At 45.1% G+C, this 274,752-nt stretch overlaps 5 protein-coding genes across 14 annotated transcripts; 2 read left to right on the top strand and 3 right to left on the bottom strand.

Moving 5' to 3' along the window:
- Positions 1 to 77,152: 77,152 nt before the first annotated feature.
- SDC1 (syndecan 1) lies at positions 77,153 to 103,511 on the bottom strand. Its single transcript, XM_052809822.1, has 5 exons — positions 103,208 to 103,511; positions 81,940 to 82,021; positions 80,384 to 80,877; positions 80,033 to 80,162; positions 77,153 to 79,462 (listed from the first exon to the last, which is right to left on the bottom strand). The coding sequence occupies exons 1-5, from the start codon at positions 103,262 to 103,264 to the stop codon at positions 79,296 to 79,298; spliced, it is 930 nt and encodes a 309-aa protein (XP_052665782.1). The 5' UTR covers positions 103,265 to 103,511; the 3' UTR covers positions 77,153 to 79,295.
- A 12,105-nt stretch (positions 103,512 to 115,616) lies between these two features.
- On the bottom strand, positions 115,617 to 193,106 carry PUM2 (pumilio RNA binding family member 2). 10 transcript variants are annotated; one of them, XM_052810268.1, is made up of 21 exons: positions 192,929 to 193,106; positions 163,804 to 163,872; positions 157,602 to 157,707; positions 157,110 to 157,297; positions 156,295 to 156,467; positions 152,819 to 153,089; positions 152,433 to 152,526; positions 150,363 to 150,488; positions 149,045 to 149,184; positions 147,155 to 147,293; positions 139,992 to 140,135; positions 138,648 to 138,929; positions 133,538 to 133,774; positions 126,618 to 126,885; positions 125,926 to 126,055; positions 123,816 to 123,950; positions 123,411 to 123,548; positions 121,630 to 121,755; positions 120,533 to 120,654; positions 119,049 to 119,241; positions 115,617 to 118,580 (listed from the first exon to the last, which is right to left on the bottom strand). In XM_052810268.1, the coding sequence occupies exons 2-21, from the start codon at positions 163,852 to 163,854 to the stop codon at positions 118,449 to 118,451; spliced, it is 3,195 nt and encodes a 1,064-aa protein (XP_052666228.1). In that variant the 5' UTR covers positions 163,855 to 163,872; positions 192,929 to 193,106; the 3' UTR covers positions 115,617 to 118,448. The 10 variants fall into 10 exon arrangements, with proteins under 10 accessions (XP_052666228.1, XP_052666229.1, XP_052666227.1 ...); XM_052810269.1 differs by lacking the exon at positions 192,929 to 193,106 and adding an exon at positions 186,902 to 187,164; XM_052810267.1 differs by lacking the exon at positions 192,929 to 193,106 and adding an exon at positions 186,906 to 187,009.
- A 7,512-nt stretch (positions 193,107 to 200,618) lies between these two features.
- Positions 200,619 to 210,878, top strand: LOC128151989 (b(0,+)-type amino acid transporter 1-like). The gene is made up of 6 exons (XM_052809888.1): positions 200,619 to 201,368; positions 202,924 to 203,057; positions 205,944 to 206,073; positions 208,119 to 208,243; positions 208,688 to 208,775; positions 210,645 to 210,878. Exons 1-6 carry the CDS (start codon positions 200,625 to 200,627, stop codon positions 210,876 to 210,878), a joined length of 1,455 nt encoding a protein of 484 aa, XP_052665848.1. The 5' UTR covers positions 200,619 to 200,624.
- An 18,424-nt stretch (positions 210,879 to 229,302) lies between these two features.
- LOC128152163 (ras-like GTP-binding protein RHO) lies at positions 229,303 to 233,034 on the bottom strand. The gene is made up of 3 exons (XM_052810238.1): positions 232,899 to 233,034; positions 231,630 to 232,270; positions 229,303 to 230,852 (listed from the first exon to the last, which is right to left on the bottom strand). The coding sequence occupies exon 2, from the start codon at positions 232,266 to 232,268 to the stop codon at positions 231,675 to 231,677; it is 594 nt and encodes a 197-aa protein (XP_052666198.1). The 5' UTR covers positions 232,269 to 232,270; positions 232,899 to 233,034; the 3' UTR covers positions 229,303 to 230,852; positions 231,630 to 231,674.
- A 5,480-nt stretch (positions 233,035 to 238,514) lies between these two features.
- Positions 238,515 to 240,844, top strand: RHOB (ras homolog family member B). The gene has a single exon (XM_052810046.1). It carries the CDS (start codon positions 238,752 to 238,754, stop codon positions 239,340 to 239,342), a length of 591 nt encoding a protein of 196 aa, XP_052666006.1. The 5' UTR covers positions 238,515 to 238,751; the 3' UTR covers positions 239,343 to 240,844.
- Positions 240,845 to 274,752: the final 33,908 nt, after the last annotated feature.

The raw sequence follows: 274,752 nt of genomic DNA, 5'->3' as shown, positions 1-274,752 counted from the left end.
GGTAAGTGCTCACTGCAGTTGCAGTAGATCCCCGCAAAAACCCTTCAGTCAAGAAATACATTTCAAGTACTATGGTGGGCAACTGGATATTCGATGTGAAGAAGTGGGATGACAGAATCAAAGAATCATAGAATCATTTAGGTTGGAAAGGACCTTTAAGATCATCAAGTCCAACCGTTAACCTACCACTGCCAAGTCCACCACTCAACCATGTCCCTAAGCACCACGTCTACAGCTCTTTTAAACACCTCCAGGGATGGTGACTCAACCACTTCCCTGGGCAGCCTGTTCCAATGCTTGACAACCCTTTCTGTGAAGAAATTTTTCCTAATATCCGATCTAAACCTCCCCTGGCACAACTTGAGGCCATCTCCTCCTGTCCTATTGCTTGTTACTTGGGAGAAGAGACCGACCCCCACCTGGCTACAACCTCCTTTCAGGTAGTTGTAGAGAGCGATCAGGTCTCCCCTCAGCCTCCTTTTCTCCAGGCTAAACAACCCCAGTTCCCTCAGCCGCTCCTCATAAGACTTGTGCTCTGGACCCTTCACCAGCTTCGTTGCCCTTCTCTGGACATGCTCCAGCACCTCATTGCATATTGATATTTTGCACCACATTGCACAGCAAGATTACTCAGTACGGATCTCCAAGGGGGAGCTATAAACTGTTCACACTGTGCTTGTTGCCAGTCGCCATGGCAGTATATCCTACAGAGGTCCTTCAATAAAATTAAGGATTTAGCCTTCTGCAGGAGAACTGCTGACAGACACTGTGTATACTCTTGCCCCTCCAATATTTTCAAGGTCCCGTGTCCCATAGGCTCACAAATGTATATGTACATTGATCCTCATATAGCACAAATGCTTCTGAAAAAGCAAGCGCAGCACTTGTTCTGCCAGAGCAGTGCTTGTTCTGCTGTCATATAGTTTTGCCAGTTTTCAAAATGCACTGTGCACCAAGTACCATCTTTTTGGAAGAAGCATTCACTCACGGGCCTTGAGTCAGAAATGCTGTAGATGTGCTGATAAAGGGATGGTAAGGTTTTTCTCAAGCCACGCCAGTCACTGTGATGGCAGCTGGATCCAGGCCTGACCTCCTGGTTTTGGGGATGCAGCAGCACCCCTCTGTATAAATAACAACAGTGACTCTGCAGGCATCCTGAAGTCACTGAGTGCTAGAGGGCTTGCTTCTTCTCCCTTTCCAGAAGATTGCACCATCGTGTTGTATCGGAGCTGCAGCCACTGGCATTAGCTAGGGATAGGACTGCTGCCAGAGACCTGGAGACATGCTGATTTCCACCCTACTTTTCTGGACTTTGTTACCTTATAAAAGAAACAATCAGCTTTCTTGCAAGAGAACAGGGCTTTGCATTATTGCAGCATTTTTCACTTCCGAATCACTTTACAAACATTAAGTGGTGCATCCTCACAGAACACCTCCAGGGGGCTGTGGATATGTTTTATCTTAATTTTATAGTGGAATTTAATAAGGCAAACAGGAAACTAGTTTCTCATCAAATCTTCATTTTCTGGCCCTCTGGTAAGACCCATAGGCACAGTCCCATCCTCTGTCTGGCTTGGGGTTGGTCCCTAATCAGTCTGGGATGGCATTCCTACAGAAAAACAGCCCAGAGAATTATCTGGGGGCAAGCCACAAATGCTAACACCAGGCTGCAGAGTGACTGCATGTCATAGTTTTACCTTCAAGTGTAAATGTTCAAGCTCTTGGGCATTTGCAACCTTCTCCTCTCAGCCCATCCTACACAGTGCATGGCATTTTGCAACAGCAGCTCATCCTCTCTGACCGAATGGCTTATTTTAAAGGCATCTATTCCCTCTAGCTTATACCCACATAGGCCAATAGAAAATGACCTGGTGGTAAAACGTGGTTGTATTAATCTCTCCCAAAGCATATTTTCAGGCTCCATTAACTGTGTATAGTCAACAGTGAAGAACGGGTACAGACATCAGGGAAGAAGCAGCAAGACGGGTGAACTGGCACCTGGCCCCGGAGGAAAGCAAAACATCCCGTGCGCTGCCAGGCTGCTGCTGGGAGCCTGGTCCTCCTACCCCTTCATTCAGGGCACATTTCACACTCTTTGGAGGAGCTAAATAATTTTTAGTGACCGCACTTTGTCTTCTCACTTGCCCATCCTGCATCAACATATTCACATGTCCATATGCAAAGCTTTTTTAATTTTAGTGAATAAAATATAGCCATCTGACCACTGTCTGAAGCTCCCAAATAACCTTATTTTTGACCAAGTGCACTCGCTTTTTACATTATGCTGCACTGCGATTTTTGTGGTGGTTAGAAAGCTAATGAATCACCGAGGCTACAGCTTTGAGTCCCATCCTGGTTGTTCATAACTCCTGGTCAGGATACACTGCAGCAAAACATGCCGGGCTCATTTTCATATCGCATTTCCCAGAGGCTCCATGTAAATAAAAGGGCTGTGAAAGCCCCCTGACTGTTCCTAATGCTTTCATGAGGGCAAAACCCAGGAAGCTAGAGTGCTTGTTCTCTATGCCTCGCATGTCAATAGCCTTTTAACACGAGATTTTGAAAAAGGCCAATGACTCAGTTCAAAGGAAAATCCCACTATGGGATGGTAGCTCCTGATCGTCAGAGACTCTAATCTGAACATCATGGTGCATCTGCTGAGAGGTTGAATCCATGAAAACTGTCCAGGTTTCTATTTAACATTCAGAGGCCAAACATCACATCTGAAAACATGACATTGCTGTTGTCCTTGCTCCTGTACCAGCCTACACGATTAACACACCCATAAGTGTTTGTACAGCACATAAGACAAATAAGGGCTGGATTTCCCAAACTGCAGCCACAGCAGAGTCAATGAACTTATAAACATCAGTGGAAAACTTCTCCACATCAATGGATTTCTTGCTTACAGAAGACCACTTGCATGTCTGGATTTCCTACCGCTATTAAGAATTATGGCTGTAATCCTACATGAATTGTTTTTTAGTGTTTTAACTGCAGCTAACCATCAGGCGGGCAAGATAGCGCAAGCTGCGTGGACTGAGCTAGTCTGTGATCTCACTCCATTACACAATAGTTTTAGGAGCCCCAGTGGTGTAACATTGCACAGATCAAGCTCTGAGGAGTTTGGGGGTTATAGACAGTCCCAAGGAGTTATTTTATGTCGTGGGAGAGAGAAATGGGAATGAACGGGAGTTCAAAGACCGGATTACCACAAGGCCAGCAAAACACATTCCTATAGCCTGCAAGTGTATGAAGACATCATACTTGGCTCATTTCCTTTCCTCTTGCCTGTAGCAGCCACAGCTTCAGTCCTGCTTTATTTGTGCTATACCAATGTCTCAATAAAACGTGACTGCGGGGCCTGATCCTCACCTAGTAGGTAGCTCTCCTGATGCCAGCGTGTCTGTGTGAACGCCAGCCAGGACTCAGGCAGGCAGCTCTATCCCGGGCAGGGAAACACTATTTCCATTACATTATCCCTTTCATTTATTGGCTTTTTTTTCCCCTTAAAGGCACTTACATTTCAGCCATAAAATATGCTCAGAGTCAGACTTGTTCTGGACCAGGTCTCCTCCAAAAAGTTTGTATTTTAAGTTTCTATTCAATCTTCCCATAAAATCGATATGTCTCTTTGTAGGGAAGCACTGTGAAGGGCAGGCTGGGCTTAAATCCACCAAATTCAGTTTGGATTTATGTCAGCACCGAACGCCTGCCAGGGGGTGAGGCAATGGCAGGCTGAAGAACGAGGGAAGAACCAAGGAGCTGGAGGAGATGGGGTGACGCTGAAAGAGCAAGAGAGAAAACAGGGCTCTGCAAAACGGCGTTCCCACCCTAATAACAGGAAGGTGCAGAAGGAAACAGTACTGTTAACCTCCCCCTCTCAGGGACTGCTACCCAAGACACACAGAAGAGACTTTGCTCTCCGAGCCTTTGCCAGTCCTTGTGTTTCAGAGCTCTGCTGTTTCAGGGCTGACCCCCGGGTCTCGTCCTGCTGCCGAGGATGGGGCTGGCTTGGATGCCCTAGCCGATGTCTGCACTTACCTCTGCTGTCTCTGTGTGTCATGTGCTTCTTCCCTGAAACGTTTCGGTCAAAACGAGCCAACTCGCTGCAGTCCCATGGTTTCAACTCTTTAGATTGCTGCTACTAAACTCCATTGAGGAGCAACTACCCAACCACATAAGCAAGCACAGGTCCTTAGAAACTTTGAAAGAAAAGCCCTGAAGAGTTTTAAGAAACCACATTATTCTAACAGTTCAGATTTTAGAAAAATATTAACACTGGGTTTGCTATCATGGCCAAAGCAGTGATAGGAAGACTAACCCATTGGTCAGGAGGAAAGCTCATCTTAAATCAGTCAGGAGCCCACACATATTTTTCCTACCAAAACAGCTGCCCCAGCATTTTAAACAATTGCCATTCCAATAGGCTACAATCAGAGATTACTTCTATACTGCATAATATCCACATTTTTTTTATGCCGTTTGACTGGATTTTTGATGATGTCTCATATTTTTTGCTGGGCTTTGCCCTCTACCGTGGCAAGCACAGTCTTTAAAACAAACCTCACTGCTGTCTGTGTGCTCAGTGCTTTGCAGAGCTTTTGTGTTTGCCTAAACATATCCTAAAGTCCCTTCTGTACCTCTCTGGGAGCCTTCGTGCAGCAGCCTCCTGTGGTTGTTTTAGTTATCTGTATACTTTTCTCCTTGAATCAGATGACTTCTCCCTTCCTAGACAGATTACACAAACTGTTCCTTACGCAGACACCATGAGTCTTTCCGCCCCCAGAAATTGCCACACAGCTCTTTGCTGAGCCTCTCTTTCCATAAATAATACATGCCCAGATTTTTTAAATTCTTGGTCATCTTCCTTGATTCAGCTACATGTCAATGACCTCTGTTATGATACCGATGTAATTTCAAACAAGTACATCTGCAGCTGGAATCCCATTTAATAACTTTTTTCTTATTATATAAATAGAAATATATACTGTAGTCCTTCGTGGGTGGAGCAGTGAAATTACCATGATGGTTTTTGTGCCCTGTTAGCAGCTCTGACCTGATTTAACATAGGCCGGCTCACATAGCCTCTTACTCAGCATTTTCCATGGATGGAGCGCAGGCCAGCCACGTACATGGAGCTCGTGGGTTTGTGTCATGTGCAATGAGACAGGAGAGGATGGGAGGGAATTCATGCCACCTAACTGAGGTGCTCTAGTTATAACCCTAATTACCCAGTCTCTTTCTCTAACCACTGTTTAACCTAATTCTATTCGCTCTGTCAGAAGGACACGTTCGTTTTTCCCACGTCACTCCCTACAGCTCTGGTACAAGAACAGCTTCACTGTACGTTTGGTGACCAGAGCAAAGGCACAGTATATGGGATCATCTTCACAGTATGGATCATCTTTAAGGGCTTGGTAACAGAAGTGAGATTCTCATGCTCAGCCCAATGAAATCCAGTGGAAACAATGAGATCAGGAGCAGAAGCACATGAGATCCATTCCAGTTTTACCAGTAAAGCATCAGTTACTGAGTTAACAGTGTTCAGTTTTCTCCACAGAACAGTTTCCTCCAGAAGATGATCTCCTTTATGTCCATAATGACTTTTTTTCACAATGTCTCTCTCCCTCTGAAAAGGCAGCCTGTCTCCTGCTGCTTTCTATGGTCAATAATACACACATCCTTAAGAAGGTATATGCTTTTCACAACTTCTCTACCCTTACTGGGTCTGAGGACCAAAGCCTCCTCCCTGTGTCATGATGTATGTTACATCTGCAACACAGTACTGCTGTGTTTATAAGCAGGGGTGGCTGCTTTCCCAAATCTCTGCCTTCTGGAGTTCTGCTGTTGTCCCGTGTCCCAAACTGCTCTCTTCCCACATGCATGAGCGTCCTCCTTCCCCCATCCTCTCTGCATGGGTAGCTCATGGCCCTGCCACACTCCAGCATTTGTCTTGCGATTTGTGTAGTTCATAGAATCGTAGAACAGTCCAGGTTGGAAAGGACCATGAAAGATCATCTGGTCCAATCTTTCATGGGAAAGGGACCCTAGATGAGATTATCTAGCACCTTGTCCAATCACATCACATCTCCAGTGATGGATACTCTACCATGTCCCTGGGACGGTTGTTCCAGTGATTGATTGTTCTCACTGTAAAAAATTTCTTTCTTATATCAAGATGAAACACCTCCTGGTGCACCTTGTACCCTTGGCTCCTTGTGAAGATAGAGTCTCCATCCTCTTTGTAGCCGCCCTTGAAGTACTGGAATACTGTGATGAGGTCCCTCAGAGCGTTCTCTTCTCCAGGGAGAAGGGATCTAACTCCTTCAGTCTTTCTGAAGACTAGTTCTGCAAAACTCCTGTGTTCACAGTGTGTCCTGCTAGACATATCATGTTTATACAAGATCTCCTTGCACAGCCCATGTTTACTGCCCGTGACCCTGCCACTCTCCCGTGTTTATATTCTGTGGCCTGTATTTACATCCTGTGACATCCCAGGCCCCGCTGCCTGTTCGTGTTTTTGTCTTCCAACATCTGTTGCTCAGTGCACCTTTGCTCTTGGGTTCAAAGTTTAAAATGAAATGTAGTCATAAGTGAAAGATAAAAAAAACACAAGTGAAACAAGACACCTATATCCTTGCGTGCTTCTGCTGATGCCCTTGATATGAATTGATCTTTCCATCCCCCTTGATATGCAGCCAGTGGACCCTTTGTACTGTGTGGGATGCAGAGATCAAAACAAGGACATTTAATGAGCTCATTTCCAACAATATTTTGAAGTTGTCTTTTTCTAGTGTATCTCCTAAATTCTCTCTGGGTATACTTTGCATTTCTCTCATTAGAAACATGCTCTTCCAGTCAGGCTGCTGACATTGCGGAGAAAGTTACTGCCCTCAGTTGGAAGTTGAAACATAATTTGAGGTGCCTAAACTCTCATTCACACACAAGCACAGGATTAAAACTCTCAAACATGCATTCACCTTTGTAACCCAAGCAGCTCACTAAAATTCAGGATCTTGTAAAACATTTCAGTTACAGGGAGAAAACTGAAGATGGGTTCAAACATTTTTATACTGGCTGGTTTGCTGCAAGAAAGTACAAAGTCCTGCTTCCTGCTTCCGTGGACACAGGAGCAATAAGTTACTGTTCATGCACAACTGGTTTTATTTTAATCACAATTCCCAAACTGTGTGAGCGCTTCCCAGGTTTTCTCTCCTGCGCCCTTTCCCCGGCAGCACGTGGCTGTGATTTCTCAGGCTGTCTGACCGCCTTTCCTGCAGCTTCAGAGCTGGGGCTCTCTGCTGCCCAGTCTCGGGCTCATCTGTTGCTCTGTTTGCACATCCAGAGTCCAAATGATCCCTGGAAAAATTTCTTCCCTGGGATCTATCAAATTCCCATGTTATCAGTGCCTTTCTCTGTGCTTACGTTGGGCTTTTGAGGCTCCTGGTTTCCTAAAAGACCTTAACGGCATCTCACAGCTAAACTAAACCACAGCTGGGGAGGACGTGCTGGCTGGGAGCTTTTGCTCAACCTCCATCACAGCTTTCTGGTTTCACAGCTGGGCTGCACGGTGCCATCCCCTTCCCCGTGCTGGGGACCCGCTGCAGCGGCTGCAGCCAAGCCTCCTCCAGCGTCTCGTCACCCCGCGGCTGGTGGCAACCCTCCCAGAGCTGCCAGAGCAGGCTCTCCTATACCTGCTCCTCCTGCTATTTCCCCCGAAGTTACACTTGCTATTTAAATGCTCTCAGTCTGGCTCTTTGGGGGGCTGAAAGGGGGTAGAGACCGCTCACACAAGAGGCAGATCTGACACAAGCCTCCCACAATGGGGCTGGGCCAGGACAGGGCCAAACAGTTTCTGCAGCCACTGTGGTGGCTGGGAGGGATGCCCACAGCCCCGAGCACTCGGGGAGCAGAAAACACCAGATTTCAATCAGACCCGAGCTGTGGCTGTAATGAGGATAATGGCCCGTACTTTAAAGAGCTTGAATTCATCAACATTTGGAGTGTGCTGTGCTGTCAGACTCAATTTACTGTTACGCATCGTCCTGCTGTTTGACCTAACTCACAAATTGTTTCTTTCCATCCCACAATGATTTGGAGCTAGAAATAAGTTACATGAGTGCATGAAGGGTGCATGCTCAGAGGCGTCACGCACACCATGGGTCATGCGTATCCCACACCATCACTCACTTATGCCTCGTCGGAGCCCTGCAGCTCGCATGTGGCTGCAGAGGTGTGTAGTGCCCATTGGGTGCACACACCACGGGTCATTATTTCCAAGGCTGCAGCACACATGCTGTTAGAAATGTGCCTTTTGTTTCCTCAAAATTCACCCAGATATAGTGTGCGACCATGGCTTTTATTATGCCTCTTTTTTTGCACTGCATTTTTGCAAAACAAATGCATGTACTGTAATCAGACTCCTTTCACTCCTGTTTTTGATAATTTGAGGAGATTGAGCTCGTATTTCTCATTGGAAGTGTTTTTTTCTCCAGTGCTCAACTAATTCCCATGACGCATTTCTTGACTTCTCCAGTTTGACAGCGTACTTTAAAAAGGACACCAGAACTGCAAGAATTTTTCTAGGATCAGCTTTAGGCAATTAGAGAGGCAAAATGTCTTCTCTGCTCCTACTAAACAACTTCCTTGCTTGTACAGACAAAAGTTGCTTTATCGTCTCCTGTCACCTTGGGAGCTCACGTTTTGTTACTTGTCAGATAGGACCCCTAAATCCTTCCAGCGTTACTGCTTTTCAGAGGCAGCCTCATTCTGCAGATGGTCAGCTCTCTTTGCTATGAAATCTGTAATTTTCCATCTCTCTGATTTAAAACACAGGTTGTTTGAATCAGCTCAATTTAGCTCTCTCTCCAAATGATTCTAGATGACAGCCTTATCTTCATCATTATTTATCATTCTGTCAAACTTTGTGTCATCTACAGTAAATTATCTCAGCAGTGTTTCTTATATTTGCTTCCAGAACAGTGCAGAAAATGTTGAATAGCATTGAGTATATACTGATCCCTGCAGTTCATCATTAGATGATTCCCCATTGACAGTCACTTTTTGAGACCTATCAATTAGCGTGTTCACAATCCAATTAATGTGTGCTTTATTGATGTTGTATGCTGTTCTTTTTAATTGCAATGCTACAGGAGTACCAAGCTCTAAAAACCCCTATTTACCATCACCACTCAACTCTGCAGTCCCCCCAATAATGAAATCAAACTAGTCTGAAAAAGACAGTGAACCAGGTGTCTGCCATTAATTACGTTCTTATTGTTTCCTTCTTTGCTAACTGAATCTTGCTAATGGAAGCATTCCCATTACCTTGTCTGAGAGTGGCAGTGTAGCTGGCCTGTAGTTACGCAAATAATCTTGATTTCCATGTGTGAGTGCCTTCACGTGAGCCCATTTCCAGCCCTCTTGAACTTTCCAGCTTTTCCAATGTTTATCATCAGTGCGCCAAGTCTCCCTCCCCTAACTCCTTTATGGCTCTTGAGTTCAAGTTACCTGGACCTGCTGATTCTCAGACACGTTTACCATTGTGCTGTTAATGGACTGGGAAGCCATAGAAACCCAATGTTCTCTTTCTTGCCAATACAGAAGTATTTATTGAATGTCTTCACTTTCTTCTGTGGAGCTCCCAAAAGGGGGTTTCTGATTGCAGTATTACAAGGAAGTTACGAAGTCTGGTCCCTGTGCCAAGTTCCCCGTTCATGTAGGGTGTTTTTGTCTGACTCAGCCCTACCTGGATATAAGCGCGTTGGCAAATAGGCCTGGCAGAGACTTGCTGTGATATAATCTTGTGGCCTTATGATAGAATCCCTTTCACAAACTTTTAAAGCTTGAAAGTGACTGGATTGTTTGTTTCTCTGGGAAAGGCTCAGGGAACCTTATTCCTCTGGAAGAAACTTCCTTCCAATTTCCAGCCTAACCTTACTCACAGCTAGTTTATAACTATTTTGCTGCACCAACATGTTCCTTTTTCTTAAGCAGTCTCTTCCATCCCTCGCCTGTCCTCCTGTGTTGTATAATAGCCATATTATACAACACAGTCTGTGATGTGATCGGTTAAAGAGCCAAGGTGGTTTGGTTTCTCCATGGCTAATAGACTCCCTGTTCTTCCAACAATTCAAGCTATTCTTCTCTGAACTTGTTCCAGTTTGAATTCTTCTTTCCTGATCTTAGGATGACCAAATGAGGTCTTATCAAGGCTTTGCATTAACAGTACTGATATTTCCCCTTTTTGCTGGCAATGCTTCACTCAATGTGTCCCACTTCTCCTCTTAAATGCCCTGTTATATGTATTCTTGCTTCTTGTTATAGGGTGGAGACAATAAGGAGATGGCAAGAGAAGTAATAATACAAATACTTATAAAATAAATCATAGACCGTGTTTTCCAAAATCTCCACAGTATCTTAGGGCCCTAATCTCACTTTCATGGGTGTTTCAGCTCTAGTGCAGTTTTTTGTGGTGCTTAGGCATGTGATGTACATGTGGCCCTTAAATTCAGATTCTGGTAAGACCCTGCCTGCACCTTTAGGTCCCTAAAACATCTGACCTTAAGCATGTAGAGTACCTCTAGAAAAGGACTTCAGCTTGTAGGTCACTTCGACATTTTTTTAAATTATTCCCTTAGAGGTCATACAGTGGCCATGGTGTGCAGCTCTAAGAGCACTGTAAACGGGATGCATCAGTCGTGACTAATCATAACTGTATGGAAAGTCTTTAAAGTATTATTTCGCTAATAAAAGCAACAGTAGAATTTTCCTTAAATAGTCTTATACCAGGAAAAAGCCACCAGAAGTTTTCCATTGAAGATTGAAGGATAGCTCACCGACAGCCCTCGATACAGAAAAGGAACCTGTGCAGGATGCCCAGTCTTGTCACTTGCATCTGCTCTGGAAGTTTAGTGCCTAATATTTTTATGGCATTGGCTTTCCTCCTTTTAAGTCAAGTTTATCACCTACACCTTGCAGAAAATTGTCCTTTCTCACTTTTGGCAAGGATTCAGGTTCCCTCACACAGAGAGGGAATATCCAAGAAAGCCAGCAGGGAGGAGTGGAGACAGAGGGTGGTCACTGCATGAGGAAGACCTACGTGTGCCTCAACTCGTCTGCCGGGAGAGGCAGCTAAGGGTTTTGAGATACATGTCTGTAAAATCATGAAGAAAGAGGGTCAACTGAGAAGAATTGTCTGCTTTTACTGTCATACAAGATCAAAACAAAGACAAGAGATATAAATTCAAAACACAGAATGAAATACTTCTTTACACTGTGATTGAGACCCTAAGCTATGGGCATGTGTACGCTGATAGAGTATATGGGGAAAGTATCACTGTACACTTGCATTTTCCATATATTTTTCCCTAGCTGTCCCTGTTGGAAACACGATTATAGGCTAGCTGAGCCTCTTGTTCAGAGCTGGCATGAATATTTTCTATTCCCGTGTGGTATAGGTGCATGCCTGCTCAGCTTTGGCTGTACTACACTGTCAAACAGGGGCTGTTGACCTACTTCCTTATAGTACTGCATAAACGGAGAAACATGAGGGATGTTTCGATGGAGCTGTTGTGCCTGGCTCCTGTCACAGCAAATCAATATTGCAGCAGGTCACTGAGATCAGCTGCATTTCTGATCACAACCAGTTTGTGTTGCCATTAATTATTTTCTCTTTGACTGTAGCGTGCCATGGTGGCTGCTGACTCCTCCTCATCTCTGACAGCACAGCTTCATGTTACAAATAAACCAGTTTTGGAAGTAGTTGGTGTTTAAAACAGTGCTCCTGCTTTGCTCTCTCCTCCATCCTTGGCTGCACAGTCTCTCCCCACCTCTCCCCTGCCCTGGCACTTACCTTACTCCACAGTAGGCTGATTCAGGGATTCAGTCCCCCAGAATTTATTCCTTATTTTGTGGGGTTATTGTTCCCATGGGTTAGCAGCACGAGTTGGTTCACAATGAGGTCAGAGTACTGTTACTGGTTCAAAGAAAACAGTGGGAGACGATGGGAAAGGGGAACAGGAGTATGCTTCTCATGAGCCGTTTGGCTCTGCATCGTGAACCCTCAGCCCAGAAAACTCTGAATCTGTCTGGATGGAGAGTTAACAACTCTGTCCATACCACTTTGCTGTGAAGTTTGCTTAATACAGTCCTTTGAAAGATGATTTTGAAAAAGAGATGGATCTTTTCCTGTGTTTTCAGCTCAGGCATTCATTTCTTAGAAACAAAGACCACTGTTAATCATGTCTGCGTGGAAGACATAGAGAAACCAACATTATTTTAACATATGACTATTCTTAAGTTAATGGGGATAAGATAATTAACTTTATGGTAATATGTTTCAAAACAGACAATGAAACATTAACTATGCTTGCATTAAAATATTGATATAATGCCTCTGCTCTAATGACGTTTGATATCTAATAGCAATTTCAAGTATTTAATTAGATTAGTTCTTCAGGTTAATAGATCAACTTGCACTTCAAATTATCTTCGTGGTCTTTACAAACAGCAATTAATTAAGCCTTATGCTACTCCTGCCAAGTCAGTTAATAGTATGATACCAGTGATACGAGCTCCAAAGGGGTTCCACAGTTTTCCCCTCCCATCATGCTTCCCTGAGGAGGAAAGGTGGCTGTGCTCCAACCGCGTGCACCTCTGCCTGGTGCTGAAAGCTAGGTGACAGGGACCTGGGCCCAGGAGTAAGGTGCCCAAATTGTGATAGAAGAGTCAATGATGACAAGCTCAGTGTGCTTGGACTCAAGCAAGAAATAGGTTGGGACAGTTTACATTGGGGAATCCGGTCACCTGCAGGTGGACACTGCCGGGACCCTGATGCATTTCAGAAACACCTAGGTACTTACTTCTAACTGGTGTAAGACAGAAAAGGGGAGTGGGAGCAAGATCAAACAGCACAGGGCAAGGTCCAGACTGCCGGCGTTGGTGTCTGTGATGGGCTTGGGCAGGAGCCGGGTGCTATGAACGGGCAGGTGGCTGCCGGTGCTGCCAGCCTGGCACGGGTGCCAACACGGTGATACGCTCCAGGATGCTCCACCTTCCCGTACGCCTGTTCCCTTGCCAGCCAGGAAGAGCTTTATATGGGATTATGCTTATGGTTACCTACGCACTCCGTTGTTTGTTATCTTCAGCAATTTCTCATGCCACGTCCTGCGGTTTCCCTCACCCTGCTCAGTTAGCCTCCTCCCAAGCCACGGTCTGCTTAAGGGCCTGGTCATTTGTCTGCAGCCCTAACACAAGGCACAAAGGCCAGGAGACAGCTGAGAGAAACCATGCCACGGCGCTGGCGGCTTCCTCACCACCCGAGTGAGTGCAGAAACACCACAGCTTGGGGAGGAGCCGGCAGCGCTCTCAGTGAGGGGTAAGCCAGTCTAGGTCTGACCTCGTCCTCACCGTGAGCAGATGGAAACTCACGTCTTTCCCTTGCCAGGAGCATTTTATGTCATCCCAGCATTAGGCAAAACATAAAGCTAGACCAGGAAGGCAAACCCAGCTCTCCTCGCCTGCAGCTGTGTGCCCTACAGCGTCCAGCTGCTGCTAACCCATTTCTTCCTCCTCCCAGCAGAACATCTCCTGTCTGACAGCAGTGGGTTGCTGTAAGTTTGAGAGTCCTCCGGGGGAGGAGAGAGGAGGGTTGAGCCCCAGTCTTTTGGCCTGTTGCAGTCAAGCAAAACAACTCTCACTCCCAGTTCCTCCAATGCCTACATTTTAAGCAGCATTACCCCTGTTCTGCTAGTCATCCATGTCCAGGGGAGTGCCTTGCTCTGAAACCTGAATGCACAAAGGTTTTTGAAGGTCAAAGCTCAATGTCTTCCACTGTCCCAACTCTATGCTGGTTTGGGATAGGACTAAAGAGGTCTGAATTATGCAGTTTTGAGCCCCCAAACAATCTTCTTGATCACTTCCAGCACCTGTACGTGGTTGACTCTCTGCCCTGCCAAATCGCTCTGTGATTTGGTTGTGACACTGCTGCCTGACCTTGCTGGAGTGGCACAGGATGTAATGAATGCTTACGAAAAGTACAAAGATGATTTCACGGAGGACACTTGAGCAGCATGAAGCGATACATAACCTGCAAAACAAGTTTAATGAAATGCTTTAAATTGCTGTGAGTTATGTAACCACATTAAAACAGTAGCATCAACACCAAAACATTGAATAAAAGCTAGGATTTTCCAAGCTGGGATAGTCAAAAAGTGCGAAGAATTCAACCTCCTCGCCCACATTACTGCATATGCAGAAGACAAAGAATCAGTTGCTGATTTTTCTGGTAAAACAGTCACTACAGTTTGGTAATTACTCTGTGTGTTGCTATTTATCTCAGCAAGGTGCACCAGACTCCCCGGGGCATGATTCTCCACTTTTTCTGCATCACAGAAAGGAGGAAGAGGATGGAGGAAGATACCATCCCTAACCTCACTGACCTGCCTGAGCCAGAGCTTCCCCTCTGAATGAGGGACTGAATGACCCCATATCATATGAGTGACTCTGAACAGCTGTCCCGGCTGACCTACACTTCTCCCCTAATTAGAAGCCCTCCCGTCTAGCCAAGTCCCTTTTGCAATCAGTTCCTCTCAATGGTATAATTTTTCTCTATTCAGATCAGACTGATTTGCATTGATGAGATACAAGATGATGGAGATTTTTAAAATTTCTTTTTGGGAAGTAACTTTCTCGCACAGGTAATAGTCCAAATTTTGGTCTCATTGTCTAAATCCACATTCTTTACTCTGATCAAAGCTTAACGTTGTGTTTGTTACCTAAACATCTTCCTATAAAAGACTGCTGCTTTTCATCATCGCTAAAAAGAGGCAATGGCCATATAAAATCAATTTGCCATACAGTGAGATATGGAAGGAGTCCTCATGTGCTGAAGTTGCGGTCAGAGATGAGCCCTTTCTGCCCTGTGATAGTCTAATTTAGAAGCAGGAAATTCCTCAGAATAACCAGCTCCCAGTCCCAGCTGAGAGCTGGCTGATAAAAGCGCTGTGAAATATTTAACTGTGCAAAGTAGCAGAAGATTAAGAACAGATGTTGTCTAGAAAATCAGCTACACCTAGAGCGAACACAAACCTCTGTACAGCGTGCCCGGCTCCAGCAGCATCCGGCATGCCCGTGCCTGGCTGGCAAGGGCTCTGCCTGCCAGCTCCGCGGTGCCCGGTGCTGGCCAGCCGGTACCTCCATCCCTGGTCGTGCTGGTGCTCTCTCCCTGCCGGCACACGGGAAGAGCTGGTATTCTCCCTTTTCTCAGGAGTTGGCTTTATATCTGATTGCCTGTGATAAAAATGCTCTCAGTCAAGTCATAGTGCTTGAGAACACCGAGAGGTGACAATGCCTCTGCTCTGGCTGTTATCACCCAAGGATACGGAACAGCATGTGTTGCATGGGGAGGTAGTACATGTCCTTAGACAAACGGACAGAGCTGCAAAAAACAGACAGTGCAGTCTCAGACACCCTTTGCTACACCTCTTGAGGGGTCTCTGAGACTGAAAGTTTGCCCTGCTTGTTGAAAGGGGTTACTTAAAAGGCAGTGACCACGGAATGGCTCAGCTAACAGATACCGGGTGGCATTTGCAAAGTGGCCAAGGCATGTTTGGGCTCCAGACTTAGCTCAGGTATTTGCTGTCCACAGCTGAGCACTCAGATCATCCTACCCTCCCTGTGAGCTATAGCACTGCAGAACGGGAAACTCTTTATTGGGGCCATTTTGGTGCTAAGTCAGGCTGTTGTGGGACTCCCAGGGATGCATTTCATGTGTGCAGTGGTCACCTGGGCTGCTGCATCACAGGATGGGGCTGAGTGCTGGGCGCGAGTTGGGAAGCGGGTGGGGGCCAGCCAGCCCCCCGGCTCAGCCTGCGGCTGGGCGCGGGACGTGGGTGTCTGACCCATGTGAAAGCAGCCTCGTGCTTTTGTCTCTGCTCCAGACAGAGCAGCTGAACTCAGATCTCCCCTGGTCAGGGGTTGCAGCACGCATGTAGAACCTGGTAACAGCAACATCCAGCAATCCCTGTCACGATGAGATGTTTTCCTGCTACTGTCACCGACAGCCCTGCTGTTGCAAGGGGAGAAGCAGGCTGGCAGTCCTTCCTGTAGCATTTACTGCTCTTTATTTACCTGGAAATGCCCTAATCCTCGGTTAAATGTGAGTATGAACTACCTCAAAGCTGGGAGATGTTTGGGATTGAAACGTCGTTTTAGGATTGTTACAGGAACTGGGCAGAACGTGGGTGCACCAACCCACATTTAAGTTGCCCAAAAGACATGACTCTACTTTCCAGGGTGCCAGTTATCGGGGCTTTCCAGGTACTGACAGCTCAGAGCTTTCAGTGACCCTAGTTGTATTTGTTGGTTACAATATTTCTGACAGTTCAGTCTCTTTCATCTGGGTGCCTTGAATAAGGATTCAGGAGTGTAAAGTTTTGGTCCTGGAGTTTGGAATTTCATCCAGTCGCAATATTTCCTTGCTCCCTGGCTCTCATTCCAGAGCATTATGCTTTGGACTTATATTACTTACTTTCTAAGCAGACTAAGTTTTGATATCTTTTTGGTGTTACCCAGCAGATATTTTAATAAGATTTTATTTAGTTATAACTATCAAGTACTTTCACAATGAATTAAAGGAAAAAAAATTGAGAGTTTAATTTCTTTGCACAGAGATTACAGTTGCTCAGGCAATTCTTTGTCTCCTTATGACCCAGTGAATGGGAATGGGATGTTTTTGATTGCTACCCAGAGGTGGCTGGCTCTGACTCACTGCATGCAGTTTTACCTACAGCCACTGAAATACTCTGAGTCACAAGGAGAGGCATAGCAGCTGACAATGAGAGGTAATCATGCAAAGGTTTTTACAACCATGAAGGCACTTTAGGCACAGCTCCTGGTGGACAGCAGAAGCAGGGCACAAATATATCTATGTAATTCTTAATTAACAACAAAAAGTGGCTGGGTCCCGCCCCCCCCCCCCCATTTCCCAGACCATAAACCAAATCTTCAGCAGGTATAAACTGGCACAGGCTCTTTGACTTCAAAGGAGCTGCATCAGTTTGAACCAACAGAGATTCTGGCGCCATATGGCCCTAATTATGTTAATGTGAGGCCCAAAGGATGCAGTGCAATAATAAAAAGGAAATACTGTGTGATCCATCATAGCTTTGGCACTCAAGGCAGGACTTTCAAAGGTATTTAGGCACCAAAAGAAGCAGACAGGTGTGTAGGAGATTTTCTGTGTTCCATTTCCCCACGATAAAAATGTATTTCCTTTCTATCCCAAAGCAGGCTTGAGAGTCCCTGCAAAGGGGGAGAAACTGCTCACCCGAAGTGAACAGGGAGAGACATTTTATTTTTATCACCATGGAAATAAGAGATATTTTTCCAAGGTGGACTTCTAACTGCTTTGCCTCTAGACTTACTACCTCCCTGAGTGCTCAGCAGGGTACCAGCACTTGCAGCCCGGGGTAGCACTGTGCCGGCGCCTGCTGACACCTACGAGGGAACGCAGGGTAAGTCTGCTGCGAGGCGTAGCTGGAGCGAAACTTTGGCAGTAGGTAAGGATCTCAGCAAGATGAATGATTCAAACCAGGCTCGCTCGCCCCGAGGAGCGTCTGCTGCGGCGTACGAAGCCACGCTGCCCCGTGAACGCGGCTCCTTGCAGTGCCGTCCCGGTGCACGGAGCTGCAGGACGATATTAGGAGGACAAGTGCAATGCATTCCTGTTCTCGGCAGATGGAAACGTACCGCACCCTGAGTTCCTCCAGGCCCATTGGTATGGAAACCTTCAACAGCATGGAAACTTCCTTTGATTTTAAATCCAAACAACTAACCGCTGTTATTCTTGGACATTTATATCACATTTTCCTCATATTTTCCATCTCATGGATGATTAAAAACAAATTATTGCATTAAGGTGTTTGAAGTTAGGCGGCTCTGTGCAGCACTTGTTTGTTTCCAAGTCCTTGTCAGGAATTTCCTGCTGATCTGGTTTTACGTTGTCTTTACCTGAAACAAATTTTCACCGGGGACTGAAATAGTCCCTAAATAGTTTTAAAAGGGTTCTCCCATCTCAGACTGTTTTCTAAAAGCCTTGTAATCTTTGTCCTGCCAGGTAATGAAGCAAGATTGCTGAGAGCATACTCACATTGCCCTAAAGGAGTGGGAAACAGATTGCTTAATACAGCAAGAGTTACATCCCACATAATAATTTTCACGGTCATTTTTCATTGTTCTGATGCCTTTATACTGGTGCTCTCTTGTAGCGTACTTAGGAATGATGCAACTCTGATGCTGTAATAACCTGGTAGGCAGCTGGATAAACTCCCTGAACAAAAAAAAGGTCACCATTTCATGAAGAGCTCCTAGCATGAAAACATGTTTATTGAGTGCTTGCATTTTGCATAATTTTGTTCTTTAGATACGTTACTGTTAAGAGGTTAGATGCAATACCAGAACGTGGATGTACTCGCTGTGCGGTGCTGCTGCCCTTCTAAAGAGCTTGCAGTACTGGATGCTTTTGCTTTAATTCCCAACAAGTACTAATGTGTCATGAGTACACGTTTTCCTTGGGACTAGCCAGAAAATGTGGCAAGTGAAGAGTAAGGTAAGCCGAACAGTCAGGCTGTTCTCCCTGTATACATGAGAATAAGGTTTAAGTCTCTACTCTGCCCGAGCCAAACCAGTTAATGGTAACAGGGCTCCTGAAAGCTGGCAAATGCTTGCCTGCTCTACTAGTTTGCAATGGGCCTCTCTGAATTTAATCGGAATTTTTTTTGACTGTTAAAAGCAGCTATCAAAGTGGGTTTGATCAAAACCAACATATTTCTGAAAAATACTGGATTTTGTGTTTTGACATTTCCTGGTGAACAAACTTCTGTTGTTGAGAGCCCAGATCAGTTCTGGGCAACTGCAGTGAAACATGCGGGAGACTGAGTCAGATGGCTTCTCCTGTATGCCTTAGTGTAGAAGGTACAAATAGTCCTGCCACCTGGTTGCAATAGAGCCGCTTCAATAATAAGCCATTCAGTTACTGATGGCGCCCTATGAGAGAAAATATCCCAAATGATATTGCCAAAATGTACACTGCTAATAGGATCGTGACCTCTTATGATTTTAATTTCAGCAAGTGAATGTTTAAAAGGTGAAATCCCAGTCCTGCAGATTTTTGTGATTTTAACTAATGTTACACATGTAAGCAATGCTTCCCCTTTTACTCAAGTTATTTATTGGCATAAATATTTGCAAGATCAGAACATTAACACCTAACTAACATGTTTTAGGAAAAAATAGCAACAACTCATATGCAAGTCTCTATAGTTTCTAAATATTTCTATAAAGTACCTGAAGTTCCTATATACTGCACAGCAGGGAGTAACACACATCTGCCTTTAAAAATTCACAGGACTTGTTGACTTATACTGAACTGAGAAAAAATGTGAAAAAAAAAAATATAGCAAATTCCTCAAATATTTACCAGGTGAGGCATCAAAAACAAAGCCTTAAATAGGCTCTTAATTCCACGGTGAGGTATTTAAACAGTGGTCTGATTTTAAAAAATGCTGGACAACAGCACTGCTTACTGACATCTTTTCTGAAGATCAAACCACAGACTTAGGTTCTTACTATAGACCAAAAACCTATATTTAGGCTATATTAATTTGGAAAATTTCATTGCTACTTCCTTTATGTGACATTTCATCCATATATTTGGGTAGAGGATGCCCATCTAATTAGCACAAATGCTTTGCAACACCCAGCTATTGTGTTCTCATTAATTCTCTAACCTTCTTGGTTTTATAAAACACAGGCAAATACTGCACTGAATATTTACTGGGGACCTGGACAATGAAGGTCCATTGTTACAGGGCATAAGTGTATGTAAAAGTCTCTTTTGCATTTCCCATATTTTGTAACCACTTTCTTTTCCTCTTCTTACGTCATAATCTCTACAGAGAGCTCTGTGATGAAATCCTTAGTACAGTTAAGATAAAGGATTCATTATGATTCATCCAGAATAGGGATAACTGCGTGGACTTAAATTAAACCAGAAGCTTTTTCCCTAGCATAGGCTTTTGTCAAAAATCAGACATTGCCTCCCCACTTGCCTCAAGGTTCCTGAGATCTGTAAATCTCGTGGACAACCGTGGGCCAAATTTCAGGTATCTCTAGTCTCAGTGAGAGACTGGGGTTGAATCCAGACAAAACATAGGAGTTTCACTTTTGGCCCTGCTCCTGGAAAAACAAGGGGTTTGAGCTTTTATTTGATACGACATGGATCACCCCTTCAAATCTGACACTTGGAAAAAGGTAAGGGCTCCGGCCGAAGCGAGAAGAAAAGGGCTGGAAGGAGTCTAAAAGATGAGCAAATCCAGGACGCTGCATTGTAGTCACCACATTATGTAATTTCCCTTACAAATGTATTCATTATCATGTTAAAATCAGCTAAAGTTTTTGCCCCCGCAGTCATACTGGCACACTACAAGAGAGCGTAAGGATGGCTGCACACAACCCCATCGGATCAGACATCCACCCAGTGCAGTGTCCTGTCGCTGTCACTGTCCCCGTCTGGTCCAGGCAGGCCCTGGGACCAGGGCAAACATGCAGCCATCCTGTGGTCTCCCAGACCCTCTCGCTCATGGCGTGGGGCCTCCTGCGCCAGAGGTAGTGACTTTGCATTTAATACCCACTGTGGACTTTTTTCTTGTACGAATTGGCTCAGCCACTTTTTTGGAATCATGTAAAGGCTTAACATCCATAAGGTCCCATGGAAGTTGTTGGGTTTTTTCCCAGCTTAAATGCACCTTGTTCAGCTACCTGCTGAGGGGCCCCTTCTACAGCATTCTTGGAAAAAGTCAGGAAAGCTCTTTGTGGATACCAAAAGGGAGTTTTTAAAGCTTCAAGCCATGATTTGTACATTTATGAGCCCCATGGAAAAGGCAAAAATAATCCAAAGAGAACTGGAAGGAGGCTGCAGAGCACTGTGAGGAGCCCGCTAGATGCCATCACATGAAGATACCAGGAGCTCATGGAGGAGCGGACACCGTTCAGGTCACCTGCTCCAGGTGAGCTGGCGCTGGCAGAGGTGCAGCGCAGCCTGCATGGCTGCTCAGAGGAAGGTGAGACCTGCCGGGAGGACAGCAACAGCAGAACTCAGATGGAGCAAATCAAAGGCTTGGAGAGGTCAGGAGGAGTTTTTTATGCTGAGGGGTAATGCTAGCTGGAGAATAATTGCTTTCAGGCTGCTTTTGGATGATCGCTTTTTGGCTGCTCTTAAACCGTTGCATTTAGGTTGACCTCTCCAGGTTCATCTGGTGCTGTTCTGCCTCTTCATTAGTTACTATAAGTAATTGTAGCCTGCAGCTGTGGGGCAAAGGAGCACAGGGGAGAAATAAAACATGGGAAGAGGTAGAGAGGGAAGGGCTCTGCTCAGGAGTCTCTACTGCAACGTGGCCTCTGCCGAAACGTGGCTCATCACTCTCTGCAGAGTGGGGACATTGCAGACTGACCTGCGGTTGTGCCCAGAGCTGAGACTGCCGGACTGGCAGGAGAGGCTGAGGTGATGCACGTTCACCATAAGCCACCAAGAGTAAATGGCGGTGGTGGAGGTAGTTTAGAAGAGTAGACGGCAGCTTTGGAGAGCACAGAGGACTCGGAGCTGTAGGAGCAGCAGCTGAGAGCCTTCTGGGGTTGCTTCTGCTGGAGCAGAGGTAAAGTCCTGGTGCCTCTGCTGGGGCCAGGCAGTGGACTGGACATTCCCCAACAAATTTCAGCTTGTTTTCAACCTTCAGGCTCATTGCATGCATGTTGGTAAGTGCCAATCACCACCAAGATGGACATGTCATTTCATTTCCCAGGTAACTGCATATTTGTGTGAGGAACCTCTAGGCGGCTGAGCCTGGCCTGTCTGGATTGGGAAACAGCCCTGCCAGGAAGATTTCATCATTCTGAGTTAGTTTGATGTGCTGATGTGCCACGCTGCTGCATTTCAGCCCTTTCTGATTTAGCAATGAAATCACAGACACACGATCCTGTTGCAAGCAGCTCTGCCAGGAGAGGCTGGTACTGTTCCCAACGGTTTGCACTGCTCCCAGTGCCAGATGTCATGGCTTCTGCTGGGCTGCTGGCACACCCCTGAGCTTCCCAAATCTGTGGGCTCGGAGATGGGTTGGCGTCATGAGCTGGCATGGCCAGCTTTGCCAGAAAGGGGCCAGGCAGCTGTCACTTGGGTCTCCAGGGGACGGCGTGGTCCCCAGGCTGCCCAGTGAGACAAGGACTCTAAAGGGCTCCTAACTCTTCATTATGGAATGGGACATACTGGAGGTTTGCAAAGCCATGCACAGCTTATGGGGTGGGCAGGGATAGATCACTGGCTGCGTCTTTGAGCACAAGCAGGGCACCTAATACACAGGAGCCAGATTCAAAACAGGTAAAAAGAGGCATTTTTTGGACTTGGTGAATAGCAGATGTGTGACACCCCTTGCCAAAAGGTGCTGTGGATACAGGGAGGTTGCAGGCCTTCACGGAGGGGCTTGAAAAAGAGCTTTGCTGAACAGGCTTAGAAAATCCCTGATTTTGGAGCAGTTGGAGGCTGGGAAAGTACTTGGAGAAGCACTGTATACACTCACCCAGTTTTTGCTCTTCCCTAGGTGTCTGCTTAAGACCACCATTCTTAATTTTTAATTTAAGAAAACAGAAAAGTGAGGGGGGCAGCAGTGGGGATGAAGCAAGACCACCAGTCTGCCCCCATAGCCACCCCCAAAGTCCTCCATCATGGGACACACAGTGAGGTGTGGTGGAAAACCGGGGAACAGCCTTTGCCCCAGGTTCTGTGGCCAAGCTGCGGTGGCGGGGATGGGGGTGACAGCTCCACACTGACAGCAAAGGAGGTGCAGAAGCAGCAGTGCTCCCGGCAGTGGTGTCAAGCCCTAGCTGGATCTAGAAAACCCCTGTGGTCAATTGAAAGGTGCTAAGGACATCTCAGCATGTTCCTTCATTGCTAACTAGAGGCATCAGGGGATGGTGTTTGCCTTTGGATGGGAAAAAGAAATCTAGTGAAATTCCCAGGGAGGACTCTCTTTTCATTACTTCTGCAATTTACCTGAAAAAACCCCAGTCTCTTTAATGCAAGCTGCAAGCACTGCCATTATAAATAGAAATGGCACTAATTCTGCTACAGGAACAGCGCCTTGGCATTACATTGCTCCAGCATGCAACATATACGCTGTTTAACACTTTGCCAAAGCATAACTCTTAAGCAAAATAGACTGTCCATTTTCTAAATGTGGCTTCCTATTGCTACAGCTGTAGCAGCTTAATTAGGACATGTGTACACATGTGCGCGTTTCTGTGCATGCATACACGAGTCTCTAAAATTTATTTTTAAATCTTCCTATATGAAAGAAAATTTCTTTTGTTCCTGGATGTGGGAAAAAAAGAGGTCAATTATTTACTGGACTTGTAACGGCTGTAGTTCCCAGGGAGATGAGCAGAGACACTCTTCAGAGGCTTCCTGAATCGAATTGTTTAGCTTTTTTTTTCATGCTTGCCAAATGCTCTGCACAGCTGGTTTTACTTAAGAGGTTAGTATTTTAAAGTTGAAATGAGGATATATTGCAAACTTTACCCCACAGTTCACTGTGCTATATACTATGCACAGCAGCTCAGGCTGTTAATCATAGGTGAGGGTTAAAAAAGACGAACCGATGCAACTGCAGAGACGTACGAGGATAGGGCCAGACAGCAGCTTAGAGCTGTAGGCAAAGTTAGTGCCCCAATGAAGGACATGCATATTGCAAAATACGTTAGCTCAGTGCATCCCTTTGCACTGCAGTAAGCAAGGAATACACGCAAAAGTACTGCTGCAGGTAAGGAAACACTCTGATGCCATCAGGACCACGTGCTTGACTGACTTGCTCTGTCTGGGGGAATATCTGGACAGGCTCTTCACGCAGGGTCAGGAGGTCTCCGCTCCCAAGTCTGCTTCGGTGCTACAAGAGCGTCACGGGAGCAGACGCTGAACACACAACCCTCAACCTTCTCCAGGCTGCTCCCAGGCAGCAATCCTGCCTCCGGTAAATGTATTGCATGTGTAGGTGCTCCCTGCAGCACAGAGGTGTCTAAACAGGTTGGGGTCAGTGGAAAGCTGGCCTGTGCTCCCAGATAGGATGCTTAATGGTCCAAATATAATCCAAACAATATGAATGCATACACTACCTTAAGAGAAAACTAGGAAATTGCCTTTCCAACTTCAGGTTATGGATCAGATGGCACCAAATACTAGATACTTTGTTTTATGTTTTCCTGTGACTTCTGTTATTTCTGGTAAATACGTTCAATAGACAAGTCATTCAGCAACGGTAAAGTTTTGATACAGATTTCCCTTCATATACCCCCCTTCTTCCCACCCACTTTTTGAAATGGTGCAAATACATTGATGGATTCCAGGGTTAAACCAAAAATAAACAATTTGTCCTTCATCAAGATGGTTCATATTGTAGATGATCTAGGTGTGGCATAATAAGGCTGCTACAAGGCAGCCTGAATCCAAACCAATTTCACCAGTTCAGCCAGTCATACTTGCTCATATTGAAGGTGGTAGCGTTTCTACAACTTGCAAACAGGCTGCTTCGCCCTTGGGAAAATGGTAGATCAGGAGGACTAAGGGTGTGCACCCGCATTCCCACTCTGTTTAGCACTGTCCAAGGAACCGGTAATGGAAAAGGAATGAAAGGAATCAGTGTCTTCTGGTAGAATTAATCCCTTGAGGATTTCCAGTCTGTAAGCAAGGTCTGACTGGGCTGTATAGGAGGTGAATGCAAGTGTTTAGCTGGGAGAACTGAAAATTTTCATTAAAAAAAAAAAAAGCTTCTTTCATTCTGTTTGCTTGCAAACAGAAAAATAAAAGAAGGGGGAAAAAAAGCTTATGTTGGGAATTTAGAACAAGAATCAGCTATAAATTGAAGTATACCATTTTTTTCCAAGCCTCAAGGGGCTGAAAGACTAAGTATTTTCAGTATTTAGACCCCCTCCACCAAATATGTTTTCCACTGTTTTCAGTGAAAATGCAATGTAATCAAAATCAGGGTTTAAAAAAACCCCACAGAATAATTTAGTTAAAAATCCAATTTTCTACCTGAGGGGAAGTGTTTTGAGGGGAAGTTGATGCTACTGAACTTGCTAGTAAATTACATTGTCAAAAAAGGTTGTTAGCAGACACTGGGGGAGGAGAGTTACATATATTTAGCATCTGGCCTGTAAAATAATTTGATATCAAAAAGGCTAACAGTTTTCTCTCCTGCCCATAGCTGCAGGGGAGAAAGGTGCTCATGGTTGCTACTCCCCACAGCAGGGACGTGGAGTAAGGACCCTGAAAAGGCTCTTGCTGCCCTCTCAGCAGGGAGCTGAACTGGCCCAATTCTGAGGCATGTTAAGGGACATCCTGGTGAAGAGCTGCTGCCTCTTAACCTTTGCTAGTATTAAAAATACCTCTTCGAGTTAACACCATTATCATCTTCCAATGGTGGCCACTTTACTTATGCTTGCAAAAGAGTCTCTTGAATCATTTGAGACAGCTAATGGCTTGAAAAGTCCTTCTGCCCTCTGGAGAAAACCAGATAAATATCAAACCTTGGATCTTGACCCACTTCTAGTTTTCCCACCGTGCCTCATGCCTCACTGCCATCCACAATCTCAGCAGAAACAATCCTCCCCTTTCCCAAGGCGTGGAGTGGTCCCACCCCAACCTCACAGCATGATGATATGAGAAAAAATACTGGCTCTTGATTGTAGCAGTATAACAATTAGAGGTTGTATCCTAGAGATTGGAGGGGGTTGACAGAGAGGGTTGGGGTCATGCTATCATTTACTCCTCCCTGGACCACACGCGGAATCTGGGAGAGGATTTCTGCTCCACCCTTCACTTACTGTCCTTTAACACTCACAAGTCACTCATAAACCTGCCTCTGTACAGTGGCTCGTTCTGGTGATATTTCTCCCAGTTTTCTCACTCTGGATATACATAAAGACCCAATAATAAAGCACCATATCTGGGAGGCTGGCTCCAGACTCCAATACATACTTAATGTGATTTATGCTCATGACCAGTAAAAGCAAAAACACACCTTAGGCATTACATTTTTTTTCAGTAACATATTTGGGAGTGTAACAGGTGGTAAATCAGCAGCAGGATCGCTCTCTTCCTTCAGTGAAAACACTTCTAGTCACAGGTAAAACATTAATTCAAGAAATCAAATGCAAGGGTTAGGCAGTTCAAACAAAGCCCGCTTCCTGGTTCAAAGCCTAGTTCAGACCTTGATCTATAAGCCTCCAGAATTTGTTAAAAGAGTAGACTTTATTTTATCAGTTATGACTGAATGTTACTGTAAAGAAACTGTTGGTGGAGTGTTTTGAATAGATGTTGAGCATTTCCAGGTAGTGAAGGTGTTTGTTGCTAAAAAGCGATGATCTCTCTGACATACACCAGAAGATTTTCTAATCAAAATACAATCTTGAGCAAGTGAAATACTGCTTCATTACAATATATCACTGATTTTGTTGAAGATTTAAAAAAAAAAAAAGAATCAAACCTGCTACAGAATATGACTAGCCAGGGTCAAACTCTACTCTCAGATATATCGGTATAAATCTGATTATAACACTACTGCTGATAGTGTTATTCTAAATTTGGACTGGTACAACTTCAGACTGATGGACTGGAAACATATGAAGTAAACATGCCCCTATGATTTCAAATATGCTTTATCACTCAGCTATGCAAACTACCATCAGCAGAACACAGACACGCTACTTTGGAATGAAAAAAAAGCCTATTACATTAAAATAATAAAACCAATATATAAGCCAGAGGGAGTTTAATTGGAGGGCAGTATATGTTCTTAGTATTCCCCACAATCTGCACATATAAATCTCCTTCTGTACATCAGACTTCATGTACTTCATGCTTTCCTCAGAAGCGAGGAGAGTTTTCTATAATTATACTCATTAGTAGCTGTCTTTTTAAAATGCCTCCAATTTTTTAGATGAAAAATATGAGGCATGAGTTGTATGATGTAATTTCTATTATAAAATCTCCATTAATAGCCTGCCTAATCAAGTACAGTTTGTTGTTTATTAGTAGCCTTGTCTTTGTAGGCATGAGAGTTAAGAATATGTGCAGCGAGAATTTCACGGAGAGGCAATAGCTTTTATTGGAAAAAACACACATCTAGTTGGAAAAGAAGAGAGGCTTTCAAACAACAAGTTTGACCTGAAGAAGAGCTTGTATGCCTGAAAGCTTGTCATCTGTTACCATGTTTATCACTTGGTCTTATAAAAGATTACCTCTCCCCACAGAAATTGCCCCAATTATTTACTAAACAAGTGCTTTGAATGGCTAGGACCTTACGGTTTATGCAGATGCTTAACAGAAAAAGGCATTAATATAATAATACAATCATATAGAAAAGACACAAAAGAAAGGTCTGTCCCCAAACCTTGGTGTCAGTAATGAAAACCCATCACCACTGTGCTGTAGATGAAAGGGTTCTGCAGAAGGGTCAGTGTTTGTTTCTTGATTTTATGGGAGGAACGCACTTGAAGCTGGTTGTAAAAGTGGATGATGCGACAATAAATGATCTAAGTGATTAGCCTTGTGAAAATGCTGAGACGAAAGAGCAAATTTTCTCCCCTTACTCTGGTGTCATGATCCAAACTTTGCCACTCGGTACTTCAGAGCAACAGTAGTGCTCTTTGTCTGCCTTAGCTGAGTCATACAATTATCTCAGTAAGTACCTAGCAACAGCCTCAATAAACACCCATTTATTTGATTAATCAGCCATTTTGAAACAGGTTTGGTAAACATTGCCCTTTCACTTTTGGATTACATTATTAAAAAAGCTGCCCACTGAAGCTGCACCCCACGCTATGAATAACTACACAAAACCACAGATGTCCTGCCCACCTTGGGCAGGGGGGCTGAGCTTAACTTGACACTTCTTGCCCATGTTGAAGTACAGAAAGCAGGTAGGGATCAACGTAGTATTTATCACAGGTTTTCTAGCCATGGGCTCACAATAAAACTGACGATGTTAATGAGCGCTAGCAGTAACTGCACAAGAATCTGGCGGCTGTGAGACCAAGACAGGAAGAAAGAAGAAGCAGAAACTTAGTTTCCACAAATGTAAACATTTGCATGTGATATTTAAGGATAACTTACAGTGGCAGGTATGTACTTTAAGTACTAAAAGGGTTTTGAGTACTCAGAGATTGTGAGAAGTGTTTGCAGTGGATTGGGATCTGGGAACAAATGGAATTTTTTGCTATCATGGAAGATATCAAGATTATTTCCAAAGTAACCCTTGATGGACTCCCGTGAAAGGGAGGCTGTGAATTCTAGTTAGAGACCATATATATACATATAAATATATATGTAAATATATATTTATATATGGATTGGAGATGCACTCTTCGTGGGAATGCTGAGATGGCAGCTGTTTACTGCTTTTCCCAAGCTCTCCGAACAGTGCTGTGCCTGCTTCTTGTGCAGTGATGAGGGAATTGTCCCTCTTCAAGGAACAGGGAAACTTTTTTCACATGAAAATGTCTGTTCAGCTGAACCTCTATTCTCTTCCCCTCAGGTAAATGCACTATCAGCCTATATGGTCAGAATGACCCTCCCTCAACCTTTCTGGCTGAAACTGTTCTATTGTCCTTGAAATAATTAAGTGTAGATCTCTACCTGCTTCGGTAGGATGAGTAATTATACACCTGTATTCTCATTCAGCATTTCTTTTCATACTGCTGTCATAATGCCACTTATATATGTATTATTTTTCATCAGTATACCTATATTATCCCCAGTATTAAAATACTGTAGAGCAGCAGTTTATTCCCTTTCCTGCTGATTTTTAATGTACAAAGAAATAAACTTTTTTTCTAACTGTGTTCACAACCCAGGGATTGTGCCTGTCGTGAAAGCAATACAGAGTCTGCATTCAGATACAACCTAAATCTAACCTTGCTCAGCAGAGAGGAAAGGAAAAAAGAAATAGACCTCTCTCCTGCAAAACATCACCCATCTGCCGGGTGGGGGTGAAGTTGTCAGGTGCCTCCTGATCTCCCAGCTTATCTCAACTACTCATCACACCTCTTCATGTTTTTCATGCATTTACCTTTATGCAGCGTCAACAGAGCACAATACAACACAGTTCTGTAAAGGCACAAGAACAGTAATTTAAAGTAAAAACCCCACACTATACCAGAAATACACTCAGTACACATGAGAGTTAATTAATTACATATTTTCCAAATATTTCTCTGGGATCATCTCAGGATTTTTTTTTTTTTCTCCAGAATTTACAATCTGGGTAATGTGAAGGTGTTGTGGAGTCTCCATCCTTCGAGATTTTTCAAAACTTGTCTGGACAAACCCTCTGAGCAATCTCATCTAACTCTGAAGCTAGCCCTGCCCTGAGCAGGGGTCAGGCTAGATATCTCCAGAGCTTGCTTCCAAATTATTTTTTTCTATAATTCCCTGAAAATCTGATTGCAAAACTGACATCTGATGCAGCACAGAAGACGACATTCATGCCACAACATACAGTGTGCTCTGTTACACCACAAAGACCCTTGAATACCTTTAATTGGTTTAACTCCCTCGAAAGGGGAAAAAAAGTGTTTTGGAATGTGGATTGTGGCTATTACAACCTGTATTCATGTAAAGCTCAATATAATGCATGAGGAAGGACAAATAGTAGCATTTTACCTTCTCTGGGTGTCATTAATCATTTATAGGCAATTTTCTTATTTACAGTTAATTGTACGGGAGGGACAAGTGTAATTATTTGCCCATTATGGTTTTTTTTGCTTTTTACATTTTCTTCTGCATAATGTCTGGCAAGTTCTAAATAGGACCAATTTCCCAGCCTCTTCCATGCTGCCAAGTTAAGGTTTTTCACCCCTCCATCCACAGAGGATTCAAGAGACAATACACAAGGCTGACTGCAACAGAGAGGGAGAATAAATGCAACAGCTTTCACAGATGCGCATAGATAATCCAGGTGTCCTTTTACTCAGAAGAGTGAAAACCTTCCCCTCGGAATGGTGTTTCTGTGGATGACATACCACTACCTTAATAAACACACATCGTACCACAGCACACGCAGGAAAATAAATGTGTGCGGATACATTCTGGTTGGGACAAAGCACAAACCAAAAGTGACCATGGTGCAGGAATCTACTTGTTTCTATCTTTTGTTCCCTCCTGCAGAGGATGTTTGTAGGCAGGTAGTCATAGAGACATACGGAAATAAAAAGAGGGGGATGGGTACGTGATCTGTTTTCCTAAAAGCAGCCAAAGGCGTTTATTATATGAAATTTAAAAGATAAAGACAATAATAAGTCAGAGGAAGCCAGAATTCTCTTAATGACAATTGAAAATCTTTCCTTTTCTTGACCACACATCTCACTATGGGAACACAGCACATTTTAACAGCTCCTTCGTTAAAGATGGTTGTTCAATGCACAGAGTAAGTTATGCAAGTCAGGACAGATGTGAAGTGCTGTGCAGCTTTGAGAAGTAACACTTTGGAGTTACACTTTAATCACATGATTTCTTCATAAAAAACCCCTAAAACTGTACCTCATTGAAACAAAAGTTCTGGTTTTGTTCTATCCGAAGAAATTATAATACAATCCAGATTAAGTCAAACTTTAAATGAAATTCTCCCAGGGAGCTTGGAAATAAGGCATCAAAATTGCAGGCTGAAAAGTTTCTAAATCATAGGAACTAGCCAGAACTTGTTACGTTCCTGACTGATAAACACAAAGTTCAGCTGATCTTTCATGGAAAAAAACATAGTAAATTTCCCTTCTGGGGGTTATATTTACCCAACCTTTTCAGGTTGCATTATCGCCCACTGTAATGTATTTAACTTCCATTCATGAGTCACTCTGACACTATACTGCTTTTCAGCTATGCAAACAATATAAAAACGGAGTTCCTAGCCACAAATAAGAAGGAATTTTGAACACAATGTTTTTTATCAATGAAATGTATTGACACATGACCATATTGTTGTCAGTCATATTTCCACTGAAGTTAAAAGGAATAAGAGCAGGCCAATATTTGATGATCGTTTCACTAATGCACTGCATGATCTCTGAAGACCAAGTCCTAAGAGACATTGAACACAAGTGATTCTACCAATTAGTGGCAACTACAGATCTGCAGCATCTTTAATAATTGGCCATGATACAATTTCCATCATAAAATGTGTATACCAATACAATAAAACACATTTTAAAGGTGAGCATAGTGTATATAGTATATGGGAATGTAATATATACCTTATTAAAACCTTTCACCATTATTTAAAGTTAGACATAAAACAGTCATGTAGTGCTCATTTATGTTACAGACTCAATATTACTATAAGCAATAAATATTTTATTAAAATTGAAGCAACAAAGAAGCATAACACATTAAACTGAGAATTAAACTGAGGCACATTTATAAAGCTGGAATGTAGGTTTGGGAGTGTCGAACTCCCATTGTTGAGTTCCTACCCCATTAGGTAGGCAGTAAAGTCTTTTTAAAAGATGTAGTTCAGATACACAGTCCTGGGGTGTGAGATTTCCTGAGATAATCAAAGCTATCAAATAGTAGATTTGGTCTGGATTTGGAGCCTGATCTCCAGTATGGTCTGAGATGTGGTGTCATCTGTGCTCCTGCAAGAGATCCCAGACTTTTTACTATATTCTAAAGGGTCAGTAGGCACACGCATCATGTGGCTCCTTCCACACCCGGACTCAGCACAGCTCTTCTTGGTGAATGATTCTTGGGAAAAATATCTGCTTGATTTCAGCAAAACTTAACCAAGTAACCCTGGCTTCACAGAACGGTCAGAGACAGCTGTAGAGGGGGAATTTGGCTGGTGACAGTGTGTCTTTGTCACTAATGAAGGCATAAACCATGAACATGCACTGTTTTGCCAAAGGGAAAGTTTTAGGAATGAAACATGAAAATTACGCCCAAGTGCTGTGGTCATAGGAGCACCTATGCCTATTTTTTTGCACTGGGAGAACTTGCTTGAGGTTCCTTCCTAGTGCCCAGATGGGTCCTTGCATGCAGCATGTTCTGTTCCTCCTGCAGTTCCAGGTAAATGAGATATTTATTACTTCCTCTCCTGAACTGCTGGGAGCCTGATTATACACTGCTAATGTTTGCTTTTTCTCTTCAGGTCTTGGCTGCATTTCAGAAAGAGATGCTGTTTCTTAATGGTCAAACTGATTTCTGCTGTCAATCTATATACACAGCTAGAAACAATGCAGCAGTGAGGTACACATTTCTTGATCTGAAAATGAGATGGTGAGCTTGAAGTCCGACCTCAATCCTGTCTCCACACATACCATAAAATACAGTACTCTTTATAATTCTGTTACACAGTATATAAAATAATGCAGGCTGTACATTGACAAAATGCCATTAATTATATACCTAGCACCCTTTACTCTCTGAGGTCTTAAAAAAAATCACTGTGTAAACCTGTGCTAACTGAAAATCACTGACCAAGTCCGCTAGCAGCTCATTATCCCACTATCCCCGACAAACAGTAGGTGAGCAATAAACACGTAATAAGTAATAGGTTGTTATTTGCTGTTTTGACACCAGATGTCATTTTTGGGAGGTGTTCACCCTGCACCATGCTCAGCGCATTAGACGAAAGGAGGATGAGTAGGACTTGCCCTCTGCTCTGCCTTCGAGCACCAAGGCAAGGAGCCCTCCAGGGAGCTGTGAGGCTGCTTCAGGCTGCGGGAATGTCTGGGCTGGCAGCGATGGTGCAGCGTTCCCAAGATAGTATCTCACAGGCTGTGAAGTTTTACGTACAAGGTTTTTGTGACATTCACTCTCAGGTGTTGCCATACCCTCAGTGAAAACTCAAAAGTGACTGCAAGAGGAGCAGACTTAAGGATGGAGACTAGCACTTTGCAGAATTCCCTGTGTTACACTGCTCACGGATCAACTCCAAAAGCCTTTTAAGGAAGCACTTGGGCTGCCTGGGGCCCAGGTACTCACCCATCTTCTCAGGCAGGTTTTGCAGCTTCCTGGGAACAAAACTCCGCCAAGGCTGGACAGTTATTGACATCCACTCTGGAAGCCCTTTGGGCTGTATTTGTGCAAACTGGCCTGGCTGCAGCGCAAGCACCCCAGGGACTGAACCCCACCAGGATTAGACACAGATCCATGATTTGGCCCAGGAAACAGCAGAAGACGTGAGGCCCAAGGTGATCTCAGATCTCCAGTCTCCCTCCCTTCTTCTGCGCGGTGGTTTGGAACGCCAGCCTGGACTTTTTCACAAATAGTGGTGCGTATTGATGCCCCGATGTCCCAGCCCCACTACTTCACATGCAGCAACCCACAGGACCCACTGCCTGCCCCAGGCCTTCCTGTTCCTTGCTGCACGGACCATGGAAACCCCCTTGGGGAACCAGCTTTCCCCCTCCTGCCCTGGGGCACCACCCTGTTCTCACGGCTGAGGTCCCAGCAGGAGAAAAAAGGGGGGGCAGTGGTCCCAGGAAACCATTCCTCACTGGGGCACACTTCAAGCAGGTGCTGCAGAGAGGGAATAGAGGAGGGATGGAAACACATGAAAAAAGAGTAAATGATTTTCTTCCCTCTTCACTGCCTCAGTAAAATTGCCTGGGCTAACGTTTCATCCCTCAGGCTTTTTGTCACTCCTTTTCTGATGTTCTTAGTCTTTCCACCTGCTAAACACCTATCTATCTGCTGGCACATTGCAGACTGATGGCACATCTTTCTGTAGTTGCTCATACTGAGGAAAAGCCTCTGTTTGTTGAAAGATGCTTAACTGAAAGATGTTTAACTGAGTTTTGTGAAAGAAAATGCTCTTCTGAACAGTGCTGCTGGAAAGATGACGCTTGCATTTATTACAGAAGATATAAGGGCAGATAAGCAGGCCCAGCATGTTTTTTGCAGCCTGGTTACTGTATTAAAATATGATGAAAAAGCCCCTCAACAGGAACCACAAAAACCAGCGGACAACCTTTTTTAAAAAGGAAAATCCATCTTTGCTTTAAAAATTCACTCAATGCTCCTTTGATCACTCTGGCTTCGCGTAGGCTGGTGAAGTCCAAACGTGCACAAGTGTGTCCACCTCAATATCTTCATCATGTGTACAGGATGGAAATAATTTACACTTAATATTTTTTAAATGCCCAATTTCACGTTTACAAATTGCTTCAATTTTAAAATCACTTAACAGATTGCATCCAGTTTTGGCTTATCTCTTCAATCTTTATTAATAAATAAAATAGGCCAAGGACCATTTGCTAGCCCCGAGGCAAAATGGCACAGTGCAGCTCACATCCATATGGCTGAACTCTCTGCCCCTACGCACTGTGGCTGAGTGAAAACTAACCACTGGGAACAGTCATTGGCCTCTGGTGTACCCCAGATGGTGCCAGGGTATTGTTGGGACGGTGCTGGTTGGTACAAGCCAATGATAATGGGGTGCATGTTAACAACTGAACATGCCTGCAATTGTGTGCCCATGGCTGAACCCCCACTCCCGCCTCATCTTATTCACCAGTATAGATGTGCTTGGTAAGAATTATTTCATCCAGTTTCAGTTCTCTAAATCCTGCCACCTTCTAGATACTTGTAGTATATGTTCCTAAGTAGCATGGATGGAAAAAGTTGAAATTTTTATTTAGTTTATGTCACAATATATCTGATTAATTTTCAGCTTATATGCTTCATGGCTATGGTCAAACAATGTGTTGAGCTGTGCAAACTTGGTCTGAAAAAGCTTAAGAACTGCATCTGCAAAGGTAAGAAAGACCAGAAGAAATACATAGGCAGATGGCTTAGGGGACAGAGCACACTCAGAGTACAAGGTCTAGGAAAACCTGACCAAATACAAGTCATCCTGAAATTTAACACCCACACAGGCACTGATGCTTTCACTGGCAGAATCATAAACTATTGCTTTTAATTTTCATCAGTGATCTTGTCAGCATCCTCAAGCACAAGAAAACTAATCAGCATCCTCCAATGGTCAAAGACCAGGAGGGTTTCTTTAATAGGACTAGATAATAAAGCCCACAGAGACCGTTATTTTACTATTTATTCTTCACTAAACACTTTCATGTCTTGGATAGCTTCAGCCACGATGTGAATGGGGTTGTGGGCAGGTGATGTTGGCCAGGTTTTGCCAGGCAACCCCACACAGCCAAAGACCACAGGCAGGTTCCTACAGTGACCGAGCACTGTAAGGCTTTTTGCCTGGCTCTCAGGAAGCACTTAGCAAAGCAGGAATGAAATGCTACTCTGCTTAAAACCTTTTCTGCAGGATTTTTTCACCTGTACCCTGGCAAGCAATTAACAAGCTGCATTAGTCCTGAGGTAAGTGGTAAATACTTGAAGTGTGGAGTGTATCTCTATTAGTTCTTAGCTGTAACCATTTTTAGGACTCAGGAATTACTAGGGCTGAAAGCTTGGAGATGTATTATCTGTGATTACTTGCATAATTCTCATTCACAAAAAAAAAAAAGCCTTATTGATTTTACATAGTTATAATATGGCTGGCATCCCACATAGCAAACGGATTATACACTGGTGGCAGAGGCAGGTTTTAAAGTACTTCATTTATTTAATTGGCAAAAAGAATGAAGTGCCAGATTGTAATTCATGTAATTCACAGCCTATGACATTGATTTCTGAGCATCTCATACAAGGCCCTCCCTGTGCCAATGAAAAATAAGAGCATCTCTAGCCTGGTCACACCAGCTTGAACTGCAGGACGTCATGATTTTAGCCCCAGAAGTCAACTTTTAAACTTCTTCTGTATTAGCTAAAATGGCACCTACCACATCTGCCAGCAGACCTGAGAGATAAGCTGCCCCTCAGTTCCCCATGTGGGTTCCCCAGGAGTTGCATCCTCTGTTGAGCTTCTGCTTTCCCTACCATGCAGGTGGTCAGAAAAAAGTTGGAAGGTTCAGGAGCACAGCCACTTACCCGGCTCACAGGTTTCGGAGACCATGTCACCTCTGGGCTGCCTTTGCGAAACACAGCGCAGGATTTACCTGGGACTGTGCACATCGATACTGCCCCTCACCAGGTCTACAGCAGAGCTAGGTCTGCTGCTAAAGTCTAATCTGGCTGCTGGTTTTATCTGATCTTTACAAACCATTCCTGCCTCTTTGTGTTAGAAGCCTTCTGAGTGTTGACAGGAAAAACAAGTAATCCTGTGAGCAGTGGGATTAATTGGTCTTTTCCTGTGTTTGAGGCACGCATTACAAAGCTTTCTCTCTTCATTCAGTTACCTAATATGGGCTGAACTCAGACTGTAGCCTATCCCTCAGTACAGGCACTAATGGGGTCTGCTTTCTTTTCCTATTGCTATGAAACCCATGGGACATAAAGACCTTTGCAACTGCTACCTACTACTGGCTCCTAACTGTCCATATGAGTGCAGGGTTTTGTGTAGGTATTGTACTTGACTCAGCTTATCAACACTAGGTTACCACGACAGACAGGGTATATTCCCTAGGAAGGGAGTATTTCTTAATCATGTTAATTTAATCCATTTTGCCTTAATTCCAATCTTAGTCAGTGTAGAGGGACCTCCCAAAGTGCTTCTGTACATAACAAGCATGCACAGTGTTCATCTGATGTTAGCAGCCACGATAAAGAACACATAGAAGAGCTACTAAACCATACTAGAATCCTGAAAGGGTTACAGCTGTCCTGCAAATCAATGCAGCTGAAACTTGGTTGCGTCAAACACCTTATTTTGCACATACTCAGAGTGCATCTGGTTCTTCCCCCTGAACTGGCTTTCCAGCAGGAAGGAAGGAAGGAAGACACACACGTGGCTCCATTAGCCACTTTTTTTCTTCCAGTGGTCTGTTCCCAAGGTAGCATAAAAAGGCACAGGTTTCAGCAGTTAAGACATTCAGTGCTGCTGTTGTATTTCACCATGATTCTTGCTCCTGAAGGACTTACTTTGGACAACCTTTCGGCCTTCCTCCCTTCCATAAGCAGAACCATTCAAGAATAATAGGAACATAAGAACTTGCAGAGGACAGGCTCCTTCAGTCTAAGCTCTCTGGACTTCAAAAGCCACGTGCTACACAGCAACCACCAGACAGACAGACGGGAAATGCTACCAAGTGTGGTGGCTGGTGGCATGAGGCTGCTCTCCTGCCCCCTCAGCAGATTCTTTCCTGCCTTTTTCTGAGTCATCACCACCAGCTGCTCACACCTTCAAGAGCTCTCCTGCTTGGTGGCCCTACTTGGCTTATTCCAGAAGAGGAGTTCCATCCTGAACTTCAATTTTTTTTTTTTCTTTTCTCTTTCTTTCTAATCAGATACACTTTTTTTTTCAAAGGTTATTGTAAACATAGTTCAGTTTCTAGCAACAAAGTCAGCAAGTGCTGGCAGATCTGTTGTACATCACAATGGTGCATGATGTTTCCTGCAAAGTGATGATTTGCTACATCTGAATGGGGTCAGACCTCACACCACAGGTGATGCACACTGGGTGCATGAAAAAGCACAAGATTTCAACCAAACAAGCCAAAGGAGAAGACACTGCAAGCAGAGCATGACTGGTTTGAGGTTTTGTATTCCTTTCTCTTGGTTATGGCCCATCACAACCATTATTTGCTCATTTCTCAAGAAAAGAAAACAGCATTTCATTCAGGTTCAGTAAGTTCCATGAAACTTTGTCCTGGTGTGGACACCTCCATGTATGTATTTATAGCATCTTGTTTGTTTTCCATGTGCCTCATATAAACACCAGTCAGGGTAGAGCTGAACTTGTTTTTCAAAAGAAGGATGATGTCCGAGCCCCTGAGAAACTTTCACGCTCTGAGGACACACGGGATGGGGCAATTGAGAGATACCCCGTTCTGATCAAAGCTGGCCATTCAGGGATGACCAAGCACCTCAGCTCTGCTGTAGACAGGAGGCAGGGCAGGAAGATGACTCCACCAAAACCCAGCTCTTGGTTTCACAGAGACCACAGATGTGGGACTGGTAACTAAAGAATAATCCTTGCAGCAACAGGCACTCATTCCCTTTTTTGCTCTAGCACTGATGTCAACTGCTGAGACTATATTTCAGATTGAGCACAGATACTTTCAAACACACCTTTCTATCAATTACATGCATACATACAGACTTCTGCTGTGTGCCGGTAAAAAATTTTTAGCCCTGTCTCTACTAAATCTTAAGTCATTTCTGTAAGTAAAGTTTTTTTCCCTTAATAAAGAACTTAAATACATATATGATGAACCTGGTGGAGAACAGCAATACAAAATATGAGGTCCAAAATGGATTATTCGTGTACTGCCCAATAAAGGTATCTGCAGCTGCCCCGCATACCCGAAGATGGATGGCGTGTATGAAGAAGTCCATCAGTTCAGGAGGAGCCTGGCAGACCTAATCAGATAGCTGGACACAAGAGGCCATTAAGGAGGGGATGGGGACAGGGACGGGGGGCATGACTGAGGGCTACCGCTTGGGGAGGGCATGGGGAAACCCCTGGGCCTAAAAGGTGCAGGGTGATGCCCTTGCGGAGGGATTGACCTCTGTGGCACAGAGCTGGCAGTGTCCCCCACTTTTCCTGGGGCAGAGGGAATTGCTGTGCCCAGCAGGCAGGGAGAGGGGCCCAGGCACATGCGCAGCCTGCCGCCTCCTTTGGGGCAGGAGGGAGAGCCCCAGGGCACTCGGGAGTGCTGGGCTCAGGCTTCCCCTCCTCCTCACACAGACTCAACTGGGAGAGGGCTGAGGGCAGGGACAACTGCTGTACTTCCATCTCAGTGAGGGAAGCCAGCTCGTTTCCAGAGACATTTCTGCCCCCTTGGAGAGATGACTCCCTCTCTTCCATCGTGGTAACGGAAACCGGCTCCTCTCCAGAGATGTCTCTCCCCTCTCTTGTGGATGGAGCAGATGTGGCTCACACTTCCAGGGCCCAGCCTTGCCTGGGGCATCCCAGGGCTGGCCTGGAGGAGCAGCAAACCGCCCAGTAACTCGCCCATGCTCAGGGGAAGAGGCAGCCAGCTGCCTCAGGGTGGGCAGCATGCAGCAGAACCAGCAACACCTCAAGATCCAGCTGGGTACTCCCCCCCCACCTCCAGAGGTGCCCGATGCCCACTCTAGGGAAATGGAGACACCTTTCCACCACCACAAAGCCCAGGAGGCCTTGGAGGGCCTCGTCCCAAGATGAAAACAGGAGCAGGAACTGGGCCTGCCAGCCAGTGGGGACAAGCCTCCACAGGATGTCCCAGCCTCAGCTCCTGCAACACCTCAGCAATTAGCAGAGCCTGACGTGACGGTGGTTCCCATTGTGCAGGACCTGCCCTTTGCGGCTGAGGCTGTGAAAAGGCAGCTGCAGCATCACATGGCAAAAATTCAGATACAACCCTCTTTGTGCTGCCAGCAAGGGTCCTGGCCTGAGAGAATAAATCTACAGATTGCGTCCTGGGACCCTCCCAGCCTGCCCCTCCACAGAGGCGCACTGGGCTGCCCTACCAAGCCCCTTCTGACACTGGGACAGGCATGCTGGGACCAGGGAGTTGGCAAGACAGCCTCCTGGCCCGCAGGAAGAGTCGGCAAGGTGACCCTGCCAGGCATCGATGGGAAGGAGAAGCATCCTGGGACTCGAGGGGATGTGCACAGTCCTCGCCTTCCATCCAGGCAGAGCAGGCATTGCGGCAGAGAGGAAGCTCCCCAGGCGTAATCCCAGCAGATGTCTGGCAGCCCCAGCATCTCCTACGGGGACATGGGGCCACCAGAGCGGCCACGGGAGAAAATTATCCCCATGAGAGAAGCAGAGCAGTCCCTGGGAGGCCAGAGCAGCTCCAGTGAGAGTGTGGGGCCACCTGAGCTGCCATCAGACTTGGCAGCTCCTCCAAGAAGCAGCTCCCCACAGACCATCAGCTTTGCCACTGTCTCAAGAACCTATGGGGACCGGCCTTCAGATTCTCCCACCAGGAAGACCTCCTCACAGCCTGCACTGGCTCCTCCACAGCCAGCCAAGCTGCTGAAAACCTACAGAAGCAGCTGCTGTCTTCATGGCTGGAGCAGCCCCCAAACAAGCTGGGCTGCCAAATGACAGAGCTGGCAGCGGAGCTCCCCAGTGCCTTGCAGAGCCATAGCCAGAGAGCAGCGCAGAAGGGCAAAGGAAATGCCCAGGACAGAGCTGGCTCCAGGAGACGCTGCCCCAAGTGCAGCAAAGCCCCGCACCACAGCCCGCCTGGCAGTGAAGGCTCCCGGACTTGCGCTCCATCTGATGCTGCAGGCCCGGGAGCAGGAAGGGAAGGGACAGCAGGAGAAAGGTGTCCACCCGAGGACAGGGCCAAGAGGCAGCAGGGCCAGAAGAGGGTCACTTGCTCCCACTGTCCCCGCATCACAGACGTTGCCATAGCCGAGTGCTGGTGACACCGCCGGTGGCGAAGGGGTGACAGCCCCGTGTCACGCCTGCATCACAAACACGGGCCGCAGATGTATGCGGGGCTGAGCGAGGCCGGGCGGCATTTTGCCTGCGAGCTGCCAGGCGAAGAGAGAGGCTCCTGAGCTGGGAAGGAAGAGCGAGTGGACTGGGTTAGCTGGTTCCGCCCGCTCCTCCTCAAGCTCTCCTCGGCTCTCTCCGGCACGCTCCAGGCATGTCTGTCACGCCTTGGGGAATAAGCTGGTTCCCCAGCGCAGCGGCCATCATCGCCTTCGCTGCTTTCCTGGGGTTGCTGCTGGTGGCGCTTGTCTACCGCCGCGCGGGGACCGTGGCCAAGCCCCAGGTAGGAGTCGGTGCTGGTGCTGAGCCGAGCCCAGGCCGTCAGGGTGGGGGTCAGCAGGGGCCCGGGAGCAGCCCCAGGGGCGGGCTGGAGGGGCCCTGCCTGGCAGGGGAGGCCGTTTCCCAGCCGGGCCCTGGCCAGCCTGGGCCAGGAGGCTCGGGGCAGGCACAGGCCTGACGCTGGCGGGCTCTGGTTTGTTGCTGGTGCTGCTGAGGCGGCAGGGAGTGTGCCCCTCTCACCCGCTGCTCTCCGTGCCTGTGTAGGAAAGGAGGCCGAAGAAGCGCCGACGCAGAGGCGGCAAGGGGGATGCCAGAGGTGAGCAGCCCCTGGGCCAGGGCAGGTGCCCTGCAAAGACACCCCCTGGCCCCACGGGCCCACCGCCCCGTCCGGGGATGCCCCGTCCGCTCACTCTGTCTCCTCTGCCTGCAGGCTTTGTCATCCTGGAGGCTTTACGGCCCGCAGGGACGCAGTAAGTGGAGCCGTCTCCCCCCCGGAGCACGATAGCTAGCCCCCGCCGGTACCCCCCCATGAAGGGAGGTCCCACTAACGCTGCCCTCTGCCCCTCTGCAGCAGCCCCGTACACCCGGAGATGGATGCCGTGTACGAAATAGTCCATCAGTTGAACGTGATCATCGAGGACCTAACAAGATACGTGGACATGTGAGGCCGCTGAGGAGGGGATGCAGACAGGGACGGGGGCATGGCTGGGGACAGCAGCTTGGGGAGGGCATGGGGAAATCCATGGGCGTAAAATGGGAGGGTCAAGGCCCTTCTGGAGGCAAGGAACTCCATGGCACAGAACTGATGGCGTCCCACCTTTGACCTGGGGCAAAGAGATGCTGTGGCCAGGATGCAGGGAGGGGGCCTCAGGCACACGCTGGGTGGGATCCCATGGCAATGACACAGCCTGCCACCACCTCCTTTGGGGCAGGAGGGAGAGCCCCAGGGCGCTCGGGAGTGCTGGGCTCAGGCTTCCCCTCCTCCTCCACACACAGGCTCAACAGCGAGACGCCTGAGGGCAGCGACAGCTCCTGGACTTCCATCACGGCCAGTGAAGTTGGATCCTCTTCAAGCATCTCCCTGTCGCCTTCGAGGGAAGACCCCCACTCCTGCATCATGGCAAGCAAAGCCAGCTCCTCTGCAGAGGTGCCTCTGTCCTCTTTGAGTGACGACTCCTGCACTTCCATCACAGCGAGTCATGTGGCCTGCTCTTCACGGGCCTCTCTCCCCACTCTTTGGGATGGAGCAGACATGGCTCATGCCTCCAGCATCCAGCTGGTCCCAGCAACTTGCCCAGCCTGCAGGGAAGAGGTGGCCAGCTGCCTTGAGGCCGGCAGCATGCAGCAGCACCAGCAAGAACTCGAGATCCAGCTGGGTGCTCCCACTCCACCACCAGAGGTGCCTGACATCCACTCCAGGGAAATGGAGGTGCCTATCGCACACCACAAAGGCCAGGACACCTTGCAGGGCCCCATCCCAGCAACGAAACTTGAGTGGGAACTGGGCCTGCCAGCTGCTGTGGATGAGATGCTGCAGGACGTCCCAGCCTCAGCTCCTCCATCACCTCAGCGACCAGAAGAGTGTGATGTGATGCTGGTTCCCGTGGTGCAGGACCTGCCCTTCCTGAAAGAGACTGTGAAGAGGCGGCTGGAGAGTCACAGTGGAAAAATGAAGATACAGCAGCGCTATGGGCTGCCAACCAAGGTCCTGGAGTATGAGAAGAGCTTTGAATACACTGCCCAGGGCAAAAACCTGATCAGCCACCCCCTCTGCAGACCCTACCGCTCTCCCTTCCAGCACTGGGACAGGCGCGCTCGGACCGGGAATTCGGCAGGACAGCCCCCTGGCCCACAGGAAGAGTCTGCAGAGCCTGTGGATACGTGCCAGCTAGGGGCCTAGGACAGAGCTGCCTCCAGGAGACTCTGCCCCAAGTGCAGCAAAGCCCCGCACCACAGCCTGCGTGGCAGTGAAGGCTCCCGGACTTGCGCTCCATCTGATGCTGCAGCCCCGGGACCAGGAAGGGAAGGGACAGCGGGAGAAAGGCGTCCACCCGAGGACAGGGCCAAGAGGCAGCAGGGCCAGAAGAGGGCTGCTGCCGCCCAGCAGTCACAGCGGGTCCATGTGTGTGGGTCCACTGTACGGATCCCTGTGTTTCGGCATGGGTGGCTTCTGCCACTGCGTGCTCCCACCAGGCTCGAGCCACCATGAGAGCAGCCGGACACAGGAGCCCTGGGGCAGAGACACCACCTTTGCCGGGCAGCAGCTGCTGTGTGCTCGCCTCCATGCTCGTTTGCTGTTGGAGCGCCTGCACCGAGCTCCTAGGCACTGGGAAGGCCCAAGTGCACAGCAGCAGAAAGGAGAGGAGAAGTGAGGAGCCCCAAGGGAAGAGGACAAAGGGGATGGGAAGCAGAGCCTCAGTGCCCAGCAGGTGCCAGGCTGAGGGCACCACGCTCTTTGGGTGGCTGGAGCTGGTGGCAGGTTGTTGTTGTGGGGCTGGGGGCTGGGCTGGGCTCCTGGGGGAACAAGAAAGCCTGTGACCACCTTAGGAGGCGATGGGGAAGGACTCGGTGGGATGTCAGGGTGAGGCTTGCTCAGTGGGAGAGACAGGTGAGAGCCATGATACTGATGCCTCCAGTTGGGGAAGGGCGGCTTCTGCCACAGTGGGTCCCCGCGGGGTTCGTGCTCCCATGAACACAGCCGGACACAGGAGTCCTGGGGCAGAGACACCACCTCTGCCGGGCAGCAGCTGCTGTGTGCTCGCCCTCATCCTCGTCTGCTGTTAGAGTGCCTGCGCGCTAGGCAAAAGCTCCTAGGCCCAGGGAAGGCCCGATCTGGCAGGAGCAAGGAGAGGCAAGGGGAGGTGAGGAGCCCAAGGGAAGAGGCCCAGGCAATGGAAAGCAGAGACAAGCACATAGTGTGGCGAGGAAAAGGCTGAGGAGGAGGATGTGAGCATGATCCCCAAGCAGGAGAAAGACAGCAGTGAGGGCCAGCAGAGCAGAGTAGTAGGGAAGAGCTCTTGCAGGTCCCATTGCATGTCCCTAAACTTGTCATTTGATGTTTAAAATGAAGTCAAATTCTCCAAGTTGAGTCTCCTTTGCCTGCAAGAGTAGTCAGTGAGTGGTTGCCCTGCCTTTATTTTGACCCACAAGTTTTCTCTCTTTCTTCTTCCTATTCTCTCCCCTTGAGGGGGAGTCTCCTTTGCCCACAAGAGTAGCCACTGAGCAGTTGGCCTGCCTTTATTTTGACCCACAAGTTTTCTCTCTCTCTCTTCTTCTTCCTATTCTTTCCGCTTGAGGGGGAGTCTGCTTTGCCCGCGAGAGTAGTCAGTGAGCGGTTGCCCTGCCTTTATTTTGACCCACAAGTTTTCTCTCTCTCTCCTCTTCTTCCTATTCTCTCCCCTTGAGGGGAGCAGGAGGGGCGGGTGGGCGGCTGACTGGGTGCCTGGCTGCCCTGCCAGGGCCAGCCCTCCCACCCGTAATTTCTCTTTAAGTGAAGGACCGCCGAGTGGTCGCACTCCGTATTCTTCTGCAGGGGCGAGGGGCGGCCTGCCTTGAGCGCCAGTGGCAAGGTTTGGGCAGTGGGGGGGCTGACAGGGGCTCCCTCTGTGAGGGGAGGCCGGCGCCATCCTGCGCCGGTCACAGCTGGTTCCACCCTGTTCCAGAAAGCTCCGCGACGGACACGGAGCTCAGCCAATCAGGGGAGCTTGTGGCAGCTCCGAGCCAATGAGAGGCGCCCACGCCGCGCTGAGCACCCACAAGGGCTGAGGAGGCGGGGAGGCGGCAGGCGGGTTCTCCACCAGGCGGAAGGCAGCCCCGAGGGCTGGCAGGGCCAGGGGGAGTGGAAGGGCGGGGCCTGGCAGCCAGGGCTCGTCCCAGCGCCCCAGGCAGGCGGCAGGGCATGGGGGGAGCAGCGGGGGCAGCCCCTGGCACCGACATCGGTCACCTCCCTGGGGATGGGGATGGGCCGAGGCCGGGTGGGACCTCGGGCTGTGGGTGCGTCGGGCTCGGTGGGGCCCGTGGCCAGGGAAGGCAGGGCGGTGAGGAGCTGGAGACTGGCACGGCTATGGCGTGGCTGAGGCGGGGACTGACGCCGGTCAGCTCCCCTCAGGAATACTTCCCCGGGGAAGTATTCCCTCTTCGGGGAACAACCGAAGCGGTGCTGTGCTTTAGCTGAGCTCTGGGAGCGCTGTCTGGTGAAGCGTGACAACCCCATGTTGTCACTGCATCACCCTTGTCTCCTTGCTGGACTTGAGAGGGCCAGCAGGCGGTTGGTGGGCTTTCAGAAGGGGCAGCACAGCCCAGGACCTGGGATTTGCCACTTCCTAGTGAGAGGACAGGAGTTTTCAATGGCCCTGAAAGGGCTAGGTCTTGGGATTGGGCTGGGCTGACCGTGGCCCAGCCTGGAGAGCAGCGCAGAAGAGCAAGGGAAGCTCCCAGGACAGAGCTGGGCCCCGGAGACTCTGCCCCAAGTGCAGCAAAGCCCCGCACCACAGCCTGACTGGCAGTGAAGGCTCCCAGGCTTGGGCTCCATCTGATGCTGCAGCCGCGGGACCGGGGAGGGAAGGGACAGTGGGAGAGAGGCGTCCATGCCGTGACATGATTTGCCCAGCAATCAAAGGTGCTCCGTGTGCACAGAGCCATGATACTGATGCCTCCAGTTGGGGAAGGGCGGCTTCTGCCACAGTGGGTCCCCGCGGGGTTCGTGCTCCCATGAACACAGCCGGACACAGGAGTCCTGGGGCAGAGACACCACCTCTGCCGGGCAGCAGCTGCTGTGTGCTCGCCCTCATCCTCGTCTGCTGTTAGAGTGCCTGTGCGCTAGGCAAAAGCTCCTAGGCCCAGGGAAGGCCCGATCTGGCAGGAGCAAGGGGAGAAGAGAAGAGAGGAGAGGAGAGGTGAGGAGACCCAAGGGAAGAAGACAAAGGGGATGGGAAGCAGAGCCTCAGTGCCCAGCAGGCACCAGACTGAGGACTACACGCTTTTTGGGTGGGCTGGGCTGGGTGCAGGTTGTTGTGGCACTTGGGGATCTCCTGAGCTCCTGGGGGAAAGAGAAAGCTTGTGACCACCTTGAGCTTACGTAGCAAGGTTTCGGTAGCAGGGGGGCTGCAGGCATGGTTTCTGTGAGAAGCGCTCAGGAGCTGCTCCCATGTTGAATAGAGCCGTTTCCAGTCAGCTATGTAACGGACCCACCATGGGCCAGATCTGAGCCCATCAGTGCCTCTAGTCGTGCCTCTGTCATAGGATAGTTAAGAAAAAGGTCAAAACCATTGTGCAGCATCTGTGAGGGAAAGCAGTGAGAAAAATGTGAGAGTATCAACCCTGCAGATACCAAGGTCAGTGAAAAAGGAGGGGGACGAGATGGTCCAGGTGTCAAAGCAGAGACTCCCCTGCAGGCCGTGGAGAAGACCATGGTGAAGCAGATTGTCCCCCTGCAGCCCATGGAGGACCATGCTGGAGCAGATATCCACACTGCAGCCTGTTGATGACCCCATGCTGGAGCAGGGAAACAGTGTGAAGAGTGGTAGAGACGAAGTGGTGTGGACTGGCCGCAATCCCCATTCCCCATCCCCCTGGACCGATAGATGGGGAGGAGGAGGTAGAAGAGTCAGGAGTGAAGTTGAGCCTGGGAAGAAGGGGGGCAAGGGTGAAGGTGGTTTTAGTTTTCTTTTTCTATCTATCTCACTATCCTACCCCATTTTCAAAAGGCAATCGAATTAGCGTCCCCAAATCGAGCCCTGTTTACCTGTGACGGTAACTGGTGAATGGATGGCAGTGGAGTGGCCCCGGCTGGGCAGCTGAACTCCCACCCAGATGCTGTCCTGGTTTCAGCTGGGATAGAGTTAATTGTCTTCCTAGTAGCTGGTACAGTGCTATGTTTTTGAGCTAGGTATGAGAAGAATGTTGATAACACTGATGATTTCAGTTGTTGCTAAGTAATGTTGAGTCTAAAGTCAAGGATTTTTCAGCTTCTGATGCCCAGCCAGCAAGAAGGCTGGAGGGGCACAAGAAGTTGGGAGGGGACACAGCCAGAACAGCTGACCCAAACTGGCCAACGGGGTATTCCATACCATGTGATGTCATGCCCAGTATATAAACTGGGGGGATCACTGCTCGGGGACTAACTGGGTGTCGGTTGGCGGGTGGTGAGCAATTGCACTGCGCATCATTTGTATATTCCAATCCTTTTATTACTGTTGTCATTTCATTAGTGTTATCATTATTAGTTTCTTCTTTTCTGTTCTACTAAACCGTTCTTATCTAAACCCACGAGTTTTACTTCTTTTCCCGATTTTCTCCCCCATCCCACTGGGTCGGGGGGGAAGTGAGTGAGCGGCTGCGTGGTCCTTAGTTGCTGGCTGGGGTTCAACCACGACAGATGCTCACTCCCCACCACCCTCCATGGGGCAGGCTAGGGCATGGCAAGAACAAGAGTGGGAAACGCTGGGCTCAAAACATAGTTATGTTGAGGAAGAAAAGGAAGAGGAGGTGAGCAGGGTCCCCAGTCAGGCAGAAGACAGCAGTGGGGGCTGGCAGAGCCAGGGGGACAGTAAAGGCAGAGCCTGGCAGCCAGGGTCTGTCCCAAAGCCCCAGCAAGGGATCAGGGCAAGCATGGGGCTGGTGGGGGCAGCCCCAGCCACCGGACACCAGCCTGGGGATGGGGACGGGCTGAGGCGGGGTGGGACGCGAGAGGGCCAGCAGGCAGTTCGTGGGGTCTCGGAGGGGCAGCGCAGGCCAGGGCCTGGCATTTGGCCCTTCCTAGCGAGAGGCCAGAGGCTTTGTGTGGCCCTGCACGGGGCCAGGTCTCGGGACGGGGTGGGCTGGCCGTGGCCCAGCGGTGCTCAGCGTGGTCCAGCTGTGCTAGCCCTTGTCCAGGGTTTGGGTGACCATGGCCTCCCTCGGTCCAGCTCAGCTCGGGGAGGGTCACTTGCGCCCACTGTCCCCGCATCACAGACGTTGCCATAGCCGAGTGCTGGTGACACCGCCGGTGGCGAAGGGGTGACAGCCCCGTGTCACGCCTGCATCACAAACACGGGCCGCAGATGTATGCGGGGCTGAGCGAGGCCGGGCGGCATTTTGCCTGCGAGCTGCCAGGCGAAGAGAGAGGCTCCTGAGCTGGGAAGGAAGAGCGAGTGGACTGGGTTAGCTGGTTCCGCCCGCTCCTCCTCAAGCTCTCCTCGGCTCTCTCCGGCACGCTCCAGGCATGTCTGTCACGCCTTGGGGAATAAGCTGGTTCCCCAGCGCAGCGGCCGTCATCGCCTTCGCTGCTTTCCTGGGGTTGCTGCTGGTGGCGCTTGTCTACCGCCGCGCGGGGACCGTGGCCAAGCCCCAGGTAGGAGTCGGTGCTGGTGCTGAGCCGAGCCCAGGCCGTCAGGGTGGGGGTCAGCAGGGGCCCGGGAGCAGCCCCAGGGGCGGGCTGGAGGGGCCCTGCCTGGCAGGGGAGGCCGTTTCCCAGCCGGGCCCTGGCCAGCCTGGGCCAGGAGGCTCGGGGCAGGCACAGGCCTGACGCTGGCGGGCTCTGGTTTGTTGCTGGTGCTGCTGAGGCGGCAGGGAGTGTGCCCCTCTCACCCGCTGCTCTCCGTGCCTGTGTAGGAAAGGAGGCCGAAGAAGCGCCGACGCAGAGGCGGCAAGGGGGATGCCAGAGGTGAGCAGCCCCTGGGCCAGGGCAGGTGCCCTGCAAAGACACCCCCTGGCCCCACGGGCCCACCGCCCCGTCCGGGGATGCCCCGTCCGCTCACTCTGTCTCCTCTGCCTGCAGGCTTTGTCATCCTGGAGGCTTTACGGCCCGCAGGGACGCAGTAAGTGGAGCCGTCTCCCCCCCGGAGCACGATAGCTAGCCCCCGCCGGTACCCCCCCATGAAGGGAGGTCCCACTAACGCTGCCCTCTGCCCCTCTGCAGCAGCCCCGTACACCCGGAGATGGATGCCGTGTACGAAATAGTCCATCAGTTGAACGTGATCATCGAGGACCTAACAAGATACGTGGACATGTGAGGCCGCTGAGGAGGGGATGCAGACAGGGACGGGGGCATGGCTGGGGACAGCAGCTTGGGGAGGGCATGGGGAAATCCATGGAGTAAAATGGGAGGGTCAATGCCCTTCTGGAGGCAAGGACCTCCATGGCACAGAGCTGATGGCGTCCCACCTTTGACCTGAGGCAAAGAGATGCTGTGGCCAGGATGCAGGGAGGGGGCCTCAGGCACACGCTGGGTGGGACCCCACGGCAATGATGCAGCCTGCTGCCTCCTTCAGAGCAGGAGGGAGAGCCCCAGGGCGCTCAGGAGTGCTGGGCTTAAGCTTCCCCTCCTCCTCCACACACAGGCTCAACAGCGAGACGCCTGAGGGCAGCGACAGCTCCTGGACTTCCATCACGGCCAGTGAAGTCGGATCCTCTTCAAGCATCTCCCTGTCGCCTTCGAGGGAAGACCCCCACTCCTGCATCATGGCAAGCAAAGCCAGCTCCTCTGCAGAGGTGTCTCTGGCCCCTTTGAGTGATGACTCCTGCACTTCCATCATGGCCAGCCACGATGGCTGCTCTTCACAGGTGTCTTTCCCCGCTCTTGTGGATGGAGCAGACATGGCTCATGCCTCCAGCATGCAGCCTGGCCTGGGGCATCCCAGGGCTGGCCCAGAGGAGCAGCCTGTCTGGGCGACTTGCCCACCCTGCGAGGAAGAGGTGGCCAGCTGCCTTGAGGCCAGCAGCGTGCAGCAGCACCAGCAAGATCTCAAGACCCAGCTGGGTGCTCCCACTCCACCACCAGAGGTGCTCGACCTCCACTCCAGGGAAATGGAGACACCTCTCCAGCACAACAAAGACCAGGAGACCTTGGAGGGCCTCATCCCAGAATCCAAACTGGAGCAGGAACTGGACCTGCCAGCCGCTGTGGATGAGATGCCGCAGGACGTCCCAGCCTCTGCGCCTGCAACACCTCAGCGACGAGAAAAGTGTGACGTGACGGTGGTTCCCATCGTGCGGGACCTGCCCTTCCTGGATGAGGCTGTGAAAAGGCAGCTGGAGCGTCACATTGTAAAAATGAAGATACAAAAGCGCTACGGGCTGCCAACCAAAGTCCTGGAGTATGAGAAGGGCTTTGAAGACACTGCCCCGGGACAAAAAGATTCTCAGCCACCCCCTCCGCAGAGGCGCACTGGGCTGCCCTACCGATCTCCATTCCGGCAGTGGGACAAGCGCGCTCAGACCAGGAAGTCGGCAGGACAGCCCCCTGGCCCGCAGGAGAAGTCCACAGAGCGTGTGGACACGTGCCTGCAGAGGACACAGGCTCCATCAGCTCCTCCAACACCTCAGCGACCGGAGGAGCGTGACGTCCCAGCCTCTGCGCCTGCAACACCTCAGCGACGAGAAAAGCATGACGTGACGGTGGTTCCCATCGTGCGGGACCTGCCCTTCCTGGATGAGGCTGTGAAAAGGCAGCTGGAGCGTCACATTGTAAAAATGAAGATACAAAAGCGCTACGGGCTGCCAACCAAAGTCCTGGAGTATGAGAAGGGCTTTGAAGACACTGCCCCGGGACAAAAAGATTCTCAGCCACCCCCTCCGCAGAGGCGCACTGGGCTGCCCTACCGATCTCCATTCCGGCAGTGGGACAAGCGCGCTCAGACCAGGAAGTCGGCAGGACAGCCCCCTGGCCCGCAGGAGAAGTCCACAGAGCGTGTGGACACGTGCCTGCAGAGGACACAGGCTCCATCAGCTCCTCCAACACCTCAGCGACCGGAGGAGCGTGACGTCCCAGCCTCTGCGCCTGCAACACCTCAGCGACGAGAAAAGCATGACGTGACGGTGGTTCCCATCGTGCGGGACCTGCCCTTCCTGGATGAGGCTGTGAAAAGGCAGCTGGAGCGTCACATTGTAAAAATGGAGATACAAAAGCGCTACGGGCTGCCAACCAAAGTCCTGGAGTATGAGAAGGGCTTTGAAGACACTGCCCCGGGACAAAAAGATTCTCAGCCACCCCCTCCGCAGAGGCGCACTGGGCTGCCCTACCGATCTCCATTCCGGCAGTGGGACAAGCGCGCTCAGACCAGGAAGTCGGCAGGACAGCCCCCTGGCCCGCAGGAGAAGTCCACAGAGCGTGTGGACACGTGCCTGCAGAGGACACAGGCTCCAGTCCAATCTGGGCCAGCAGCCTTCCTGAGAGCCACACAAGAGATGCCTCAGGAGGATGGAGAGACACCCCCCTGCAAGAGGGAGCACGGGGAAACAGCCGGCAGCAGCACGGCCAGCAAGGAGACCCTGCTGGACACTGATGGGAAGGAGCAGGGCCCTGGGTCTCAAGGGGATGCGCTCAGTCCTTCCCCTTCGGACCAGGCAGAGCGGGCAGTGCCACAGAGTGAAGGAGCTTCTGGGGAGCCATCAGGCCACGTGTCTGAGAGTCCCAGCATCTCCTACGGGGACATGGGGCCATCAGAGCTGCCACTGGAGAAGAGTGTCCCCATGAGAGAAACAGAGCACTCCCTGGGAGGCCAGAGCAGCTCCCGTGAGGACCTGGAGACACCTGAGCTGCCATTGGAGAAAAGTCTCCCCAGGGAAGAAGCAGAGCACTCCCTGGGAGGCCAGAGCAGCTCCCGTGAGGACCTGGAGACACCTGAGCTGCCACTGGAGAAAAGTCTCCCCAGGGAAGAAGCAGAGCATTCCCTGGGAGGCCAGAGCAGCTCCCGTGAGGACCTGGGGACACCTGAGCTGCCATTGGAGAAGAGTGTACCCATGGGAGAAACAGAGCACTCCCTGGGAGGCCAGAGCAGCTCCCGTGAGGACCTGGAGACACCTGAGCTGCCATTGGAGAAAAGTCTCCCCAGGGAAGAAGCAGAGCACTCCCTGGGAGGCCAGAGCAGCTCCCGTGAGGACCTGGAGACACCTGAGCTGCCACTGGAGAAAAGTCTCCCCAGGGAAGAAGCAGAGCATTCCCTGGGAGGCCAGAGCAGCTCCCGTGAGGACCTGGGGACACCTGAGCTGCCATCTGACATGGCAGCTCCTCCAGGCAGAAGTTCCCCACAGACCCAACACCCCTCCCATGAGGAGACACCCTCAGCTCTGCCGCTGTCTCCAAACTCTGCAGGGACCGGCCTTCAGATCCCCCATCAGGAAGAGCTCCTCACAGCCCTCACTGGTTACGTCAGGGCCTGCCAAGTCTCTGCACACCTGCAGAAGCAGCTGATGTCTTCATGGGTGAAGCAGCCCCCAGAGATGTTGGGGTGCCCAAAGACAGAGCCGGCAGCGGAGCTCCCTGGTGCCTTACAGAGCCACGGCCATAGCGGAGCAGAGAAGGGCAAGGGAAGCTCCCAGGACAGAGCTGGCTCCAGGAGACTCTGCCCCAAGTGCAGCAAAGCCCCGCACCACAGCCCGCCTGGCAGTGAAGGCTCCCCGACTTGCGCTCCATCTGATGCTGCAGGCCCGGGACCAGGAAGGGAAGGGACAGCGGGAGAAAGGCGTCCACCCGAGGACAGGGCCAAGAGGCAGCAGGGCCAGAAGAGGGCTGCTGCTGCCCAGCAGTCACAGCGGGTCCATGTGTGTGGGTCCACTGTACGGATCCCTGTGTTTCGGCATGGGTGGCTTCTGCCACTGCGTGCTCCCACCAGGCTCGAGCCACCATGAGAGCAGCCGGACACAGGAGCCCTGGGGCAGAGACACCACCTTTGCCGGGCAGCAGCTGCTGTGTGCTCGCCTCCATGCTCGTTTGCTGTTGGAGCGCCTGCACCGAGCTCCTAGGCACTGGGAAGGCCCAAGTGCACAGCAGCAGAAAGGAGAGGAGAAGTGAGGAGCCCCAAGGGAAGAGGACAAAGGGGATGGGAAGCAGAGCCTCAGTGCCCAGCAGGTGCCAGGCTGAGGGCACCACGCTCTTTGGGTGGCTGGAGCTGGTGGCAGGTTGTTGTTGTGGGGCTGGGGGCTGGGCTGGGCTCCTGGGGGAACAAGAAAGCCTGTGACCACCTTAGGAGGCGATGGGGAAGGACTCGGTGGGATGTCAGGGTGAGGCTTGCTCAGTGGGAGAGACAGGTGAGAGCCATGATACTGATGCCTCCAGTTGGGGAAGGGCGGCTTCTGCCACAGTGGGTCCCCGCGGGGTTCGTGCTCCCATGAACACAGCCGGACACAGGAGTCCTGGGGCAGAGACACCACCTCTGCCGGGCAGCAGCTGCTGTGTGCTCGCCCTCATCCTCGTCTGCTGTTAGAGTGCCTGCGCGCTAGGCAAAAGCTCCTAGGCCCAGGGAAGGCCCGATCTGGCAGGAGCAAGGAGAGGCAAGGGGAGGTGAGGAGCCCAAGGGAAGAGGCCCAGGCAATGGAAAGCAGAGACAAGCACATAGTGTGGCGAGGAAAAGGCTGAGGAGGAGGATGCGAGCATGATCCCTGTCCTGGTTTCAGCTGGGATAGAGTTAACTGTCTTCCTAGTAGCTGGTACAGTGCTATGTTTTGAGTTCAGAGCGAAGAATGTTGATAACACTGATGTTTTCAGTTGTTGCTCAGTAGTGTTTAGACTAATGTCAAGGATTTTTCAGCTTCTCATGCCCAGCCAGTGAGAAAGCTGGAGGGGCACAAGAAGTTGGCACAGGACACAGCCAGGGCACCTGACCCAAACTGGCCAACGGTGTATTCCATACCATGTGACGTCCCATCCAGTACAGAAACGGGGAAGTGGGGGGGCAGGGATTCGCCGCTCGGGGGACTGGCTGGGTGTCGGTCGGCGGGTGGTGAGCAATTGCACTGCGTATCATTTGTACATTCCAATCCTTTCATTATTGCTGTTGTCATTTTATTAGTGTTATCATTATCATTATTAGTTTCTTCTTTTCTGTTCTATTAAACCGTTCTTATCTCAACCCACGGGTTTTGCTTCTTCTCCCGATTTTCTCCCCCATCCCACTGGGTGGGGGGGAGTGAGTGAGCGGCTGCGTGGTGTTTAGTTGCTGGCTGGGGTTAAACCACGACAATCCCCAAGCAGGAGAAAGACAGCAGTGAGGGCCAGCAGAGCAGAGTAGTAGGGAAGAGCTCTTGCAGGTCCCATTGCATGTCCCTAAACTTGTCATTTGATGTTTAAAATGAAGTCAAATTCTCCAAGTTGAGTCTCCTTTGCCTGCAAGAGTAGTCAGTGAGTGGTTGCCCTGCCTTTATTTTGACCCACAAGTTTTCTCTCTTTCTTCTTCCTATTCTCTCCCCTTGAGGGGGAGTCTCCTTTGCCCACAAGAGTAGCCACTGAGCAGTTGGCCTGCCTTTATTTTGACCCACAAGTTTTCTCTCTCTCTCTTCTTCTTCCTATTCTTTCCGCTTGAGGGGGAGTCTGCTTTGCCCGCGAGAGTAGTCAGTGAGCGGTTGCCCTGCCTTTATTTTGACCCACAAGTTTTCTCTCTCTCTCCTCTTCTTCCTATTCTCTCCCCTTGAGGGGAGCAGGAGGGGCGGGTGGGCGGCTGACTGGGTGCCTGGCTGCCCTGCCAGGGCCAGCCCTCCCACCCGTAATTTCTCTTTAAGTGAAGGACCGCCGAGTGGTCGCACTCCGTATTCTTCTGCAGGGGCGAGGGGCGGCCTGCCTTGAGCGCCAGTGGCAAGGTTTGGGCAGTGGGGGGGCTGACAGGGGCTCCCTCTGTGAGGGGAGGCCGGCGCCATCCTGCGCCGGTCACAGCTGGTTCCACCCTGTTCCAGAAAGCTCCGCGACGGACACGGAGCTCAGCCAATCAGGGGAGCTTGTGGCAGCTCCGAGCCAATGAGAGGCGCCCACGCCGCGCTGAGCACCCACAAGGGCTGAGGAGGCGGGGAGGCGGCAGGCGGGTTCTCCACCAGGCGGAAGGCAGCCCCGAGGGCTGGCAGGGCCAGGGGGAGTGGAAGGGCGGGGCCTGGCAGCCAGGGCTCGTCCCAGCGCCCCAGGCAGGCGGCAGGGCATGGGGGGAGCAGCGGGGGCAGCCCCTGGCACCGACATCGGTCACCTCCCTGGGGATGGGGATGGGCCGAGGCCGGGTGGGACCTCGGGCTGTGGGTGCGTCGGGCTCGGTGGGGCCCGTGGCCAGGGAAGGCAGGGCGGTGAGGAGCTGGAGACTGGCACGGCTATGGCGTGGCTGAGGCGGGGACTGACGCCGGTCAGCTCCCCTCAGGAATACTTCCCCGGGGAAGTATTCCCTCTTCGGGGAACAACCGAAGCGGTGCTGTGCTTTAGCTGAGCTCTGGGAGCGCTGTCTGGTGAAGCGTGACAACCCCATGTTGTCACTGCATCACCCTTGTCTCCTTGCTGGACTTGAGAGGGCCAGCAGGCGGTTGGTGGGCTTTCAGAAGGGGCAGCACAGCCCAGGACCTGGGATTTGCCACTTCCTAGTGAGAGGACAGGAGTTTTCAATGGCCCTGAAAGGGCTAGGTCTTGGGATTGGGCTGGGCTGACCGTGGCCCAGCCTGGAGAGCAGCGCAGAAGAGCAAGGGAAGCTCCCAGGACAGAGCTGGGCCCCGGAGACTCTGCCCCAAGTGCAGCAAAGCCCCGCACCACAGCCTGACTGGCAGTGAAGGCTCCCAGGCTTGGGCTCCATCTGATGCTGCAGCCGCGGGACCGGGGAGGGAAGGGACAGTGGGAGAGAGGCGTCCATGCCGTGACATGATTTGCCCAGCAATCAAAGGTGCTCCGTGTGCACAGAGCCATGATACTGATGCCTCCAGTTGGGGAAGGGCGGCTTCTGCCACAGTGGGTCCCCGCGGGGTTCGTGCTCCCATGAACACAGCCGGACACAGGAGTCCTGGGGCAGAGACACCACCTCTGCCGGGCAGCAGCTGCTGTGTGCTCGCCCTCATCCTCGTCTGCTGTTAGAGTGCCTGCGCGCTAGGCAAAAGCTCCTAGGCCCAGGGAAGGCCCGATCTGGCAGGAGCAAGGGGAGAAGAGAAGAGAGGAGAGGAGAGGTGAGGAGACCCAAGGGAAGAAGACAAAGGGGATGGGAAGCAGAGCCTCAGTGCCCAGCAGGCACCAGACTGAGGACTACACGCTTTTTGGGTGGGCTGGGCTGGGTGCAGGTTGTTGTGGCACTTGGGGATCTCCTGAGCTCCTGGGGGAAAGAGAAAGCTTGTGACCACCTTGAGCTTACGTAGCAAGGTTTCGGTAGCAGGGGGGCTGCAGGCATGGTTTCTGTGAGAAGCGCTCAGGAGCTGCTCCCATGTTGAATAGAGCCGTTTCCAGTCAGCTATGTAACGGACCCACCATGGGCCAGATCTGAGCCCATCAGTGCCTCTAGTCGTGCCTCTGTCATAGGATAGTTAAGAAAAAGGTCAAAACCATTGTGCAGCATCTGTGAGGGAAAGCAGTGAGAAAAATGTGAGAGTATCAACCCTGCAGATACCAAGGTCAGTGAAAAAGGAGGGGGACGAGATGGTCCAGGTGTCAAAGCAGAGACTCCCCTGCAGGCCGTGGAGAAGACCATGGTGAAGCAGATTGTCCCCCTGCAGCCCATGGAGGACCATGCTGGAGCAGATATCCACACTGCAGCCTGTTGATGACCCCATGCTGGAGCAGGGAAACAGTGTGAAGAGTGGTAGAGACGAAGTGGTGTGGACTGGCCGCAATCCCCATTCCCCATCCCCCTGGACCGATAGATGGGGAGGAGGAGGTAGAAGAGTCAGGAGTGAAGTTGAGCCTGGGAAGAAGGGGGGCAAGGGTGAAGGTGGTTTTAGTTTTCTTTTTCTATCTATCTCACTATCCTACCCCATTTTCAAAAGGCAATCGAATTAGCGTCCCCAAATCGAGCCCTGTTTACCTGTGACGGTAACTGGTGAATGGATGGCAGTGGAGTGGCCCCGGCTGGGCAGCTGAACTCCCACCCAGATGCTGTCCTGGTTTCAGCTGGGATAGAGTTAATTGTCTTCCTAGTAGCTGGTACAGTGCTATGTTTTTGAGCTAGGTATGAGAAGAATGTTGATAACACTGATGATTTCAGTTGTTGCTAAGTAATGTTGAGTCTAAAGTCAAGGATTTTTCAGCTTCTGATGCCCAGCCAGCAAGAAGGCTGGAGGGGCACAAGAAGTTGGGAGGGGACACAGCCAGAGCAGCTGACCCAAACTGGCCAACGGGGTATTCCATACCATGTGATGTCATGCCCAGTATATAAACTGGGGGGATCACTGCTCGGGGACTAACTGGGTGTCGGTTGGCGGGTGGTGAGCAATTGCACTGCGCATCATTTGTATATTCCAATCCTTTTATTACTGTTGTCATTTCATTAGTGTTATCATTATTAGTTTCTTCTTTTCTGTTCTACTAAACCGTTCTTATCTAAACCCACGAGTTTTACTTCTTTTCCCGATTTTCTCCCCCATCCCACTGGGTCGGGGGGGAAGTGAGTGAGCGGCTGCGTGGTCCTTAGTTGCTGGCTGGGGTTCAACCACGACAGATGCTCACTCCCCACCACCCTCCATGGGGCAGGCTAGGGCATGGCAAGAACAAGAGTGGGAAACGCTGGGCTCAAAACATAGTTATGTTGAGGAAGAAAAGGAAGAGGAGGTGAGCAGGGTCCCCAGTCAGGCAGAAGACAGCAGTGGGGGCTGGCAGAGCCAGGGGGACAGTAAAGGCAGAGCCTGGCAGCCAGGGTCTGTCCCAAAGCCCCAGCAAGGGATCAGGGCAAGCATGGGGCTGGTGGGGGCAGCCCCAGCCACCGGACACCAGCCTGGGGATGGGGACGGGCTGAGGCGGGGTGGGACGCGAGAGGGCCAGCAGGCAGTTCGTGGGGTCTCGGAGGGGCAGCGCAGGCCAGGGCCTGGCATTTGGCCCTTCCTAGCGAGAGGCCAGAGGCTTTGTGTGGCCCTGCACGGGGCCAGGTCTCGGGACGGGGTGGGCTGGCCGTGGCCCAGCGGTGCTCAGCGTGGTCCAGCTGTGCTAGCCCTTGTCCAGGGTTTGGGTGACCATGGCTTCCCTCGGTCCAGCTCAGCTCGGGGAGGGTCACTTGCGCCCACTGTCCCCGCATCACAGACGTTGCCATAGCCGAGTGCTGGTGACACCGCCGGTGGCGAAGGGGTGACAGCCCCGTGTCACGCCTGCATCACAAACACGGGCCGCAGATGTATGCGGGGCTGAGCGAGGCCGGGCGGCATTTTGCCTGCGAGCTGCCAGGCGAAGAGAGAGGCTCCTGAGCTGGGAAGGAAGAGCGAGTGGACTGGGTTAGCTGGTTCCGCCCGCTCCTCCTCAAGCTCTCCTCGGCTCTCTCCGGCACGCTCCAGGCATGTCTGTCACGCCTTGGGGAATAAGCTGGTTCCCCAGCGCAGCGGCCGTCATCGCCTTCGCTGCTTTCCTGGGGTTGCTGCTGGTGGCGCTTGTCTACCGCCGCGCGGGGACCGTGGCCAAGCCCCAGGTAGGAGTCGGTGCTGGTGCTGAGCCGAGCCCAGGCCGTCAGGGTGGGGGTCAGCAGGGGCCCGGGAGCAGCCCCAGGGGTGGGCTGGAGGGGCCCTGCCTGGCAGGGGAGGCCGTTTCCCAGCCGGGCCCTGGCCAGCCTGGGCCAGGAGGCTCGGGGCAGGCACAGGCCTGACGCTGGCGGGCTCTGGTTTGTTGCTGGTGCTGCTGAGGCGGCAGGGAGTGTGCCCCTCTCACCCGCTGCTCTCCGTGCCTGTGTAGGAAAGGAGGCCGAAGAAGCGCCGACGCAGAGGCGGCAAGGGGGATGCCAGAGGTGAGCAGCCCCTGGGCCAGGGCAGGTGCCCTGCAAAGACACCCCCTGGCCGCACGGGCCCACCGCCCCGTCCGGGGATGCCCTGTCCGCTCACTCTGTCTCCTCTGCCTGCAGGCTTTGTCATCCTGGAGGCTTTACGGCCCGCAGGGACGCAGTAAGTGGAGCCGTCTCCCCCCCGGAGCACGATAGCTAGCCCCCGCCGGTACCCCCCCATGAAGGGAGGTCCCACTAACGCTGCCCTCTGCCCCTCTGCAGCAGCCCCGTACACCCGGAGATGGATGCCGTGTACGAAATAGTCCATCAGTTGAACGTGATCATCGAGGACCTAACAAGATACGTGGACATGTGAGGCCGCTGAGGAGGGGATGCAGACAGGGACGGGGGCATGGCTGGGGGCAGCAGCTTGGGGAGGGCATGGGGAAATCCATGGAGTAAAATGGGAGGGTCAATGCCCTTCTGGAGGCAAGGACCTCCATGGCACAGAGCTGATGGCGTCCCACCTTTGACCTGGGGCAAAGAGATGCTGTGGCCAGGATGCAGGGAGGGGGCCTCAGGCACACGCTGGGTGGGACCCCACGGCAATGATGCAGCCTGCTGCCTCCTTCAGAGCAGGAGGGAGAGCCCCAGGGCGCTCAGGAGTGCTGGGCTTAAGCTTCCCCTCCTCCTCCACACACAGGCTCAACAGCGAGACGCCTGAGGGCAGCGACAGCTCCTGGACTTCCATCACGGCCAGTGAAGTCGGATCCTCTTCAAGCATCTCCCTGTCGCCTTCGAGGGAAGACCCCCACTCCTGCATCATGGCAAGCAAAGCCAGCTCCTCTGCAGAGGTGCCTCTGTCCTCTTTGAGTGACGACTCCTGCACTTCCATCACAGCGAGTCATGTGGCCTGCTCTTCACGGGCCTCTCTCCCCACTCTTTGGGATGGAGCAGACATGGCTCATGCCTCCAGCATCCAGCTGGTCCCAGCAACTTGCCCAGCCTGCAGGGAAGAGGTGGCCAGCTGCCTTGAGGCCGGCAGCATGCAGCAGCACCAGCAAGAACTCGAGATCCAGCTGGGTGCTCCCACTCCACCACCAGAGGTGCCTGACATCCACTCCAGGGAAATGGAGGTGCCTATCGCACACCACAAAGGCCAGGACACCTTGCAGGGCCCCATCCCAGCAACGAAACTTGAGTGGGAACTGGGCCTGCCAGCTGCTGTGGATGAGATGCTGCAGGACGTCCCAGCCTCAGCTCCTCCATCACCTCAGCGACCAGAAGAGTGTGATGTGATGCTGGTTCCCGTGGTGCAGGACCTGCCCTTCCTGAAAGAGACTGTGAAGAGGCGGCTGGAGAGTCACAGTGGAAAAATGAAGATACAGCAGCGCTATGGGCTGCCAACCAAGGTCCTGGAGTATGAGAAGAGCTTTGAATACACTGCCCAGGGCAAAAACCTGATCAGCCACCCCCTCTGCAGACCCTACCGCTCTCCCTTCCAGCACTGGGACAGGCGCGCTCGGACCAGGAATTCGGCAGGACAGCCCCCTTACCCGCAGGAAGAGTCTGCAGAGCCTGTGGACACGTGCCAGCTAGGGACCCAGGACAGAGCTGCCTCCAGGAGACTCTGCCCCAAGTGCAGCAAAGCCCCGCACCACAGCCTGCGTGGCAGTGAAGGCTCCCGGACTTGCGCTCCATCTGATGCTGCAGCCCCGGGAGCAAGAAGGGAAGGGACAGCGGGAGAAAGGCGTCCACCCGAAGACAGGGCCAAGAGGCAGCAGGGCCAGAAGAGGGCTGCTGCCGCCCAGCAGTCACAGTGGGTCCATGTGTGTGGGTCCACTGTACGGATCCCTGTGTTTCGGCATGGGTGGCTTCTGCCACCGCGTACTCCCACCAGCCTCGAGCCCTCAGGAGAGCAGCCGGACACAGGAGCCCTGGGGCAGAGACACCACCTCTGCCGGGCAGCAGCTGCTCTGTGCTCGCCTCCATGCTCGTTTGCTGTTGGAGCGCCTGCACCGAGCTCCTAGGCACTGGGAAGGCCCAAGTGGACAGCAGCAGAAAGGAGAGGAGAGGTGAGGAGCCCCAAGGGAAGAGGACAAAGGGGATGGGAAGCAGAGCCTCAGTGCCCAGCAGGTGCCAGGCTGAGGGCACCACGCTCTTTGGGTGGCTGGAGCTGGTGGCAGGTTGTTGTTGTGGGGCTGGGGGCTGGGCTGGGCTCCTGGGGGAACGAGAAAGTCTATGACCACCTTAGGAGGCGATGGGGAAGGACTCGGTGGGATGTCAGGGTGAGGCTTGCTCAGTGGCAGAGACAGGTGCCATCTGGACATTGCTGGCCAGGGGACAGCAAGGTGGCAGCAGCCCTGGGGACAATGACTCCTCTTGCCCATGGGGAGCCTGTCCCTGTGCTGCTAGTTGGGAGCGCAAAGAGCAGCCCAGCCTTCGGAATGTGACCATGCTCTTCCTCTTGCAGGTGTCCAAGGGCAGCAGGGCCCAGCGGGGTATGGAGCCAGTGAGCAGCAGATCCCCTCCAGGCCCTACCAGGAGCAGAAGCTCTCCCAATAAATGTGTTTCTTCTGAAGGGAGCCCATGGGAGTCTTTTTTGACCTGGGGAGGAGCAGCCCCCTGGCCCACAGGAAGAGTCCACAGATCCTGTGGACACGTGCCTGCGAGGGACACAGGCTCCAGTCCACTCTGGGCCAGAAGTGTTCTGAGAGCGGCACAAGAGATGCCTCAGGAGGATGGGGAGACACCCGCCTGCAGAAGGGAGCATGGGGAAACAGCCGGCAGCTGCCCAGCCAGCCAGGAGACCCTGCCGGGCACCGATGGGAAGGGGCAGGGCCCTGGGGCTCAAGGGGACGTGCATGGTCCTTCCCCTTTGTGATGGGTTAACCCTGGCTGGATGCCAGGTGCCCACCAGAGCTGTTCTATCACTCCCCCTCCTTCTCAACTGGACAGGGGCGAGAAAATATAACAAAGAGCTTGTGGGTCGAGATAAGGATAGGAGAGATCACTCACCAATTACCGTCACGGGCAAAACAGACTCAGTTTGGGGAAAAATTAACTTGATTTATTACAAATCAACCGGAGTAGGGTAATGAGAAATAAAACCAAATCTCAGAACACCTTCCCTCCACCCCTCCCTTCTTCCCGGGCACAACTTCACTCCCGGATTCTCTACCACCCCCCCAGCGGCACAGGGGGACGGCGATGGGGTTTACGGTCAGTTCATCACACGTTATTTTCTGCCGCTTCATCCTCCTCAGGGGGAGGACTCATCACACTCTTCCCCTGCTCCAGCGTGGGGTCCCACCCACGGGAGACAGTCCTCCACGAACTTCTCCAACGTGGGTCCTTCCCACGGGCTGCAGTTCTTCACGAACTGCTCCAGCATGGGTCCTTTCCACGGTGTGCAGTCCTTCAGGCACAGACTGCTCCAGCGTGGGCCCCCCACGGGGTCACAAGTCCTGCCAGAAAACCTGCTCCGTGGGCTCCTCTCTCCACAGATCCGCAGGTCCTGCCAGGAGCCTGCTCCAGCGCGGGGTTCCCACGGGGTCACAGCCTCCTTCGGGAACCCACCTGCTCCGGCGTGGGGTCCTCCACGGGCTGCAGGTGGATATCTGCTCCCCCGTGGACCTCCCGGGGCTGCAGGGGGACAGCCTGCCTCACCATGGTCTTCCCCACGGGCTGCAGGGGAATCTCTGCTCCGGCGCCTGGAGCATCTCCTCCCCCTCCTTCTTCACTGACCTTGGTGTCCGCAGGGTTGTTTCTCTTACATGTTCTCACTCCTCTCTCCGGCTGCCGAAATACCGCCGTCCCAACTTTTTTCCTTCTTAAAAATGTTATCACAGAGGCGTTACCACTATCGCTGATTGGCTCGGCCTTGGCCGGCGGCGGGTCTGTCTTAGAGCCGGCTGGTATGGGCTCTGTCGAACACAGGGGAAGCTTCCAGCAGCTTCTTACAGAAGCTTCTTACCCCTGTAACCCCACCCGCTACCAAAACCTTGCCACACAAAACCAATACACCCTTCTGGCCAGGCAGAGCAGGCACTGCTGCAGAGTGAGGGAGCTGCCCAAGGCAGTCAGGCCAGGTGTCTGAGAGCCCCAGCATGTCCAATGGGCCATGTGACTGTTCGCTGAAGTCCTTCTCTGATTTGGGGTTATGTAGAGGTCATGGTAAGTCCTGATTTATGCTGGGCATAGTGCCAGTACTTCAAAGCGAGAGCAACATTGGAGCAGGTCAAAGTGGCCAGGAAGGGCTAAATGTCGTTATGCAGCCATTATCGCCCACAGCTTGCTGTTTCCTGCAGCCATCATGCTTACATATTGATTGTCTGGTAGTTGCTTCAGAATGTTGTTGGGATTTGAGTCTTGGGAGTCTTGAGTCTTGGGAGTTGTAAGAAGTCATGAGTTGGGAGATGTGAGCTGGCAGTCGGGAGTCGTGACTTGGGAGTCAGAAGTTGGGAGTCACAAGTAAGGAACTGTGAGTTGGGATTTGCAAGTAGGGAGTCGCGAGTTGTGAATCTGGGAGTTGGGAGTGGGGAATTGTGAGGTGAGAGTTGGGAGTTGAGTGTTGCGACTTGGGAGTTGGCAGTCGGGGGCTGCGTGTTGGGAGTTACAAGTTGCAAGTTATGAATTACAGAGTTGTGAGTTAGAAACCTCATGAATTAATTAAGTGATGAATCATTGAATTCAGTTTAGATTAGCCTGTGTAAAGGGGACCAGGCCCTTGTTTGCCATCTTTGCTTCTTTTCTTTCCTAATGAGCTCATAAAATAAAGTTTTATTGGCAGAATACATTGTCCTGTAAAATCAAGAGATCCAAACAGACCATGACAGGACATTGGGACACCAGAGATGACATTGGACAATGGGTGCCACAGGGATGACCTGTGCCAGTGAAAATGCAGCTTTTCTTTTTACTGCCTTTCAATTAACACCTTCCAGTTGTCTTGAAAATGGCCTTGTTCCTGTGCTGTGAGCCACAGAGCAGCTCCCGAAGTGCCCTTCTCTGCCAGGCAAGGTGGAGCAGAGCCCCTCAGGACTGCCCACAGCCACTGCCCGAGGGAGATGCCCTCGCAGTGCCTGCAGTGGTGCTAGGAACCTGGAGCCACCGGCGTGCAACCGATGGCTGGAGAGAGCCTTGCTGTGGGAACCTGGGGGCTTCTGCCACACGTCAATGCTGCCCCGTGGGAGGGAGCAAGGCTTTGGCATCGGCTAAGAGAGGGGTGTGCGGACCCACGCACCGATCCTGCAGTTTCTGCCAAGAAGCTGCCCCCTGGGAGGGACGAAGTGTGACGCCTGTGGTACTGGACCATTCAGACAGCTGGAGATGTTCATGGACATGTGTTGCGTAGCAAGAAGAGGTGGAGTTTGTAATGCACAGATGCTCCAGCTATTGCAGCCCTCTGCCTTTTGGTGCCCTGTGGGGAGGAGGCTAAGGTTTACTGGGAGCAGGCCTGAGGCTGGCCAATATCCATGAAAGCATGTGAGGCGACCATTACTGCTTGCCTACAATGTCAAATAAGACTTAAAGCCAATCATCCAAACCATGCTCCTCCACAACATATCAGACAAGGAAAGGCCCTTTGGAGTACCTGACAGGTTGACTATATGGGCCCTTAAAACCGTCCCATGGGAAAAGATGCATCTTAGTAGGAGTGGAGGTGGTGTCAGGACTGACTATGGCCACAGCAGTTAATGCCGCTCCCAGGGAACGAACAATTCAGGTCCTGTGAGGGTGGTTTGGTGTTTTACCCATCCCTGACTATATCCAAAGTGACAACGGGTCGCTTTTTACGGCCACTGTGGTACAGGACTGGGCACGAAAAGAAGGTATCGTCAAATGGGTGTTTCACACCCCATATTATCCCCAGGCTATTGGTATGGTCGAATGAACTAATGGTTTAATCAAGAAACATGCTGATGTCTCACATCACAACTGGGATACACGGTTGCCACAAGTGGTCTTTATTGTTAATAACCGCTGGGGAAGTTATGGAAACCCAAAAATTAGAGCGTTTTGCTCTGCTGAACCACTAACAAGTGACATCCCCTCACCTGATAATCAGAGGGGTTGGCTCTCACTGGAAATACATGCAGGCCAACCCATCATGGTAAAATTGCCCTCTATTGGCATTGTACCTGTGACACTGGTAAAGCCCACGGGCTTATGTGCCTGGGAAGCCTTAGATAAGAATGGGAAAGCTCATTGCATAAGCACTCGATAGATAATTCCTCTTTTCTAAGACCCTGTCCCAAGGCCCGAGGTGCACTTTGTGGTCTTTTGTAAGACCATGGAAAAGCAAACCATTTGAATGCTCCTGCTGATAGCAGTAACAACAGCAGGCATGGACAACAAGGACCTGAACAACAATGTGGTGGCTAAAATGACAGTGGGATTCGCACTTATGGTAAACTTAACTTAACTTCAATAATGGCCTGTCTGCCTACCCCTAAATCACTAGAGGACCCCCTACCAATCTTCGTGCAAAACATTAATATAACGCAAATCCTTGAGCTCACATGACAACTGTGCAATAATTACAGCTGGGCCTGGGGAAAGGTTGGAAGTCACACTCGTACCATCTATAGTTGGTCACCTGGCACAGTAACTGCCAATTCAATATGGAAGGCAAAGTGCAATTACCCCTTCCTACCCCCTAATAAGGCCATGGGGTGGAGTTTTAATGGTACAATGCCATGCTTTAATGTTCCCTGGGGAATTACTGAACATAATGACCAATGGAAAACAGATGATCATTCTCTACAGTATACCAAGCTGTTAAACGCCACCTGGTGCATTAGACACACCAAGAATAATAGTAACAACTGTCCCAACACTTGTCAAGAACCAGGGTTCAAGGGAGCCTAGGAAAAATGTCCCTTCAATTGTACATGGGGACCTGACGGGGTTGGGCAAAGGAATGGGGTACCACCAGCAGAAAAATCCCCACTTCGGGATTGCCAAACAGAAATCCACTGTGAGAGCATAGATAAAATGCCATTATTGTGGTTATAACCCCCTGTTTGGGAAGCTTTGGTACAGGGCTGCCTGTGTAGTAATACCAGCTATGCATGGCCCACTGCCCTGACATGTAACACTAACAGAGACTGTCCTCCTCATGCACCCACACAAGGCCTATGTCAAGCATCTTATGTGCCCGCCCCTCCCAATCTAGTATGGCCATGTTCCGATGGCCACTTGTTTTCCCAGCTACACCCAACTGTCCCCGGAATGGCCTGCACATTAGTTGTGCCTTCCCTTTGCCCCGTTTATCAAGAAGGGCCTTTATGCCATAAGTGGTAGGATTGCAGCCCCCGGGAGATAAAACTGCTAGAGAAGGGAACATGGCAGAGAGCAAAAATGCAACTGGGATGGTGGCCGGAGGCCGTATTTAGAATGGGGACTATCTCTGTCAAAAACCAACAAGCCATTCATGACCTAACCATGCAGGTGTCTATTTTAGCTAATTCTACATCTGACAGCTTAGGACTCTTGAATGAGCAATTGCAACACACCAGCAAAATGACCACCCAACACTGAGCTGTATTAGACCTGATGTTGCTAAAAGAACAAGGCGTGTGCGGAGTGCTGAATTTATCAGTAGATGATTGCTGCATTTATATCCCAAATATATCCATACCCCTTTGAACCCAACTCGACAAAATGAAGAAAGTAGCAAAGGACTCAGAGGCAATTGCTGCTGCATTAAACACCAACTGGCTGGGAAAGATTTTTTAACGCCTTTGGGTTCTCCCTGTCAGGATGGTTGACCAGTCTTTTACTATCCTTAGTAATGGTTATAATCATAATTATTGCTATTTGTATTGTAATAAGTTGTGTTAAGTGCATGAAAATGCAGTCCGTATCCATTGTTAGATATGCTCCTTTAGAATTAACCCAAATAATAGATGTTCCAATAGTTGTTCTATTATAATTGTAGAATAACTTCAGAAATGATGATTCGTAATGAGCATCAATCCTCACCAAGACTGTGCTTCCTTCTAGCTTTGGAGGGAAGAGGTGGCTGTACCACCACTCCAAAGAAACCTGTCAGATCGTGACTGTGGTTACAGGGTGGATTATGTGGCAGGTACACCCAGCCCGATGAAGACTGAAACTTCTTGGCCACTGGAAGGAAAGGGTTAAACTAGAAGCCGAGGTTTGGGGGTCGAGCCGCCCAGCCCACATGGTGACTGGAGTCATGTCCACAGAGTGCCCCAAGTCAGGTACCCCAGCGACCTGAGCCTGCCAGAAACATCTCATCCAAGGAAACACCTCGGTTAAGAGAAGTTTCTAGACCCCCGACCACAGATGACCATGAGCCCTGATACAACTTAGGGTATAAATGGAGCCTGCCAGAAGACCCCTTTGAGCCAGTCTTCCTCAGAGCAGCGGGTCTGCAGTTGGAGACTCTCCCCTTAGATCGGGACGCCCTCTAAGGAAACTTCCCAGCGTTGGGTGCCTCGCCTTACCCATGAGAGAGACGTGCGCATCTTGAGTCATCATTCTAAGCCTATATCTGGTTACAGTTCGTGTAGTGATAGTTCCCAACTGACATCCTGAACCTGTAAATAAGTTGTGTTTGTTGCAGCATTTATGGCCTAATATTCCTGTTCAATCTGGCTGTTACATCTCAATATCACATAACATTCCTGTTCAGTTTGACCGTTGCATTTGATATCACTAAAGAAAATTGACTTTTGAAGTATATCGCTGCCAGCCTCGTGTTTCTGTGACACTGGAATGAGGCTGGGTAGCAACGCTAGTTGCGGGAGGGTGGCCTGTAGTGTCCCCAGCCTTTAGCCATCATGGCCTCCGTGCTGGCAGTTGGGAACTGTGCATCCCAACCAGCACCTAGTTGGACACCTCCCCCTCCGGCCTGGGCCCAAACTGGGATCGGCCCAGTGCCTGCCCCTGCCCTAAGCCAAAGCTGTCCTGGAAGAGCGTCTCTGGGCAAGACCAGGGTCACGCCTGCCCCAGAGTAGGACTGTGGCACTCCCTCCTGGGCCAGTAATGCCATGTACATATAGTACAAGGACTTCTGAAAATATATGTTTGCTTTCTGCAATAAACAAGGGAATATTTGGATCCAAGAATGTCATTGATGTTAATAGCGGGGGCAGGGGGGGAAGGTTTAAACAGTCATCCCTGAAACTTCAGTATACTTTCTGGCTCCCTAGCTGTGATACAGTCCTTGTGTGCCTGAAGAAGAAGCAGCAAGGGCTGGGCATTAACCACAGCACAGAAGGCTGTGTAACTGGCCTTTGGAGGGGAAGAGGTAGCAGTGCCCTATGAAGATTGTACCGTGGTGTTTCTCATTGGTCTTACCTCATTTCACATGGATGAATGCAATGGAAAGGTGCTGGAGGATTGATGGGAACACAAGAAAACTTCTCAAGCGACAGTTGTAAAATAACATGCAAAGTGTCCTCACTGGCCAGAGGAATTGTGTTATGCGGGATTTATTTGCCCATTTACGAAACTGGGGATCGGTGCAGGAACCCGCTGCATGGGATAATTTCAGATCTCCTTTTTCTCTAAGGGGTTTTCTAGATAAATAGTAATGGCTCCTTGCTAAAGGCAAAGTTGGAGTTTATGTTGCCTCATGCAAAGAAAACGTGAGGAGCCTGAGGCAACCTTCTATTACTCACTGCAGGTGGGGAAGATGAAGGATGGTCTGAAACATGTGCCACTGGGGTAACAGGAAAACAAGCTGGAGCAGGCATTAGAGGCAGCAGTGCTTGGTAAGAAGGGAGATGAGCTCAATGCACAGAAAACATGCACCTTCTCAGAGCAATTCAGTTTTTCACATTACAGTAATACGTAAGTTCCTACCCCAGCCTAAATTGCCTTTTCCAGCCAGGAGCCTGGGCAAGGATGTGGCTTCAGAAAGCAAAATGGAACTACAGAAGCTGGCTGAGGAGTCTCACCTTCAGTCCCCCAAATACAGGGACATTGCTTCCAGCAATACCAGAAAGCTGCACTGCCTTGTTCCTGTCGTGGCTGAACCCCAGCCGGCAACTAAGCAACACGCAGCCGCTCACTCGCTTCCCCCCCGACCCAGTGGGATGGGGGAGAGAATTGGGAAAAAAGTAAAACTCATGGCTTGAAATAAGAACAGTTTAATAGAACAGAAAAGAAGAAACTAATAATGATAATGATAACACTAATGAAATGACAACAGTAATAATAAAAGGATTGGAATATACAAGTGATTGATACACAATGCAATTGCTCACCATCTGCTGACCAATGCCCCGTTAGTCCCTGAGTGGTGATCCCCCCACCCCCACTCCCCCCAGTTTATATACTGGGCATGACATCACATGGTATGGAATACCCCGTTGGCCAGTTTGGGTCAGCTGCTCTGGCTGTGTCCCCTCCCAACTTCTTGTGCCCCTCCAGCCTTCTTGCTGGCTGGGCATCAGAAGCTGAAAAATCCTTGACTTTAGACTCAACATTACTTAGCAACAACTGAAAACATCAATGTTACCAACATTATTCTCATACCAAACTCAAAAACATAGCACTATACCAGCTACTAGGACAATTAACTCTATCCCAGCTGAAACCAGGACAGTTCCCAATGCTCAGTTCTCCTTGATGTACTCAACAAGCATCTTGAGTCTAAGGAAGCCCTGCTTATTTGTATGTAAGAGACTTTGTTGGTTGCTGACTTGCAATGGGCCATGTGACACAGGCCTGGAGCAAATCAGTAAATTCAGAAGCCAGACTGATGTATAAAGAGAGTATTTTCTCTTGTGAAGGCGAGAGTGGGGCAGATGACATGGTAATTACATATTCTTCATGAGTGCTGCTTTTCTTCCTTTGCCCAAAGCAGCTTTGGAGAAAGCATTCCTATTTGTGTATCTCTTATTTGCACTGCCTTTCCTTCCACAAGAAATATTCACATTAAGAAGGTTTGTCATTCTTTCAAGGGAATTCAGCAGCAGTGAGGGGATAACAGAATGCATGGTTGGTTGATGATGATCTGGGCCCCTCTCCTGGAAGCCCTGAAGTGTGTACTGCAGCACCAACAGTTGTCAGAGGCCAAAGCTTGATGCAGAGGGGCCCTACCGAGTCATACATGCCTAGGGGGGATGCTGTCCTCTTTCTCCTTCCCCTCTAAGCTCTTCAGCTTTACTACCTCTGAGAAGATCTGGAGAGGAGAACTTGGAAATTGAGTGCAGGATCCATACTTTGCTGAAGGCCTATGCAGAATGAGGTATAGGGACATGCAGAGAGAAGGACAACAGTAATGAATGGTGGTTTTCTATTGAGTAAAAAGCAAAAGAACTTGCCACAGCCTTTAGCTGTCATCGTGGCAATGAGCAAGGGTGTCGTTGCTCCTCAAGGGCCTAAAGTTGTTATAATCACAGAGCCCTAAGTCATCATTTGGCATCACCTGCTTTGCCTCAGGTAGCAATGAAATAGTGTGGGTGTACACTGTAACAGTGTGAGTGCCCCCCCTCCCCCGTCCCCCACCAAGACCTGGTGGTTTAGAAACTTTGGCTGACTCAGCTCTACCTGTAAGACCTCAGTAGACCATGGTCCATGGAAGTGGGGGAGGTAGAAGACTGCCAGAGGAAAAGCTATGATGCATCATGATAGCAAAGTAAACAGGCCTGATGTACGTTGAACAATGCTGAAGAAAAACGGAACAGAAACCAACCTCCTCAGTAATAAGCAGCAGACTCAGAGGCCCTCAGTGTTTGGATGTGATTTTCCCGTAGACATGTTTTTACAGCTGTGGTTAATGTGTGACTAATCTGTACTGTGGAGTAACCACACAACCACTCCTAGAGTGTGCAAGCACACATAGGTGCGCTTCAGCGGTAGGGGTTTTGTTTGAAAGTAGAAATGGTAACATCCGAAAAGAATACTTAAAACCAACAACACTTTTGAACAGAGCTCTGATCATTCATGCCATGCCCAAGAAACTTGCAGCTAGGCTCCAGTTTACATATATAACAAAAACCACCTCACAAGAACAATAAACAGTTCAAAGGCTTCTGTTTTCAGGTGCCTGCTATCAAACATTAACACCAGTATTTGAGCAGGAAGAGCAGACTCAACCAACATTTTCAAGAGCGTATGCAAACTGTCTTTTCCTGCAGTAGTACATTAATAGTAACAATAACAAAGCCACATTTTCAGTCTGCATAAAAGGCAGGTAATGTAGCTCAAAACCAACCATATTTTCCCCTGTGCCACGCTGAGAACAGTAAAACTCCAGGAAGACCTTCTTGACCCATTGCTCTGGGTCATGAAGATTGAACACTCAACTGCTATTTTAAGTTATTCATAAAGTCACCTTCAGGCCTGGATGTACTGAATGAGAAAGGAGCGATTCCTCCAACAGCAGGGCTGTGTGCTGCATGTACAGTCCTACTCACTTCATGTGACAGTCCTCGAAGGGCTGGTCAAACCCTGGTGTCCATTCAGAGCTGGGCTGAAGGCCTCTGACCATAGAGGATGGATGATTAAGATGATTTCTGATTGCCAGCAAAGGTAGCTTTTCAGATATCCTCCAGGTATGGATGGGTAAGTAATTAGATGGGCCACCCTCTCACTCAATTGTGATACATGCAAAGTTTCTGGTTTTATGCAATCTCTGCTTTATTTTGAGGGCTTCTAATCTGTGGCATTTCTTTGAAAAGACAATAATATTCTTTTATGGCCTTTTGAAATTATTTCAGCCTTAATTCCAGTTGGTTGGATTTTGTTCTGCACAGAGACTATCCTAAGTTTTAAAAGGTTTAAGCTTTCCTCAGCTAAGGCTTTGCATGAGGAAGTCTGGGTGTATCTGTTAGAATAACAAAAAACCTATGGGATTCCTTTAGGTCACACATCGGCTCCGCTCGAGCAGCAGGGAATGGCATCCAGCACACCGCCTAATCAGGGCAGCAGCAGGTTGATGAACAGCATGTGCTCATGCTTAGGGACCCACAGCGGCCTGGAGCATCTCCCAGAGGAGCAGCCCCTTGTGCTCAGCACCTACTAATTCCAAATCCGATGGGCATCAGGAACCACTGCCTTGCAGAAAAGAAAGATATCTTGTTCAGAAGCTGCATTTCTGTACTACTGTTGAGTTTCTGCTGACACTCAAACCCTCTCCTTTCAGAATGAAATGCAACCTGTTTTACCACCCTAGGAAAACAGCTAGCCAGTCACCTAACACACAAGTTCCTAGGCTTTGTTTTGAGGGAGAAATACACTGTTGGCATCAGCAGAAGTTTCTTCCATGCTGCCCCAGTCCTTTCCTCAATGTCCTCCCCCACCTTAATCACCTACAGCAGCTCCTAACTGTGTACAGAAGGAGGGACCTAGCTGGCTCCTGCCTATCATTTCCAGAGATAAGGCAGGTGTGACAGGTTTTGATGGTGGATTTTTGGAGGTTTTTTTTTTTTTTTTCTGCATCCTGTTTGGAAATATATTGCATACCACAGTAGTACATGTACCACAGCTTGGGGACCCCTGGACTGGTGGCATATCTTAAGCATACAGCTGTCCCCCACACAGGTTCTTGGGGGTCAGGAATGCTGTGATGGTTGGCTCAGCCAAGTAGGGGTTCATGCCGAGGACCTTTCTATACAACAAAGTCACATGGCTTTAGTTAAACTGGAACAGCTGTGTTCTGAGATCTACTATCTATACAAATGCTAATCTTTATTTTTAAATCATGCCTATTTATTCTTTGCTATATGCCATTTTAAAGTAGGATTTTCTACTTCTAAAAAACTTCATATTTTCTGACTTTTTTAGATTTAGTGGCTGCCCTTACCTAGTTCCTGTTTTGATTTCGAGTTAGCACATACTTGTGTGTGCATGCACATGCATATACATAAGCACGTGTACATGTATAAATGTGTTTGCACAGACAAAGCAGAGTACATTGGTCCCGATTATGTTTTGTTACCATCTCAAAGAATGGTCCAGAAGGCTGCCCATCTGCTTTTCCCATGCTAAAGCACACTAGGGGAAGGAGAGTAGTAAACTAGAGTAAATAGAATATGTGATAAACAAGAGCAGACCATTGGCACTGGGGTAAGATGAGACTGTCTGTGTGGAACAACAGAGCAGACTAAAGGGTAGTTCATAAACCCAGCAGTGTTGATACCTTAAGAAGCACGTTGCTCCAGACGGCTACACATTGCATTATCCTCTCTCTGTCCCCACACTTTCCTCTTGCGTTTGCTGCTTTTATGCTAGTGGGGCTAAATCTTGTTAGAATCCCAGCCTGGCTTATCTGGATTATGCTATAAGCAATGGTAAGTGTAGAAATGTGACGGTTTAAAGTTTGAATTAGAATTTTTTTTCAGGCAGTGTTTGCAGAGAGGTGTAATTTGGAAAGTTTAATGATAGACAATTTGAAGAAACAGGTTGAGGAAGACCTATTTCACGTTTTCTCCTAACAGAAGTGACACTGACTTGCCTGATTAGTCTAGTCTCTTAAAAGAGGTGGCTTTCCAGAAACCTCCACCTGGAAAGGTGGCTCAGCTGACCTTATCTGTATTAGACAAAGAACTTTCTTCTCAGCTTATAGTGAAGTGGCCTGAAAAATTCCAACCTTGATCTAGAGATTGTTAGGAGGAAAAACAGGATAAGAGAGGAAGGGTTTTTTTAAACTGGTCTCTATTCTTTGCATAGACTATTGGCTGAAAGATGTCCTGCTGGCTCAGGAACATTTCATACCATAATCTTCCTGAACATCAAACTTTGTATTCAATCCATTTTGATCTTTTGCCCCCACCATTAATGGAAAGGTTCTCAAGGTTTTTAATTATTTCAATGTTTATACTTGCCTGTTTCTTTTTTTTTTTCTTGCTCCCATATTATTCTTTAGCCTAAATTGCTCATCTCTGTCTTTTGAATTGTCCTGTACCATGACAAGCATGCAGACAGCAACTGTAGGACCTGTCAGTCTGTGTTTTCCTGAGCTGAACAAACCAAACACCGTTAGTTTACTGTGGGAAGAGACTCTGTACTCCCACTTCATTTTAATGTTTTTCCTCTGTTCCTTCCCAGCATGAATTAATCCTAAAGCACGTAGGTGATGGTAAGTGAAGGGCTCACTAGTTCTTTGTATAATGATACTCACGATGTTGAAAATTCCCTCTATTTGCTGGAAATGCCTTGGCTACTACATCCTGTATTTAATTTTTTTCCTTTCTTACAGCTGCATCACATAGATAATTATTCTAAAATCGACTAATTCACCTAGCCCTTTTTTCCCCTCTCTTATTCCCAGGTCAGAGCAGAAATTCCTGTTGTTCCCTCCTCCAATGCCTGACCTTGTCCTATTGAAGTTGATCCCAATTGTTACTTGTCAGAATATTAAAATATTCTACTCTTGATACTCCACACTGTGGAGGCTGCCCAAATTCACAACAGCAAATAATTCCATGTATTCCTTTCCATTTCAGACAATATTTAGAAAGATGTCCCCAAAATGAGGTCTTTTCTTCCTTCTAACTCCCTGTCTTGCAGAGCCTGCTGCAGGCTCCTCCTCAGCCCATTCCTCACCACTTTACAATTCTTCAACTAATCCCCAGCTTCCTCCTTCTGATTATTCATTTTCTGTGTGGCACTGATAAATTGCTTTACTGAAGTTCAATTAGATTAGATTGCGTTTGACTGAAAAAACTGCTATCAAAAAGCAAGAGATCTAATTAGTCTGGCACAATCTACTTTTGGTGAATCTATTTCATATTTTATCTCACATATCAGCATCCTATCTTTTAATTTTTCTATCCATCAGATCCTTTTGTAAGATTGTGCATACTGCTGAGGCCATACCTTTTCTCCCCTCTTTCCTTACTGCAGATACTGCACTTCATTTTCTGCAGTAAAACTGCTGTCCTCTAATTTGACAAACTTATTAAAAATGCTGTCCGTCAGGCTCCCAGTTTCATGAGCTAAAGACCACTCCAGAATGCCAACTATTTGGGTTTGAGCCTCTATCTCATCATCTCCTGCATATTTAAAAGATTTTTTGAGTTTTGCTGCTACCTCAAATGGAGCAAATTTCACCCTGCACCTTTATTCCACTACTCATTTTCACCAATATACATACTAGTCCTGATGAAGACTCAGATAAGGCATTTATGAAATGTCTGAAATAGCTTTTCTTCTCAGTACCCCCATAGAGTGGCCCTCTTTTTTTTCCTGTTCTCTGTTTCAATTACAAGATTATACAGCCTTTTAGATTCGCTTTAGCTTCCTTTATAGGATCTAATGCAACCTGACAAAGTAAGAATTGTGAAAAGTCTTCCTCCTCTCATAGTTTGCCTTCCTTGACATTCGGTGCATTTTCATCCTCCAGCTCATTTTTCCAGAACAAAGGGGGAGTCAGATTTTCTGCCAGCCACATTCTTTACATCTCACTTGTGAACAAGAGCAAATGTGGTAATTGCTTCAGCGCAGAAGAAGAAAGTCACGAAGCACAGTGAAGAGAAATGCGACTCAGGAAAACCCAGGCTAACCTGTGCCAGAATACAGAGGCAGACTACCCCTTCTATAGCTTATTCTCTCTTAGCACGGCAAAGTTTCTCTCAAGTGCACCCTGAGGATCAGACACTGTTTCTCACTTGTAAGGGTTTTCACATAGAAATTTCCCACTTCCCTCTGCAATTCATTTTTTCTCTCCCTGCCACCTTAACTTCCCACATTATCACTGACTAGAAAAGTGGAAGCAAAAGTCTTGGGAACCCCGAAGGAAGAGAATTGATAGGAGGTAAGACACTGCTATGCGGAACAGTCAACTCTGATCTTACACAAGTCTTCTACCCAGTTTAAAGGACTGGCAAAGTTGGCATGGAGCTATGTTTTGGGTTTGTGTGGCGGGGTTTTGGTAGCGGGGGAGGTGCTGCAGGGCCGGCTCCTGCGAGAAGCTGCCAGAAGCTTCCCCGGCTCCAAGTCGGACCTGCTGCCAGCCAAGGCTGAGCCCATCAGCGACGGTGGTAGCACCTCTGGGAGAGCAGATTTAAGAAGGGGAACCTGCAGTGAGTGGGGGGATTGGAGTGTGAGAGGAGCCCCTGTGCAGACACCGAGGTCAGGGAGGAAGGAGGGGAGGAGGGGACGCCCCCGCAGCCCGCGGTGAGACGGCAGGCTGTCCCCCCCCAGCCCACGGAGGGGAGCGGGGGAGCAGATGCCCACCTGCAGCCCGGGGAGAGAGGAGCCCACGCCGGAGCGGGGGGATGGATGCCCCCCAAGATGGCCGGGACTCCATGGGGAAGCCCGCGCTGGAGCAGGCTGTGCCTGAAGGGCTGCAGCCCGTGGGAAGGACCTGTGCTGAGAAGTTCATGGAGGACTGTCTCCCATGGGAGGGACCCCACGGTGGAGCAGGGGAGGAGTGAGGAGTCCTCCCCCTGAGGAGGAAGGAGCGGCAGAGACAACGTGTGAGGAACTGACCCCAACCCCCATTCCCCGTCCCCCTGCGCTGCTGGGGGGAGGAGGGAGAGAAAACTAGCAGTAAAGTTAAGCCTGGGTAGAAGGGAGGGGTGGGGGGAAGGTGTTTTAAGATTTAGTTTTTATTTCTCATTATCCTTGTTTTGATATGATTTGTAGTAAATGGAATTGATTTTGTTTTTTCCCCAAGTTGGGTCTGGTTTTTGCCCCGACCATAAGTGGTGAGCGATCCCTCCCTGTCCTTGTCTCAACCCACGAGCGTTTCGTTGTATTTTCTCCTCCTGATCCCACCGGGGCCGGGGGGGGTGGGTGGCGAGCAGTGAGCGCGCGGCTGCGTGGTGCTTTGCTGTTGGCTGGGCTTAAACCACGACAAGCTAGAAAGCACTTCCCAGCTTTGTTTAGCTATGGAAGCAAAGTCTTCTAAACTCAGTCCTTCGATCCTTTTGTCTGATCTCAAAACCTTCTGATTATCAAGATTACTCCAAACATTTTCTGATGGGAAACACACAGCCCACATGGTTCCAGTGTAAGCAAGAGGAAATTATAAACTAAAAATATGGTGGCTAGTTTACAGAACAAAAAAAAAAAAAGTTTCTTACAGCCAAAAGCCTTGTAAAAGGAAAGAATTGTATAAGCTGCAGTAAGACCCAGACAGACAAGCAACAGCTTTTGACTTCCCTACTTTGTGAAGGACTTTTTCCTCTACTTCTGTTTTTCTCCATCTTCTCCCACACAAGCCGTAGCACCCCAGAGTAATTGATGCTGTACAGCAGAATACTTAGGACAGGCCTGCTCTGTTCCCCCTCCCTGGAGCTACAATCTCCAAATTTGTTTTGGGAAGCATGTTTTAATAGGAGGACTTGGAGGTGCCCCTCCTGCAGCCCCCTCTGCTCTCAAACTCCTGGAGGCAGAAGTCAGGTAGCAAGAGGAAGCCCTGTGGAAGATTAACAACTTTTTTCACTTTTTAGGGGATGGTGACATGCTGCGCAAGCAAGGACAGCTGCCAAAATCAGAACCAGCATGAAATGCTGCAGGGCTCTAACAGAGATTTCATTCAAGTCTCCACTACAGCCTGTTCATATCCCACACCGCTGCTTCAGGGTAGAGCAGCTCACCACAACTCGGACATCCAGGGCAGGGCAAGAGGGAAGCAGGCCACACTCATACCCTTCAAATTCTGAGCTGAACCTCTGTAGGTTTAGCACCAAAATTCACATTTCATACTTGGAATCCAACTTCTTAAAGAACTGGGCAGTCTTAAAAACCACAACTACTTTCTGAAGTATTATATAGAGCAATGTTCACAGATCAGGCACATTCTTGCCAAAATGCCATTTATTGCAGTATACTTTTACGTGGCATACAGATAACCAAATGTTGCATCTTCTGTTAGAACTCATATTTCATTTGTACCACTTAAATAACACAGAATGTCATGTTTGTTTCACAAACTGTCAGTTTAGACTACCAAAATATACAGTTTTCTTCCTTTCCCCTTAGCAAGGTTGTGAGGTACAACTGAAGTTTACCACTTTATCTTCCTGTGCTTTACAAGAACCTTTTCATAGATAAACCTATCAAACAACATTTCTACATTCCTATACAAAGCAAAGAATTACAGCTGAAATTAACACCATCTGGTCATTGCATTAACCTATAAAAATTCATTCAGTAAAAAAAAAAAAAACAAAACACCAAAAACGAACCAACAAACAAACGTAATGGATTTTGCAGCTTTACTTAAAAACAGCCAGCTACACGTATGCACAAGTTTTCCTTGTGCACAAAGAAGAGTTTGGAATCAAGAAGTGTTTTGGTTTTTTCTTGGGTTTGCAGAGAAGGCACCAATTTTAGCTGCGTAGCAGCTCAGGAGTGTTCTATACTTCATTTAAATTACGCAGGTTTTTAAGTTTTACTGTTAATGTGCAACATTTGTACCAACTGTTGCAATATTCTCCAATATTCTCCAATCATTCCCTCTGGCTCAACAGTACAAATATTTACATCAGTTGTAAACACTCCTCCACCCATCCCATACCTTCTGCACTGAGTGATGACGAACTGAACTTGCAAGAAGCTAACAAAAGGCAGAGCAGAAGTAAGGCTTGTGCAGAACACCACACTTTTCTTCTCACTCGGTTTGAGATACTCTGGAGAACTCCAGACCCTCAATGAGGCCTCAGTGCCCCGCATCTGACAGCACATTGACCACCAACAGCTTCAGGTATCCAGACTTTCGTCAGGAGGTGCTTTTCGGCCCTTACTAGTCTGACATCCCTGGAGCTGCTTCTCTCCAAAGTGCAGGAACAGCTTCTGAAGAGCTGTTCTGGAGTCGCGCGAGTCAAGCACGCCAACTGTTGTATATATTTAAGGCCACCTACGCTTAGCCTTCATCAGGTTTGTTTCAGATGCTATGCTTCTCTACTCCTTAGCTGCGAAGTCATGATACGCTGCTTTCTACCTTCCACCCCTGTGTGCCAAGGTATTCTGTGGCATAGACGGCAGACCACGTTCCGAGACAACCGCTGTAAACAGTGCACAGAGAGGTAGGTGCTACAACACGCCATCAGTCACCTGGCGACTACACAGCAGCGTGGGATAAGAGTATTTGCAGCATGACAGCCCAGCCTAGATTCAGCACCTAAGCAGAGGGAATGTCTGAGATAAGACTGCTTAGAAAAACCTATTTCTTACCTAAGCCCAGAAAGAGCAAGAGGGTAGTGGGACAGTCCAACGCTATTGGTAAAATGAACTCTCCACTTAGTTTGCGGGTCTTTGGGATTTGTTTTGTATTACTGTATGCACCAACTGCTTAGGAGCTGGTTCCGACTACGGGATAATGCTTCCAAAATATAAGTTATTTTAAACCACGTGACAGTCATTTGCTTACCCTGCCCCTCACACCTCCTTTCACTAGAAATCATGTTCATCTTGATGTTTCATAGGCGTTAAGTGCTCCAAATACGGCAGGTAGAAAGAGCTAGAGGATTGCAGTGTACCAAACGTCTGCCCAGCGCAGCAATTTGTTACACTTAAAACATATACATGAATTAAATAGGAAGGATCCCTGCTATATAGAATTTGAGCACTGATAATTGTTTATTCTTGCTAGCCCTTTCCCTAAATATCAAGAGGTTTATACATACAGTGCTCCCTTATCTTCTCCCCACCGCCTGCCCCAGCAGTCTTTAGGTAAACCAAAGTGAGTTTAGGAACTTGCAGTCCCACTTCTGTTCAAAAAAAAGTAAAATAAAATAAAAAAGTTGTGCAAGAAAGCAGGGAATCTTCAATGAATCCAGATCTACTTTGTAGTTATAAAATTTCCAATGGCAAAGTGGTAAGGGCAAATAACCCAATGATCATATGGCTTAAGTTTAATGCAAAGCACACTAGGAGGTCCACGTGCAGGGAGAGAAGAGTCCAAGAAAGATGGAATAAGAAGTGTCCTGAAGATCAGTGTTTATGCATAGAATTCTTCTTGTTTGTGTGGTTTTTGGTATCCTCCATTAGACTGTTTTGGTTCATCCAGTGAATAGCTGCCTTCGTCTTTTTTCTTCATTCTGTACAGCATAAATGCAACTAGAAACACTGCAAACACCAAGCCTACTAGTCCTCCAGCAATAACACCTAGAAGGGGGAAAAAGCCACAAATTACTCTAGACGCCACACCAGATAACGCTAGTATCATTGTAAGTTCCAGATTGTTCCTTACTGCGCGGTCCCTGAATTCATGACTTCCAGAAACTAATTTGTCCTTTTGCCCCCTTCCCAAACCAGTCATCCTGCCGTTACCAAGATGAGAGCCTGCTCATCTACACGAGGTAAACCTAGAGAAACAGATCTCCCAGCGGGCTATGCTGCAAAGCACGCAAGGCTACGTTGTTCAACTCTAGTAATTTGACCCAGGCAGCATTAGAGCAGTTTTACTGTAATTTTTGAAAGGAGCGAAGCAATAGGTTTAAACACAAAATTTCAGATAACTAGCAGTAGCAGCTTTGCGATTAGCAGATTAATATTATGCCCCTGTTAGGGTCTTGACAACACAGAATCATGAATCACCACCCTTATTTCAGAGGTCTAACGTAAAAGGTTGGCTTTCATGCTCAGAGATGTACTTGCAGAACTGCAGCTTCTGCTGCCTGGAAGACTCCTATGAGAGCCTGCTTTTACCAGCTAGAAATCCAGAATATCAGGTACCTCCAAGAACTTCTTTTCTGTCCATAATTCCCGAGGCTCCTGCTGCTTTGGCATTCCTCCCAGAGTCAGCTGGCACTTCTGAGTTCTGGGTGGGGACCAAATCCTCATCTTTAGTCAAGATGAAGTCTCCCTGTTGGGACATACAAGGCAGGTTATTCATGTTTCTCATCATGTCTGTTACTGGAGACTTTCCACAGCTTTGTTTTTTTCTCATCTAAAACCCTCCACCAAAATAACCTAGTAAATCAATCATTGTTTTTGACAAATTACCACCCTTTCCTGCAAAACCAACTTACTAGATAATACTAAAGCCACCTCCCTGGAATGGGTGTCAAAGCTATTAGTCCTCACCGGGTCTCCGGAGCCATCCTCAGAAACCTCCTCATGTGTAGGAACAACGTCCTTGGGAGCTGTCGTCGTGGGGGTGGCAGTGATGTCTCCCTCAGGATGGATGGTAGAGTGGGGCTCAGGCACGTCTTTAGTGTCTGGCATCTCAGAGCTAGGGATTTTAGGTTTGAGCTCGTGGACCGTGCCGGAGGCTTCTGAAGGAGTTACATGAGCCACTGAAGGCAAGTGAGTAGTGGGGCTTCTCACTGTTGTTGTAACTGCATCGTTTGTTGGTTTCTCATCAGGTGAGCCCAGGATGAGCACTTCGTCCTTCACAGCTACCACTGGCTCCTCTGTCACTACATTACTGGTTGCAGGAGGAGATATTACTTCCTTTTCAGTTCGGCTCTCAGTCCCGCGAAACAGCTGTTCGTTGAAATCCACTGGTGTTGCCAGTAATGAGGAATTAGCTGGTTCTCCTGGGATTCTCCAGGTGTGAGACTGGTCAGTCAGGGGACCTGCAAAACAAAAAAAAATATTATCCTTGGCCAGTTTAGAGACCTATTAATAGTACCTTCAGGATGCTGCTCTAAGGAGGATGCCTAACCTGCATAGCCAATTTTTGTTACAACAGCAGTTCAGTTTGTAATTCCTTTTCAGTGGAATAAGGAGGGGACAGACCAATGCGCTATTCAGCAATACTTTATTAGTCATCTGCTTCTCCCCAAGGCACAATTGCTAGTCTGTTTGCAGACAGGTCGACAAGGGGGACATCTGCTTCCAGTACACTGGTTGCTCAGGATGGTTATCTGACTCTTTTCTCATAAATATTTTTTTATTTGATTCAGAGCAGTCATCCATATACTCAAACACCCTTAGTCGCTGGCACATTTGGCACTGATGTCAGGGTCTTATTCCTGCAGAATTTAATCTAAAACACAAGCATGTGGCTGGAAGGAAGCAGAAGGATACCATGCATTAGCTTTCAATAGCTTGCTCTTTCCTCAGTAGCATCTCCTCAACTTCAGCACTGAACACCAAAGGTCTCTCTCATGCAGTTTAGTAATCATTCTGATAGACTTTTTCCCCACCCTAAAACCCCTTTATTCCACTTTTAAAAAATTATGGCCAATGGGAACTTGCACCTCTGATGATATAAAATTTGCACTTGATGTATGTTGGCAGGTTGGGGTTTATGCACCCTCGAGTGGTATCTCCTGTCAGCTCGTAAGAGAGGACAAAGGCCCTTCTTACAGTCTCTCTTCCCCTTGAGTAAAGAATCAGTCCAGTTTCATAACATTCTTCACGCAATACCTCATACTAGCAGTCACATGGAATATGCCTGCTTCTGCTCCCTTTCAAGTCTCCTACAACTCATTTTCTGCTAATTGTTAGTATCTGAAGCAATACAAGATGAATAGATTAGGCTCTTTCTGTGTTCCCAACTCTCATATTCTGGGGCAGGGGGGGGTGTGTATATGATCCTCCCTTCCCCACTTTTAGCTTGGATGCTCATCAAGATCTCGATTGCCACATTCTGGAAGGATCAAGCACGAACAGTACAAGTGCTAATAACTCACCTGCACCTGAACCTGAGAATGCATCGTCATCATCACCAGATGAATCAAGGTCTTCAGGAGGAAGGTTCAGATTTGTAGTTTGCTTTAAAGAGAAGGGGAAAGGTGTGTTAGTGATGAGTTTACTTAAAGTTATCGTGTTGCTTGCGCAGAGTCCTCTAAGGGCTCCTGAAGGTTACACAAACTTTCTTTGTTCAGACTGCATTTTCTCATCCTTCTTCATTCCATCCTCCCTCCCCAAAAGAGTAGTTCTGGTTAGTCTGTTCAGTGTTGGAAAGGGCAGTCTTGCTGTCTCCCTTCTCTGTGCTGCTTCCAGGCTGCACTTGCTTTGGGAAAGAAGAAAGCATGGAATCCGTTTAGAGCTGCATCCTGGTAGCAGCCGATGCTCAGTCCTTACACAACATAACCATTCTGCTTCAGGTTCTGCCTGCTCATGTCTTTGCTATCTACCAACCACTTCATCTGTAAATTACTGCATTACTTCTAAGGAGCAGAAAGGAAAGGGAGACATATTAGTTTGGCTTCTCTGCCTTTTTCAGCCCTTCCAGCGCTGTTCACATATCTGAAATTACAGCGTCTAACTGGAAGTAGAATGAGATTCCCTTTTTATAAGTGTGAGCACTCAGGCTAAGTCCGGAGATAGAAGCCAGCCTTCCATGTAGGAGAATACAACCCTGAGCTTTCTCCATTTATGTTTCAAGGAGTACACTAACCAGCACAGTTCAGTAGCTGAAACAAGAGGCCAAAGCCCTGTTCTACTGCACCTGTTTGTCATAACACACAATGTTCAAAGCTGTTCAGGATATCCAAAGAAGACAACACTAAATAAAGCAGAGTGATCACTTCATGCACCTTGTTGCCCTCTGCTGTATAAACTTACTGTTCCTATCGGTACAACATGCTTGACTCCCAGCTCATAACTAGCCCCAGGTTTATTTCTGCAGGGCTACCATTACCTAACCAGTCATTCTCCTTCTTGAATTTCAAACCAAAGTCCTGTCAGTCACTTCTTCTGAATTTAATCTTTCCCCATCCCACGACACTCCCCGTCTTCCAGAATTTCGATTTCTATCCCATCCTCAAGATGCCCTTGTCATCCCCTTCCACCACTGCCCCATCTGCAAGTTTAGGAGATATTGCATTGCATCATCCAAGCCGATCATAGTTTTATCGGGAGTGTGAAATCTCATTTTATTACGTAAAAAGAACAACATACAGTCTTGCCGGTTTGCAACCAGGCCCACTGTATTTCTCTAGCTTGCATTAACACGGTGTCACTGAAAAATGACTATAACACTCATTTTCATCCTAGGAAGCAGTTAGCCAGCACTAGTATGATCTGTCAAACAAAGCACTTGAGCTCTCTCATTGTCACTTTATTACCTACATGGCTGCCTTTATTGGCCCTATCTCCTTCTCATTCTTTTAAGATACCAGGTTTATCCAGTTTTCTCTTCTGTCCTTAATACCTTATCCATTCCCCACATTTCCATAGAAAACTAGTTTCCAAGGTGGTTAACTAGCCCATTAGATTCAACCTCTCTGAGACAAGCATGTAAGCTGCCACCAACCTAATGAGGCCCAAGATCTTACCCCTTCTAGGCAATCATTGTAGTTAGATTTTTTTTTAAATAACAAGAAAGTAAGAACAAAAAAACCTCATATAGACATTAAACTTTTTAGCACTTTCCTTCTCTACTGGAAAAAAAGGCAAACCAAAACAAACCACTTTTCCGCAAGCTTCTGCAAGCATATTTCTTGAGTAATTTCCAAGAAGAAACTGCCCTTCAATTTTTTGTTTAGCTGCATGTCATGAGGTAATTTGGATTTTTAGATTTGTCCCTGCTTGTTTGCACTGTGCTTTTGCACTCAACCATGGAAAGTAGGTCAGGTAAGTACTTCCTGTATGTTTTTCTTCTTGTGTCGAAGGTCAGTGACTCACACAAGCTGATCTCACTACACTTCAAATATTAAAGAGTACGAACTGTTGGTGCACAAAGAGCATGGAAAGAACTGCCAGGCTTCCCAAACTCTGCTCCCTTGAGCGTCCTTTCCAGTACGTTCAAAAGTGAAGTCAGACTTCAGAAATTGCACCGTTTTGGTCGATGGGGGGGTTGGGGACCACTTTTCTCCCTCCTTTCTTGCACTAGCAGTGGCAAGCACAATCCTTTATTCTCCCACTCCGCTTGGTTTTGAGTGTAAAGGATGCATTGCAAAAGGGGGGGTGCATTGTCCTCCCAGTGGGAAGTCTCTACCTTGACGCAGTTAGAAAACAATCTCTCCAGCTTTTTATTGAGGAAAGGGACTGCCAATACAGTGTAAGACATGTCACCATACACCTTTATCTAGGACTGAGACTAACATCCCCCCAAATCTGAATCTTCAGGCGTAGCTCATAGAGGATTTCCAAGAACACCTGGACAGCTTTGGTGGTCTGCAGACCTTAGCAACACACCTGAAAGGATCACAGACTGTCAGGAAATGAAAGAGCAACTCTTGATCTTGACTACCGAGCCAGCACCCCTTCCACTTGTGGTGTTAATGGATATGGCTTGTTCAGTCATGCCACGCTTCTTTTCTCGTTATCCAGCGTGTTCAGCCAGCCTACCCTTACATTTCCCCTCACACTTGAGCTTTTTAGCCTCTTCCCAGGCTGCTGCACGTTCTACTTCTCCATAGCCTTCGTCATGCACTTCTTTGAATCCTAGTTTGATTTCTGTACCTTAGCAGGGATAGCTAGGTCATCCTAAGAGGAGGAAAGTCCAGTGCAGCCCAGTCTAAACCAATGGAGACCCATGCTGTTCCAGTGTAGAGCTGCCCAGCAGCCACCTGCAAACATGAAGGCAGACTCAGACCGGTTCCTGCCCCCTGAGGCTGGCTACTGTACTTCAAGAGAATAACAGAAAACATGATTCAGGATTAATAAAGTCTGCTTTCCACAGCTTTATATGAGAACTTAGTGAAGTTGCACTAAATGTGTCTTTCTACTTAAGTTGTCCCAAAGTGTTTAGTCCCAAGCTGCTCCTCTGGGAGTTGCGGCATCTCCCTTTGACCAGGTAGTTTGAGGCCTGGGATCTGAGAGGGACTGTCTTTGCCCCAAATACTCAAAGGAAAGTACAGGATTATGCAGATGTACCAGTCAGAATATCCACAAAGTGATGTAACTTCATGACATCGTCCGATTTCACGACACATGAGTGTTAAGGGAACGTTTGCCTAATTTAGGTAACTGTATGGTTATAGAAAGACTACACTTCTTGCTCCGTAGACTACAGCTTCAGTAAGCATGAAAGGCAGTAACCTTTCCTTATGGCACCACAAAATACAAGTACTGCAGAAAGGTCATGCTTCTATAACGATCTGCTGCTGAAGGATTTCAGACACAGCAAGGTTAACATAAAACACTGACTCAGGACAGCATTGGAAGGGATTGAACTAATTTGGGTTTGCATCAGGAAGACGGACCGTGCTGTTCAGACAACAAACACCTCGTGGTCAGGGCTTTTCCATGACCTTTTATTGCAGCTGAGTTACACCAATGAAAAAGGTTTTGATTAGTCAAGAGGATTAGGGGCACAGAACACAGATTGAATCACCAGGTTGTGCTATCATACAAAAGAGCTGAAAATAAATTCCAGCTTAAAGCAAGATTACTCTACCAACAACTTTGCGTTACTTTAGCTCAAAATTTGATTACCAGACTGTTAGATATAATCAGCTGATGTGGATGTGCTTTTAGAAATTACTTCCATCATCATCCAGTTCATTTGTCAGTCCACTGAGACTATTTGTGGACCATTCACATAGTAATCGATGCCGGAGAGGCTGGATGAACACATTTAAGTTCAGGTGGTGGGATCCTTTGAAGGATCTCTGATGGTATCTCATGAATTCTAGTCAAGAAAACTTTCAATTCTTATACCGCACCTACAACACATGTTGCTTTTTTACCATTTAACAAGCTCGTATCTTTTTAGCTGCTTTTTTTTTTTAGCAGCTCAGACAACGCATTAGAAATAACTTGCCAAGCCCTTTTGATTTGGTGTCACTGAATTCGGTTGCATGTGAGGGTTAAAATTTTTAACAGCATTTTTGATATGCGTTAACCAGTTCCCATTAACCAGTGGAAGACCCCCTTCCCCAAGTATCAAAGCAGCCTGTTTAGGGGAAACCCTAGGGAGACTGTTAGCCTCTGCTCTTGCTGAGCGCTGTATTGTTGCAGAACAATAGTTATTCAGTTCTGCTGGGACAACCAGAAAGCTGCTTAGTGGCATCTTCAATTTAATCAAGAATGGGCCAGGCTTTCACAACTCGTTAGCAGTATTATTGGATCCAGAAATCTGACATACTATGGACTTTTTTTTTTTTTAAAAAAAAACAAAAAAGCATCATTTCTAACTATTCTTCAGTCTTCATCTTGGTTGCAGTCTCAGTACATGAATCTTTCTGTGCTTATCCCGTCAGCTGCCACAGAGTTCCCTCCTGCTAGAACACAGATCTGAAGTACTCTCTCATGATGAAGGGGAGATTTGTAGTTTGTTAGTTGATCTCACCCCGCCCAAACTGGGAACCACATTTCTTTAATTTGGAGCCACGGTATATGTAAAAGGAAGCAGCTTTTTTCAAATTGCTCTTTGAGGTAGGCAAAAACACTGGCTTTGCCACAAGCTGCCACAAGCCCTAAACTAGATTAAGGATGATTTGTATCCCACTCTTATTAATCCTAGTTAGTGATCAGCCACAGCAGCGTCAAAAACACTTGAAATCCTCCATTATCTAAATAATGCTGTTAAATTTGCACATTTGTTTCTCCTAATAAATCCTTCTTATTCAGCTGAAAAGGAATGAGCTGTAATGAGCTCTCCCACCTCAAACACTTCCCTGAGCATCCTGCAGATTCTTCCAACTTTATGGGAAGCAAAACCAATGGCTTGCTCTTGTGTAGAGAGACATACAAGAACAAGACAAGCGTTTGCTCTCTGGTGTGCCTACTAAATATGGCACTGGAGCATCTTGGAAAAAGACTTTCACAAGGATTTGAACAGCTCTAAAATAAACTCAAACAGAAAGGTTTGTCTTTCACCTTTTTCTATATATTGAAGAGCAGAGCTAGTCCCTCGAACAGAAATGCTATCTGAGGCAGAGCAGCCTGAAGAGCTGCTAACCTCAAAATATTGCTATTAGTGTGTGGGAAGACAAAACCACCTGCTGAAAGAAATTTTAGCTTTGTTAAACCTTGATATTCTGCAGTTAATAGCCCACGCATGATTAACTACAGTCCCAGATGTCCATGGTCTTCAGACAGCTTAAATGGTTAAAGGAAAAAAAAAAAAAACCAAACCACAAACCACGAGCACCCTCACCTACCCCCCTCCTTCTGTAGGCATACAGACTGCTACCATTAAGTTGACCATGCAGACCTTCAATTTTGTCAGCCATAATTCTGAAGTAGCTGAAACACAACTGATGCTTTTATGCAGCAAGTCAGAAGTGAAGCTTGTGTGCAAGTCTGCTGCATCAGAAGCAGCAGCCGTGTGCCACCATCTCAGCTAATGGCTCTTCCAGTTGGTTCTCCTGTCACTCCACTGCTAAAGTTAACCACCAGTGCTGCTTGGTGACCCTGCAGGTTAATGAAGTAGTTATCTTCCTAGAACAGCCAGACCAAAGCAGCACAGCACAGGCCAAAGAGCAGAGAGACGGCTACAAACCGTCCCACAAACAGCCCATGGACTGCATAGCCGAGATTTAAGCAGTACTTTTATCCCTGGCTAGTGTTCTGATCAAGGCTGTTCAAAGCATTGCAACTATCTGCCCTCCCTATTTCAGCTGGTGTTGTTTCCCACCTCCCTCAGTGAGCTTTTGCTGCATACCAGACTTCATCATCCCCACCCTTCCAACTATCAGTTCATGTCAACTGGAACAAGGCTGGTTAGTGGCTCACAGGGTGCTCCTTCCAAAGGGATGCCATCAGGCAGCTCTCAAGTGGAAAGTAAAGGATGCTCTTCTGCTTAGCAATGCAAGCACCATTTTAGCAGCGAGAGGTAAATACGCCAGTTAATCTGGCTGCTTCTCTATCAGATCATTATTACTATAAAGAAATCTGGAGAATCTTGGTTAACCGAGTTCTTACTGGCCTCCTTTTCTGGTTTTGGCTGGTGACTTGAGAAGGGGACTATCTTTGAGGGAAAGCTCCTAGCTGCAACAGCAATTGCTTTTGTTTGAGGCATGAACCACCTGATCATCACACAGTAGCCACCTCTTGGCACTCGGGCTCTCAAGGCAGTGAAATACCTTCCAATGCCTACTCAAAATAGGATGAGAGCTTTTAGGATCTATTTCACTACGGGCAGAACAGACCAGACTGTAAACTCTGCCCACTGTCCGCTAGGCTTTGATCCTCCTTTTCTGTCGAGTTTTGTGGCCACAGCAGTAGAAGCATACTCTGATCCTTTGAACAAGATGCAGTGGCCAAAGAAGAAAAGCATCCAGCTACTCTATACACGCAGCAGCTACAGTCCCAATACTTCTAGAGGCTCACCTGATAAGTACCAAACTATTACCCAATCAGCATTACATTTTCTCCTTACTGTGACAGGGCAACTTTTATAATTACGTAGGGCTGAAACACAGCAATCAAACATGCCAAGAGCGAAAACAAACCAGCCTGTCACCATCAGGTTGGGTTTCACATTGTGCAGTGGGGCCCTTTAAACTACCGCCTCCCACAAAAGCGTGTCACTTCATGCTTCCTGGGCCATCCCCTGCATAGCTGTTCGTGCAGTCCCATAGTGAACCAGATCAGGGAACTGGTCTGGTTAAAAAAAAAAAAAAAAAAAAAAAAAGGAGGAGAAAACATCATGCAAAGAATTTTCCAGCAGGACAAGTTCCCCAATCCTGCTCGGTGCATGAATGCACAAGTGTTTGTATTGGCACAGGGCAGAGCGCGGCAGCCAGGGCTGCTTAAGCAATTCACAGAGAATCACAGCCTGGGTTCCCGGGATGCCGACACACATCCACCTACCCTGCGGCAGAGGGGCAGTAACATCCCTGCCACCGCCATGCATTATGGAAATGCGCATCACCACCCTCAGACTGCAGGCAACATGCAAAGCAGAGGCTGACTCAAAGGGCTCCTACAAAAAGGAGCAAGGAGAGGGGTTGTAGGGAGAGTTCTTTCCTGCAGAGTTTGTTTGTTCACGATGGATAAGGTTTGTTCCGAAGTCTGACAACAGCATTTTTAAGTCCTCGCGGATCTCTAAACACAGTCGTAAAGGCTAGATAGAGGCCTTACTCAGAGAAGCAGTAGTACTGCTTTTGTCTTGAGCCACCTGAACTTTACAGGAGTGCCGGTGCGACTGCAGTTCCGTACTGGACAAGGAGTATATTGCATGTCCTTCAGCAGGGAGGGCTGAGCAAAGCCAGGGATAGCAGGAGTCCAACAGGCTGACGGACACCACAGCTGGGGAACCTTGTGGCCATGCAACGTACACAGCATCAGTGACAACACGTCACTCATGCGTGCTGCTAGGAGCGTACAGAGCACCATGTCAGTTCTGATGCAGAAGAGCTAGGCTGCCTCCAAGTTCTCTCTCAGCCAGCTCCCCTAGAAGTCTGGTCAGTCCTTCAGCAATACAGAGAAGCAAGTTAGAGGCTGTGCTCCTGCTTTTCCACCTGGAGGATGTATCAAACAAGTAAGGTCCTACACACTGCTTTCACTCATGCCAACCTGCTCCTTCCAGCCAAGCAATACAGCCCAGGCCGATGACTGAATCTCACCGACAGGTCAACACAACCACAGACTGGCACGCAACAAGCACTCGACTCAACTCTGTATCAGTGGCAGGTGCAGGTTGTCACAACGTGGCCAAAAGCGCGGTACCTTTTGTCTCCCACATCCAAGGCAGCCTGTGTTTTGAAGATGCAGTCTAATGAGAAAGCTCTTTTCCCTGCAGCTAATCTCATGAGAAGCAGCCAGTTCAGTTTTATGCTATAACTGATTTTCTTTAAAGAGTCTTCCCTGCAGCTCTTTAACATACTTGATAGTTCAGGCATTCATTTCTTCAGAGAGCACGAGAAAGCCACAGTCAATGTATAACCTCAAAGAGTTGTGCAAAGTAGGTGCAGATCAGTGGGGCCATACAGCTAACAGCTCCAGTTCATCCCGGGGAATTAATTTCAATCTATTTCAGATGGCTTGAGAGATGAGCAGTGAGGTGCATAAGCCGAGACCAGACAAACCTAACTTGTTGTAAAACCCTGTGACCTAAAGTCACCAGCACTTCTTACCTTCTAGTGTAGCAAAACCAGCAGAGAAGATTCAGCCTTTCAGCAACAGCCAGTTCATCTGCTTATTTAGAAAAGTACAGACCAAGAATTGCTTAGTTTCAGCCAAAGCCAGCGGTGGGCTGCCCATTCCAGGAACCCTGACAAAGTAAGGTTAAAAAAGGGGAGTATGCTGCAGGTCAGAAAATCTTCATGAAATGGAAACCCATCCAGCAAAAGGACTCTAGTAGCCCAATACCCACTACCCATGCATACTAGTAACTGCAACACAGACAAACATGACCCTCCTGACGGAAGAAGAAATTAAAAGTGACAGGATCTAAGGTCCCTGCTGCCTCTTCCTCCCCCTGCAGTAGCACAGTCACACGCCCCCGGGCTACCACGTATTCCGACATGGCTAGTTCACAACCTGTAGGATGACCGCAGCATACACGCAGCGCCTGCTGTGGAGTTCAGGCAGGTGAGGTTGAGCAACCCACCTCAGACAAGTCATCAGCAGTTATAGCCACTTAAACGGAGACTGGACTTTGTAATGTTGCCCTCCAACACATGTAAACACATTGACCTTATGTCTTCAACAGCAGTCCGGTCCCTATCCTTAGCCAATTATTCCCATCCATGTGTTGACTTCTGTTACCATGAACAAACAGGCTCGCTTGCATCTGGGTGCAAATTCCTTTCTTTGCCCCATCTCCTGCCACCCGCTCACCCTGTCTTACGGGATCAGCACTGAGGACTGCCACTGGAGTGAAACTCGCTACAGAACCACCGAGACTTCCCGGCATGTGCAACTGCAGTTGCAGGCTTCAGACCACCCGATTGCTCCTTGACAGCATGCACGGGCTGGAGAAGCCAGTCTCCTCTCCCCACAAAGCTAAGAACCAACCCAGCTTCCAGTAAAGCAGACCAGTTAGCATTACAGCCCTGAGACTGATGAATGTAGTCCAAGACTGGGTTTGAGGGAAGAGCTGCAAAGTGGCTAGTGTCTCCATCCGTCCCATTTGAGACTGTCTTCTTCCAGTAGGCCTGTTAGCTCAAACTGGTCAGCGTGCAGCTGTAGGCCACGTGCCAGGATGCCGAGAGGCTCAACCTTGCACGTTCCTCCTGCTGAGGCCATCACTGCAGAACAGGGCGCAAGGCTGCAGCACACCAGCGTCGGGACACGAGAGGCAGTTCAGGGACGGTGGTCCCACAGGAGCACAACTTGCTCTTTTCATCTTCAGCCGTTCAGCTCAGGAAGTCCCAGCTCACAAATCAGAGACGTGTCTATAGGAAAGCGTGATGTGGTCTATGGCATCTCAAGTCTTCAAATTAGGCTGGTGGCACACTATGAATCACTGATGCTGCTCAGCAGCACCAGGAAAACTTGTGTGTGCCTCTGGTCCTGTTTCCTGGAGACAAATGTCATTAAACTTGGCTGGTGGAACTACTACCCATTTCACATGAGCTCCATGCCAGCTTTTATGTGATCAGAAAACTACCCCAAGCAACGTCACTTACAGCTGCATGAGTGCTCTGACCTGAGCAGATGTGTTCCCAGAAGTCAGAAGCAACCTCATCACCGTGCTACACAGTATTCTGGGGGGGAAGAAGCTGTTCTGCTTCACCTGAGGAAGGGAAGCCAACATGCAGCCAGGAATACTTCCTGCCTCCAGGAATTATTATTAGGCAAGAGTAAGTGCAACAGCCTTCAGTATCCAGGCACAAGGCTAGGAGAAAACCCAGGTTCTTATCTCAATCCTGGGAGTTTCCCTCTTCTCCTCCTTGAACTCTAGCAATTACCTAGTACGAGATATGCCAAGGACCCAGGAGACAAAGCTGTAAGATCTTCTTGAAGGATCACAGAAGCATTTTCACTCTATTAGTGACACACAGATGTTTCTAATTTGAGCAAACTGCTTGCAGTGCTACGCTAAGTCAGTGAAATCCAAGTTTCAGTTAAAAATCTCTAGTGTATCATCAAACTAAGGGTTTACTGGTAGTACTTCTGGTTCCTAGCAGCTAGGAAGTTATTTAAACCTCAGCAGAAAGATGAACTCGCAACCCTGGAATACTAAAGGTCTCGGCTAAAGCAGGTTAGTTAGTAAACTTAATGAGACTCCTAAAACCTACAAATAGTTAGCCTTACAACAACAAAAAATGCTGACACAGTATTCTGATTAGTTACATAAAGTTACAGTGGAACCACCCAGACTTAAGGCTTTATAGGAGGATATATCCTATAGCAACTGAATATATCCTATAGCAACTGCTTATGCACAAGACAACAAAAATTACTTTCTATTTGCTGACACTTCAGTGGCAGAAACACCTGCCAGCTGTAAGGCCTGCTGCTATCAAACTCTGCTTTAGCTTCCCCGCTCATCTGCTCATCGTTTACCCTACAGGACATACATCAAGTCCTTCACATCATGACAACCAGCCTGAGACTCAACAATCCAAGACAAGGCCTTCTTGATTGCTTTTGTAAACTCACATTTTCTCCAGAAGGAGGCACAATGAAGTCTCCAATGCTTGTGAAATGTTTCTTTCTGCTAACAATCTGCATTTTCCATACACACATCTCGGACATCTGTTACCTTTGAATGCTGTATTTCATTATAAATCTCATACCCAGCTTCTTAATTACGGCACCACCACTAACCCTCTTCAGGCACACCCCCCATTGAAGAGCTGATTGATCATGGAACTGGAAGTATCCAGAAAGAGCTGCCTGGCTTGAAAAGACACTGTCCCAGTCTCCGTCTCACATGTGCACACCAGATGGCAGGACCGGTCACACCCCACAACCTGATCCCTTGGTGCTGTTATTTGTCAGTCTGCTACAGAAGATCTTGACTATTTGCAAGGGAGCTGCAGAGGTAAGTTAGACTTGGGCAGCAAAATGAGCCAAGAGCTGGCATTCAGTAGCTCCCTTGTGATCTGGTCGTGCTCCCTATAGCTAAGCTCTAATGAGTTCTAAGAAACTCTGTTCTTGCACAGCAAGGGTCACACCAGTCAGCTGCTGGTCTGTTAAGAAGGAACTTGCGAGTCTCAGGCAGCAGCCAGTTGCTGGACTCACACCGACCATGCAAGCAGCTTTAGATTTTGGTTTTGATCCAATGCAGGGCAGTTCCTGCGCCTTGGCAGGTCTTACACTAACACACACTGTTAAGTGTACTTTTTGCATTTGCTTCTACGCCTCACCATTTCCAGTTTCAAGTAAACCAGCATGGATGTGAAGAAATCAAGTCTCTCCCTACATTATGAGGCATGATATCAGGTCTGTTTTATCCACAGGATCTTACAGTGTTGACTAAGCCTAGATTGTTTATAATGCAGAAGTCTTCCCTGCCAAACAGATGCAGTTACACCAGCATGACTAAGCCATATGCACAGAAGGACTGAAACATCTCTACCAGATGCAGGAGCCACATCTCGGATCAGGAATACCCTGCTCCCCCATCCCAAGAGTCTTCTCAAAGAGGCACTTTCAGCATCACCCCTTCCTTCCACATAGTCTTAGCAGCTCCTGAGTGCAGGTGCTAAAGAAAAGCAGCACGTACATGTTTCGGGTACTACTAGTCTCCTTGGAATAAACAGCAGTTGGCCAGATGGTCTTTGGGCACAGGCTGGATGTTTCTCTGAATTACTCTAACATAGAACACAGTTCAGGCTGCATGAACTCCCTTTGAGAAATATGCATGTTCATAACTCCTGGAGCATACAGCAAGGGATCTACCCGTATAAAATGGTGCAGAGATCAAGCTCTCAGTGCCTCTTCTAGGACACTAATGGTCTCTGTGTCCAGGTTTACAAAAGCATTGTTAATCCTGCATGTAACACACAGATCTGACAGCGGTTGCTTACTAATGCCCCGTTTACAGTTAAATTATGCAACACCTCAATGAGATTATGGAAGCTGGCTGGTGTACTTCCAAGCTGAGTCATGAGGGTGTTGAAGTATCATTTCAAAGCTGAAGCATCAAATGAAATCCTCCCATCAGAAACAGTCTTAAAACTGCTGCTGCAATTGTGCTCTAGTCACCTATAGTTCTACTCATTTCAGAAATGAGCATTAGGCATTTCTTGACCAAAAACCTAGTAGATTAAAGTAATCGACTCCGACCTAGAGCCACTCAGTTGCACCGTTTAGTACCACAGAGCCCTGAACAAGGGACTATTACAAAGGCAGGATAAACCAGAGAGCTTCCCTTTGATCCAAGCAAGTCTTACTGTATCAGATACTAGCCTCAGCTGCCTCATGCCTTCATTTTGGGGTATACTGTTTGTTTACCTGTCTTCCTCATGGCCTTGTTTCAGAGCAGTCACCAAATCAGTTGAGGAGGTTAAGGTTTAGGGGGAGATGCTACCACATTTGTGGAGTCTAGATGCTCCCCTGCCTCATATGGGCAACTGTAAGACTTAATCTGTGATTTAGACATCCCTGCGTTTTACACGTCTGTACTGTGAAGAGGCAAGAGACATCGCTAATGCCACCTCTGATGGACTGTCAGGCATTAAGACAAGTGAATAAAACAGTATTAAAGATTGCAAGGCAAGGTGAAGTGTTTTAGTACCAAGTTACTCCTACCACAACACGTCCCTTAGTTCAGGCAAGTTTCTGGCAAGGAGTACCATCGGGATAGCTAGATGCTACATAACAACAGATCAAACTTGTAAGACACTGTTCAAACATCACTAAGTTAAAGATATTTCATATATGAATAAACCTCTGGGTCTACTCACTGACTACCAACTCTAGTCAGCACAATATATCTCTAAAGAAAGCAGAGCATAAAATGCTGAAGGACCACCTTGTGGGCCAATTCTAAAAGCACAGGCTCAATCACTGGCATGTACCAGCACCATCACTCCTTGCCCTGGTTTCAGCTCAGATAGAGTTAATTTTCTTTCTAATAGCTGGTACAGTGTTATGGTTTGGATTTAGTATGAGAATAATGTTGATAGCAACAACTGAAAACATCAGTGTGTTAAGTAGTGTTTATACTAAGTCAAGGATTTCTCAGCTTCTGATGCCCAGCCAGCAAGAAGGCTGGAGGGGGACAAGAAGTTGGGAGGGCACACAGCCAGGGCAGCTGACCCAAACTGGCCAGAGGGATATTCCATACCATGTGATGTCATGCCCAGTATATGAACTGGGGGGAGTTGGCCTGGGGAGGGGGGGGGGGGCGTGGATTGTTTGGGAATTAACTGGGCATCGGTCAGCAAGTGGTGAGCAACTGCATTGTGCATCACTTGTTTTGTATATTCCAATTTTTTTTATTATTGTTATTGTCATTTTATTATCATCACTGTTGTTTTCTTCCTTACTGTCCCATTAAACTGTTCTTATCTCAACCCACAAGTTTTACTTTTTTTTTCCCCCAATTCTTTCCCCCATCCCACTGGGGCGGGGGGGAGGAGTGAGTGAGCAGCTGCATGGTGTTGAGTTGCTGGCTGGGGTTAAACCACGACACTACTACACTGAATGCTTTGCTGTTCCAGGTTTGTAGTATTCACCTCGCAAACCTCAGCTGATTGATTACTCAAGATTTCTCACGCAACTGCAGTTGCTCATCCTTCTGAAGCATCCAAAAAGGTTCAGTTTTCAGTGAGAGAGTTGTGATCTCCTGTTACGAACTTTCACTTTCTTTTACTGGATACTGCAGTTTTCACAATTTCATAATATTCTGGGCCTGCTGCCAGAGACCCACTGGCTACATCCATACTAGTAAATTAAACAACATCAGGGAACGTCCCCGGGCACTGGAACATCAAATTATTAGAATGATCTCTGGCACAGTTTCGAGCCTTGCCAACTGGTATGCCCCCAAATAATGCATGGGAAGGTTCCCCAGCAGGCAATCTGGTGGTGGGGGAATGTTAAAGGATAGGTCAGAAAATAAGATTTGCTATACAACTGGGACTCTAGCATTTAAGTTGGCCACAGGACAACTAGTGTCCAACCTCTTTTACTTACTAGAATCAGCGTAAGGAGGTTTGGTGGATCTTTTCAACCCCTTTTGGCTGCATGCTGGGGAGGTGGGGGCATACTGAGCAGTTAGCACTTTTCAGCCACTGCAGTAATAACTTCTAATTATTCATAATTGCATCTTCCAGCTTCTGTAGCAAGAAACTCACCATCATTTCACAGCTCGGTGCGACTACAGATGCAGACTGAGGAACTTTTTGCAAGTTAAACACCCTTCAGAGCAGAGCCGATGCTGCTGGAGGATTAAGCTAGCAGCTTTCCTCTTCGAGGCCATGAGTCAGTTGATGTAAGCGCACGATAGCAGAGCACTCCTTTGCCACTGCCCAGACACGCCAGAGTCAGCCTCTTTTGTTAGGTGCTTTGTTCACTGATGGGAAAGTAGTCACAATCTAGATGATTCCTCCGTTAGGACAGAAAGAGATTTAGAAGTCAAAGCTGTCTAGCTGCAGGCTGTTAGGCAAGTTTCGATGCAAGCCTCACTACCACTTTTCCACTGCACGTAGGTGCCACTTACACCCTGTTAGAGCCAGTGAGGTGGACAAATCTCATTTGGCCATCAAATCTGCTGGTGCGAGAGTCTCTGTTACAGTTTCATAAGCACAGACCACAACAGGGGAGTGAAAAATATCACATATATTAGTGTTCGCGTTAGATAGGAATTCAAGCAAGCTTTGTGGTTCCTCTAGTTTGGGCTTTTAACTCCCCTTACCCTTCAACTTCTTGACCAAAGCAAGCCTGGGCTTTGTCCCTAAAGAAGATACCTGTTAGCTGGTCAATGGGATAACAGGTCCTCTCTTCTGCAGAGATCTCTTACCAGAGACTGATGTTTTGGTAGGTAGACAGGCTGCTCTGAGCTCTTGTGGTTGTGCAGAGCACAGGCATCAAATCTCCCAGATCACCATCCTGGGGTCAGGGGATACGGCCTCCAAATCCTGCTGTGAGCTGGTCAACAAATAGCACATGACAGGGACAGACATCTCTCTATATAAATATATACATACCTGTATTTATATTTCTCCACTGGTCTCAAAGCATACAATAAGGCAGCAATAGGGTCCTGTTTTGGGAGAGGAAAGAGTCCGGTAGTCTCTTCCTACAGCACTGTAGCTGCCAGCTCTGATCCCCACGGAACATACAAAGGCTCCCTACCAACACAGCCACAGCAGTACCGCTGCTATGACATGGAGCTTCACAAGAGCTCTCATCTGGAAATCGTTAGGTTAATCACTGCTTGCTCTCCAGATGGTAGACTGGCTCCACTCTCCCCTGCCCACCTCTGGCTTCAATATACAGTCCACTCCTCTAGTAATCCCTAGATGCGAGGGGCTGGACTGGAGCTGCTGACTGGCTCTGACCAGGATGCGTACCGCGACCAGCGTTCGAAACTACTTGGAAGAGCTTTCCTGTGTACAGCACAGGACAGTCATGGCCTGCAGTGCTGCCCACAAAGCATTCGGCACCTAAATGCTCCCCTTACAGCTGGAACGGAGTTCAAGTTTCCTTCCATTTGAGAGGCAATAAGCTCCTCGTCACGAGGCACGGGCAGACAAAGAGCAACCCCCGTTCTCTAGCTATGGCTTGTGTACGCTCAGGTGATGGAGCCAGGGCACTCAGAGGAGTTGTTGCATGAACCGGCTGTACTTAGCAGAAGGCTGGTTGACAAGAGTGTGTGCCTGGGACTCCCTACAGCCAAAAATCTAGACCGTCAGCCTTTGTTTCCATGACTAGCATACAAGACATTGTTATTACTGCACAGGCAGTGCAGAAAAGTTACAGGGTGGAGTATGACAAAAACACAGAAGCCTCCGTGAAAGGCAAGATACCCACGAGTATTTTAAGCTGGTTGGGAGGCAGTTCCCTATCTTTTATCAGTACCTTTGATTTAGTCAGAAGTCATTCTGCCATAGCAATCCTGAAGACCTTTCAGTTATTAGAAAAGCCCTGAACACTAAGAGGCAAAATGAGTGGACATTAAAGAGAACCATATTGCAAAAACAAGGGCTATGGAGAAGATAGTTCTGCCAGAGAACACAGCAGCAAGGCACTTCAGTGAAGTAGCAAGAGCTCTTCAACTGATCAATACCCAAAGGAGTTTCAAACTAGAAGGCTAGCAGAAAAAGCCATAACTTACGACACCTCCATGACTCAGTTGTAACTGCAGCTCCAGTGACTCAACGGGAAGTTCTATTACCAACTCCATCCAAATCCCACTAACACGCTGGTTCCCATCCAGCAAAGCAAGCCTCACTGGTGAGACTGGTCTCAGCGGTGAGATACAAACGTTACAGTCAAGCATGGCAAGGAGCCCAAGCTAACAGACTCCGTTGGACCCATGCCGGTTCCACAAGACCCAGAACGTTGACTGCAGCCAAGCACCGCTTGAGAAACTGAGAGGTTGGGAAACCACCACATTAGCAGATGTTGCTCCACAAGAGTTGCTTGTAGGAGGTCCAAATGTTATCTCACCTTGAGGTAAGGCTTCACAGTGAGTAGCTTTTCCACTAGCATCTCCACTAGCATTTCTCCAGGAGAAAGTGCACTATCCCAGGTTTCTAGCCAGGCCAGATAAAGCTCATTTCTGTGGTACACCAGTAGCCTAGCAGAGCAGTAGTTCAAATGAAGTTCGCTAGCCAACTCTAACTTAGGACCTGTTAATAATATTGACACTCGGCACTCCTAAGGAGAGACCACATGCCCTCTGCAGCCTAGAGTATCTTCTCAGCTCAGAAGAGAAGTGAGCCTGTAAGAAACACCAAAAGTCCTTGCACTGTTGGTCAAAACAACTTCCACTTTGCAAGTTCACTGCCTGTATCAAAGTCTAGGGAGCAGCAAAGGTTCCTCACTTCTAATCCACAAGTAAACAGTGCCTTAAATACTGAAATGCTCAGCTCGCAATCCTCCCCCCCAAAACACATCCACTTAGGTTTCTGCTCATATTCCTCGCTTCAGAACACTGATACAGGACCCAACTATACTCCCTCATTTCTTCCACAGCCTTTAGCAGAGCAGGACCACGGTATTGTTTGGAGGCACTGATCCAGCTGCACTAGAACAGGAGGGAGCTGTTGTTCTAGCTGAGAACTGATGTTTCCCACTGCTTTGCTAGTTCTCGTGGCACAGAAACAGCACCTGTCCAGTCTGTTTGTTTATGGAGAGAGTTACCATGAAAACTTCACAAATAAAAAGACTATCACTTCAAGCTAAATTGCTCTCAGGTAAAGATACTAAAGGTGTCGATGCTCCCCTTATATGCAAAATGAGATCTAGTCAACAAAGCCCCGGCAAAGCAACTCATCTTGAAGCAGACGTGCAGGGGCTGGTCAGATAATCGCTCTCTTTGGCTCCACTGATTACATCACCGTGACTATAATGAGAGCTTAGGCACCTAGCACACACACAGACACCTACATTTAGGTGCCCTAACATCAACTGAACATTGTCCTGAGGGACTAGTGCCATTTGAAGTACCCTATGTCTCAGCGAGTGCATCAATCTCCAGCTGTCCCGGAGTGCTGTACTAATAGTTCCGAGTTAATAGAGTAGGAGTCATCCAAGACGAAAATACTAACGCTGCAATGCTGAAGCACAGCAATTTTGTCATTGACAGCACCTCCTCGGGAAAGGGGTCCGGTCCTATCTTCTCGCTCCCAAGAAGCTCCCTCCTCCCTGTAGCAGGCCCTACTAAAATCCCATCTCCCTAGATGCCGGATGACACAAACCAGTGTGGAATGTCCCTCTCGGAGGCATTAGCGTGGTTCTTGGACACAAGAGCCACTTCAAACAAGGTTACGACAAAGCGCTACTATACAGGCCACCTGGAGACACCTAAGCCCTAGCAATGCAAAACACGTACTTAACATGGACCAATTTTGCTGCTAAAACAGCAGCCTACATTTCAGGTTAGTGCACTAGCTTAATTTTAGAAGGCTTACAGGTTTCTTGCACTTGCTGTAACTTGTCTCGGGTTGTTAGAGAGGATTGTTTGGTTTCCAGAAGTTTCAGAGTGCTGCCATTAAAAATGTTAGCTCTTCTAGATGCTTGAAACGGCGAGAAACCTGGAACAAAGGACTACAAACTTGCACCAGAGCCCCCTTACACGATACAAACCACAGCTTATTAGTCTCTGCTCTAATCAGAGTTGACCAGATACAATAGAGTCACCATTTTACCGGCAGGTAGCCACCAGCAAGTGAGTGTTCAGATGGGAGAAGCGCTGTTTATAGTGCTTGATAAATAATGTGACGCCGCACTGCAGGTACTACAGAAGAAAGTGTTTCCTCCTTATCCACTGCCTACATGTTTAATAAGCAAGCTGGACTACCTAATTTCTTCTAATTAGTTTACATTCAGATAGGAATGACATCACCCTTGGAAAAAGGTTCTGCCTGCTCTGCTAAGCTTCTGTTAACTGCCAGCATGCACCTACACCAGATGAAACAATCAAACCCCTGTTCTCCTTCACGGTACAGCCTGGATTGTCCACTGCCCTCCTGGAGCAGGCTATGCATCTTGGCTCAGTCGGCTTCATGGCAGGGTTATACCACGTAAAAGGTTCCATTTGAAAGAATAACTAGGTTAATCCATTAAGATGCATCAGCCTTCTTATTTCAAGGAAATCAATGCCCCCATCATAACAGCAGAGGGCAATTACTCTCATACAAGGTGTTTTGAGCAATGAAGTGTCACCTTGAAGAAGAACAGGACCCTCCCCAACCATTCCTGCGGGTAAGAGTACCCGGAAAGAAAACAGCTATCGTTCGGCCACTTTCTTGGTCCTGCTTATTATTATTCTATGACAATATGCATGGATGCGTCAAGTCATCCGGCACTAGCCAAGGGTCAAGTGACGTGCCAGCAGCAGTGGCAAGCTTTCCAATAATCGGACCACCAAGAACCCAACACAACCACGCCAGTGCCCGCAGCACTGTGATCTGACATACGCAAAGGACTGCGTAAGGTCACTCTGCTTTCTGTGCCCAACACACGAGGCGTTCTGCCACTTGATGCAAACACGTAATTATTCCAGATGGGTGGGAAAGGCAGCTTAGCCCGTGTCATTGACATTTCGACACGGGAGAAAGGCCACGTGATCACCAGAAGGGAAACAGCCTCGACGCTAAGTCACTGTGGAGAGCCCCAAGGACTTGGGTTCCTCCATGTGTTCACCCAGGAAGCCCCTCAATCTGAAGCGTCATCCGAGCCTGCGTGTCTCTTGCAGACAGAAAAACTCCAGACAAGCATCTACTTCATGTCCTTATGATTTCTAGTAAGGAATATTTATCACAGGGGAATTTTATCTGAATGCGCTACAGAGGCTGCAAATTAACTGCAGTTTTCCCACTTCATTCAGCAGAAAGCTTATTCAGAAGCTATGAGCAGAGCCCTCTCCCCACGAAACAGAGCTGATTACGCACACATGCTTGTCATTTTTAGCTGTAACCACTCGCTACCACGTGGGCTAGAAGTGTACGTGTCCAGATCTACAGGTAGGGCTCCCAGGCAGAATGGTACAGGAAAACTGGAGGTATTCTGAGCAGCTTGGATCCTGCCGAGCAGTTTGTTCTGCCACTCCTTATCCAACTGCTCCTGTAGTTCATCTCCAGACAAGTTTCAAACCAATTATTCCCTTCCAGAAAGAAAAAACCGCCGGTTTTGACTCCGACGATCCCGCCTGCTCACGCAAAGCCTCCCGTCCCACTTTTTCCTTCTAACGCACCCAAAGGGGAAGACTCCGGCGGCGACGCCCACGCGGGCGGCCGGGAGCCCGTGTCCCCCCCCAGGAGAAAGGGACGGCGACTCGGGCTCTGTGCCCCTCGAGAGGCGGCCACCGGCCCTCCTACCCCACACCCGCTCACCCCACGCAGCGAGCCCAGGGCCCCCAGCACGGACCAAGCGAAGCACTTTTACGAGGCCGCGGTGCCAGGTTTCTGTGGGAAGGCCCTCCTCAGGCAGAGGGGAGGCAGGGAGCCGGGCGGGGGGGGGGAACACACACACACACACACACACACAGCCGGCCATCTTCTGTTCACGGATGACATCTGGCGGCTGCTGCTGGGCGGAGGCACAGCCTTCCCGGGTGAGAGGCTGCCCGCAGCCCCGCGGGGACCGTCCCCGGGACACCGGAGTTTGGAGAAAGCTCCAGCCTCGCCATGGCCGTCTTAACTACGCTCAGGGGGAGCGCACGAAACGAGGGGGGCGGTGAGGAGGGAGAAAGCGGACCCCCCCCCCCCCACGGGCACGGGGAGGTGGGGGGGGCAGCCGGAGGATTCGTGCGCCGAGCCGACCCCCGGGATTTTTGGTTTGGTTTTTTTTTTTTTTAGTGGGCAGGAGGAAAAGGCATCCGGGCGGACCCTCTGCCGGGCACAAAGGCGGTCGGGGAGCAGCCGACCCCGAGCTCCCTTCGGCGCCGGGCTGCGCCAGGGGCGCGGCAGGAGCACCCCCGTTTCAGAAGCCACCCGTGACCGCGGGGGAGGGCTCCCCGGCCGCCGCCGAACCACAAAGGGCCGCATGCGAGCGCTCGCCCCAACTCGCCCGCTCCACGGGGCGCACCACGCCGGAGGGAGGACGGAAGCATCCCCCCCCCCCGCCCCCCCCGCCCTGGTCCCCCTCCCGGGCGCACCGAGGGGCTGCCGCTCCCCGGCGGGGGGTTACCGGGCAGCGCCGCCCGCCCCGCAGCGCAGCGCGCCGGGGCGGAGCCGCCGGCAGGTCGGGATCAGCCGCAGCGGGTCTGGTTTGAATTAAGGCTGCCGGGGCAGCGGGGGCTGGAGCCCGCCGCCAGCACAAAAGGCCACCGAAGCCCTCCTGGCAGGGCACGGCAGGGCACGGCTCCCCTGCAAGAACCTGTCGGAGGGGGGGGGGGAGCCGGGCGGCTGACGGGGCGCCGCGGCCCCCCCCCAGCCCGCCCCGGTCCCGGTCCCGGTCCCGGTCCCGGCCCCGCGGGCCGCCCGGGCCCCGCCGCCCCACGTGCGCCGCCGCCACCCCCCCCCCCGCCCCCCCCGCCGGCAGCGGGCTCACCGGGACAGCAGCCTGGAAGCAAAGGGCCACCAGCCACACGGCCACCACGCTTATCATCCTTCCTCCTCGCCGGGCCTCGGGAGCGCGCAGCCTGCCCCTTCCCCTCTTCCCGCGGTCTCCTCCGCCGCTCTTGCCCCGCTCCTCTTACTGTTCTTTTAAGTAGCTGCGGGGTCTCTCCCTTTTCTATTTTTGTCTTTTTTTTTTTCTTTCTTTCTTTTTCCCCCCTTCACAAGCCGCCGAACCACCCTCCCAGCAGCGCTGTGCGGCGGCAAGGAGTTGAACTCTGTCTTTTAATGAACTCACTGCAACAACCTTCACCTTACGGCCAACCCCCCCCCCTCCCCGGCCGGCTCCGCCTCCGCTCCCCTCCCCGGCCCCGGGCCCGGCCCGGCCGGCCCGCCCTGCCGCCCGCCCCCGCTTCCTGCCGCCGCGCTACCTGCGCCGACACCGCCGGGCCCGGTCCCCGTCCCGTCCCCCCCGTTGTCCCCCCCCCTCCATCCTCATCCCCGTCCCCGGCCGGCGGCAGCCGTCGCTTCCCTCCCATTGCATTCCCAGATTTCCTCTGCGGCAGCGGCAACGCTCCCGCCGAGCTTCCTTCCTTCTCGCTAAAAATAATAATTATTAATAATAATGGTGATGTTAAAAGCGTTCCCTTCCCTTTCCAGTGTGGGAAAATCACGGGGGTGCTCTGCCTTCCCCCCTTCCCCCGGCACCGCTCCCGGGACAGCCCGTCTGTGCAGAAGCTCCCGATCCCCTCCCGCGGGGGGTTCCCCCCGAAAAAATAAGGGTTTGGGGTTTTTTTTTGGGGGGGGGTTGTCCTCCCTCCTGCCCGCGGATCCCCGGGGCTGGCCCCGCACCCTCTGCCCGTGCGCGCCTTCGTTGCACCCGATTTTCTGCTGCTCGGGTTTTCTGGCAGCGTGAAATGCTGCGAGAGGTTTGCGGCAAAAAGTGCTGCTTTAAAAGAAGCGCCCTCCTGCAATAAATTACCCCCGCTTCTCGAGTTAGAAGCAACTTCAGCGCTGCTGCGGGTGGGTCGTTTGCACATCTCACCCTAGATAGCAAAAATGAGGCAGGCAACCATCCCGCAAAAAATAGACCACGGGCTGAATTTTATTACCCTGCCTACAGGGTCAGGGCTGGAGTTCCTGTTTGCTTCCAGTCAATTCAGTTGCCTTTTTTTTTTTCCTCGCGTGTGTGTGCCAGCGCATGTTGAAGTGTTTGCTATAAACAATGCAACTGAATGTGTGCGCAAACATTATTAAAAAAAAAAAAGGCAGTTTTTAAGAATTAATACTGCTGCTGGGAGCTGCAGGAGCGCATGTTGGCCGATGTGCACTGCATGCACGCGGAACAGCTGGATGGATGAGGGATGTGGCCAAGCCTATGGGCATGGGACCGTGCTGCCCCGGGACTGCTGGGGGAGGGGGGGTACCCAAAAAAGAGCCGTAACTGGTGCTTCCTGGTTGCTCAGGAGGCTTTTGGTGGGTGTTGGTCCATCTCTGCCAGACCCAGGCTCCCTTCCTACAGCTGTGGCCCAAAGGCTTCATGGACCTAATTGGATAGTCAATGTGGCTAAAACTGTTGTGATTTTATCAGATGCCTTTAATTAGCTTTCTTTCTTTCCCTCTCTCTTAAATTACTCACACAGCCTTCCTAGGAACGACTCCCACCACGACACCTTTCCTTCAGGTGAGCCATGGCCGCCCCGTTCCTCTCCCCACGATGGGGCCGATGGGGAGAAGACGGCACCCCACAGCCAGGCGAGGCAGCCAGACGGAATGGCGGGGTGGGGAAAAGATGCAAAATAAAAGCCATGGGGGCACGCAGGTGCCTGGCGGGTGGCTGTGCCAGAGCAGCGGCTCCCGGGTGGGAGAGCAGACTGCTGCTGAGGGATGGGGGGAGAGCGGCCTTTCCGAGCCACGTCTCGAGCCTGACGCAACCCGCAACGTCGGAGATGAGACTTTTGGGATGGGGCTCGGGACAGAGATGCTCAGTGGTGGGGCCTGCAGAGCGTGAGGCCGAAAACGTCGCCCGGGCTTGGTTGTGACATCCAGCTGCGACAGCATCACTGGGAATGGGGAAGCGCACGCCGGGCACGGTCAGCCTTCTCGGCTGATGCCGGTGTGGCAGAGGCCGGTTTGGCCACGGCTGCGTCTGCTGGACCCTCGCAGCCACGGAGGAGGGAGGAAACACTTCCGCAAGGGCTGCTGCTGGGAACAGCGGCGAGGCGCCGGTGGGGTTGCAGGACGTATGGGTTTCATTCGAGCGTGGGCACGTGTGTGTTCGGGGAGACGGTAGATCAAATAGCGCTGTGGGACTTCTCGCTGGAGTTGCTAGAAAACATTTAGAGCTTGATCGGGATGTTCTGGTCAGGATCTGTGAATGGGGTAAGGGAAGAACAATGCTGCGTTTGGAAGCCAAGTGTTTTCAGTGACATTCCCGTGCCCTCTGCTTGATCATTGAAGCATGCTAAGTATTGTGGTTTCAGTCAAAAGAGCTCCATGCTGAAAAGCCAGATGAGACTTGTATGGAAAGGAGTTTCTTGGCAGCCCAGAGCTCAGGGGATGGTAGGAGTTGGTTGCCTCTGCCCAGTACAGTGGAGCTGCGGGGATTTCCCAGAACTGGATCAAGGGCTTCCAGCAGCGTAGCCCAATTGAACTTGGCCTCCCTGGGGATAAGGGGCTGGTTTGAACTGTGTCCTGCCATGGGAAGAGGGGAAACACAGCCGGGGGAGGAATCCAGCCCTCTGCTTCCGCCACCACCAGAGGCAAGGGGGGAGCAGGGATGGCAACTGGTGCTTTTGGGCAACCGCCACCATTCTTCACTGCGTTCTGCAGCAGAAGCCATCGTTCCTTATCCCCTAATGAATGTGAGCATCACGCAGCAGCAGGAGCTGCCGGCCTGGCTTTCCAGGTGTCAGACCTACCCCCAGGAGTGTGTGAGGACGTGGCCACTGTCACCGTGTGTCCTCACCTCGCATTTGCCCACCAGCAGCCGAGGAGCCTGCAGAGCAGATGACTGCATCTTCTCCTGAAGTCTGGTGCCATGAGTCCTTAGATGGTTTATTAATGGACTGTGACCAGATGGGGTGGGGTTAGAGAAAGCTGATTCTGTTCCAAGTTCCTTAACAAGGGTTGGATCGTTCCTGTGGCATCAAGCTGGATAGGTTCACACATCACAACTCAGTGACTTCACCTGTTGACAAACTTGTTTGAGGATGTTACAGCCCGACGCCTTGGGATGGAGAAGGGGAGTATGTTCCCTAATAGGCAGTGGGACGTTAGAGTATAGGCAAATACTGAGAATGCTTTAAGTGTACAGGCAGTTAGTTGCCTGCTGGGGTCGTGGAGTTGACAGCTCACTGCTAATGGGTGCTGTCTCTGGTTGGCTGCAGGTAGTTGGCTTCCCTGCTGATGGTTGGCGTTTTCTCAATTGTTGCTTTTGTGCCAGAGAGAAAACTCTTCTTTTTGCCCTGTTTGGTAGCTCAGTTATCTAAAGGGAGCTTACAAGAAGAGGAAACCCACAGCTCCTCATGCGTTTCACTTGTCAGCTATAACGTGTAGGCAAGGCTTTGAGTGAAAGCCCTGAATCTGTGTGGCGATTGCTGAACAGGACAGAGAGGAAAGAGCGTGCCTTCAGACCCACGGGGCGGTTACAGGATATTAAATACCTTTAGTTAAATGCGTTCAGATTGAGTCTGCCCCAGAAACTGTGTGGAGTGAGGTGGGAGATGCACCCAAAACAAGTGATGGTGTCTGGTAAGGGCTTGAAGTACTGTCACTGACATTCCCTTTGGCGTCTGGGGTTTTCCCATGGATGGTGCCTCAGAACGGCGAGCTGGCAACGAGAGGTCTTGATCAGTGGCCCCAAACGTGGGGATGGAAGAGGAAGGATTGTTTGTCCTGAAAGGGCCAGGAGGAGGTTAGGACAGTGTGGCTGGTGGTCTATTTGGAGACTGCGGAGACCAGGAAGGTTTGCAAAGTTTAATTCCCTGCCAGCCTGGAGCTTCTCTACTCCTTCCCCTTTAAAGTCCCTCTGGCCAGTGCCTCTGGCTCACACCACATCCTCCTCTTTATAACTCCATGCAGTAACAAAAGAACAATCTGCCTATCCCTTAAATCAGTACCGAGTGTAAGAACAAGTCTGCAGAGGAAGCAGCCTGGACCTTGAACCTTGCATTACCAAAGCTTGTCTGCCAGTGGGCAACATTTGGCATCCAGTCATCGTGCTGGCTCATCTGGGAGCCCAGACGCTGCGGTCCCCGATTCCCAAGACCATCACTCTTTGTTCAGGGTGGTGGCACCGAATACACTTAACTCTCTTCCCGCCTCCTCCCGTGCCTTGGCGAATCCCATGCAGTTTGTTTTGGACATCCTTTTGCGCTGGTGTAGAAATAATTGATTCTGACCCTTTCAAATGCCGACTGTGATTTATAGGAGGATCACCTGAACCCACCCAGTACGCTTGCACCGTGAGATCTGATTTAGCTTGTTCTGTCCAGCCGCCTTTGCAGTGAGTCAGCCATCCCCGAGCAACTCCATCTGCCTCCTGGCTTTCACTCCCAGGAAGTGAGGGACCAAAGGAGGCTCCCCCCGGCCCACACCGAGGCGTGGAGTGTGAAGTTAGCCTGAGGGGATGTCTGCTCTGATCCCCTTTCTTCTCCCCCATGTAATGCTCTGATGGAAGGGATGACCTTGCTTATTTGGACAAGAATAAGCCTTCTTGCAAAAACTCCAAGGTTTTTTTTTTCAGCTCAAACAATGCAATGTTTAATGGTCCAAGTGTCAGTGTAGCTGCAGTGTTGGCTTTATAGACACCAACTGAATCAACTTGGCTGCCTCTCCCAAAAATTTGGTGGCTTTTTTTCTTCTCCTCCATCCCCTTTCCCCGTGTCCTGCTAATGACAACTTCTGGGTGAACACTGAAAACTATAGATAAATGAGTGTGTGCCACTAACCAAATATTTCTTGACCTAATTTAGTAGAGCTTCCTTTGGCAAAAGCCCAGCTGGCAGTGGCATGCCACTTTTGTGATAGTTTTCATAAACAGCTGTAATAAAACCAGCTGCATTTCTTTGATGCTGCGTGTGAGGGCCTTGTAGGATCCTGCATGCTCATTACAGAGAGCCTCAGAACTGGATTTTGGGGGCTGGTCAATCAAAATCTATGGAGGGGTTTCCCATTAGCCTCCATGGGGTTTGGCTGAAGTTACATGGATGTTGCCCACAAGAAAAGACTGACTCGCTCTCTCTTAATGAGGTCTTTTGCTGTAATACTGGCTGGTGCTTCCACTGTTCAACAATATTGGCCCACCAGTCTCGGGGCTTGTGGACTACGCAGGTATTTCTCAGGGCACTTACCTGAATAACCACTTTTTTTTGTTGTTTTTTTCCTTGCCCAGGGAGAGACTCTCCTGCATTTCTGTGATTCACTTACCCATGTGGTTAACTCAGGACAACTCACTTGCGGTGACTAACACTGGTTTGCAGTGTGTGATCCCTCAACCTCTGTGACCCTAAATAATTTGAGCACAGAATGGGGTTTGCTCTGGCATGAAAATGAGCACGGAGAGAAGGGTATCATGATTCCCAGGTGGCTGCTGCTGCCGGGAGCTTCAGAGAAAAGGGAAGAAGCACAGGGAGGACAGAGCCCCGCTTGGTACCTGCTGACTTTCTCTCTGGCAGCCGGCCTGGCCCTTCTGGGGGGGGTTCCATCGATCCTGTGGTCCCACGAGGGACAGGAGCTTTCTTCAGTGCGTTCACTGGGGAAATGCTGAGACCAAGACTCGCAGGTTGGACGCCTGAGCTGCAAACCCTCTGACCGTGGATGAGAAGTTGGACTTCTCATAGCTGCCTGCCATCCTGCAAAATAGGGACTGTGATACTTAGCGTCTTTGTAGTGCCTTGATGACTGCCACGAGAATAAAAATATGTATAGTTTTAGTCCTACAGCTGGCCCTGGCAGTGCCACAGAGACCCATTATTTGCCTGGGAGAGGTGGGGAGTCCAGGTCAAATGAGGTATAATCTCTTATCAAAGGACTCCTGTATTTTCTCTGTGTATTCCTTTACTGTCCTGGTTTGTGATAGAGGCTCCTGGGTGCTCAAATAACTTGCATAAAACCTTAATAAAAATTCTCCTTGTGGGATGTGGTGCCTGTACTCTTACAATGAAACTCTTGAAATTTGCTATCAGTTTTTGCATAAACCAGTGCTGTACGGCTGGTTAAAAAGTTCCAAATGAAGGAGAAAACTAAAGACTTTTAACCAAAATATAGAAATATCAGTCCACATGAGACATGTTACCTGTATGCTTCAAAACTGTCACTTTTAAACAGCCAAATGACTTGGGTTTAGGTGTTTCTGCTACATGGAGAATTTGAGTAAGCACGTATAGCTCCAGAATTCTGCCAAAGCAGGTTTAATACTCCTACGTATGCAAAAAAGCTGTGGTCTTGGAAGAAGCAGATGCTGTAGTAGAGTAATCATGAGAGCAGGGTTAGGCTGCATCAGAGGTTTTAGTTCAATTTCAGTAACTGCCGGTTAGAACAGAGATTTGCAACGTTGTGAAAAATACTGTTGGTTTTTTTCCTTTTTGTCAAGCTGGTATGATCTGGACTCCAGATTCACTGAGCATCTCTGAGTAATGCTGCTCTTGGGCTGACTTCAGGTTTTCTCATTTACTCTTGCTACCAATCGTGACTGTGCCGTGCATTTGATATGACATAACATACAGGTTTTCTTCCTGATTAACCAAAGGGATGCATCTTGCTGTAATTATCATCCTTCATTGAGCATTTTGAGGCCGCTTACCCATTTCCGCAGATACTGGCTGTCTCAGGGCTGTGTGCAGTCACTCCACTGCCGTATCCCTCCAGGCGGTACAAGTGTCTCTCAGCCCTTGCTGTCATAGCGTTGATTCACCCATTGATTCCCCACCCATCCTGCCTCATCCTTCATCCTGGACCTTCTCACGCTTTCATCAGGAAAACGCCTTTGCCCAGCTCCCATTGTCACCCCGCCTGGGAGTGGGGTTGGCGTAACCCCCACCCCAGGTAGGTTTGTGCTCCGGTGCCCCAGGGATGGAGCTGGTGCAAGGCTGGAGCAGAGAGCAAAGCTGTGCCCGAGGTGTCTGCCCCTCAGCACGTGCTACCCGCGATTAACCACCACCACGGGAACATCTGCCCAGGTGGGAGGCAGGGTGCACGGCCACAGGGAGGAGAGCGGGGGGGCACGGGAGGGGACATACTCGGGTGAGGAATGGGAAGAAAGGAGGGGAGCAAGGGCTGTAACCCCCGTTGGGCTGTGGGGTGGGTTTCTGCAGTGCTGACCTACATGTCTATGGGGAAGAGAGAGCTGGGGTTTTACCTTGGGTTTAAGCTTTGCGTGTGGCATGTGTGCATGCTGCCTGCCCCACTCTGAGCAGCACTAACTCTGCCACAGTGAACACAGACATTTTAATTGCTTAATTTTTTTCCGCCTTTTTGTTTCCTTTTTGAAGCTTGGTTTCTTCTTAGGTGATTGTGAAATTAGCTGTGCTTTACCGGGAGGCCTGGAATGAAGGTTTTGCTGTGCATAATGGTGTCTTTTTATTATTATTGTTTTTTAAAGATACCATTGGGTTCCCAAGGTGCTCCTTATCCCTTCCCTCTCCCCTTCTCCCAGTATTTATAATCCAAAGTCATTATGGTTGTTTATTCCATGGTGGTTACAGTAGCTTTGAGCGTGTGTGTGTGGATGTATATGCTTTGTTTCTCCATCTCTCATCCCGTCCTATTCTGCAATATAAAGCTGTTCTCACTCCCATCCCCAACAAACCCTTTGGGCCTATTCCTGCCTTCTATTCCCTCCCCACCTTTTAACCACTGATTTATAAAAAGTTGCTTATCAGTTTCTGGTACCTTCCAGGTGAAGAGACCCATTGTCTATATGAAGGTGTCCAGTACCATCTTAGATGCCCTTCTGGAGTAGAAGGTAGAGGCTAGGCTGAGGCAAGCTCCTAGGGGATGTTCACCTGCCCTGTCCAGGTGTCTTGGATGCTCAACGGTGTCTCCAATGGCACCAGTTACCGACACAGGCAACAGGATCTGTTCCCAGTGTATGTGTCTGAATGGAAGTGCCTACACCTAAACAGAAGTGGTTTTAAACCGGGATGGTGTCTCCTCCATAGCCTTTCTGATGGAGTGTAGCTGCGTGACCCTGGTGGGAGTATCCCTTCTTGAAGTGGGTAGCGGGAGCCGTGCAGCACTTCACAGAAGTGTGGAGTGGGTGACCTTTAACGCCCAGACCAGATCTCTGGGCTTTTGGTTCCCCACGTGTGGAGGGGGTGGCACACGGGGTAGGGCTGGATGAGAGACCCTTTCCCAGCAGCATGCGAACTCGTATGACTCCCAAACTGGGGCAAATAATCAAACCCTTGGTTCTCAGGAGACACATGACATTTCAAGGAAATAGGAAACATCATGTGAATTTTGGAGTACTTAAGATAGTCAGTTTTCAAACAAAAAGGCTTTTTAAGAGCCAAATGGCCCAGCTGAATGAGATCAGTGTATAGCCTGGAGCTCTGACAGGGGTGAACTCTGCTCCATTCATCCCATCCCTCCATGCAGGGGGTTGGAATTGACTCTGTGGCTTGCATTGAGTTTGTCCATCCTCAGCTCTTCAGCCCAGCTTCAGTCCTCTGTAATCCTTGGTTAAAGAGCGCTTGCTCTGATTGTTTTACCAGCCTCTGGAAACCAGTTTATATACAAAGGTGTGGAGCAGGGAACAGCACTAAGGCAGACCCACCAGACCTGAGCCAACGGGGAAGCAACTGAGCTGAATCCTTCCCCAAGATCCTAGCTTGTATGAGCAGATGGTCTCCCAAAACCTCTCGTCCTGGATTGATCCGGGGGCGGGGGAGAATTGCAAATACTTTCTGATCCTGTATTTCAGTTCTCTTAGAGAAAGGGAGATAAGGATTATATAGGGGAGAAAAGAGAGGTCTTCATTCCCACCAGGGAACCTCTAACTTCTGGTTCTCCCAAGGTAGGCAAGGAATAGGGTGCCTATATTTGCAGTCATGGGAGAAGAGAATATAGCTGTGAACGTGCTTTCTGTCATCATCTCTCTCACTGGCAAGGCCGCCTGGTGCTTTCTGCCACCACCTTCCCGTGTGTTGCCCTTGCCATCACACATCCCCTTCTTGCAGTTTCCATTGGCCCTCGGTAAGAACTTGTGTACCTCTGGGGATCTTACTTTATTTTGGGACCTACTTTAAGTGACACCTGAAACGGCTCTGCTTCCGTAACACTGTGAAAAGCCCTTTGACAGGAACAGACTGTGGTCTTGCAGCCTGAGAGGGCACAGCAAACTTGACCTGTAAGGAGAAGGACCTCAGCAGGCTTGGCCAATTCCTCACCAGTCCCTGCTGGTGACATCCCTCTGCAGTGGTCGAGTACCACGGCAGCTCCATGTGGATACAATTTGTAGCCAGCAACCAAAGCGAGCATTTGTGAAACCGTAGCGTGTGAACCTGCCTTGCGATGAGCAGACAAGCAGGCTGCATTCCCTAAACAGCCTCCACCACCTGAGCATGGTTGTGCTGGAGAAGGGCTGTCTCCCTCCCTGCCTCCCTTAGGCTTGGCTGGGAAAAGAGCCGGCAGCCGAGCTGGGGAAGGGCTGCGGTGCTGTGCGGCTGCCAGGAAATCTGAACCCTCCAGGCAGGTCTTAAGCTCAAACGAAGCTCATCAGGGCTGCTCAGCTCAGCTTAGCAAGGGGTTTCTCCCTGTCCGACGGTCTAGTACATCAGCTGCGTCACCTGCAACATGCCCCTGACTCTTGTTTGCAGATCTAGATACTTTCAGGCTGAGTAGGTGCTGTGCAAGCAGAGGAAGAAGAGGCGGAAAGCCTCTTGTGCCCAGGGAACTAATGCTGGTGAGAGGGCGAACATTTTATTCCTATGTTCCTTCTTACTAATGAAACGAAGAGGGTCTTTAGAATAGGTCTTCCCACGTTTCAGCTGCTATATAAAAAGCCTCTGGAGCGTTTCCAATTTGTTAATGATGGGGGAATGCTGCTCCCAAGATATATTTTGCATTAAGTGAGTCTGGGAGAATTGAGGTGGAGACAAGGATCTCAAGAGCAGAACTTACCCACTCCCACCTGCATGTTTTAGGAGTCATGCTCCATCTTGTGCTGTTTGTGATGCAACGAATGGTTCAAGCTGTGCTAAAAGCCCAGCCCAAATTCAGAAGCAGAAAGTGAACCCGCCCAGCTCCTTGTGGTTAGGGCATACTCCTGTGAAGTGAGGGAGGTGGGTTCAAATGCCTGAGGCTGATACAGGGAACTAATTCAAGCATCTCATTTGCTGGGTGAGTTCCCTAACCACAGAGCTAGCATGCAAAAGGAGCAGGCTCCGTCCAAAGGGCCGATGCAGGTAACACTCCTGCACCACCTCACTGAGGAATACCAGCAATTCGGTTAAACCCCTAAGCTTGGTCTTCCCTACGGGCTCTCTGCCCCCAATGCAGGGTGGTAGCTTCCGATAGCCTCTATGTTCTGAAACTTAACAGGTAACATCGGGTTTTGGTTCACTCTCTTGGATAAAGCAGCTGCCTCCTTTCTTTAACAGGGGCACCGCGCGAGCAGGGAAAAGCCTATGTGCTGTATTGGCTCTGGAGTGCTGTCAACACTTGAGGGACATCCTTCCACCCTTTCTGTGTGGGAGGAGGTGAAAGCGAGCCCTGACTGGTCTTTCCATGATAACGATGCTGGTTTCTAACCCCTTCTGACAACGGACTGGGGGAGGCCTGGGCTGCTCTGCCACCCAGGAGCGCTGACACCCCAGGCTCATTCTGCAGCATCGCTCACACTGTCTCTTCCAGGGTGGCAGGATCTACATTTGCTAAGTTCTCCCAAACCTCTCTAGCCCAGCTCTGCACACCAGCCCTTGAAGAACCAAGCAGAGACCTCAGAGGGATATATGCTATCCCTGACAGCAACCAAGTTGCATCATCCCCAAGCCAAGAGGTGCTTGAATCAGCATCTTTGGGCACAGATAGCGCCTGTGTTTCTGACATTGTTTACAATCACAGGAAATACTTCAAATTGAAACTTCAGGCAGAGTGAAGCACTGCCTGTAGCACACACTCATCGAAACACCAGTGCTGCCCATAGACTAATGAGACTTTGGGATCCCTTCAAGTGCTACCAGTATCTTGGTACGATGTGAACCGTTGTGTCAACTGACGGATGCTCCAACCCTGTTGCGGGCTGGGGACCAGGACTGGGACAGCTGAGATCAGATACAGCATGTGGTTTTTCCCTTTCCTTCCTCAAGCAGCAACACTAACTACACCATCACTGAGCAAAGCTACAAAACAATCTGCCACTCTCGGGACAGACTATGACCGGCCACCATGCTCTCTATAAAATTCAGCATTAGAGCACTGCCGCTGACCTGACTGCAACCATTCAGTAGCAAATTGCTTTTCTGTAGAGTTAGCACTGAGTTTTCTCCCCAGGCGCATGACTTGGATGCAATCTGCAATTTTAATGACCAGTCCCTAGATCTTAAAATGCTTTTGCAATTGTTCTTTCAGCTTTAATTCCCGGAATGACATGGTGGGAGTTGCTGTCACCCCACTGTTTACCCATTTTCCTAGTTACCCTATGTTAAACATCAAACATTCTCATGGAACAAAACTGACTGACAGATCAACCTAATTACCACGCTACTACAGTGAGTCACGAGCATCTCTTCAAATGCCTGTTCCTTAGAGCAGAGGGAAAAAGAGTGACTAAATTGGTTTCTGAATCTCCTTCAGCACTCTAAAACACCTAGACATTATGACCCCTGAAACCTTAATCTTCCCCACACTCTGATGAAAAAGTATCAATGGATCTAGCAGTCAGCGATGGAGGCAATAGTATTATGGTTGCTCTGTCCATAAGGGGCTACTTCGAGGAGTTATTTTAACACCAAAAAGTGGGAACGCTTCCCCTGCAGTTAAGACAGACCACTTTGTTCCACACCTTAAGCTAAAAACAGTCCTTTGAAGAAAATCCCAGGCTATTACAGAAACGAGTGTGGATCCAATGCTGCCATAGACAGCTAGCAATCTTAGCCCTCTCAAATGCTCAAGAACTCATCCCGGATCCAGTGGTGTATGAAGAAAGTGTTGTCAGGTTGTAGCTGTAACTATACATTGGTAAAGATTTTTTGTAAGACAATATGAAGGCTTAGCTGCTCAGAACTAGCCTCTGGAAACTTAATGATCTAATGAAGGGTTTTTCAATAATTGACCGATTCCCATCAGATCACTAGAAATGAGTACCTTTTCAAAGCTGGGCTCCGCAGATAGCAGACAAGTCGCGTAACTGAGAATATAAAGAATGGCTGGTTTCCTACAGGAAAAAACACAAGACCAGATGTATTTCACACAGTGTTATTCACACATTTTCATTTGGATTTTTACAGTATATACATGTGAACATTACATTATTCCATATGAGCCACCTGGAGTCAAACCTAATCAAACTGGTCCATAAACAATCTATATCAAAAAGCAATACTTGAGCAAAAAGTCTAGTGGTTCTACCCAAAGCCTAGAACAGTTGAAAGGAAAACCAGTGATTTTCAAGTTCCTGGATAGAATTTGTGCAAAATGATTTTAGGAGAGCAAGTGGAAGATTATGTTCAAGATACTGAAAGCACTAAGGATGATAATTCTAGGACTGTTTAAATTCAGCCATGGCATGAATACTACAGGGACAAAGTACTGGGACATGATCAGTTTCTCCCTGGACATCCCCAAAAGCCTAACTTACTGTCTTATATGTCGGAGAGAATGTCAGCTCTGTGGATTATAACACACAGCATTTGTACACAGGGTAAAGATAGTCACTGAAGAGAATTAACGTGTCCAAGGAAGTGGCTCAAAACTCATCCTTTGTGGGACTACGGGAAAGCTCTGGCTCCAATGACAGGGCTTGTACCTCCTGAGAGGAATTTTGTGAACTGCCACGCAAAAACTACTTGGCAATGAAGACTGTACTTACTAAAAATAATTAGGCCTACTACATCACTTAATGCAGGCACTAAATGACAGCTTCAGAAACTGGAAGTAGGCCAGAACAAAGTTTCCTATTTGCCTATTAATGACTTAACGCTACCATTAGAAAAGTAGCGCCTCAGATGTATGCTTTCATAAGATTTATGTAAACCTGATATAAACAGTAATATGACAGAATTCCTTATACAAGTTTATACCACTACTATTTTCTTTCCTCATGATCAGACTCCTACCATAACAGCCTTTTATTTGATCAACGCTCAAGACATTGTTTTCAAACTATCTTGTTGATCAAAACTTTAGGTTAAGCCATCCAAATGAATGTTTTACACAAAATACTTACTTCAACAACATACAAAGCACTTTCTTTATCTTTCAGAAACTGAATATACAAAGTAAGCTTTTTCCAAAATATTTCCATAGGCAAAGGATTAAAAAGGATTTTAATTATACACATATGGTCACAATTCTGCCTTAAAAAGATCATTGGGAAATGTACATAAGGCCGCTTGTAAATGTACATCATCTTTATGTTACTGTTACAATGTCATATGTCCAGAGAAAAAAATTGACAGTATCATACATATTTGCTTTACGCTGGGAGAAGGCTATTCAAAAATACAGTACTCTTCTGTACAAAAAAATCATGCCACATTTATTAAGATGGAAGAAGCATTGGTTTCTGTGATAACCAAATATTTCAGTCCATTTCTTACTATGCTTATTATCCCGACTTAAAATTTGAACAGATTGATTTCCCAAAGTGTCCATATTAACAGAATCAACAGCTATGTTATAAACAAAACATAATGTTTCTCACAATAGATAAAAAGAAAGCCGGTTCATATTTCTGAAACCATATAAAGATAGAATTTAAAAAAATCACTCTTGATTTGCTGAAATAAATTTACATTATACAACACTATATGCCAGGGGGAGAAAAGGGAATGGGGATATGAATATACACTAAAATGCAAATTTTTGTCCCAAAAAGGGGTAAAACAAATTACATTTACAGCATGAAGGTTTACAAATGTACATCTGTACAACCAAGGTAAGCATCACTACTAAATTAGCAAGGCTTGTAATAAACATCGAAACAAGAGATTTGTTTTCAAACTGTAAACTTACACCTATTAACTACACGTATACAATGCATATATTTATAGGAAGCAAAAAAGCTATCTGAATATTTAATCAATCATGCTTAAATGTTGAGCTATCAAGTTTACTTTTCAGTGGCCCCTTTTCTCTTCATCAATACCTATTTTTTGCATCTACAGTGAAAAAGCAAAATAAATGCTCAACACTTTCAAATCCTTACAATTCTATATGCAAAATAAAAAAATACAAATCTCTACTCTTCCTGCGTTGTAAAACTGACTGTAAAGTTAATACAGGGTTCACTCTTTTTCCAACAGTGTACTTTACTGAGTGGAAGTACCACCATCATTGTAATCCCTCTACCTTGTACAACAATTAAATATATAAGTATATACAGCACTTTTATTTTTAATACATCGCTAGAGAAAACCTTAGGGCATCATTTTAAAAAAACTGTATCCACAGCAGGTGATGAAAGCTAGTCTTTTAAAGTTTCCATTGTTTTGTTATTCCCTACTTTAATTTGCTGTGCCCTGTTTATTATTTGGATAGTGTGTTGTGAACCACCAAAATACAACTTAACTTTTCAACATGTTAAATAATGTTTATGCAGCTGATCAATTTTAATCTGGTATAAAAGACTTCACACAAAAGGGAAAAATAAGGATTAATTCTATATACAACTCTATAAACCTGTTGTGCTATGATGCTGGGTAGACCTACCAGATTGCAAGCCAGTGTATTAAAAGAATACTGTACTTTTTCCCTTTAAAAACTATTTCAGTGACTTTACAAGGTAAAAATTTACAAAATATGTGACAGCTATTTTGATACAATTACATCATATACAGGCATTCTGTGCTTTGCCAGCCATCCAATCTGATAGGTCTCTGGATCAGGGCTGGAGATATTTTTTTTCTTTTTTTTTTTAATAATTCACTCCCCAAAAATATACACAAGAATAAAAATTTTACAAATGGATGAACAAAGTCAATAAATAGATTTAAAAAAATCAGAACATTTATAGTTAAGTTGTATGTTTTGATCATTCACAATTCAATTTTTCTTCCATTTCTTTTCATCTTTTACAGCATCCCATTTGGTGGTCCACCAATTGGCCCCAGATCAGCACTGTTCTTCAGGTAATACTTTTCCAACTTGGCCAGAATGTGTTTGCCATAGGTATATTTACGCAGAGTTGTGATGTGGGGTCGAATCTGTAAGAAGAAACACGTTTGGTTTTTTTTCCCCCCCTCAAAAATTTTAAGTAGAGGTTACTACACTTTAAAAATATTATGTAAAAAAAAAAAAGTCAGACGCTTGCATTTCAAAATTTTGGAAGTTTCTGGAAATATGTACAATTGGTGACTTGACTCACCAAACAATTGATGAACCTATCAGAGGAAAAGGGAGGTAGCCCTTTTGTGGGAGTGCCCTGTTGGTGAGTGGGGGAAGCAGAGCTGCTGCAGGAATATACTGGGCTCTGCGTTACAGAGCCTAGGGCAATTATGGCAATAGCACTTTTGTCCATGTCTGGATATTCTTAAGTAGAAAGTGTGCCCATATGTTAGGAAGCCTAGGAATCTCTTTTGGGGGAACTTCAGAATGGGTTTATACCAGCAAATAAAACGAGAAACCTGTATTTCTTCTGTTATATTAATAAAGATGACAGATACTTCATGTACCTTGTGCATTATTATTTTCCGCTGAGCAGGTTCAGCCATATCAATCATCTTCTGAACAACATAGTTGGCATACTGGTCCTTCATCATGGTGTATAAGGCACTGTGAGGACCATCATTCTGGCAACAGACCTCATCAATAAGTAAAGCTCTTTCAGCACGAGAAGCATGAGTTACACATTTTTCTACCACATTGCTGAAAAATAAGACAAATGCATTCTGTGACTTAAGATGTAACATTCTTTTAAGTAGCAATTTTAAATTTATCTGAACAGTTCAAGTGTCTTAACACCACTAAAGAGCACACTGTAAACACGTCAAATCCTGATTTCCAAATTTTCAGTCTATAATGATTAAGTTAAAGGATTATACACTCCTACTCATGTAAAAAAGTAGTTTTCTGATACTTACTATCTTGTAGGAGAGATTTTCCACTGGACCTACAGTAGATATACTGGACCTCAGGTTGCAGAGGTATTCTAGTACATCTATTTTGGTTGTGGGCCCTTCTAACAGACAACAGAGAAAGCCAGATACAAGGCTTCCTTGCTTTTTGAATAAAGGCGCTTATCAGGAGCACGCCTAGATCAGAGATATTGTCAAATATTTCTTTTGTAGAGGAAGTCTCTGACCTTCCAGATACCTCAGAAGCTGGAAAGGCTATCAATGCTTATAAGACAGCAAAGTGATTCTGGTCCTAAGTTTGTGCTTTAGAAATTAAGCAAGTTCCAAGGAGAGGATTATGAACAGTTCTATTTAGGCAAAGAAAAATAAAATCCAGACAAACTTGCTAGTTTGCATACAATCAATTTTTAAAACAAATGCCCCCATAATGTCACAGTGCGTTTCTACTTAATGTTGATGACAAGGTTAGTCTCACTAAATCATCCAGGATGAATTCCGAGGTGTGTTTTCCTTAGCAAAAGGCACATAATCCGTATTTCAGCAAAAAGCACCGAAGGATGAGTTTTAAGTTCTAATTTTAGAGTAGTTCAGGACTTCTACAATGGTCTTTGAGATTTCCTAATGCATAAAATCCTTGTCAGGCTGAACCACCACTTTTTAAGGCTAGCCTTTTTATACTTGTAAATTGCTTAGCTGGACTGATAAACGACAGTCAGGAAGTCCTAGCTTATCATCATCAGTGTATCAAGCAAGTTCTAGGAGAGCTTTTCACCTGGCTCTAGGGATCCTCGCATGAATACTTGTACAAGTGCAGGGAATGGGTTCCAAGGTGAACATAAACCATCCCATAAACCTATGGAATCTTCTTTGTTTTGCTATGGAACGGCATTTCCCGTTTCCCTTCCCCAAATCTAGTATAGAAATACCACTACCATTCATCTCTATAAAAACATGAAATTTCAGGAGGCAAGTTACATAACAGAAAAAACCCTATCGTATCCTTTTTGTAACACAATAAATAAATCCAATATTACAACTTTAAAAGGTTAGTGAATCTTTAATATATGAAGGCTGTGCAATACCTGGCAAATTTGTGCTGACTCAGAGCTAGAACTTTTCCTCTTATTTCTGAAACTATTTTACTCTTGTCTTCAGGACGACCGTGCTCCAGTACATGTTGAATGACATAATTTCCGTATTGATCCTGAAAATAAGATGACTTCAATTTTCTTTTGTGTTCATACCAAGGAATCCATACAGCTTTTGTATATTTGCATAAACTTTCAAATTACTATTTGCACAGATACAAGGAAAAATACAATAATGGCAACATTATAGAAACAAAGTGATGCAAGAAATATTCCATCAAGAATTACTTAATGGACCACAAAATTTACATGCAAAATGCAAATAATCTGTAAAACCAGCATTTTGCTAGAGTACCTTTTATCCTCTTAAAGAAAGAAGTCCTCAAAATTAAGATCATCATTCTTTAACAGCCATAGTATCTCCCTGAACTTTGGTTCCCCAAGACAGTTATGTTCTAACTAGAGACTTGTATATACAAGAAACCACTGAGAAATAAATGAGATTGTGAATATGTAGTAAAAGGCAATTCTTGCCTTTTTATGTGTGGTAATTCCTACTGAACACTGAGTCCTTTCCAGTATTTTAAACGGATTCAATTTCGAAGCCATCTGTAGCACTCATTTTGTTCATCTGAGACCAAGACAGGAAATCATGTTGTATAAGGTCTTTTGCCTTCTTTTAGAAAAGATGCCCTTTTTGTGTAAGAATATGCAACATTTATATTTTTGACAATGTATTTGTGTTTAGGCATTATTAGAAGTTATCTGAAGGGACACCTGAGTGAATCAAGATAAACTACAAAAAGGCAATCTTTGCAATGAAAAATATACTAGTTCTGTGCATTTACAATGTATATTCGAAGCTACAGTCAAAAGTATAAGAAAAAGGCTTTTTATATCTTCTTTGCCTCCCAACTTCCAAATTCATTTTCATTAAAACTATGGAAGGAAAGAAAAACAAAAAATCAATGTCTACAAAACTAAAAAGAGGCAAATGAATTTAAACAATTTCTTAAACTAAGAAATAGGAATAAATTATAACAACAAAAAAAGGCTCTAAAATACATTAAAAAGTGAACATATGCACTAACCTGCACTAGCTGTTCCGTGTGTTGATGCAGTTCTTCTAAGATTGGCAAAGTCTGCTCAGCAGTACAGTGTTCCAGAATACGCTGAATTACTCTACAACCATATGGATGAGTTGAAAGTACAAATACCTTAAAATAGGATTGCAAACTGAAGTTAAACCAACTGAAGTTTACAGATATAGTAATATTACCACGTTTGAAATGGAACTGAACATGCCAACCACTTCTATAAAAAAAACAGTCTTGCCTGCCAATATCAGAATTCCATCTCCAGTAGAAATTGGGAAAAGATGAAAATGCAGTTTTTTGCACGTCAAGGACTCCAGTAATTATACAACTAAGAACCCAAGTTTTCATTACAATGTTTCTAGCCTACTTAGCTACAAAGGAAAGCCTGGAAGTATGACCCTTAGTTAAGCACTGTTCACCTTTCAAGCTTTCCCTTCAACTTTGTACTTCATTTTCAAATCTTAGGATGTTGACACCTATAAAAAGGAGTTCAATTTTTCTGGCTGATTCTCACTGATTTCACATTCCAGCATATAGAACAGGCTCCCTGTTACAGATATAAAGTTTGTAAATAAGTATTCAAAACATAGTCAAAATCTTGCTTATTCCATTTGTTTGCTTCTCCAGAAGCCAGGTTTGTGTTTCAGGAATTAATTTAGAAGATTTAAGAGTCAGCGTTCGTCAGAACTGAACACAGAATCTTGTCTGATTAGACATTGATCCAAATGATGCAGGCAGGTGAAAGAGACATATTGTGACATGACATAACTAAAGTGTGGTATTTTTCATTTGCCACTTCAGACTAGCTAATATTTTTTATATAAAATTGCTTGGAGCTGAGGAGGGATTTCCAGTAGAGTCACATTTTAGTCAAGGGGCTCTATTTACAGTTTAGAAACTGCATCTCATCTACCCCATACACACTTTTTGATGTAAAAAGACCTGACTCTAGAAACACTGGTATGCCATTTACTATGTACAATAATAATTCAGACATTGTTGTTGTGTAAAATGTGAGAGAAGGATATTGTAGATTTTGTTAAGAAATACATTTGGCCATCCACTAAAGTAAAATTTAGTAACACAGCCAAGTTAGTAAGATTTTTACAATTCTTCTCAAGACTATAAAAGTACACGTTTGTCTCAGAGTATTAAAATTTTATTTAGCTGCAGCATATTCTCTAGCCTGCAGCACAATATCAATCTTATATTAATAACTTTTTTTGGAAACAAAACCAAATCCCCAACCTTAAATAAACAAATACCACCCCCCTTTACTTAACACTAGCCCATATGTAGGGAACAGATTAGTATATTTCTTTAACGTATTTCCTTAATGATAGACATTAACTGGGAAACATGAACAACAGGCTTGTAACATAAGCAACTGAAGAAAATGGAAATTTTAATGAAAAATATAAGCCAGAGAGCAGATACTTTATTATTACATAAAAAATGGCAATGTTAAAAGTTATAAAAGAAATTTGAAATGGCATATCACGAAACTCAAAGTCTGGCCTTAAGCCAAATACCTCTATTGGTATTTATAATGCATCCAAACAGGTCTTTCTAGAGCCTCACCTCCAACAGATTCATCTTTTTACAGCATGTTAACTGTCTCTTCAACAGCTTTTCCATTTTATCATCCCTTTTTTATCCTACTTAAAACAAACTGACTGCAACGTGTCAAACCCTATCTTGTATATGCAAATGATGGAAAAAGATCAGCAGATCAAAGCAGCCCTACAGAAGAGGAAATGAACTGTTGACACTACCTGTCCTTTGAATGCATCAATGATGAACTGGAGTGACTGGGGTTGAACACACTCGATACATTTTTGTACAACGTGGTTTCCATTTTGGTCTTTCACACATTTCAGAACATGACCATCCAACTCTTTCACCATTTCATTCTGAAAAAAAAAAAGATTATCCTTGTCTTTACAATAATTTTTTTTTCTTCTCCCCTCCCCCCCGCCAAGGAATATTCCATTTCATCCTAACCATCCAATCTTTATATTCACTGCTGTTTCACTTGTGTACCTCAGCAATTTAATTTAAACAACTATTTTAGTCCCTAGGGCATTTCATAATGAAAGGAACAATCAACAATTTAAGCGAGTAAAAAGATGGATGCAATAAAAAGAAATAAAAAAAAAAAAAGTATTGCTCTAACTTACAATTACCTGCTGGTCAGGTGAGATTGACTCAAGTGCTTTCTGAATAACACGACAACCATACATCTGTAGGGCTAATGGCAGAACATGACCACGTATGCGTGTTGCTAGGGCTAACTTTTGATCCAGGCTTCCAAACTAAAAGAAAATAAATATGTTGTTAACAAATGAAGACATATTGCACCATCCTGGAATTTACACGATAGAGTTTAAGTACTTTCATCATCTATTACAGGTTTACTGAGCACCTTGAATGATTTTTCCCCTTTGTATTTTTGGTGGGTATATTTACCAGAAGTTTTTATATTCTAAATGCAACATTTTGTAATGTTCTACATCCTAATCACACACCTGCTATCAAATGCATGACCTTGAAAGACAACAGAAAAGATTGAAGTAGTTTATACTTGACTCTCTGTAGGAATATGTAAATGCAATAACCCACTTTAGACAAATTATACCAGGCAAATTAATTACAGATCACTGTAATGTATTAATTCAAACCAGATTTTCCCTGATATCTCAAATTTGTATGGATCAGTGTATCTTACATCTTGTATACAGTAAGCAAGCTGTAACAGGAAGTGAGGAGGGGAAAGATTTCAATCTCTGAAGTAGCTTCTTGGTAACTTCACATGACTTGAACAATCATTCTTACCATGGGCACTTTGGGAAATCTAAAAATACTTGCGCTTTGCAGAGCAAAATCAAAATTATTTTGTACACTGGCTGTATTAAAGTATAATTCAACCAATGTTTTTCAGCAGTAGCTACTTCCTGCCTATATTATTCCCACCACGGTGCTACTACAACCTTCTGTGCTGCTCCATGTTGAGCAGAGTCGAAGCCAGTCAAGCTTCATAATAATACACATAACCCTGTTTCCAGATCCCCCACACAAGCTCCTGAGTTGGTACAGTACAAGAGACCACAAAGAAGTGATGACCCTAAACAATCAGCTGGGTGGCACTAGCAACATTCATGCAGCACTGCTGAGAACTGTCAAACGCCACACCTGTAGTCACCTAAGGCTCTGAAGAAAGCTCAAGCAACTTCGCCTTCCTACTAAAATAATGAACTAAATCCATTACTACACCTAAGGCCTAGTGCACTTTTTTCATGAGAACTCTTCTGCAGAATTAAGATGGAAACACTCAATTGACAATGATTATCTACGTATCCATCCAACCTAACATTATGGAAAAAACCCAGCAATTGATGATAATTGAGCAAGATCAAGATTTTACATACCATACATCAGCCATGCTTTTCAGAAGATTTTTTTTATTTGTAAAAAAGAATATCAAGTAAAAAAAAAAAGTGAGCACATTGTTTCGTAGATTACTCATGAAAAACTACATTCCTGTTTACAGCAACCATCTGATTTCTTACTGGACATTTTCCAGCTTCACCTTCTATCCACCCAGATACTTTGATATGATCCTTGATTTAAAGTACACCATGCTAGATACCTTTCCTACACATAACTTTTTCCAGGACACAGGTATTGGTTTTTCTTCTCTCTGTAAGTCAAATTTTGTCACTCTCTAATAAGGCTTTTTTTTTTTAACCCCATAGTTGTTAACAAAAACCAAAGGTGTTTTAAACACTAGTTTTAGTAATATTGGGTGTATCTTATGACATCCCTTCCTCAAAATTATTCCACCTCAATAAATTTTATGTGAGTTTCTTCATATACAGCACTGGATGAAGTTCACACAGCTATTTACTTGGGTGCAAGAGCATTTTCCAGACCCACTCTTTATCAAGATGCAGTAACCAACATAAAGTATCCTTCAAATCTTTGTGTCTCCCATAATCTGCTGAAAGTCTCTGTAAATTACGCTAAAATTACGCAAAGCCTGAGTGTGCAGCCTGTACATTCACTAATATTCACTGACATATGCACCACCAGCGTAAAGAGAAACTGTGCCTGTTACCTAAAAAAACGGGATACAGAACAGAAAACCCATGTGCAGTGTTGTATGTTTGGGTTCTGTGGTAGAAGTCCAGTAGAATTCTGCTATGATGTTAAGAAAAAAACAGTTAAATTTAATCAGATTTTACAGCATTTCATTTGCATTTCTGTTCATGCACTTAGTGTTATGCTTACCTCAAAGAACTTCTGTATTACATAGTTTCCAAACACATCAGTCATCAATTGATATGCTGCTTGCAGGATCTCATTAAATACCATCTGGCGCTCAGCTGGAGTAGCTCGCTCCAGCTTTTGCTGTATAAATCTAAGTGCAAAAAAAAAGGTACATTATGCTTTACATAAACAACAGGAAAACCTCTCAAATGCTGTTTCAATGAGACACCTCAAAATTCTAAAGCAAGTATTCAACATTTATAGAACTTATTAAAATGAAAGTAGTGCCTTTGCATATAAAAGGATACATTTTAGCAAAATTATACTTTAAAACTTTCATTTGAAAAGGATTAAAGATGAAAAGAATATTATCTAAGTACCTGATGATGTATTGCTGAAAAATGGTTTTAGATTCCAGATGCCAGATATTTTGTTTTCTTAATCAACGCCTTTTTGATACCTAAATACTAGAGTTTACAAGTCTAGTTATGAGGCTATTTCTACACTGAGAACTTCTACAAGCAGCTAAATTTATCCTACTTTTATAATGAAATTTCCTAGAGAAGAAAAAGGTTGGTGTAAGAGCATGTGCTCCAATTAATGGCATGCTTTGTATTAAGATGACTAACAGCTCATTCAAATGTTTGATGTTAATGTAACAATATCAAAGCAGTAAAATATTATTAAGTCATTAACTTTACTATAATAATTACCTAGAACCATGCTGGTCTTGGGAAAATTCAACAATATGTCCAACAAGGTCTCTTAGTTGAAGATTAGGGAAACGATTGTTTCTGAAATCTTCCAGCAATCGACTACGTCCAGAAGGCATAATATCAGACCTACTGTAACGAAGGCGTGAAGGAGGGAAGAGCTGACTGGTGGAGCTAAAAAGACTGGAGGTACTTGCCGCACTGCGATACTTTGCTTCGGCTCCAGGTGCTGCAGAAATATAGCGACCACTACCATTTGTCAGTCCTCCTACAAGGAAGCAGTTCTGTCAGTAAAAGCCGTAAGGAAAATAGGCAACAGCAAAACAGTAAGTGTACTAGAACTACAGATATACCCTGGAGCCAAAGAAAACAACAGTGTGGTCTTGTTATTTATATTTACCTCATTATGGCTGGAGGAGTTACATAGCTTTATCTTCCAATAAATAAAACCATTCTCCTCCTCATTTTAATTTTTTGTGAAGGGCACCAGGAAAAGAAATGTCATTAGAAGAATATAACAAAGCAGGTAAAGTGAGCACCTGCTCAGACTTACAGAAACTTTAGAATTGGGTGGGCCTTAGCTTAGTGGGCAGATTTCCACTTCACAAGTAATACTGACTTATAGCCTTGTTAGTAGTCCCAAAGTTAGCCAATTGTTTCAAAATAGACCATGAAATCTGAACTACCCTTCAGTCCCTACTGAGGCACCTTTCCAACTTAATAGTGTGAAAGGGCATTTTTGGGGAGGCACACATGATGCCTCTTGTCATGCTGTACCTGTTCTGCAGGATATTTGATGACTTCAGCATCCCAGGCTTTCAAGCTGGTACCTCTTGTAAGCACTACGTATGTCAAATTTCAAACCAGGTAACTAAGAATGCTCTACTCTAATTCTAAAACAAACAAAGATACATCAAACTGAAGTTCCTTTTAGAAACATGAACTCCTTTCCTTGCTGCAAAAACATTCATCACTCTCACTACACTTTGTTTTTCCTTACTTTCCAAGAACTGAATTGCCTTCCTGTGTTTAGGTCCTATTCCTTTTTGCTAGTGATTCCAACTACAGCTATCACCATCTCACAGTCCTGTGAATTTCTCCTCATATATTGCTCTCTAATCAGTTTATGCCACTCTGAACTCCTCCAGCAGGCCTCCCCCTCCACTTTACAACAGGCAGCAATTATCATAAGCGGCATGCAAACAAAGCATCTTTCTCAACTACAGTATGATTTTAAAAGGGATACTGCTACTATACTACAAGCAGAAATATTCAAAAGACAATTCCCACCTAGAAACTTCAACTCTACTACTTAAAAAAAACCAAAACAAAAACCTCAAAAACTCCCTAAAGTTATTGAGTATGAATTGGAAAAGGAAAGCATTTTCAGTTTTCCTATCCAGAAAGTGACACAGTAACTGAAAGCCCTTTCAAAGTCAACAGAAGAAATATCTACACTTGAATTTAAAACAAATTGCAGTATGTGCTGTTTGAATGGTGCTCTATTACAAAATTAATTATTAAAAAAAAAACCACAACAAAACAAAACAAAAAAAAGAGGAATCAGCTGACAGTGCCCCAGCCAAGCCTTCTTTTGATTCCAAGTATTTATGAGGCTAGGCAACAACAGTGTTACAGTGGGCTGATAATGTACTAATGGTAAAGTATCTTTTCGAAACGTCAAACTGCAATACCAGAATCCAAGACGTTAGTGCTCTGCAAGACACAACAAGCATCACATTTATTGCACTGTATAGGATTATGCCCTGAAATAGAAATAATTAGTATTTATTTTACAATTAGTTTTCAAAATTCAGTGGTAAGAATCAGTAAAGGATCAGTAAATACTTTATGCCCCACACCACCTTTTAAAAACTACCAGGTTTTCTTTTAAATTAAAGCCTCTTAATTCTTTACAGCCAGAAAAATCAGGTTCTTTTTACCTATCATTTTTAGCTTCCGTTGACAATCACTATTTCCAGAAAAGAGCCGACAGTGACATGATACTAACAGACAAAAAGAAAAAAGAAACCCAACATTCTGCAGGTGAAGCAGTATGCAGAGTGATGCTCTAGAGTAATTTCTCTTCCAGGAATGGCCTTCTAAATAACAAAAAGTTATGCATCTGTAATTATAGTTATTTCTCATCTAGATTATTTAAATATATGAATGAAATCCTAGCTTCCCTGTAAATGCTGTGTAATAATATTATTTAATGCCACGAGAGGGCAGCAAAGCCCGTTTAAAAGGAAGTCTTATAGGCTACTTTCCTGTTTTAGCATCTCTATTGCTCCACTGATCACATGCTCAATTCTGTGCCACAAACTAATAGGGTAGTTTTGATTACATGCTCACAAACTGCAGGGCTCTAGTTAGCACACACAGTCATGGAACTGCACATGTGGATCAGGAATTGTTTCAGGTAGGGGTTTTTTGGTGGTGGTTGTTTTTTTTTTTTTGTTTTTTTTTTTTACTGAGCCTTCATGTAAGCGTAAATTAAATGTGACAACTTACCCAGCAATTAAAACAGAAATTAAGAAACTTGGTAGGTTTTAACAAATCTGCTATGTATGTGTAGTAGAACTGCACATATACAATACATTTCACACTCAGGATTATCAAGGCTTTCTTCAGTCTAATTTGGGAACCATCCCTTTTTAAGACTTGTAAGATGATGACTATGCTACAACTGGGAGACTCCTGTCTAGCCTGTGAAACTACTTCAGACAATCACATTAAGCAGGATCGTTATACAGGAAGGCTGAAAACATATCCATTGTGCCTAGAAGAACTCGTCATACTTCAAAAGCACACAGAAAGCTTAACCTTGTAAACCCCTGGATATTATTATAAAAACCAGCAATTTAATAGATAATTGGCTTCTCTTCTCATGTAACCTTTTATTACAGCAGCAGTGTTATAGCTCAGTGGCAACTCTGCAAACCTGGAAAATAGTAAAACCCCCAAAATAAAAGCATATTGTCATAGGTACTTATTATATGCAGATATACTCTTGTATACAATGGACTATTTTCTTAAATATTGTACTCATCATTTTCTCAGTCCAAAACCACCAAAGCATTAGTGTGGACATCAAGGACACCTGGTCTTCTTCCTGAAAACTTTTGAGTGTGAACAGCTTAAAAATGAAAACTGAATTCTAGTTATCCAAATCCTCCTGGTTAGCCTACCATACCCACACGCTCTTCAAGAACTCAGGATGCTTTGTTTTACAGATCTGATTCCAAACTAGAAAGGTAACAGCCTAGGTCTTATAAATTATTTGGGGAACATACTCAACCGAATAAAGCACCTAGTCTAAACTGAAGTTTCAGTGCAAACACTGAAGTTTTAAAAGACTCTTATCAGGCATCAGTATCGCCGCACAATTACAAACCGTTGGGGAATAAAGTGTGCAGCTCATTCTTCAGATAATCACTTCGCTATCACTTCTGATCTTGTAAAACAAAGATCTCCAATGCAATGAATAATATTAAGTTGTTTTACAGTTTAATTGAACCTAAATCCCTGTGACTAGTGTATAGGGAAGAAGAGGCACAGAGGTATAAAGGGGATATAGACCATCTAAAACAGAGACTTACTAAGCTTCAAGGACACAAAGCATGTTAAATTACTAACTCCTTAACATGGATAGCATATTTAATGTAAAGGAGAACATGAAAAAAATATTAAAAACTAGGTCTAGGCACATTTATTTTGATAGCATTAGTCTGTTAGTACTTATTACCAAAGTATTTCTTCGATTGTTTCTAACCAAGACATAAACCAGATTTACTGCACAGTAACTGTTGTTTAAACCAGTCAGCAGTATTATTTTCTAGTAAAACACATACGAGTATATAAACACTTTAAACTTGACTTCTACAAAGTACTTGTTCATCTGTAAAAAAAGTAGCTTCATCTCATCCTCAGCTAAAAATTTAATCTTCACATGGAAAACAGAATTACACATATATATGTACACATTTATGCATATATATGTATGTATATTTTATTAATCAATGCAAGTGCTTATTATGCCTGGTTTACCGAAGCCCTACAGAGTAGGTACGCAGCAGAGGCAATGCGAGTTCCCCATACTGTCTTGCCAAGGGGCCTCTACTCTTACCCAGAATGACCACTTCCGAAGATAAAATATCAGTCTAAACTACTAACAAGCTTGGCTAGCAACGCATAGAAAATAATTCCTTCAAAAGCCCAGATTTAAAAAATCTTACTCTATGCCAAACCATTAAAATGCTGCAATGTACCAAACAGAGTAAGCACTACCAATCTAAAAGGATTTTTTGTAACACAGGAAAAATACTTCCTCTTGCAGTTTTTTTGTCCCTGGGAGTGAAAGGGTAGTTCAAATTCATGACCTTACTGCTCCAACGGATTACAGCAAAGAAGCAGTTACAGACAACTTGACAAATCCCTTCAAATACAGGAAAACTGACACTAGAACAAAGTAATTAGCACATTCCTATTTTAGGGTGTTGAATAAGAGTTCGTGAGAAAAGATAAAAACAGTAAAATATCAAGAATTTCTTGTAAAAGGGAAATTGGTCTTTTAAGTTACAAATTGCAGCAGTGTCTGACAAAGGGGTTATAAAACCATGCACCCTTTCCCAGTATTGTGCTCTAGTATTCTGGTGGCTGAAACGGGAGCAACCGAGCTTGATGCCCATTTTAAAATAGGAGTTAAACTTAGCTGAACCTGTTGATATAAGCAGGCAGGACAAGTTTTGAAGGTGGAGGGAGAGCTGCATTTGACAGGCATTATCAGAATACCAATGAAAACTGCATGCAGACATGAACTTACAATGTTGTTCTACTCTGAAAAGTGACTATGTGATAATCATACCCTTCTTAAAACATACTCCCTGTTTGATTTCAGGTATAACTTCTCTTTCGGTGAGAAAGCTTTGCCTTTTTATTTTTATTTTTTATATGTGAGAACAAAACAAATGCTTCCAAGAGTGGTTGATGAACACACCGGAATAAATTTAACAGGACAAACAATTAACTGCAGAAATAGTCTTCAACTTTTTGCGACTGCGTACCTTGGATGTAACTGCACAAAGATATGACATGGGGCAGAGTGCAGGAAATGCTAAAAAAAAATTACTGCATTTTTGTGAAAGCAAAAATCCAGAAGACCGCAATTTCCAAATTTCAGATTGATTTGGTAAGGTAGCAAAAATTTACCCCTAATCAAGGTCCACTTCATTTGGAAGATGAAGAGGCAGTACACATGGAAGCCAACAAGGTTGTGTCAATTTTCAGAGTACAACTGTATGTTCTGGCCTTTACACACTGATCTAGTACATGATTTTAACAAACTATTATGCTTAGTTCACACTGCCAAACAGTCCAAAATGGATTAAAATCAGTATTTAACAATTTCTGGTGACAGAGGTAATCCTCTATGCTGATCGCAGCTTATCTTCTCAGAACTGAAAAAAGTCTTTTAACATTTATCAAATATGAAACAACACAAAACTTCAGATGTTTTGAATTTTAGATAATGCCTTCCAAAATTTGGTTTAAGTATAGTTTTCAGTAATATGAAAACTATTGTGAGAGTACTTCGAAAAGAAAGAAAGAAAAAGATTTCCATCATAACCCCATTGTCAGATGTTCAGAACTTTCTCAAAAGCCTCCATTTGGGCTGAAACTTTCCATGCTTGGTCTCAGCCCAAAGGTGCACTTTGTAGACCTGAAAAAGGAAAAAAGGTAAGTAAAAAAAAATAAAACGTGCTGAAACATCCCCTTGCCCAGTTTTACTTCGGGTATTCAGCACTTAACCGTGAAGGGGATACTGAACTGTAGATGTAATATATTTAAATTACTTTTAACCTTGTAATACATATCACTCACACATTTCTCACTTAAAGTGTATTTTGGTAGGCACTTTTAAATTTTTTCGTGTTTTATTTGCACTAACAGAAGTACAGGGGAATAGGTTGCCTACTACATGCACAAAACTGTGCACTGAATAGTTACTGGAGCAACAGGCAACGCAATCTTGAAAATACATCCAGTTTCATTGTATGGTTTTAGCATCCACATTAAATGACTACAAATATTTGCAGCAAAAAAAGGGGAAGTTTATCAAGTAACCTCACGGTAGAGGCATTATCTTCTAAATATACTGTACGCTGTGGTGGGGTTTCTTTAGATTTTTTTATTTTATTTTATTTTTAATTTTTTTTAAAAAGGTTGTGCTCCCATGTCATCTAACTAGCTCAAAATTTTTCGAAAAGATTACTATCATCATTCCTTAAAAAAATACATCCGATAACAGAGAGCCACCACTGACAAAGCCTTTGCTACTTCTTTCACAAATGCGTTTTCTTTTTTTTCCACCACCCTGGTGATAAACTACTGTCTTCCTGGCAAAGCATCTGGGCCATGAGGTAGTAGGCTCACTGATCAAAAATCACCTTTCAATACATTCTACATGGAGAGCTTTGCTCACTTTTCTACTTGATCATAGTAAGGGGCAGTAGTGAAAGTCACTTCACTGTTAAACACAGTATCATCTTAAAACGTCCTTGAAGTGGTAATACACTGAAGTAGAAACAAAAATAATGCACCTTTGCTTGTCATACTGTAGAAACATAGTAAAAAAAAGGATCAGTAAGTCTTACTGGGCTCTCTATCGGGCTTCTGCAAGGGAAGAAAAATCAGTTGTTGGCCCGATACTGCAAAAAGTTGAGCGCCCTCCACTGTCAAATCAATGAGCATTTAGGCGTGCTCTTCCCCTTTCAGGAATGGCCCCTCTTCATTACAAAACTGTTTAACAGCAAAGGTAATGTGACATCTCTTATGCAACATATATTTTACACATAGAAATACATACACACATACAAACAAAAAGTGTTTTTTTGGTTTTTTGTTTTTGTTTTTTTTACCTAAATGCAAACTGGATGAGGATCCATGTGATGAAAGTGATGGCGGTGGCGTAAGTGAATGTCCTGGCGTTTGGCTTGGCAGAGGCATGCCTATTGGACTTGGAGAGGAGGAAAATCCCAGACTATTGTAAAATGGCTGCCCTATGGGTGCTAGGCTGCTACTAGATCTTTTGTACAAGTCAGAGCTAGTAGATAGAGAATCTCTCCTTGTGGCACTACTACTTGCAGAACTGCCAACTGAAGAAGAAATAAAAAGACCCTAATTACACAGTGTCAACTGAATAAAACCTATCCCCAACTACAGCTGGGCAATAACAGATGCGATCACAATAATTACAGCAATCGTTACGACAAAGACAATTACTGTGATAACCACACATACTTTTAAGTAAATCTAAGTGGGTATAAACATACCACTGATAAGTAATTTCACCAATGCCCACGTCTTTCAACATTTCATTCTAGACTTCTCACAGTAATATTGCAGTAGTCTATTTTAACCACCTGCCTTCAGGCTTTGGGACAAATATGGAATTTATGAAATTAGATTACACTGTCACTTTATAGAATAAATAATTCTAAAAATATTTCCACTAAACTCTTTGATACAATTTTCTCCACCATAAATTACAAGTCAGACAGTGATACTTGATTTCAGGAAAAAGGCTAGAGACAATTGGTTGTTGTTGTTGCTGTTGTTTAAGGCTTCAGAAAATAATCTATGTTGCTGTTCAGCTGTTTCTGAACTTCCTCTTGTTTGTGAACCCCTCACCTGTAGGAAAAAAATGACTACTTAAAATGCCCTACAAGAATTATAGTTCTCAAAGAAGTGTTTTGAAAAGATATTGTAAAGAGGGAATAGGCTAAGAAGAAGACGAAAAGCAGAGCAGAGATAGGAAAATTAGGGTGAGAAATAAAAATGTAATTCTACTGCTACCAGTATTTCTGAAAGACAAATTAGACTAGAAGCTTTGGATAACAGTGTATTAGTGAAGGACTGGTTATCCTGCACAGCATCATTCAGCAGGGCGATGAACAGTCTAGGATAAATTAGGAGAACAATAAAAAGTTTTTAGAAATGTTAAATTCTAGTATCTGTTGCATACTAGTGAAATATTAAGCTAGAGTGCTTATATTAAACACTGGAACATTATTATACTCATGAACAAAACCAAGATTATGGGTATTTTTGCTAACAAAGATACTTTTAAGCTGAATTTGGAACATTGATTTCTTCTTCCACTTAAAAAGGAAAAGGTCAGAATTTATACTTCCATAACCTTTACCCATGTCAGGTACCTTCCTACTAAAGCTGGCAGCATGGCCCAATATAAAGGTCGCCCGATACTTCCCATTTTAAGACACTAATTTGTTTTCTCATAACATTATCAACTTGGCTAATATTTATCATGGCACGTACCTGCTTGGACCAAATTTTTCAAAGAAATTCTGCCCAAACAACACTGCCATTTCAGAAAAACAGGCAAGGAAAGATGCTTTATCCTTGGCAAAATAATCCAGCTACCTATTATTTGAGAAGTTAATGCTTTCATGTACTCAGTCCAATATACTAGCAACAGGAGACCTTTATTTTCATGCTCTCTTTGATTGAGCTAAAAGTCTTAGCAAAATCACACTTTACACAAGTTCAGCACAGATCTGCTACAGACTCATAGCTGAAAACTTAGACTCCTGTCCATACATGGCACATCTGAGATGGCTGATAAAGGTTTTCCCTGCAATTGAACTTCTAGGCTTCTGTGTGCCTTGCCAAAAATGGACTCTGAAATCACTGTCCAAGATTCCACCTTGTGTTCGGAAGGTCCATCAGGCAGTGTGGAAAGGAAGTTTTCTACTTCAAATGCAGAGGAGACAAAAGCCAAACACAAGAAATAGACCAGGGGAAAAAAAAAAAAAAGAAAACCAAAAAACAAGAAGAAACCAGAACCAGGAGGAGAGAAAGGTCAGACAAAGGAGCCAACAAGGAGACTGCAAGAAAAACTGGCAAGCACTTTCAAAACCAGTGGGGACTGAGGATGAAAAGAAAGCAGATCTGAAGAAACGTTAGGCTGTAGAAGGTGTATGTGACTGTGGGGCAAAAAGACTGGAATAGTAAGCTGATGATGGGAACATCACACAGTACAAGCAGAAACAGAAACGTATTTGGGAGGGGAAGCAGGAGATAAATGTTGCCTGGAAACTGGGAAGGAAGACTAGAGGAGAAGCCAGAAGGAAAAGATACTGGACTAACTAGGCAAGGAGTTTGAGAATAAGAAATCAGAAGAGCAAATTAAGGCAACAGTTGAAAGAAATCTCAAGATTTGAGACTTGCTCTACAGGTTCTGGCTCAGCTAGTTAACCATGTGAATGTTAATACAATGCTACATGATGGATTGTTATTTTTCCAACTATGAAAAAAAGCTAAGCAAACTTCAGCTTGCTTTCTGGGTTTCTTACTCAGCTAAATTACTGCAGCTTAACAAGTTACCATGAAACAGCTGAGCTGCATTTTCACACACACACAAGCAAAGCTCACAAAACCTAGAAGATAATTTGAATTAGCTTACCCCTCTTCACCACTGTTTAAGCTAATGCAATTACTTACACTTGTTATGAGCCAGAAGTAGGCATCTGGAAAGCTGCTGTAGTTGATCTAATTCTTAGCTACCTGTTAAGCTGCAGTAACTTACCATATACCTAAACTTTTAAAATGGAGTACGAATAACTTTATATTAAAAGAGCAGAGACTGTAAAGTATATACAGCCATTTATATCGTATGCTTGCCTCTTCCTGTTTTTACTTTGTTGTTCAGTCATTCAGCTAGAACATGCTCACCTTTGCATTTTTTGCAGAGCTTACCCCCCCCCCCCCCCCGCAACAACTGAAAACATAAGGGCAAGATGTGTATTGCATCTGTCAGTCTTCATGGCTATATTTTAACTGAAATTCAACCTTTACAACACACTGAGGGGAGTTACAAAGAAGCTGAAACTTCGGCAGATAAAAAATTAAACTTGTTTTTAATTTGCCTCAACATGCATTAACACCATTTGTATAAGTATTCATATGTGTAACTCAAAATATACATACAGCTCAGGAACTCTTGGAAAAAAAAATCAGGAAGCATTTTTTAAGTGGCTATTACGGTAAGTACCATTTATACTTGGCAGAAGGGCACTTTCAATATACTTTTATTCCAATGATACTACTAAAAATATTTCAGGTTTAGATAGCACCTTTCATCAGCACTTCTCAAACTGCAAAAGCATGGGCTTGCTGCTTCCCTCTGGAAACTACCACGCTAATTAAATCACCTAGAATACTGCTGCAAGATTTCAGCATATGCTGTCTATGCTGAAGGCTTTGGACAAAGCTCTGGAACTGACCTTTACTACAAGAAAAATGCTTAATCTCCTGTGCCAGAAAGAACTATGCTGATTTGATTCTTCTTAAGTAGATACACAACTAAAATTTGTATTCTATAGAGGTCCTTGTGATAATGCTGGATAGACTTTTATGACTTAAAACTACTCTATCTAGAGACTTAAAATAGGTGCACTGCATTAAATATGCAAACATACTTATCATCACTATCTATCAATTAAATGAAACTGTACCTAGAGTGAAACACAGTTGCCAAGAATTCACTGAAATCCTGCAAGTAGCTCAGGACAAATTATATTACAAAATACAGCACTTGGATAGCCCAATTACTTTGTAAATAAGTTTCACCTGCTGTGGTATTATGGAAAATTAAGAAACCCTACACAACTCAGTAGCCTCTACATTTTGGGGTTTTTAATTTTTTTTTAAATTAAAGATGGTATGTTTAGAGTCTCCTACTCCACTCTTTAATATCAGATACTAGAGAGGATCAGTGTAAAACTTGATTCTGGATTTCCTAGCAATAGTTTTGTTAAGATAAATAATTTTCCAGATTATTTTACGAAAAACAACACTGAAAATCTCTGTGTTGGTATGCAGTATATTTGATGTCATTATTCACCTCCACTTAGTTACCAAATAACAGGTATTGTGTTTTAACACTGAAGGGTGTGGTTTTCCTTCTGTTTTTCCATATATTAAGCTAACTTGTAAGAATCTTCACTTTTTACATTTCTTTCAACATTCAATTTTTTTTTTTTTTAATTATTTCCCTTCGGGCATTTAATTTTGTTGAAAAGAATACTGTTAAGAGTACATAAATCTCCCCCAATTTCTACCCATCTGCAAAGTACATAAGATTATAAACATGCTCTGCTGAAGAAATACTAATACTAATAATTCAGTGCTGTAACTTAAAGAGATTAATAGCCAAAGGAAATATTCTTTAGAAAAGATATTTTGCTTGCCTCACTAGTACCGAATCTGAAATATAAGAAAACCTACCTTGCATGTTTAAAAACTGCGAGTAAGAAATTTCTGCTATAGAGCAGAAAAATGATGGCAGTGTTGATTTTTTTTTTTTTTTAAACACAATCAGGTTGATAATATTTAGGAGCATCTGTTGAAATAACTTAAGGCCCCAAACTTGCGCAGAACTATTTAACTTAACTGTTTCTAAGACTAAACCTAGTAGAGTTAACAAGGACTATTCTTGAGTATTAAGTCTTTCTGTTTTATAAATCCTATAAAAAAATGTTATGGAAACACAGGACTTAAATATTAGATCAAATTTTGAAAGTCATATGCTATTTAATTTTTTTAAAAATTAGGAATTTTCCTGACATGAAAATTACAACAAAAGAATGAATATCTCAAACATCATCAATTGTTATTTTAAGCACAGAATGAAGACTTCCTTGAAAATAAAAAAAGCTTACTAAAAACAGTAACAAACTTTGGGGGCAGAGTACAGTGCTCAATACATAAAAGTATTTTGGAGATAATCTATGACTACAGGATATTCTTCAAAAATGCATCTTGTATACAGAGCCCAAGTGAATTTAAAAACCCCCTTTTTCTTCCCCTATAATTTGTTTTACACTTGAATAACCTATTTTTGCATTCTTTTTAGAAATGTATGTGTATATAATATGTCTGGATACAGATAGTTTTTTGCTTAACACAAAAGTCTCAAAGAATTTCCTCACTATGTTAACAACCTACCTGATGAGCCAAATCCACCAAGTGCAGAGCCGATAGCTGCTCCTAAAGAGCTGCTACTTCCAAAGCCAAGAGATGTGCTTCCTGGTTGGCCAGGACCATGTGAAAAAAGGGAACTGCTCTGGGAGTTATTGGTCAAAGAGTTACTGCCATAAAATGAATTGGATTGTAGGCTACTATTTGTTTGCTGTTGCTGTTGCTGCGGCTGGGCACCAAGTGGCCGAAATAGACCGTTCGTGGCTCCTGCGAGATTGTTTGCTGTTCCTCCAGCTGAAGCAGCTGCAGCTGTAAAACACATGTTTTCAATCATAATTACTCTCTCAAACATTTCTGACTGAAAATGGACTATTCAGATCTAAATCATATTTTCCTGAAGCCCTCTTAAACAAGCAGAAATTCACATATTAAAGGACTAAAAGAGACTTTATATAGTATTACACAGTCTTAATTAGCTGAGGGAAAAAAAATGAAGACAGCATATGTTGTAGGCTAGTCAAGGTTGCAGAATTGTTAATGTAATTGAGGGAATTTTCAGTGTAAACATGTAAGACATTACTGTTTACTGAACTGTACTTTTATATCCAAAGTTGCAATAGCAGAGTTGCAGCTAAGAGTCAAAGACATTTTCAGCTACTAACGTCAAAAGCGAGTTCTGCACAAAGGAGCTTATAGATTAACTTAAAATCTAATTTTCTGAACAGATTAATTTAATTAATCTGGTGTTAGTATTTTGGATTTTAATTTAACAAATGTAATAAATACAATGGTTCAGTAAAGTAGTACCAGACCTTTTCCCTGATAAAAAGAGAAAAAGAAAACTAGAGACTTTTGATATAACTAATTCTCCTCTTCTGCTGTCCATTCTATAGTTTTCTTCCTTGCCACACTTTACTGGAGAAAATACTTTCAGGAGAAAAGCATAGCAAGGCCCCAGAGCACTCCATCATCTTCTGCCAGGCCGAAGCAATGAAATGATGCTTCCTAGAGGACACCATTTAGGGATTGATGAGAAGTGCATGTTATATGCATGGGAAGAGGGAAAGGGGGAAAATGTTCTTATCTGACAAGCAACAACATTTGCAGAAACATGCCTGTATAGGTATGGGGAGAGGACTGTAAATTTGAATTAAAAAAGGAAAACTACATCTCTGAGAAGTAGCAGTCTCTCACAGAGAAAGGGAGGCAACAGAGTAAGAAAGAGAGCATGTATGGTATATCCTTCACAACTAGAAAACTTCACAGATGCATACAAAACACATCAACAATATCAAATACTAATGAACCAACATTACTATTAAGATTCAGTACAGAAGTAGAAGAAACCTCCATGCAGGATCAAATACTTACCTGCTTGTGCTGCTGCAGAACTGATTATAACAGGAGTTGAGGCCACCAATCTGACTGGTGCTCCAAGGCCAGTTCTCGCTCCAGGGCCTACTACTAAGGCACCAGTCTGATCATAATAGGCAGTGGGAGCTAGTACTTGATAGCCTACACAACACAGAATACAAGAATTAGTAGTACAGATAGTCTCATATAGTCAGCATTTCTTCTCTCCTTGAAATACTCTGACAACAAACTACATGGGCATAAACAGCAATTCTGCCATATTGCCTTAGAACATCAACCGGACATTGAAAGAAAAAACAGTGAACATCACAAAACAGTGTGACAAAATCTTAATTTAGAAATGTTCTACATATTTTTTAAAACTAGAATAACAGCTAAATTTAGTAGTCTAAAGTTGAATTTTATTTTCAAGGTTAACAAATTAAGTTTCTAACACCATAGTGAAAAGGTACAGGAACAACAAAACTGGCCATATTTGGATCATTATTGAATCAACTTCTTTCACCAATTTAAAATATTCTACATTTCTCTTGTACTCCCTTTGCACATGGAAAAGGTATCAAAATCTGTACAATTAAAGGGCTGAACTAAATGCAAAGTTGGCAATTCCATACATTACCTAGCCACACTTACAAGTCCATCTACAAAAAACACATTAGGAAAGGAATGCTGTATGTGCAGGAATACCTTGGACCAGTCAGTTTCACAGAAAAAGAACGACTGTAATCCAAGTATAATTTCATTCAGTTGACAGTTAAGAGTTGGAACTGGGGGAGAAGAAGAAGGAGGAATTGAAAAAGGAGAAAAGCAGCAGTAGGAAGGAAAACAGGACACAAGATACGAATGAAGGAAAGCAAAAGAGAGCAAAACAAAAAAAACATTTAGGACAAGAGCAAGAGAGTTAATTTTAAAGCTTTGATGCTTTATAATGAAGTAGAAGAATTGGAGTAAGAATCCCTAAAAAAAATGGAAGACAAGAGCTAGGATAATCTAAGAAAGGGTGCTGACAACGAAAAGATAACACCATCTAATTTTTAGGTTGACTATTCTTATAAAGCAATAAAACAAAACCCAAGAGAATTTCAATATTCCTCCCATGTTCAGATATATACTAATGCTATTAAGAAAAAAGTTAAGATTGCAAAAATCACACATCTATTTTTGTATGTGTAAGAACCAAGACTTTGCATACTATTTTAAGTCAGTTTCCATGTATGTTCAGAACTAGGTCTAGCAGAGTTCTCTCTGAAATACATATGGACCTTAACATAAAGACCTGGGCCTCTAATTCCAGGTGCGTACCTCAATCGCCAGGCTTCCAAGTCATATTTTCTCCTCCTCAATTTCTAAAACACCTGTGTAATCTCTTCTGCCTAGCTGCCTTGCTCCAAAAACAGAGCTGGAAACACCATCTGCCTACTGGCCTGGTGGTTACGGTACTGCCGGGAAGCTGGAGTCAGGTCCAAATTCTCTCACACTAAGAAAATCTGAAGGCATGAAGGAGGCTCAGATAGTAACTGAACAGGAGAAGAGTAATGAGACCCCAGATCTTTAGGTTCAGGTCATGGTTCTGGAGATGAATGCACTATACTGGTTATGAAAACTTGTCATTACTATCATTCCAAACCTGTTTGTTCTAACTGCTCACTACTTGTTTTGCATTCCAGGTGCATCTACCTTCCTGTGCTGTTGGTGGGAAAGAGAAGACAGTTGTCCTCCACAGAGTTTGTCTGAAAGTTTGGCTAGTTAAAAACAACCAGAACAGGTTCATAGAATTGAATTGGTTAGGAAACCTTCACTATAGGTACCACTGCCTCTTCCACCTACAAAACTGTGCTGTGCTCCTCTACCACCTTCACCACTAAGAAAGGTCGCTACACTACCAAGGCAGGGAAAGGAGGGAATGACTGCTGTCTGTTTTACTGTAGTTCTGTAAAGAACACAGCATAGCATATTAGAAGATCTGTGACACAGTAGGAAAGCTCTTTATAAAACCACATATGTTCCTGCATACATTAGCAATGTTTATTTACTAGTACCTACATAATTTCTACTGTTACTCATAGCACATTCAATTGATAATACCATGTTCGTCCTGCCATTTGTTACTGCTCTATCATATAACACCACTGTTTCAGAACTCAGAACTGGCTAATACTTAACAGTATTTACTCTGTCCACCTACCCTCTTCAAATGTTCAAACCCATGGATAATGCTATAGCTGTATAAAGAAGGACTGGGAGCCAAAACAAAAAAGATAACTTACTGCATAAATTAAATTTAATGGGATTAATACTAAAGCAGTTTAATAAATTAATTTTAGATTTTCTAAAATAATTGACTAGTATGACTGCTGAATGAAAAAACGGAAGCAACTTGCACTTGCTCTTTGCATTACAAAATGCCCAATTACTCTTGATACTTCCTTGCCACTATCTTATCTGTGATGCCACCCACAAACAGGTAATTTAAAGTTAGTAATAATAAACTAGGTCATTAGCATCAAGATACCATACATCGCAGAAGGTTCAGGCTATGCATCAGAACTGGTGGATGCTTCTATGTTCCTCATCTCTGAAATGAATACTTTCTGACCTGGAATAGGAAGTCTCCCAGCTTTCTACTCAAATCTACTACACCAAAAGCAATGTAGGACTATTCGTGAAATTGCTGAGAGCTTGCTAAGTGCATCTGCAGCCTCAAAGATATAAAATTACTTGCTTGGACATCAAAAATACTATTTCAGAGAGACCATCTCAAATCAGATTAAGTAATTGAAGAACACCTCTCATAGCAAAACTTAAGTCTTCTGCTTTCCCTTCTTTCACAGTATTCTACAAACTCTGCACTCCACCCCAGAAAGATGAGCACAAAGATAAAAACTATTTCCCAGGCTTCTCTCTTATCAAAGATAAGATGTGACTTGCCAGATGATCTCCTCTCTAATTCCCTCTTTCCTCCTGTTTCAGTTTTTATTACTTCTCCATCACATCATCATCTCCCTGTGGCTGTGCAATTTCCCCTCCAAATTAACAACTACCAAAGCTCATTTCAGTGCCTTCACATTCAAGCTTACTGTGGTCTTCCACTGCAACCAAAAAACTAAAACATACTCTTTACTTCCTAATCAGTTCACATCACACCTTTTATTTTAGAATTCAACTGCTCTGTCTACACTTACTGTCTCCAGATCAGCGGGGAATATGAAAGTAAACAATCTGGTTTACCAATACTGTGCTTTGCTGAAATGATTTCTAAATGTCTCCAAAACCACAGACTCTGAAACCTTTCTGTATTCTTTTCACACAAACCTTAAATGTTCTTAAAGAATGAGAGGAAATCTGTTCTCTTGGCTTGTGCAGCCCATTCTTAGTGTTGCTCTTATCCATCCAGTAATTTCTTCAGTGTCTTTCACCGGATACTTCACACTCTCTTCTCACATTTTTGTATGTAATACCACAAAGCTTTGCCCAGATCTCCTACTCCCTTCCCTCTATGTAACTTCCCTCGCTGATGACACCCAAACGTATGTCAGAGTTTGTCACTTCTCTCTACTCAATGTAACAGATGTGACGCTTCTTACTGCCAACTGAATTATCTGCCCCTTTTAACAGCACCATCCTGACACCTCTCTCTCTCCACTCAGGAGCATAACCTGCAAGTCACTGTAGAGTCCTCTCTCCCTATGTAGGAAATTTACAGCTTCTTCATTTTCAACATTCCCAAGATCCCATTATTCTCCTCTGCATACAGATTTGAAAATTTATTCAGCTCTTAATTTTCCATCTTTCCTTAAATGCTGCAGTCTTCACTTCAGTCTCCCAAGCTCACCAAAACCTGAACCACTATAACTTTTCATTTGTTCCGATGAAGATATGCACAGCCTTATCTCTGCACTTGTCCTCTCACAAATCAAATTCGGAGCTTACTATCCTCCCAGTAAATAATTTATACTTTCTATAACCATTATAACTTTGCCAATACTGTAACTCCCTGTATGTCTGCCACAATTAAATTTGACTTCTATTTCATACTACCTGGAATGCATGACCCACTGCAATGTCACACTTCAAATTCCTCTAGGTAATAAAAAATGCAATGCCAATAGACAGAAATGGTTGATTTTGTTTTATACATGTTTTTCGGACAATGCAATTTATGTGCCCACCTGCATGCTAGATGCACCATTACAGTCAGTGCTAACAGCTTCACTTGCATGGATTCAATAAAACTAAGTTGCATCTGATCTAGCCAATGCAGTCAATGAAGCCTCCGGAGGGATTCAGCTGACGGGCTGCTAGACATCTATTTTAGGGTAAACTGAGCAGCTCTGCAGCCTCTGTACAGCATGTCCAGCCGTTGTCTGTGATGAGGGCTGGTTTTATTCATAGAAAAGAATGTATACTCATCATATTATTATGAAATTGGGAGTACCCTCTGACTTTGTCTTGCACATTTATTCAATCAGAAACTGTCTGGTTTTTAAGAATCCTTGTTAGTGAAAGACTTGCTAAATTAGGACTGGAAGAATTTAAAATGTAATTGCGTAACTCCAATGCAACATATATTTCACTTTTGATGGTTTTAAAAAAGGACCTGAATTTTTCTGAAAAGAAACTTAAAAACATTACATGAAAAGTAACCTGGATTTCAGACAATTTCTCTTTGCACTTAGGATGAAATATGAGCCTTACATGCTACATGAATACACCTCCCTAAATTAAGATGGAAATACTGGAAATATCAAATTTGAAAAATAAAACAATCCCACAGTTGGGATAGCTCATTAATTTCATCCAACATGAAGGCTGTGGCAAGAAGAAAGCAGCTGAAACAATTTAAAGACAGCAGTATGGATGAGCTGACTAATATACTCTCATTCATTAGCTCGCAGTGAAGCCAAACTACAAATGTCCTCTCTGCAAGGAATATTCAAAAGCTTGAAATTCAATTTGGACCTACACTTTCTTGTAAAACATCTAAGTCCATTGAAACAAGAATTCCACACACTTTCTGCTTGTTTGTTACATTGTATGTGTTGTTCAGTGGTTAGTTACTACCTGGGATTCACTTAATCACATTTTGGTATCCAGATGTAATTTAGTGATCTTGACTCAATTTTATAGTAAGTGAATAGAATAAGGCACCTCTGGAGCAAAACCCACTTTAGGATAAATCAGGTAACTAAAATAGAGTCAGATGAATCAAGACTAAAAGTTCCTATTTCTCTTCAGTAGCTGTAAAAGGAGCCTTAAGTATCTAGCTCAAATACAGACATCTAAAACAGTATCATGATTCCCATCTAAAATGGCTTGTATTCATTTCATCATCCCATATCCTCCTTCTTCACCTAGAAAGAGAAGTCACCAGCGCTCCCCATAACTCACTATGAAACCAACTTATGATGATTGAAAAGACAAACGTCCTTTTTGTTTATATTTTGAGCCCCATTCCCTGTAACAGTGTGGTCAGTAAGGCTAAAAGCCAGTTGCACACAATTCCTATTACAGAACAGTCTCAAATATGTTCCCATGAATAAAGTTTTTCTCTAGCCATTCAGGCATGCAGCAGATGGGACGAAGAAGCGGCCTACAATGGAAATTGAATAAAAAGGTTCCTGCCCTCATGGAAAAACCTCTTGGGGGCTCATGGAGGAGGAAAAAAGTCTTCAGGTCTCGTCTTCACAGGACAGGCTCTTGCATTACTGAGTTTATGTATGTGACCACTCAGTATTACTTTCAATCACCCATTTGGGGAGGGGGCCTTATTGTGTGTTTTAAGAACTACCCTTGAACCAAGATAGATACTTTTCTTTTTGAAAATAATGCTCTTTTTACATCTTCCTACAATGAAGTCACAAATTTGGGCTGGGTCAAGGTCTTAGATGGTCATCTGACTCAAGCTACATGTCACAGGCTTTTTACAAGGCACGGACCACTCCATAGTCTTAGAGCTCCATGTCCAAAGCAAGACCTAATAACTAAATATAAACAAACACCACCCACCCACCCCCCAAACATACAAAAACTGGTATAGCTAAGCCTTTGAGGCTTTTGCAAAGATGCTTATAGCATGTCTGGTATGCCTCAGTGTTTGCAGGCCTTCTCCATGCTTTGGTGAGTACAGAGATACCACTTGACAGGTGCTGTGACAGCACACTTTGCTGATTCTCAGGTGAAATATGCTAAAAGCTGAAGATACTATTGCATGAGAAGAAACAAAAATGGCAGTTTAAAACAAAACAGACAAGAAAAACACAAGAGCCAGTCTGTTCTGCAGCTAGAGGTGTAAAATCTGGTCGTGTGAGGCAAAGCGCACAATGCAGTCCTGCAGCATCCAGCAACAAATTAACTCTGACTTCCATAGGTTGTGAGGCATTTCACAGTAGTGCTGACAGAGGAGAGAACCTGTACAAGTCAAAAGCATTTGCAGCTACCATCAACATTACCTAACTTAACTATGTAAAATCTTAACTTTCGTACTGAAGAACGGCCAAGTATACTTAAGTTTTCTTGCTCAGGTAATTGTACCAAACACTTAAAAGTGATGCTGAACTTTACGCTAACACATTGTGCATTTATGACACATGTACTGAGACTCAGAATAACCATCCCCTGAATAAGTCAGAAGCCACGCATGCTAAAAGGATCTGAGGCTCCAAGCTTTGGAGTGCTTCCACTTCAAGCATGTTGTGATCTTCAGGGATGATTAAGCAGTCACTTTCTTTTAAATTTCCTAATTTTGGATTCTGAATTTTAGATTTATTATTGTTGTTATTGTTATTATATGCCACAAGTAAAAAATAACTTCAGAAAGACAAATTAATACTCCCTGTTGCAGAGTAATGAGACAACTCATGACCTTTTAAGACAGCATGTATATGAAATTATCCTGCAAAAATCTAGATACTCCTTGTGCATACATTTGTAACAACAAATACAGAGAAAACGCTCCAAATAAAAAATGCTAGAGGAATTTCTTGTGCTCTAAGAATCCCGTGCCAGTATTTTAATCCAACTGAACAACATAAAACTACATAAACCACAATTTTAAGCAGCTTATCATAAACATAACAGGACTTTGATAGTTAATCTGTTATTTAATAACACCAGTATTTTAACTTTTAGTGATTCTCTTAATCCACTGATAACATACATACCTGGCATGCCTGTAGCAAGACCCTGACCAAAAGCCAAAGCTGGATTTGCTGCTGCAGCTGCTGCAAGTGACTCTGCCTGCTGCCCTTGCTGACCCTGATTGGGAGTAAGGGGGCGCTGAGTTGCTCCAGCTCGCAGAACCTCAAAAAGACCAAAACAACACCCTTTCCTTAAAAGAAAGCAAGCCCATTATATTCTGAAAGAGGTCTAGAACAGTTGCTTTGCATATTTGATGCCACTTAGCTTTGAGTTTCATTTTGGGAATACTCCACCCTATTAGTTTCAAGGATATATACAAAGAATAAAAGGCATAAACTAGTTTGCTGACAAATGTGACAATAAAGTATCTGCCCTGCTCTGGACAGCAGAATCATGTATGTTCCATTGATGGTAATGAGTATAAAGCAAGGAAGAAAATCTGTAAGAGTGATACGTTTATGATCACATTATTTATTAACTGAACACATGTCCTTCCCTGATAAATGCATTTGTTTACATTATTTTCAGGCAATTAATGATGTAAGTCTGAATACTTCAGAGCTTGTAGTAACTCATCTAAATAATTAACACTACACTGCCAACAGTGCTGTAAAAAATGCACCCACTAAATTTTAAGAATTCATATAACACTCCATCACCACGCAACACAGGCTTATTATGTTCTGACAGCGTATCTCTGGGAATCCGATTGAAAAGCAATCTAAATTCTTGCAACTATTCTATTCTTCTTGGTTAATATAATCCTTTCCAGGTCCAAAATAAGAGAAGTACAATTTACAATATATCCCCACAAAGTATCTCACATGTGCTTTGCAGAAATTGGATATTAATTTTATGGAGAAAGAAAAAAAAAAACACTGGAGGGATGATATACATTCAGTTATGAAAGCAGTTCACTGATAACAATAATCAGTAGGAAGAAAGATGCACCTGAATATCAAAGCAGTGATGAAGGTACTCTGGAACTTCATGGTAACTCAAAGTCACTTCTCAAATTTACAAGAATGGCATGAAACTTAACCATATTGCCAGTAAAAAAAAAAAAAAAAAAACACCCCAAAAAACCCAAACCACACCATTTACATTCATTCAAGCATAAGATCATCATAAGATTTGGGTTTTCCCTTTGTGGAAAAAGGCCATTTGTTTATACTGAAAGATCATATAATGGTTTTAAAAATGGATCCAGAGTAACAATAGCAAATTAGCTTGCTTTTTTTTTTAAAGTTACTTAAAGAAATGGGATTTTCAACAAGTTCTTGTAACAATTGCTTCTTCTTGATTTAACAAGGCAAAAATAACATATGGCATATGATGACATTGTAATACAGTTATCCTGTCACAGAAAGATATGCAGGGCAATCCTTCTTCCCCATGAAGCAAAAAAACTACTGATAACACCTTTATTTCCCTACTTTTTAAAGAGACAAAGAAAAACCTGTAACATTCCATTTCCCAGCTAATTAATAAAACACCAATAATTTTTTTTCCCAAGCTTAAAAGAAAAATATCCTCCTAAAACATCCCTTTTCATCCACTTATGTTAGCTTTCTAGATTAGTTTTTAACTTTACATTAATTTTTGAGTAACTGTGCAGATAGCATTACCTAGACATAAACATAACAGCACAGTAACCTGGATTAAAGGAACTATTTTTCATGGTTTTTATTTTAAAAATTGGGAATGCAAAATAAGCTGAATATTAAGTATTGCAGTAAGTGAATTTTTAAAGACAATCAGTAATATAAGGAAATTGAGAATTTTTAATATTCATTTATTATTTGATACGACACATCTGAATTATGTATAATTTTCTAGAAGGTGATCCTTATATACTGAGAATATTAAGGTAAGGCTTTAAAATGTGCATCTCTTTTTTATGAAGGACATACCGGTTGCTGTCCCTGTTGTGCCTGTGAAGCCGCTTGCTGATTTGCTGTGGTATTTGCTGCTGCAGCTTGCTGCTGAAATAAATTGGCTGGATACACCCCCCATGGAACACCATAATACTGAGGCGGAACCACAGCAGGACCTAAAACCAGAAAACATGATTATTCCATCTGTTTCAGCCAGTTAAAATAATTGTTTATATCGTTTGCAGCATCCCTCATTAGTCTATCTTCTATACGTCAAAATAGGAATCAGTATTAAAAAGAAATGAATTCCCATATTAGCCAAAATGATACATGCACACATATGGGTTAAAGTACTCACATCAAACCATACCTTCTCTATGAAAAAAATAAACACCCTTGTGAGACTCAGATGACAAAGAAAAAACTTAAAGTAATCAAAGCTTGTATACCAAAGAACACTCAAAAGTTTCCATAGTTGGAAAAAAGATCACTTCAGAACACCACAGAATGAACCAAGTTCACTCTCCTGATAGTGATACACTGAGACTTTGATCATCTATTATTCCTCCTTTCTGTATGCTTCTTTTGCTCATAAACACAACTATTGCCTTTCCCTCCCCTGCCTACCACATCACGCTCTTCAGAGAGAGCACATTTACCTCTTCCAGTCTATTGATAAAGAATCTGTAGAGAAGTGAGCTCTCTATGTCATTGTATTGTACACATAATGCATTATGTATACATATATTTTAGTTCTTTCTACTGCCTTTCCTGTGAAACCACCAACTGGAGATAAGAGGGTTTTTTTCAAAATGCTATGCTCAGGTCTGAGCTCTAGCTGGGACTTAAATACTCAGTAGTGTTGTTTCACAGTGATACCCATTAGCTTTTTAAGAGATTTTCCTGGACTTGGGGTTTATCTGTTGTCTGGGCCTTTTAGCACGCTGGAGGTCATCTTTATTCTCATGCCCACTGGGAATGAGAAAACGTGGAATTAGAAAATTAATGCACCGAGTAAAAACATACAAGGAAAGGCTAGCTATCTCATCTTTTGAAAACAATACATACTACTAATGTCAGATGAAATCTTATTAAGGATAAACATTTTTACAACAGAAGAAACTTAATTGTTGTATATAAAATCCAGTGGAAAGAAATACTCAGAATCCATATATAACAGAAACTGAATCTCTTTACATTTTAGTGAAAATTTTCAAAACCACAATATTAATTTTCCTACAAGTCCCTCCTTCCTAGAAATACATTTACAGAGAATAAACAGGATGGATTTCAGCTTTTTTCTAATTTCGTTCAGTAAAATTATCAAGATAGACACTAGAAAGTGTTCAGTTACCTGCTAGGGTAGCTGCTGCAGCTAATCCAGCTGCAGTGTATGGGTCAGTACCTGGAGGAGCAGCACTGATAATGTATGGGTTTGGCACAAAAGCAGCTGGAGCCAAGCCTGCTGAGAATACGCCTGCTACAGTAATAAACAGAGTTTAATTACAGCTAACATACTTAGCAAGCATCGTCATATTCAAACTATATCTGTTAAAATCAGAACTGCTTGTACTTTCGAAGTTTCTAAGAGCAGGTACACCATTACAAAAATCAACACTTCTATGTCTTCTCACCAGTCTTTTCTTACTAATCGCAAGGCCCAACAGCTTTGTTTTGCTGGATCTACAGACTCCAAGGAAACTTCTCTCATATGTATCTACCCACCCTTATATAGAAGAGATTATTCTAAGTGGAATTTACCTTGTCCAGTTTTAACTATCTAAAAGTTACACTAGTCTTACAACTAAATCTGTATCAGACAAATAATCTACTGTCTTAAGTGAATCTGCCAGATAGAATGAATCACCTGCTAGAGATACAAATCTCTTTTCACTGACAATAGGGGAAAAAAAAAAAATCTAACCAGGTAGTTTGAATTGGATACCTAGGTTTTAAACAGCCAGTTATGGGATGCTAATCTTACTTTCAAGAATCCAAATTTGATATAAAGGATCATAATGGAAGGAGACAACCGAAGAAACTCAGTCAAACAAAGCATCACTACCCAGAGTTTCCCCTGTCAGTCAGGTTCACGTACTTTCTCCAACACTGAAGCAGCAACTGGTCCAGCAAGCGTAGCACATCAAGCTATGTTCCTCCTTCCAAATAGGAGGCTTTTTGCTAAATTTCTATTAATATGCATATCAGAAGAGGCTGCATTTCAAAGGGGCAAGATACAGCTGACTGCTCAGTCAGCACTTTATACAAAGTAGGGGCTTCTCTGCACTGTAGGGGCTTCTCTGCACTGTAGAAGCCAAAGACAGGACTTGTGGATTCGCACAAATGTCTCAATCTGCCATGCTCCCAGCTCTAAGGCTGTATTAATCAGCCACATAAACACTAAAGAGCTGCCACTTTTAAACCCCAGCTACAGGGTGCTGATCCCTCTCTGAACAGACCTCACAATCTAGCTAAACAAGCTGGTGGGAAAACACAACTGTCACCATATTGCAGGAGAATATGGACACATCCCTTTGGAGATGCTGCTTTCTATTTCTGTCTGCCCTTCTGATCCTGAGAACTCTTTTCCCCTTGAAGAGGAAGGAGATAGGTGCACACACCTCAACAACCTAGTGGTGGAGAGTGGGAAGGACAGGAATCTTTAAATCTGCCCTACAGTGTCATAATCTGAGGAGCTCCTTCCTTAAATAACGAATCGCTTCCATGTGAGTTCCACCCCCCCTCACCCTAAACACACAGCTTCCCCAGAGGGAGATAAAACCGTTGTCACTGAATTATAGCCTCCTTGTTGAGTTGCCAGCACAAAGAACTTTGTGTTTAATTAATTCACTGGATTACTTTAAAGAGACAGAAAAAAGTACTTGCTAAAGAATTAATTCCATCACAGAGAAAGGTACCCAACAAGAATAAAGAGCTATCTGCTTAAAAAGTCCCATTAACAAGGAAGAATGAATTAACACAAAAGTCTGATTTCAAAATCCTACTATACAATGGTTTTTAACTGGATTATCAAAAATACTAAACTGCAACAGAATAACAGAACTGTCTATTTTTGTTATTTGAGTAAATAAAGCTAGTGTTTCTATCACTACTTATAGCAGGAAAGCTTTTACTTTTTCTCCCATCAAAATTCAACTATTGTGCTACACAAGCAAAAATAATTTTTATTTCTTTGTGAACAACAGTTCAAAGCAGGCAAAAATTTACACAACAGAAAACTTTCTCTAAGGACAGGACAGCCTTATGCAGTCATTCTGAGCAGTTTTCAGGAGAACTGCTAAAAAGGGCCAACTGATCAGTATCTATTTGAATTAGAATACCATGGGTAAAACTGAAATGATTATACCAAAGCAACACACCCACTTTTGCCAGGGATGCCTGCTGTACTTTACAAAAACCTCACCTATGTGTGGCTGCTGAGCTGCAGCCAGTGCGTATTGCTGCTGCTGGGCTGCTGTTAACTGTTGAACAGTCAGAGCATTAGTCCTCTGGAAAAGCTATTGGAAAAGATAAAAAAAGATGCATTTCAGTTTTCAAAAGTGAGGGCTATAACATACTGGGATTTACTTACAGAAAAAGATTTTAAACCAAGATTCTATCCTAATAAGTTACTAAACTAGAAAATTATGCACCAATATTCTTCTAGATTAAATATACATTTATTTGCCTTTGACTAAGTCACAGACAAAACAAAATCAAATGCATTATATGCTTAAATGACGGATTATCGAAGAGGATGACACACAACTTAAAGGACCAATTTGCCATGTTTTCAAGTCCAGTACTAACCTGCTGCTGAGAATTGTAGTCAAAGAGTCCTACAGTAGCTCCTGAAGAGTCCATTTGTACCTGATTGCCAGGATAGTCAAACTGTAGAGAATCAAGACCAACTTGTTCCATGGCATCTAGATTCTGATTTTCTGGATTTGAGAATTCTTCTACCAGAGGCTTGTGGGCTGTAGGATTGGGAAGTGGACCTAATCCTTCTGTGGTGCTGGGATTGGGGCCCAAGCGTTCAGCTACTTCTGTTGGGGAGGCTTGTCGACTTCCAGGGGTACGACTGTTTAGAAGAAATTCAAGATAGGCATAATTTTATTTATTTTTTTAAACTTTAAGACTATACAGCTCTTCAAATCACTGAGAAAAACAAACTCATCTTTGAGGCTGTTTTGAGTGAAATGGAGTGAACTGTGGTCACCTGTAACTTTTGGGATGGCTCTTTATTGCATTTTGGGAGCAACAGGAATTATTAGAAAACTTACTGAAGAGAAATTAAAAAAAAAGAGAAAAAGAAAAAAGGAAAAGGCTAACTGCATCTCACGCCAAAGGAGAGAAAGAGACAATAAAACTTCAACTGGCAAAGACAAACATACAATATAGCAAGTATCTTTCACATCTCAAAAGCAAACAATACATTTTTTACCTTAAGTAAAATGGACTAACAACTGCCTCATTTAGCATTTGACTAAAACATTTCATTTCCTACACAACTCATTTAATAGACTACACTACACCATATGATTGGTCAGGAGAAAAAAAAAGTGTTCCTAATATAATCTCATTGATTCTGTCCCAGTTTCCAAGAATTATTTATTTCCAAGAATAAATATAGCCTGTTGTTCCAGAAGAAAATCTTTAGGATGGAGGAAAACATATATGTTTTATTTCTGTTGACAGTAAGACAGATACAGAGCTGGAAATTGTTTACTATGCCAAACCCCTGAAAGTTCAATTTCTAAATATGAAGGGCTGGTGGTGACTGAGATGTAGATAGCTACACTTACACATCTCTAGGTGCACTAGTGTTTAAATTCCCATCAGAGGCAGTGAAAATCTAGTCAATACCGTTGACAGAGCCTAGACAGCAACTCAACTGACCAGTCACTAGGTGTTTACTTCAGGGTGAAAGATGAATTGTTCTCATCTCCACCAGCCACATTGACTAAATCCCCACTGACTACAGGGGAATTTCTGTGCACCTATAGACACCTACAGGCAAACACCTCAAGAGACATGTCAACAGATTCACATCCTAAACAGATTCCCAACCCTGTATTTGGTTAGATTCAGGGTACCTTAATTTGGAGCGGTACTTCACCTTCTGTGTCAGGCCACATTGTTTGGACTATCAATTTTTACTGGCAAAAATCTAAGTCAACTACTAGGAAGGAGTTGTGTGACAGAATCTATGATCCCTTAACAGCATTATGGTGTTGGCAGAACTCGCTAATTATGTATTGTTTCTCAGGAAACAGACAACTTCCAGTTAAGTTTGCTTTATTTGTGAAAACTGGGCTCAGATACAAAATGCCACCTTGCAGGATGAAACTACACTTAGTCGAGCAGTACACTGCCAGATGAGTATGGTACACTGCTAATTCTAGGATAGAGACATAGCCTTAGTACTACCTGTTCTCCTCCCTCTTCAGGGCTCCAAAGTTGAAGTACATCTGTTCCTCACTGAAGCACAAGATTAATGCAAAAAAATCTGCTAGAACTTTGGTATTCGCTGATTCCAACCCTAAAGACTGTGTAGCTAGAAAGCAATCTTTTAGTGAGTTTATTCAACAATACTGTATGATCTATTACTTTGGACAAAATACTTCAAAGATAAAACAGTTACACTGGATTTATTTTAATGTAACAACCAACCTCATGACAATCATCTATAACATACTGGCTACCATCTAAGTATCCTAGCCAGCAAACATGTCTTGCTCAATGTACAAAACTTGAGTTTGAAGCCATTTAATATTCCTTATTCTTCCCAAGTGACATACAGTATCAACAAAGTGAAGAACAAAAAGAAAAAAGGCAGTTATTTCAGTACATATTGTAGTTTAAAAAAAGCTGCAAGTACAATAAAAATACAAGGAGGAGGACAGGACAAAGTTTTTTTGTTAATACTTATGTTTACCTAATATAAGTTGCTCCTTATATTGGTGCTGTTCTGTTGCTATAGTTAAAGTTGTGTCAATACTTCAATTATAAACCTCTGTTTGGAGGGCTTTATACCACCACTTTACACAGACCATTTAAATTAGATGGCTTTTTTTTTTTTTTTTTGAAGACATTTACTGGCTTTGGATGCTTTTTTGCACTTGTGTATTTTTTAAAAATTTCTCTCTTTAAATAACGCAAAAGGTACTACACAAGCAACTATTTCAAAATTGAAGTAGATACTGGTAAAGAAAAGCAGGACAAAATTTAATCTGCATTTTCCACATATAATATTGAAGGTAACTTTGTTTATTGTGCGTATTGCAGCATGCATCCGAAAGGAGCTAATTTGAGCTCTCAAATGTGCTTGGTATTATATTCTTTTCAATAATACATCTTGAAAAATAGATTTGAAGAATCCCTCCTAAGCCTCAGGTAAATACATTTTTTAAAGGGTAGGAAATACTTACGTATGGGATTCAAACATGCATTTTAATATACTTGTTCAATTATGAACTAATGAAACCACAACTATTCAGTCACGTTCATCACATTAATACAAATTTATGAGCAGCACTCTAGTTTTCTGATCTTGTTAATTCTTCTGTATGACAGTTACAAATGCATCACAGTCATTTAAAAAACAAAGATTAGTCCTTTAAAAATACCCAATTTAAAATGCAGCTTAGTATTAGGAAAAAACCGTCTGGCTGTGCTGTCATATAGGAGTTCACAGTTCAAAAGCTCAAGCTTGGTCCAATTTTTTTTTCCCCCTAAGTAAACAACCAAACCACAACACCATTCCATATTGTGAATAGATGACATTTAACTATGTGAATAGGGAAATACATTGTTTCTCCTTAGTCAAATAAATGGTTTCTATCAAGACTTTTTGGGGGAAATAATTGTGTTAGGCTGTGGTATCCACTAGCAAAATTAGAAGGAAGATTAAAATTCTGTAGGACTTACTCTCTACAACAACAATCAGATGCAAAAGTTATAGAGTATTAAAAAGAAGCAGAGAGAAAAAGGAATTTAGTTTGAAATTAAAAGGGTTAAAGTTTTCATCCCTCTAATTCACCACATTTTGAAGGTACCCATTTTACTTTGAATAATTACTATATTAAGATGAATTTGTCTCATGAGAAGTGACACATACATTAATGACATCCTAAGAAACACGTGGCACAGTGGGAAAGGGAGGACGTGAAGTAGGAAGAATCAGTCTGCAGCTGGGTAATGTTTAAAGCTGACACACAAACCGGAACTGTAATAATGCCCTTAAGAGACATGCTCGTCTTCTTGAGAAACAGTTAAAAGCTTACTTAAAATCTTTGCAATCGGCATCCATTCCATTTGGCAAACCTCTGCCATTTATTTTAGTAACATCCTCATCATCTCCTTGTTTAAGATCTCTGTTTTTGTCCTCCTCAAATGGAGAAGCCTTGCCTTTCTGATCTCCTTTCTCAGGTCCATCTGTTTCAGCATCTCTAGTGCCCTGAGGAAAAAGAATCTGTTTGATTCTGAATATTGAACAGAACACAATAGGAGCACCACAAGGTGACCTAATTCTACACTACAGCGCACGTAAACAATACAAACAGTTTGTTTTCAATGAAATTGCATTTGGTGGGTAACTTGGTCATCAAGTTTCAACCAAATGCAATTAACAACTGCCAAAATGTGAAAAGGAATGCCAAGATTTATAATGGAAGAGCTAACTCAACCTTAACTATAGCGGTGCTGTTAAAGCAGTAACACTTCAAATTAGATAAAGTTTATTTTATAAGGTTAAAACATCTAGTACAAAACAAACCCATATGGAAACATAGAATAGGAAGATCTAGAATAAAGCCCATCACACATTTTAAATTAAGTTATTTGCAATCTTCTTCCTATCTTTATTTAAAGGTGTTAGGAAAGTACTTTTTTAAAGACAGCTATTCAGTCAAGATTCCCAAACCACTTCCCTCTTCTGCCCACTCCAACCAAGACAGACAGACAGATAGCAACTACACGCTTCTTTCTAAAGAGAAGAGTTAAAAAAGGAAAATGGACAAATACAGTAGAAAATGCAACCATATAAGACAGTAAGACCGTAGTAGGTAACTAGGCAAGCTTAACACACTGCATTACTTACAAAAGCTCCTTTCCTAAACCGGGAATCCAATTTATCAGCTGGAGAGGAACTTAACACATATTCTACCATGCTCACTCCAAGGCCACCACTTTCTGATCGTGGAGACAATACAGCATTTACTTCACTGTTTCCATGAAAACCCTGTCCAGGCTTTCTCTGTACCATAATAGGTTGGGACATAGAATGGTCTGTTAAAAACAAACAAATAAATAAAACTATTGTATTTTTTTAAAATATAACTTGTAATGTTTTTGCATTTCATTACAGAGGCGATATTAAACAGGACCAAAATTAAATTCAATAAAAAAATCCAAATCCCAGTTTCAAAAAGTGTTATTGGCACACAACCACCAGTGTAGGATACATTTTCACAATTAAAATTGAAGGAAAATGAAATTTAATAAACAATTAAAATTTATAATACTAATTTACTTTGAAAGAACATTTAGTAAACACGACTGATTTTTCAATACATCTACATGAATCACTCACGAGGAGTTCCCCATGCAGTCTCTCTCCACTCATCACCAAGGAATATCCCTTTTTGTCCATCTTTTGCTGAATCATCAGGTTCCCAAAACTTTTTGGCAGGTAAAAGCTGTTCCAAAAGAGAAAATGGTTTTATTTAAAATAGGCTTATAAATGGGCAAAAATTAGCAATACTATTAAAAGGATATGCAAGTAATTCATTTTAGATACTAAAGTCAGCGTTACATAAGGAAGCACTCATTGCCACGGAATAATTATAAACACTTAAAACTTATGTTGTTACTGAAGCTGATGCTGTATAAAGAAATTGCTCAAATGACCCCAACCAGACTGAGATTCTGAAGTTATGAGGGAGATATACAGAATATAGAAACAGCTGTGAAAAAAGCTAATCAAATTAATCCCTGTGTTAAACCGAGTTAATCTTCTCAGAAACTTTAACTAACACTGCCTTCTTTCTGTGTTCACTCAAAAGCTTGGCCTTTAATTAATACTACCATGATAACCAGAAACAGCAGCAATTCATTGTAAAATTATGTTCACTCAGAAACAAGTCACGTTGCAAATTTTAGAAAGCGACTAAAACACATGGTGGCAAGTCAGCTCCTTTAGACCATAGGGATCTGCTGATTACAAATCTGTGACATTCAAATTTGAAGTTTCACATACCAATGATTTCATTTAGCTGTATGATTTTTTTTCATTACTACTTCTAAAGCAGAAAGTTTCAAGTCAGATCAATATCACTTCTTGTACTGTCTTCAAGGACAGAAGACCGAGTATGACATGACAGAAGCACTGCACAAAACTACCTCAAATGTCAGCATTCTTTTTACATTTTACTACTGTTACTTTATTCCTCTAACTTCTCCCATCGGTAGCAGTAAAACCGCCAAACTCTGCATATGACATTTTCTCTTGAATATGCAATTAAAAACTTGTATTTTCAGACTATGTATTACATCCTTTACAAGGTCCATCAACTGAAACTGCAATGAAAACAACTTGCAAAACAAACTAGGAAGAGCTCTGAAGACAGCATTGTAATCCATCAAATTTTGCAAAATACAACTTTCACTTTAAAATTTTAGATTTTGTGAATTTAGAAAAAAAAATGTAATCTGATAAAGCTTTGTTTACAATAAACAAGTATGTTCTAGAGCTTTGATTCTCCTGTTAAGCAACTAAAAAATCCTTCTGAACTTCACAGCTGCTTAGTATGAGCCTTGATGAAACTACTAAAAAAAAAAAGAGTATTTTTTTAGGTATTTCTTCATGTAGTATTGAAAGAGCTCATGAAAACAGCTTAGAGAAGAGGATAAGATTGCAATTAACAGGCTACAATATTAACACTGAAATAGAGGTGATGAGAGCTCCTCTGGAGTAATTTAAGGATTGCTGATTGCTGTTTTTCTGTGCTGTCCAAAGCTCTTACCAGAAACAAAGTATTTTGACTAGCAAACCTACTGAAATCCCTGGGTTCCTTACATAAATTCATTAACACAGAAGGGCTCAGGGTGGAGGATGATAAACAGCCAAACCTCAACAAAACTATAGGAGAGTATTACGCTTTGCAAGAGTGTTATACTCTGCCCTGACAAAGATGCCCACTTTCTCAATGCACAGGAGAATCATCACCTGATGTCAACCAAACATACTTTGGAAGCACCAGGATATTAAGTTTACCCCGAATTTAAGGCATGAAGTTAGCCATCAGAGGACAGAGAAATAGATTAATGGAATCTTCTAACTGTGGTTCAACTAAAAGCAAAAGATTATAAATTTCAGATCAGCCTATGCAATCTATTAATCCTTTTTAGCTTTATGCTGTAACAAGTTTGCAATACTACTTATTTTTCATTTTGTAGGATAGTGGTAGAACAGAAAGCAAGCATTTCATGATATCTATGAAACCTAGGTTTTGAGAAAGAGAATCATATTTTATTTTAAATACAGTCTAAGACAAGTTCAAATATGCATCCAGCTGAGATGAGAGCTATGAGCAATACAAAAGTGAAGGTGTCACAACCTAACACAACCTTGTCAGAATAAAACAGATCAAGTAGTATCTTGGGTGTCATAAAAATAAGCATCACCTTAAAATATGCTTACCCTGAAATTAGTAAATTCCACTATCAGACAGGTGTTCAGACAACACAATGTTAAGAACAACATGCAAATTTAGACCAGAACATGCTGCAATACCGGTTTTGGTTTCAAAACTCATTCGCAGGATTTCTATCAGAGGAAAAAAACTGTCCACTGGTAGAAAGCAGCAATAATGCTCACTGCAAAAGTATAGGTTGTTTGGGGAGGATTTTGTTGTTGTTGTTTGGGGTTCTTTGTTGTTGTTTGGGGTTTTCTTTAGGTTTGCTTTGGTTTGTTGTTTTTGTTTTTTTTTTTTTTTAAAGTAAATACTCTCAAATTCCAAACAGATATATTCAACTGCTTGAGGCCTTCATGTACTCTGGTACACAAAGAAAATAGAATATCTTTAACACAAAACATAATGCATCATCTATACCTCAAGAGGCTAAACTTAAACTGTATCATATTGAAGATCAAACAGATTTACAGAAAAAAATTTCATTAAAATTTCTACACAACAAAGAAGTCCCTCAAATATTTAAATAAATGGAATTTTTTAAAGTTTACAATTTTGCACCTCCCTGAGGGCCAGTGATTTAATTTATTATTTACTTATTCTTGACAGATGATGGATATGACATACACTATGCTGTTTTTAAAGAGATGCTTTAGCTATTAGATTGCCATATAAATGAGCAGCCCTAGCAGCTGTCAACTATTTCACTGTGGAACTACAAAAAAAAAAAAGTACTTTTCAGAATAACAAGCGTGTTCCTCTTGAACAGACAAGGAAAACCCCCACTTGATTAGTTCTACTGAAAAAGACTTAATCAAGAAGTCATCACAAATTATTACAAGTAGCTAAAAATCATCGTGATAACATGCATTTTGCTCAGTATTTCCTGCATTTAATCCAATAAAAAAGAAACTTTACAAAGATACATCCAATCCTAATTCAAAATAATGGAAAAGGTTGCCGTATTTCTTACTAAGCTCTTCCAACAGCATGCTAAAAAGTGTCTTTTTCAATATCCGCACTGATCCCCGTTATCTGCCAGATAAACAAAGCCCTTTTCTACGCATAGATAATAACCAATTATGCTAAAGCTGCCTCTTAACCAGCTCTCTGATAAGTAACTGCAATCTTAATTACTGGCTCTTGAGTTAAGGATTTTTTAATTATTAATTTATTTTTAAGATCAGAAGTCGTTCCTACAGAGCATTCTACAATTTCTCTGAATGAAGTTTTGACCCCAGAAATGGATACACTGTCCCCAGAAATGAAATCTGTGTGTGCTTTGACGTTGTAAGTTTCTATAAGAATAGAAATTATAAAAATAAAGATTTAGTTTTATATTCTGTTTGGCAATTAATTTTATGTATGCCTGTAGTAGGTCACACTAAAGGTCCTGAAGCCCACTATGCTGGCCCTGAAATAGCAAACAACAGATGCCTAGAGAAGAGAAATAGCACCATGTGTCAGTATTTCTTCAGAATATTATCATGACCTTAAGGGTCATGATAGCTTTTGGGAACTGGAGCTAGAAGCATTATCTGTGTTTAACCAAACTAACAGCTAAAATTTTAGGAGACATTTAGAGAATGATGCCTGCAATGCAGCAGATCTCTTGCTAATAAAACTAGTCTGTTTCTTTACAGAATAAATTAACAAAGAATTGCAAGACAGAAACACAAGGAAACAGTACATCTGGCTCATGTTATGCTGCCCTATTCCAGATACTGATACCATGCTCCATCTGAATGCAGCTCAGATGGATAGCTTAACAGAAGGATTTCCAGTACGTATTATTTCCAAAACGTGTTATAGCACAATGAAAACAGATTTCGTACTATATTCCTTTACATTAGCACACGGAAGAGATACTTGCTTGAGGATTCATGGACAGTCTTGATTTTAGTAATGATGTGAAAAGTAAGCCTTAACAGCCTCCTAATGCCAAGTATTGATTGCCAGTTGGGAAAAAAAAGACCAAGAAGGATTACAATTATGAACAAGAAATTAATTTCACTTCAGAGAAAAATCTATCCAGACAGAGAAAATGAGGAAGAGAACAACTTCCCAATAGCTAGAAGCAGATCACATGACATGACCTCCCTTTCTACCCTGAAAGAGGGTAGATTTAGAGTAGATGTGAAGATGAAGTTCTTCACTGTGAGGGTGGTGAGGCACGGGAACAGGTTGCCCAGAGAAGTTGTGGCTGCCCCGTCTCTGGCAGTGTTCAAGGCCAGGTTGGATGGGGCTTTGAGCAACCTGGTCTAGTGGAAGGTGTCCCTGCCCATGGCAGGGGGGTTGGAACTAGATGATCTTTAAGGTGCCTTCCAACCCAAACCATTCTACGATTCCGATTCACACCTTTCAAAGTAGACAGAGGGCAGCACATCTGATTCTAGCTTACAAGGGTATTTATGAGGACATATCCTTTAATATTTTGGAAGGTTATAACCAAAACCAAGGTTAAACCAGCCATGGAACCTATTCCAGAACTACTTTATTGTTGTGCAATACATTAAGAAAATTACTGAGTAAGTCAACCTAGCTATGTGAACCTGTATTACCTCAAGATACCTGAAAGACTCCATTGAAATGAAAGATGTAATAATCTAGTAAGTGCAGGGTCACAATATAGTATGAATTTCTGATGCTATATAACTGTACCAGAACTCTTGACTTTTTGTGTGTGTTTTTTTTGTTGCCTTTTTTTTTAAAAACATCTTCACAGATCCACAGAATACCATGAAAACAAAATCATAGTCATGCAGAAATATCTCCCTCAACCTGAGATAACCTAAAACGAAGATCCGTACGAGCAGTCATATATATATCAATTTAATTCCAGGGCATTTGTATCATCCTTCACTTTCACTTCTTCCAATCCTTCAGAGTACTTCATGGGCAGCAAAAGAACAAACACCAATAGGAATTTTACCCACCCACTCTATCACACTGTTGGTACTATCACAGATACCTTACTAACACCTTTACCTTTCAAAAGGAGTTTTAAGAGCTGGGGAGGGGCAGGGGGAAGCAAGCATATCCAATGTGGCTACTCAGCTTACTAAAGAACAGGGCTTCATCTCTTACTGCTTTTTCAAATAGAAGATGGTTCAAGAAAGTCAACATAGAACCCTAGATGAAGCAAAAATTGCTGAAAAGCCAACTGATTGGTTAAATGCTTCATTAAAGTAAAAAAAAAAAAAAATCAAGTAAGAACAGCCATGTGTCAGCCCAGAAACATTCAGCAACTAGAACATGGCATTTGTTTTTCATCAGTAATTTATGGTTTCTGTAGAGATCACAGTCCTATCACCATTTTAAGAAAGTTAAGCTGAAATATTGTCACTGGTTCAATTATCAACTGAATTAGGTAAATATCCAGCAAAAGGATCAGTGAATTTATTTCATTACCACATCTTGTCAGTAACCTTAATGCATGTTGATTACTTTCTAAACAGTTCAGGGAACTGCTTTTGAAGGAGCTAAGTCATCCTCCATGATCTTCAATTCCACCCCCCACAAAATACACTGACTTAAAAAAACCCAAACAAACCAAACCAACCAAAAAAGTCCTTCTTCCCGCTAGCTAAATTATATAATAGCATTCTTCGCCCTGGTTAAAAATCTTCTTTTAAGGAGTAATTACCAGTAAAAAAAAAAAAATAGTAAATTACCACACATTTCTGCTAGGGTATGCCAGTTTCACTTTTTCTGGAGCCAAACATTTTTCAGATCCCAGTCTCCTTGGCTTCTCAGAGTTACTAAGCAATTGTTTCACTAGCTTAGATGCAGTGACACCGAAAACATGCCTCATTTCATAGACTTGCACAAACTTTCAAACAAATTACACTGTCACTTCCCAAGAGTATCAGTCATCTAATAAGACTGACATAGTAACACAGTAGATCCAGTCAGCAACCACCCCAGTGTCCCTGCAAAGCACTTAGTTTATCTTCACCTTAGAACAGAAATCTTTGGTTGTCTGAAAAGTCAATTTAGTCTTAAGAGAAGCTCTTTGCTTCATGTCATATTATTTAAGGCTTATTAAATTGTATCAACATTTCCAAACCACCAACTGGATTTTCAGCTCTCAGTAATTACCTCTCCCATTCCCCGAGATTCTAGGGCAAGAGCTTGAAACTCATGATTCATCTCATCCACAGATCGAACCTGTAGGGGGGGGAAACAAAAGAGCGATCCATTAGTCAAATATATTTTCAAAAGTTGAGTTTGTAATACTCTACAAGATTTCTGACAACTGAAAGCACACACAAAATTTGCTACTCGATCTAGGCTGAACATGAGTTTATATTTCGTGAACAGATACAGTTAGTGACCAATTTAATGGACCATGCTAATATAGTAACATGCAATAAATCCCCAGACACTTTAAAATTTTAATCTTCATATATCCAGGTGGATATCAATCACTATGGAAACAATGACCAATATTACATTTCAACAAATGCAGAAAAAAGCGAAATTAAAGATTTGGAGACAAAATATCCTTTGGAAAGGAGATGATCTGTTGCACACAATGTTACTGAGTACACTTAGCAGCAAACAAAGAAAAGCTCACAAGACAGGTCACAAAAGCTACTAGCAACGCGTTGCTTTTGAAATCTTGTAATTGAGTGCATTATCACAATTTCTTGTGCTTTCTTCCAGGAAATAGCACTCTTCCTTCTCTGTGTGTTGTCTTTTTTTGTTTGTCATAAATATGAAAGGTATATTACTAAAGCAAGAGCTGCTGCTGCAACAAACCACCTCCTTTTCCACAGCGTGCAGACACAATGTACTGGGTGCACTCTTTCCTGAGAAAATGGTTTCCACAAGGAATTTTCAAAGCCATGACAAGCTTAGAAAAACAAATAAAAAAGGGAAATTCAGAGTTGTTTCTCCCCTTCCTTTCTTTCTCAACAGTGAGACGCAGCATGGCAAAATGGTAAAGTTATTCAAGTTCAAAGTAAAATTAAAGTTTCCCTCCCAATACTAGTCTCTCCTGAGGAGCTAATTTCACCAAGCAAACCCATACTTTTATTAACAAATAAAACAAAATTAAGTTACTCCATACAGCTGATAACACATTACAATCACTTTTCAAAAGAGACTCAAACACCAGGCAAAGAAACAATCTTGTGCTTTTAATATTCTGGCACAAAATTCCAATTTTTTTCTTAGCATTTGTAAAGTGTTAATTACCTGTCAATAGATGTTCTATTCTCAAAGTTCTACTCTCAATATATTGTTATTACCCCATAATCATTATAAGCCATTAACTTCTGAGGTTGAGTGTCTCTCTAGTTTTGAGGAAGAAATTTCACAGCTCAAAGAAATACTCCCTCAGAAAGAACAATATTTTAGTTAAGATGGATTCTGAAACCAATCCACAACAATTTCAGTGAGCTATTGCAGAGCAAATTTAGTTTCATATTTTCAAATTTAGTGAATTAGGGGAGCGCTGGATCTTAAAAAAAATTGCACCTTGACCTTTTTTCCAGTGATGCTGACATTTAAGTCAATCAGGTTGATTTTATTCTTTCAAAAAGTGAAAGCAGATTTTCATGTATCCTTAAAAAAGCTAAAGACTTTTTTCAAATTAATTAAAAAAATAGATTATTTATAATCTATGTGAAAGAAGCTCTTTTTTTATTGCCTCTGAAGGATAATAAAATCTTTGTGCATGCACACAGAAAAATTAACTGTAGAATAGGAATTATTTAGAAAGAAAAATCAGAAATTCAAATTTTGAAGACTTCTGATTTTGGATATCACAGTTTCTGAAAACAGAATTTCTTCTATAGAAGTTTGAGAGAATTGATTATCTTACCATAAGCCACTCCCCATGATGAAGTCATGTACTTCAGTTTCAATTACAATCAAATAGTAAATTAGATACTTCTGTCTCAAAAGGTGGTTTTGATCTAACAGTATCTCTAAAGAAAACTTGTAGCTAATGCTTGCCAACTATATTTGCCATAAACACTACCCAAATCACTGTTAGATAGAAACAGCCAAGCTTGAAAGATGTTGAAGTTTTTTGGTTGTGGGGTTTTTTTGTTTTGTTTGTTTGTTTTGTTGGTGTTTTCTCCCCCTCCCAGGTGGGGTTGGGTGGTGGTGTTTGGTTTGGTTTTGGGGTTTTTTTGTGTGTGTGCGTGCTGCAAGACCGAATACCAAATGCTTATTTTTCCCAATTCGGCAAAGTTCAAAAACACAGCCACACACACTTCCAAGTCTCTAAGAAAAGACAATCCAAGAACGAGGGTAATAGCACAGCTAACTTTTTTTTTTTTCTCCCTGAGCAGTTCAGAGTCAACTCTAAGAAACTGACGTTTTCTGAAACTGTAAATAAACTTTAGTACACTGAACATTGATTTTGCCCACTGGCCCCTTTCTTACAAACATGAAATTTAAGTTAGTGTTATCTATTGCTATCAGCAGCAAGAGAAACAATACAGTCCTTTCACTGTAACAAAGAGGGTCTCCATTTCTGTTTCCATCAAGAACAGCAGCCCAGAAAATCCTGTCCCATATCATGAATACATGTTTCACAGACCAGTTTACAGATTGGAGAAAATACAGGCAGCACTAATATCTTCTGAAGATCTGCTTTTTTCAATGCTAGCCCTATCACTACAACAGAAGAAAACATCCAGAATAATGACAACCAAGCTACATCTACTACATATAAAGACATGCCCTCTTCTTGAAAGAGAAACTTTGGTTAGGATTATCCATATTACCAGGAAGTTTTATTTTCTCTAATTCAATGCCAACATTCACCCAATTCATATGCTCCAGAAATAAACATTTTTAATATATACTTTTTTTACCTCAAATTCAGAACATTCAAAAAAGAATTTATCTATTTTTATTCATTCCCTGTCATCTGGAATAATTCATAAATCCAAAAAGAGGCCTATGAAACATACTGCTCAACATTTACAATTTTTTCCCAGTTTTGGGTGATTACATCTTTTTTTTCTTGTTTTTTTTTCTCACCCCACAGTCACTCTGAAGACTCCTCTTTCTCCATTTACCACCTACCTGCTTTTGGGATTAGCTGCTAGATCTAACCTTAGTTTTCATGAGTTGACTGCTAATAAGCCTTTCCAACTAAGGGAAGGTGGCAATGGTTCCACACTTCTGATACACATCAGATCATTCCACAGGGCCCCCAAATTATGCACAAATGGATACTACACACCAAAACGGTCTTTAGGTATAAGAATTCCTTACACACTACTGTTAAATAGATAGAACTGTTTAAGCGTACCCATGAACTCTTCCGCTTTGACATCCTGATAAAAAAATTATCTTTTCCCCCTTCCACAGAAACTGGATACAACATACCAGTATGTATTAGTTCATTTTTCATCACAGCATTAGGAATGAGATTTTAACACAGAGTAAAAACAAAATTATATTTTTTTAGTAGACTCTTTCTTCCTAAGGTTTACACTCTCCCCCTGAAATTCACAAAATAATTTATTTTAAATCTAGAGTCCTACGCAAAAACCTTCCTTTACTCTGTCAAAACTCCTAGTAAGAGTAGTTATCTCACTTCTTTCTGTATTTCATTACTACCTCATGCCATGCCCACAAGATAATCCTCAATACTGAATGCTGCAATGTTCAACAAATAAATTGAGTTCGTGACAGACCTGACCACATCTAGCCGGCTACTGACAAACGGGACAGTCCTTCCATCCTTCCCCTAATAGCTTTTACCACTCCCCTTGCAATGAACTCGGTAATCATCAAGTAAAAGGTTTGATTCAGAATTTTCTTCCTTCTTTTTCTGTGCATGAGAATTTCACCAGAATAGAATCATCAATGGTTTGGGTTGGAAGGGACCTTAAAGATCATCTAGTTCCAAGCCCCCTGCCATGGGCAGGGATACCTTCCACCTTGCTAAAACACCCCAGCAGTAAGACCACTAGATTTGACATGGGGAAAGCAACAAGGAGAAATTGGTCTGGAGCAAGGTGGAATAGGAATACCTGCTTAGTGGCAGATAGATGATAAACCAGTAACATGAAACCATGTCCTGGCATAACTCAGGACAGAGTTCAGGAAGCAGACTGCTGACTGGATAGTCATCTAGGATTACCACAAGAAACACTGCTTAAAATAATATCCCATTTCTGGAATCCAGGCACCTAGATCCAGACCTATGGAGAAGTCCTCTCTCCAATAACCCCGAATCCTGCCAGAAATAAGCTTCTAACCATTTCCTTGCAAAAGCAAAGATCAGGCCCTTCTTTGAAAAAAAGAGTTGGAGAATAATAATAATAAAACCACAACCAAAAAAAAAAAGATACACGAAGATTTCATTTTTAAAATCAGAAGTGGTTAAACCAGCTAACCAGAAAGAGGTAAAGACACTTCTCCTGCATGAAGAAATTTCAAATCTCATCCCACCCCTCCCAGGTGAATATTTGAACCACCCTGACAAAGAAAAGAACACCACCACATTTTGAAGTTGTGGTACTAGGCCATAAGTTCAACACAAAACACCTGGCAATGACAGTACTGTGACTGGAAATAAAAGGAAGCTTCTGTTCACATTGCGAATGCTTGAGCTTTTTTCTTTATTTTGCTGAATGCTTTAAAGTAAAATACCTTTTTAGTAGTTTCCTACAGGGGTGGCTCTTCTGCAACATTTATCTTCTTGTGTATGATATATGCTTATGGCAGAGACTTAGAATTACTAGCAAGTTTAAAACTAATTCAAGAACACTAAAATAACTATATTTCAAAACACAGTACATAGTTAAATACTGTCTTGTAAAGCCATGCCAGACACTTGACTACATATACAAATAGCTCATTTAACATTTCAGATGGGTAGCCAGCAAGAAAGTACTAAATAAAAATAATATTTTAATACAAATTACAACATTAGACACAAATCTAGTAGAGATTTATAACAAAGGACAGTGACAGAAAACTATACAATAAGCCTAAACTGCAAATCCTCAAACCTCTATTATCAAATATTGTAGTTCAGGGCTGTATATAGAGATTTCTCCTCTAGAATATTTTGCCAAATTACCTAAAATTGCCTTATTTTGGCTTAGAAGATAGTGCATCCAGATAAAAAAAGATGCCTAGCAGCTGAAGAGACAACCACTAGCATCACAACTGAACTATGTTTTGTACACAAGTTAGTTACAAAGTACTAAATATTTTCTATAACATTTTAAGAAAACAAGGCATTTGTTTGATTAAAGCTGCCTTTGGCTAGATGCATCTTCCCATACCTCTTTCAGGCATCAACGAACCAACTGCCAAACTGGTTAATAAAAGTTGCTGCTCCTGAGTAATTCAAAGTCTACAGGTATGTTGTATTTTGAAAAGAGAGAACATTTTTTGAGCACCATATGTAACAGTACTGCAACTGCAGACTTAACTAAATACTCCAAAATGGAGCAGTCCAAGCTCCTTAAGCAGTCTGAATAAACAAGATGTTAGGCATTTCTGACAAAACACTTAAGCAACCAATAAATCCTAACACACATTTCCATGGTTATAATCTCAAAAGCATAACATCTTCCTCCAATAAGTATTTAACAGTTTTCATTGCATTAAAATATAGTGTTCTAAAACAAACTCAAACTTTTTGCAGGCAAGTGAGTAATTCTTCAATCCCTGTATTTTAGGCTTCTTAACTCATTCCGAGATCGAGCTATACTTTTGCACTAAATGACCCTTAATACATTGAAATACTCTAACAAAAACAAATGTAGTTTGTCAATGTAGTTGGCCTGGCTCAGCAATCACTCTGGATCTTAATGTTTCTCTAATGGTCTCTCTCTCTAATGGTTCTTCTGTTTAATTTCCTTGTGAACTTTGTATTCTAAGTTTAAGAAGCAATCCTACCAGTGCTGAGGACACCAACAATGAAAAAAATGAAACTAGGAGATTTCAAGTTAGGGTTTCTGCAGCGTGTAGCAAGGGAGGAAAAAAAAAAAAAAAAAATACACACACATACTCAGCAAAAGCACTGTCCAGTCTGCTGAAAAAGCTAAGTCACAAAGGGGGAAGGTGATCATAAGAGCTGACACTTGTATACACAACACTGACCAAATGTTTTGCTTGCTTTCTTTTCCATAGGAATATCAGTAATCTCCAGACTACTGACATGCACACAGGAGAAAGGAATTTTCTAGGTTTTTATCAACAGCATATATATATAAATATATACAAAATTATGCTGGATAGCATCTCACAAGTCACTGCCAAGTCTGGAAATTACAGATCTACTTGCAGCAGACCACAGAGAGCAAGCAAAACAGGAAAAGGAAGCACCGACACCTGTTTCAGAGCTGTGTGCTGGTTCATTGGCCTAGCAAGATTCAGGAACCTTGAGTTCTGTTCCCAGCTACGGAATTAAACATGCTCTAAGAAATAGGTAATTGCACTCATTCCCCCTGAACATGAACTTTTCCATCACATAAGAAACTTATCTCTTCCTAGCACAGGCTTTCATGCCAGTCTTCCCACCCAACAAGTTCAAATTTTGCCCTAAGAGTGGCAGAACTGTTAGCACAAGTTTTTCTAACTACTGTCAGGTGTCCTCAAGCTCAGGATTTTAATCCCTACAGTTAAATACTGACAGAACTACCAGCCTCACATAAATTAATAATAATGTGTCTGTACTGAAAGCAGATTTTATAGTTACACTGTTTGCTCCATTTGAAGAGCTAAAGTGATATATTACAACGTAAGCAGGGCATATAGTTTGTACTAAGTAACTTAGCAAGTTTCTCAAAGTCTTTTAATCGTGTAAGAAATTATCCACTCAAAGGATTTTCTAAGAAATGTACAGAACAGGAAGTCAGGGTGACAGAAGTTGCAGAAGTTTGTAAAATAAAAGTCTAGAGAAGGGACAGGTGATAAAAAGTTTATATATAATTTTACAAAATACAAGGAAAAAAACCATAAAAACTTGTCCAATGAGAGTTTTTGTAAACAGGAAATTATTTTTAAAATTGTAATTAAAACAATTGATTAAAATAAGATTTATCCATACATTTTTTAGCTTATTATTTAAATGAGCTACAAGAAAAGGTAACTCTTCAAAAAAGGGGCTGACTGGTCCTTTACTGCTTGCAAATCAAATGGAAGAACTGTCTTTCATACAAGAAAATGTACAGGTTTATTCTTCAATGTGAAATAGTTTAGGTGTAATCCCATCTAGTTGGGTGAGTCTCTTAACCTTCCCCCTACTGCACTCTCAGATGTGTATATTATTCTGCACCTCTCACTCCAATGTTCCTGCATAAATATACCACAAACAAAAAAGGAAGACACTAAATATATTCAGCAGTTTGAAAACAAAGCTGTGAAATGAAACTTGAATTGCAGTTCTTGTCGAAGCACGCTTATTATTTAATTGGTGCCAATTACTTAATATATGTACAAGTCTTTTTTTTCCCCTAATTTTAAAATTCTACACTTTCTCGTTAAGCTAGTCAGCATCACCTTCCTAGAACAGAATAAGAAATGCCACCAGTATTGTAACAGAAGTTTAGCGGAATTCATGAGACAAATTTCTAACCTTGTTTTTCCATTCTACACTAAAAGGCTTTGTCAGTGAGTAATAACACCATACAGCTACTTCTATAAGGAAGTGTGACATTAATTTACTACACTGCTGTTTTGAGACATCAGACTTCATTACTGCATCATTAGCTCTTATTCAAAAACTTTGTTTAGTAAGTTAAAAAACTTAACAAAAACCTCAAGTGCTCTCTAGGCAATATGCTATAAAAAAAAGGCTTAAAAAAAACTTTGCCTTTTCTGAAGATGAAAACTGTATCAACCCAAAATTTATCTACACACAACCAGGAACTAGGGACAATTTTTCTCAATCTATATTGTCATGATTAATGAAGCATGTAACTTTCTTTCTAATAGAAAGTCAACAAGCTTTTCTTAAATATATTAACAAGAATCAGAACAATCAGAATGTACAGGCCTAGAATCAAGTAAAAATTTCCATAAATTAACTGTCTACATTACAATCAAGACTTTTTTTGCTGATGTGTTTTCTTTAGATAACTAAATTATTTTCACTTTTCTATTTGCTACCAGAGAATACGAAATAGAACATCTCCCCCCTGCCCGAAAAGTAAAAAACAAGCTTTAAATTTTTGTTTCAAAAATTATGTATTTTTTAGTACCATCTTAAAAAGAATGTGATTTTAGGGAATCCCATGGAACATAACTGATTTATAAACAATATCATTTATACCAAGAAAAAGATTTTGTACATACATATATACACACCCCCCCACACACCTCCCCCCCCATTAAAAGTGGGGCTGATGAAATGACAGAAGTCACTCTGACAGAATTTCCAGGAAACAGTTCTGTGTTATTGTAGCACTGATATCAGGAAAGATCCTCCTACCCCCAGCAATTCTGGATATATAGCAATCCCCTTCTTCAGTGCATTTACTTTCATTTCCTTTACTCCTGAATATGGCAGATGTGTTTACTACAACATTCATTTTTCAAGGATATAGTTTTTAAGAACACTAGATGCAAAAACTGAAGTTCCGCCAGCAATTCTCCTGCCCAGAAGTTTCTAGCATCACGACTTACTTCTCCCTTGCAGTCCAGCACCCCTTGAACGAGCTCTGTTGTTTTTTTTACTCCTCCAGCAGGCAAGAAGCAACCAGGGAATACCAACACAGTCTGATCTTCTCAAAGTGGCTGCTAAAACCTGAGATGAAGAAATGGAACTACCTAGTCTTTAGGCAATGAATTGAACCGCGAGTAGTACAAAAAAGAAATTCAGAATTTTTAGACTTCTCACTCCACTATGAATAACTAGTTGTTCTAAAGAAAGCTGCTGATAAAACACACTTCTCTGTAACACCACCATAAAATGCCAGTGAAAAAAACCAGAAGTTCCAAATATATGCCAATCTGCTTCAAAATCTACCTTGATTTTTCAAGCCTTTAAACTCTGCATAACCTCAAGGACAGCCACAGAACAGTAAATATGTTTCTTTTAACGTATTTTAAAAGAATTACTATAGGGAAGCATATGTGTTTTCTACTTTATCTGCCTACAGCAGAGGAACGGACACAAAGAAATTGCTGTTATCAATTTTTTCAGCTGTTTTCTAAGGATGTTCTCTTTGGACAATATGTGTATTTAAACTAACCATAGATTTCTACAATTGCCTAAAAGCTGAAAAAAACAGCCAACTAAAAAAACCTAAAGAGAGTACTTCTAATTCAATAAGCCTCATTTCTAATTCAGTAAGAGCAGCAGCTTAGCCTTGGACATTAATATCTCATTAAATGTTGACTAGCATAGTCCTTCAAAGGAAGTAAAAAAAAAAAAAGTCTAAAATAACACCCAAGACTTTATACTGATGACAGTTAAGCTACTGGAAATAAAGTAGGTTATTTACAATTCAAATTGAAGTAATAAAAGCTTTGTAACAAAAATTAGTTCAAAGATTGGCATTAATACATCTGTGTTACAGTGGATTTAAAGCCAAATTTTTCAACCTTTTCACTTAAGAAGCCAAAAATTCAAGAGCACTTGTATGTAAAAGCAGCTATTAGCACATAAACAGCAGAACTTAGGGTAGACAGAAGCAGTAATTGTGGACAAAACCCCCCATGTTTGAATTACCATCTAACAAAATATAAGGAGGTGATCTTACAAGCAAAATTTCTGATTAGATGTCTAAATTCCAGGTTATTCATTCTCATCCAAAATAAAGTGTCCCCTCAAATAATTTACCTGACTATGTGCTGCCCCCCTGCCTCCCTTCACCACTTTGCTTTGCTCCCCACGAATTCAAACCTCCCTTGTTTTCACTAAAGAGAAAAAGCTTTCACATAACTCTTCCATTACCTTCACAAAGATACGCAAGGGCCCTTATCACCCTTTCATGTAAACTTTACCAAACCAAGGTAGTTCAGAAAATTAAATGTAGCTCCTCCATGCAATAAAGCAGTGTCATACATTTTCATAAGCCCCAATTTTAATCACATGAAAAAAAGAAAGCCAACTACATTCTAAACCTGCAGATAAGAACTTCGATTAAGCAAAATAAATAACACTGACCCAAATTTAAAATATTTTTATTGTCTTGACACCTTGAATAATAGAAGTAAGAAAATATGAAGAAATATACTGCAAATGCAGTATGCCTGAATGACTATATGCAGCCATTTTTTCCCAAGCTTACTGAGTCCCACCACCTCATCCTGGATGTCTGTGCAAAACTCTCCTAGAATGCCTAAACCAAGTTTTAGCTTTGGGACAAAACTCCACAACCATATAATAATCATGTTTGGAATGAGGCCTCACTCATAATCCCACAAAGAACCTGGAGCACATGGGAATAAAATGCAAAGAAACTTCAACTGGCTCAGTAAGCAGCCAGCTAGGTCTCTGGTGCCCATTATGTCAGGCTCCAAGATGCCTGAACGTGCGTCGGCTGCTTCCAGCCCAGATTACCTCCAGAAACAGTGCTACCATTCAGATTTATGCTACTGTCAATAATTCCTCGCAGACTTGAACCAATTCTGCACAGAGCTACTGCTGCACAAGTATACAGGGTAATTTCTCTATATGTAAATCAAAGATAATGCACAGTTGACCACATGCTATTTGTTTTGCTGTAGTATCAAACCAGTCTCCCTACGCTAATTACTGAATAAGCACTAAAGTATTAAGAACTCTGCTTCAAAGACCTCTCAGCCTAAGCATAAGACAAATTACAAAGATTGATACAATGAGAAGCTGAATTGGTAAAATAAGAATAAAGTATTCATATTAAGACACTCAACAATGCATGAGGGCCAGGTATTTGGAGACATCAACGCAGGCGAAAATGTAAAGACTAACTCAAAAGAGTATGTCAGAAAGCACAAGCAAGCTGAAGAAAGCACAAGCACGCTTATCAATATACTTAATAAAAACACAACTAATACTACAATCCACAAAGGGGGGGTAGCAGTTCACAGCTTGATAGCATATGAGACAACATGCAGTGGGTGGGAATTGGTCAAGTACCTCACAAGCTAAAACTATCAGCTGCAGTTCGAAATTGTTGGTGAAAAGGTCAGAAACTATGCAGATGCATCAAAACAGCAAATGTGATTGGAAGGGGTGATTAAGAGTCTCCTCTGAAGAACAGAAGTTACATGGAATAAACTTGTTTGTACAAGTCAGGTGACTGCAATTACTTTCCTTGTCCTGACAACAGTTAAGATGACTATTCCATGTACTACGTGCTTCAAACTAAAAATACAAATCAAGTATCTGCAAAATTCATCACTGTAATTTTCTTCATTCTAGCTAGGGAAATTATTTAAAGTATATCACAGAAAATTTCTCAATGCTTTTCTTTCAGCTGAATTACATGAAAACACCTTGCAGTATGTCGCAAAATATTCCTTTTTAGCTATTTCAAATCAAAGAGGGGAAAGACAGACAAGTTGCCTCTTTCCAGCTAAGTCTGCTGCCAGAACTGCGAGAGTCACAAGAGGGTAATAGATGATGTCTCAAGTACATAGGTTGCAAGACATTTAGATTTTTTAAACACACAAAAAGCCATGACCTTAAAATTCATCTGAAAAACTTACAATACTTGCTCCAAATTATACAGCACTAGGACAATGGAAGAATCTCACCAAGAACTTATTAAACAAGGTTGTCTCAACAGGGCATACAACATTTTCAAAAACAGGAATCAAATGCCCTCCTCCCAGCTCTCTCCTAACCACAATGGAAAATCCTTCCAGTCTAAGATTTCTTTTCCTAGTTTGTGAGGCTTGAAAAGTTTTACTAATTTGCAAGTTTGAGAAGCTGCTTAAATCACACATTTGACATTCATAATCTGGGTTTCTGGTTAAGTGGTGCTAAATGCTACTGGAATTAATTGAAGAAAATAGTAAAATAGAAAATTAAAACCACTGCAAACTTAAAACACAGAAAGACAACACTTACAAAAAAAGTTGTTATAGAACCTGTTGATTGCAGAAACAGAAATAAATGATCTTCAGAATAGCTTCAGATGGACATTAACTTTACAGGGAGAAGGAGCCATCTATCAGCTAAGATAGAACTTGAGCTTTTACTATGACAGACTAGCAATAAAAGGAAAAGTATTTATATGCTGCATAGTTGCTCAGCACTTGAAAAAGTCTTAAAAGTATATGTTTATTGAAGTTATTTTGAAAGCACTTTAAAATAGTTCATTTCACAATCATATTTTATTTTTAAATTTAAGTAAAAGCTGCAAACAAAGTTAGGAAATCAAAAAATATGGACTACAAGCTCATTTAGATTTCTAGGGACAGTTTTAAGTAAAACCTATAAAAGAAAGAACTAATGATTCAGGAAATGCGACTCCCACTGTAAGGTTAGGAAACAGATTATGTTGTTCCCGATTTGAATGCTGAGATTATGTTCATTGTTCCAAGGGATGGCTACATAACTGTGAGGTCTCATATGGGAAAATTATTTCCCAATTTCCATTGCACAAACATATTAGCATATCTTATTTGAACAATAAACAAAACAATGTTATTGTTTAAAATAAAGGCAAAATTTTCACTAGAAATTGTCCATTTTATCCTGGAGGCAACAAAGTTAAACATTTGCAAATTTTAATAGTTTAATAACATCCATGCATTTTCTCATGGCTATATTAATTCTAATAGATCCCCACGGAAGCCATGCTGCATACTTGCAAAAACTGATATATAGAGCTTCCCCTCCATACCACAGAAGTGCTAAAAAGCTCTTGAACTCAGTAAGACTCTTTCCTTTGTTCTCTCCATACCCCCAAAAACGGATTTTTCTTTGTTAGAGCAGCTATTCACAAAACTTCTCCAGAAGTTTGTAAGTTCTAACACGAATTACTTACAGCAACTGCAGCTCAACCAAAGCTTTGTGCAAAGACACAATTTATATTCTTTTGTTTATACCACCCCTATCCTTTGGATGCTTTGAAAAGGCTGCTATAATCAGAGCATTTCTCTGGCATTCTTTTGCTTATCAACTCTTGCTTCTTCAGGATCTGACAAAGGCTCTGGTAGACCTAGCTGCAACGGAGGCAGAGAGCAGAAGCAGCAAACAACATGTTAAAATTCATAACCCGATGTATTTAGATTAAACTGCTGAAGTGCTTAAGTACCTTCGCCATGAGGGAGGGAAGTAGATAGGGCAGATAGGGGAAAAGACAGGACAAATAGCTTGGCCAATATCACACTGCTGTAGCTCTTCGCTTCAGCGCTGGGAAGAACATTTGCAATGACTTTTGACATCCAAGAAAAATATACCCCTGTGCTTCCCAAAAACCTCATCTCTGTAACACCAAATATTACAGACTGACTGTTGATCACTAAGTCTTTGTATCCCAGACAATTCTTCATTACAGAAGTGAATTAACAACAAACAGATCACTAACCTATCTGCAGCCCCATGGGGATGTTAACAAAAGGATGATGCCACAGTGGACATTGGTCTTCCTCAGATGCTGTTCTATCAAAGAGCCTGAAGTGCTTTTTTAGTCTTGAGGGAAAGAAAAAAAATGTCAAAAACCCAAGTGAGATAAGTTTTTATACTTAGCTCATTATCTTTCTTAACTCTTTTCAGTATTAAATATTTTAAAAGGAAGATGAATGAAACCCGGGGTTGGTTATTTCTATATTAAGAAGTTTACACTTAAACCTGTCAGTCAGTGACTAGATGCTCACTGCTGTTTTAATATGAAAGGTGACAATGGCGGTCTCCTGACTCAAATTAACACTTCTGGCTTTGACATCTTGTATGGAGGAGTTGCACATGCATTACCTTTCAGCTGAGTATCCAAAGATTTTTGGGTATCACCTCTCATGCAAATGAGTGCTCCTCTAGCCTCTGCCCTCCCTTATGCTGCCAATTATTCTCTATAGCCTCCCACTCTGCCAGCGTAATAGTTCAACTTTCCAAAGTTTTTGCCACATGAGTAACTGTTGTCCATCACTTTAATTTTCTGTTGCTACAGCTGAAACAACCATAGAAGAACACAGACATGAATGTTAACAATATCACACATTTCTGTGCCTCTTATTCTGAAATGTTCTATGAGCCAACAATCTTAGTTTTGAGTCAGAGTGGCTAGTTTGTTTAGACACTGTGTCAAGCATACACTTATCAAAAAGCTTTTTCCATCTCAACTAACTGTTGAATTCCACTCAACTGTGGCGTTTGAACTTCCTGCTCTTCTCTTAAATGTGCGTGGCATCTGAAATTTTTCCATTGCAGTCTTGGTAATTTCCAAATCAGCATACACTAAGCCTCAGTACTACCATGGAAGCCCAGGATAACCCACTTGATCTTTCCCTGTGCTAGAAATGGCCTCTAAGGCTGCTGTGTATTAATATAGAATAGAATATTTCAGTTGGAAGGGACCTTCTAGTCCAACTGCCTGACCACTTCAGGGCTGGCCAAAAGTTAGAAGCATGTTATTAACAGCATGAACTGCCTTCCAACTATTGACAATTCCCATAGTTCATTTCTCAGTAATCCCTTATGGGGGACACTGACAAGCAATTCTTCAGTCTTTTAACCAGAGTAAAAATTAAATATCCTACTAGACAAATAATAATCTTTATTAAAGACATTGTCTTGCCTTATGCTTAGTAAGATGTTCAGTTCTTTTGAAAACATTTCAGATAGCTTTCAGAAGACCAAGATGTTTCCTTAGTCTTCCCAGGAATTTGTTTCTTGGAATTAATCAAGTATATTTATTAATTTCTTGTTCTGTTACTCAACTTCTTTCGCACTTCAACTAAATTGAAGATTCTTCAAAATCCATCAGTGATTCCAGCCAAGTTGAGCTGTTCCTCTTAAAACCAAATTGCTCACAACTCCTCTTTCAACTCACTTCTATGTGCTACTCAAGAGTTAGTCAAAATTATCAGGTTTCTTTTGGTCCGGATGTGAATACGAGGTTTTTCCATGTTCTGTATTTACTTGAATCCACCTGTTAAGGCCTCAGGCTTATGCGAGTTTCTTGCCAGAAGACTAGTAAGGTTTCCCAAGATAATTTAAGCAATCCTTATTTTCAATACATGAAAATTTCTTACTTTTTGTTACTATTTTTGCTTGAAAAATCCCTGCTGAATTTACAATTTTCCATTTTTGTATTTAACTTTCTATACATTTTAAGTTCCTACTGAATCAGTTGGGCTAGAGCTCCGTTGTCTTCACAAAAAAAAAGGGGGTTCAGTTTTGCTGTATCTATCTAAAATGCTTTTTTATTCCTTTGGCATTGTCTTACATTCTTTGACTGCACTATGACATGCTAAAATCTATGTAAAATCCACAGTTTTAAGATAAGCTTAGATAATTTATGTTGAATAAAAGATTTCAGTATCTCCATTTCTACTTCTTTTATATATATCTATATAACAATCTAGGCAACTGGCTCTAGATGGTCCTGCTTGACCAGTGGGGTTGGACCAGATGACCTCCAGAGGACCCTTCCAACCTCAATCATTCTGTGATACTTATCTACTATACTTGCTTCTACTAATTTTCTTTCCAATTTTTTCCTATTAATTTTCTTTCCAATTTTTCCCACATGCATAAAAAATTCTATCTTTCATATATTAACCTACACAAAGATTCTGTCTACCCAATACTCACAGAACACAATCGCAACTAAATTCCATCCGCAGTTTGCATAAATTTAATTTTAGAAACCCCATTTCTTTAGTACTTCCAACTCAAGAGTTGTCTGTTCTTTAAAAAAAACAAAACAAAACAGTAACTTCTGTCTTAACAAAATCCCCCAAAACACTGGTACACAGACAACACTCAAATCAAAGAACTGAAATGGAGAAGTCTCCTCATCTGTACTTGATTTCTGTTAGTTCATATTTACTAAGGAAGAATGGGAGCAGTGAAAAATGGCAGAACATAAAGGCAGTACTGATCACGTTAAGTTGGAAAACACTATTTTCACATGGGTTACAATGCACAGCAAAGTAAGAGTAGTTTCCCCTTTGCTAAGTCTTCATCATGTGTAAAACCACTGAAGCACGTTAAAAAGTAAGAGTAGTTCCCCTGCATCCCCCATTCAAGTTACCAGAAAACACACATGAAGTTCATGACATTTACCTGCTGGAGGAATGGAGAAATATTTTGATGGACCTAACTGACTATTAAACAAAGCTGCTGATTAAGACATAGCTCTGATTCCCAGTGGGGATGGAAAGCAGGTGGCAGAAGAGAGATGCAACTGTTACTCAGCATTTAATTATCTGTGAATAATTTTATCTATACAACGTATCAGCCTTGGGAAATGCTAGTGAAAATCGGCACCGTTGCCTGTATAACAGGCTGAACACTGGCAAGGAAAAACCCAACATTTTCATACTCGGGAAGTGTGTCGAAGTGGACAAGTAGAATATTGTAGAATTTTATATTTACAGAACTGCTTTACAATTTCTGTACAAGTGTAATACAGAATGTGATACAGCATGAAGCAGGATGTCAGGGGAAAAGATTTTTTTATTTTGCTATGTAGATGAATGTAAGAGGAAGAAAAAAGTAAAAGAGTAAAACCAGAAAAAAATGCCAAAAGAAATTAAGGAATGAGAAAAACCAGATGAAGGAAAAAAACAGACAAAATATTCCTGCTTTTAAGGTCAGCAAATTTTGTTTATTCACATTTGCTCCTATATTTACTACATTTTTTGAACACATTCCGTAAGTCCTTGGGCTAGGGAAGGTACAAAAAGTTCCTCACGGACTTAAGTGTGGCACATTACAAGAACCCTGGGGAAAAAAGCCATTCCTATCTGAAATTCAGAATTAAGTTTTTAAAGAAAATTTAGGAAGCTGTATCAATTAAACATTTGGGGGTAAAAGCTTAAAACTGGATATATATATATATATTTTTTTTTTCCTTCTAGGTTACTACCTGCAAAAGGAGAAAGTTAAGTTTTGATCTACACTTAATTCTCCTACTTCTGTTTTACTGGAACAAGTTTTTTTTACCTGCAAGTGTAACAAGTAAGATTGTGTGCTAAATCCATATTATTTCTTATAAAGCCTACCAGAAACTAGTGCCTTTTCAAACTAAACCGTTTTGCATAAATTCAAACCTAATGATTTGATGGTATTCTCATAAAAAGTAGGTATTCACAGAAATAGGAAATGCTTATATAAGTTAAATGAATGGTTCAAGCCGAACATTTCAAAATTATTTTATGTGGTTTCATTTATATAACTGCTTTAACAAAATTAACTGGAGTTTGGGTTACTACAGGCTTTGGAAAACTAGCTTAATTCACACATATCTTTCTTAAAGATGTGGATTCAACAAAAAACCACAGGAACTGTTAAAACGAAAAACTAATAAACTACCTGCTGAATGATCTATATAAATGCTATCTCCTGTGGGCCAGCTGTGTTTGCTGGAGTAGCCACTGAACTGCTCTCCAGCCTGCCTCTGGAAGAAATAACCAGCTGTGGCATCATCCTAAGAACATCCACTGAGGGGTACCTGGACATTGGAAGCACCTGACACTGCAGTTGCAGGGATGGTGAGAGGAGTGTTTCCACTTGAACTGGGCCATGATGTTGCTCCAACTACCGTTCCAGCTGGGGCAACCCTACTCCAACCCCACTTGCTTCCTGACCAATGTTCACATGCATCATTCCTCTGGTCTCCTGCCAGGCCACTTCATTCATGCCTAGGAGGACACACGGAATGCTCATTCCACATAGAAACCTAAAAAGAAAAAGTCTTGCTAACATAGAAGGTTTTCCCACATATCTTCAAATATGCAGCTCTTACAATTAGGATTTAAAAAAAAAAAAAAAAAAAAGTCCAAGCTATACAAGAACAATATTCATTGTCAGTATGTTTATTGATTTAAACTTTAAATTTTAAATACCATTACCAAACTAGGCCTCTAAGAGAAACAAAGTACCACAGATTTTTTTATAAGACAATATATTAATATGGTAGAGTTCCATATGTTACAAATGTTTGACAACATATTTCCTTGCTAAAAAAAAAATCAAAATATGATTTTCAATCATAATAGCAGCAGTTTCTTTCACATTATTACTCAGCATGATGTGAAGACCATTGATTCTGTCATACTATGTCTGATTTTATAAGTTTGTAGACCAGGTAACGAAGTAACACAGAAAAGTAACTTCTCGATCTGAACTACATCTCATTTTTACATGCCAGCCTCAGTTTTTCTTTCAAATGTGTTAAGCTATTGAAGATTTTAACACAGTAATTGACATTAAACTTCTCTAACCCACATGATAGTACATTTGGGGGTTTTCACAAAATAAAGATTTCAGGCTCAGATTAAAATGAAGTTTGCCAACTCATTTTTGAAGTATTTAAGTCTTGGCTTGAAACAAGTATAAATGACAACAGCAAAAATCTCTCTCTGATATTGACAAAATCTTCTGCAGGAAAAAAATACCTGCTCCTGAACACATATACTTAATGATCTCCACACGTTCTCAATCCACCATAACTGATGTATTACTCTTCTTTTAGTTTGCAAATGGACATATATAAAACCTAAAATACCCCCTACAATGTTAACTAAGTACTTGGGGGGGGAATTTAATTTTCAAATCCAAGAAATGTCTCACTTCTCATACTAAACAAGAGTGTTAAGTCCAAACAATAAAAACTGACATCTATGGAAAGATATTTTATCAGAATCAAACACTTAGGTCTGAAGATGTAGACAAAAGAAACCACAGTCCTCTAATCCCCCCTACACAATTCTACATTTTTCATCTAGCCTTATCGACTACTGAATGTCCAGTCTTTAGGGAGATATATAATATATAGATATATGATAGGATTTTTTTTTATATAATCTTAAACAATCTTGGTTTTGTAACACATAAGATCTAAAGCTACTTTGTCTTATTAGTACTGTTACAGTAGATATTTGCTTACTGTCAAAATACCCTACTAACATCAGTTCTGCAACTTCTTCTGACTACGTGACTAACTCATCATTGTAGTGCCCAGAACTAAAGTTTAAGCAATATATATCATAATGGAGATAAACAACAAGATACTTCAAAAATATGAGTCAAAACAGACTCATTATTTTTAGCTCAACTACACAAAGTCATCTCCAGCAAGTCAAGCTTTTTATTTATTCAATACACACATGTAAAGACTTATGGAACCAAACATACCAACCCAGCTTTTAAAAATTCATTTCCCCTTTGAAGAGATTTGTGAACAAATTCTATATGAAACTTCAGACCAGCCACACAATGAAAAAAATGTATACAACTAGTTCAATACATCACTCAAAATTCTCCCTCGAAATAACATGGATGAAATCTAAGAGCAAACTTATGAACATAGGTCTGACACAACCTTACTTCCATTAGGATTTACATGCCAAGAGCTTTATAATGGAAAGAAAGACAGCCAGACCTATGACCTGTAACTGAGAGTTTTGCCAATACCTCAATAGCACTGATGAAGAGGTAACCTATCTGAGAATTGTATGAAAAATTAAAACTGAAAATAATCAAAATTGCAAAATGTACACCAGATTATATCGTCCAATGTACGCAAATACATATTGTAAAAATATGCCTGTTAGAAAGGCTGCAGATGTGATATTTAGCACAGCCAGTAGAGGACAGAGGATCATATCACCACTTTGAAGTTTGGTGGAAATAGATGCATATATAGAACAGCTAGCAAAAAAGTCAAATGTGGATTATTACAGAGATTCTTTAGCTACATTTCAGAGTTTTACATTTCCTTCTCAACTTCTAAGATGGTCACCATAACCTCTTCAGACATATTTCTTCTACATGTCTACAACCGTTTTTAAATAGCCATGTTTAGAGAAATACTCTGTTAACCAATAATGAAATATAATCTTTAAAGATATCGCTAGAGATGGCATCTGGTCTTTATTTGTAAGCTAAACATTTCACATACCAGCTTGAAAAGCTCCTGCCTACTATTCTAAAAGCCACAGCAGGTATTCTGAGTAGGATTTGAACTAAGTCTTGCTATAAAGTTTTGGTATGCAAGCCATTACTATAAAACAAATTTTATACAACTTGTTTGAAATTACACCCAAGCAGCTAGAACTGAATATTTTTACATGTTCTGATGTAATTTAAAACTCTTTTCCACTAAAAGACTGTGAAGTACCTCCAACTTCATTATTAGAAGCACTATATAACTGGTATTTGTTGTTATAGGAGAAAACGACCTTTTAAACGAAAGACTTCTTGTCCCATTTCTGAGTCAAGAGCCTGGGCACTGGCTTTCTGACAACACTGGAATGGTTGCATTGTGCAGAATAATCAAGACAACAGCTATGTTATGGGTGGGGAAAATTCACATTTAATGAGGTAAGCATTTTCAACTAAATTTACTGAAGAGAAGAGAAAGAAGATCGGTAACTCTCTCACATACCTATACATATAATACACACAATGAAAAGTATTCATAAAGCATGTCTACTCTACAGTTTTGCATTGTTTCCTTTGTAGAGCTTCTATTTATCAGAAACTTTAAAGAAAATACAATGTATTAATACTTGTTTCACAGGAGATTCCCAACACAGAAAGAATTTAACATTCAAGAGAATTTAGGTTTCTTTTTACTGAAGTGGACAGTGAATTTTTATATAATTTCACATTCAAAAAGAAGCATGAAGACAAACAAGCAGGAATTCAAACCATCTACTGGATTACTTGCCTCTGTGTATAAAAACTTGGTCTAATCATTTTGGGGTTTTAGAAACCACAGTACAAAGGAAAAAAAAAAAGATGAAGTTATCAAGGAGAATGCTTTTAGAAAATTCTACATGTGCTGATTATTCAGTGCACACTCACATATCATTAAATCAAGCAGGGAAAAAAAGTATCTAAAAGTGAACTAGAAAGTGCTGTTGAAAATCAGATCTAGTTCACAGTGTTCAACAAGCTGATGTCCTGTTAACATACTTGCCCCAAACATCTGCAGTTATCTGGCCCAATGAGAACACTGCAAAGAAACAGCGTTCAGAGAGCAAGTCTTGAGGAAAACATGTACATAAAGTTTTCAATGTGCACTGCAATCCTACATAAGATTTAATATACACTGTCATAATAAAAGGTGTCTTCTCATCAAAAGACAGGCGAGTCCAACTTTTTCAGCCAACTGCTTCTTGCACTATTAGCTCAGTCACAATACCAGATACAATTATAATTGCCTCAGCACTGTGCCAGTATCCCTAACATAGAAGAAAAATATTAAGTACTATAGAGTGATGCTACGGAAGAAAAGTACCATGCCCTATTAATGCAGAAAAAATATTATTCAAATAACATGAACTTTCCTATGTGCAATATCCACATAATAAACTGCAGAATCTGCATTATCAAGCAGTTTCTCACATGCATTTGCCTACTAACCATTCTGCTGGGACAAATTCCAAATTTTCAACTCTCTGAACACTTCAGAAAACTGGCAGGTGATTTAGTGTCATTTCTACACATATAAGCGAAACTACATCACCACTAAATTATCATTTCCCTTTTTATTCCAGTTTCCTTCTCCCACCTAACATATTTATATTCGCATTGACACAAATTGAGTTGTAGACTGGAGAGAGGTAGACTATAATTCTCTCAGCTTCTCAACAAAACTGCGACTGTTGTTAACATTTGCTTTTAAACCTAGACATGACTAAATACAACAAAATACTACGTTTTATACATAAAAATGGTAACATGGGGTAGTAATTATATTTCAAATGCATTCATCTCTCACACACCTGAAGAACTATACCATCAACTCATGGTAACTAAAAGGGCCTGATCTCTCAGTTGAGGTGCGACAAAGACTTCCGTAAAAGAGAAACTAAAATAAATCTGAAAGTATTTTGTTAACATGTAGCATATAGGTGTCAAACAATTAGGCGATATAAGAAGTTTTACCGATTCTAATTTGCAATGACCTATATAGCTCATAGACGCCTACATTGCTCAGAAAAAAGCATCCCAAAAATCAGCTGATAGAACCTCTTTATCACATCACATATAAAACATGCTACGCATTTTGGTATTAAGCCATCTTGCTTCAAACAGCAAGCCAGAAAAATATAAAGCGTCCCGGGTATATTAATTTTCTCTCAAGGAATTAGAGTCTGAGGTTATGAAATACACGAAAGAGAACAATGCCAAAAAAAATCTTTGCACAATGACTGCCAAGGAGATTAAAGCCCAAACTGTTAGTTGTAAGCACGATCCACTCAGGGCAGCTGGCATTTTTCTCAACTTTTTGTTATTGTAGTCTGCGCGGACACGTTTGAAGAAAAATTAAAACCTAACACTTCATTGTGTGGCATCAACTACCAAGAGCATTTGGCCTTCTCGCTCCACCCTCAGAAAGCAGTCGTTATCCTTAAGAGCACTGAAGAAAAATAATACAAGTTTTCACGCTTTTGGTCCATGTAGACAAAGCCCATTTTATCCAAATTCCGCACGCACGCAATTGTCCGTGGGGCTGCCGGAACGACGCCCCCACGTCCCCGGCTCCCTCGGCGCCCCACGGCACTTCGTACCGAAGCCTATTGTAACACCCGGCGCCGTGTCCGCCCCCCCCGGGCCTGCCCCAAACTCCCCTCACCCTCACGCGTGTACGCGCCCCGGTGCCTCTCCCCCCCCCCCGCCTGCGAGGGCCCTGCCCGCCCCGTGTGTCCCCGTCCCCCCCGCCCCCGCCTTCTCTCAGGCAACAACTTCGCCCCCCACACCCCGCTGGGATGGAAACTGCTCCCCAAGTCGCCGCCGCTCCCCTCGGCTCGCCGAGAGCACAATGCCGCCCTCCCCTCAGCATCGCCGCCGCCCGCCCCCCTCACGCCGCCGCCCCCCCTCACGGCGCTCCCTCCCCACCTCGGCGCCGCTCCCCGGCGAGCCGGGAGGACACAAAGGCGGCGAGGCGCGGGCGGCCGCCGAGCAGGCCCCGCGCCGCCCGGTGACCTGCCACAACATGGCCCCCTCCCGCCCTCCTTCTCCCCTCCCTCTCCCCTCCCTCGGCGCGCAGCCGAGGCCGGAGACAAAAGGGGGCTGGAGGAAGGGGGAGCCCGCCCGCCCGCCCGCCCGCTCCGCCCGCGGCCTACCCAGCGCGGCCCCGGCCCCCCAGGATACTCACGGGCTGGCTGGCGGCGCTGCTCGCTGCTGCGATGGAGCCGGAGCGGGCCCTGGGACACCCCTACCCGCCCGCCGCCCGCCGCCGCCGCCGCCCCCCTCCTCCTCCTCCTCCTCCTCTCGGCGCCTCTCCTTCCTGCCTCCCCTCCCCCCCTTCGGCCGCGAGGGGCTCACAACAACATGGCGGGAGGGCGAGCCCGGCGCGCACGGAGGGAGAGGGACAGCGAGAGCGCGGCAAACCTCCCCCCGCCGCCGCCGCCGCTCGCCCCGACCGCCGCCACAGCGCATGCGCACCCCAGCCCGGGAGGGAGGCAGCGAAGGAGAGGGAGGCGGCGGCCCCCGGCCCCTTCCGCCGTGCACCGCGCATGCGCCACCGGCCGGCGCGCGCCCTCGTCCTCCCCGCCCGCCCTTCAGCGCGGCCGCGCCGGGCGGGCACCGAGGGAAGGGGCCGTCCCCTTCCCTCCCGCCACACAAACCGGTCAAAACAGGGCTTTTACGCTTTGCTTTTTTTTTTTTCTCTTTTCTCGTTTTCGTTTGTCGCCTTCGGGGAGGGGTGGTGGCGGGAGGCGGTGCCCGCCCGAAGGCCTGGGGTTAGGAGACAAAGGGGAAGGCGAGGCCGGCGTTCAGGGGTACCCGGTGGCTCCTGAGGGCCTCGCTCCCGGCACCGCCCGCGGGGGAAGTACCTTGGGCTTAACGATAAACAGAAACGCATCACCGTAGTTATTAATTAGCTGCTGTGCCGATAGTAGCTGCGTGACGGTCTTGGGAAAAGTCAATTGTTGCCTTCCCTCGAGAGAGTTAAACGTAGGATCTCTGATACAGCTGGGTGGTTGCTGTTGGTAAATAGGGTACTGGATGCTAGTAAACACGGCTAGTGATGGGTCTTAGTAGCCTGACTCAATGCGGGCATAAATTCTACTTATTTAGCAGACCCTGAAAAAGAGAGGGAGCTCTGGCTGTCACTGATGTTTTAAAACAGAGATTTCACAAGAAAACCGGCTATTCTGCCGTACTACCAGTTCTTAAAGGAGTCTGGTTAGCGAGTACTCCATTTCAGGAAGCAGCACGCAGACGTGATCCACAGATGAAACCTTCGGACGAAACCCGGTTACCAGTCCTGCGGCGGCTGTTCCAAACACTGCTACCGGCCGTTTTTTCTGTAGGCAGAAAGGAGGCAGGCCCTGGCAGTCCCTGTGACTCGCTCTGCGTACGGCAGGGTGAGAGCAGGTGAGTTGGGGCGCAGGAATACTACGGGTACTGGTGCTACCGCTGCAGCAGCAGTTGTGGGGATGAGATGTCTGTGACTACCAACTGCGTTCTTAAAAATAGAGGTGACTCGAAGGAAAAAACCCTCACTGTTTTCAGTATTTATAGACATGGTTAAAAACATGAAAGTTCCCAGCTCCTGATAAAGATAGAAACGTTTTCCCAAGAAATGAAAATGACTTCTTCAGCTTAATACTAGTCAGCTAAGTACCCACATGTCTGCAGTCTGCTGCTGCTCGTGTGGCTAATCCCTATGATCCCCAGTGTCCTGTCCCACTGCCACCTTTGGGCTGTCTCCAGGGGGGCTGCAAGGCTGAAAAGCCAATTCCTTTGCTTCCTCGGGGAGAGAAGGCCTCTAAGTCACAGCCTCCCAGTCAGCCCTTCCCTTCGTGCAGACTGGCTGGGACTGAAGAAAACACTGTTACGCTCTTGGCATCCCCAACACCTACAGCAGCTGGTCTCCGTTACACCAGCTTTCCACCTCAGACCCTTTTGGGGACCCTATTTGTCCTGGATAATTCTGATCAGTGTTTGTGTAAAGCATTAAATGTTCGGGAAGAACTCAACATGCCTTTCTTAAGCATAAACTTGAACAACATCTACATCGGTCTGCTTCTCAGTACTGAAAAACCCAACCTCATCACGAAACAGAAAAATGTTTAAGTGCAATCACTTTGGGATTTGATCTGAGAAATACAATTACTTCGTTATTTTCTAAAATATTTTTCTAAAAAAAAGAACCCCCAAAAATTCTACCACCACACACCTCACAATTTAATAATGGCGCTAAAGTTTTTGGCTCACGCTAAAATAGTTCAAGAAAAGTCTTTCTCTCTTACTTTTGTTCTGAGTGGAAACTTTAAAAGTACTTAATACTTTAGATAGTTTAACTTGGTATCACTCCATTACAAAATGCTTTTCCTAGCTATTCCTGTTTTTAAGGGGGTGTTAACAGCTGACTGGGCTCTGCTTACACTCCAAACATTTCAGATAAACCCCATTAACACAGTTATGGTTTGTTTTTTTCTGTAAATAAGCATCCTCAATGAAAAATACTAAACAAATATACAGTCTGCAAGCCTAGAAAGTAGCCAGGGATATGGAAAGCCTGGATGCTGTTGCCTTCCTCCACAGTCTTCCTGTGAGACCTTGGGCAAGGTACTTAATTGAAGAGCACTAACAGAAATTGAAAGCTGCAGTCCTAACCATGCCCACTCAGCTAGTGTCTAATCCTGAAGATGTCTACATTTTCTGAAGCCACAAACTTCAGGACCTAAAACTCCGCACATGAACAAAATTTGTCCTGCTGTGCCACCATATCCATGTCGCCCAGGAGTTTTGACAGACAGTGCTGTAAGATCTAGCAGGGTAGCAAATAAGTAACCCGTATTAAAACCAAGGTATTGCTCCATGAAAATGAAACAACTAGATGTGGTAGACCTTCTCAAAGCATCTCTAGAAAAGACGCAGGTCCCTACAAAAGCTTGCACTCTTTTAAAACAAAGTATGCAACACCTTTCACTCCCAGGACTGGGGAGCACCCAGATTTGATTCCCTTGTTCAAGATTCACAGGTCTGACTTCCTCAGAGGGAGTCCCAAAAATCAGCAGACTACTTTGGCTGCCCCCTGCTGCAGCTGGGCTGTTCTGCAGGGAAGAATTAGATCTTTGTCTCAGATCTTAATGGCCTTGCTGTCCTTGCAGTCATACCATCATAGAATGGTTTGGGTTGGAGGGGACCTTTAATGATGCTCTAGTCCAACCCCCAAGTCTAACTACCCCCAGTCTAATCCCCAGTCTAGCTACCATCTTACTGCTTAAGAGGAGCAGTCATAAATGGGTGAGCCTTGCTCAGTTCTCTGAAATACCAGCTGCAGTTAACTACCTACCACCTTCACAGAAGGACAGCACTGCAGCTCGGAAGCAATTATTGCTATCTGTCCATGTTCCAGAGTAGGGCCCTGGAATGGTGGCTCATATCCTTAGCGTGTCCCTTGTTAGCTACATCTCTAAGATATGCTGATCTGGATGTATGTTTCGTGCATTTACAGGAGCAGATCCCGTTCCGAAGTTATTAATTTTCCCACATACTGTGTAGCAAATCTAGGCACCCAATGCACAATTCTGGATTCCACTTCGTCAACAGACGTACAATTAATTAATTAAAAAAATCAATGAGTCTGAAATACTACATTCACAAGACTTGGAATCTGTCGGTATTTCATGTTTTAGGCCAGCAGTGACCATAATACCTAGGAGGGTTTACTGAGATAAGAACTCTGGCCCAGTGGGCCAAGTGTCCCCTTTGGCTAGCCTCTCCCCAGGGCCTCAGAGAAATGTGCTTACAAGCTGCAGACTCTTTGTACAGAGTGACTTTCCTGTGCACGCATCCTTTTGCCCCACCATTGTTTCACAAACACAGCCTTTCCCTGCCATAACTATTCACCATGCTGACTTGGGGTTGACTCTTCTCTTCTGTTGCTTTTGACCATGTAACCTGTTCGTTAACTCAGCTCCTGCTGTATCTCAAGCTTCACAGCCTATTCCTGTCTCAACCCTCTCTCTTCTGATACAGAAACATTGGGCCCACTATATGCAACTGCATCCATTGTCCAATTTTAATGTTTAAAACTACACATCCTTAAGCTTTTTTCCCATGTGTGGGAAGAACTCTTCTGAGTTACCTTAGCATCCTTCAAATTTCCCATTTAATGCAAAAACTGGTACAAAAAGGCCTTCCTTTAGTATGATTCCTGTAAACCCATTTGACAACAGCCAGGCTCTCAGTGTGCTGAAAAGCCCAGTCTGCTCTGTTGCTCAAAAAACTGGTAGTATTTCCATCTGTTTCCCCTACCTGTCTGTGCAACTGTAAGTGTCTTCAAGAAAGACCATCTATTCTGTGGGGTTTTTGTGACTAGCTGGCAACTGGCATAACATACTGAGCTAGTGCAAATGAGAACACTTCAGTTTGGGACCACCAGAGAATTCACAGCTGAATTATAATAAATTTTGTCACTAATCCCATTTTTGGACTTACTCACTACTATACTACTGTTCTAAAATGCGGGGATGCTGACTTGCCATTCAGTTACATGGTCATTGCTCCTGTAGACAGGATCAGCTTTTGCAAAGAAGCTGTTCTGCAAGAGGTTTAAAGGAAATGCATGAGAGGAGGTGTCAGCGAATGGAATGTGCAGTCCTGCAGCACAGATCTTCATGAACTTGTCCTAAGAAAGAAGTGTCTCTCGTGGAAGTGCTTTGCTAAGTAAGTCTAAGCTAGAATGGCTGAGAAGCTGTCAGCTGAAGACTTGTTTCACCGGCAAGATGGCTTTTGTCCCTGAGTCATTCACCCCTCACAATTGGCTGAGGTATAAACAAGCTTCATAAACATACCTCAGAGTCACAACCGCCAGAGACAATCATTGTAACACAACAAGAGTAACTAATGGCATCACTTCATGTACATGAATGTGAATAGCTTTGGAGTGGCAAAGCCAGAGATAATGTCAGCCGTTTTTTAGATTCACATTCACTTCGTTCACAACAGAGTGGCTATCAATGCTTATCTTAAGAGAAAAGCCTGCGTCTCTCAATAGAAACATATTTTTCTTTCCAGTGGAGGATTAAGTTCCAGGAACTCTTCATGCTGAATGCAGACTGTGGCTCTTAGAACTGAAGATTGCATATTATACTCAGTACAAATAATGAAACCTCAAAGATGAGCATCAATTTGATTCTCACTCATTTCATATATTAAGTAGTAATGAGTAAACACTCTAATTTCTAAAAAGGGAAAAAAGTTCAAAGAAATGTCCCAGGCAATGGAAGCGATCACAAGAGCTCTTAATAAGACGCAGTATTTTTTTTGTGCACTTAGAATAAGATAGTTCAGCCATATCAGAACAAGGAAGAGTGGGAAGAATACTTTTTTTTTTCCTTCCCAAGGAAAAAGATTCTAAGAATCCTAAAAGCATATCCATAGGCTTTAATTTTGTTGCATAAAGTCTCACCAACTTAACTTGCATGAACTAGAAATTCTCTGTACCTTCAAAAGTGAGAAGCCATAGTACAGAGGATAAACTAGAAGAAACATCTGCAACAGTACTTTGGCTTATATAATTTCTCTTGTCTTAGGTTCGTCAACACCCTTCTACCTATTGCCGTATCAGATACTGATCCTCCCAACTGCAGTAGGTTCTTTGGATAGGGCTCTGAACAAGCAGCCCAACACCAAGTGGACTTTGCTTAGGGTAACATTGGACATCTCGGGTCATCTCTGCTCTTGTTGTGTAATCACTAGACTATATTTTTTTCTTCTAGCTTAACTATACCTGAAGCTCCCCAGAATTTCCTGTTCTTACACAGCATCAAGGGCGCCGACCACAAGCAACAAGATATGTCTATGTGACTGGACATATCATTTGAATACGAAACCGCAGCACAGCCGTATCAGCTCAGACCTAGTTAAGACGCCCATTCTAACTCACCGTTATAGCATGAAGAAACACTCACTGGCCCCCATTTCCACATAGAGAACCCAAACCTTATTCTGTGCCAAACATGCCTTCAGAGCAACAGGGCACAGCACAGTGAATGTACAGTGCCAGAGATGTATGCAGGAAGGGAAATCCTAGCTTGCTTCCTGAGCATAAACAAAATGGTTGAGCACTGTAATACTGAAAAGTAGGTGTCAATGTTATGCATGTATTGCATAAAGTATTACATAAATAGTGACAGTATATTCATACATATGTGGGCTTACCTTTAATTATATCTGCAGGTTTTACAGACTTCTAAAATACCTTGTCTGTTTCCAATGCATCCGTTTTCCTAGGCAGTTAGTCAAACACAGAACAAAAAAAAAATTCATCATGCTGAAATAATGTATTTTTTCATACTGCAAAATTCAAGTTCTTTTTCAGCTCTCCCTCTCCTGCAGTACAGGACCCCTGTCTTCAGCTAATCTCCTATCGGGGCCCAACAGCCGTTTGTGCATCCGCACCCCCCAGTGCTGGGGTGGGGCCCAAGGGTGAGCCTGTGTCTGTAGCAGAAAATGGAAAAGGCAGGGCGAGAAGGAAGAGCAGCACTTTGTTTTTCTGCGGGAGCTGCTGGGGGAGGAACTATACCACCCACCCAGCTATACCTTTGCTGTTCCTGTAACACTGGGAGCGAAGGGCTTTGCAAGTGGGAAGCAGAGACTAGCTGTTCAAACGGGAATAATCAATTCCCATTTTCCTGGCACAGGAAAAGTAGGCACCAGCCCACACCCCACAGCCTGCAGCTTGCTTTGCCTACTGGCTTGAGCTGGCTCCAGATGGAAATCCAGTTCAGCTGGAAAACTTCTTCCCTCGTAATACATCCTGTTAGTGGACTGCAAAACAGGAAGTTTATATGTGTAAATAAGAGTGCCTTTCCATTCATTTTGGCTAAGAGCTAAGAATTAGAAGACAACATCTGTAGATTCATCCAATTTGCATTCAAGAGAACAATACTACTTCAGAGTGATTCTTGGACATCCCCATTACATCATGAATTTGTCAGCTGACTGCATCATGGACAAGGGCAATTAGGAAGCTATGATCTGGGACCAGAAAAAGTCTTCCAAGCCTTTAAGCACAGTTCTTTTCTTCACCAAATGGAATTAAAACCTGGTCCCCATCTCCCACACATACTTCCCCTGGAAGGCCAAGAAAAGATGTGTAATCCATTTCATCCTTCCTTTTATTCATATCTATTTGTAACTTTAACCAAAGCATACAGGTGGGAGTAATTGCAATCTCAACACATCACTATCTTCCTGAGATCATTAGTTTTTCTATTGGTAAAATTGTACAAGATGAAGCATTAGCTGCAAAATACATGTTTGTTACAACTTCATAAAGCACCAGCTGGAGATATAAACCTATGTGAATTTTCCAGGCAACCTTTTTTTTTCCTTGATATTTGGCAGAGTCAAAGTGAGGATATAATTAAACAGAGTGTTAAAATTAATCCCTTGTCCTAGCTTTTTGAGAAGCTAGGCAGTAACTGGCATGGAGACAGGCTGACCCCCCCCCCCTTGTCCCTGACTAAGCTTACCCCAGGAGATCAACTTCACAGTCCTCCAAGTATGGCCCAGAGCCCATCCTACAGCCTATGCCTACTCCACAAACAAAATATTTGGGGCACGTAGGGGCAAAGGCTGACCTCACGCTGGCCCTGACTGCATGCTGAAGTACATCCCACCCCAGCAGGAGGGAAGAGCAGCAGAAGAGTGATCTGCCCCACACGTGTTGACAGCAGTTGGTGCGATGCAGGGATAAGCCTACCCAGCTCCACCCTGCACTTCATACCATGACCCAGAGAAAGCAAACAGACAGAGACAGCCCACAGAACTTTCATGAGCTGCTGCAAGCAATGTTACCCTATTTTTCTTCCTGACTGTTGTTCTCTGAGTGCTTTTCCTAGTCCTCTAGTAGTAGAGCAGGTCCTCTGCTCTGCTACAATACCAAAGCTGGATGCTCCCTCCCTTTTGTGATTAAGAAGAAGAAAAGAGGCAGGCGGGCAAACAGCCCTTCGGTCTTTGGGGTTATTAGGGGGAAGATGCTGTTGCGGCAGCAGTGGGGCAGGCTGGGCAAGGTAGCTGCCTTCTGTGAGCCTTAAACATCCCTTCTGGCCCGGGGTTTCATTAAAAGATAGGTATTGGTTTTGGTGAAATCTTTAAGGCATTGAGTTTAGTACCTTCAGTTACTATGTCCCCTTTTCACCTAAGAAAAACTGGAATGATTTGGGCCAGTATTATTATGATGTTTTTGGCAAGAATTGTACAGAGGACACTATTTTATTATAGAATGATATCTAACAGTGAATGTAAAGTTATAGGTTAAGCTCTAAGCATGTCTAATAAAAGTTTGTTTTAAAAATAATAAAACCATTTAGTGTTAGTGAAAGTATTACTATACATCTACTAATAAATGTAGGAATGCATTTCACTGATTAAACAGAATTTTGGAGTTGAAAATATAGCCATGTTTTAATTCTATTTTTAAACTTGCTTGGTAGAAAGTTTTAATGAAAATGTTTATTTGTATTCTGGTATTTAAAATGACAGCATTCATTTGATAATGAGTCTGCAAAACAGACTTCATGTAGGACAAGATAATCTAATCTTGAATTACACTGAAATAAATGAAAAATGAATTCCAAAATTTAAAAGGATTTCTTAAGCATACAAACAAATGCAAAGAAATTGCTGAGGCTGATTTAAAGTACTGCTAGGAAAAGAAAAAAGAAAACAGGACAGGTTTGGAATGCTGTGTATATACACATATATATACACTGTGTATATATATAGCTATAAAATCAGGAAATGTGGATGTAAACAGGAATGAAGGAAGACATTTTTATGATATTCCCTCAGTGGGTGAAAGAAAATGTAGCAATGGCACTTGATACAATAACTGCCTGCAGTGCTAAAATGTGGAATCCTGGAGCCAGCATCAGTCTAAGTCTGTTGATTTTTTGTAGGTTCGGGTTTTGTTGTGTTTTGTTGGTTTTTTTTTTAATGAAGTTACTGCTCCAGCAGCCTGGGGAATGAACCCTTACACAGATACTCTCCTGTTGCTCTCAATGGGTCACTTAGGATCTTCTCTGGTTGTATTGATTTCTAATGTTTGCAGTGTCTAGTGGTAAAAATGCAATCCTTATTTGCTTGTTTAGCTTCAGAATGCTATTCTAATCATATCAGAAGCAGCATTATCTTTTCTAGTTTTATTATAAACCTTCTAATAATTATTTTATATTTCTAATAAAAATAAAATGTTCATAAACTGAACTGTAAGTCACAACTCTTGACCTTTGCAAGCAGCGGTGGGATCAGTACTCATGAAAGTTGTAATTATTTTCTTTTCAGCTGTGGTTCTTATTTTGTGTTGTTCCATCACTATCTTCTCTAACAGTTCTTTTATTTAAGAGTACACCCATGCAACATGTAAGAGTGGGACTGTTACTGCCCTATGCCCAGCTCAACAGAGCAGCCCAGAGAACATACAGTACGAGACTAGTAGCTTCCTCCTGAATACAGTAAGATAACTACACAAGATATTCAGTATCTGACTGGCAACATGTGGGATACCAAATACATTTTCATGCAGAACATCTGTAAAACAAAAGCAAATCTTTCGAAGTTTAATAGTTGCAGAACCAGAATATGCTGAGTCCTTACGGAGCGAGACCGGGGAGCCTCGAGCTCACCTTTCCGCGGCCCCACTGCAGGCTGTCTGCAGACCCAGACAGGAAGCACTAACTCAGTTTACGGTAAATTCTTGGTTTTTAGATTCCCTCTTAATCCCCTGGGCTCAGATCTGCTATTGTAACATGGCAGGGAAAGGCAGTTACTGTCCAAACTTAAACAAGCTCCATTTCAGTGATTATTCTTGTTGTGAAGCCTAGGGCTGTCATGCATCCTCAGAAATGCCTTTTTTCCTCCCCCTCCTACTCCCAGTAGCCCAAGCTGGGTTTTTTGCTAGCTGCAGCTCACGTTGGCATTTTTACAATCCCAGCCAGAGCTTCTTCTGCTGGAAGGCATGCCGGGGCCCTGGTCCCTTGGGGGCAACCAAGCACTGCTGGCCCCTGGGCGCAGAGGGGCTGACAGCACCACGAATAGAGCTGGTGGCTCCAGGTCATCTCCAGCGGGGTGGAGGCCCAAAGCTGCGCTGTTCCAGGGCTCAGGTGTGAGAAGAGCCAGGATGCACTGGGGAGGTAGAGGCTTAGAGTCAAACACTACAGGGCACCCCTTCCCCAGGCAGATACCTCTCAATGAGCCCTCTTTCCTTCCCCTGTTCTCACACAGGGGACCTGTGGTATGTTTTCTCTCTACCCCAGCTTTTCTTCTGGGCTCAAGACTTATTTCAGAGCTCCGCTTTCCTCTTTTCAAGTCCGCATCTCTACTTATATCGCAAGTGCAGGCACCAAGATCTGCCTGCAATTGCAGTTCAAAGCCTGCATTTTGGAGGTGATGCTGTTCAACTTGGATTTGTGGGTTTCCATGTTCTGAAGTAGAGAAGGCTGTCAAACACACATCTTATATCCTGGAAGAGTTCTCTAACCTTTAGTACCTCTCATACAACTTGATGTGGTTTTTTTGTTATTTAAAAAAAGAAAATCTTCATCCCTGCACAATTTTGTAAGTATAATATTGGTGTCTACCTCTAATATAAGTTACAGGCAATGTTTGGTCACTCCATCCTCACACTGTGGGTTATTTTTAATCCCCATTCTGAGATTTGTAACTCTTTCCCAAGCATGGGACAGGGAAGCCAAGCCCATAACTGTGTTCCAAATACCACTCCTGGGACCTAAAATTAAATATTGCAAAATATTTGCCCACATGTTTTGTCTAGTTCTTACCACTGACATTGGCCTTTACCTTCAATTAGCTTTCTCTAGTCCTTGTAGCTATTGCTGAGATAAAAATAGCCCTAAGGACATTAAGGAGAATTTTCATTCACTACTCGAGTATACTCTATTTGTGTTACCTTAATATTGAAGAGCTGATACTTATTGTAGGGTTTCTTTTTAATCAGTAATGCAAAATATCAAAACCAAATGTAGACTGAGCCATGTTTCACTGGACAAAGCTGCCTTATTGTTTAGAGACCAGTAGATGGCAACCGCCCGTTGCAATGTCAAAGGTAAATTAAAAGTGAGCGTTGTTTAGGCAGTGGATTTATTATGTGACAGCTTGAGCAACAAAGCTCTGCTATTCCACATAAGGAGAAAGCAGTACTTTTATTTTTACTCCTTCTTATACACCTCTTTTGAAGGGGAGCAGTGAGATGCCCTTTTACATAGCCAGTTTTGACAAATTATAATTGTGACAGTCCATTTGACTAAAATATCTTATAGCTGCTCCTTACTGCTGATATCAGTGAAAAAAAGAGCAAGTCTATGGAAAAAAAGATCCAAAGCAATCAGACTGTCTTAGCGTCCACAGGAATAGCCTCAAGTTCTTATCATGATTAATTAGATTCATTATTACTTGAGGTAGAAGCAGTTAGAACTGAGTAACAATGATCCTAGGACTGGAAATAGACCTCCTTTTAGGAACTGACTGAGGCTGTTGATATACCAGTTAATTAATCCTGGTTATCTGAGTGGTCTTACAGAAATTTTTTTGACATGATCAAGTTTGAAGAAATTCTGATTCTTTCTACAACATTAGATTAGAAGTTCTTCATTTCTAGGAGCAAGAACTGTAAAGGTTTGAAACGATCCTCTCAGGCCCTCCAAGAACCTTGCATTTTCCCTTTAGAAAAGAAGCTCCTTCATTACAACAGGAGAACAGTTATGGAAATACATCTGTAACCTTACTAGAAGGATACTTAACTACCTGTAGTCATATTAAGTTTTCCTTTAGCATTGATTTAACCATATTTTGTGAATACATTTTCAATGAGGATTGGTATACATAATACATGTATGGATGCACACAGAAGTAGAGTGTTTATAGTGCAGAAGAAACCAGACCTTTTGACCTCTGAAGGATTCCAGCATCGCCTAACAATGTGATTAGCAATTTTAAAAAGAATATGCTACAAATAGCTAAACCAGCTAACAAGAAGAGCAGTCACTTAGTAGAAGTAAAACAAAATACGTTACTGGGATGCCTCCCTCCAAGTTCTCAAGCACTTTGTAAACCATTAACTTGAAATGCATTAATTTGTACCCTTGCAGTACAAGGTGTGTAAGTTTATTCTCAGAACTCGCATCTTTTCTAGGAAGACTTATAAAACCTACTTGATACAGATAAAGTAACTTTTTGCTTTTGTTAAAGCTACAGCTTGATCAGCTGTGAGTTTTTATAAGTGACTTTGAAATTAGGAGAAGTCCAGCTGCGATCCATTTCCTAGTGAATACTAGTGAGTTGGTATTAGGAATGGCTTCTAATATCCCTTATACCCCCCCCAAACTTTTCTCATTATTTCCTTCATCTAATAATAAGATTTATACTGTAAAATTCAGAGAATTCACAGCTGAATTTCTCTGAAGTAATTAAAGGCCTCCAACCCAATGCTGAAATTTGTGCAACTTTATTTGCTTTAGCATGAGAAATTAGGTGACTCGTACATGTTGCTTTTCTTATGGGCCCATGAGTTTTGCTAAGAGGCCAAGAGTTATCTTGGACTCTTCTTGCAGAAAACTGCAAAGCTAGTGAGATGATTTAAAAAAAAAAAAAAGGCAAGGAAAGAGAAATCTAAATGATTTAGAAGAGAAGGAATTTTTAGACAAACAATAAAAGTACTTCTCTGTTTATATTCATGCTTTTTTTAGCTCAAATGGTTGAGGAGGACAGATAGTTTTAAAGATTCAAGGTCTGCTGTTTCCATGAAGGGCTGAGGAAGGTCTCACTCCTGTTTTCTGGTACTTATCACCACAGAAGTCTGCAAGAGACCACCAAGGACAGTAACTCTCCTTCTTTACAGTTGGAGCCAGTAAAGTTTAGTTTAAGTTTGAAGGAATCCATATGGAAATTCCCTTCTGCTCAATACTTCCTATGTATCACAGATCACAAAATACACCCTCATGCGCTGTTACCAATGTTCAGTTTTATAGCAGAACCCTCCCCGAAGTCTAAGATTTTACATGTTAGATATCTAAGTAGGGGTCAGTGGCATTTCCAAAAGCTTGTGCTAAGTTTCTCTTGGGTGTGCACTGAAATGTGTATATAATGAGCAGTGACAAAGTTCTCTGAAGATCATGGCCTGGTAAGAATGTGCCTACCTCATGTACGTTGGTAAAAAGGGCCCATAAAAATGTAATTATAGCTTTTCACTCTTCTCCTCCTGCACTTTCTAAAATTTGAAAAAGCCAGAATAGCCCCCTACTATTGTGCAGAAAAACAGCCTCTGGACTGTTTTTAGCAGAACATTTCTCTGTCTTTGATTAAGACACTGGAAAGGTTCCTTGTTGAGCAAAGCCATAGCATGTCGGGTCACAGGCTTGTTTGTTTGATCACTTTATAGTGGGGAATGAAAATGTGAATGAGCACCAAAGCAGGTGCTTGAGCATTGACTTTTAATCAAACAATAAAGTACAGATTTGCAGGGGGATTTTGCTTACCTGATCCTTATTTCAGATGCCATTTGAAGCATAATTTAAAGGAGAGGTAATCAGGGACACAGTCCAGTAAGGTGCTGAGTGATTCTGAGGTGGTGCTGAATGCTACCCATTACCATTACTTGCAGTGAGATTCAAAGATAATCAATCTTGGCAGGATTTGAACCATAATAAATTATGAAGATAAGATGGGTAATGGAAGAATGCAAAACGTGGAAGGTAGGTTTGAATTTCTTGACAGTGTTCAGCGTAGCTTTTGTAATTATTAACTTAACCCTAAAAGCCTGAGATAGTCGTTATTCAAATGACTCAGTCTTATTCCATATTACCTTGTAACAACAACATCTCCTAACATTTCCACAATGAGGAAAAGGAAGACAACAGATTCACCTCATTCATCCACAGATATGAGTGAAGGGAAGGAGAAATTAAGACTGAAGCAAGAGGTTGGCCTGATTAGCGGAGTGTCATTAATCGCAGGCACCATGATAGGCTCGGGGATCTTTATGTCCCCTGAGTGGGTACTACATCATATGGGGAGCCCTGCCAGCAGCCTGCTTATCTGGGCAGCGTGTGGTCTCCTGGCCACGTTTGGAGCCTTGTCATACGCTGAGCTTGGAACCATAATTAAAGAGTCTGGAGGAGAATATATTTACATCTTGAGAATTTTTGGTTCTTTTCCTGCTTTTCTTTTCGCCTACACTTCTGTTATCCTGGTGAGACCAGCTGGTTTGGCAGCTGTCTGTCTGAGCTTTGCTGAATATGCTGTTGCGCCGTTCTACCCAGGATGCTCATCTCCGCAGGTTGTCATCAAATGTACAGCTGCTGCCTGCATCCTGCTTTTAACTATCATCAACTGTCTCAATGTGAGGCTGGCGACGTCTATTATGAACATTTTTACAGCTGCCAAACTCTTGGCTTTGTTGGTGATTGTGGTGGGCGGATTGGTGCTGCTTGCCAACGGACAAACTCAGAGTTTTCAAAATGCTTTTCAAAACACAACTGCAGGTATTGGGGCAGTTGGAGTGGCATTTTACCAGGGACTCTGGTCCTACGATGGGTGGAACAACCTGAACTATGTAACTGAGGAACTGAAGAAGCCTGAGGTGAGTGAGGGAGCTGGGTTTTACTTAATCCTGCTGCTAATATGTGTGATTCTATCTGTGATTGTGTTAAGAGGGGTAATCAAGGGATTAGAGCATTGAGGAAAGACTACTGAGCTTTCCACCTGGTTTGTTCTGTCTTCCAGGGCAAGACACCTATGGTTGTGTCCAGAAAGGATAAAAATGAGTCTCTAAGCAAAATAGCAGCCTACCTACCAGAAAGCACTAAAACCCCCATTGACTGGAAGAAAGATATTAGGCAGCACTTGCGTGCTTTGGGGATGAAGTTTTGTCTTAGTGGTTAGGGGATCTCACTGTAGACACCTAGATTTAAGCAGAAAAGCACTCACTGCTATAATCCATAAAGGTTCTTTAACATCACATATTCCCTGAAAGACTTGATCCATAATGTATGCATCACAAACCTACTTATCTCTCCTCATTGCATGGAGGGGGAACTTCTGAGCAAGCCAAGCCTCAGTGGAGAGGGAATCTAACTCTCTGAATGACCCTTGTCTTTAAACATCTACTTTTTAGGCATTGTTCTGTCCATGGTATGGGCACTGAAGTAGCTCACTTGCATCTTACATCAGCCCTCTCTGTGCCATATTACCTCTTTTCACAGATCAGACACTACAGCAGTGAACAACCCTTTTCTAGAAAGAGCTGTGTGAGTGCAGAGTGTATAGAGTTTGCTTTCTACCAGTGCAGCACACAAGATTTTACAGATTAAATGAAAATGCACAGTTAAATATTAACCTAAATGGCAGCAAAGATCCTAGGGTCATGTGGCAGTCTCTCCCACAGGACTGTAAGCACTGATATTCAGACCCTTGCAGAGTGGAGGCAACAACGTAAGGAATTGCTATATCTTGTCCTACATTGGGAATGCAAAAATTGCTATTTCAGGTTTTTAGATGTGTACAGTTGCTCTGTGATCACCCTACTAGTTGCTTTTTTCCAGTGCTTTCAGCTGCATAGGGTGGTGTTTGTTGATTTTATTGAGCCTTAAAATGACCTGTGGTCTTCCAAGATAGCATCCTGTCACTAGAAAAAAAATTAATAATTCCTTCCTAGAGCAAATCTCCTTTGTGCTGCCCTGCTTTGATTTAGCCTATAGAGGAATTACATGTGATGCAACACACACTGGCACTTCATCCATGTCAGTGGCATGTTCATGGGAAGGTGCAGCACACCAGTAACACACGAGTAACAAATAAATCAATATTAAAGTAATCAAGAAGTATGCAACAGACATCTTGGGCAGCTATGAACCAAAATATTTTTGAATAAGATTTGGGGCTTTTTTTGTTGTTTGTTTGTTTTTTTAAAGACTAACTTTTGAAATGTGCAACCTTACTGTTTGCCTGACATCTTTGGGAGACTGGTGTAAAAACTGCCACGTGAATCTGGATCTAAATCTTGTTCTGTGGAAAAGCTTAGTCAGCGAAGGAGTTTGAATGAGGGACATGGGTGGTGGCAAAGACAAAACAAACAAAAAAAGCCCAGTGCAGGCATGAATGTGCTGCACCTAACACCCTTGTCATCCCTTTTCCAGGTGACCCTTCCCAGAGCTGTGATGATTGCCATTCCTTTGGTTACATGCCTGTATTTGCTGGTAAACGTGAGCTACTTAGCAGCCATGACTCCATCTGAACTGCTGTCTTCAAGAGCTGTGGCCGTCACTTGGGGGTGAGCTCTGCATGTAGCAACACAGCCAATGCAGTCCAGTGACACATGGGTTGTCTCCCGAGTTTCAGGAGATTTAGGTGCTATTCCCAGTGGGAATGGCAGCACTGCGTTGGTCAGGCCAGGAAGACCTGTCAGGCCACGTTACAGGGAAGCATTCTGCCAGTCCCTGCTCTGTCACCTGCAGGGCAGTGTATAGCCTTCCCCCACCAAAGGCCAAGGCTGACCAGCCTCATCTGGCCCATGGTCTCCAAGGTGCACCTAGGCTGCCAAGATGGGGTGCTCTGCAGCACACCCCTTACTCCCCATTCCCATTCATTCCCACTGGGAACCTGTGGTTCCCCTCCAGCTCATGTTTTTACCCATGGAAAATGGCCTTAAAGAGGAGGTGAAGTGCACACCAGGAGCATCTCCCCACAGACGGTGAGGAGGCAGCGAGGGTGCATATCCAGACCTGGGGACTGGGAGATGCCCCACATTTCAGATATTTCCAGAAAAATGGAGAGGACAATGTGCTGCCCCACTAATGTAGAGGCAGTGGTTTGGGAGTGAGACAGCAGCCAACTGGGTGAATCCTGTCCACTCAGCACCTGGAAGTTAGACCGGACCGGAGTCTTTTGGTTCAGTTTCTCCATCTGTGGGGAAATGGAAAATGACACTGATCTCTACAACACCTTTGAGAAGCAGGAGTTTTATACACGGGTTGCGTAGCCTTTGGTAATCGTATCTTTAAGTTGGCTTGTGCTTTTCCAGAGTTGCACAGAAATTCTTTGTACCTTCCATCAACCTGAAGTGTTTGGTGATATTAAACAGGCTCTGTGCAAGACAAGGATTTTAGGAAGAGAAGGAAGGGACTGTCATGAGAGATGTAGGCACCATTGACTTCTAACCAGATGATCTTCCACCAGAACATCCAGCCTTAGTCTAAATATTTCCAAAGGCACAGACTCCGTGATAGCCCTAAATGAGTTGTCTGGCAGAAACGATGACACAGTATACCCAGAGATTATGTTGCTGCTCATCCTCTTCCTAAAAAGTCAGCAGTGGCTTTGCTTCTGTGTGCATTTCACAAGATCTCCAGTTTGAAGATCTGACTGAGCTCTTGCTAGATGTGTTCTCTAATAGCCTTTCATGTCACTATAAGTAGGAGCATTTAAAGGTCTAGTGCTTTGTTTGAACAGGTTACAAAGCCTCACTAAGCTGCAGTGTCATGAACTTTCTCTGCACTTCCTTTCCCATCATTCGTGATTAACAAGTTATTTGTGAGCTTCCTCCTTTTTAACACATCTCCTTTTCCTGCCTAATTAACCTTTTCACCCTGAGAGTGCAATTCAGGAAGAAACGTTGAACTAGCAACCAGAAAGCTGGGCACTCAAAAGCCTTGAGGACAGGTAGATAGCCACAAGCTGAGGAGAGTGTAATGGCTGTGGTTCATGAGCAAGGGATGCAGCTATTCAGGTCATTAAGAAAGGATGGGAGGATGATAAAGAAGCCAGAGGAGGACATATCACATTTAAATACATTTGCTCTCCATATAAGAAGAAAACTGCCAGAGAGAAACATTGTTCAGTGGTGAGACGTTCAGCCACAAAAGGAGCTTGTGAAACTCTCCCCAGTGTTTTTTTGATGCCAGTGATTTAACAGCAACAGCAGATCTCAGTTTGCTTGTAAGAAGTTACTTACAGTAGCCCCTGTAGTTCACTTTCAGGGTCCAAACAGCAAAGCACCAATCTCATAAATGCAAAAGACACCATTGCTAAAGATTTTATTATTAATTTTGTGATATATGTTGTTTTCCCTTGAGATCTTGTGGTTATGGAGTTGCAAGATCATAGGAGGTGCCCAGATTCCATCATTCTGAAAAAGGGAAAAATTTTAGTTCTGGTTATTGCAAGTAGCTTAATAACTTGAAGCCTGAAGGACCATAACCCAGTTATTAAGCTTCTAAACTACATTTTTGAAATTATTGTTGTAGATAAGCTCCTGCCATGATTTTGGAAAGCCCAACTCTTGATTTTTGAACGTTTGGGATAGGTGATACTAAAAAAGAGTACACATGGCTTAAAGGCATACAATTCAGATGGAAATATAAAGTGTTGTAAAAAACTTTTGAATTTGGGGGTTTTGCCAATTAGATGAACAGTGTGTTTGTTTGTGTATGTGTGTGTACACGTATGTGATAATTACCCCAAACACCAGCATTTGTTATTCAATTAATATTCCTCATGCTGCTTCATTCCAGAAAACAAGCTTCACTTTTAGGTGAGAAGATTATCATATCTTCCAAATATTTACCTTGAACTCTATTTGTAACCCTGCTACTTCTTCTATTATGGAGAAAGCAAACCATAAATGTCTGAACATGTTGCAGAATTGGACTTCTGGAATTCAAACAATTGCTTTGGCTTAGGCCTGACTCACAGAGTAGCAGAAATACATGCATATGGGATTGAAGGGTTAAATTCTTAGGCATATCAGGAAAGAGGTTATATTGCAGGATATTTCTTCAGGTCTGGTGGGAACAGTTTTTCTGCAATTTCCAAGCTAATATTGTTGGCTGTAATAGCAGTATCTCCAGGATTCGCGCCACAGCATCCGTACACAAAAAAGGGGATTTTGCCTGTTGTGACAGCTTTGTACACCATTGCAATGTAGACGGATGTAGATATGTATACAGCAGGCAGGAAGAAAAGTTGCCTTTTCTGGAAAAGACAAAAGTTACTAGTGACTAAATATTATGGGAACTGAAAGAAGGCTTTAAATCATAAGAAAGGCTTTGGAAAAAATTTCAGCGAGAATAATGGAGGGAAGAATCCTGTCTGGTTCTGCGATGAGTATTTGATACATCTACGAGCTGGATGTTATGCTGTGAACTCTTTCCCACCTCAGGGACAAAGTCCTGGGCAGTTGGGCATGGCTCATCTCCCTGTCGGTGGCACTCTCTACGTTTGGTTCATCGAACGGCACGTTCTTTAGCGGAGGCCGTGTGTGCTACATTGCCGCAAGGGAAGGCCATATGGTAAGGACAAAAAAAAAGGGGTCTGGCTTGCTTTGAGCAACTTTACCTTCTTGTGACACTAAAGCAGAGAGAAAAACACTGTGTATGTTCAACTGGTAGAGTGATAGTTCTTCAGTGGTTTGTTTCTTGCTCAAAGACTTTCTTCCCCATCTTTTTCAAATGTAATGTATATGTTGTCTCCTGACTTTCTTCTTCAGCCACGTAATTTCAGAAATATACATAATTACATCTACCCTGAATTTTAAGAACAGCTTTGAAATGAACAACTGAAATACTGCTGTATTGGAGCACCTGGCACAGGCTCGGGGGGACCTAGCCAATACACCTGCCAGGAAGGGGAAACCTGGCCGTGCTTGCGCGTTGTAAGGCACCCTTGCTTGCACTGGGAAGGTAGCCCAGCACTGGCAAGCTGCCTTTGCATGAAATACTGACTACCCAAGCTGGTCTCAGGGGTGTTCTGGCCGTCCCATGGGGTAGTCCAGTTCAGAAATAGCATAGGATATCTCTGCTCTTCAAGCTTCATAACAATTACAAGGTGACACTGAGCCTTACATGTCCCCTAGCTAGGGTTTTTAATTGGTTTTGTTAGGTGGGGCCAAATCTGATAGCCCAGCAGGGGTCAGGCTGCTCAGCTCTGTGCTCCCTGGTCCAACCGGTAAGTTCAGCATGTATTCCCAATAGGCACACACACACAAACACAAGTATACAACATATATATACGCACATACATACGTACATATATATATACACATATACAGTCAGCAGGCCACACAGATCTACACATTGAGACACACTCAGCGCTTGCACAAACACTAGCACAAACAGCACAGCACCAAGGGCCTCATCTTGTTCCCCTCTCTGGCTGATCGGGGTCTGTTAGTGGGAAATATATATATAAACATATGTACAATGTGGGTTCCTCCAGGAGCTGGGCTCAGACATTCAGTCTGCCCAGTAGCTGCCCCTGGATCCCAGTGTCCCCAGTTGCTGGTACCTGTGCATACAACCCCCTGAGGCCGCTGCTCCGCTCCAGCTGCTGGTACGGACCCCCTCGCTCACAGGCACACCCCCCCACACCTACCCACACTTCTTCTCCCTCTCAATGCTTGGGCTGAGCTCCATTTGTCCTCCTCTCTTTTGAGCAGGCATGTTGTGTTCCTCCTGGACCTTTCTGCTTCTCTGGTCCTTCCTCCCCATGCCATCTGGCATTTCTGCTCTCAGGTGTGAAGGATACCACTCTGCACCAGCTCTGCTCCTTGTACATAGGAGGCAATCTTTTATGTATATAAATGACCAGGTTGGTGGAGATGACTGAGTTGGTGGTTACTGGTTTTGGTGGTTACTGGTTCCACAGCTTCTCTTACTGATGACAGTGTCTGCTGTATCATGGCAAGCTCTGTGCTAAGCAGTTCACAGATGGTCTGAATTTGACCACACCAGACTAAGAGCTGAACGCTTGTGCCATTTCTCAGACACTCAGCTGTAGCAGAAGCTGGAAATAAAAAAAAAAAAAAAAAAAAAAAAAAAAGAAGCCTTTCTCATTAAACTTTCCCAATGAACCAAGCAATAAAGAGGCTAATGATTCTCTCCATGTTCTGGAACAAATCCTGGTTTGCTTTGTGGTTAGTTGCATAAATGTTTCAGGAGTAGTCCCTGTCTCATTTTCCAGCCAGCTCAAGAGAATTCAAGTCCCAGAGAGACGTGACAGAGGGTAGAGGAGTGGGACCATGCACAAAATCCTGATGATGATCAGGAAAGCTCTGATTTGACTCAGCCTTGGTCTGTCACACTAGTAGTTTGAAAACCTCATCTTGCCTGTCTAAACTGAGCATATTTGGTACGAAATCAGTGAGACACAATAAAAATATCCTTGAGGGAGGTTTCCATGTTTACACTCCTCAAAGCTGAACTGCTTTTGTATTATGCTTATTTGATGATTAAGAGTGGCTCTGCTGCAGGCAGAGCTCCCACCAGCAGCTGAGGGGAATGAGTAAGGATCTCCGAGTACATGATATGATGGTATATTGTTTTGCTTTGGCTTTCAGCCAGACATTCTGTCTATGGCTCATGTGCGATGCCTCACGCCCTCCCCCGCTCTGCTGTTTACATCCGCTATGTCTTTAATAATGATAATGTCAGGAAGCTTCACCAGTATCGTGAACTTTTTCAGGTATGTATGTGTAGTGTTTCTGTTTGCATCCCCTGTGCTCCTGGTTTTTGACATTGTTTTAGAAGTATTTTCTTCCAGTATTTTTCTGAGCCTGGGCTATTGCTTTCTAACCAATATTGTGGAGGGGAGAGGGGGAGAAAGAAAATAGGATGGAACCTATTAGGAACCAGCATCTTTGCAACGCATGAACGCTTCTGTCACTATATACTTAACTGAATGTGATTCATCCCCATATTGCAATGCATCTATAATATTCAGATCATTCTAAAGTTCTCATTGTTTGTGCTGGAAAGGAAATGAATGGAAGAACTACTGAATTTATATCAATATTCTACTTTTTAATTGGAGATATGAACATCTGGGATCTGCAAGGCAGGCCTGACATTCCTGGATGATCTCACCCCAAATGTAATGCTGCCTTTTTTTTTTTTTTTTTCCTTGCAGTTTTATAGCATGGCTTTTCTATGGCATGACTATTTCTGGTCTCCTGTATTTAAAAATCAAGAAACCAGAACTGCCAAGATCTTACAAGGTGAAGTAATAACATAAAACCTTCAAACCCTTTTCCTATATTGCCCAAATGACTAAGAGAGCATTATGAGGAAAGAAAGAGCACTGAGGCTGGTTGCTTACAGGTTTAGTGTGGTTGCCCTTCCTTTTTGAATTTCATGTTTTATCTCAGTAAAGTCAACAAGAGGCAAGATAGTGTGAATATACAGCATAAGTCAAGGTTGAATTCTCTGTCTTGATAAGCTAATAATGCACTGTCCCCTCACTGTGGAAAATATATTTACCATATCCTCTTTTTTTCTGAGAGATTTAAGAGGAAAATGAAGGATGATTCTGATCAACAATGCAATCACCTGTTTATGTTCTCAGAGCTTGGTCACACTCCTCAGAGGGTAGCCCAGGTGTAAGAACCTTACAGAGGACAAAAAACTCAGCCAGAATGCCCCATGTCCTTTGAGATGGCCAGGGGACAGGTTTGTTCCCCACAAAACAGCTAAGTGGGAGGAAATCAGGAGTTACCTGTTCTTCCCCCTGGTGCCATGAATGAGTTGAGCTGCAGCGCTTCCTCAGTGACTGAGGGAAATATTTTTACAGAAAAGATCCCAGGAACAGGGGACCTGTGAGACTGTGAATGCAGGACAGTGGCTTTTCCTTGAGACAAACTGAATGAACATCCTGGTTTTTATGGGGTTCCTCCAGGAGATAGATGACAGGCTGACACTGCCAGGCTGTGTGGAGCGATATCGAGTGTCCTGTGGGGCTTAGCATGAAGAAGAGCAGTGCTCTATTAAGTCTTCCAGTCACTGGCTTCTGTGACTCTGTCCTGAAATTAGGATGCTGGATGAGGACGTTCGTCCAATTTGTTGGCTGAATGGGCTTTAAGGAAAAGAAGTTCTGTTTCTGCAGTAGTGTTTCATACACTGTACAGAACTCCCACAGTCCTCCAGGCCAGTCCTGTGAGACGTCAGCCTGCTGCAGCCTTTGGTTTGATGGCCTAACTCCTTAACTAGAAGCAGCCCGTGTCTGAAGGTTTCAGGTCAACTGACAATGTATGGCTGATGTCCTGCAGAATCTGTATGTGTGTTGCAGGTTTATATTTAAGGGAAAGATTTCCTTTGGTTTGAAAACAATCATTTTTATTAGCATTTTGCCAAAAGAAATGTTAGAACACAGTGGACAGGGAGCAGAGTAGAGCATCCCACTAACATAGATGAAGCCAACAGCAGGTCTTCTCCATGCTCTCACAGGTAACCATGAACAACATTTCCTTTGGTCTATACCAGTGCCCTTGTGTTGGATAAAAGGCACAAAAGTAAAAAATGGAAAATTCCAGCTTGAATGTTCAGTTTTTCACCTTGTTGTGAAATTGTTTTTTCTTGTGCATTCACTAGCCATTGTGGGAGGATGGCTTCAAATTTAAATTTAAATACTTTCTGACCAGACTTGCAGAAATAGCCTCTGAGATTGCCTGTCCACCTATCTGTCAACACATGAATAAACCTTTTTGCCCAAGGGTCCTAAAGTTCAGTTATGTGATTTGGACACATTGCTGTGTATTTTGTCTACAGCTCAGCTTTTGGATGCAAGGTAGTAGGGAGAGCAAGAACAGACCTGGCACTAAAACCAGTAGTTTGCATCTTCAGGTCTAGGAGGGCAGGGAAGAGCAGGGTTTAGGGTGTGTGGCAGTGGTGTAGCTCTTGCAGGGATGTTCAACCTTGGAGTAGGACTGGGCTGGGAAACAGGATGTCTGGATTAATTGAGATTTCTAGGTAATACCTCAGGCTGCAGCAGGGTTTCATCTAAAAAGCCTTCTTCAGAAGCTTCAGGGTTGTTCAGGCCCACAGCGGCCCAGGATGACATGAGTCTTTACGCTGATGTTTTGCTTTCACAGGTCCCAATTATCATCCCCATAATTGTGCTGATGGCAGCTGTGTACCTGGTGGTAGCTCCCATCATTGATCAACCCCAAACTGAGATCCTCTACATCGTCCTGTTCATTTTCAGTGGCATCATTCTTTATTTCCCACTGGTTCACTTCAAGCGGCACCCTCGCTTTTTACAGAGAGTCACTTTACATCTCCAGTTGCTCCTGGAAGTTGCTCCGACCACCAGGGATGCAAACTGAGATAACATCCTCCTGGCATATGGCTGCCTGCCCTTCATGGTTTATCCTAGCACCTTGGTTTTCAAGGCTCAGAAAATATTTTTCTGTAAGGGAGAATGAGTAGAATGATAGCGTCACTAAAATGTCTAGCTGAGACAGACTAGAGCCATTACTCCTCACATTTCGTTAAAATTTTGGGGACATTTTTTTCTCATTTTCAGCTTTGCCTTGGCAGATTACATACAGATTCCAAAGGAATGTGTGCTTTTGAATTTTCCGTCCCAAGAAGAGCTGTTCATCGAAATCTTAGCTCTTATATTTCGAGGCAACAGGCAATAAAAGACTGACAATGAAATATTATTCCTATAGAAGGCTGTGACCCTAAGCCATTCCTGGCAATGCGTTTAATTATTTCCACCTAGTTCTGCCCACTGTGACCACATTGCTTCTCAAATAAATAAAGCATGGGCACACCATGTTCACAACAAAAAACCTCTTCCACTCAGGTATTCACTCTGGGAGCATGCTTTTGCGTTGCTCCTTCCAGTCCCAGGTGGTCAGTCACAACAGTCCTTTCTCTGTCTCAGTACATGGTTCCACCACTTTTCAGCCCAAATCATCCTACATCTCCCATAGAAAAACCTCTGACGTGAGAAGTGCTTTAAAGCTCAGTTAGTTTACTCAGTTGAGAATGCACTCGTCATCTGGGATCCATCCATTCGTGGTGAGGACACAGGCAACATCACTTAAGTAGCGACAGTCACCCAACACCCTTCCCGTAATTCCCCCAAAGACAAATAATTTCTCTTGTGACAAAGTGAGGAAAAAAACCCTACATCATATGTGCCAGCAAGATACTCTCACTGTGAATTAAAGAAGCCACATACTGGGCTACATTAGGAGAAGTGTGGCCGGCAGATCAAGGAAATACTCTGTCCCTTTGGACTCAACACTGGTGAGGACACACCTGAAATACTGCATCCAATATTGGGCCCTGCTGTTCAAGGGAGAGTTGTGAAGTCAACAGAGCCAGGCTCTTCTTGGTAGTGGCAACTAGGAGCAACAGCCACAAGTTGTGGTTTGAGATGTTCAGACTGGACTTCAGGAAAATTTCTTCACCACGAGGGCAGTGCAACCTTGGAGCAGTGTGCAGGAAGGTGGTGAGATCTCAGTTCTCGTACATTTTCCACCACAACTATTTCCACCAATTTCCATGATTCTAAAGGCAGAGCACAAAAAAGTCATGGGCTGTGCTCTCACTCACACCTAGCACACTACGGTCGCTGTTGTTTCCCATTACCCTGAGGCTCAACCCCTTTTCTCTTGTTCTAGGGGAGAGACATTATATGCTGTTTTCTTTCTATTTGTCCAGGTTGTTCCTGGATGGGACCTGTCCTGTCATAGGCTAAAAAGGTCTAGGAGTTAGTCCCTATAATGTCTTGTTGCGTCTCAAAGTACCAAATGTTACTCAGGTCAACTTTCTGTCAGCATTTCTTCTGCAGATCTGTACCTAACACTTTGTTCCTGGAACAGGGTCACTTGATCCTCCAGGCCTTTTCCAGCCCATCTCAGAGCTGTGTATCTGATTACAATCTCATTCTGCAATGCCAGCCCTTCTGTTCCTCTGAGTGGTGATACCAGCAGCTACAGAGATGCAACAACAGTCTGTTTTTCCAGGTGTTAGATATGATAATGGGATCAGCCAGTTGCTGCTCACCTTCTAAATCCTTAGCTTAAGCAGTGTTTAGGAGGATTTCCTTCCACTACTTTTTACTGGAGTTGTCAACAAAGGCTAAGGAAGGAATAGTTTTCCCTCCTGAATCTTATGACAATGCAAAATTCTTGGGATGCCACTTTGTCTTCCCTCCCTGTATACCCTGATGAAGGGTGTGTACTTAAAGGACTGATGAGCTCAGGAGGTCTAGCCCTAGGCTCTTCATCTGATGTCAGGCAAGCTTCTTAAAGGAGCTGCATATCAGCTACTTATCTAAAAATGAGGATAATATTATTTCTCTGATTATAATTTTTTTGAAACAATCTCTCTTTCCTACACATATTTATGGAGCTTGCCACATGGGACTGTGCTCTTTTGAAGATCTACAGCCCATATCCAAAAAAATGGGAATTTAAAGGCTTATTTAAAGGTTAGACATGCACAATATTTGTGGCTTTAGCCACCTATCCTTGCATACCTAAGTACAATCAGGGTTGGTATTGTCTGCACATAATTCTTGTGGAACAGGAGGTATTGCCACTGTTTTATATCACAGGTGTACTATACTATAGAAGATGAAAAGATGAAAGGATTGAGTGGCTTGCTGGAAGTCACACAGGAAATGTATGGAAAATGTGACTGTTTCTCCCAAGGTCCAGTCAAGCATCTTATCATGTAGCCGATCCTTTCCCTCTGTGCACCTGTGACATATGAACAGTAATAACGAACACAAAAAGACTTAACGCTTTGGATAAATAGCCTTTCTATGTTGCTCATTTGTGTACAGATATAGGGGAGCTGAAAAGCTGCAAGTACCGTATTTTGCACAATCCCATTTTCTATAGAAAATATTGTAACAAGATTTTTTTTTATTTATGTTGCCTAGGGTTTGCAAGCATAGGTGTTTATAATGCCAAAACAAGATGCTGAAAGCTCAGAAAATGCCAAGATAATTACAGTAAAATGGACATTAAAATGAAGCGAGTTGACGTGGTTGTTTCTGTTTTTCATCCAAGAAAAACAATTCCGTAGGAATTTTACTGCATGAACATAAACAATCAGCATCAAGCTCATCTCTCCTTGGATGGAAGGTTTAACTACATGCGTGGGTGCTTATATGTGTGTACACTCATTTTTCAAAATGATTGCTTATCTATTTCAACCGCAGCATATGCAAATCAGAATCTTTCTTTCCTTTATCAGACATTTGCAATAGAAGTGTCAGGAAGAGGCAGCGTGTCCTTACCGTTCGTTACTACAGCACAGTGACAAACATGATGGCAGGCGGAGGTCTATAGCTGCCGTTGTGTGTACAGGCCATACTGTAAGATCATGTTGGTCCTGTCTGTCACCGAAGATCCAGAGCCCTGTGACCTGTGCTTAGCCCCTTCCTTCACGGGCTCTGAGAAAAACTGGACTGTTAGCATTGCCCTCAAGGTAATCATAAGATCTATACTTCACCTCAAGACGCTGAGTATAATTGAATCCCATGCTTCAAAGCTGGAAACCTGCAACCACCAGTCAGGAGTTTTACCTTGGTGCACAAAGCTGAATGTATTCTGGGTCTTTTCCTGACTTCCTCAGAGGCATCAGAGATGGGCTACACCTGGGGACAGCCAAGGGTGGTCCAGTGTGCGAGAGGGTACAGAAATTCCTCCTTTGGTGATTTTCTGATAAGCCTTGCTCGTATGCCCAAGTTGAAGTGATTGTCGTAATTTGTGGTTGAGGAGAAATTTCCCCTTGGGTGAGACAGAACAGAGTCTATAATGATTTCAGTTTTCCTCTGTTGCAGAAACACAGTTCACCTGCTTGGATCGTCTGGGTTTATCTTATTAGTTCACTGCTAGTGCAGAGGGTTTGGTGTTCAGTCTCTCCTGCTCTTTCCTGGGACATAGCGGGTAATCAAGGCCTCACTGGAGCCTCTCAGCAGTGCTAACTTGCTCTCCAGGTCATCACGCTGAGGGGGTGGTAGAGCTTCTGTTTTCAGAGATGAAATAAATACAGCCAACTCTGGGAATCAAAGACCATTTAAGCGTGGGTTGGAACTGACCTCTGGAGGCCTGTAGCCCAACTCCCTGCTTGGAACAGGACTATTCCCCAAACTAGATTAGGTCACCTGTGACTCTGTCTTGCCATGTCTTGGAAAACACCAAGGATGGAGAGCCCACCATCTCTCTGCACTGCCCTCCTGATAAAGAAATTTTCCTGAAGTCTAGTCTGAACCTCCCAAGCCACAGCCTGTGGCTGTTGCCCTTCACTGTATCATCTGCTACTGCCAAAGAGGTTGGCTCCATCATTTTTGTAACTCTTCTTCATGGAGTTGTAGGTTACTATCAGATTACCTCTTGTCCTTCCTTTTGCCAGACTCAACAAACCCAACTCCCTCAGCTTCTTCATGCAGGTGACGTGCTCTAGGCCTCTAACCATCTTGGAAGCTCTCTGCTGGACCCTCCCCAGTTCCTCCGCTTCCCCTTTGAACTTGGGAGGGGTCAGAAAATTGGATGCAACATTCCAAGTGTGCCCTCACAGGTGTTGAGTCTACCGGGACACTGATGTCCCTTGATCTGCTGACCCTACTTCTCCTAATGTAGGCCACTATGTGTAACCCCAGCTCCTTTCAGCCAGTCAGTTCCCAGCCTGTGCTGACACGTGGGGTTATTCCACCCCAGATGCAGGACTTGCGCTTCTCATTGCTGAGCTGCAGGATTCATCTGCTGGCCTAATCCTCAAGTTTCTCCGTGTGCCTCTGGATCGAAGCTCCACCATTTGGCAGGTCAGCCACTCCCGCTAATTTAGTACCACCTGCAAATTTGCTGAGAGCACATTTTGTCACATCATCCAGGTTGCCCATGAAGATACTGAACAGCATTGGCCCCAGGTTCAACTCTTGTGGTACTTGTGACCAGCTGCTGACCAGATGTCAAGTCACTGGTGTAGCCTTAGCTTGCTATGTAAGGCACACTGTTCTAAGAGCTACAGCTGACTCAGTGGAAGGCAATTGCAAGCCCTTATTTTATACAGTTGGTACTAGTATTAGGAACTTTGGATAGGCTCTGATAAATCTACCCATCCGGATGACTCAGTCTAGCAGTTTAGAGGGATCTGTATCTTGCACTTTATCATTTATTGACTAGTTAGTTGAATATCATCAGGGTCTTCATGTATGTGAGTCATTCCTCATGAAGGAATGATTTTTGCTAAAAAAGAATGCAGACCCAGGGTCATACAATAAATGGGTGGTCTTAGGTTTGTGAACTAGTGGTGAGACTAACGGGTAGTGAAATAGCCCATTTGTTTTTAGAATCGAGCTACCATGTCAGATTTGTCCTCGGAGGCGGTGACCCCTATGGCTTGAGTGTCAGGCAGATAAATGGTCATCTTTTTCTTCTAAAGGTTGGTCATTAATTCTTATTGTTTAATTTCATGGACTATGCCCTGGTTTTCATGCAGTGAGATGACAGGCAATGGGGGAGCTGATAAAAGGGAAAATGAGAAGTAAATTGAAAGAGAATTCCTATATGTGCAAGTCTTGGGTTGTATGTCTGCTTTACCTATGTAAAATCCAGACATGTACAACACTTAAGCAGCAAAGACACATGCCCAGAAGTTCAGAAATGCCAGAATAAAAGTTGTTTGTTCAGCAGTGATTCCTTTCCTTTCTGTTTGTATGTTCTGGGCCTATCTTTTAGTAAGTAATCCATTTTTTCCACAGCACATCTGTGTCATTAATGGACAAAGTAAAGCAACAGTTCAGTATTTTGCCTTTTCCCATTGCTCAGTCTGTGGTTGCCATACTTCATCAACAGGTCACGATTCCTCCGAAGAGACGGCTCCAGGATGAACACAGATTTTCAGCAGAAGGTATGAGCCCTGGCACAAGGGGCATCACCACAGCCCCATTGCTCCCAGTTCCCGAATTAGAGATTCAGAGCTGCCCCGGGGATCTCTCAGCGTATTGGTCTTGCTGTCCTTCTCCCTTTGCTGTGGCCTTACTCCAGGGCTCTGCAAGCTCAGCTTTCCACTCACATCCCACCCTGTTTAAAAGAAGGCTAATGAGACTTAAGCTTTGCTGAGCTGTTGTGAAGCTTAGTTCATTCATGTTTGTAAATAAAAGGAAATCATGTGACTGAAGAGGAAGCAGAAGGGTTCGAACGATGCCAGTAGTCTTTTTTCTCCCAAGACCAAGCAGCCCCTTTTACCTACAATCTATATTAAGCGTGTAGAGCCTGCAGAAAATATGCAGGGCTTCATTCTGGCTGAAGGGCCACTCTGTAAGTCATACCAGCTGAGCCACCACTTTGGTGTCCTTGGATAGCTGCCAGTCCACCAGGGCCATGTGGGCACCTTGCAGGCAGAAGCCATGCCTCGTGCACAGCGAGAAAGTGCGGAGGAAGTTGAATGTGAAGCATGCATTTGAACATGCCCAGGTGATGCTGCAAAATACCCCAAGGATCAGGGTCCCTGGGATCCCTGATGCCTGCAGAGAAGTAGAGAGCTGTGCCCCTTGGAGCGAGCTGAAAAGTTTGCACCGGATCCTGCTGGGGGTTTGTATCGGGCTCCCCACGTGCCAGGCACAAGCATGACTGGGGGTGAAGAAGCATATGGTGACTTTTCATCCCCTCGGTGCTGCCTGGACTCCAAGCCACTGTGGGGTCAGAAATGGTCCCTAAAAAGCCCCCCACAGCCTTCACCGACTTCCCGACGGGTTGTCTCACCCCAGTCTCTCCCAGCACCAAGCCTTCCTGCTCCTCGTGCCCCAAGGGCTGTGCTGCCAACCTGCCCAGCACCCCCCTGCCTATTTTTCCACTCTCATTTGGTTTACTTTGTGCAACACCCACCATTCCTCGGATTTGCAATGCAAAAGGCGCCCCGGGCAACACCAAAATGCTGTTCTCGGGAGACCTGAAGGTGGGCTAAGGGCAGGGGTCAGGCGGTGGGGAATACCCTCGGTACAGGTGCGGCGGACGGGGAGGGAGGCGGGCAGGGTGGGCATCGCGCCGCCTCGGGCCGCGGCCTCGGCTCGGACCTCGGCTTCGTGCGCTCAGCCGCGTGGGTGGGCACGTCCCCCGCGCCGTGGTCCCCCGGGGGTGGGCGAGGACCCCTCCTCTGCCCGGGGGCAGCTGCCGGAGCCGAGGGCGTCAGTCCGGCCGCTCCGGGCGCCGGAGATGGCTTTGCGGAGGGCGGAGGTGCCGGCAGATGGCGGTGGCAGCCGCCCGATGAAGATGCTCGGCAGCATCGGCCTCGGGCAGCGAGGTGGGACCGAGAGCAAGGCGGCCCTCGGGTGTGCAGGAGAGGCCGAGGAAGGGTTTCGCTCTCATGCCAAGGCAGGCGCTTCACGGTGCAGCCGCAGGCAGCCCCCCGCTTACCCAGAGCCCGCCCTGTGGTACCACGGTACGGCTCGATTCCCCGAAAGAGCAGAACGGCTCATGTCGGGGGGCAGGTGAACGAGATGGATCAGCTTTGCTGGTGGTCAGGCAAATGCCAGCTCTGGTGGCAGGGAGAGGGGCGGTCCTGTGGCTGGAGGCGAGATGGGGAGAGGGAACAAGTCCTGCCCGCCTCAGCAGTGGCCTCCCGGTCCCTGCCCCCCTCCGCCCCCCCAGGCAGCCGTGACCGAGCACCCACCGGAGCCGCCCAGGGAACAGCGTCCCGGAGACTTCTCCTGGGCTGCAACCATTGCCCTGCAGCAACCTCTCCCTGCCGCGGGACAGGGGATTCTCCTAAGGGCCATTGCTTTTTTTGCTTAAAGCAGTGCTAGTTAGAAAAGAAGACAACTTATCAGGCTTAAATCAGCATGAGCCCTTATGAAGGCAGGCAAATTCATAAAAACTGAATTATTCATGGCTGTATTTGAAACATAACCGTTCCCCTGCCATGTTGGAAATCCAGATGAAATGCTTTTGTGCTGGAGCTGGATACCCCCAGAGGTACTTTCATAGCTCGCTTTAAAAACTCGGCTCTTTGTCTTGTCTTGAGATCAAAGCTCCTTTGGGAAGCAGGAGCCGCCTCCCGGAGCGTGCAGGACCTTGCCCAGCCGAGCTCAGGGCTTGCTGGAAACCCACAGGGTAAAACTCAAGACTCAAGTTGTGTAACTGAGCACAAAGTGAATCTGACTTTTTCATTTCACTATCCAATGTGAGCGCAAACAGGTAAACACATGGGACAATGGTAAAGGGTCAATTAGATGTAGTTTTTCCGTAGCTCGGTGCTTTGGTGAAGACAGTTAGCATTTATGTATGATGGGTTGGTCCATAACACTGAGAAGCTGTAGCTGTGAATTAGGACCTGCATTTTGCTAGGGGCTGTACATGTGCAGAAGCCCCCTCAAAAATGAAACCCTTTGCCAGACGCGGTCTCAGCATAACTGCACCATACAATGCCTGAACTGTGCAGAAGAAACACGCTTGTGTTTTCAGTGGATACAGTTTATGTCCTGGAGCCCCAGTTACTGTGCAATTCAATGTGCTTTGGATCACGTATGCAAAGTGTGACCCATGAAAATGCTTTGTGGGACAGTATTTCCTCCAGGAGCGTTTTCTTAGAAGAGGTGAGACTGGCAAACATGCTCATTTTTCCCTTTACAGCATTCCCTCAGGTAGGACAGTGGGGGAACGCAATCCTGGGGCAGAAGAAAACCAGAGTTATCAGTCCACTAGCTTGGCTTGTTCACAAGGATGTATCTCCCTCCTCTGCCTCTCCTGTAGGGAATACCTGGATCATGACACGTCAGCAGCCACAGAGGTGTCTTGTATTGGTACAGCTTCAAGCAGAAATGGAGATATGTAACCTGTATCATAAAGCTTGCAAAGCAAAGAATACATGTAAAAACAATATACCTGCTTTCTTTTGTAAGAGGACATAGAAAAGAAAGTGCAGAAGGAGCAAAAACTTTGGCTGGCTGCTCTGAAAATGTCCTGGGCAGATGTAATGAGCCAGCCATGAAAGGCGTTAGCTATAGCTAATTAATTTGCTAAAAGCACTTTGAGTATTAGCAGGTTACTTCGATCCAGGAATGACACCGTTTCTTTGTTACTACTCCAAGCAGTGAATTCTCCAGGGTTACAATGCATTATCTGGCTTTTCTCAAGCCACTGCCCTGGGACCCCTGTTGCCCCTGGGACGTTGAGCATCCTTTCCATAGGAGGATCTGAGCTGTCCAGGACACTATCCCAGCATTTTTTGTGGGCGGCTTTGGCTTAGGCTTAGATTCTGTCTTGAGGTTTATTGAAAAAACCATGGGGATTTTGCCTGGTGGTGAATGCATGGCCCAAAGAAACAGTCAGGAGAAGAAGGAAGAAATGAGAACAGAGCAGAGGGGTGAACCTGGATGGCTTTTTGGAGTCACCGGGAGAGACAGGACAAGAGATGGAAGAGCCAGAAGTTTGTCAGACTTTGGAGGGACAACTCCACGGCCTACAATGCCATTACCTGGGGAGGGCTCAGTTTTGGAGCTACCAGATAGAAGGAGAAAAAGTATTTGGTGGAAACCAAGGTAAAGGAGTGGAGGAAAGGGGGAAGATTAACTCAGTGTACAAATGAGATGTAGTTTTTTGCATGTTCATATTATGAACCAAAGAAAACAGACATTTTCCCACCTGGCATTGCAGTATTTAGTATGATTTTTTATGCGCTTGGTGAGAAGAAGCTAGAGATGGTACTTGAGGCTGGAGCCCCTGTGTGAAGTCAGGCACTGTGGTGGGAGTTGTGCCCCAAAGTGCCTGCAGTCTCCAAAGCGATGAGACAGGGAGCAGACTGTCCTGGACCAGCGCTGGAGTGATGTGCTGCTTCAGGGGTGGAAATCTCACTTCTTCTCTCCACCATGACACTGAAGACGTCCCCTGGGGAGGTCCAGGTGGACCTCCTGGCCCTTCCTCTTCCCCCAACCCTATAGCCCTGTTGTTTGCTACTGAGCTCCCCAGGTGGGTGATGGAGTCTCCCAGGGATGGGTGCTGTGCTTAGGTGGCCTGAGCCGCTCTGTCACTTCTCAGCGGGAGGATGTCACCGTCCCTCGAGTGCTCCCTGTGCACCTGCCGAGCCACACAGCGCCCTGGGCTTGGCACTGCCATGGACCCGGCATAGGCTCAGCAAGTGCTTCTCCGCTGAGCAGCGGGAACGCCGCACGTCCCTTGGTTTCCTGCAGGAGTCTGACCTGAAGGTTTGCGTTGTCCTCTCTGCCACCCGGTCTGGTTCCCCCGGCACAGCCACGCGCTGCGTTATCCCTGGCTGGGGGGTGTAGGGGAGGAACTGGCACAAACACCAGTAATGCAAGAAAATCAAACGGATGTAAAACCTGCATCATTGTAATCACAAAGACTTAAAACACCCCCTCTGTTGCAGCAGTGCCATTTTGGGGGCAGATGTGGCCAAACTGCCCCTCACTTACTGCTGAGCTTCTCCTGAAGGCCAGTGCAGCTCCCTCTGAGGGAGACACAAGTCTCTCTGAACTTCTTCCCCCAAGCGAGTTTCAGCCCCGGTCCTATCCCAGACTTTATGAAAACACAGCTAGATCCAGCTCCCTGTCTCTCACAGGCTGGGTGGGTTGGGGGGACCTTTTGAACAGTCTGATGCATTGCCAGAGATGATGGAGAGCAAATGGGATCCAGATGTGTCCTCCAGCACGAGGCTTTTCTTTCAGAAGGAATTTTCCCAGATCCTTCCCCAGATTTTGCTGTCGGGTTTCTCTTATGATGTACAGCCGCCTGGCTTCCCTCCAGATCCTGGATATCAGCATCAGCTTCCCAGGCAGAGAAGGTATGACCGAAATACTGCCTGCTCCCCTCCATCAGCACAGCCTGCTGCCTGTCCATCCCCCATGCCCAGGGAGAGGAAGGCTGATCCTCTCAGGCACCCTGAGGGTCCCCGGACCCCCTGCCAGACCCTCACCCCACTTCAGAAAGCCAACCATATCCTGGGCTGCATCAAAAGCAGCGTGGCCAGCAGGTCGAGGGAGGGGATTCTGCCCCTCTGCTCCGCTCTGGTGAGACCCCACCTGCAGTCCTGCGTTCAGCTGTAGAGTTCTCAGTACAGAAAAGACATGGACCTGTTGGAGTGCGTCCAGAGGAGGGGCACGAAAATGGTCGGAGGGATCTAACACCTCTCCTATGGAGAAAGGCTGAGAGAGTTGGAGTTGTTCAGCCTGGAGGAGAGAAGGCTCTGGGGACACTTTGCTGCGGCCTTTCAGCACTTAAAGGGGGCTTATAAAAAAGGTGGGGACAAACTTTTTACCAGGGCCTGTAGCAATAGGACAAGGGGTAATGGTTTTAAACTAAAAGAGGGTAGATTCAGACTAGGTATAAGGAAGAAATGTTTTACGATGAGGGTGGTGAAATACTGGAACAGGTTGCCCAGAGAGGTGGCACATGCCCCATCCCTGGAAACATTCAAGGTCAGGTTGGACGGGGCTCTGAGCAGTTGAAGATGTCCCTGTTCATTGCAGGGGGGTTGGACCAGATGATCTTTAAAGGTCCCTTCCAACCCAAACTATTCTATGATTCTTCCTTGGGAGTCCCCAGCACACAGCCTGCCTGTCGTGAACAAACAGGGCACTGAAGTCCTGCTGTATTGCCCTGAAATGATGCTTCCAAGCACACAGAGAGGGGAGAGTGCAGCCAAGAACTGAGCCTGGGCTCCTTTCAGCTTCCCTGCCCTGTGCCAGAAATGATGATGAAACATTTATTGATTGCAATGAAGTATTGCTGCACTGAGAGAGCTAAGGCAGGAGTCCACGTGGCTCAGCATTTCAAATCCTTTGCTTCAATATTTTTCCAACTACCAAAATGTATTTTTTTTTCTCCCAGGCAGACATTTGGCAGCAGAGTTAAATGAACCCCAAGGGCTGTTATAACTTAGACTCATCTTTGGGAGCCCAGTGATGCATGAGAAAGAGCTCTGTTTTAACAAATTCCTAAAAGCACAAATGACTGCTGCATCCTGCTTTTCCATTGAGACTTCCAGACATCTTCCAGCAGAATCACTGGGTGGGTTGCAGGCAACCTACTATCAGCGCTGTGTCATCTTGCCTGTTTATTTGGTGAATTCGGATTTTCATACATTAGTGCAATAGAGAAATTCAGCAGAGAATTCACTTGGGGAAAAAAAAAAATATGCCTAGGACTCCGAGGTTGAGGAATTTAAATCAAACTCTCTTTCAATAAATGCAACCCATTAAGAGCCTCTTGATTGTCTATTTGAATATTACAATTTGAAATGCTACTTAGAAAGAGTAAATAAAATATGCTTCAGTTCTGCAAATTAAATTTATCCTCAGTTAAAGTCCATTGAGAGATACCCCTAGGGTGAATTTGCCCTACATCTCATTTCTGCCCTGGGGTGTTTTCATAGCAGTCTGAGTCATCCAAAGCTCCCAAGCTGAATTAATTTCTGACTCTCATAGTTGATGTCCCACAGACAAAGCCACGTCTGTGATTCAGAAAACTGCTGATTAATACCGAGCAGGAGGAAGCCAGGCACTGCCGTTTGCTCCTGCCCGTTTCCCCCCAGCTCGCTGGAGTCAGCCTGGCTTTCTGCAGGTCCCGCGCGATGCCGGCCGGTGCTGGGGGAAGGCAGAGACCCGGCAGACGGGATGGGGAAGCCTTGTGCATTGGCGTGAGGGTCCTTTCCCCATCCCAGCAGCCGGCAGCAGCTGCTCTTGAACACATCTCCAGAGGCAGCAGCCAGGACTTCTGCTGCAGCAATGTCCCCTGTAAGCCCGGCCAGTGCTCCTTGGCTCATGCTACAGCGTGTCACCAGCTTCATCCCTCCCTGGGGTTCGGCTCCAGCCCACCCTGGCCCTTCAGGGAAGGTCCTCCCACAGCTTTTTGCTTTTGTCTGCTGGAGAAATACTGAGCTCCACCAGGAGGGAGGAGACCCTGCCTCACAGGACAGCTGGGGACGCCTCAGACCAGAGCCTCATATGGCAACAAGCGATGGTCCGTAGCCAGCGAGCTCTGCTGCGGGACTTCTCACATCCTCTGCATGCTGGTGAGGCGTGGAGGAGCTGCACGCACCAGCGGCGATGCCTCAGGCAGCTGTATTTTTTTCAGCATTTTTGACTCCTCCGCTTTTCCTCAGCCGCTTTCTGGGCACCAGGCAGAGGCGCTGCCCCTGTCCATGGAGCAGAAGTCCCGGCAGGGACACGGCAGAGTCCCCGGCGAGCTCTGAACTCGCAGTGCCCTGATCCTCCTTGCAACTTCAGCTGGGCTTGGAAGCGTTTTGGCTGCAGTGAGCGGCGCAAGCCCGGCTGTGCCGGGGCTCTGCAGCCACTGAGGGGGTCCTTGTGCAGCTGCCAGCGGCAGGGGCCTCGGATGGGCAGTGGGGTGGTTCTCCTGCTGTACTTTGGTACATAGGCAGATGGTGCCATCAAGATGATTAACAGCACTGAACCCGGTTTGCCAAGAGCCTATTGATTTTCCAGAAGGGTAACAAATTTTCTCCTTATGTACCAGCACCAAGCCTGAAGTAATCTGGTATATAGCAGGAGGGAAATCAGCTTTCAGCGTGACTTAGGGAGGGCTGTGTTGCATTCAGACGCATACCAATATGATCTTTCCTGAGTGCTGTTAAATACTGCCTTAATAATTAATTAGAGATAAATAACACTCATGTTTAACACTAATTCGTAGCTGAGTTAGGGCGGCAGACTGAGTGCCAGGATCGGGTCCTGCGCTGGGTGGACAGCTTCCCAATGAGTCATGGTGAGTAAGGATTGACCCCGGGCTCTTCCTCTCCCCAGGGGTCTTTGAGATTGGGTGTATGACCGCGTAGTGAAGCGACTGTGGTGCTGTCACTGTATTAACCTCTTTTCTTGACAGATTGAGAATCTGGGAAGATCTCCGGTTAACAGAGTTTACCAGACATGATGGTTTGCTCCTGTCTTAAAGCATTTGGGTTGTGGCCAGGCAGCAGCAAAGGACCTCATGAGACCCTGCCACCGCGGGAACTCCTTCCTCTCCTCTGGGGTGGTTCAGCCCCTCGTGTTAGGCACTGTACAAACACGGAACAAAAAGATGGTGCTGAGTTTGCAATCATCTCATCTCTTGATCCGTATGGCTAATGTCACAGAAGTGTGTCAAAAGAGCCCAAGAGGTGTTACCATGAGACTTTTCCATATCCGTGTAATTATAAAGCCAAGTTTGTCTTGTAATGGCAATCCAGCCGTCTGGGTAGTAGCAGAGAAAAATAACAAATTTGGTTTCAAGGTGTTGGATGCTGCTTGTTCCCGAGCTCTCAGCTTTCCCTCTGTGGCCCCTGCTCAAGGCTGAAGCATTGGCTTAGTGAAGGGGACCACGGTGATGCTCTGACAACCACGGCAGGGGCTGACCGAGTCCTGTGGGCCTTGAGCTCCAGTTGCTGGGGAAGAAGCAAGTGTGTCCTTTCCAATGAGACTGGGATGAAGAGAAGCAAAAGTCTGAGCTGCCTCCATTGTATTTCAGAGCACCATCATCTGTTGGCAATTTACTACTAATGCAGCATATACCATATTTACAGCAGGTCACTGGAAATATACCTGGTCCCATTCATCGTTTTTAATAGCAAAGCAGTGCTTTAGTGCAACATTAATTTAAATTTACCTTCCTGCAGAAAACTGGTGGACAGCGAGCCTTCCGAAAGATGCATTTTTATTAGCTCTCTCTTCTACATATGGCTGCTGATAAATATTTATTTAGACTTACCCTGCCAAAGGCTTTAAACACAGCCACATTTCACTTCCTTCCAGGAGTAAGTGGTGGCAAACAGCGGTCAATGATGGGCAGAGCCTGTGGGCCAGGCAGCAGTGGGCAAACCCCAAAGAAGTGTCTTCCCATGGTGGCTGGGGAGTGTGACGAAAGCCTCACCACACGGACATGAAGGAGGTCAGAGGCAGGGCGGGGGGAGGAACCCCAATAACCCGGTCGGGAACATGAGCCCCCGATGCAGCCCCCCCAGGGCTGTCCCAGGGGAGCCTCAGCCCAGGGTCCAGGGGGACACCCAGCACCCTGAGCTAAGGGGAAAGGCTCTTATGGACCGAGGGGGTAAGTTACTGCCTCAGGGGTATGGGACACATTACGGGATGCAGCGGAGGAGCATTTTGGGATCGCACAGGACTTATTACGGGTTGTTTAGGGGAGGAACCAAGGGTGGGGAAAGGGAGGGATCTGGGTGGTTTGGGAAGGAACAAGTGTGGGAAAACAGAGCAATGAGGGGATAAAAGGGGCCAGCTGCATGTAAAGAGTTGGCTGGTCGGTATTTCTGTCTGGCCATGCCCTGCGCCTGGTCAGCAGGGCCTGTCTTCTCATTGAACTCCATTTCAGATGTTTTTCCTGGGTGAGGGACTCTCTACTCTGTGTGCACATGTGTGTTTGGGGGTCTAGGTGAATCACTGGTGAATGTCGAGCTGGACTAGCTGGTGAGTAGGATAAGAGGCTTTGGGAGGAAGGTATCAAAGCAACCGTAAGCGTGGGCTGGATACTGAAGGTACCAGAGGTCTGTGCATTGGCTATTGGAGGGACCAGGAGGTCCTGGCCAGCTACTGGGGAGATTGTGGGGTCTGGAAGTCAACTGAAAGACCTGTTTGTGTGTGTTTGTGCGAGAGCCAACTGGAAATGAGAGGATCCAGGGGCCAGCTACTGTATAGACTGAGTGTCTCAGGCCAGTGGCTAGAGGGATCCACATTGTATATACGTCTGTGTAAGTATATATATATATTCTCTTAATGGGCTTTCATCCTGATCAACCAGAGAGCAGAACAGGATGAGGCCTTGGTGCTGTTTGTGTCTGTTGAGTGTTTCTGTGTTGCTGGCCATGTATATACGCAGATAAGTGTTGAATATGTGTGTTTGTGCTCATGTGCCTACGGGGGATGCATGATTAGCCCCACTGCCAGCTGGACCTGGGGGCAGGGAGCTGCGGCAGCCTTGCCTCTACTGGGCCACTGGATTCAGCAGCTTGTGACAGTCACCTGTTCACTTGGGCTAGCAGTTGGGTTTGAGCCAAGGATAGCCTCTGCAAAGACTGTCCTGCTGCCTGAGCAGAAGGATTGAAAGGGAGAAGATTGCTCTTTTTAATGTCTTCGAGCTTGCAAACTCCCTCTCACCCAACACTGGGTGATGACAGGCAGCTAAATCCCCCCCTCCCAGCACCTAGGCACATCCACCTTGCAACACTGCCTGGTTCAGACACACCTGAGCTGACAAAGTTGCTCACGATGGCATCGAACCGCTTAGAAACCAGTCACTGGTGTGATTCATGAATCAGATGTTCCTCCATCAGTCTGCCTTTTCAACAGGCACAGTCCAAGGGATGTGCTGAGACAAGTCCCCCCCAAAGCTGTCTAACCCTGACACAGGAGGTAGCTGGCAAAAAGCACAGGGAACTGAGCAGACTGAAATGTGAACACATCAACAGGGTGGAGGTACTTTCAATGACAGACAAGTCCACTAGCAGAGATGAAGCTGAACAATGAGGCTTTCAAGGCCTTAGGGACACCTAAAATTTAGTTTTGGCAAATAAAGTTGCAGTCTTTCTGCCTTTTCATATGCTACTCTGAGCTGTTGTGGTGGAATACCATGATCCAGCCCCATATTTCCATCAAAACATAACAAGAAATTACAGGCTCTTGTATCAGTCTGTCATTCTCCAAGTGATTGCAGAGATACACTCTAAGCTGATGAATTATTTAAAACAGATGCAGTACATTTCAGAAAATGAATTTGATTAAGTGGAAAGATATTATGAAGAAAACTGAGACAAAAGCCTAAGAGAATCTGTTTTCATAAAATATAGCATGCTTCCTGTCTGATGATAATTTTGAGTAAACAGACGAATTAGTAGGTAGACTGATAGATTGTCCACTAGGAAGACATATTTACACAGGAAACTAATATAAAATGGAGAATGGTCTTGCTAAGCAAGACATATTACCCTCTCTCCACTCCATCCACAAAACAGGCAATGAAAAGGAAACGACACATGGGGCTTTTTTTTAGTTTCAAACTTCTCTTCTTTCCAAACCCCTGTACTGTGTGCTGGGCGGGTATGTTTTTGCTAAAGCACTACTGATACGTCATTTTGAAGATGTTACTGAAGCTTACAGGTTCTGTCTAAATCTCTGTACAAAACACATTCTAGATTGTCATGGCTTTCATGGCTTATCACAATATGTAGAGCTTTATAGGAAGAAGTCAGGTCCTTTATCAGACGAGATCTGGAAGAGGTGTTTGAAGACATGAGTGTCCAGGAGCTTGTCTGTTTTTTTCCCAGCAAACTCAGCTTGTCTAAAAACCTTGTCTTGATGACATTCTTAGGCATGCAGGCTACTACAACACTACTGCATGAAATACATAAACTATCTTTGCACTGAAAATGGAAAATTGCTCTCACATATTGCCTTATTATTGTTATGTACTGATTTTCTTTCTTTCTTTCTTTCTCTTTATTTCTACTGAAAGACATCAATATCATTTATTTATTTGCTTCATTCGCAAAGAAGCTCTTATTTAATTGCAATGCATATCATCATATTCACCTAATATAGTATAAATTCCCCTGCTGTTTCAATTGGACATCTGTCTTAAACTGTTGTGGTAGGGAGTAAACAGCGTATTTCATCTTAGAAATGGTCCTGTTGAATGATACATGAATGTTCAATTAATTTCCATCTTCTTTTCCACAATACTTCTTTCCTTTGCTTTTTATTTTCCTTAATAAAAAGTCATATTCAATATTTAAATTCACAAAAGTAAAAGAAAAAAAGGTTAATAAAACAGTTTGTGATTTTCCTTTCCTCTCCCTCCCCACAGTTTGTGATTTTCCTTTCCTCTCCCTCTCCACAGTTTGTGATTTTCCTTTCCTCTCCCTCTCCTTCTTCTCCCCTCCCCTCCCCTCTAGCACTGGAAGAAAGACTTGCATTAGAGGATGGCACTTCTGGCTCAAGTCTAGCCTGGATATTGACTGCTGGCACTTTGCTTCTATATGGATTCATCACTATTGATTTTTGTTCCAGGTTTAAGATATGGGCATGTATGACTTTCCCAGCAGCAGTCTCATACAGACTTTCTAGCTCTCCCACGGCTAATATCTGCGCTCTTTATGTGCATGAGTACAACCACCATCCCGGCCGGCCGGGGATGGAAAGCCTAACATCAGCTAGAGGGTGTATGTGCCTTGCGGGCTGCAGAGGCTCCTTGAAGACACAATCTTAAATGGGAAGGATGAACTAGCACCCGTCGAGCTCCATGCTGCTATGGGGGGACTGGTTCCTTCCAGCCACTTTGCAGTGCAGATGTGCACAGTCTCTTCTGTTTGGTCATGCAGACCGTAGCTTGCAGTGAAATAGAGAAAAAACCACAGATATATGTGTCTTAGGCTAATATTCTGACTACTGGGCTGTATCCCCTTCTTTCTGAATTGCAAGGCAAGGCTAAAATACAAAAAAAGGAAACTATCCAGTCTGTGGATTTCTCATGGGAGCCAGATGCCCTAAAATATGGACAACTGTCCAACCGATTTCTTGAACAGCCACATAGTAACCTGCTCCTGCAAAAGTGCTCTGCGACAGATAAAGAGGAAGAGCATTTGGATTTTTTGACAAAAGTGGCAAAAAGAGAATTTATACAGCTTTAGCAAAAGGATGATGAAAAACCTCCCACGGATTTCTCTTTTCCGGTTGCAGAGGAGTATACAGTGGAAACAGATTGCCAACTTTTTATTGCACATAAAAACAATTAAAAGGTTAATGTTAAGAAATAGAAACTAAGATCAGTGTAACAACAGTTTAATTCAGAGATACATACAGTGAATACTGGGAGTGAAACCAGTTACCCTTATCTTGAACAAAGCGCCCTTCTGGAGGAAAATACTTGTTTGTTTAGATTGAAAACAGACACCAGTCAATGAGCTGACCAGTGTCCCACTAAGCAACGGGCAGTGAAAGCTCAGATTCTCCAAACTGGTCTGAACTTTCCAAGTAGTGGGAGCAGTAAGTGCTTAGCATCTTTGCAAAACTGCCTCTCTCCAATTCAACACCCCACATCAGAGGCACTTGAGACACCTGTGTTCTTTAACTTATCTGCAGTCTAATCCTCCCCACCCACACATACACATATAAAATGGAAATAACAATTTAAACCTATCTACATAAATACAGCTCTTTGAAATGCGCTAATGTGCGTTACTAGCTGAATCAGGAGAGCACTTGGGCACAGCACACACTTACGTCCAAGTTGCATGGGGAGAAGAGTTTTAAAGTTTGGGTACTATATCAGGCTGCATTGAGGGGATTATCACAAGCAGAGAGGAGAGGAAATTGAGGTTAAGAATGGTCCAGGAGGCAAAAGGGAAAGGGCATGGAAAAGAAGTCAAGAAAAAGAAAGCTCCAAGAAGTAGATGGTTCACAGTTACTTTAGGCAGCAGTTTAAGCTTCTCGGTTTTGAAAAAGGAAATAACACCTACTTATCACCAAGAGGTGCGTTGGTAATTCATGTTGAAAAGTGCTCAGAGATTCTTTGAAGAAAGGTACTTTTGGAAATGTAAAGTGTCGTCTTTGAAGCATTTGTTATTATGCCACAGTGTGATTGTGGACTTAAAAACTGCTACTAAAAAGTGATGTAGAAGGAAAGCAGCAACCCATCCAATCATGAATACTTGGCCAAGCCCAGTATTTCTACCCGTGATACCATCAATAGACAAATGCTGGTGGGAAGAATGGGTAAGAAAAAAATCAAGCGTGTATTTTACTAGGTCTTTCACCTGGAAAAGCTAGTTTGCTAAGTGTACAGCTCCAGGTGGCATAATCGGTTTAAAAATTTATGTTCATTCTTATTTTGTTTCCCCCTGGGAAACTGCAACCAAGCTGCCAGAGTGATGAAACCAACACCAAGGAAGTCAGCAAAAGAAAGTGATAGACTTCCATGTTCTCGCAGTTCATGACAGTTATGCTCAATTAGCCCTGTACCTTTACTTCAGGATCAGAAGGGGTTTACCTTGAAACGTTTCTCTGTCCGCTTACTGTGTTACAGCATGTGTCTTCAAATCCTGAAGTCACATTATTTGCCCCCTTCCAGACCTGTGCCTTTAATATCAGTCCATAACTCAGTTCCTTGGGCGGCCAGCAATCAGTGCTTCACAGGAAGGAGTAGTATGGAGATGCACGCAAAGTCCTTCCATTTTGGTCCATCTCTGTGCCTCTCTGAGATATTCTGCTTAGGCTGACAGGATTTCTCAGTCTCTTTCCAGATTGTTAATGACTTGCAAAGCTGAGAGCATGGTTGTTGGCATTCCCTTTACTTCGTGTCTTCTGCCTGCAAGTGCTAAGGAAAGACAGAAAGATTTAAGATACATTCAGACCATAAGGACAAAGAGGTTTAGAAACTGAAGTCTGGACTTTTTACTTCTCTACTTTTAAGGTAGGAATTCTATCAAGAACTGGATTATCCTACCCCAGAGCCAGGCTGTTTTTCCCCAGTTTATTTACCTGTACCTGAAGAAGAGGTGGACATAGCACTGCCTTCATTGTATACCCTATGCTATATACGTTGCATTCCTGATGCATTTATGGAACCAAGCGCAGGCCAGCTCTGTGAATAAATCCTAGAGAAAGTCAGACCTGTTCTGCCAGTCAGAAACCCACTGCATTTAGCACAGCAGACTATTGGATATGTGTGTGGTGACACCCTTCCCTAAGGACACCCTTCAAGGAAGCGTATGGAAGGGAGTGCGTACTAGGAAGCCTTGTCGGCACAGCTGCTTGCCACTCAGCCTTGCTACCAGGAAGCCGGGATTAATTCACTGAGCAACATGTTTTTGTGCTTGTCCCAACAGTGCTGGTTTAGGTGCCTGTCCTAGTCTGTGTGTATCTCCCTTGACCAAAAAACCTCTGTGGAGAACTGTAGCTTGGTCATTTCCATTTCTCAAGACCAGTACTCAGCTCAAATCTGGAACTGTGCTCTTCAGCCTGTTTTGGAGGTGGAGAAGGAAACAAATTCCACTTTTCAAGTGTGACACTTTGCAGATATAAAGGATTTTTTTTCTCCTATAAAAGCAGCCCTTATAGCACCCACACAACAGCAACAAAGACATCTACTTACCTTTCCACATGATGAAATCCAACAACAAAATAATATTCACTCCTCTTACAAAATTTGGCAGCGCCCGTAGTGCCTCTTTCTCCTCCTTTTCTCATTTAATGCACATTGGCTAATAATCTCCAGGGCTGTATCAATACCTTCTTTTGTCTTGGCAGAACACTCCAGATAAGCATATGCCCCAATGCTGGCAGCTAAAGCTTTTCCTTCTGTAGTGCTAATTGGCTCATTGCCTGGAGAAGTTAGTTTCTTCTTAATACCTTCATCGCCCCTTAGTTCTGTCTTGGTAGCCACCAGAATAATAGGTACTGTGGGGCAGAACACTTTGATTTCTGGAATCCAAAAATCAAGGATGTTTTGCTGTGAGTCATGCCTGTCCACAGAGAAGCACATTAAAATAATGTCGGTGTCCTCATAGAACACTGAGCGGAGATTTCGGTAACTGACTTCATTCTTCCCTGCCACATCGAAGAGAATTAGTTTCATCTCTTTCCCATCTACTTCTGTGTCAGTGGTGTAAGCGTCAAACAGAGTTGGCTCGTAGGTCTTGGGAAGCTGCTCGTGACACAGAGCAAAGAGGAGGCATGTCTTACCACAGCAGTCATCTCCAACTACAGTTAGCTTTCTCCTAAGAGCAGCCATTCCTTGAAAACAAAGATGAAGTACAAAATGGATTATTCCCATGCTGGGCTTTTTTTTTTTTTTAGCTTTTGTGCAGGGTAGAAGGAGGAGAGGAGAAATTCCATTAGTTTGGAATTCTTCTCCTTAGCTCCTTTTTTCTCTCCATACTCTGTCTTACCTTTGTTCCCTATTTTTTTTTCCCCTTTTAATTTCTGTGGTATCGGAATCTTCTGAAATTGTGAGTACCTTGCTCTTGACTATTATTATAGATCAAAAAATGAAGGCATAAACCAAGTCTGGATGTAACCAAGACTCTTGCAGTGCCTTATATTTCTGTTTTATCATCTCAGACATTGTTTATGGTCAGTGTTCAGTCCATAACAGACTTCATTTTCTGGATTGAATGACTTAATTTTGTGAGTGAGATGGAGTATAAAACACTGTACTGAACAACTATGCAAATCGGCTTTACTGACTACATTTTTCCTGCCATGGTCTGCTAGTGGAATTCTACCAATGGCAATAGCTATCCTGTGTAAGTCCATGCTGCTTTTGCTCATAGATCCATTGCCATGTGGGAGTTAATAAAGTGTTTTCAGTCTTCATATATTCACAGTTAATTTATATGAGATAGAAGTTTGTTAGACTTACAGGATAGTGATTTCCAGTATCAACCTTCTTCTCTTTCTTGATGTTCAGTATTAGATTGGTTTCTTTTAAAACTGTTGCCACCTCAGCTTCCTTAGGTCACTGGTTCCCCTGCGGAGAGAACTTCCCACCACTCTTCAAAGACTATCATGATGACCACAGTATTTAAAGGAATAGGTCGATGTTTCTAAATATAGCCAACCAATCTACAAAGACAACATGATGACATCATTGTTTTTTAAAGAAGCCTACTTTACTGGCAATAAAGTGCAAGTTATGTAATTCATTAACAAATCACAGCATGTTTACTTTAGAAATTTCCTCATTCCTATTGCAAAAGACTCATCCTGAGTCTGCATTTCCGTATTGAGTGTGCCAAACTGCTTGTGGGGGGGGGGCTGACAGTACAAGAGTGTAAAACAGCGGTAGGCTTGCCAGACAGACCCTCAAGACACCCCTTTCCAGATTTGCTGAGGCATCGTAAAGAAATAAATTGCAGAATCAAAGAATGGATGAGGTGGGAAGGGGTCATCTAGTCCACCCTGCCCTGATCGGAGCAGGATCAACCCCAGCAGGCGGCTCAGGACTGTGTCCACTTGGGTTTTGAATATCTCCAAGGATGGAGACTCCACAGCCTCTCTGGGCAGCCTGTGCTAGAGTTTGATCATCCTCAAAGTAGTGAAATGAAGTCTATCAACTGGAGAGTCTGAAGAGAAAGAACTGTCCAGTGTTAAGTATACTATCTTGAACTCCTAGATGAAGACTGAATTCCCTGCTCTCTTGTTGGCATTGGGCAAGTCATTTCTACTCCCTTTGTCTCAGTTTTCCTGGTAGACAAAGACTGCAAGGTGCCTGCAACCACTAAAAACTGAGAATAAAGGGAACCAGAGGTAGATTAATTTGGTCTCTGCAGAAAGAAGCATTATTGGTGATGCAGTTACATAACTGCTGATTAGTATAGTTACGTGGTCAGCCCATTTATTTCATTCTGCTACAGAAGGGTTCTTCAACTAAGATGAGTGTTTTTAGATCTAAAAATTTTAGCCTAAGGATGAGGAACTTGTTTTTGTTTGATTTGAAGTCAGCTGGAGACCTGAGGCTGCTTTAGTTTTCTGTGGTGGTCTAATTTTGCTCTGCCAGGCCATATTTCCTGAGTCTTATTCAAGTACTAATCCGATAGTCTTGCTGTAGGAACCTGACAAAATTAAAGCCATCAGCTTCTGACTTGCCCCACTAACTCCCTAGAAGAGCAATGCCAGCGGGCCCCATAGAGCTCTTTAGGATCATGAAGGCATTTCTTGTTTGGGATGAGGCACTTTCACATGCACTGTACTTAGCCCAGACCTCTGTATGAAGATACACAGGTCTTTTTCACCTTCTCTTTTTGTGTCTTGGCATTCTGGTTTCTAGGTAGATCAGTCTGGCTTGTCTGCTGAGAATACTGATCGCAAGGGGATCTGAGAGTTAAATTCTGTTTTTCTTCAGGGACACTGGAAAGCAACGGACCTGCTGTGACACGCAACAAGTGGCCTGGTTCCTACATACGCCAGAAACTCTTAGCAGCTTAGAGAAACAGATACTTAGCATTTCTGCCTGTCCTCCCACATCTACTCAAAGCTTTTTCACACTAGCCTGTGAACTGCTCATATTTAGCTAGCTCTTGCTTTCCTTACTTCACTGAGAAGCTTTGCCTGCATGAGGACTGCAGGATGCTTGCTGCTAGCGTTACAGTACAAGTCAGCGTGCAGGACTCAGTATGCCATTACCGGCACATACGGCTCCCTCAGCACGTTATGCCACAGCAGGCAATGTACTTACTTGCCTACTTATTGACAAAAAGAAGAAAGATTACCTTCCCCACTGAGTTTTCACGCTTTTGGTACAGATTTATGCTTGAACACAAATTCTCTGAGTTAGAGACATGCCCTTTAGAAAATCTGTTTAGCAAAAAGAGCAGGGGGGGAATATAATCTGGAAACAATCTCTAGTAATTGACTAGAATTGTCTTCTCAGCAACAAAAAATGCCAATTGGATTAAATCAAGTAAAAAACAAAAGGCTGAGTTTTAATCTCAAAACCACCAGTACAAGCAATGAAAGCAAAGAAGTGGTGTCTTCTTTCTCCTACTTCATACTTTCTTCATCAATCACACAGATGTAAGTGGTGCAGCAGAACTAATGCTCTGCTTAGAGAGTGCACATTTAGGGATTACTGGAAGTGAAGTTTCAGCTTCATGCAAATTTGATCAGAAAATATAAAAGTTCCAATATAAAGTTCAAATTCAGCCCTAAAATACGTGAGCTGGCTACACTCCCTGGTGTCGTCCAGACCACAACCATGCTTCAATACAGAATCGGTCCTGTACAAAATGCCCTAAGGAGAAGAAAAAGCTGAGATATCCCAGAGCCTCTTTTCACTGTTTTCCTTCCAGGTTTCCCACCTGTGCTCTCAGGCACCATCCCAAGAAGGAAGCACTTCCACAGATTATTGTCCACTGTGCTCGTTTACAGTACCGCTGCCATGCCTCTTTCCGCTGCACTCACAGCACCGCCACGCTGGTCAGATTCCCGTTTTCCCTGATGCCTCGATCCAAGCAGGAAGAGAAAAGGATTCCTATGTACAACTCTATCCCTGATTTCCACTGTTCTTGAAACTGGCTCACTTTATGCTTTCATGCACGGGCTGAAGAAAGAATGCTCCAGAGAAGAGAAGCAAATATATATAACTGGAAAGATAACATAAATTAAGGGCCTCCTCACTTCCACTTAGCTCAGGGAAGGTACTATATAGTGCACTGGTATTTATGAGCTAACCCACTGCAGCAGAGAGGTGGCATGTAGCAAATTTACATTACGTATGAAACCCAGGCCGTGATCAAGTCCCAGGTACTACACATTTAAGTATAAATGTGTGATAACCACAGTGACATAGATGTTCCTGATTGATAGAGTCCACTGCTGGAGTATACCCTAGGACAGTGAAATGAGTGCAATCTCAGCCTGAGTCACAGGGCTGGGTCTCCCGATACAAAGCCTCTGAAAAAAACATATAAAGCATTTGAAACCCTAGGTCAAGGAATTACATAGACTTTGCTGCAGTCTTTCTTGCAAAGTGCGAGATGAAACATCAGGCCCTTTGCCTTTAGCGTAACTGTGTGGAAGATGACAGATGCAAGACTTCACTAGAAAATTAAGCAGTTATGGCTCAGACCATAACTGCGTGCTGGAACTATATCTGCACTGTTCAAGTACAAGAAGAGTCCCTGCTATGGGTTTGACTTGGGTTAGTTGGACCTTTGTAGAGTATTTCCTTAGCACAGTTTGGAAGCTGGGACCAGTAGACAGCTGGGATGAGGCCACCCCGCTTTGAAGTCTGAAAAAAGAGTATGAACGTGGGCCGCTTTGCTTTCTCTACACCGAGGTGCACGGATAATTGCTAGCAGCACTCTGGGTGAACAAGAGCCGTGTGCTTTGAGATGAGTACGCGGGCTATTTCCCTGCCTTTCATGGCACGGCACCGGTGACACGAGCTCACATGCCTGATTCCTTTTTCTATTTAACGAACCGTCTTGCTCATGAAAAGACAAACCCAAGTATGCAGGCACGATTCTCCGTGCCCCCCCAAAGCCGAATAAAGACGGACTCCGCGCCGAAGCAGCACCCCCGACGATCGATCCGTAAGGCGCTCGCAGCTTCCCCCGCTGCCACCCCCGGGGTGGAGCGCTCCCGCCTGGGAGCCGCGCGGGCGCGGGGTCCCCGCCGGCGGGCCGGCCGCGAGGTGGCAGTGGGCTCCAGCCCAAACCCCGCCGGCCGCCCGCGGCACCGCGGGAGCGCTCGCGGGGCGTGGAGCGGCGCGGTGGCGTGGGGCGAGTTACTTTCTACGGCAGATTGACTCCGCCTGCCGAGCGGAACGGCTCCACGGAGTTGCGATTCTATCTGTAGAGAAAAATAGCTGCACGCTGCCGACGCTCCACCGCCGCAAGGACGCGCCACACCGGCAGCTTGCTTTCGTTTCGTGGAGAATTTAAAACCGTGAGCCGTCGGAGGTAAAGGGATACCGCCAATTTAGCCTGCTAAAGGGCCACGGGTACTGTGGAACACCGGTGCCTATGACTACACTTTATTTCTGGGGTTTTTCAAACACCAGTTTGAATTTATTATGTTCGCTTCACGAAAAATACACCGTACAAACTACGTGAGATCAAAGTACAAATCCATCCATCGCCATCCGGGGACATGCTCTTCTGACAGGGAGAAATGGGAATTGCAAAAATCTCACAGAAGGTTAATTATATTTCAGTGTCTAGGATTAAGTGAACCATTTTGCCCTATTGACACACGCTTCTGTAACAGTCTGCTGCAAGTAACCCGTCAGGCAATTTGATGTACTCACTGACGCACTTGGTCTTCAAGTGGGTATTTTAAAATACAAGTTTTAATAACAACCATATTGTCCAAATCACTCATTTTTGTTCTATTCACTAACGCCAGTGCTGGCTAGCAAGAGAGGACACTTTGGATCCAATCCTGAGAGGCAGGAGCCACAGGACATCGTTTAGGAGAAAATGCTTGCAGGGAAAAGGCTCGAGACAACACCCAGTTAGACAGCGATAGCTGCAACAGGGACGTAGGGAATCGCTACCATTAATTTCACAGTGTGAGACTTTACGATGCACAGCTTTATTAACGCAGCCAGCGTGAGCCATCTGTTTATATTAAGGTACTTACACCCTACCCTCCAAGCAATCTGAAACTCCAGCCTTTTGCGCTCCTTTATTTCCACGTTCATTTTTTCATTCCCGTGACTTTCGATATCTCCGTAAATTGAGACCAAAGGGGCATTTCGGTTCAAGTCTTCTACTTCTCCCGGTTTGTAATTCCTCTGTTCCCTTTTGCCCGAGAGCTGGCAGGAGAGAGACTCAAAACATGATGAATTTTTTCCTTTAAGGAAGGGAAGTGCTGGAGTCCTGCGTTTTTCCAGTAACACCCAGCCAACGCTTTTGTTTTATTTAACCGCCTGCAGTCATCTCGGCTCCCCTTTCCTCGGGCTTTAAGGACCGCATGTGGGACGCGCCGACTTCCCCTCTCCCCGCGTTTCTCGGTTGCTCGCCCAGCCTCTGAGGACCAGTCACCCCGAGCGGCGGGGCTGCTGCCGGGGCCACCACGGCGGGGACCGCGCCGGACCCGCCCTGCCCTGCCGCAAAGCCGACACCCCTCCCCGGGGCCGGCACGGCGGCACAAACCGGCACGGGGGGTCCTCGCCTCGGCCCCCCCGCCCGGCTCCATACACCCCCAACCACCGGCCCGGCCCGGCCCGGCCCGGCCCGGCCCCGCCACCGCCACCGCGGGCCGGCCGGCGCTCGCTCCCCGCTCCCCGCCCCCCCCGCGCCTCTCGGCGCCCCGCCTCCCGCCCGCAGCCCCCCGCCAATCGCGGCGCTCTCCGCCGGGGATGACCTCACTCCCTGCCTTCCCATTGGGCGGCTATATTAAGAAAGTCGCGAGCGCCTTTAAATAGCGGCGCCGGGCCGCAGCTTGCGGCAGTGGCAGCGCGGAGCGGCGCGGACGGTACGTGGCGGACCGGAGCGGGCCGGACGGGAGCGGCCAGCGGCGCTTCCCCCGCGAAGGGCTGAGCCCGGCGGCGCCGCCGGTCGCCTGCGGCCGCAGCGCTCCCCTGAGGCAGGGGAAGGAGGCACGGTGCCGGTGCGGGGAGAGAGGAGGGCGCGCCCGCCTGCCTGCGCGGGCCCGGCTCGCCACGGTGCCCTGTGAGAAGCGAGAGGAAGGGGGAGGCGGCGGCCGCGGGGAGGAAGGCGCTGCCATCGTCCTGCTGCACGGCAAGGCCAGCTTGGCGAGCTTGGCCATGGCCGCCATCCGCAAGAAGCTGGTGGTGGTGGGGGACGGTGCCTGCGGTAAGACTTGCCTCCTCATCGTCTTCAGCAAGGATGAGTTCCCCGAGGTCTACGTGCCCACCGTCTTCGAGAACTACGTGGCCGACATCGAGGTGGATGGCAAGCAGGTGGAGCTGGCCCTGTGGGACACGGCTGGCCAGGAGGACTACGACCGCCTGCGGCCCCTTTCCTACCCAGACACCGACGTGATCCTCATGTGCTTCTCTGTGGACAGCCCGGACTCGCTGGAGAACATCCCGGAGAAGTGGGTGCCCGAAGTCAAGCACTTCTGCCCCAACGTCCCCATCATCCTGGTGGCCAACAAGAAAGACCTGCGCAACGACGAGCACGTGCGCAACGAGCTGGCCCGCATGAAGCAGGAGCCGGTGCGCACCGAGGATGGCCGTGCCATGGCCATTCGCATCCAGGCCTACGACTACCTGGAGTGCTCGGCCAAGACCAAGGAAGGCGTCCGGGAGGTCTTCGAGACCGCCACCCGGGCAGCCTTGCAGAAGCGCTACGGCACCCAGAACGGCTGCATCAACTGCTGCAAAGTCCTATAGGGTGCGGCTGGAGCGCGGCGCCGGGCACGGCGCCCGGGTCACCTGTTGGCAGGCGGAGAGGAGCTGGGTCATGCACGCACGCGGCATCTGCCCGTCCCCTCCGCTGGGGGCTGGCAACGAATCGGGGTGGGGGCTAAGGGGGGGGGAGCGTGCTCCCTTAGCCTTGGCCGAAAAGGGTTGCGCTGGCTCAGCCGTGGGGACAGAGGGAGGGGGGGGATTGCATGCCCTGAGTCTTGGGAATAAAGCGGGGAGAAGCCTTCTCCTCCCGCCGGCCCCTGCAAGTTAATCGCAGACTCTCAACAACAAAAAGCTGCTGAGACTGGACTGAGCAAACATGGCACCCGGCTCTTCCCCTTTGCCCGCCACCTGCTGCTCCCAGCCAGCCTCCTCTCTTTTGCAAGAGGAGAGCGGTGGAGCTGAGGTGCTCCAAGGGACTTCTGCCTCCTGCCTGCATGTGCCTCCCCCCCCAGGCAGGCTGGGGAAGGGGGCTGCATCTCCTGGGCTGCCTGCAGCATCCTCGCCTCTCCTGCGGATGTTTCGGCCTGAGCCTGACCCGCTGTGGAAGTTAGCGCCCTGACGACCGAGACTGGGAGGGGAGGGTAATCCCAAGCGAAGCCTGTATATATCTTACCTTTTCTGTCTTGTGCAAACTGGGGTAGTGCAGGGGGTGCTTATTTAAAGTGAGGTGGGGAGGGGATGCCCAGCTGGGACTTGTGTTGTGCAAAGGAACTTGCCCTGAGTGACTGATGCCTGCTGGTAATGCAAGCCTTGAACTGACTCCAGCTGCAGAAGTCACCGGGCTGGAAAGCGAAGCTGAACTGCTCTGTCCCCCTTGCTGGACATCCTCCTCCTGACAGTCGAGGCAGGATGAGCAAGGGGGAAGAGGATGATATTGCCATATTATGATCTTGGTGCCTGCTCCTTCCTTTAATGTTGTCTTCTGCAAGTATGTTGATTTGGGCTTATTTAAAAGTTTATTTTCAAAAGAAATTACTTTGCACAACTTGGTGGATTTTTGGGGTTTTTTTGAATTAAACACTCAATGCACTTGTCATCTGCATACAACACTGTAGCATTGGAAACATTCTTACTCGGTAACCTCATCTGGGTCTTGTTTTAAATTGATTTCGACACAAGACAAAATAAAACCACTGTATCTTTTTGCCTTGGAAAAAATGGGTGAAAGCACTGTTCTTTATGCAGTGAGTACATCAGACTTCAGTACTAAAGGGCAGTTTAAAGAATCTAGGTTTATTTAAAACTTATTTTCACAGGGTAGCCAACCCAGGTGAAAATAATCTTGTGTTTCTCTGGTTCAGAGAACAGATGTATCCATTTATGTTTGTTTACTTTTCTCCCTCTTCCCTCAACAGTGGTACTGAGACTGTTTTTGTTTTTAATAAACTGACATGGCAAAAACTGAGATGTATATGATGTTTACATAAAATTAGGAACTGTGTATGCAGTTTTTTTATGTAAAGTATTAAAAGATTCTATGCTGACACTTGAGAGACGTGTTGTGATTTACGGAGGCTGTCCTCAGCTTGCAACAGTACACCTGGATGGTGTTGAACTAGACCAGAGTTTGCCCCCTGCCTGCAAATGCTTCTAGCTGTATTTTCTCTGCTGGCAGAAATACCTGTCTGGCAGCTTTCAGAGGATGGTGGTTTTATTGTCCTTTGGGGGAGCTGCTTCCTTAATTTTTCTATACAGGTGGCATGTGGAAGTGTACTCAAAATTCAAGGTGGTGACTAATCCATCCTTGTTGCTGCTGAGAACAAGCAGCCTCTGTGCCTGGTACGTGGTGAGCTTGGGCTCAGGCTCCCGGTGCTCTTTCACCCTTCGCCCTTGCTGGCTGTCGGTGGCTGGGGCGAGGTTTGGGCTTGTGTAGCAACAAAACAGGCAGAAAACTGGAAAGTAGCAGAGGCAACAGGGCTTATTTTTCTAGTGAAATACTTAGATAAAAGCAGTTTTTATTAGTGACCTCCCCTTTGCTTGGAGTAAGTGCCCCTGTTTGCTGCAGCAGGACGTGTGGACGGGCTTTGCTCAGTGTTGAGTCAGAAACAGGAGGCTATGCTTGTGCTGCAGCAGTCTCCTAAGCTGCCTAGCTGATTTCCTAACTGCTGGCCTCCTTAATTCCCACAGCAATGTAAAAAGTCTAGGCTTTTCCATGTCGGGGATCCCCAGCAGGACATCATGCCTGCCTCTTCCCTCGCCCTCTCTGCGCCTCGAGGTGTGCTCCCTGCCGTAGCTCGGCTGCCCGGGCAGGTGCAGGCAGGAGCGTGAGGCCCTGCGGGCGCTGCCTGCAGCAGCGGCTCCTGGCAGAAGAGTGGTGCAAAATGCGTTACGTGATTTTTGCTGAACAATAAGGCCTATGCCCAAAGTGCTGATTTCTGCCCCCCCCCTTTTTTTTTTCCTGAAAAACTCCTTTAGGTACCTATAAGGGAAATCTCAGGACAGTTGTATATTTTTGTAAATCCTCTCGACTCCTTTTGCCGAGGCGTGAGAAAGGAGTCGAGCCTTTTGTTTTTCTAGCCTGTGAATATCTCCTAGGCTGTACTGGATTGTTCAGAGATGTTAACAAATACCAAGGCAAGCAAAACATATTTAGTGGCTTTCACTTGTTTGTTCACAGAAGGCTCTGCCAGCAGCCAACTGAAAGCAATGGGGCTTTTTTGACAGACTAACGTAGAAATGCTGGGCTCCTTATTCAGCAACTGGAAAGTCAGTCAGAAACAGTGTGGAAATACCTGGGTTTACATTTTGAAGACTTCAAACGCTGGAGTACACACTTAGTCCATGCTGTGAGTTTATTGCACTGTTTCCTATGATCCTTAATGAAAGACAGCGGCATTTTTACTTAGACAATTTGTCCAGGATTTCTTAAAAGCTACCTAAGTCCTAGGTTTTGGGTGTCCATCTCCAAGCATTTCAATTCTCCTGATATTCAAAGGGTGAGTCTCTTATCTTCAGTTTGAGAACCCTAAATTCACTTTTTGGTCCTAAGACATCCTTTGAAAAAAAATCTCAGTTTTGGATGTTTAAAGGGCCACGGCCATAGACCTCATTCTTGCAAAGCCAATCGAAAGCCCAGTTCTGTGCAGCCTAGAACTGTTCTGCGCAGCCTAGCACTGTTCTGCGCAATATCAGCCAGTGTTGTTAAAGTCACCATTGGAAACTTTTTCCTTAAACTGATTGCAATAGCTGCAAAACTTAGAAATTCTGTTAGACTGCAGCAATAACTAATCTTCTCAAAACCCCAAAGGAGAAAGCGTTAATATTTGTATTTTAAACACTGGGAAATGGGTTAGCATGGCATCCCTGTATAATTAACTATACCAATATTTTCCACTAAGGTGCTAACAAGGTAATTACATTCATTATTTCCAATTGGACCTTTGCCCAAGTCAGGGCTACGGCATCTGGCCCAAGGGGGAAAAGCTGCAAGAAAACACATTTCAGTTTTAACTGAGCGTGACCTTTCTCTGCTATTTGTGAAGCTGTGCGTAAGCCGACAGAGTGAGATCACCGTGTGGGAGTCCACCCGCCAGGGTCAGATGGTGGGATCGGAGCCATAACTCCTTTTGCTACGCTTGCTCATTAGCGTCACCGCTTTGGTGGAGGGGGACACGAGGTGTGGCTCGTCCCACCCTCCTTGACTCAGCCGTGCTGACATGGCCAGGCTGACGCCCCAGGGCCACCCAGGCTGCGGTGCGAGGATGTCGCACCCACCAACTCCACCCCATGGCTGCCTCTGCCCAACTTTAACACGGAGGGTCTGCCCACCGCCACGGCCAGCCGGGGGCCCGAGCTCGGGGCGGGCCAGCCCACGACCCACAGGGTGCATTCGGACAAAAGGTTGGTTTCATGCAGACCTCCCCGTGCTTGTCTTCATCTGGGCCCCTAGCTTGTGTTCGTCGGGTCCCAGTCTGTCTTCTGTAACACGTTGACTGGAGAAGAGGTGACAGGGAGCAAGTTAGTCAGAGCATCAAAGGAAGGTCAACAACCAACTCGCCTCACAGTCCCCGGGCACGCAGAGACTTCCCTGGCTGCGTCCGCACGCCCGCACAGATGTCCCCAGCTGAGGAAAGGTTGCGCCTTCCCTTACTCTGTTCAGACCAAGTTCAACCGCTGCAAAAGGTGTTTGTTCTGGTGAGAGCCAGAGCTCCACCGGGGGAGTTTGTCCCATGATGAACCAGTGCAACCTTAGCAGCAAGTCCTGGAAATGTAGAAAAGCCTCGCTGAAAGACCCCTTTGTCTCCGTCGTTCTCAGTTCAAGTGAGGAGACCACTTCTGCGCTCCCGCCCTGAGAGTGGGTTGGACCCTCTGACAGCGTGGGGGTGTCTCATCTGGGCAGCCTGAAAACAAAGCCACCCAGGGAAGGTCAGTGTCACCTTCTCCCCTTCTGGAGATACAGCAACAGCGGCTGTGAATAGTCCTTGCATGATCGAATGGGTACTCTGTTTAGAAAGCATTCTCAGTAGGGCGTGCCAAAAAAGGATAAACAAATCTTTGGTGGGAGAAAGACGTCAGTAACAATTCTTGGTTGTTTTGGCAAAATGGTTTTTAATGCACTTATTATTCATTGAAATTAAACTGCATGGTTTTTGCCTTTTTTTTTTTTTTAAAACTCTTATGCAACTCTGCATATTACAGTGGAGTTGCATGAGTGTGAGCGGGAGCAGAATTTGAAGCAATGTCATCTTATATGACTTTCTGGTTTTGCAGCAATAACTTAATTCAGCTCCATTTGCCTTACAGTGTGTCGGACAGGTTGCAAGTCTATTTTAGCAATTCAATAAAGAATGGACACAAACTCACTGCAATAAGGAAAAAAAAAGTACTTTGAGGAAGTGCACAAGTATTTTGCTAGAATCAGTGTCACTAATTCACTCACAGATTTTATTCTTTGACTTCAGAAAGGAAAAAATGCCCAGTTTAATCTTTCAGATTTTAGTGGACTGTAGCACTAGTGAATCCAGTTCTTTTTGGGTTTGCTGGTTCCGTAACAATATCTATTCACAAATAGAAATCACATTAATAATCCATTGAGCTGACTTGAAAGATCTATCTATCTAAGACAAGCCATTTGTCCCTGCAGGTCCAAAGAACTGTTTGCAGGTCTGGCTAACCCAGTCCGTGTGTGAAGATACAGATGCTCCAGGTCAGCAACTCAAAGCCTTCTTCACAGATAGGCAGCCAGCAGAGATGATGGGGCAGAGGAAGCTGATAAGGATCTCTCTCAAGGAAGCTTTTGAAGAAAGGTTTAGATCCGTTGCTAGAGGAGTCTCTTTGAAACCTTGTGGAGCTCCTCGTGGACATCTTTAGATGTGGAGTCCAAGGGAAGGAAGGATTTCAGCTCACTTCAGCAGTCTTGAAGTTACATATCTCATGGAAGCCAATTGTCCGAGGTCCCTTTAGAGCCAGCAGGCAGAAACAGGCAGCTCCAGCGGACCTCTCTCCACTGCTTGAGAAGGGTCATGCTCACCCTCTGGAAGGGCTTGCGGGTGAAGCCGTGTGATACGGGCTTTGCCAACACCACTGCCTGCTCGCCTCCCACCAGGCTGGCTCACACCACCGCAGGTCTATTCCCACCAGGAGAATTCACCCCCCTCCAGTTTTACCTGACTAAAAGGGAGGTGTCTGGGCCACGCACGCTGTTTCCATGCCCTGGTCAGCCAGCAGGAAGGGCAGGTATGGTCCCGCGTGCGGCTGGGAGCATCCAGCGACTGCTGCAGGGAAGCCGGGGTTTCTCTGCCGGGCTGGTGAGCTGAGCTGGATCGGTTGGGCCGGGGCAGGCAGGGAGGTGTGGGAGAAGCGCTGTCTGGGGAGCGAGTCTGAGCAACTTGCTACAGCTGGGTAAGCAACTCCAGAGAGGACAGATTAGGGTGAGCTAGTTTGTGAGGATGGTTGTAGCCTCAAGCCTAGGATCTGGAGACCATGGGTATATAACCTAGATGAACTATATGAGAGACATTGGAACAGGTTGCCCAGAGAAGTCGTGGCTGCCCCATCCCTGGCAGTGTTCAAGGCCAGGTTGGATGGGGCTTTGAGCAACCTGGTCTAGTGGAAGGTGTCCCTGCCCATGGCAGGGGGGTTGGAACTAGATGGTCTTTAAGGTCCCTTCCAGCCCAAACCACTTATGGTTCTATGAGTCTATGTCTTTAAGTGCTTGATTTGAGTAGCTTGATGTAACAAATGGACATTTTTTTCAATGCCACTAGAGGAAGGGAATGAGTTGCGCTTCCCCCTTCCCCCCTACCCCCTTTAATTTTTCCAAGTTCATGTTGAAAGCAAGGAGTTTTCTTCCGGTTTGCTCCCAGTGGCAGTGGCAAGCCACAGTCTGTGATAAGCAGCAGCCAGATAGATTAAGTTTTGTGGTCAGACACTCACACCCTGCACAGAGGGACAGACCTCTCTCCAGTTCTTCAGAGGGTCCATGAAGCGAGAGGCTTTGCAATTACCTGTAAAATGTGCCTATATGTGTCAGCGCTGTACTATCCATCTGTAATTCAGCAGCAAGTACCATTTGGTATAATAGTAACTACGGACATATCTGCTTTTCTTACATGATTGAAATATCAAACTCATGCTAAAAGGTGGGGGGTAAGAGTGGGGTTTAAAACCGGAGGCACTGATGTGATACTTACACCGAACTGTAGCAGCAGAGCGAGAAGAATATTGGATTGGTGCCTGCAGCACGTACTAAATGTGTGTGTACATTTTGCTCCTAGCTTGCTAGTCTGTGTGGTTTTGTGTGTGTGTGCTAAATCTCGCTTCCAAGTAAAGGGGACCAGTGGGTGGGATTTTGTGCTAAATGCTCAATTCCGTTGCTTTTAGGCCATTCATCCTCTTCTGCATTCAAAGCTTGATGTGGCAGGGCTGGAGACAGATAGGAATTTGGAAACAAAGTGGATTTCCTGGTGGGCTTATTTGCATGATAATGTCCCCTTCCCTCCCGGCTCCCAGGAAGGGGGGGGGGGCAGTTCAGGGGCTCCCGGGAGGTGGGGAAGGAGGCTCTGGCAGGGGTCTGCCCTGGAAGAGCCTTGCCTCCTGCTCCTAAGCTTTTGTGCAGTGGGGTTTTTTAATACAATGAGGTTTGACCCCACAGTCCTTGCTCTGTGGGGCTTTTCCCTCTGACCGCAGCAGAACGAGCCAGGGCTGCAGAATCGGGTCCTGCTTTGCAGGAGTCTCCGGGGTTTGATGGCAGCAGCCTGACCCTTCTGGTGACAGCCGATTTTCTCCTCCCATGAAAACAGAGGGAGTTTTAGACCAGGGCTTTTCATAAGGTATGTGCATAGCTAGATGTAGTCACACTATCTGTGTAAAAATCAAAAAAGATTAGAATCCAGCCTTCTGCATTCAAGATTCTTATAGGAGCCAATGGGTGCTTTGTGTTTTCAGCCTCATCAGCACGGAAGATATTGAGGAACATCACTGCCTGGTGTGCAAGTGTGACTTAACGTCAGTGATAGAAAGACGAGTTTTGTGTTGTTTTTTTTAATTCTGAGGAGAAAATAATCTGTATGTTTCGGGCTTAAACCAACCACGCCCTCATGAGCATCTGAAAGAAACTCCAAATTTCAGGCTACTCTAAAAGTAGTCATAATTCATTTTCATTTTCTCTGACAGTCAGGTGGGAGGGACACTAAAGCTGCCAGCATCTAGAAGACCAAAGAGACTGAATGGGAGAGAGCTTCTGTCAAAACAGCCTTGTACCAATCTGTCTTCCCACGGTGAGCGGATGGGCAGGATGATGCGTGTCGCTCCCATGTTTGCTCTTTATCGAGGTGTTCCCCAAAAAAGGTGCCCTTCAGCTAGGGACAGAAATGAGCTCAGTCCCTTGTGATGGTAATAGGACATTGCTGCATTTCACTCAAAACACTCCTGAGGATTAACTAGGATGAGATGCTGGCATGACAAAGACACAGATATACTAGTAAAATGGTAAAAAGGGAAGCAAATTGTAGTAATTACGTTGCAGCTAGGAATTTAGCAAAGGTGTGCCTAATGCCTGGGCTCCTTGCTAACAACCCTCCTTGGCTCCCCCACACTGGTGGCCTCTCCTCTTGGGTGGGCTTCCTGATTTAACACTGTTGTGTGAAATTCAGAGCAACTGTTCTCAGCCTGTATTTAGCTGGGAAGATTTCAGACTGGAAGAAGGGCTTTAGTGCCTGAAGGCTTCTCTGTCTTTTTCAGCTATACCACTGGGTTTAATAAAAAGCCATTCTTCCTCTGCACATTCTTCATCTAAGAATGTTCTTAATGCTTCATCGTGCCAGGAAAGCAGCTAAGGATGACAGGATACTTCACTTGCATGCTTAGACTGACATGGCTATGGCAGTGGTACTATGTATTCTGAGACATCGGTTTCAGCCACTTTTTATTCCCCTTAGCATAAGCATGTATTTGAAACATAAACTTCTGGAATTTTACATGTCACATACTAGGCAAAAGAATAAGCTGGACATATTTCTTCCATGTGATCATGAGAAAGTGGTGTCTGCAGTCATTTAAAGGAGTCCAAGCCTGGCCCTTGAGCTTGGTGTAGGTATCTGGCAGGTTTAGGGACCCCCATTCCTCTGCACACCCCTGCAGAAATACCCACTGAAGGTTTCTTTCCTAGCTTGCCCCCTAACTGGCGGCTACCTACACCCTGCTGAAGGCTGTGCAAGTGCCGTGGGGGCCTGGGGTAGCTGCCGGGCAGCTGAGGGTGGGTGCATTTGGTGCCAGCCCCCCTCCCGCCCCAGGGGCACGCTGTCATGCAGGGACTGGGGGGGCTGGTGCACAAGGACCTCGCAGGGAGGCAGGGTTCCCCTATACCATATAGCAAACAAGGTGTAAATGATCCACTCTGCTGGTGATACTAAGCTTGTGAACTCTTCGTTAAAGTTTGGGATTATTATTGGTTTATCTCAGGAGGTCAGTTTATCAGCATAATCATCCCTTTATCAGCATAATTGTACGACTGTTGTTGCACTGGTAAAATTCCCCGTGCGATTAGGAGCAATGCTGCCCTTCTGCAGGTTAGCCCCCTCCAAGTAGGAGTGTCCATGTGGCAAACTGGGCCAGTGGGATGGGGATGTAAGGGGGGAAACACCAGCACGGTCCTCCACAGGCAGCAGCCGGCTGGCCGGGAGTGACAATTAAACTGGAGACGCAGCTCAGGCAGCAGTGGCTGAAATTTCACTGCAAAAGTTTCTTGTTTCTCATTTTGCTCCTTTGATCCCTTGAAAAAGGATCAAGTTTCAGGGGAAAATCAGCCAGGACAAGCCACAGAGGACTAGAATTACCAGCACGCAAAGAAGCAGAGTGAGACAAGATACATTTCAGGCTGCAGCCGGTCCTTACTCAACTAAAGCTTGAGCCTGCGACTGATGGAGGCCCACATCAGCTGCTCTTATTGTTAAAGATACAGATGTTTAAAATTAAAAGCAATTGTTTATTAGGCATTCCCAGATGGCTATTTCATAAAGTAGTCACACACCGGTCTCAGAACTCGCAGCACTTCCACTCTCAGACCATGTTAATTTTGTACATGAATGATTTTAATAAACCCAAGAAAAATATGCATTCTCACATGTTAAATTTGCAAGGCAATCCAGCAGCTGTGCTTTAAAAATTAACAACAACAACAACAACAACAACAACAAAGCAACCCAGAAAGTGCTCGCAGGCCAAAATTTGCCGGATTGGTGGATGAAACGAATGGGGGAGGCAGCGGCAGTGGGGCTGGGCTGTGGGGCTGGTGGGCTTTCCCAGCCCCTGTTAGTGGACTGGCTACGACTCATCTCTCGGCACCACTGCTGGGTGGCACTGGGGATCTCCATGTGCTCTGTGAAATGAAGCAGGGGCTGTATCCAGGCTTCAATCACCAGCTTCTGAAACCTACTACCAACGAACTGAAGCAAATTCAAGTAAGGAAGGGATGTGAAAAGATTGCTTTCCTGTCCAGAAATATTTGTTGGATGATGTATTAATTTGAGTCTTTATGAAATTATAATAACATTGTCCTTACAGCCAATGTGTGCTATTGTTGTTGTTGGGCAGACACAATCTAACCGTATTTTAAGTCTTTGTCTGCCCAGGGTAAAGCCCTGGTGGATTTGAGACTGTAACATGTATTTCTGGGCGAGGGAACTGTTGCAGATAGGGTTATCGGGGTGTCTCAGCAACCCTGTAGATAACAGAGATGGGTGATATTTTTCTGGACAAAAGGTAGGTCTGCAAAATCATATGCAAATAGCTATGTTAATGGGATTTCATCCATAATATCAGCAGGATTTAAATTTTCCAGAATCTGTGACTTTCATAACTGTTCTGCAGAATTTCCTGACATCTCTCATAAAGCTCTTCAGCCTTTTTTATATTTTAAACAGCTCCAGTTAGACAACTCCTGTTATGCTTGAAAATGATGCTATAAAAATAATTAATAGCCCCGAAGTACAAAAAAAACCCAACAAAACCCAACCCACAAAACCCAGCAGTTCTCAAGAAAACATTAGATGTTTTCAGCAAAAATCTCCCAGTGCAAAAGGCGTCACACCAGCACTCAGCCGCACTGTCTGGGCTACTGCGGTGCTCTGGGACTGATTCCCAGCAAGCTGAGTCCCTTGGCTAAGGGTTGTAGATCCTAGAAAGTAGCTGTCCTGCTTTTTCTAAAGATCCTTCATTTGCTGAGGGGTTTATTAACCCATTCCCTTCCCCGTGACCCAAAGCTCTTTCACCAAGATGGTGGGTTGTGTCTCCAGGGAGCAGAGCACGGAGTGGCAAAGCACAGCCCATGGTGAGAGCCAGTGTTGTTGTTTTTCTTTTTCTTTGCTGGATGCATTATTTGCCACCAAGCAGAGGTTTGATCAGCTGAAGGATCCCTGTGAATTCAGAAGAAATTAATGCCAGTGTTTCACCTGAACTAATGTCAATGTTAGCCCACCCTTGGACCAGGTGACCTCCTGAGGCCCTTCCAACCTAAATTACGCTTGTTCTGTACAATGAGGGTTAGCTGTCACTTACAAAGTTGGGAGGGGGTCAAGCTCATCTTTCACCTATTATTCCCTGGGTAGACCTACGTTCAGATATCTCTCCTCTTTGAGGGACAGCTTCAATGTCAAGGTGACTGTCCTACCCACCACACGACAGCTGACGTGGGTAGTCACCAAGCCCGCATGATCAAAAGTGACCTCTTTCCATCCTGCTAAACTCTGAGAGCGTTACTTAAATTGAGGGATGATGAGTGAGCTTCACCGGTGAAACAAGGACCAGAGTGTCCAGTCCACACACACATGGGACGCGAGATGAGTGAACTGAGGGGTTAGTACAGAGGAGAGCTTGCTCTGTCCACTGACCAGGGCTTTTCCAGACCCGTGGCCATGCCCTGCACTGGGAGGACATTTCCCTGCTGACCACTGGGGTCTGAGGCTGGGATCGCTCCACGGCGTGTGCTCTTACACCTCTTTCTATACAGCTCTACCAGAGATCTCATGTGCTTGCACGTCACAACAGGCAGCCTTTGCAGGAGAGGTGAAGCGGGAAGGTCCGTGCCTGGAGCTGGAGCCTCTTCCCCAGCCCGTGCCGCTGACAGTGCCCTGCCAGCAGTCAGGGACCCACCGAGCTGCTCAGGCCCCTCGCAGCCGGGAGCAGCACGCTGATTTTTGGTGTAAGCAGAGCCCAGGTGACTCCCCATTGCCAATGCATAAATACAGCTTTGATTGCTGACAAACTGAGACGATGTGCTGTATGATGCTTTTGTCTCCTGGACAGCAGCTGAACACCCAGCAAAATCTCACTCGATTGCTGCTTTGCCACGTAACACTGTTTTCCTCGCATTTTCCCCGTGCAACGTGCAGTCCTGACAGCATCCTGGCTGTCACGGGTATCTGGGCAGGGATCCACGTGCTCGACCTGTGGCTCCTGCTCTCGCGTTGCCCCCTCGGCAGGACAGGACCACACGGGATATCAGCCATTCAGCAGACACGGAGGTCAGGACTCCCCCACAGCCCACCCACCATGCCAGTGGGCACATGCCAACCCAGCAGCCCCTTCCCATCCAGCCAGAGCTGGCCTGGGTGTCCCAGGCACTGCCCTTTTACATGGACATTTGCAGCTGGCACTGCACCTGAAAGCCCTGGTCCTGGCTGCAGACCCTGGCTGGATCCCGACTGGGGTATCTGTGTGCTCTCTCCACCCCGGGGCATGCTAATCCCCTGTGATTTTCCCATATTATCAAAATCCCTCTGGAAGTCAGTCAGGTTTTAATTTTTTTCCTCCCCTGATCTCTACTTCTGGCATCAGAAAGCTGCTCTGAGCATCACCTCCTTGCACTTGAAATCTGATCTCCAGTCTATTTGTTGCTAATAGATGCCCATTTATTAACATGCCAAGATTAATGAACCTTTTCTCTGGTATAGGAAAACCATATTGCTAAATTACTGAATACAAGTATTTCCTGTCTGTACAAACTGAGAGGAGATGTTGGACCAAAACAGTTCTTAAATGGGAAGCATTTAAGACTCTGCGCTGAGAAGGTTGTGTTTGTCGCTGGGATTCACGTCTCGCTTGTGCACTTCCCAGTCATTCCTGTCTGACCCTGACTGTTGTCCCTCATCCCACTCTTCATAAAGGAGTCTGACTTTTTTAGAAAGAGGGTAAATGTCCTTTGTCCTGGCAAGCACCTGAGTGTCGATCCTTTCCTAAATGTTCTTGGAAGAACTGGAGCCTGGTGGATGCTCCCACCTTTACAGATGGAAAATTTTCAGCTGGACTTCTCCTATGGAGATGTTTCAGTCCCTGTTTTTCTCTTGAGCATCTCTAGGGGAGATTCATCATCCCTGTGATGCAGCAGCACGTGTGCAACATTTCCCAGTGTAAATACGAGCAGGCAAAGATTATTAATTTTGAGTGTTACACCCAGCGTTTCTTTTGGCTTCACGTGGAACAATCTTACCTGTGTTTGACGAAGCTGTTGTCACGGGGAACAGCACAGACAAAAAGACAGGGCAGTCCCCTGCCGCCGGGGAAGGCAACCAGGCTCAGACGTGGTTTTGGGGGACAGCTGAGGTAGCTGCAGCACAGGGAGATGCAGGCTGTCCCCCGCCAGACGCAGGGGCACGTGCAGGTGAGGATGCAGCAGCGGTGAGCGCAGCTCCAGGTCTCCTCTAAGTGGCATCGTGTCGATGTGAGGGTGGACCACGCTCCGGAGCCCCCTTTGCTGCCTGCCCCTCGACGAACGCCTCTCGCCAGCAGTGAGGCCAAACCAGAAGTGGGGAAGGTGAGAGGGAGCTGAGTCACCGCTGACTCTCACACTCAGCCTGTTTTTGTGGCCAAAACAACTGATTTTGTTTTCCATAGCTGTCAATCATGGAAAACAGCTTTGTTTTTCTGTTTTAAATGAGGAAGGAAAAACAACGGTGAAAGCCTGCAACCGCCTATTAGTGATTAGGACTGATGGAGCTAGACTGCGCCTGCAGAACATTTATTCCTCCTACACCTTCTGTAACTTGGCTTTGTACGGCGAGATCAACAAATTACTCTTACAAAACTGCGCTGTCAAGGCCGAGGTGTGTGTCCTCTCTCCACTCAGGCTGTAGTCACTAGCTTAACAAAGGGATGCTTCCTAGGCGAGTTCATGGATTATGTGTGTAAGGCACTGCTTGCTTTTCAAGCTCACTCAACAGTTCAATCAGCTCTAGAAGCAGTTTGTATGAGCTTTTTTTTTTTCTAATTATATTTTTTTTTAGCAGAGGAAAATATTCAGCCCCTCCAAAGGCAGCAGTATTCATCCCAGGCTGGAGAGGATTATCAGCCAGGCACTGCAGTGAGCAGCAAGCAGCCAGTGCAGAGGGGATGTGGGGACTCCCCTTCTTTCACATGTAACATGTGGCATGCCTGCCAAACTCCCAAACAGCCTGATAACGGGATAAGAAATGTCACCTTTACCTGCATCTCTGCACAGTTCTTACCTGGCTGCAGACATTAACTGCACCATGTTTGCCAGTCACCCATGTAATTTTTGGATAGCTGAGGAAACTCTCAGCTCTCCCTGTTCATGTATTGTCCCTTGTAGATAAGAAGTAAATGAGGCCGAGGAGGTCCCGGGGACACCTGACTCTCCTCCCTCTCCTCATATTTATTTATAGCTGACTCACAAAGGAATCTTTTTCCCCTCTCAGTATTTCTTCTTCTCCTTTTGATGATCAAGTGCCTGCTGTTTACAGGACTCAGGAAATGTGAGGCAAAGGAGATACCACCATGTTCATCAAATGAACAGCCTGAAAGGTGCTGGACTTGTGTCTCTCCATCTTATACTTACATTTATTGTTGTCCCGACTGCTTTTCTTCCTTTCAGGCTCTTTAAATTATGCCCTCGGTGTTTCTTACCACACACAACGCATACAGAGCCACCCCTCTCCATAGTAACCCCAGCTGGCAGCTAAATATTTAACAGTCTGACAGCATCTTTTTTAGTCATGGAGCTTGTATTTCTTGGGATTACCCAAACCTGGGGTTTCTACACAGTCCATTTAATCCAGCAGCTGGTTTCAGGGTCTTTGGGGCTGTCACCAAGAGGCAGGCTCTGCCACAGCAGCTCGCGCTGGGACGTCAGTGGGAGGGTTTGACACTTCAGAAGGGGCTTTCTGGTGAAAACCTTTTTCTCAGGAGAAATAAGCTGGGTGTGAGATGCCCCCTGAATCTTTTCACACCTTGAGGCTGGAGGGCTAATGTTCCTTATAAACGTTTCTCATTACTGGCTTGGTTGTTCCTAATACCCTCAGCCACCCTGAACATCTGCTCTGCTCTGCATCCTCCTCGGCAGGCCTGGCTCACGTGCACTTCTGGCATTAGTTTCATGTGAAAACTGTTTGGGACAAGGAGGTGATTCAGACATTCCCTGAAATAGCACTCTCAGTGCAGCTCAGACTGCAGAGGTGCTTCACACCAGTTAGCTCATCTCCCTCCCATATGGGACTAGCTACAACACATTTATGCCTGCATCACTGCTTCTACAGTACAGAGTTTATATTTCTTTTGGAGTGCCAATTTTGTGTGCAGAGAAGGCGGAGGGCCTGACTCCGAAACGCTTGTGGCGCTGAGTTAATTATGCATGGTGTAGAAAGCAATTCCTCTCCTACTTTCAGTCCCTTCTGCACCCTTTGGTTTTGCATCCCAAGATTTTAATGGGTGCAGTGGCAGCTGCTGCTCAGCTCCTGCCTCTTGATGGGGATCAGAGGTTGCCACCAAGGGCTGCCTTCAGGCACAGGCACCTGGGGCAGGAGCTGCTGGGGCAGAGAAGAGCCATCACCGCACGCTGCCTCCCTTCCCTGGGCTCCAGCCCAACAAAGCCAAGTGGGTTTAGCTGGGGAGCAGAGGATGGTCAGAGCCAGCACCAGCAACACCCCAGGCTCATCCTCACTTCCCTGCTCCCTGATGCTGTAGGGTTTCCCCGCATGTCTCTCTCTTTCCCTGTTGCCCCCCCTTTTCCTGACAGTGACAGACCAAGCCTTGTTTATTCCTTTTCCTACAGGCAAAATTCAGCTGTGCCAACATCTGCCAAGATGCTCCATTGCAAACTGCTGGCCTGAAGTTGTGCTGAAGCAACAACTAAACTTGCTTGGTAGGCATTGTAAGGGAGCTAAAACCCTGCAGTTTGCCATTGCTTAATTCTATTAATAAGCTCCTGTCCTGGTTTTGGCTGGGATAGATTTAATTTTCTTTCTAGTAGCTGGTATACTGTTATGTTTTGGATTTAGTATGAGAATAATGTTGATAACACACCGATGTTTTCAGTTGTTGCTACGTAGTGTTTCTACTAAGTCAAGGATTTTTCAGCTTCTGATGCCCAGCCAGCAAGAAGGCTGGAGGGGCACAAGAAGTTGGGAGGGGACACAGCCAGGGCACCTGACCCAAAGTGGCCAACAGGGTATTCCATACCATGTGACATCATGCCCAGTATATAAACTGGGGGGAGTTGGTCTGGGGGAGATCGCTGCTCGGGAACTAACTGGGCATCAGTCGGTGAGTGTGAGCAATTGCATTGTGCATCATTTGTATATTCCCATTCTTTTATCATTATTATTGTAATTTTATTATTGTTATTAATACCATTATTATTTTCTTCCTTTCTGTCCTATCGAACTGTCTTTATCTCAGCTCACGAGGTTTACATTTTTTTTCCCGACTCCCTCCCCCATCCCATGGGGTGGGGGGAGTAAGCAAGGAGCTGCGTGGTGCTTAGTTGCTGGCTGGGGTTAAACCATGACAGCTCCTTTCAGGCAGGAAAAGCGTGGCCTACTAGTGTGTTGCTGCCTGGTGTCAGGAGCCCTCTGCCCTGCTCCTGGGCTTGCTGCTCATTCCCTTGGGCAAAGCACTTCATCCCTTCAGGCCCCCTCTCCCCTTGCACAATTCTTGCTGTCTCCATCAGTTCAACTGATACCTAAGAAAACTAGTGTCTTATTTTTTGGAGTGCCCAATGTAAAACACAGTTGAAACCACTCATGAGTTAATGCGCTTTTCACAATCAAGCTCTCCTCCTGAATGAGCTGACATATTAAAGTTAGAAAAGATTATCCCAATTTTGTCTCGCTGGTGTCTGGACCACCATTGCTACAGCAACGCTACTGCTCCTGCATGCGTCTCCATTTCTTCTCTGCAGTCGTAGCAGCACAACGACATTATTAAAGGCGTTGCAAAACCCACCCAGGTTTGTCACTGGTGGACAAGGAGCTGCACTCCTCTGCGAGAAACGTTAAGACTCAGGAAACTTGCACAGAGGTATTTATAGCATGGCTCCTTCCTGGGAGGGAGACTTATTTCTGAATACCAGAGAGCAGAAATAGGCCAGCCCTGAAGGTGAAAAGGTATGAACTTCTATTTGGGGAATACTGCATGACTGGAGCCGCATAAGAAGGAAACTAGCAGTGGGTAGAGCCAGCGCAGCCTCTTCTGCCTCGGCTTGCAGTATCTTTGGGACTTCAGGGCCAGATTCTGTCCCCTTTGTTAGTGCTGAAACCTGACCCAAATATAAGGAAGGCAGAATCTCACCATTCATTTTGATTTCACCCCATTTTTGTGCATTTAACTAGATCTGTGCTAGGCCCCGAATGTTCCTTGGAAGGGAATCTGAGAGGTTTTAGGTGCTGATGCAAAGTGACGCATCTGCAACTTGTGATCAGAAAGAATATCCAGGATTGTGGTGGAGTTTAACCCTGTACTTGTGACAGTAGATGAAATTATGTATCGAATACTTACTGCCTTTCCATTAGCCGTGCTATTATTGACTTGGACCAAAGTAGCCCTTTAAGCAAGGGCTGCTGGCCATTTTCACAATCCTGGCTTTTAATCATCACCAGCTTGTAAATTCCTACTTCAGAGGCTGAACCTGCTGGAAGGATTTCCAAGGAGCTGACAGAAGTGTTTTATAGAAGCGGCCCCTCTTTTCTCCTGGGGGATTACAACCCTATAAGTCTTCATTTTACTTGACATTCCAATTTGCAGCTTCGACGCCACAAGAAATGCCTTGGTTTTCAGTTTAGTGATGAAACTTGTGATATGGCAAGTGTAACAGAAAAATGAAGATCTGTAAAGGCCTAGTTAAGCTTTCCTTTGCTAATGTACATAGCAGCCAGACAGGAAGAAAAACCTCTCTTCAGCTGAGATATTTAGATATATACTTAATGTCAAACATGAAAGCCATGGAAATGCGACTGTGGTTGTCTGGCTGTGAACATTGCGGCGAGCCTCGAACAGCGCGGTCGCAGAGCCTGATGGCAGCCCAGACCACCCGCAACTGCGGCCGAGCGCAGAAGAGGACGGTGCTGGCTCGTGCCCTCGACCCGGCGGCCCTGGTCTGCAGGGGCCGGTGCAGCAGCGATGTCTCTGCTCCATGACCGTCCGGCACAGCTCAGCCTCTGCGGCACTCGCCTAATTCCCTATCAATCAGCCCTGTCCTTGCAGCCTGATTCCCATATATGCCGTGTCATCTTTGCCTACTGAAGTGACCCCCTTGCAGTCTCAGCAAGGACTCGCAGGCTTGCCGTTTCTCTCACATGTTGCCGTGCCCCTGTTAAATGCACTCTGGGATGGGGCAATGCTGCTCCAACGTCCAGTTGCTTGGTGGACATCCAGGAACAATATATTACAAATACAGATGCTCTGTGACGTTGGATTGATCATACCAGAGGGGAAAAGAAAAGTGTAGAAAGGCTTACCTATCCTCACAAAGGGTGTGCTTTGCTGCCCTGTTTTATATTCTCCGCCTGTGGGGACGAGTGCCCTGTTAACCAGCTGGAAGAGCTGGGGTTTGCCAGAGTGCAGCTAGAGAGACCAAAGCCTTGCACTCATATTAGAGCACTTCTTGCTCTTCTGTCTAGAGTACCTTCCTCAGGCCCAAGTGGCTGTGCTGAGAAAGTTACAGTCACACAACCGTGGTTGCAAATGAATTAATGGCTGCCTTCCTGGCCTGAGGGATTAATTTTATTTTAATCTCCCCTCCTCTTCAGTCCTCTGAAATTTTTACAGGGAATGACATCTAAACTAGAAAGGAGGTAAGTTTAATTGTGGGGAAAAATGAGCTCCTACAGACAAGATTTTCCCAAGAAGCCCAAGAGTTGGCCATCTGGGGGCTTTCCTCTCCATTGCTTGGCATAGGGATGGTTTGTTACCTTGAGTAAGAAGGGGCAGGATTTGATTTGATCCGCAAAACCCTCATCTCTCCTGCAATAGCCCTGGGCTGCTGTAAGCCAGCTGGAAGGCAGGGACATCCTATGGTGCTTCTGTATTATTCTCTTCTCAGCCACTGGCAAATCAAAGCCCCATAAAAAGGCTGACTTTCTAGTCAAAGAGGGGATGCTCGGGAGGCAGTTGTGCTATGAACGGAGATTTATCTTTCACCTTTTTCTCATGTAACAGGGAGGACTTGATGCATGGAAACATCCCCTTTCCTCCATCTCTTGAATCCCCTATTTCAAATCTGCAGAAGGCTTTTTAGGGATTCCCTGCCTTTAGCAGTGGGCCTTTAGGATTGTGTATAGGGGTAGAACAATTTTCTCTTGGTGCTGGCTTTGCTCTTTGTTTCAAGGCTGTCCAACATGGGAATAGCATCAGTGCAGTTTGCCCTTGCAAAAATGATCCTTCTTAGCAGAGGTGCTTCTCCCAGCAGGCAAAGGGAGCTGTAATGCTACTCTGACTGGTAAGCTCTGTGTTAGACAAGGGAAAGTGTTGTAATGCTGTAGCTCTCCCTAACCCTGCCATCCCCACTCACGTCTACCAAGCCTTTAAGTGGCAGAGATATCTGCTACCCAGCTGTGACCTCCATTTCTCCAGGCCATCCTTATTTTCTGCTATACAGAAGACACAGAGGGAATGGCCTTAGCAATTAAATGCCAAATAAGCCAACAGTGGGCAGTCATAAAGACACATGCGCTGGGGACTTTGTCCCCACCTTGCATTTTCCATGCTCTTTACCTTCAGTCTGCTGTTTCCCCCAAAGCATGGCTCGAAGCAACAAATCATTAAAACTGGGATAACTCTTTGGTTTTCTTTTCTCTCCACTTCCACAGGCTGAAGGAGGAAGCTCTGTTCTGAGGTGGGGCCCCAGAACTGAAGCTGGTAGCCAAGAATTAGCTCTTTGCTTGTGCCAGTCATTGCTTTCTTTGCTTCCCTTTTCGAAGGCTGGTGGTGCCTTTGCTGGTGCACCAAGGAGGCTGTGTGAGGAGTCAGGGTGCCTTTTAAAACTCTTCAGACTCTTTGACAGAGCTGATGATTTACCTGCATGTGCTCAGGTGCTAAATGACCTTCCTCTAGCATTTGAAGTTTGGTGAATGAATAACCATCTCTTACCTGGGCAGGGCGACAGACTTTGCGCCGTGCTGAGAGCAATGATGAAACCTGGTCAAGCTTCTCCAGCATTAAGGTGACATGAAAGCAACCTTTCCTCCTCTGATAGCAACTCTAAAACATGTCCTTCCTTCATGCCTGCTCCTGAAAACCCACAGAACTGATTTTCAGTGCTTTTGTTGCCTGCTGAGCCGTCAGTCCCACTGCACTCTCAGTTCTGGCATTTCTAGGCTGGAGGTGAAACCATCCAGGTCCCCGGGCTACAACCCTCCACGGGCCTTCAAGGAGGAGCACTCGTTTGATGCAATGGGACAGAGCTGAGCCTCTTAGCCCTAAAAATGAAAGGAAGGTGCCCTCTGGCAAGACAGTGCTGTCAGCCATGGCAAAGCTCACGTCTCCTAAGAAGGGGAGAAATTATGGCTTCGGTTCAAGGCAACATCTAGGTTTACGCTTTCAGGGCTGAATCTCCATCTTTAGGTGGCCACCCAGTCACTAAGTTTGATGCTAGCTGTATGTACACCTGTAAGGGATGAATTTGCCTGCTGCCGTGGTGGACTCAGCAGGCAGATAGGTCCATCTTTCTGGGAAAAGGCAGCATTGTCACATGGTCACAATTACACGGGATTGTCCCCATTTCTAGGTTCCTACAGGCTTTACAGGAGTGCTGGCTGTCCTAGCCTGCTGACCCTCTGCGGATCTGCTGAAGCAATCTCCTCCCAACCAAAGCACTTTTCTGCTGTTGCATGCAGTCAATATGCCACTCAAGTGGACCGACAGATGTCTTAGCTCTGTGAGCTGCTGAATTTACGCTGATTTATTTCTGCTTATGTGAGACCTGTCTGTAAGCACACGTAACGCATGATGAAAGCTTTGCCAAGTGCTTGTCCCAAGAATGGAGACCACTTGGTGCAGTGATGAGGGAGGGCACCTACCTTCCCATCACAAGTTAGAGCCAGCCGCAGGTCGTTGTGTGCTGCCTGGTTTGGAGATTGGGCTATTGCCACCGAATTAGTGCCACCAACACCCCAGCTGAGCTCTCAGGAGACTCTGAGTGGATGTGCCAAAGAAGGACTGGCCCTAAAGAGTCGCATGTGCTCTCATTCCTGAGGTCAGTTGCCTTTCACTCGTCACAGACTCAGAAAACTGCATGATCTCTCTGCAAACAGAAATTGCCAGTCTCGTACATTGGCAAAACACATCCCTCAGTGACTTTGCACTCATACAGAAAAGTTTGAGTTCAAACAAAATTGACTTTCCGGCTTCTGTGGGTCAGACAGCTGCAAGTGTATTAGATTAGTCCCCATGTTGCCATGGGGATGCTGTAAAAGTGAGCTTTGCTGTGGAAGATGGGCAGTGTTTGCTCCTGACATGGCCAAAGTCAGTCGCTTGCCCTTAGGAGCCCAGGGGAGCCCTGTGCCATAGGACAGCATCTCAGGCAGAATTTAGGATTATGAAGTCTCTGCCTGCCTTAATCAACAAGTTGCATAATGTTTCATTGGGCAAAGAATACCTGAATTGTGAGTTTGCGCAGAAAAAAAGCAAGTAGGTGGGTTAAAAAAATGAAACTTCCATAATTAACTTCGCTATCTGTGTCATGTTACAGCTTGACATGGCAATTTGAACACATGTGCCTAATTTCACTGTGCTTTTTTCAGTCTCTCCTACTTGGTTATGTATAACATTAAGTAATGGGCAGGTCCATGTTGCACAGGAGACGCTTGGGGAAGTGCTTGTGAGAAAATGCCTGTGTGTCAGAGGGCTCAATGACAGACATCATATGTGCCACAGACTGCTTGGAGCACGTTCAGTGCCAGGCTGAGGTTGCAAAAGGAGTCCTGGGGTTCAGTTGTACCCACAGCACCTACCCGTTCAGTCCTCATCAGGGATCATCTTTGACTTTCTTCCTTCTGATCCACACAATTGTGCCTTTCTCCTGATGCTGGGTGTACTTGGACGGGAAATCCAGTCTGGGGAAAAAAACCCCAACCACAGGAAACTTCTTTGTCCTGCCCTTCCAACTGCTGCTATTTTTTTAATGCATATCTATATCCCAACATCACAGCTTCACCTTAAATGCTTTTGAAGTTTAGAAGTGGTCAGATAACATTTGCATTTCAGTTTTGTTTGCTTTCCTGGCTAAGACTGCAAGCACGGCTGCCACGTTCACACAAGAGAGGTTTCACTCATGGCATGTCTAGCCAGGAACACACGCAGTAGTGCCAGGGGACTCAACAGGAAAGCCCAGTTGTGTGAGGCTGCCAGCCTTCATTTGCAAAGAGAAGGTTCAGACTGATGTCCAGATCTCTCCTGCTTTTCCAAACCATAATTCTAAATATTCTGACAATTATCCATCACTAGACAAATAATCTCAAAGGCACAGTAAGCCAATTAAGTTAGCCTTATGTCGCTTTTCTGTGAATAATACTCATTTTCATGTATGTTTAGGACATTTAAATTCTCACCTCTTTTTGACACACCCTGAAGCTCGTACAGATACAACAACAACTTGTGTGTCAAGGATGAGAGTCGTGATTATCTGCCATTGAAGTTGTCCAAAAGTCTCCTGCTTTGAACATGAGCTCTCCTTCAAACAGCAGATTGTGTTTAGACTTTATCGCTTACTCTCTCCAATCTTTAAAAAGCCTCTAAGATCAGCTTACTTCTGTTTGTGGAGCTATCTATCAGCTGCCAGCTCTCCGCCTCCTCTGTCCACAGCAAGTTCCTAGCTGGCAGCTGCCACCCAGAGACGTCCCCACTGTCCTCTCACCATGCCAGGGGCTTAGAGGTGGTCAACAGCACCATCGCCACCTGCCCAGGTACTCGTGTCTTGGGACTTCTCTGTGACTGAGATGCTGCCAGGAAAGCAATGCGGGCCGTGGCACTGAGGAGACCTCTAGGACAGAGACAGATGATGAAACCACCTGAGCAAGCTCAGGTAAGGGAGAGGGAAAGAGCTCTGTGAAAGCCAGAGCAGAAAGCACCATCAGCTCCCGCAGCCATCAGCTGCTGCTTTGCCTGCTGCCCGTCCCCGCAGGCTTATGCTTTCCTGTTTGCAGTCGCACCTTAGCTGGGAGAGGGCATGGAAGAGTGAATGTGGTCTGTGTTTGTGTGTGCACGCTGGGGAAATAGGGGAAAATGCTCGAGACCTTCTGCAAAGCCTGTTTGCTTTGGAGTCCCCAGTCAGAGATAGGGAAAGGTCTCTCTGCTGGCTGCAGTGCTCCAGGGGCTGCACCTGCGTATGCCCTGAGACTGCACAAACTGTTTTAGGAAAGTGCTGGAGCCAGAACGAGCTTCTCATTTTTGTCTTCACAACCCTGTGAAGTGACTCACCCTCTCTGGGAGTTGTTCCCGAGGGCAGGAGTGGGAGTGAGGTGTCAGAAACTGAACTAAAACAAAAGTTAGGTTCAGGCCCAAGAAAATTTTCTGCTGCTGCTGTGGGTGGGTAATGACACAGCCTCCACAGACACAAGGCAGAGCAGCACAAAACCCAGGCAGCAGGGTGAATACAGGCGAGAACTATTTAAAACTGAAAGGCTGTGCTTTGGATTTTTATGTGAAAGACCTAATTATGGGGACTTAAAATCCTGTCAGGGCAGCTACTTCAGATGATTGAGTGCCGGGTTGCTCACAGCATGGAGGAATATTCCCAGGTTGTTTCAGACAAAGTGTTTAAGGACCTGTTTCTTTACCCCTTTTCACACAGCCAGACCTTTCTTATGCCAACAGCTCACGGAGATCAAGGCTACCGCGCTAGAAATAACTGCTTTGCAGAAGCTAATCACTCGACTTGGTTGAAAGGTTTTGGCCTGAGTCTTTTGCTGTTGCATGGGACAGGGCAATGCAGGACAGAGACAACTCACACCGGGGTGCAGCACAGCTGGATGCAACTCCAGCAAGAAGCTGGAACTTATATCTACTACCTTTTAGGGTGGATTTAATTCAAGCCTTTTAACTCCCTTCAGCGATAGTAGGAGTGTGTTGCAGGTATTAGTAAGCTCTTACCGTGTCAGATTTCAAGCTCTTGGGGGTTATTAGGACAGAAATTCAATAAATACTGTCTGTATCATGCTTTGGCTATGCGAGGACAGTAGGATACTGTTGGAAGTAGTTATTTGCTGTAGAAATCCACCGATGTTACTAAGAACAGTTCTTTGTCAAAGTTGGCCTTGTTTCAAATGGTTACTTGCATTATAAAACTGAGTATTGCCTACATGGTGCAGCAATCTCCTTGGTTTAAAGAACTTCCCCTTCTTTTTTTCACTTGCCTGTCCCACAACAAAATACTCTCCCTCCTCAGAAGCACAGGCAAGAAACCTTCCTGGGAGTCACCAAGACAGCTCCCGCATGGCGCGTGCTCCCTTTCCCATACTGCCAGATACTGGATTTAGGTAAGGCCACACATGAGCTTTGCTTTTAGCAGAGCAGAGGATCACAAACACATCCAGTGCAGATCACTGTAGCTTTTCACTCCTGGTCCCTCTCGGCTGTCCAGCACCAACTCTGTCTGCTCAGGATGCTGTGCTCAGTGTAGGGTCAGATATGAATCTAGGCAGGCATAGCCCCAGCAGTGCAACTCCCTGTGAATGGGATTAGGCATAATTAATACTGACATGGGATTAAGCATATCTAGTCTGTCTGAAATCTCCCGTTTATGTCAAGGGGTCTACGCTTGCACAGGTATGCAATAACCTACCCACATTTCTCTTGCTGCAAAGGTAATTTTGTTTTGTCTTTCTCCTACTTTACCCAGGGAATAACTCAGTATTGCCCTTTTTACATAACGGAAAGCTCCAATTTTTAACTCCTTAAGATTCTCCTTTATTAGACAAAACAAACGCTGCTTCTTGAGCCTTTGCCTGCAGGTCATAGTTTTGAATCCTTTCATCATTCTGGCTGCACGCTTTAGTCTCCCCAGTTTATCTATGTTCTTTCTAATTGAGCCACATTGGTCTAGTTGAGGCTTTTCTAGTGTGGGCCAGAACAGAATAATTATCTCCTGTCTCACAGAGAGCCTCATATTGTTGACACATCTTTATTTTCTGATCCATTATAACTCCAGGCCCTCTTTTGCTGCACTGCTGCCAACCTGCATGTTCCTCATTTGCGTCTGTGCCTCTGGTTCGCCCTTCTCAAGTTTAGTATTTTGCATGTGTATGTGCTGAATTAAATCTTGTAGAGTTTGGTTCATTTCTGATTTTTTTTTCAAGGTTTTTGATCTCTGAACTTACCTACTGGGGTGTTCTTGTAGCCAGCAAATATTTAAAGTATACATTCTTGTTCATCATCCAAACTGTTCATAGAAATATGGAGTAATACTGGATCTAAAGCAAAGTGCCACAATATAAATTTTAAATGTCTTCTAAATTTGGTATACCACACATAAAAGACCTTTGAAGACGGTTACATGACATACCCTGTTCTATAAATGAAAACCAAACATTTTTGTAGAAGTGTACTTTGTCTATGGTACAGATGAGGGCTCCCAGATTTTTCTGTTCAGCTGTCAGCATTAGTGGCAATCACAGAAATGATAGCTGATTGGACAGTGTTCTCCATGTAAAGATTTCCTTGTGTGAGTCTGAAATACCTCTCACAGTGTATATGGCACCCTCTGGAAAAGCCTGTCTGGCATTTTTTTGTCCTCAGCCAAGTCAATTTTCAAATGCCAAAACTTAGTAGGTACATGGAAGGACCAGGGAAAAGGATGAGACTTCCCCCAAAGAGGAGGAATTTTTTTTTTAAAATGACCTGAGGTCACAAGCCAATGTGTTACCTTGCAAATGCTCAGAAAGTGTATTTGTTGCCTTTGCATGTAAGCTTTCGGAAACCCTTCATGAATCAGACTGGTGGACAATGGAAAAAAATTACTCTATGTTAGCTCTGCTGTTGTGTTAATGGGTGGATGTTGGGCAGCTGCGAAGAAAACTGCCTCTAACTTCTGTGCATTGCATCAGGTGAAACTTATTGGTGATAAAAGCAAATTGAGCCTGAACTGAGAGCAACTGAACATGCCTAGTGTGGAGAACTTCATGGGGAGTAGGGTGGGGTGGGCAGAGCAGAGGACTAAGCCTAGAGCATCATTTATGGCTGTCAAGGGTCATACTGCATATTTCTCTAGTGGCAGGTGGTGTGTGACTCTTGCTGGAGCCTCTGAGAGGGTTTCCTTCTGTGGGTGCAGTAAACTGGTTATCATGGCTCAGTGGAGGAGCACTTGTGCAAGAGTCACACTTTGGTTTTGTTCTGGCCACCATTTTATGGCAGGGAACTGCCATTTTGTTAAACGTTTTAAAATGTACATTTGTAACTCAAGTGTTTGCCGCTGCTCATGTGCTCCAGGCAGGACTTGCAGTTCTGCTAATTTGCAAGTCAGTGCTTGTTGAAAAACAAATTTGCAAGAGATGTTTAAATCCTGCAGTGCTCAGGGTCACTGATGCCCATGGTCTGGAGAAACGCGTTTCCATCTCAAAGTTGAAAGCTCTTCCATTTGCCTCAATGTAATAGCTTTATATTTTTAAATAGGTTGTTAACTTTAGCTTTACTCATGACCCCTAGTTGAATAAATCGGGTATTAAAAAGGACTTTGAAAGAAAAATAATAGGCAGGTGATGCTTTTTCTATGAAATATAGCAGCCCTGTCCATCTTGCGAAAACATGGGTTCTGGTCTGGTCCCAGAGCAATGAGACCCTCTGGGATAGGACATAAGTGTACATCCTTCCTTTTGGCATGCACTCTGGCCAGTGCCTCAGTCGAGTCCCTTGTGCAGCTCAGCCCATATTGCAGCCAAATCTGGTCCTGTGGCTCCTTCCCTGGTACACTGCCACAGTGAGATTTCCTGAGGGGAGGCAGGAGAACGCAGGAGAACACAGGAGAGGTGTAAGCGAGTGTCCTGAAGTGAATGGTGAGCTGCAGTATGACAGTGGTTTTGCTTTGTTTGTGCATCATGTACTGTGATGGGATACCGAGCCATGGCCAAGGGTCTTCAGCATTATTGCGCACAGTTTATAATTTTGTCCTGGCTTTATGGAAAGCATTTTACATTGCAAAACATCAGGGTGTTACCTTTGGTTTTATTCATTTCTGTCATGTGAAAGCAGGCGTACTGACTTGAAAGTTTGAAGCTGAGCAAGTAACTTCTTCTCTGTGAACTTCTACTCAAATAGAAACAAGTTGTGATTTCTTACAGTAGAGTTGTACTGCTGATTCTGCTGTATGTTGACTTTTATACCAGGCTCATCTGCTCTGTTTTGAGCGTCTTCTAGCAGTGAATTAAGTTTAACAACAAATTCTCATAGGATCTGAACATAGACACGTTTATGATACTACCTGAAATGGCAGAAATCTGCTGTGCAGCAATTCTAAGCAAAACCCAAAGTACTCAACTTGAATGGGGAAAAGCCTTGTGCATGCTTCCCACAATAAGTAGCCTTTGGACTGGTATGCTAAAGGCAAATAGACAGTAACAATAAATAAGGAAATTACAGGAAAAGAAATAGTAATTTCCAGTAAAAAACAGGACAGATTTGGAGCATCTGATTCAGTAAAGACTGTTAAAAATTACAAAAGTGAAAATTCTCACTCAGGTTGATAATTTATCCTTTCTGCTCAGGATCTTCAGGCTCTTCCAAATGCTGACATGACTCTGAAATAGTTCTCTATCATCTCAGTTTGATGGTAATAAGAAATACAGATTTGTGGGTAACTAGCCTGAAGTCAGTGGTGCTCTGCATAGGAACTGAAAACTTTCTGCTTTTGAAAGGGATCTAAGACATCATATTTAAGGCTTTAAATCCGGGCAGGTTAGGTAGATTCAAATGAGGAAGGGTCTGATGAAATGCACTCTAGGATACCTAAGGGCCAGCAAGATGAATTTTTAAACTATTAGGGTTTATTTTATAGAGCTCCTGGAGCACACGGACAACCTTTGCAGCTTGGGAAAGGACAGATGTAGCATCCATCTTTAAAAGCAGGGAAGAAAGAGGCCCCGTGAATTTGAGACCAGGAAGTCTCTACTTCAGATCCTGGAAAGCCCCTTCACAGCCCCACCAACACTGGGGCTCTGTAGTTGTTCTACCACCTAACCCTCACCCTCACCTACCCCCTCACCCTAGGCAGAACAACAGGTCCGAAATGGACACCCACCACCTAGGGCTCCCATACAGAAGTGGCCAGGACTGAAAGCTGTTGGTGGCCCTCACCTTCCCTTGGCAGACCCTTCACAGCCCCGCAGGATCAACCTGCTCTAGCTGCTCCATTTATTTCAGCAAAACTGCTCTGGCCTAGGACAGACAGTGGGTGAATTGCCTGAGATTACAGAAAAACCCAGGCCTCTTGTTACTGGGGCTTCAGCAGTGTGTAGGTTCAGAGAGCTCAGTCCAGCTTGTTTAGACAGGGAAATGAGTCTGGACTCAGGTAAGGGCTGCACTCAGAACACCCTCAACTGATCTGGAATAACTTTCAATCATCTGGAATGTTTTTTCCCCTCGGACGTGGTGTTCTGACTGCTCTGCCCGTTGCTTCCCCTTGGAAAGACCCCCAAAAGTAGCTCTGTTTGTGGCAGGTTTCTTGCTGCTGATTTTCGTGCTGAACATTTGTCCCAGCTCCAGCACTGTGTTCAGTAAAAGGCGTAGCTCTCCGAGGACAGGCTGCTGGCGTAGATCAGGAGAGTGGCACCTTGCATGGCAGTAGAAACTGCTCCAGCGCAAAGTGCAGCTTCTGCTGCCTACAGTAGGCCCTGATGCTGGCACTGCTTCAGTGGTGTTTAGAATTGAGGGAAATCCCCATGTAAAGAAAAGGTATTTCTGAATTTCTACTGAAGAATGGGATATCTGTCCATGGCCAGAAGTACAAAGCACATGCCACCATGTCTCATCCTATACAGATCTAAGAAATGTGAATGCTCTGACGAAGTGCAGGTCAGCTTGGCCCTGGTCAGTCATCTGCCACAGTTTAAAAAAAATCCAGAAAAGTAGACCACAGCATTTATTTCAAATGCAAAGTGCTGTGTCTTGAACAATGTGCTAAAATATCTCAGCACAGAATGAGCCACACAAAATGTTCTATCAAATTAAAAAGTCCCAGCAAATGAGGCAGTGAAAATGGCTGGAAAGGAACAGGGAGCAAACTTGGTGGACTAGTTTTTCCAAAAGCTATTAACAACTCTTACTGCCCTAACTAGTTCATGTGTCAAATGCTCAGCTATATCCCCCTCCAAAGCTGCTGCCTTGGGAAAGAGTGTGGGCGCCACGGGAAGTGCAAGGAAAATTTGGCACTTTACCTTCTGACTGCTGTCACTTGGCAAATCAACCATTAGTGGTTCTGTTTCAAAGTCATTTGCAGCTTCAAAGATTTACATATGCTACATGTCCCTCCCTGCTTTTGTTCTGTGTACCTTGATGCAGCATCAATATTCAGACAGTAGTCAGGGGCACCTGACTAGCAAGGTAGCACTGGCTAATTCCAGTAGTCTTCTACACGGAGTGAGGTTACTGCAGAGTAAGGTGCAGCGTAAACCTGAAGTATCACAGCTGCACTGGAGTAACTCTGCACAGGCACTGATTTTGGAAGAACCAAGGCGCTGGTGACACTTTCAGAACAGCTCTGCTGCTCCACAGTAGAGCGTACGAAGGCTAGTTCTTTTTTCTATCTTGTTCCATATGGTCCTGGGGAAGAAATGCATTTGTCAATTTTTGTGTCAGCTCTGTGGGGCTCTTCTCCCTGTTTCTTTTGCTCTCAGGGAGCTGAACTAGCGATAGGTGAGTTGAAGATTCACAAACAGGGCTTGACTTCACTGAAGTCAATGGAGGGACCAGTAGGGCTTTGCATAATTGCCTGTTGAATGATTTCTAGTTAAGCATGCAAAATAAATATTTTTAAACCACCTTCTTATAACTATTCTGGATCTAGACAGCTGTTTTTAGAAAAAAGAGACCTTTCAGCTTACTAGTCAACTTCCCTGCTATCACAGAAATCTCTTTTATAAGCTTTTGAAAGAATTCAGCTTGAAAGTCTGTTTTCAAAGAAATGTTATTTTTTTTGCCTTTGGAAGAGATCCTGATCACATTAGAGGCAAGAAGCCTTCTAATTTTCAGCCTAAGTATATTTGTGGACAGTCTGTACCTATTTGTTCTCCTGCCAATGCTGTGCTTTAGGTTAAATGGATCCTTTCCTCTCCTCTGTTTGCTTCCCCTTTCCTCCCTCCTGTATTTATAGAAAGCAGTTACCAGACCTTTTTAGCCTCTGGTTTCCTAGGCTCAGAAAGCCAAGCTCTGGAAGCCATCCTTCCTTGATAGATTTGTTCAGACAAACTTGCTACCACACCTAGTTTCCTGGACAATATGCATATCTATAATATTTGGGGTAGAGGTAATTTAGTCCCTAGTTCAAGTGCATCGGACTCCTTGACTTCTTTTCCCCTCAGATGCTGCCCTTTCCAGTCCTGTGTGCTTATTCCCATTTAGCCACCTTGCCTTGTGCACACAATGAACCATGGCATCCTGGTTAAAACATGATAAAGTATTTTTTTTGCTTTCAGGCTTTGCCTATATTATCCTTAGATGTTACTCCACATCCGTTCTTTCTCTTTTGTCCCTTTTTGTTTATGAGGTCTGGCCCACGTTAGTCTGTGGTGTTTTAGACTCTGCAAGTCTGTCATGGTTTAACCCCAGCCAGCAACTAAGCACCACGCAGCTGCTCACTCACTCCCCCCCACCCAGTGGGATGGGGGAGAAAATCGGGAAAAGAAGCAAAACCCGTGGGTTGAGATAAGAACGGTTTAATAGAACAGAAAAGAAGAAACTAATAATGATAATGATAACACTAATAAAATGACAACAGCAATAATAAAAGGATTGGAATGTACAAATGATGCGCAGTGCAATTGCTCACCACCCGCCGACCGACACCCAGCCAGTCCCCGAGCGGCGATTCCCCGCCCCCACTCACCCCAGTTCCTATACTGGATGTGACGTCACACGGTATGGAATACCCCGTTGGCCAGTTTGGGTCAGCTGCCGTGGCTGTGTCCTGTGCCAACTTCTTGTGCCCCTCCAGCTTTCTCGCTGGCTGGGCATGAGAAGCTGAAAAATCCTTCACTTTAGTCTAAACACTACTTAGCAACAACTGAAAACATCAGTGTTATCAACATTCTTCGCATACTGAACTCAAAACATAGCACTGTACCAGCTACTAGGAAGACAGTTAACTCTATCCCAGCTGAAACCAGGACAAAGTCCCTTTTCTGCATTCCTGAGAGACTCCCTGCTTGTTCCTAATATCCTTTGAAGCCAGCCCTCTTCTCACAATTGTCAGGCTGCTCTTCTGGTGTTTTTGCAAATAGTTAAAAGCTTGAGAAACTGAAAGATGCCCTTGTTCATTCAACAGTGAGATTAAATCACTGGGAAAGTGTTGTGCTTTTGTTCCATCCCTCTGTACTGCCTTTTAGCGAACCACAAACATGTGCAAGAGTGGTGCCAGATCACGATGACGCCATTCATCTTGTCCATCATCATCCTGTCCCCATTTGGCATCATGTTCCTTGTGTGCCAGCCCAAGGATATTTCTGGCTTGCCTTAATGTGAATGTTTTTCAGTCATGTCATTCTTCTACAAGCAAGCTGTGTTTTTCTGGTGCAGTGACATTTCTGGGGGGCAGGGGAGGATTTTGTGAGAAAAGTCACATCTTTTGTAAGCAATCACAGCCAAGTTTTCAGAGCTGTAGGAGAACCTCTTATTAATTTGCCACATTGTGACATGAAATCTCTCAGATCAGCATGACAGAGCTTGATCAGGACTTCTTTTATCCATGCCACAGGGTGGTTAAAGGCTGAAAGTCATCTTGTCCATCCCACTTGGCATGGACTTTTTGGGTCTTGCAGCAGATGGCTCCTCCTCCTTTGCTTTTTCTCTCTCCTTTACCCAGAGAGGAAATGCAGCATTTGTGTCTCCTTGCCATGAGGGTGGATTGTTTTGCTAAATTGTAAATGGTGGCAAAGTTCTCTTTGTCTCATTAGGCATTTATCTATCAGGTTGCAACTCACTCCTCATGACCATTCAGGTATCTGTGAAATGTGAACCTCTGCTACTTTTACACTGTGAGAACTAGAAAAGCGACAAAATGAATGTGATTCCTTTCCTCTGATTTGAGATACCACTCTGGGTTTCCTTCTTTGCCGATGGAGAGAAAAAGGTGTTTCAGGGAACATTCATGTGACCCAGTTTAGGTGAATCCTTTAGGATGAGGTGAACAATCCTAAACATGCCATGAAGGGATTCCTGGATGGCTAAAATGGATACATCTGGCCAGATGGAGCCCACCTCAGCTACTAGTGTAGCGTATGAAAGCAATGCAAGAGAGCTTCTCTACAATACTTTTACAGGCTTAAGTAGATGGCACTGAGAGGGCAGGGATGGGGGCAGGGTAGACTTCTCTCATTTTTTAAGGGGAATTGAGCTGCAGAGTAGACTTACTTTGCTCAATGAGCTGGAGAGAGGTGTAACACCCACACCCTGGCTCCATTCTCCAGTTTCCCAGTTCAGTCCCTCTAGCAGAAGACTAAGTTTGTTCTCTCTTATGGACTGTCAGATCCTCAATCCTGCTTCTATGCCCCATTTCAGGTGCTCTGGCTATTTTATTGGGCACTGCTGTTGATCACATGCAATAATTTTAACTAATTCTTACAACATGCTGAACGCCACGCAGTTCTAAGCGCATGGGGAGATCTGGTTTTAAGAAATGACCTGGATCTGATTAGCTTGCGATCATCTGCTTGTCAGCAACCTCAGATGTACTTGTTCTGCCTTTCCTTCAAGTGCTGACAGATTCTTCCTCTGAACATGTAAACACAGGTTTTGGTGACCAATACAAGCTGTTTGCCCTCCTTGCTAGAGTTGGTTGTAATGCCAGAGACCCAGAGGTGTTGGCAGCTTAAATGCTGGCAACATAGTCCTTATCTGTGCGAGTGTTCTGCCCACCAGCAGTACAGCTCTCTGTTCCCTCAACCCAGCCCTTGAAATGGGATATTTCTCCCATGGCTTGCCTTCAGGCCTGACTGGAACAAATGCTTCCCCTGCAATGAAACTGACCCTCGAGCAAAAAAGCTGTCCTTGCCAACCCTCGCTCCACTCTTCTGAGAGCTGCTATCCAGGCAAATGAGCAAGCGGTTGTTTTGTAAGGCTTCTGGCGGGGTCCCAGAAGGATTTGCCAGGCTGAAGTGAAAATGCACCCATGGCTTCTAGACAGTGGGATCATTCTGCATGAACAGCTTCTACAGTCTTTCCCCACGGAACAGGACCATCGTGCTAATGTCACTGACTGCGCTCTGCCAGCCTGCCTGAAACGCCAGGGCTGGACAGAGCAGTAAGGCTGTTTAGCAGCTCAGGGAACCCAAGAGCCGTTGCATATATTAGACGTAGTGGGATTAACTCCCTATGTTGGAAATCAATGCCTGGGACAAAGGACACAAATCAGGAGCTCACAGAAGGGCCAGCTAAGCGGCGATCTGGGTTAGTGAGAGAGGGATGATGCAGAAGAGATGGACGTGCTGCTGTGCAGTTTCAGCTGCTGTCAATTTCCATGTTCTTTTTGGGTTTAGGACTAATAGAGTGTACCTGCACAACAAAACATTGTGCAGACCCCACAGTCTCTTTCTGGAACTAAGAGCAGACTAGCTGCCTCACCATGCTGCAACACCAACCAACGAACCTAGCTCCTGAAGGGACTCTTACATACCACCTCCAGGTAGTATAACCTATATACACCCCCATGTAGTATAAAAGTTTGTCTGTACCTAGCTGGTGGTGCCTTTCAGGTGATACCACAGCTTCAGGCAGAAGTGTGTTTTAAGGTTACTGCCCCAAGTCCCTTTCTGCTTCACATTGACACAGCTAGGGTGAGAATTTTTGGGTTCCTACCTCCTCAAATCTGCAGGTGTTATTTCATGTGTACATGCTCCTCAGCCTGGTTGTATCAAATCACCCCTGTCAGCCTAAAGGTTCTCAATAGGTATATTTTTAAACCTGCATCCTTCTGACAGAACAGAGGAAGATACTCTGTGCACAGTGGTCCTGGGAGATCTGAGGGGCAGAAACCTCTTAAAGCAGCTCAGAATTTCTGGCCATAGCCTTTGCTTTCCCCCTGAGAAACCAGGAATTGTAAATTTTCTTTTCGGTCTTGCTATGTAACTTCTTCTGGAAAGCTGCCTCCTGTTTCCCTTCTCCTTGGCAGACACGAGTACCATTTGTGTAAGCCACCTCCAAACCCTCCATAGTGCAGAATAAGAATGACTCAAGACATAGACAGACTGCTGGGGCCCCATGTCTGGACTTCTACTTTTTATTCTCCTTTAGATTAGCTACAGGAGCTCAGGAAATCAACCAGCTTGGGTCATTCTTGAGCAGGAAATGTTCGCTGCTTTGCGGCAGTGTCTGCTCTGCCTGTCTGGGAGGCGAAGGACTGTGGGCATCCCCTCGTATCCCAGGGCCCTGTTCTTCCCATCGGTGCCCAGCAGGGTCTCCTTGCTGGCCGTGCTGCTGCTGGCTGTTCCCCCACACTTCCTTTTCTTCCCCCACACTGCTGGCCCACGGTGGACTGGAGCCTGTGCCCCTAGCAGGCACACATCCACAATCTCTGCAGACTCTTCCTGCAGGCCAGGGGGCTGTCCTGATGAATTCCTGGTCCTAGCGCGCCTGTCTTAGTGCTGGAAGGGGGAGCAGTAGGACAGCCGAGGGCCCCTCTGTGGAGAGAAAGGCTGAGAGGCTTTTTATCTCAACATGACGCTTTCAAAGCTCTCCTCACATTCCAGGATCCTCATATGCAGCCCATAGCGCTGTTGTATCTTCATTTTAACAATGTGCTGCTCTAGTTCCCTTTTCACAGCTTCATCCAGGAAGGGTAGGTCCCGCACGATGGGAACCACCAGCACATCGCGCTTTTCTCGTCGCTGAGGTGTTGCACGCACAGAGGCTGGAACATTCTGCGGAGTCTCATCCACAGTGGCTGGCAGGCCCAGTTCCTGCTCCAGTTTGGATTCTGGGATGAAGCCCTCCAAGGTGTCCTGGCCTTTGTTGAGAGGTGTCTCCATTTCCCTGGAGTGGAGGTCGAGCACCTCTGGTGGTGGAGTGGGAGCACCCAGCTGGGTCTTGAGATCTTGCTGGTGCCACTGCACGCTGCTGGCCTCAAGGCAGCTGGCCACCTCTTCCTCGCAGGGTGGGCAAGTCGCCCAGACAGGCTGCTCCTCTGGGCCAGCCCTGGGATGCCCCAGGCCAGGCTGCATGCTGGAGGCATGAGCCATGTCTGCTCCATCCACAAGAGCAGGGAAAGACACCTGTGAAGAGCAGCCAATGCTGGTCACCATGGTGGAAATGCAGGAGTCATCACTCGAAGGGGACAGAGACACCTCTGCAGAGGCGCTGAGTTTGCCAGTCAAGGTGGAAGTGTGGGGGTCTTCTCTCAAAGGAGGTGGAGACACCACTGCAGAGGAGCTGGCTTCGCTAGTAATGATGGAATTGTGGGGGTCTTCTTTCAAGGGGGATGGAGAGACACTTGAAGAGGACCGAACTTCACTGGCCGTGACGGAAGTCCAGG

This window comes from Harpia harpyja, chromosome 15, assembly GCF_026419915.1.
Source record: "Harpia harpyja isolate bHarHar1 chromosome 15, bHarHar1 primary haplotype, whole genome shotgun sequence".
NCBI classification, from domain to species: domain Eukaryota; kingdom Metazoa; phylum Chordata; class Aves; order Accipitriformes; family Accipitridae; genus Harpia; species Harpia harpyja.
This window is presented reverse-complemented; position numbering and strand designations above follow the sequence as displayed.

What these genes read in the sequence shown, in the direction of transcription:
- SDC1 (XM_052809822.1), bottom strand. Translation starts at nt 103,264, where the DNA reads ATGATAAGCGTGGTGGCCGTGTGGCTGGTGGCCCTTTGCTTCCAGGCT. An exon ending in AGGATGGCTCCGGAGACCCG is followed by an intron (nt 80,163 to 80,383) that starts GTGAGGACTAAT and finishes ATGTCCCAACAG; the next exon opens with GGAGACTTCATCTTGACTAA. An exon ending in CAGAAAAGAAGTTCTTGGAG is followed by an intron (nt 79,463 to 80,032) that starts GTACCTGATATT and finishes TCCCCCTTCTAG; the next exon opens with GTGTTATTGCTGGAGGACTA.
- PUM2 (XM_052810268.1), bottom strand. Translation starts at nt 163,854, where the DNA reads ATGAATCATGAGTTTCAAGCTCTTGCCCTAGAATCTCGGGGAATGGGA. An exon ending in TAATACAGAAGTTCTTTGAG is followed by an intron (nt 123,951 to 125,925) that starts GTAAGCATAACA and finishes ATTTTCTTTTAG; the next exon opens with TTTGGAAGCCTGGATCAAAA. An exon ending in TTGATGCATTCAAAGGACAG is followed by an intron (nt 121,756 to 123,410) that starts GTAGTGTCAACA and finishes TCCTATTTTAAG; the next exon opens with GTATTTGTACTTTCAACTCA.
- LOC128151989 (XM_052809888.1), top strand. Translation starts at nt 200,625, where the DNA reads ATGAGGAAAAGGAAGACAACAGATTCACCTCATTCATCCACAGATATG. An exon ending in AGGAACTGAAGAAGCCTGAG is followed by an intron (nt 201,369 to 202,923) that starts GTGAGTGAGGGA and finishes TCCCTTTTCCAG; the next exon opens with GTGACCCTTCCCAGAGCTGT. An exon ending in CCGCAAGGGAAGGCCATATG is followed by an intron (nt 206,074 to 208,118) that starts GTAAGGACAAAA and finishes TTTGGCTTTCAG; the next exon opens with CCAGACATTCTGTCTATGGC.
- LOC128152163 (XM_052810238.1), bottom strand. Translation starts at nt 232,268, where the DNA reads ATGGCTGCTCTTAGGAGAAAGCTAACTGTAGTTGGAGATGACTGCTGT.
- RHOB (XM_052810046.1), top strand. Translation starts at nt 238,752, where the DNA reads ATGGCCGCCATCCGCAAGAAGCTGGTGGTGGTGGGGGACGGTGCCTGC.